General features: G+C 38.7%; 1 protein-coding gene, 2 long non-coding RNA genes and 2 other non-coding genes across 11 annotated transcripts; all 5 read left to right on the top strand.

The window, feature by feature from the left end:
* Nucleotides 1-75710: 75710 nt before the first annotated feature.
* MIR100 (microRNA mir-100) lies at nt 75711-75790 on the top strand. Its single transcript, NR_106233.1, has one exon. It is a non-coding gene; the product is annotated as a microRNA mir-100 (primary transcript).
* Nucleotides 75791-99601: 23811 nt separating this feature from the next.
* On the top strand, nt 99602-112390 carry BLID (BH3-like motif containing, cell death inducer). The gene is made up of 3 exons (XM_031016112.2): nt 99602-99698; nt 99792-99916; nt 112010-112390. The coding sequence occupies exons 1-3, from the start codon at nt 99602-99604 to the stop codon at nt 112343-112345; spliced, it is 558 nt and encodes a 185-aa protein (XP_030871972.2). The 3' UTR covers nt 112346-112390.
* Nucleotides 112391-126538: 14148 nt separating this feature from the next.
* Nucleotides 126539-200016, top strand: LOC101154388 (uncharacterized). Of its 7 annotated transcripts, none has more exons than XR_008669744.2 (10): nt 154774-154876; nt 157400-157564; nt 157980-158124; nt 158466-158732; nt 161216-161514; nt 163382-163473; nt 165112-165263; nt 193932-194061; nt 194877-195025; nt 199496-200016. It is a non-coding gene; the product is annotated as an uncharacterized lncRNA (long non-coding RNA). The 7 variants fall into 7 exon arrangements; XR_008669743.2 differs by having other exon boundaries at nt 154776-154876; nt 158466-158702; XR_010129213.1 differs by lacking the exon at nt 193932-194061 and having other exon boundaries at nt 154782-154876; nt 158466-158702.
* On the top strand, nt 128107-128194 carry MIR125B-1 (microRNA mir-125b-1). The gene has a single exon (NR_106207.1). It is a non-coding gene; the product is annotated as a microRNA mir-125b-1 (primary transcript).
* A 990-nt stretch (nt 200017-201006) lies between the features above and the next one.
* LOC129525436 (uncharacterized) lies at nt 201007-248162 on the top strand. The gene is made up of 3 exons (XR_008669747.2): nt 201007-202474; nt 229909-230054; nt 247837-248162. It is a non-coding gene; the product is annotated as an uncharacterized lncRNA (long non-coding RNA).
* Nucleotides 248163-288358: the final 40196 nt, after the last annotated feature.

Genomic DNA, 288358 nt, shown 5'->3' with positions numbered 1-288358 from the left:
AAATTAATGCCAACAGAGGCAGTACATGTAATATGAGTGGGATATCTACCTGGGTTAGAATCATCCGAGAAAACATTACAGGAAAGTTGAGACTTTCCTACTAGAGCCTTAAAGCGTGGCTAGAACTTGGATAGGTTTAAGGGATGGAGGTGGGGAGAAGTTCCAAGTTAAGATAGTAGCATTTGGCAAGCTCTTAAAAGAAGAAATAGGCCTGGTGCTGTGGCTCTTGCCTGTAATCATAGCACTGTGGGAGGCTGAGAGAGGTGGATCGCTTGAGCCCAGGAGTTTGAGACCAGCCTGGGCAATATGTCAAGATCCCAGTCTCTACTGAAAAGAAACAAAAGAAAAAAAGCCGGATGTGGTGGCATGCACCTGTAGTTCCAGCTACTCGGGAGGCTGAGGTGGGACAATCACCTGAGCCCGGGAAGTCGAGGCTGCAGTGAGCCATGATCATGCCACTGCAGTCCAGCCTGGGTGATGGGAGTGAGACCCTGTCTCAGAAAAAAAAAAAAAAAAATAGGGGAAGAAGAAATTAGTGTGGTTGTTGAAGCAAGACGAAGGGAGAGTTGGTCAGCAGGGAAATGAGACTTAAAATAAATTGGCAAAGCGCTCAGCTCTTAGTATTAGGCTTATTTTGGTTTTAATTCAAGAACTTCCACTTGTGTCCTTGTGACTCAGTTCTCCTAGCTGTAAAATGGGCATAATAATAGTGAGGATTAAATGGTATTAAAATGCAGATAAAATGCTTCATGTGTGTCTCACTGCAAAAACCATGCTTTGATATACACATACTGCCTTCATAACAGGGCAGCCAGGCAAATATTTTTAATGTGAGAGATGAATATTCAAAGGGCATAGCTATGAATGATGGCTGGACAGAATGAACCCTGTGCTGCTTAGGACCTCTATGACAATGACTTTTGGTGTCCTGTCTTCCAGACAGCTGCTTAAGCCCCTACTTCTCTCTCTGTGGATTGTGATTCAGCACATAAAATTTTCCCTTTCATCTCCCAATTTGCATGCTTATATTAGACATGGATTTGGTTAGACCTGCATCTGTTGAGATGGCTCACCAATAATAGAAGCCCCACAGGGACTAGTGCGGTCTGGTTTCAGGAATGGGTCTAGCAAGTGAGGTCTAGGTCAGGAAGTTATTAGCTGCAGAGTCAGGGAATATATTTAGCTGTCATCACTTTTTAATGAAAAATAGCCTGGTGGCATGTACATTCCAGCACTCTGATGTAGACAGTTGAGCACCATGCTTCCTCCATGCACTGGCTCCTCCCACAGAAAAAGGTAAGTATCTTCTCCATGGTCCAAGGTCTCTGGGGTATGTCCAGAGACGATGAGAAATTTTATCTTCAGAAGGGAACAGGCACTGTGGTATCCTGGAGCTGGCTCTCAGCAGCTCATGCAAGCCAGTTGTGTGTGTGATCTCTTCCTAACTCCACCTTTAGTAATGGAAGGTTGGTGAGAGTATTTGCAACACGGAAATCTGCAAATGCTACAAATCAGGACTTTTTCTTCCCTGGAGAGCGGCATGGTAAACATTGACCATCACACCACTGAAAGAGAGGTAGGGTGAATTTCCAGTTGGTGATTCCTACAGATAACCATTGTGGGGTAGGATCTTCCATACTCTAGATTTTGTTCTTTCGTTCTTCGCTTTCTATCACATGACGTTCACTTATTTCATTGCTCACATTGAAAGGAAACTTAAGAAATAATGGGCTCATTTTAAGAACTCACTCTGCTCGACCTAAGTTAAATTCTTACTCCGTAATTACTTATCACATGGCCTTGACTATGTTTACTTAACTGAAGCCCCAGTTTTCTCATCTGTAAAATGGAGCTAATAATAACATCAACTATTTAAGGTCTGTGTGAACATTCAATGAAATCTTCCATGTAAAGCACTTAGTACCTGGCACGAAATAACCAGGCACTAAATGTAGGTGATTGTATTTGACAATATTTATCATTCTGGTTGAGGGACACAATGTAAGTTGACCAGATATAGCCTAACCATGTTCTGTCATGCTTGTAGTAAATGCAGATGTGTAATAAGGACATTATTTGACACACAGTTATCGGAGCCATGTAACAGTGAATTCTACTAGCAGTATGCTACAACACTTAATTAAAATGTTTAATTTATTGCTCTGGTGTTTTTGCATTTAAAAAACGTGCAAAACAAAACACAGCGCAGCCCCCACTCTCTTAAATTGGCATAATACACAAATTATACATTCAGCATCTATGGCAATATGCAAATAAAGCATCAACATATTTGCAGATTCATCATCACAAAGCATTTATTTTGCACTTATTTTCCATATGCACACCAGAATAACATGATTTTTGATGCATAGAGTTTCTACCCTTTTGGAGTTTGTGGTATAAAAGAGACAATACTGAGCTCTGTCTCATAGGTAGACAGACAGACAGAGAAATGAAAGAGAGGGAGAGGGAGCAAGAGAGAGAGAGAGCAGATATTCTTAAGGCAGAATAATATTTTTGTACTGAATTAGTTCATAGAAATGTTATTGATCTATGCGGTGACATATAAATTCATTTTAGATGAGTATGAGATACCCTATTTGGAACCTTATACATGGGCAAGAGATTTCTATTAAATTTGGTTGCATTTGTTGACTAATTTCAATTTGCTTTCCTTTGAATTACAATTTTCTTTTGCAAAGTTATCTGAACCAGAATGAGGAGCTAACTTAGCAAAGACCAGCAGCAAAGTTCACCTAACATTTGGCAGTCTATTTACTCCTAGAAGTCTCTTGATTCCCCTGGTTCCAGTGGTAGCTGGAGATTCAGTGGTTCTGTATTGTGAGCTTACAAACTTCAGGTCAGCATCCTCAGTCAAGATGCATTAGAATCACCTGGAATGCTTATGAAAATGAAGATTCCTAGGCCAAAGTCCAGACCTGTAAATCATGCCTATAGGACCTGAAAGTTTGCATCTCATGATGAGCCTGAGATCATGGTAATCCACCCCAGATAACTTCTCTAGATCCTACGCCTTAACATCACTCATATCCTACGCCTCCTTGTTACTTCTACTGCTGCTGCCTTAGTTCAGACTCGAGCCTGGCTGCTGTAACAGTCTCCTGATTGGTCTCTGAGTTATCCTCTTTACTGCATTCAAAATAAACTGAGCAAAATTCCAATCTTATGTCATATCTAGCATAAAATAGCTCCCTATTTTCTATAAAATAACTTATTCTCTTTGCTAAGACAAATAAGGCCCTCACCAGCCTTTCTCTTCTGCCTCATCCACTCAGTCCCTTGGGCACTCCAGACATGCTGCAGGATTTTGCACTTCTCTAAACACTCTCTGCTGTTTCACAGCTCCAGGCCTTTGCTCTTGCTAGAGCATCTAACTAGAATGACCACCCCCTCACCCCATGGCTGACTCTCTGGCAAACATCTACTTGTCTTTAATGTAGCAATTCAATAATTACTTCTTGCATGATCTTAAGTCAAAATTATATATTTATATATATTATATTATATTATATATTTCCTAATCTATTCCTTTTTGTGTGTCTGGTTTTGTTCCCCAATTTGTATTTATTTTCATGATAGAACTTACAATATTTTACTGCAGTATTCGTTGACATGCTTATTTCTCTCTTGAAGCCACAACCCATGCCTTAGGAGTCTTGGTATCTCAAGAAACATATTAGTGTTTTCCAGAGTAAACGAATGAACTAATGAACTGCGAAATAGAGAGCCTAAATTTTTTCCCCAACTAAATTTGTATCTTAGGATTTGGCTGCATCATCTTGGTGATGCGGGAGTTTTGTCTGAAGATCTCAAACAAAATAAAACAATTTATAGCTTCCATGTGGAAGTGGGCTCAATTCAGCTTTACTAGTAAATACTAAAACTGGATGAAGCTCATAAGATATTTCTTCTTTCCAAGATGTGGAGCTAAAGGAAGGGAGAATGAAATAAATGAAACCAGTGTCTTTGTTACATAACTCTCAAAGTGCATTTTGGTAAATGAACAATCTATATGGCAAATCTAACTGATCTTTATGGAGAGTTATTTTATTTAATTGGTTGATTTAATTTCCTAGCAAATGAAAGCTGAAAATACTATCCCTGAGAACACTTACTTGTTATAAATCCCTTCTGTTATCTAAACCTCATTTATTTCAATTAATTTCCCATCATTCTTTCTCTTTAAGAGTATATGGTATGATTTAGGTGTTTCACAGTTTTCTTTCAAGGTTGCAGTTCAAAGACCAAATGTAACCAAAGCTGAAGACTTTCAATTCCACTATCTAAAGCAATTTCAGAAATCAATGGTTGCCTTCATCTGTTGCTGGTGGGAATGTAAAATGAAACAGCCACTTTGGAAAACAGTTTGGCAGTGTCTTAAAAAATTAAATGGAAACTTAGCATAAGACTTATCAATTCCCCTCTCAGGAATCTACCCAATTTTTTGAAATGAAAGTACACATCTACATAAACACTTGTACATGAATGTTCTTAGCAGCATTGTTCACAATAGCCAAAAAATGAAGTCAACCCAAACGTCCATCAACTGACGAGTGATGAAACAAAATGGAGTGCATTTATGCTATTCAACAAGAAAAAGATATAGAATACTGACACGTGGTGTAACATAGATGAACCTAGAAACATACTAAGGGAAAGAACCCAAGCATGGCTGGGTGCGATGGTTCACATCTGTAATCCTAGCATTTTGGGAGGCCTAGGTGGGCAGTTCACTTGAGGTCAGGAGTTCGAGACCAGCCTGGCCAACATGGTGAAACTGCATCTCCACAAAAATTACAAAAATTAGCCGGGCACGGTGGCACGCACTTGTAATCCTAGCTACTCCGGAAGCTGAGGCAGGAAAATTGCTTGAACCTGGGAGGCAGAGGTTGCAGTGTGCCGAGATAGCGCTACTGCCCTCCAGCCTGGGCGACAGAGCAAGACTTCGAAAAAAAAGGAAAGAAAGAAAAAAAGAAAGAAAGGAAGGAAGGAAGGAAAGAAGGAAGGAAGGGAGAAAAGGGAATACATATTGTATGATTCCACTTATATAAAATGTCCAGAAAAGACAAACTTTAGACAAAGCAGATCATTGGTTGCCTGGGATTGTCAGAAGATGGGGAGGGGTAGGGCAGGAGCAGGAATTGGTGACAAACAGGCTTGAGGAAATTTTGAGGGGTGATAGGAATGTTCTAAAACTGGATTGTGGTGATAACTGCTAAGCTCTATAAATTTGCAAATCATCATTGAATTGTACACTTAACCATGGGTGAATGCTAAGGTATGTAAATTATACTTCAATAAGGTTGGAAAAAATGGTTGAAATTACCACTTCTTTACCTTCATATTTTTATTCCCAGTGATATTACAATTTCATAAACCTTTCCCAGGTTATATAGCAAAAAAGTCTTTAATCACAGAATCCAGATTTTAAGTTGGTTTCTTTTTTCCTCCACAAACCCCTGAGGCCATACCAGTGGAGACATATTCAGACTGTAAAAAAAAAAACCTTTTTTTCCTTCAAGCTAATTAAGTAAGCACTGATGACATCAGCTGTATTTGCAGTGCACCTGATAAAGGCCATGATATTAATTAGATTGTGGAGTGATTAGAAATGTCAGGCTTGGTTTAGCATGGAGCATTGCTGCCCAGCTCCAGGATAGTAGAGGAAATAAACAGCCTCATCTCAGTTAATGGAAGCGTCTCCAGTTGAACATGAGTCTAATGAGAAAATAATATTAACTATGAATGGCTAAAACTTACCTATTCATATGGGGCAGCATTTCATTTACAGAGGAGCACCTTTCTAGGTGTGAGTGCATTGAGAAGTGCCGTGACAAGGCAGAATGACCCCTGAACTTTGAAGTTAGACAGAACTGAGTTCAAATTCTGCCTTTCTTACTTACCAGTTGTATGATCTTTGGCTAATTTAATTTAATTTCCCTGAACTTGCATATCTTCATCTAGAATATGAGATACTATTCTCCATCTCAAAGGATTTGGGGGCTGATTAAGTGAGATCACTTATGCATCACTGGGCCTAGCAGGCAGGAGATGCGTAACAAATGGAATCTATTCACAGGATGGCTTAGATAAGGCAAGGAGTCTTGGCTCTTCATTCATTCACCAAATATTAACTACCATTAATAAGTATCTCTCATTCATGTATTCCTTCAATTCAGCAAATATTTTGTGAACACGTGCTCTTTTTCTGGTAGAATTCTTAGTGTTCAGGATGCATCAGTACATTTAAAAAGATAAAAATCTGGCTGGGCGCGGTGGCTCACGCCTGTGATACCAGCACTTTGGGAGGCCGAGGCGGGCGGATCACGAGTTCAAGATATCGAGACCATCCTGGCCAACATGGTGAAACCCCGTCTCTACTAAAAATACAAAAATTAGCTGGGCATGATGGGGCATACCTGTAGTCCCAGCTACTGGGGAGGCTGAGGCAGGAGAATCACTTGAACCTGGGAGGCAGAGGTTGCAGTGGGCTGAGATCGTGCCACCGCACTCCAGTCTGGCAACAGAGCAAGACTCCATCTCAAAAAAAAAAAAAAAAAAAGACAAAAATTCATGCTATAGCAAAGCCCACTTAGCAAATAACCATAAACATAATAAATGACTAAATTTTATATGTGAGATATAGTAATAAGTTTTATGGAAAAACAACAAGGTAGAGCAAGAGGGATCTAGAGTGAGGGAGGCAGGGGAAATGATGGGTTGCAATTTAGGGTGGTGAGCAGAGGGCTTATTGAGTAAAATGCAAACCCTCAGAGGAGGTGAGAGAGTTAACCACCATCTAGCAAATAGCTAAGGAAGAGCGTTGAAGGCCAAGTACATGTCCAGTACAAAAGCCTTCAAGTGTATCATACAGCACCTCTTCAAGAAGCACCAGAGAGGCCGGTTACCATGCCAGACACTAGATACTCAGCAGTAAACTGAACTTTCAGAACCTAGTTCAAATTCGGCTTCTGTCACTTGCCTGTTGTGTGAACTTTGACTGGTTATTTAACTCCTCTGAGCATATAGCCCTTCACTTATAAAATGAGATTTGCATATCTATTTCAAGGGGTTATCTGTCTCAAAGGATTAAAGCATTTATTTACCCCACTCATCTCTGAAGCTAGAATTTATAGATTGTGTTTCAACAGAATAGGGACTGTTGTTTTATTTCTGTCTGGCTGTGATTCATTTATCTGTGTGTGGCTTCCGCTTAGGCTGAGCCTGCTCCAAAATTGCAGCAAGGTTGGTAGGGGCAGCTAGGGTATGGGGCAGGCCGAAATAGAAGAATGATTCTGAGATGCAAAAGAAGATGTAGCCATAAGGGAGATAAACATTAATGTATTCATTCAGCAAATAGTTACCGAACTAGGTTATAGGCACATACTGCATTGAGAAGAACAACATGGAACATGATAAAGATTTTTCATTACTGGGATGATAATACATTTTATGCATATATCAATGTGTGTGTGTGTGTGTGCATATGTGTGTGTAGTTTTTTTCAGAATCAACTGTGCACCAAAGGTGACTCAGACATTTATGAAACTTGCCAGAGATTTCTGGTGAATTGTTTTGGAGGTGGAGAGAACAAGAAAGAGACATGCTGGCTCCTTCAATGTTAGTTTTCCCAAATATTTTTCTTATTGCTTCTGGCTGGATATGGGGTAGTGGAAAGAATACTGGATTCAGAGTCAGAAGATCTTGGTCCAACAACCACCCCTTCAAGATTCAGTGGTGTGACGTGGGCTCGTCATTTAACTCCTCAGAGCTTTATTTTAGTCATGCGTATAATGGAAATGAAACATCTACATTGTCTCCCTCCCAAATGCCAAAGATCAAGTGAGGAAATACATTTGAAATCATTTGGTAAGGTATAAAAGCAAACACAAGGTGCAGTGAGGTGCAGGTCATTGTTGAAGAGAGTCTGATGGGAACTGGGGGACGGTCAGTTATCTGTCGTAGGAAAGAATGGCTTTGGCATTTCTCCACAGAGGAGACATTTGGTGCTAATTTATGCATATTAGCTAATTTTGTTTTGCTGGGGGCTCAGATGGGACTCCCTGATGGATGTGCCATCCATGACAGAGTCAACAAAACCACATGGCTCAATACTGTGATCCCTCTAGAGCTGGAACTAAAGGAGACAGGCTCTTGAGAGGCACAGGTTTGGCTGACAATTTCAAAGTCATCTGCTCAAGGAAACCCTGCTGAGGCCTAGAAAATGGGATGCGTAGAGAAAACTCTTTTTCCTTAAACACTGTTGGGTTCATTGTCAACCCAGCTCTCCAGCCATCTGAGTTTAACATTCGAGGCATGTAGGAATACAGCCACAAAATGGTAACCGGTGGTGCTGTGCTCTTCTTCCCAAGCTCTGAAACCATCTGGGCTAGCTGAGAGTGAGAGGGAGAAGAGTGGCAGACTCTTCAGTAGGAGAAAAACATTCTTAAGAAGCAAGCTTTAGCTTAAAGCAAGCTATTGGGGGGAAAGAGAATTATTCAGGAGAAAGACAGCACGATGCTAAAATCATGTGTGTCTGGTTAGAGCATACATTGAGGGTGAACAGAGAAGAATCCTTGAATTCTAAGAATCATTGACTCTTATCATAGGCGTGATAATGATAAACCATAGATTCTCTTGGATCTCTGTTTATATCTATTAGTCTCACTCCCCACATTGTGAGCTGATCCTAAATAGGACCAAGGTGTTTGCATATTTTCTCTCTCCAGTGCCTACCCCCGTGCCTGGCATCTCACAGCTACTCGCATGTGGGATTGAACAGAATGGTTTCACCTGCCCTTTCCATACACCAGGGCTGGCTAGGGAAGGGAGGCTATCCCTGCATTTTCCCACTACAATCTTTAATAGTTAGGGGAAGATTTTCATTTAGTTAAATTCTCTTCTTTGGTATTCATTCATTTAAAATGTGCCAGGACGTAAGCACACTGTGACCTCTTCCTATAAGGCAGAGCTTCCCAGAGGTGCTGTGTGGTCTTGGGGGCACCTGGAATGGCCTACAGGTGTGCCCTGAGTTCTTCATGATTACATGCTTTTTGTAGTGGTAGAGTATGAAAATCATTTGGACAACCATTTAGAAATTTTCAAGTGTATTTGAACATACATCGCTTTTTCTATAAACTCGCTAGCTTCTGTGATGACTGTTTAGGTGTATGCAACTCTCTGAACGGACCCTGCCACCAGAGCGTGTTGTGCGACAGCTGAAGTACATTTCACTCCCTGGATCTTCCTGTTAAAATGTCCTAGTATGAGTTCAATTTTTTCTTAGTCATGATTTATTTATTCTCAGGGAAGTTCTTCGCTTTGCCTGCAGTATAAAAATATTAGATTATTTTCTGATTTAATTTGCTCTTATATTTTGTATTGTTCTAATAAGGTAGAAGGCATATGTGACTTTTATCTTTACCTTTTACAATCAGATGTTAGACATTTCTAAATAGAAAACCATTAACTGGGAGACGTTATGCAAATTTCACATTTAATATATTTATATAACATTTTATATTTTAAAATAATGAACAAAATAATTTTTATTAATTTTAAATCATATTAATTAATTTTATTACTAAGCCTCATACTGAATCTCCCAAATTCTTTCCAATTGATCCCGGTCATTCAGCTATTATAATTTTCTGTGCCTGTCATGAAGTGAAAAAAGGTAGGGCAGCGTTGTTACAAATGATCCTTTTTGCCATTTTTCACCCTGGGAAGTGGATGTAAATGGAAAACAATGTTAGTCTTGGTAGAAGGGACTTGTTAAGAGAATCCAAGATGTTTCTATTTTCATGTTTAAAGCTCCATTTGACAAGATAGTGAAATAAAGTGGGCAACTTTAACTTAAAGGTGTTTCTCGGTGATGGGCACTCTGATAGGATTGGGTGTGTTTCTGCAGATTTCTGCCTTCCCAGCTGGATCTGCCTTGTTTTCTGCAGGAGAGAAATGGTAGAAAGAGACAGTAGGAACTGAAAAGGTAAATGTCACAACACCCAGTCTGCCATACTTTGAAATTAAACATGGATTTAACAGATTGCAAAGTGTCTTAGTCATATAATTCATGTAATTCATTAAACCACATTTAAATGAAAAGTAAGTGATACTCTCCTATTTAACAATTAATTGAACAAGTGGTATTATATTGAATTGAAACACTTAAACTTGACTTCTATTGAATAAATATAGCCAATACAGGACAGAAAAAGAAAAAATCTCAAAATGGATCTGAAACTGACCTTAGATGACTCTTCCAGGCTGCTAACAGTGTGTGCAAGGAGTGTCCCCTTTCTTCTGGAGGGCTGGGGAGAGAGGCTAATGCTGAGAAAGTGCACCTGAAGCTTTGAATGGTTGCCCTAGGGCGGGGAGGGGGCACAAGGCATGAACTCAGTGATCTCAGGAATAAGACTGCCATAATTAACAAATGAGAATATGATATATGAAGTATCTGAGACATACTACACTCAAAAACTATTTGTTGTTTGTTCAAAATTCAAATGGAACTGGGCAGTTCTGTTTTTATTTGGCAACCCTACTTAGTGAGGAGCTGTAGGGAGAGGTATCTGGGAAACCATTAAGAAGTAGAAAAAGGCCGGATGCGGTGGCTCACGCCTGTAGTCCCAGTACTTTGGGAGGCAGAGGCAGGTGGATCACAAGGTGAGGAGTTCGAGACCAGCCTGACCAACATGGTGAAACCCTGTCTGTACTAAAATTACAAAAAATTAGCTGGGTGTGGTGGCATACACCTGTAATCCCAACTACTCAGGAGGCTGAGGCAGGAGAATCACTTGAACCCGGGAGGCAGAGGTTGCAGTGAGCCAGGATCACACCATTGCACTCCAGACTGGGTGACACAGCAAGATTCCACCTCAAAAAAAAAAAAATTAGAAAAAAAGGAGTCTCCCAGCTGGTGAGTGAATATTATAATAAAGACAACAACAAAGACACAAGCATCATTCCTGTGCAATGTATTTGGAATGAGATTTGTATAGGACTTCTAAGGGGCAAAGTGATGGTCAGGGAGGGCTCTAGATAACATCAGAACTTATTTTTGAAGGAAACTGGAAATTCCCCCAAAAGGATGATGGTGGGAGTTGAAGAATGGCATTTCAGGCAAAAAAAACAACATGTCCAAAGGCATGGAGTAGTCAAACAACTGGAGTGTCCTTCTCCGTGAAGCCTTTCTGGTCACATGCAGAGGGAATTCACCTTGCCTTTCTCTGTTCTGTCATCACCCTTTGTTGCAGCCTAAATCACATAGCCCTTATACTGTCTGCTACTGGGACAACTGTGATGTGGGACCCCATAGAGCTGGCAAGTGGCAGGTGGCTCATGGAAAAGACTCCAGACTTGTCTACTGTCCTACTGTCTACTGAGCAGCGAACCCAGATGCTTTTTGCAGAATATTGATTGAGAGCAAACATATCAAATGTTTCAATGATTTTTCAAGCAAAGCAACATTTTGCTATAGTGTATGTATATGTACTTAAGTAAACACTGAAAATTGATTTATATACATCAGAGCTTAGGCATCTACTTCCCACGAGAGAAGTAACAACATGAAAGTAAACCAAATGGAAAAATAAGTAATATTCTTTGCATTCCCTGAGATTTATCCCAAAGCCAACCCTTACTGCTTAAGTGGATGAGGGAAAATTCTCCATTGCATATCTCAGCAGTCTACTGCTTGTACCCGTTATCTTTTGGAGGGAGGTTGTCTCATATCTTATGTGTAACGCTTTTATTCTAGCTTTTAGAATCAGCTGCTTAAAATTCCTCGACTTATGGTGTTAGGTAAATAGATAAGTAGGACTATGCTTTTTTGTCCCTTTTGGGCACACAAACGGAAGAACCTTGGATATTTGCTGGAGGGGAACTTTCTCCCTTCTTCCCCCAGTGATATGCTTTGGAGGAGAACTTATGCAGAGATTGGGGCAACAAGAAGGTGCCTTCTACTAGCTTTAAGAAGGAGATAACATTTCCATTTTTTGTTTAAAAATGTTGATTTTCCAGGCTTTACTAACTGTAATAGGTGAGGTTTTTGTTGTGAATATTCTGTTTGCGTTTTGTTGCTGGAGGGAAGGAGAGGCTATTTGGAGAATGATACCTGGCTCATCAGCTGCCCTAAGGGTTCAAAGTGACTTGAGCCTTTCCTCTCCAGGAGCTCTTATATTGCTCCTGAACTTAATGTTATGTGTTGTCTTTCTCTTTCATTTTCTTTGCACATTTCCTAAAATTCTGAAGTCCTTGACCATCGAAGGATTTTACCTAGATCTCTGACGACCTACCTTGGCTTTTCTTTACCTGAGAATTGCCCATCTATGGTTCTTTGCTCCATCTGTGCAATTTGCCCTTTTCAGGACTTGAGGACAACATGGTCGCCTTTGCCTTGCTTGGCTGTGGTTTGGGGTGGCATTAACACCATGATTTCTTTCAGGGCCCACTGAGGGTTGGTTTCTGCGCTCCTGCGCCACCTGCTGTCACCAGCTCCAAATGCAGGCTCCCCAGTCGCCAGCCCTGGGCTCCCAGCCCCAGCCAGAGTCCAAACCTCAGACCAACCAGATGTTACTTAGGCTGCCAGATTTCTGTCTGGGCCTTATCTGTACCGTCTTCACTGGCTCACTAGATCAGAATCCCAAATGTCCCTGGATGACTTGCCTCAAGTCACGCAGACCCTGAGCTCTTTGGCCAGAAAGAGAAAGCCTGTTTGATTGGGGGTTGCTGACCGGTGGCTCCTGCCAGCTTTCTGAATGTGTGGCCAGTGGAGGCCGGCCTCTCCTTAGCAGTGAAAATGCAAATGGATTTCTTTAGAAATGTCAACAGACACTTGACACTTATCCTTTAAGGTACTCCCCAACGTGTCTCCTGACTGGGCCACTTAGTTTCTCCCAAATTGCTCAGAAATGGAATGTTTGCTTTTTACTTTTTAGCACTCTGGGCTTTTCTACAAACTCAGAAAAGTTGGTGATTCTAACCAAGGGATCACAAGAAAGTGGGGTGCTACTTTTTATGAATTAAATTAAGTACCCCCATTATTCTCTGTTTTAGGTTGAAGATCTCTTGATGTCAGGGACTTAACGCATTTGCTCCCTCTCCATCACACACAGCCTGGCACACAGTAGGTGCTTCACACAATCTTGTTAAAAGGAGCAGACTCTATCTGGTCGAAATCATTCTTGGAAGTTCTTTTCTATTTGTTTGTTAAAAGGAAAAATGGCCAGAGTTGAGACTGTGAAAGTTCATTCCTGATTTCAGACCAAAAAAATAAAGCTGAACCTGAGAGAAAAACAATGATGAGTGCAAGTTGTGATTTCTATGATCACTCTGATAAGAATGAGGATCGTGACCGGCTGTGGTCTCCCGAGGTTTGAAAAAAAGAGAAATATATGCATGCAGGAGAGAACTGAGTTAGATATGAGATAGAACTTCCTAAGAGCAGAGGTTATGGGATACCCTTATAAAATACAAATGGGGGTTTATGCTAGCAAATACTCTAGAGAGAGATACACATCCATGTAGTTCAATAAACACTTATTAAATTCCTGCATTATGCCAGCACCGTATTAGATACTGGAGTAAAAAAGATTGTAAAGTATAGTACCTGGTCACCAAGAAGACAGAGACTAACAAGCAGACAATTTCAATATAATTTCCTGATTGCTAAGAGAGAAGTGTATGTGCCCAGGGTGTTGTGGGAGAATATGAAAGTGCACTAATTCAAGCTGTGTAGTCAGGGAAGGCTTCCTGGAGGAGGTGGTGCTTCTACTGAGTCTTACTATTGGGTGAGAGATATCTAGAGAAATAAATGCAGTCAGCATATTCCAGCAAAGGTGGAAAGCTCGATTAGCTGATGTACAAACATCTTCAGGTCACAGAAACTCCTTTTAGTCCTTCTGAATTGAGTCATCTGGGAAATGCTGTTGTCCCACAGGAAATGTCTTACGATTCTGGCAGCCTAAAGGGACTCAGTTTTCTATTGCATGTTCAGCTTGTCACCTTGTTAGGACAGCCTCTTATAGACTTAGGAGGGAAAGAGTAAAAGAGGGAATCTTATTTTCATTTGCATCCAAGGATCATGATCCATTAAGCAGCCTCTGTGCTCTGACATTCAGGGAGCTGCAGGACTGGCATATCCTTGATGCATCAGATCTGATATATTTGTGTTCAAAGGGAACAAACCAACTACTACTGATAAGTTCTCTCACAGCAGCTACTTTTTGAGTTCCAACAGGTTGTTGTACCTAGCCCCACTGTACAGGTGGGGAAACTGAGGCTGAAGGGCACAGAGTCACTTTCTAGGCCCTGGGGAATAACTATTGGCTGCTGCATAGTAATTTAGCTTCTTATTTCTCACTGTACCTTCCCAGGGTGGGAACCTCTGAGAGTCAATTTTCCCAGAAAGAGGCACTTTCGAAATGGCAGGCCTGTTAGTAATGGCCTGTTTCCACTGGGTATCCTGCCCATTGGGCTGGCACTATGGGAGTGGGGGTTCCCAGCCACCCCAGGGAGGTCATTTAATCCCAGCCATGGCAGCTGGTGTCCTTGGTGCCCTGGACCACCATCAGAGAACGGAATCTGCGGGAAAACAAAGAGTGCAGCCGTGGCGGCAGACCTGAGCCCTCCACGCCTGCTTGCCCAGGGCAGGTCCCAGTGGGGTTAGTGCCAGGCGCTGTGCTGATTCTCCACCCCCTTCCTGGCCCCTCGGCTCATCTGCTGGCTTTCAGAACTCCAGCCATCCTGAATGGGTCTTTGTGTGCACCCCAGGAGCTGGCTCGGAAGAGCCTGATGGAAATGCTGGACAGAGACGTCTCCTCTGGATCCAGGCACAGCCCGTCATGGTGCCATCTTGCGGGAGCCAGGCTTTTATTGTTTCACCATGTTGCTCTATCTGGGAGTGGGTTGGGACCTGGTGAATGGGAGAAATGTTCTGCACCCCTGACAGTGGGGTCATGGGTAGGGCCGAGGGGATGGCAGCACCTCTGTCACTTTCCCACAGCTCTCTTTCCCACAGTCAGTCTTTGCTACTTTGCCCCCCTGAGATGATTGTGATAATATTAATAACAAGAGGCATCGTTAATGGTCACTCCCGAGGTGCCAGACATTGTGCTGAGGGTTTCATTCCATTGAATAAGTGTTCTCAAAGATCCCGTGGGATGTGTTGTCTTATTATTCTCATTTTACAGGTGAAGAAACCAAGGTTAGGAGATGTTAAGCTACCTGCCCAGGTAATTCTGAACAGGAAGGTGAGCACAGATTGGATGCAACTCTGCCCTTACCTCCTCCTTCCAGCCTTCAAGGTGTCTCTTTCCAATCATTGAGGTCCTAAGGCCACTTGTACGCTCTTTCCTAAGAAATCCCTGAGCTCCAGGGCGCCAGCACAGACAAAAGCCTGGTTCTGGCAAAATGTGAAAAGCCTCGTGGCCTCTGAGGTTCCTTTTTTTAATGCTGTGCTTTTTTTTTTTTTCTGAAATCAGGGGTGTGTTTTATTTTATAAGATAGAAGAAATTGTAGATGTATAAGGAACACGTTGTAGTACAACTATAGATTGAAAATTGTGTTAGAGGACCTTATCTCCATCCTCAAAAAGCAAAATGGTTTTATGAGACAAGCAAGTACCAGATAAGTGCTGGAGTGCAGGATGCATTTCAGATGTCAGTGGTCCCAGCTCTGTCACCGCCGGCACTGCTCTGGCCAGGCGTCCTCTGTAGATGCAGGGATGAGGGTTAATTCCAGGTGTCTGACTCTTGAGGCTCTCTTTGGCTGGGTTGGAGAGTAGGCAGAAATCTTGTTTTTATTTTTTTAATAGACAGAAGCAGTGGTGATAATGGCATCTACTCACCTGCCTGGCTTCTCTTCTATGTATGACAAGACTGTCATTTATGAAGGGTGATTGATATAGCTCTCTTATGGAGCAAACGCGATGACCCTTTTAGGGGAATGAAGTTTTAACCATGACTTTTAGAGCAGCTCTGTTAGCTGAGCCAAACAGCCAACTGGGAAGGGCTGTGAGTATCTCTCTGTTTGGAAAAAGGCTATAAATAATCTGTGGTAAACAAATAAACAAAAACACCAGAAGAAACACAGGTTAGATCTTCAGAAGAACTTCCTAGCTGTGCAGTGTGGTAAGACATCAGGCAAAATTGTAAGTTGTGCCCCAGAATTTGCTGAGCTCCCCTCCCCTCCCCTCCTGTCCCCTCTCCTCCCCTTCCCTCCCCTTCCCTCCCCTTCCCTCCCCTTCCCTTCCCTTTCCTTCCCTTCCCTTCCCTTCTTCTCCTCATCTTCTTTTGAAAGAAAGTTAGCTTCTAACCTCTCTAGGCTGTTATCTGTATAGCCCATACCATTCCCAAGTTAGAGGAATGACCATTGACTATCATAGGCCTCATATAGAGAACCTTTATATCCATCATTAACACATGACAAAGACACTCTCTAGAATTTGAATCCTCAACATTGTGTGTGGTATAGTGTGTTATTCCCCTCAGTGTGAAAAGTTAATGTCCATTCCTAGCCACTACTGCATTCAACCCCAGAAATATCAATGCTCTAATGATGGGTAAACTGTCTGAGTTGTTTTTTCTATTAATTATTCCCCAAGTTGCTTTCTACAGTCTTTTTTTTTTTTTTTTTGAGATGGAATCTCTCTCTGTTGCCCAGGCTGGAGTGGTGCAGTCTTGGTTCACTGCAACCTCCGCCTCCCGGGTTCAAGTGATTCTCCTGCCTCAGCCTCTTGAGTAGCTGGGATTACGGGCACACACCACCATGCCAGGCTAATTTTTTGTATTTTTAGTAGAGATGGGGTTTCACCATGTTGGCTAGGCTGGTCTCGAACTCTTGACCTCAGGTGATCCGCCCACCTCGGCCTCCCAAAGTGCTGGGATTACAGGCGTGAGCCACTGCACCTGTCCTCTACAATCTTTACACTTCTCTCTGATATCCAAGGATCTTTACTAGAGCATATTTCTTCATTAGACTATTGCTATCATCATGGATTATTATTACAACTTGATTGTGGTGATATATAATAAATGTTTTATGATTTGAGGAATGGAAGTATAAGTGCAGCAGAGAAATACCCATCACCATCAAGATAATAGTCTGTAGAGGGTTAAGGTCCTAAGACGTATGGTGTTGAACAAACAAAAATCATAAACAGCCATTAGCCCACTTCCAATTTCAGCCCCTTTCAACTCACTATGATGTCATGCTCTGGTGTTTTTCTTGGGAGTCACTTGTTTCTTTTTTATTTGCTAGTCTCATTTCTGAGAGTGGAACTTGCTATTAAAACAAATAATAGTTAAAGATAGTAGAGTTCAAGAGCTTAAGGGATAATTCAAGGCAGACACTGGAAAGAACTTTTTGATTGTGACAAGGAGAATATATTGAAGAAAACCTTGTTTAAATAGGGCAAGTGAAATTTACCTCTGGGGCATGGGCTACTTGAAGTTTGAGTAACTTTCTGGGTCTCAGTCCTTTAATTATGGGGTAACATGTGAGTCATAGGACAATTTCTTCTTTGTGAAGAAAGCTGTCAATTTATTTGTTGGACTTTGGTCAGTAGGCAATGCAGAATCACTTGTGACCAGCAGGCAACAAAGAATCACCATGAGTTTTGGAACATAAGAGTGACATAATCAGAGGCATGTATTAGGGAGGCTAAACTACAAGTCACATGTAAAATGGATTACAGTGGATAGATCCTAGCAGTAAGAAACCAAGTAAGAAGATATAGCAATAGTCCAATCAAGAAAAAATGAAAACTTCACTGAGGATAACTGCAGTAGGAATAAAAGAAAGAGACTAATTCAAGAAATACAATGGAGAAAGAATGGACAGAGCTTGGCAACTAAGCAGCTATAAAGGAGGGGCATGGGTGAGGGAGGAATTAACTATGACACAATCAGATTTCCCCAGAGAGCAACTGGGCATTTGTCCAATGGCCAATGGGAGCAACTGAACTTTCTGCACTTTTCTTGCCGACAAACAAGCAGGGAGTAACAGTGGCCTGTTAGCTGTGCAAACTCCCCCATAACCTCTCATGATGAGGGGAGTATGACCCTGTCATAGGGTGAGTCAAGATTAGAAATAGGGCAGTGGATGCAGGTTTGTACTTCCCTGAGGGATGATGCCGTTTGATGCATCCCATTGCCCCAACCCTTCATGGTGATAATATCTAATACTCAGGTTGCTTTTAGTTAGTGGGGCTCTCTGCACACAAAAGTGAGGAGAATTCTGCAAAGAATTGGGAGGAAGAAATTTAACAGAAAGTGCCATGGCAATATCCTGCACCACCCACTGGCAGTGTTGAGTGACTTTTAGTGTTTTAAATTAGTTCCCACCCTCACTTTTTTTGTACCATTTTCCTACTTATAAATTCAAGGCTGTGGTACCAGATTTCCTTGGCTTTAGCAATGAAATGGAAATGACTTTTAATTAAGTCCTGTGTTTATTGCTGTGATGCCACCCAAAGGCAGTAGGCATTTGGAAATGTAGTGAAGATGTGGCACATTAATGGCCTTCAAGATGAAAGATTTTGGTATGGGACTATTGGGCTTGTCTTCTTGGAGTCTCCCTGTGGGCCTCTCAGTTTACCTGGCAGTATGTCTGCTGACTCTAGGACAAGAAAAAAATATTCTTTTGCTAAACAAAGCCCAGGCAACCAAAGCTTTTTCTTTAGAGATCTACCTGGGCCCAGGGAAGTTTCCTCTTTTTATGACCCAGATTGGTCCCTAGCCAAAAACCTATGAAATTCCCTGAAGATGAGCAGCTCTTGAGTCCAGCTATATTCTAAATGAAAGACAAGAAACTTGACCCTCTCACCATCTCATTTGGTTTCCCACACTGAAGACTGCTCTGAGTTTAGGATGTTCTTTCCCTTCTTGGTATGGAAATGTGAACCTCTACTATTCATTAGCTGATATAGAAAAACCAAGCATCCTTGTAATTAAGCCAGGCAAATTTCAGTTTGTAAAATTTCCTCAAAAGCATAGACATGTGGTTACTTCTGATTGCCAAGTACCCAGTGGGGGCTGAAAGTCTCTGGGTTGAGTGGCGCTGGGGGCTCTTGGTAGAGCCCCCTCCCAGGAGACTGACCACCAGAGACCCTCTTGTCCATCATGCCAGGCTTTTTGATAAGGATGTTAGAACCAGATTACATTCCTAGAATTTATTTATCCATCTGCAAATGAGATTTGCCCTGATTTTTTGTCTTTTAAGTTAAAAATGGCAGTTTTTTACCTTGTGACCCTTTAGTTTCTGTCTGAGTAAGAAAGTTGTGCTTTAAATGACTGCTCTCATATCTCTGGACACATGTAGGTCATCTCATCTATGAGAATGAGTTCAAATTTCCCTTTTCAAGAGATCCTGTTTCCCCATCTTAAGAATGCCTTCAGACTCAGAGCACAGATCTGCAATGCCGTGGCCTTACTAGCCATGAGTTAATGCCAAGAATCAAGGACACACTTCTTTCTGTGATACATTTTTATTGTGGGAAGGACACTGTTTGGTTTTCTGGCAAGTACCTCTCAGAATTGGTCAGTTCTCAGTGATCTGCGCTAGATTAGGTGCTTTATTTATTATTCATGGATAATTTTAAATTCCAAACTGGCTATGCCACCGCTTGACCTGTTCTCATTAAGATAATCTCTCAATGTCTTCCTCTAAGCTAGAAATAGCTAGGGAATGTTATGTATTCTGATGTAAGCATAATAGAAAATAAACAAAGAGGTGAGTTTGTTGAAAAGTCATGGTGTAACAATTTCAAAATCAGGAAAAAAAAACAACTTTAGACTAATCTAAATAATTCTTTGGAATTGAGTTATTTCTACCCAAATATCATGATTACATAAAAAAATCAAAGTTATGCATTACTGACTCCATCTTCCTCCCAAAGCCAGAACTTACGAGAATGTGATTGCAATACTGAACCCTGAACCTAGTTGAAGTTCAGGAATGAGAGGGTACTGACACATGTAAATACTTCTTTCAACTTGTGATCCCCTGGGGCTTGCGCTAAAAGCCTCTCTAGCCCTTTCTCAAGACGGTCTTCAAGGGAGCCGGCCCTGAGCCATCTTGTCCGTCCCCTGAAATGGGATGAAGCCCAATTAGGCGAAGTAAAACCAGAGTGAAAATAGGTTGCATCTCGCCCTCTCTCTGGGAAAACTGTCCTATGCCTACTCCACCTTAAAAGCGAAACGTGCACTTTTTGTATGCAGAGACTGCATGAAGTGGGCCCCCTGCTCTTTTCAGGGAGGGAATGTAAGCAGATCTCTGAAGAAACCACTTGGCTCAGCAATTTTAGGGCTTGTTGTAATTGGCCTGGCCTAAAAGAATTCAGCAAGCTGTACCTGTGCCAAGGAAAATGCAAACGCTTCCCTGAAACAGAGGCGTTTAGAATGGAGGAGAGGAGCTGGGCTCATCTGCGAGCTTGAGTGGAACAGCAGTGGGGACAGGAGAGCTGCGACATTGGAGAAGTTCCAAAGAGGCTGTTTCCTTGCTTAGCCACGGGTGGAAGTCACATCCACTGAACTGTCACCTGGCAGGGTGAGTGGGGTCTGCCGGAGAAGGATGTAGAATGGGAGGCCTCCTCCTTCCATTCTCATCCTCCTCATTGCCCTGAGGAGTACAGCCCCCAGTCTGGCCAGTTGCTCAGTGGTCCTCTTCTGAGTTCAGCCTCCACTGCCCTTATCTGGGCACTGGGGACTAGGAATATTCTTTCTGACATTCCCAGGACAGGACGACACTTCCTATAGACTGACTGCTCCTGATTCTTTGTGGCGTCTGACATGTCTTTTCTGTTAAAAACATAAAACCTAGAAATGATTATTTGGATATTCTGTTATTTTCCTTCACAGCACCCTATAATCCTTTGCAGGAGTTTTACACTGGGCTGTGCTTCTCCCTTTCACCTGTTGCTCTGTGACCCCTGGGAGGGTTGGCCTAGTCATCCTAGTCGGGTTCCTGATGCTTGCCGTGGTCTTTGGCCAAGAGCAGTTACTGAGCAAATGATTGTTAACTGACTAGTAGTAATTCAGGTTACTGTGGAACTTGATTTCTACTTCTATCCTGTATCTTGAGCATATAGGAGGTGTCTAGTCAACACTTGATGGATTCAGATTTTTGTCGTGAATTAATCATCTTTTGCAGCCAGGAAGGTGCCCTTTGATTCTCTCTCCTGAGAAGTGACCTAGTCGGGAAATGGAGACACCGAGTCTTATGATGGGTCTAGCTTTCTTCCTGTTTCTTTCTACTCAGAAGATCTTTCAGTGCCCGGCCTCCTTCTTCCTCCTCAGCATTTACCCTTTTTCCTGCCTCTCATCACCCCTTGAGACCCCGTGATGGTCTTGGAAATGTCCCAGATATCTTAGACCTCCTGTGCAGTTTCTCCCTTCACATCTTCCTACCTCTAAATTTTTCTCCCTTTTCCTTCATCCCTAAACTCTTTTTGTCTCCTTTGTCTGAGCTCAGTGTTCCCTCTGCTCAATCAGAAGTCAATTCTCGAATGCTCCATTTCTCTTATCTGACACCCTCATCAGCTTTGCACCCTTTTTTGCAACTCTGTCCAGGATAATATCATGAAAGCAACTCCAAACGCATACCACATACCAGCCCCGCCCAAAGCCCCGTAGTTCCTTCCTTTTTAGCAATCTGCACCCTTTCTACCGCCCCTGCCCCTATTCTTATACCTTCCCAGCCTGCCATGTAAGGCTCACACATAGACGCAAAAGATTGCAGAAAAGGCAACAACGTCACCTACAATTTTTACTGGTACTGTGTGTCCCAAGTATGTCTCCTCAAACTGTAGGTAGGGCTTTTAAAATTTACTATAATTCTGACTTCAAGAAATTCTAATTAGCTTTAGGTTCTGCCTTGTATTCTGGTACTATACCAAAGGTGCCTTTTCCCTTGCATCCATGTCTTGCTGATTGCATTTTCTATGTGTGTGTTTTACTTATTCTTGAGCCCAATCAGAATGGCCTCCAATCAAATTGACTTCAGAGGCTGAGTTCAAACAGAGATCAGACAACCACTCAATCAGGGAAGATATGGGTGGAATTCAGACATTGGGGGAGATATTTGATAAGATGGCTTCTAAACATCATCTCTTTTAAAACCTGCGATTCTCCTTAAACTGATCATTCAGTGTAAGAGTTTTGCCTTTTCTTGTGTGTTTTCCACTATACTAAAGGCCATTTGCCCCACCTGGGAGATACCTAACTCTTGGACTTACCTGTGATAGTTAAAGAAACAGTGCTGTTCAAGGGAAAGAGAGGAAAAGGTTGCAAGCACACTTTGGATTTATCTGATCATCTAATGTGTTAGACCAGGAGATCCCTCAGCAGGAGTTAAAATGCTCTGTGTGAGGATGTCACATGCTTCTTTTGTCTAGTTTCTCCTTTTGGATCCCAGATCGTTCATAGAGTCAAATAGTCCAAGAGCTAGAAGGATCCCCAAAGGTTGTCTCAGTGCAGGCAGCCTCCATGACTGGCCCTGCATTTGGCCAAAGAATGTCCAATGACAGAGCCCTCACAGCCTTCTCCAGACACAAAGTGACCTTTCCAAATCTGGACTAAACTACCAGAATATTTTTCTTATAGTGGATCAAAAATATTTCTCTTTGACGTGTCTCTCCATTAGTTTCATTCTATTTCCTGAAGCTGGGTGGAGCAAATCCCACCCTTTTCTAATTAAGAGTCCTTTAAATATTCAAAGACAGCAATTACAGAATTGTATCTTTATCTGCCTAAATATTTCCAGTTCTTCAAGTTTCTCATGACATGGTTGCTTCATCTTTGTTGTCCTATTGTCTGGGTCCTGCATTTTTCCTGGTGTGGGGTGCAGAGCAGAATGGAATGCTCTGCCAATCCAAAGGGGAACAAGACTCTCCTTCCCTCACCACTCATTTTCCTGTTTCTCCACTCATGACCCCGTGTCCCTGATGGGGACATGTATGCTCCAGACCCTCTGATACTTCCTCCTGTAGAAGTAATTCTGGATTTTGATCCCATCTTTCACAGCGGGCTTGTCACTGAAGGTTCTCAGTTTTAGATCTGTTTGCATGAAAGGGAATGTTTTTGCTGCTTTTCTTGATTTCTCTAAATCCTTATTGCTGTTTTTTTGTTTTGTTTTTTTTTTTTTTTTTTTTTTTTAACTTGAGTTTGTAACAGGGCTTAATTATCTTCAGGGCAGTTTAACCCTTTCATATTCAGCCCTAGGCCCAACATAGGTCTGAGAAATATTTAGTGAGTTTATGGTTCATAGCAATATCATCATTGACATACTTTCTTCTGCTTTGTCATCCTCCTCCTCATCATCATCATCATCATTTAAGTGGCACACAACTTCTTTCGCTTAAAGTTATTGCTGTCTTTTGTCTTTATTCCTATAATATCAATGTTAGTTATGGAGAAAGAGCTCATAAAGTAGCTGCAGCAGAATCAGAGACTCGTGCAACTTCAAGTATCATTTCCAATGCACTAGTAAGTGGAGCTAAGATCAGAACCCAGGGTTCCTGACCTCCTCCTGCCCCGTATGTCTAGACTATGTTCTGTCTCTGGAGAAAAGTGGGAGTGACACTCACTGATCATCCTCAGTACAGGGCATTGAGCCACACCATTAAGGAGTATTGATTGGCTCCCCCGCTGTGAGAACAGTATGCTGGGTGTGACACAGACAGAGAGACCCAGACCGAGTCTGCAGGAGAAAACTGGTCATGATGTCAAATGTGGAGGAAACAACCAATAGGCCTGGTGGGATGCTCTCTATTTATCAGCACAGTTAGTGGAATCCAAACAAAGAAACTTTCCAGAATGACAACCGTTCTTTGCCACTGAACTGTAGGTGAGCATGTGGTTTGTGACATATTATTTCATTCTGCCATCATACCAGTTGTGAGATCTTGCTTGTGAAACTAAGTTAACTCCATTTTATGGACAAAGAAACTGAGGTGAGAGTAGTTAATTGAGCATAAAATAAGTAGCAGAGATAGGTATCAAGTCTAGATCTGTTGAAGCCTAGAGCTTGTTTTGCCACGTCACATTGTCTCATTGACTCTTCCAGCAGTCCTGGCAAGGGAGCTCTTAATTTCAGCAGAACAAATCTCAGACCAGTTTCCACTGGAGTCTATTAAACTCCACTACCTTTCTGATGTTGGTGGCAGCTCTGTACTGAACCATACGTGAAGATTGAACTTGGAATAAAATAATAAAGCTCCATTTGTTAAAAACCACAGCTACTTCATGAGCTGTTTCTCCATAAGCAACATAGACACTACAGTAATAAAGATTAAAAAACAAAATAATAATAATCGTAAGCAAAAGAAGCTGTATGACACTAAAATGAGGAGGAGGAGGAGGAGGAGGAGGAGGAGGAGGACGACAGTGATATCTGCCAGGGTGGGTTAGTATAAATGAGACCGTGTTCCTCTGGAGAAAGATACTATTTGGACATACAGTCTGTTTTCACTAAGGTGGGGAGCAGTATGTGTCCAGAGCTCTAGAGGGACCGAAAGGCCAAGTGTCCACGGTGGCAAGAGAATCCAGGAGACTGGACCATCAAGTCTTTCACTCAGAGACTGGAGACCACGCCTTACCTCTCGGAACAGCCCTGTGTGAACATCCGACTTTATGATACATTGTGACTGTGATACAGGACTTCCCATGCAGCGCGTAAGCCATGCAGGCTTATTACTCACACCACACTCACCTGGACCCAGAGACCTCCAGGCACTGAGGACTCCGTCTCCCGGAAGTATTTCCCTGAGAAATTGCAGAGGACCTCAACCCTGCAACTCACACAGAGGCTGTTCTTCGTGGCCGGAACCGGACCCCACGCCCTCTGGGGCACATCCCTGAGTGCGAGCACTCTTCTCTCGCCCTCCTCCCACCCAGGCACCGTCCCAACTGGGCACTGCCTTGCCATGCCCCACATCTCCCACAAGGGGGAGCCGCCGGAGGGCAGCTGGGGCTGCGGAATTTTGGAAGCGCAGAAGTTTTCTCCTCCTGTCCTGTAACTGGTTTTTCACTCACTCAACTGAGAGATTTCTTTGTTGCAATGATGGGGTCTAAGATAACACTTCTGGAGGCTGCAGGCGAGAAACACAGCTGATATCATCTTTTATTGTGTGTTGTTATTTGCCTAGCATTATAAATTAAGGAGGAAAAGTAACAAAAGAGCTTGAAGACATGCACAGCTCACAGGCCCCGGGTGGAGGCTGGCGACATCAGACAGACAGAACCAAGACATCTGAGGGGCAACCAGGAGGTGCGTGTGGCTGCAGAGCACACAGGTAGGTACCCGCAAGAGGACAGTCGTGACGGGGGGGAGGAGTGGATGGAGCATTCACAAAAGGTGGTCAGCAGAGATTAAAGGGGAAAGGCAGTGCAGAGGAGTTGGGAGATGGAGGGAGAGAAGAGGGAGGAGTCCCAAAGGAGTGCAAAAGAAAAAAATGTTTGCAGGGTGTGATGCAAAAGGCTGACCACGGAGTGGGAGAGGGAGGGTTTGGAAAGTGAATCAGAGACATGAGGGTTTGAAGTTGGTTCCAACTCGGCCACCCCAGAAACTTCACAAGGCAGGAGAGGATGGGAGATTGACACAAAAGGCTCAGTTGCACAAGAAAATTCAAAGTGAGTAGGTGTGCCAGAAAGTCAATCTAATCATTCTGGTTGTGTGTCGTATAGCCACACCCACTCCGGACTTTAACCCAAACTAGAAAGAATTCTGGTCTGAGTGTGTTTTCAGGTCCTCTCTGCTCGGAACTCATGTTTCACGCTTTCCCTTTCTTCCTTCGGCTCTTCCACAGTCGCTCTAGGTAATGGAATAGGAGTCAGAAATTCCGTGTTCTAGTCCATGCTTTGCCACTTACTGGTGAGATTAGCTTAAGAAAGGAAATATCTGAGTTTCCTTTTCCTTTGTCTATAAAAGGAAGATAATAATATATTACTTATGAGCCCTACAGGGTTTTTCTGAGGGTTGAATAAGTCAGATAGTGTGAATGAATGCTCTTAATAGATTACAATTGCTAGTTAAATAAAAGATGGCATTAATAATAATTAATCAGTTAATATATTCTTCCTATCCTCAACAGCGGGTTTGCCTACTGAGCTGTGGAGAAATATATATATATATATGAAGAATCAGATAATATATAACATATACGTTATATAGATATAATAGCCTTAACCTACTATCTGTGAGAAAATTTAGAATTTATGACTCTATTTCCACAGCACATGTTAGAGTAACCTCTTTGGGAGATAAATAGGAATCTTTGTATACTTACCTTTTAGCCACCATCAAATGTTCTTTTCCCCGACCTCAGCTACAGTTTTGTATTTCTCAAACATGCAGATAATGATTGATGGTGTCTGCCTGGCTACCTGACTGATGAGTGATTTGTCTGTGTCCTGGACACTGCTGCCAGAGCAAATGTCACACCATGTCTCAGGCACATGATCAGACTAAATATGCTTGGAAGAAGCAAATAAGAGACTCTGTTAATCAGTTAATCATCCCATCACTATATTCACTGCCTGAAATGTGTTTGCTTTTTTGTTTGTTTGTTTGTTTGTTTTTTGGTCTGGGTCATTTGTTACTTAGTTCATTGAAATGTCTTGGATGAAAATTGGGTCCTGCACACTGGATCTGGCTGGTTGATTCTGCCTGCGAAGACTGAAGTTGGCTTTGATGCCTATATATGCACTCACCATTCCCTCGGGTTCCAGAGGCCATGTGGTGTATGGGGAAGGCAATGTAGATGGTGGGAAAATCACTTGACTTCTCTTGCTCATCTGTCAAATGAAACTGTTACCATCCTTCCCTCGTGCATCCAAATATAGATGTAAGGAGCACATGTGATTATACTGCACACACCAACAGTTCCTAACTATCCAAGTGCTGTATAATTGTAAGGTTTTATAGTCATTATTCTGCTGCATGTTTCTTACTAGTGATTTACCCATATTGCACAATTAAAATTATTTGAAAAGCTGTCTTTCCCCAGCTGTTAATATAGTCCCTTACTTTTTTTCATTTCCACCAATCAACTGATAAATCAAATATTTATAAAGATGCTAAATTTGTCATATACCTACTCACCATCAAAAAGTTAGTATCCTATCTAAATCACATGAATAGATGCGCAATGTGTACATAGACTATTTGTATTTTTCTAAAAATACTAAATACATATATACATCCTTTTTTCGCCCATGTGCCTATTCCCCTTTTAATAAAAATATATGTAAATATGTATTTGAGAAGAAACATAATACCTACATCCACACACACAGCATCTTCACTTAGATAGCAGACTTAATGGGGGAGAGGAACAAATGCATCACTCTATCAGCATTGCAGCTATTTCAGAGTCCAGAAGTGACCACAATGCACAATTCATGTGGTTAAAAAAATGATGGATCAATTTCTGCCCTGTTCCTAGTAATGAATATCAATATCTTGCCTCTTCTAGACAGACTGTCAGCAGCTTCAGATGTTTTTAAATGAGTTTTTAAAAATAAATTTGCGAAGTCAATTATTTTGAATCTCATCTGAAGCAATTAAAAAACATCCTGACATTTAAGGTGATATTTTTTCCCAAGTAAAATAATTATAAATAATACTAATTATGAGCAAATCATTCAGTTACTCTCAGTCTGGTTCAACCTTTAGGTTAATAAACCAATCCATTAAAATTCATCTTGCTCAAAGGACCAATTTGTTAAAAAATGTAGCGACCTTTCACCATAAGTATGATTGATATTTTCTTTAACAATAATCAGAGCTGTCTTTCCCAAACAGAGTATGGTCAAGTGATAGGTATAGAAAACTAGGGTTCTTTTATACCTCTCTTGGTAATACTTCTCAGATAGGTACAGAATGATATTGATGATGATGAAGATGGTGGTGATAATGTACAAAATTAAAACTCTAATGTTAAAGAGAGTACCTTAAAAAGATATTTGAAAGCCTCAAGACAACTGTTCACAAAACCCAACTATATTACTCTTCACGCCACAAACAGAGTTTAGATATTCCCCTCTGCCTCTAGTGTTTCGTTCTCACCAAAGGAGTAGGGCAGAGATTTGCAAATGTGTCCCACGGGCCAAATCTGGTCCACTACCTGTTATAAATAAAGTTTTGTTGGAACAAAGCCCATCCATTTATTTAGATATTGTCTTTGGCTGCTTTCCTACTACAGAGGCAGAATGGAGTTGTTACAACAGACACCACATGGTCCACGAATCTTAAAATGTTATTATCATTCTCTTACAAAAAGCGTCTGCCAACCCCTGTGTTAGGTAATGAAAAAAAAAAACAATTCATCTTTGAATTTATAACCGTAGCTAATCTTTGAACAGCACTTTAGAGTTTATAAAGTCTGACCATGTTATGTTGTAATAGGTATTATTATCTTCACTTAACTGATGAAGAAATTGCCGACTTTTCTTCTTTTTTTAAATTATACTTTAAGTTCTAGGGTACAAGTGCACAACGTGCAGGTTTGTTACATATGTATACATGTGTCATGTTGGTGTGCTGCACCCATTAACTCGTCATTCACATTAGGTATTCCTCCTAATGCTATCTGCCCCCACTGCCCCCACCCCATGACAGGCCCCGGTGTGTGATGTTCCCCACCCTGTGTCCAAGTGTTCTCATTGTTCAGTTCCCACCTATGAGTGAGAACATGCGGTGTTTGGTTTTCTATCCTTGCAATAGTTTGCTCAGAATGATGGTTTCCAGCTTCAACCATGTCACTACAAAGGACATGAACTCATCCTTTTTTGTGGCTGCATAGTAGTCCATGTTGTATATGTGCCACATTTTCTTAATCCAGTCTATCATTGTTGGACATTGGGTTGGTTCCAAGTCTTTGCTATTGTGAATAGTGCCACAATAAACATACGTGTGCATGTGTCTTTATAGTAGCATGATTTATAATCCTTTGGGTATATACCCAGTAATGGGATCACTGGGTCAAATGGCATTTCTAGTTCTAGATCCTTGAGGAATCGCCACATGGTCTTCCACAATGGTTGAACTAGTTTACAGTCCCACCAACAGTGTAAAAGCGTTCTTATTTCTCCACATCCTCTCCAGCACCTGTTGTTTCCTGACTTTTTAATGATCGCCATTCTAACTGGTGTGAGATGGTATCTCATTGCAGTTTTGATCTGCATTTCTCCGATGACCAGTTGCTGACTTTTCTATAGTCATTCAGCCATAAAGTGGTATAGGGAGGACTTGACCTCTAACGAAGGAAGAATGCTGCCCCAGTGGCGGCTTTCAAGAAGCAGGAAAGGAGATGGCTCTCAAACTGCAATAATGGCTACCTGTCTCTTTTATCCACCTAGATATGACCATTGCCCAGAGACAGTAGAGAAAATAAAACTCTTGACATTCTTTTCTCTCATTATCTGAACTTGGCTGGGGTGATTTTAGCCTTGTCTGCTTCTATGTCCTTATTCTCATAACCAGAGTTATACTAATAAACAGAAAGGAAAGCAAAGTGGTTTGCAGTCAAAGCTAAACTTTACTGCATGAACTTTCGCTTATCCATACTGAAAGGAATGCATCCACACTGAAACTGGCACTGTGGCATGAATATTCCAAAACAGCAGATAACAGAAAAGTCTTTGTTTTTGGAATACACTATCTTTTTAAAAGTTTGCATTTTGAAACAGTAAATCCTCTCTTTGTTATGTTTCTTTTTTATTCAAGTTAATATCAAAATTATATTTTCCCCTCGAGCTTAGGACATCTATTAGCAAAGTGGGCCCCAAAGTGCTAGATATGAAGAGGAAGGAAGCCTGGAATGAAAACCTTGCCTTTGAGATTCATAGATATAAAACAACAATTGTTTGCTGGGACCAAAGCTTTTCTTAATCTCATGTTTTCTTGGAAAGGGGTGAGGGATAAAATGAGATAAATAAGAATAAGAAATTTTTACATTGAACCTTTCCTGAAGATTCCAAGACAAAGATAAGGATTTAAACAATTGAACTAATTCAATTTTTTTATTCAACCAACTTTTATTTCGAGTGTCCACTGTGGCAGGCACTGGTAAGAGTTGGAGTATCACATTGACTAAGAAAATTGATTAGAGAAACAAACATGTGCCTATGTGTTATCAGAAATAAGCAATGGGATGGGAGTACAGATAAAATCTTAGGTATGCTCAATGGAGAAGTCATTCTTCCTTAGACAATCACGGAGGACATTATGGAGGAAGTGGCATTTTGTGAGACTTGAAGAATACACAAGTGTTGGGCATCTGAAAATGGGAGGGGTGGCATTCTAGGAGGGAACAAAAGCATAAGAGCAAAGAGCAGGATTTGGATGTGTTCCGAAAATTGTTCGGTGTTTGTGGAACGTATGGTTATATGGGAATAGAAGAAGATGAGGGAGGTAAAACAGGATGGAACCAGATTCTGGAGGGCCTTGGATTGTAAGTTAAGAAGTTTGGTCTTTATTCTGTAGATAGTGAGAGCCATTGATTCTTTGTGTGCAGGAGAATTACATGATCACACCTGTGACTGGGAGTAGAGTGTGACCGATATTGGAAAAGAACTTGGAGGCAGGTCACCAGAAAGACGCCAGGTGAAAAAGGTACCTCCTCCACCTTGCGCTCTAATTTCAAGACTGCTTCTCTGTCACAACCCTGACTATTGTAGGTTATAGCACTGGCTGAGGACTTTCTGAGGGCATTTATTTAATGACATGCCAGTGGCATTTACTCATAAAACCAAAAAGCCATTGGGGCCAGAAATAGGGGTTTTGGTTACTTCCCCAGACAGGATGCAGTTTGGGTGATTATACATGTGATTCATCGAGGTCGGGAAGCAAATCCTCTACAAACAAACACCCCTCCCTCCAAGCCCAGTGACTCATGGCTTCATCAGTTTGATCCATGGAAAGCTCTTGAGTCCAGGCAAAATTTGAGGTATAAGGTTAAATCACAAATCTTTAGCATTTATCATGACAAGAGAAATATTTTTATTCATTCTTTCAGCCGTTCAAGCAATAAGCATTTATTGAACTTCTATTGTTTTAGGCACAAAGCATATGGCATTATAAAACATAGTTCCGGCCATAAAATATTCCCCAGCTTAATTGGGAAAACAGATATAAACAATTAAGAGAGTATCCTGTAAGTATTATTATAGAGAAATGCAAACAGTACTAAAGGATCAGAGGAGAGACACATAGCTGCTTTGGGAGGGGACAGGTGGCATTGGAATTGGGTCTTAAAGAATAACTATCCATCATTATTCATTCATTATTTCAACAAATAATTATCAAGCACTTACTATGTGCTAGGCACTGTTCTAGGCATGAGATTTTACGCTTTTGTGGAACTTAAATTCTAATGAGAGGACCCAGATATTAAGCAGAGCTGGGAATCAACCAAAAAAATATGTACCCTCGGGGTCTTTACACTCTTGTAAAGGTACGTTTCAGAGAGCAATAACTAACACCTGTTTCAAGCAGGAACAATATATGCAAAAAGAAGCATGAATCTAGCTCCCTGGGAGAGACTGGAGAAGAAACCTTAGGTTTGGGATGCCCAATATGAAAATAAGGCTTATTAATAGCCGTGAATTAAGATGGACAATTGCTCTGATACTCTTTGGCTATAGTGGATACACATAAGTTGGAGACCATTCTTACATGGAAATTCATAGCATTCAGTCCCCTGACATTCTGATTTTGTAGTATCTATCAGGCACATGGAGTCACTGACTAGGGACTCTGGGTACAGTTGTTTGGATTCACTAATAGATTCTTGGTACCTTCAATCTAACTGTTTTGCAATGGTTCAGTGTCATGAAAATGAAAACCTAAGACACTGGCCACCTCCTTGCTTAAGTAATATTCAGGTCAAATTCTGTAACAGCCAACTTCGGTTTGGAGGTCATACTTGATTCTCATTTTATCAGGTTGTCTAAAATAACCAGGCCATGAGGTGGTTATTGTTATGGTACTCATTGGAATGGGATTTGACCTATATAAGGCAAAGAACTAGGACAGAAATAGCTCTTCAGCCCATCACAGGGTTGGAGAAATCCAGTATAAGCAATCGTAGAATCACAGAGCTGGAAGGGCATCAAGGTGACTTAAGGCGATCCTGGCATCTGCCTCTAGGCCTGTCTGGAAATTTAGTATAAATTCTAGAACTCATTATTTTAACAAATGCATACAAACATACTCATCTTGAATAGTATAGTTACTTTCAGGGCAGTGATGCTGCCTAGCCTCGGGCAAACATCTTTGAACCTCCTGTTTTATAGCAGACCTAAGAATCTACAGCATATTCTTTCAATATACTTAGTGGAAGAAATTCATTGTCTTTTGAGGCTATTTTGTGTTTTCCAAAAATCCCAAGTGCCGTATTCAATTGGTCCAGCTGCATGATACCATTTTTGATTAAAAATGAATTTAAGGCCGGGCGCGGTGGCTCACACCTGTAATCCCAGCACTTTGGGAGGCCAAGGCAGGCAGATCACGAGGTCAGGAGTTTGAGACCAGCCTGGCCAATATGGTGAAACCCCATCTCTACTAAAGATACAAAAATTAGCTGGGCATGGTGGCACATGCCTGTAGTCCCAGCTACTTGGGCAGCTGAGGCAGGAGGATTGCTTGAACTCAGGAGGCAGAGGTTGCAGTGAGTCGAGATCATGCCACTGCACTCCAGCCTGGGCAACAGAGCAAGACTCCATCTAAAAAAAATTTTTAAAAAAGAATTTAAATGCACTTATAAAATCATAAGCTGACATTTTTGTTTGACTCATAACTGGTTCAAAGGGACTTAACAGCAAATGAAAAAATAATAAGTATATATTCTCCCAGATTGCTGATTTGAAGATATATGAAGCTCTGGTAAGTTGTACAGTTCCTCCCTCCACTTAGTGAACTTACTTGAGGTCAAGGAGCATGTCTTGTTTATCCCAGAATACCTGCCTACCACAGAGACAGATGTATGTGGGGGCTATTTGTTAAATGAATAAAAAACCATAATTTCATCACTTTATAGTCATTTCATGAATTCTTTGTTCATTTTGATTTTTTTTCATCAAATATGAATCCCATGATCACCTCTTACCTTAAGGCTAATTAGCCAGCAAAAAGCAAAGGAAGCAGTATTTGGTGGATAGAGCTCTGTTCTGGGAAGAAAAGTCAGGCACTAGGATAAAATCTGTTATGAGTAGAATGAGTGGCTTTGGAAAAGGTACTTAAGTCTGTGTTTCCATCTTTAAATGAAAGGATTGAACAGATATGGGAAAAGATCCATTTGAGGAACAAACTCTTGAGTAGCTACTTTGTGACTATCTCTATGTGCATGCTATAGGGGAGAGTCATTGTTGTTAATCTTATTTAGAGACAAGGTCTCACTCTGTCACCCAGGCTGGAGTACAGTGGTGCGATCATAGCTCACTGCAGCCTCAAACTCCTGGGCTCAAGTGATCCTCCCAGCTCAGCCTCCTGAGTAACTGGGACTACAGTTGTATGCCATCACACACAGCTAATTGTTTTATTTTGTGTAGAAATAGGGTCTCACTATGTTGCCTAGGCTGGTCTTGAACTCCTGGGCTCAAGTGATCCTCCTGCTTCGGCCTTCCAAAGTGCTGGGATTACAGGCGTGTGTCACCATGCCCAGTCCACAGGAGATATTATTAAGGTGGGGTTTTTTTGTTTGTTTTGTTTTTTTGACTGAGTCTTGCTCTGTTGCTGAGGCTGGAGTACAGTGGCATGATCTCAGCTCACTGCAACCTCTGCCATCTGGGTTTAAGTGATTCTAGTGCCTCAGGCTCCTGAGTAGCTGGGGCTACAGGTACACGCTGCTACACCCAGCTAATTTTTGTAGTTTTAGTAGAGACAGGGTTTCATCATGTTGGCCAGGCTGGTCTTGAACTCCTGACCTCAAGTGATCCATCTGCCTCAGCCTCTCAAAGTGCTGGGATTACAGGTGTGAGTCACTGCGCCCGGCCACTTTTAAGGTTTTACTTTTGGTCAGTACTCTTGTGTTTGCAAGTGAAAGAAACCCAGCTTAATTTAGTTAGGTAACAAACCAAACTCTGGAAAGGGCTGGGTACACCAGGCTCCAGAAATTACTAGAATCAGGGATCCAGGCACTTCCTCCCACTTTGCCCTAAGCTTCTCTCTCTGGGTCAGCTTTATTCTCTTAGACCTTCCTCCATGAGGCTGGAAAAATGTGCAAAACCTCTGGGAAGTCCTCTGAGCCAGGGAAACAAGAAACATGACTGGCAGCTGCTATAGAACCCTAAGGTTGGATGCAGTGAAGGTCAGCTCCCCCAGAGAAAGGGTTGTTACACAGCCAAGATAAAATAGAGCCTTGCTAAAGCCTGCCTTCTCTTCATGCTGCCTACTCCGACCCTACTTCTCTCAGCTCCACAAACACTGGTGACTTTCTACTCTCCTTTCAAGACTCTGTTCAACTTTGCTTTCTCTGAGGCCTGACTGGCAGGGCAGCACTGTCCCTTCTTGTGTTTGCCCCCAAGGCACCTGAATCCATCTGTGTACTGGGGAAGTACAACTTGCTGTGTTGCTTGTCCTGTTCTCTTTACAGATTCTTCTTCCCATGAGCCTGAGAACTCCTCAAAGACATTAACTAACTGCCTTAATTGGTTTTGTGTTACTTTATTTATTCAATTATTTATTTATCAGTTATTAATAGCCTACTATGTGGTAGGTTCTGAGGATTCAAAGAGAAGTAACATAAGATTCCTGTTCTCAAGGTGGTGAAGGTCATGTGGGAAATGCATGATAAATAGACACTGGCAGTGCAAGACAGTGGGATGAATCCATTACAGACGTCAGCTCTGGATGCTATAGGAGCATATAGGAGAGTCTCCTTCCTGGAGCAAGGATGACGGTTGAGAATGCCAGCAAGAGTTTCCAGGAAGGGAAAGGCATCACCCCTAGCCTGAGTCCTGTTGAATATGATTGAGCCTTGTGTGGGCTCTGAAAGGAGAGAGCATTCTCTGCAGTAAGAACAGCACATGAGGAAGTCAGGGGATGCCCCAAAGAGCAACATAATAAAAGGCTTATGTTTGGGTGTGATAGATAAGACAGAGACACAAGAAGTAGTTGGACAATAAGACAGTTTCCAATCAAGTACTAATTTTGCAGTACAATGAACTACGAGTATAGAACGGATCACCATGCACTTATTCTGGAAATCTCTCAGAAAATGTGGGTTCTGACTCACTCCTTGAGAAATGACAGTGCTAAATCTGAGATAAAAAAAAAGTCTGGGTTTCAATCTCACTCTGCCAATTATTAGCCTGGTGATATTTTCTCAATCTTTAATTTCTACATCATGAAATGAAGACACTAAGATTCAACTCTCAGAGTTGTATTGAAGATAAAATAAGACTTGTAAACTGTAAAGCACTACACAAACATTAGTTTGTTCATTAAAACTGTTTACCTGTAAAATAGAGAATTCTTCATTGATAAAGATATTTGGATGATATAAAAAGAAGCATAAATATACTTACATGCAATGATACAATATTTACGTTAAAAATATGTTAATTTTACATATTTATACATATACTTTGTATAAAAATCTTGGTTAATGCTATTGAAAAATGCAAATGTGTTAATGAGTTGACTGTGTCTTTTTACACATTTCTGACTCTTAGGATAGGGCAGAAAAACAGCCCTTCAGGGTAGGCTGTCTGATTCAGCGGTACGTGTGATGTGTTAGGAATTAAGTAGTTCAGGTGTGCTAATTTTGAAGTAAACTCTCTCCTAAGAAAACTGCATTCCTGTAGACAGGAGGATTTCTGTCTCAAAATAGAACTCTAAGTGGTGCAACTTTCTCTTCACTGTCTCCATTTCCTCCTCTTTAAATGACCATAAGCAATGGCAGCATTTTAAAGTCACACTCATACAAGTGGCGTTTAGAGAAGTTTGATTTCATTAGTCTTATACTCTGGTCAGATGTAGGCAAGGGCAAGGAACATCTAACAGATACAGAACGACCCACTAAAAGAATCTGAACTCTTTTGAGTGCTTTTCAAAGACTATGGGTGAAATACTAAAATGTAATTGACATAGTGTGTTCAGGCATGCAGTGTAAATGATCCTTCACTCCACGTGCTCTATCAGTTCTAGACAGCCCTTGGCTATCTTGTGGGAAGAAACCCCTGCTTTGTCTCCCTCGTTCCCACTGATACCAACACTGAGCTGATCATTATAGAGGAGAGTGACTCCAGTGCTTTTCCATGTGGCTGTGAACGTGGCCCTGAAAAGCATCAAAAGAAACATTAGAGATTTGTCACTCACTCTTGCTTAATGATGAATTCAAGGAAGCTGAAAGTGGAGGCCCATCACTCCCAGCTATGGGCTTGAAGCTATGGCCAGTTGGTAGTCCTCTTTCTCCATCCATTACTGCATCCACCTGGACCTAACTGTTCTAAGAGCTACCTTTCTAAAACTTATGTAAGGAAAGAGAGCATGACTCTTTTCTTGGAATATGAAGTCTATGAGATATCAATACAAATTCTACAAAATAAGGAGGTATTCTAAGGTCAAACAAGTTTAAGAAATCCTGAATATGTCCCCACTGGATATTCAAAATGTACATCAACATAGTTAAGGCTGTAAAATAAAAATAATACAATAAAGTAAAATCAAATAAAACATTTGCTTTCCCAGTGATTTGACTTTAGAACTGTTTTATTTAGTAATACTCATTAACACCTTGAATACTTCTTGCTTCTAGTTTATAAGAAGATAATGTTCTTAGAGAAGTCTTAGTAAATAGTCCTCTTGAAGGCTGAAGTCCATGCTTTAGACTGAAAAAAAGTTGAACGTAGCTTGTATAAATCTTATAACTGAGGAATACATGCTTACCATCCAAAGGTTCTTTTTAATAGCCAATTATTTATTAAATTGGGGGTTTGCCGGGGAGGTGGGAGGTGAAATAAGCAATCAGCATTCGAGCCCATTCCTTATTCAGAAAAAATTTTTTTCTCTTCTATTACTGGCTAGATCTCATGGAAAATCCCTTGAAAATGCTGAAATGAACTTTTCCTCTCCCTCTCCTCTGGCTGTTTGCCTTTTTTTCATAAAGAATGAGTGTAGATTTGATCTGTAACTATTATAGTTTATATTTGATGGGACCCTATGGAAAACTACTAGCCAAGAGAAAGAGTAATCACTAGTAGTTTTAACTGTAATCACAGAGAAATCCTTCCCTCTCCTTCAACCTTTCCATGGCTCTGTAATTGTGAGCCGTATCTTTCATAGGACGTTTCCCATAGGTGCTAAGATCATATTTTCTCTCCATATAAGTTCTCCAAAGTATCTTTTTTTTTCTACCCACAAAAATAGACAGGGAGTCAGGCAGTGGGATCAACTCTATTCATCATACATATCATTTTATACCTCTTCAAGGAAGCTTTTCTTGATCAATTTTCTTCTCTAATCACTGCTTCTCCGAGCATTTCTTCTGAATCTATTTAATGCGTAGGATATTATTTTACCTATGGTGTCACAATACTTTGCAACTGATCTTAGTTTATTCATCTGTGTGTTTTCTCTGTCAACTAGAATTTAAAGTTCATTGGAGGCAGGTACAATATATTTAATTTTTTCATACTATCTTCAAAGTCTTACATGCAGTAAGACTTGTACAGAGTTTTATACATAGTGGGCATTTGCTTATTTGAATTAAAAATAATTTACGTGGAATGAATGTCAGGACATCTACTCATCTCCTAGGTTTTCTATCGATATGACTGGAACGTGAACATTGGAGTCCTCCTGACCTGAGCTCAAATCCTAGGCCAAAAACATCGGTAATCTTTGTGCTCTTAATCAAGCTACTCTTCTTCTCTGAGTTTCCATTTTCTCATATCCACAATGGGGATCTTGTATCTACCTTTTCCTAAAAGACTGTATGAGGAATAGTTAGAAGTTTAAGTTCTGATGTCAGACAGTTCTGATTTGAAAGCCCTCTCTGCTACTTGCTACCTCATATTGAAAAAATTGGTTAACCTCTGATGAGCCTCATTTTCCTCATCTGTGAGTTAGGATCCATAATAGGATTTATGTCATGAACTTGTTTGGATTAAATGAAATAATGCAAGGAAAACTTAGAATGGTACCTGATATCTAGCAAGCATTCAATTAATGTTAACTGCTGCTGTTGAAGAGTACCTAGAATACCTGATGCTGGTGGGCTCAAATAAACCATAGTTCTTTCTCCTACTAATTCCCATCTTTAAATCCATTGCCATGGCAGATGCACTTTGCAAATCTGTTGGCTAAATGCGTAACTTTCATTGCAGGAATGGCATTCTGCCTGTTTTGCCTATCTTAAATGGCACAAAATTCTTCTGAAGGAAAAGACTTTCTCAGGAAGATAATCCATATCTGGATTGAAAAGAGCTTACGGTTTTAAAGTGTGGGTTGGAGACATTTTTTAATTGAACGCAGCCATTTTTTATCATGTTGATTTCCTCAGGATATGAATCAGAGAGAAAGAACTGAAGTCTTGTCTCAGGAAGAAAGAGGGCAGGCAGAGGATTTTTCACTGGTAAGGCAACTTGCACACTTGTCCTTTTCATAGTGAGTCATGATCTATGATACATTTCATAGCAATGTCTATGAGTTTCCAATTCTGGAATTAGACATGCCAGCCAAATAAGGGAGGGAGAAGAGAATAGACTTTTAATCCACCTCATTGCCATTCAGAGTTCTAGAAGTGGAGCTTCAAGAAAAGGAGTATTCTAGCACCCACTTTTAGTCTTATCTTTAAACACATTGAGAAAGAGAATTAGCTAATTACTTTCCAAATGCTTCCAGCAGAGCAATTCCACAGGGTTTTTTTTCCCCCAATAACTAGCTCTAGTGTTCCAGAAAAATCAGTCTCCCTAATCTCTTTCCAAATCTTTTTTTTTTTTTTTTTCGCTATGACTTGAGGCTAACTTTTCTTTTTCTTTGTTTTCATACTGGCTGACCTAAGCTCTTCCTAAAATGATGCCATGAATTTTTTTAAGTTATTAAGCCTACCTTCCCTAGTTTTTTTTTTCTAATGAAGGAAACTTAACTATCTTGAAAAGCTCTCTTATATCCAATTTTTTTACACTTCAAGTCACTTTGGACTGATGTTCTAAGGATGTTTCCCAGCTATTCTAGTAATTAATAAAAAACACCAATGGTTTGTTACCATTGGTCCTTCACATCCATGGATTTCACATCTGGGGATTCAATTAACTCTGGATCAAAAACATTTGGAAAAAAAAAGGATTGTTGTGTCTGTACTGCACACCTACAGATTATTTTCTTGTAATTCCCTAAACAATAAAATATAACAATTATTCACATAGTATTTACATTTTATTAGATATCATATGTAATCTAGAGATGATTTAAAGTATACAAGAGGATGTGCATAGGTTACATGCAAATACTAGACATTTTATATAAAGGACTTGAGCATCTGCAGATTTTGGTACTGGCAGGGGATCCTGGAACCAATTCTCCATGGATGCCACGTGATGACAGTATATGCACTTGGGTATCCCCAGGACTTGGTGCCACTCAGAGTATATTACAGGTGCTTAAAATGGTGACTGAATAAATATGACCTTATATTTCTATAGCTTTTAATGCTTTATGGAAAACTTCAATTTCCTTAAAAAGTCCTGTCTGCAGTTGTCTTATTTTCACCTTTTCCACCACCCAAAATAACCTTACCTTTGGTTATAAAGTCAGTAAGTTTTACAGTGGAGACCAGAACTTGGTCTCCAGTTCCCAGCCACACAAGTTTATTGCCTTAACCTGAACATTTGCTAAAGTGGTGGTGCTAGTGTTTTGAAAAATGTAGACCTCCCAAACTCAACCTTGTACTCATATAATGAAGAGAATAACAAGAGTGCAGACCAGTTCTAATATGTCTTTGTTTTGGGAATATATCTGAACATCATGTTATTTTTAAATTGTAAAATGTGACTTGTTCATACTTAGCTTTTATTCTTCTCTGAGCTTGAGCTCCAATTCTCACTGCCTTTTCTACAAGCTCATCATTTTTTCACATGGTATCTCTACATTGTGTTATGGTATGAAATATTAATAGCCCACAATAGGGCACTTTTAATCTCTTCATCACCAAGATATAGGATATCTTGGTGCCTTGATTAAATAGTGCGTGGTCAGTGTGAGGACCTTGATTCTCCTCCTGGTGAAATTCTTTCTGTCACAAGATTTCTTCAATGTAAAAATCAACAATCATTACTATTCCTTTCATTACTTCACTGGAGTTCGAAGTCAGCCAAAGAAAGATATTAAATAATCAGGGAGACAGGGTCTCTTGCATTGAACTCCTTAAAGGCAGGGGCTATGTCAGAAATTTATGCCGAGCACCGTGACTCACACCTGTAATCCCAGCACTTTGAGAAGCCAAGGTGGGTGGATTGCTTGAGGTCAGGAGTTCAAGACCAGCCCAACCAACATGGTGAAACCCTGTTTCTACTAAAAAAAAAAAAAAAAGCCCAGCGTGGTGGTGCATGCCTGTAATCCCAGCTACTTAGGAGGCTGAGGTGGGGGAATCGCTTGAACCTGGGAGGCGGAGTTTCAGTGAGCTGAGATTGCACCACTGCCTTCCAGCCTGGGTGAGAGAGCGAGACTCTGTCTCAAAAAATAAGAAAAAAGAAAAGAAAAGAAACTTATGTAGCCCCATCCCCTAATCCAGGGTCTGGCACAGAGCAGGTACTTAATACATTATTAATTACAACTGAATTGACATCTGTAAGAAAATTCAAGAAATCTGAGCCTTGTGACTTTGTCCATAATGATGTGGCCTTAGCTAAGACTCTGCGCTTCTGTTTTGTCATCGGTTAAATGGGATCTCTGTCTACCTTTAATGGGAATGTGAGAGTCCTAGGAAATTTGACCTTAAGGAATATTTGTTTTAGACTTCACAGACTAGATGGAATTCTAGTTTTAAGTTAATAAACTACAGACTAACAGGCTTTACATGAATAATCAAAGCAAAGGGGCTCTTGGTGACCTACTTGTGAATTAATATTTTTAATTAGTAAGTCATTTTTGACAAATTCACACAACCCTCGATATCTGTTTGTTTGTTTTTATTTCCTTTAATTCACTTTCCATTATGGTCAACTTTACTATTGAAATGAAATCATCAACTTGAAGATATGTTGAGAAATGGTGTTACAGTCTGGGTTCATAAATCTTAACAGGAAGAACCTGGAGCCAAGCAGCTCAGAGCATTATGAAATCAGTTAATTCAGGCTTCTGGAATATGTGAGCAGTCTACCACTTTCTCATTAATCTGAGGCAGAATGCCCAGAAAGAGTATTTCGCAAAGGTTAGTGCAAAAGAGAAGTCCGTTGAGTCATTGTTGGGTGTTGGATAACAGAGCAAATTTATTGCATTAATCAATGGAGGAAGTCTGTACTCTAAGATTGCCTTGCTAAGAAAGTCATTGTAAACTTGTAAATGAACAATTCTGCTTCCTCAATGGCTCTCAAACCTGAATGGGCATCAGAGTCATCTGGAGGACTTGTTAAATCACAGATGGCTGGGTACTACCCTTAAAATTTCTTCTGATTTTGTAAATTCTAATTTGGGGGTGGGGTGGATCCCAAGAACTTGCAATTATCACAAGTTTCTAGGTGGTGCTAATGCCACAGGACGGGGACTATACCTTGAGAACACTGTGCTACTTGATTTTCCTTAAGATTGCCAAGCCTGGTGAAAATAAACATTCCGTGGGACTGCTGCTCTTTTCTGAGACTGATTTAATGAAATAGGACTTAGATAAGCCATCAATAGCACAAGGCACAGGCAGACATCTATGGGTCAGAGTGTCTGTATAGAACTACAATGAACCCTAGATATAGAGAAACAGATTTTTTTTTAGGTTAAGTTTTAAGCTCAGCCCCTTCATGACTTTGTAGGACATATTATTGTGGTCTGTTCCAAGCTCCTTCTGGAGTCATCTGAAAATATATTGCCAGAATCTTTTAAAAAAAGGGAGAGGAGATATGTTTTCATTTTCTTTCAGGTGGTCATTCCAGGTTGTCATCTCTTTTCCAACAAACAGGCCATGTATTCAGGTATTCTACCCTCTTGCTTTGTGATTTAATCAGTCAGTAGACAGTAATTCTCTATCAAGTTCTTTTAAGTCAAGTTCTTGTTTCATATAGGTACAATGTTATCAATTCTGGTTCTTTTCCTGGAAGCTCATTTTATTCAATTCAGTTCAACACCCATTGTGTGACTTCCTATGCTAAGCACTATTCTAGGGACTTAAAAAAAGACATGACCAAGACAGACACCAATCCCTACCCTTGCAGAATCTACATTCTAGCACAGGGAGACAGACAGTAAACAGTACATCAGCCAATATATTATATTCTTCATAGTAAATGCTATGGAAAAGATGAAAATAAAGCAGAGTGATTAGGTTTAAGACTGGGGTGGGGCACTGGCAGAGGAGGACCATGTGCACAGTTGCAATTTTAAATAGGAGTGTCAATTGAGCAAATATCTGAGGCAGGTGAGACTGTAAGTATATATCCAGGGAAGAGTATCACTGGCAGAGAGAACAGCCTGTGCAAAGGCCCAGTGGCAGGAGACTGCCTGGCACATTTAATGAACAGCAAAGAAGCCAGCATGGCTGATTCAAAGAGATGGAAGGGAATGCATTATAGGTCACAGAGATAACAGAGAGGCAAGGGTGAGGCCCCATAAGGCTTTGCAGGTTACTGATAGAAGACTTTGGCATTAATCTGAGTGAAATGGGTGTTACTTCAAGGTGCTGAGGAAGAGTTGACTTTTTAACAGGGTCTTTCAGGATATTATGTAGAGACTAGATGAGCAGGGCAAGGATAGAAGCAAACAGACTAATTAGGAGGCTGTGCCAGTAACCCAAGAAAAAGATGATGTGGCTCAGGCCATAGGTTGGTCAGTAGAGGTTATGAGAAGTAGTCTGCATATGGATATATTTTGAAATCAAAATTCAATAGGATTTTGTGATAGATTGGATATGGAGTGTGAGTTGAAAAGAAAGCAAAGTTTTGGCTTGAGCAACTAGAAATGTAGCTATGGGTTGAGATATGGATTGAGATGCTATTGACTGAGATGGCTATAGGAAGAGCCAGTTAGTTTGTGAGGAATGTTGGGTTTTAGGTTTTGGACATACTGGTATTGAAATGACTATTAGACACTGAATTATAGATGTCAAGTCGGTTGTTGATCATGCATATTTGGAGCTAACCAGAATGTCAACTTCCCCCAGCCAAAGATGGAGACCTAGGAGTCACCAACATGTTGGGATTACAAACTGTGAGGCTGACTGATATTATCAAGTGAGTGTATATAAATAAAGTAGAGAAGACTGGGACTCAGCTCTGGGGGTCCTCAGAATTATAGGTGGAGACTGAGGTGTGACTATCAAGGCAAAAGAAAAACTAGGAGGTTGTGGTGTCCTAAAACCCAAGAGAATGAAGTGCATCAAGTAGAGGGGAGTCAAAAGTAGTGACAAATATTGCTGATAGATCCAGTATGATGAATACTGAAAGTCACTCATTGAATTTTCCAACTGAGCAACACTGGTGACCTGAACAAGAACATAATTTGGTAGAGTTGTGATAGTTAAAGCCTGGTTTAAGTAGCTTAATGGGGAATGGTAGGGGAGGAACTTGAAACAATGAGGAAATCCAACTCTTGAGGTTCCTGCAAAGGGAAGTAAAGAAATCGGATGAAAACACCTGGGGAAAGTGAGGTCAACCTAAGGGGTTTGTTATTGCTGCTGTTTTTGATTAGGAGAAATTACAGTATGGTTATGTGCTGATGGAAATGGTCCAGTAGAGAGAGAGAGATTCATGTTTTAGGAAAGATAGCAAGAATTCCTTAAGCAATTTTGTTGAGTCAGAAAACAGTGATAGTATCTAATGTCCAAGTGGAAGATTTGGCTTCAAAGAGAATATAGATTATTTCCATCCATAGTAACAGGCATATTTAGGGTAGTAATGCTGCTTGGGGAGGAAGTAGAAATAGCAGTAAGGCCCTCTGTAAAATTCCTTTTTATCACCTAGTTTCTCCATGAAGTAGGAAACATTATCTCACACAATCTCAAAAATTGTTCAAAAGAAAATGAAGCCCAGGTATATGCCTCTATAAGTATTTATTCAAAAAATAAAACACAGCCAAACATAATACAAAAAGTATGCCATAAATGTTCTATTTTAGGAGTTTTTCTGCATGAAGCAATTGAGATTTTAGAATAGGGATCTAATGTCTTTTCAATTAGGGACACTTCTTTTCCTGGTGAATGTCTCTGTATTAAGCACAGGCATTCTTCATTGCTTCATTAACCTTCAGATTTATTCAAAAATAGGGATATTTATATATAAATTTTTCTATTTGACAATTAAATGTGCATAAATGTAACTTTTTTAGATGTTATATGTGGGTGGAGTAATTTCTATGAAAAATCTTTAGCCATCTCTTGCTCTTCATTTCAACAAGGTGACTGGCCCCCATCATCTTATCAGTATTGTCAATTTGGTACTTTGTAGATATTGGCTGCAATTCTTAAACAGATATAAACAGGAGCTTCCACTATTCTTATTTATAATAAGTACATAAACTTTAATCAGAGATAGGAAGCACCTATATGATTTTTTTAAAAGACATAGTGGACCATTTAATCTAAATTCTGTTTCTTCTCTGGTATAAAAAAAAGTCACTTTTTGGAGGTTAGAAACTATATTTTAGTGCTTTGCTTGAACAAAATTTACAAAACACAGCTCAGTAAGGTATTTCATAAACGTTTTGCAATTGTAATGATCTTAGTTTGGGCTGCTATAACAAAATAGTATAAACTGGGTGGCTTATAAACAACAGGAACTTATTTCTGACATTTCTGGAGTCTGTAGGTTCAATATCAGAGTACCCGCCTGGTTGTGCAGGTTCCTCTCCTGAGTTATACACTGCCAACTTTTTGTTGTATCCTCATGTGGTGGAAAGAGAACTCTCTGCTGTCCCTTTTATAAGGACACTAATGCCATTCATGAGGGCTCCACCCTCATGACCTAATTTTTTCCCAAAAGCCCCACCTCCTAATACCATCACGTTGGGGGTTAGGATTTCAACATATAAATATTGGAGAGGCACATATATTCAGTCCATTGTAATAATAAAACATATAAGATAGATGTTTTAAAAATACTTTTTAAGATTCTTTCATATTAGTGATCAAGTGAATTTGAAGCAAAAGGGGAATAACCATAGTATTGAGCTCATAGGGTTATAGGGGAAATGAAGTGATATTGTCTATGTAAAGTGACTTAGGGCAATGCATGGCCCATGGTAAGTGACTAATACATTACTGTAGTAGGTATAAGATGGTGATGGGGTTCCTTAAGAAAAATTCCATAAAATTGACAAAATTTGGGCGCTGTTCTTAGTTAGCTGCTGTGTGTGTGTGTGGTTTGTATGTGTGTGTTGTGGGTGGGAGGTGACAGAAGATTACTATAGCCAGCATCAGTTTATCAAGCACGAATTTAAAGAATGAATTGAAAGAAACAATTCGTCCAGCTTTTATGTGCCAGGTACTGTAGTAAGCATGTCAGATACACATTGTATTTAGTCCTTATGATAGCCCTGCAGAGTAAGTTGTATTAACCCAATTGTATGAATGAGGAAATTGAGTTGGGAGGAAATGATTAAATGCTACAATGGGAGAGCTGTCTGCAATTTGTTAAGTAAATTAAAAGACTGACCTTATCTACTAAGCTGTCCATAAAAGAGCAAAATCCTTACCAAGGTCACCATGGGATTTGATTCCTAAGTCCTCAGTCTTCTTTTCACTATTCTAAGTTATTGACTTGCTCATCTAAATCCAACCTAAATTCAAATGCATGTTGCTGGTTTGATCAGAATCAAGAAATTTGCTTACTCTGCAATTAGTCATCGGATTTGCCTCTGAACATGTATGTAGAGATGGTTCACTCTTTTGTACTGGTAAAGGTTGAAGACAAAAAGAAAATCTCACCTTTTGTCCCTTGAAAGAAAAGGCTTTTCCCATTCCAGAAGACCATGGTATAGTTTCCTTAAAAACTAGCTGTGTTTCGAACTCAAATGACTCTTGCTGTGGTTGATGAAAAGCACAATATTCCTTCTCTCTTCCTGTAGGAATGCAGAAATAGGAAAACAGAAAGAAAAAAAAGAAAAGAAAAAAGAAAGAGAAAGAAAGAAAGAAAAGAAAGAAAGAAGGAAAGAAAGAGGGAGGGAGGGAGGAAGGAAGGAAGGATCTAATTTATTTTTTTCTATTCAGAACAGAAAAAATCAATTAGAACAATAACTTTTTTTTTCTCCCAAGGGGAAAACCAAGTTGTAGCAACTCTTTGGAGACTTGGAAGGATGTCATACCCCATTCATTTATGGCAATCAGTTGTTGAACACTTAGCAACTTCATTTATAAATGAAGGAGAACAGTTTGGCTGGCAGAACAACTTACAAATATTATATTTTGTACCTGAGTTTATTCTAGAACAAAATATATATCAATACAAGCATTTAGAACACTTATTATGGAAATGTCAAACCTCCAGTTTTTAACCCTTTGAGTGTTTTTTTAAAGACGTGAACATGTAAACTCTTCACTGAGTCTATAGCTGACCCCATGAAAACAGGAAAACATGATGCCAGAGCCTCAAAATGTTTCTTTCTTTCTGTAACTTGGATGGAGAGGTGGAGAATTCTCATTCTGGAAGGGAGAGGAGAACTGCCTGGTTTCCATTCTGAGCTTAGTATAAGAATAACTCTGTGCAAATATATGAAGGATTTATATTTTTCAATAATGAAAAAACAATTTGCCCACCCACAACCACCAAGGCCAGTTTAGAACAGGAGAGATTTAGGGTAGTTTTAGCATGGGGCTTAATGGCTAGAAAGAGTAACTAAAGATATAAATTAGTTACTAGGAGGAATTGTGGTCTTCTTTTTCCCAGAGAATTTAAAAAATCTGCTCAGCATCCATTTTGGATAACCTAGTTGCTCTTCCATCTAGAAACAGGCACTTGCACTCATGATTCTCGTGGGCCCAGATGTGGCAGAAGTTCTTTTCCCCTCTCCATCTCAGGACTTATTTATACAGTGTATGTATTTTATAATTTATGCTACAAGTGAATCACAATTTGTCATCGTTCAATGGCCAGCTCACTTGCTTCTTTTGGCTAATTGTAGAGGAACTGAACTCCCTGGAGAGAGGGAGAGAAACAGGCAAGAGGGCAGAGACCCAGTGGTGCTGCCTCCAAGGAGCCAGTGACTCAGCCCTGAGTTCCCCCCACCCCCAACCAACTTCATCAAACCACAGCCCCCCTAATGCACAGTTTAACATTTTCTTTAGTGGTGCAACCTTGTTCTGAGATTACAGGGAATGCTGAGTTTTATTAGGGTTCTTTCAACAAACTCATTTAATTGTTGCTGCCCCTTAGCTAGTGCTGAGTCACTCTCAAACTTCACAGCATTCAACGACAGCTCATCCTTCTTGACTTTCCTTTTTTTTTCCTTTTCCTTTTTCCTTTTTTAAGTTCTCTTAATATTTTTTATTCCCAACAGACTTGTCTTTGGACAAAATTGAGAAGAACTCATAAACTTGGCTTCCTCACTTCTGCTCCTCAGGTGAGTTTAATTCCTATTTCTATTATGCAACGTCATTGAAGAATATTTTCCCAGGTTTCTGTTGAAGAACTGCCTTTTTTTATCTTTTCCATGCTGGCACTCTTTTAGAATTAACCATGGAAAAACTTGATGACACTTCCATCCTTCTTGTAAAATTCATCTTTGGAGTAATTTTACAGTGTGCGTTTTCCCCTTGGACATTTTAAAGAGCTGGATTTCCGCCTCTTTGCAGAGCATTTTAGCAGCTGTGTCTCATTTGCTTTGCAAGGGCATTTGAAGAAATTGCTATTTTGTAAGCTGCTTAACATATGAAATAATTGTTTTAAAGCACTTTACAGTTTGCTTAGTGCTTTCTGTTGTTTTACACCGTCATTTCTTATGGAAGCTCAGGATGTATTATTTACATTTTTCAGAGAAGGAAATAGAGGTACTGAAGACATAACAGCAGCTTGGCAGGGCAGTTAATCTCCTAAATTAATCAACAGATTAAAATTTCTCCCTTCAGATCCTTTAAAGCCTATAACCAGAAAGCCTCATACCTTTTGACCTAAACAGGTAGACAGACATACCTGCTTTGCTTCACAGTAATTTGCAGTCTAGCTAGTTTTGGATCTACCCTAATAAACTGCCTCAGTGATTGGAAGTCAGAACACTGTTTGGACAGATTAAACATTGTTTGGTTGTTTTTATTAAAGGTGATGTACTGGGTGGCTAAAAGCACTTGTTTTGGAGTCAGACTGCTTGGGGTTAAATCCAAGTTCCAACCTGTATCAGCTGTGTGGGCTTTGGTGAATTACTTAACCTCTCTCAGCCTCATTTTTCTTACATGTGAAATGGGAACAATAATTGCAAATTCATGGAATTGTTGTGAGCCTTAATTGAATTAATCCCTATAAAGCTCTAAGCACAGCGCCCAGCACACAGTAAGCCTTCAGTAAATGTTAGCCGTCAGCGTATAGTGGTTCAAAAGGTGGTTACCTGGCCATTTTTCCTGAGGTTCATTTAGGTTGATTTGTTTCATGAAATTATACATCTGGCCCAGTCAAGACCAGATATCTTAGTGGTCTTAACAGATAATTGGTGGGTAGACAGAACTTGTACTAGTGCTTCCTCTGCTTTAGAGTGCTGTGATAATTATAACGTCTCATTCCTCTCTCTAAAACACAAAGTGGCAATGTTGTTCCTCCTGAGTAATTTGCAGCATAGACAAAGGGCCCCATTCAGTACTGCCCATGGTATTCAACCTAGCACTTTTGGAAGGGTAGCACAGAAAAAGGCAAAGACAACATGGGTTTTCTTAAAGTTCAAGGAGAAAGTAAGGTGCAGAAGAAGTAGTACTGATCTGTGTAGTTGTGAACTGGCTGTCGTTAGAACACATAGGAATCAGTCCCACATCTGCTTCTCACTTCCTGGGTAAGCTGGGCAACACATTCTGCTTCTCTGTACGTTTGTTTCTCCAATTATAAACGGGAATGATAATACCTGCAGGATGGCCAACTTGTCCCTTATTTGCCTTGGCCGCTCCCATGGCAAGTGCTATGTCCCAAAAGCCTCTCAGTCCTGGGGAAAACTAGGATAGTTGGTCACCCTAAATACCTGCCTCTCTTTTCTTACTGTGTTCACCATACGGGCAGCAGAATAAAAGTGCTTTGACATTTCATGAACCGAAGAATATAATAATCAGCTCAATTCTGAACACCCAAGTTCCAAAAATAGTGCTTTGGGGTATTGGAAGAAAAACATAGCAATACAGTATATTATAGTACATTAGTTCTTAAGTAAGAATAATGCACCTTAATTCTTGGTGCATCATTCTTGGTGCTTAGAAATATGTAACTGGAATCATGGTTTATATCATCCTTATGTGTTTACATACATGTAATTGAAAGTACACAGGAGTATTTATACAGAACATTTAAGACAAGTGCTTTCAGGTGGTCATGACGATAATTTGCATTGGAAAAACCTCATTTGGATCATCTTAACTTCTTGAAAAGTTCTGTTTTGTACCCAAGGCATATTTTCGATGTGATTGCCATTTACAACAAATTGATTGATTGGTTTTAGAAAACCTCAAAGGAAGACAAAAGAGTCTGAGGAAGGTGTCATAATTGATCATCTACTTGGTATAAAAAAATAAGTACTCATTAAAGAATAACAGTACATTGCCAGTAATTAATGTGAAGCAGCATTGGTGTTCCAGAGATATGCAAAAATATTAACCAATGTGCATACTCAGGAATTAGAGTAGTTTCCACAAAATGATTCATTTAGTTTGCTTTCACGTCATACAGAGATTGCACTTCAGTGGAACTTCAAAATGTATAAGCATGTGTTTGCTTGAAAAGTCAAAAGTTTGTTGATTGACTTTTATTTGTGTTTCACCCAGAGGCATCTGACTAGAATCAAGCCAATGCACACCCTGTAAATGCCAAAGTGAGGCTTCTCATAGATATACACAGCAAAGATATGAAACACGTATGCAGTATGTATTAGTAAGAGCATCAAAATTAGCAAATTTCATTCAATTCAATTGCTTATGTAAATACAGAGAAGTAAGATGTATTTAAATAATTAGCCTCATTTTTGCTGATTTTGTGCTTGGCTTTTGAAATGGGACATGCAAACCTCTGTTAAGGGAGATTAAGGGAATTGAAGACCCTGAACTTGTCACACACTCTTTCTTCATCTACCCTAGAGGACCAACTGCAGGCCTGGATACATGGTACTCAGTAAAGCCTTGTTAACTTACATTGAATGTTCTTTGTATTAATAATTCGAAATAACATAATGAAACCAAAGTGAGAAGGGCATGGCCTAGCATTCCACATTCAACTTTTCCCCAAGGAATGAACTACTTTACCTCTCAGGCAGAAGCAAAGAACTCATTCAAAAGCAGAGCTGAAGGCTGTTGGAGTTATTGTTGTTTATATTTCTCTGGACAGAGGAGTAATTATGTTGGCTTCAAAGGCCTTTTCTTCTACCTTCCATCCTGGCATGCTAGTGCTGGAAGAAGCCTCCATTCTGTTCCTACATTTTACAGATGGAAACCCAGAGAAGGAAACTATTTGCCCAAGGTCACAGATGCAGACCTTCTCGGATATTTGTTAACCCTAATTTAATTTCCCCACATTTCACTGAATAGAACTGTAGGTGATTTTCTTGGCCTTGGCCCTTTTTTAGTTTCGGAAATACCCTCCTTCCTAGATGCTTCTCACTATCCAGTGTTGTCCCTATCCCACCACTTCTTAGACAACTCTCCTTCCTTCCAGTGCTTTCAAATGGCATTTTCTTTGCTCTTTTCTAGCACACCTGTACATTCATTCCAAGGTTTCAAGACAAGGGAATCTTCTCATTGACCCAAAGTGCTTTATTTGATATAGTGATGCATCACTCCGGGCTTCTACCAATTTCTCTGAGGCTTCAGTAATGTGAGTCAAGGTTTTGCTTTATGGTTAATTTAGCTGGTGATGAGAGCAAGCTGAAACTTGTGAGAAGAGACATAAACTGCAACAAACCGAGGTCAGAGCTGGAACAGAACCTCCAAGAAGACAGATTGCCTGTGGCTCTGAGAGCATCATTCCCTCAACAATAGTGATGCAGACAGAAAGTAGAAAAATGACAGTCTCTGTTGAGGGGCAGATGAGGGCACAAAGGTTTTTCAAGACTCAGTCCCACAGAGAGGAAATCTGCTTGAATTTATTCAGGCCCCTTCCTTTTAAATCCTGATTACCCTTGGCTCTGCTAGGTGCTGAAATTTATGCATCAGCGACAGGTGATTCTTATGTAAGAATGGAATCTCGGGCGTGATAAATTTGGTCTTGAGAAATCTCAGCTCAGTGGCTGCAGATGGTGGTGTCATGATGGCAGAGTTAGAGAGCGGTGACCTGCTGGGCTGTGGGCTGTCTGTAAAATGGCTACTCTGTTCAGAACTGTCTGAGCCAATTCTCTGAGCCTCAAGGTCATGACCAAGGGGCACAGCCCAACTGTAAAGTTGACATTCATTCTAGCAACGTTCTTCCTTCTCCCTTGCACACTGCATCTGGCTCACTCAAGGGTCCCTCAAGAATTGGGTTGTAACCTGTGTTCTTTGTGAATACCTTTATCATTGGGGATCTCTGTCTATCATGACTAGTCCTGTTAAGGGTCAATTCTATGCTTGTGAAGAGTTGCTTACACTAGAGGATTTGCACCAACTGGGTTGGGTTGGCCAAGGAGACATTTCTGTGCACTCATCCCGGTCAGGTTCTATCTGTGATCTAGGTCCCTTTTTAGTGGCAACTTTTAGTTCGCGGTTTCTTAGCCTTGGTTTTGAAGAGTTTTGAAATCCCTGAAAAGTACACATGCACACAATTATGAACATATATGCCTCTCTCTAAGGAGAGGGTCTACCACTTTTATAAAATTGTTATAGGAGTCTGAGACCCAATGAATAATAAGAGTCACTACTGTAGATGGAGAAAATATTCTGAAACAACCCTTGTTTCCTTACAACTAGATTTCCCACTTTGAATTTTGGATTGAAACTGATCAGAGGTAAGCAACACAAGGCAAGCTTGGGTCCTGGCTTAGACTCTGCCTCTACCTTTCCTGAGTATGTGAGCTTAGACATGCCACTTCTCTATATCTCACATCCTTATTTAGAAAATTGATTAAAATGGGGAAAATATTACCAACCTCATTATGCCATTGAGAATTAAATGAGAATATATGTAAATCATGCAATGCACCTGGCATTTGAGAAGTATTCAAAAACCAGTAGCTAATAGTGGTGGGAGCCCCATGGAACTCATGTCCCCAGAGCATGTGGACTGATGGCCAGTGCCGTGTGTCTTCTTCCCTTCTGCATTTTTAACTTTTTCCTGCCTTTGTCTATTCACTGAGTCATTATGAGATTCCTCATAAGTATCAACATATTTTAACCACAACTCTTTTAAAGTGTTTTTACAGATTTAGGGGGTATAAGTGCAAATTTCTTACATGCATCTATTGCATAGTGGTAAAGTCTGGGCTTTTGGTGAACCCATCACCCAAATAGTGAACATTGTACTTAACAGGGAATTTTCCAACCGTCACTCTTCTCCCACTCTCCCACCTTTTGGAGTCTCCAATGTCTATTTTTCCACTCTGTGTGTCTGTGTGTGCCCATTGCTTAGCTCCCACTTATAAATGAGAATATGTGGTATTTGACTTTCTAGTTCGAGGTTATTTCCCTTAGGACAATGGCATTTGGTTCCATCCATGTTGCTGCAAAAGACATGATTTCATTTTTTTTAAGACTGAGCAGTAATCTCTGATTTAATCACCACTTTGAGAATATGTCATCTCATATTCTGAGATGCCGTATTCTCATCTTTAAGCCCACTTCCTATGGGCAAATAATAATTCGAGTTAGACTCCCAGCACCCTATTAACAAGTGTTACTTTTCTTTGAAATGAACATGTTTTAATAATTTTTAAAATTTATTAATGATATGTAATGTGTATTTTAGCTACAGACATTTTTCCTACCTTACTTGTCTTTCTCTTCTCCATTCTTACTCTTATTCCTCATTCTTCTCTCCAAAGACCCCTGCAAACATGACTTACCTTGGAAACTATAAGAAAGGATGGCCTTATGTGAGGACACTCATCATCCTGGCGTTAATGTGCTTCTCTTCTATTTGGCATTTGAATCCAACACTACCTGATCTCAGTCCTTCTTTTTAGAATCAATATTTCCATAGCAAGTGTAGCATCATCTTAAATGGGGAATCCCTTTTTTTTTTTAAAGCTAGAGATGGCAGTTTGGTGAGATTGGCCAAAAATAATTTGAAGAAAGAATGCACTAAGGGTGAAAATGTTATGTTTATAAAAATATTATGAAAGCTAAATGTGATGCACTTGAAAAATGTGGCAGGATATTTCACTGTATATTCATGAAATCTGTATCTAAACTATATCAATAAATACTATTCAAGAGAATATAACAATTTCTTCCATGTATGCATTTCTGTTCATCTAGCTCATTGCTTAACCACAGAAGGTTCTAATAATAATAATAAAAACAAAATAAATGTTTGTTAGATGGATATTTATATTACAATGTAAATAACTTATTATTTATATTTTATTTATGTTATACCCATAAGGAAAATACAATAGTCCTCTGCGTAATGTGTTGATGAACATAATATTTTGGAAGCTCAGTTAACTGAAAAACCACTAAAAGAAAGTGCCTTCTATGTTTGTTTTCTATGACAAATAGAAATTTTACAGACCATGGATGTAAGACTTTTGAGTGAACCTTTGTGAGTGTGTGAATTGCCATTTAGTTTCTTAGCGGTTTTCTCATTACATTCGTTCAGATAGAACAATTCTTTAGGAGGCCACAGCAGTCTTGTGGATGTGCACCCTTTCCTCTTTATCTCAATCTTGGATTTCATAAAAGAAATAACAAGCAAAATTAGAATGGTATGGGCCTGCCTGACTCAGGGGCGTCCAACCAAGTAAGGGCAACAGCATGTGCTGCAAGAAGTTTCAAGAGCCTATTGTCCCAGTGGGAGGACTCGCCTGAGAAGTTAAGGTGGAAGGATAGCAGCGTGGCTGGGATATAGCTCCCTACAGCAGCCAAATTCTTCATGAGGTGTCACTGAGCCTTGGGCATTGGGGCATTCAGAAGCAAGTGGGCATGTGCAAGGACCATAGAAACAGGAAGGTCACAAGAGCAAAAGAGAATGAAACAAAGAATTTGTCTCCCAAAGGAACAGTGCCGTTTTTCTTTCCTGTATTGCTCTAAGAGTCCTGTATTCACCTTCGGTTACTCAATACTGTATTTCAGGTGTGTTCCTCGTATCCTTGCTTATACTGCTCATTAACCCTCCTTGTTTTATAAAAACATTTAAGCAAACGCAACCTTGGTTCTTACCTGGTATTTCTGTTAGGGAATGAGAAAAAGTAATCCATATTTATTAGACATCTATAGGTGCCAGGTGACTTTACATACTCTCCAACTCAACATGTTTTAGATGGAAAAAACTGATTATGAGGAAGTTAAGCAACTTATCCAGAGCTTCCACCTAGGTGGTAGGACTGTTTGCAGCCCTTGGCTGTCTGCCTCTGTATTTCTACATGGTAACTCCTTAGGACCAAAAGAAAATTCTGAGAACCTGGATAAAAGGACATGCTTGGTGATAAGAAATATTCTGTTTGAAGATTTATTTTCTTGCTTCCATGCACTCCTTTTGTATACAGGCCAATACAGGGGGACACTCATTTTTTCTCCACATATGTAAGCTTGAGTCTTCCCCCATCTTTCCTGCTAATGCAACTACAAAAGTTCTATGTTAGAGATCAGGGTCCATGACTTCACTTCTGGTATAGGGCAGGCCAGTATGGTTATGGGAGGTAAAAATCTGGAACAGAGACGATTTGTCAGAGCCAGATCAAAGGGTTGTGTATGGCCAAATACTGGAACTCCTTGGTTTTCCTTTTATTCATCTTGATGTTTAAAGTAGTTGCACTTGAGCTTGAGTTTATTCTAAAACAATGTTGTAATTCACTTCTGGGTTCCTTTTTCAAGTAGTTTATTTAGTGTTTAAATTCCTGTGCTTCTACCTTGAAAGTTTCCCAGATGCCTTTCCTCCTCATCCTCTATCCCTGCTGCTCTTTCCCACTGAGGTTGAATCCCTGGTGAAAAATACTACACTGACTGCCAAGTGCAAGGCAACAGATATCTCTGTGAAAACTAAGTTAAACAAAATCTGACCACTTCTAACAACTTGCTGAAACATACTGAAACATCTCCTGTGTTAGTGCCAAGGTCAGGGAGCCCAGACTACACTTGAGCACAGGCATTTGAATCTGTCAAATGAGTCAATCAAATGGGAATGTTGGGTTTTTTTGGCTGATGCATGTCAATATTGCTAATGCATAAAATATATCTGTTTGCTATATCACAATTTGCCATCACACTAAGCCATAAATTTAAGGAGTGACTGATGTACTGAGCACATTTGTCTTTATAAGAAGTTCTGCTATAAAGACACATGCACACATATGTTTATTGTGGCACTATTCACAATAGCAAAGACTTGGAACCAACCCAAATGTCCAAAAATGGTAGACTAGATTAAGAAAATATGGCACATATACACCATAGAATACTATGCAGCCATAAAAAATGATGAGTTCATGTCCTTTGTAGGGACATGGATGACATTGGAAATCATCATTCTCAGTAAACTATCGTAAGAACAAAAAACCAAACACCGCATGTTCTCACTCATAGGTGGGAATTGAACAATGAGAACACGTGGACACAGGAAGGGGAACATCACACTCTGGGGGCTGTTGTGGGGTGGGGGGAGGGGGGAGGGATAGCATTAGGAGATATACCTAATGCGAAATGACGAGTTAGTGGGTGCAGCACACCAGCATGGCACATGTATACATATGTAACTAACCTGCACATTGTGCACATATACCCTAAAACTTAAAGTATAATAATAATAAAATAAAATAAAGAAGTTCCTTGTTGCAGAGGCAGATGAATTTTGTTGAAGAATTTTTAGTCTCCTCTTTCCTCCTTTCCTCATCTCTCCCTGCTCACCTGCCTCCTTTGTGCTTCCTCAACACTTCTACAAGAGAAGTACTTTCTCTTTTCTTTTTTTTTTTTATTTGAGATGGGATCTTGTTCTTTGCCAGGCTGGAGTGCAATGGCACTATCTCAGCTCACTGCAACCTCTACCTTTCTGGTTCAAGCGATTCCCCTGCCTCAGCCTCCCAAGTAGCTGGGACTACAGGCGCAGGCCCCCACGCACAGCTAATTTTTTATATTTTAGTAGAGATGGGGTTTCACCATGTTGGCCAGGATGGTCTCGATCTGCAGACCTCATGATCCACCTGTTCAGCCTCCCAAAGGGCTGAGACTACAGGCGTGAGGCACCGCGCCTGGCTGAGATGTACTTTCTCATTGCCCATGGACAATGCTAGCACACATGCAATTATTTGTGTATCATCCACCTTCCTTGCTAGAGTGGAAATTCCATGCAGACCTGTTTTCTCACTCATATATAATTCATCTGCAAGTCACTGGTGCCAAGCACAATGGTTGGCACAAACTAGGCATTCAGTAGATACTTGTTGAATGAATGCAGGATACAATGAATGGAAGAAGCACGCTAGTTTATTTTGCTTCATGTTTGGCTTTGCTGAAACATTTGGATTTTTTTAGTATTATTCACTCATACTGCTTCTCTCTCTTCCTCAGTCAATATTTACTGAGTGTCTTTAGTGTGTCAGGCACTGGACTAAGTGCCAGGATGAGTGAGATGTGGTTCCTTCTCCCATGGAAGGTCCAGAGTGGGCTGCAAGTATCATGTTGGTTCTGAGTCAGTCAGCCATGCTTGGTGAATCACAAACCACTGTGGGTGGAGCCTTGAAGTGGCTCTTTGTGGGAGGATGCAGAGGAGGAAGATATTTTCCTCATTCATGAGGCTCTCACAGTCCATAGGATAGTGAACAAATAAGTACATGAAATGCATAATATATGCCTAGCAAAAAGAAACAGTGGAGTATAGTACAAATGACTGGGGATACTTTTAGAGATAAAACAATGAGATTTTCTACCTGATGTGAAATCTCCCTGACTTGTTCAGCTAATATGTAATTTATTTAACAACTATTTTTTGTGTACTTCTGTATGCCCGACAGTATGCCAGGGATAGGCACATGGCAGTGAACAAGAAATGTGTGAGACTGCGTCTAAGGAAGGTGCAGGCCAAGATGTCTGACTCAGAGGTGAAAATGAGAGTGAGTATGAGTGGGAGACATGAGAGTGAGAGAGTAATAGGGAAGGAGAGGGACAGTAAGAAAGTCGGAAACCACATCTAAAGGCTCTTAGTACTCTATTTTTTAGGCCCAAAGAATTCTGAAGATGGTGGCTGTCACTTAAGGAATTTTAACTCTCTCCCTTAGAAACTTTTTCAAGGAAAAGCTTGGTATTGTTGAGGTGACAGAACCTGAGTGTCTTAGCCTCTTTGTGCTGCTATGACAGAATACCACAGACTGGGTAGTTTGTAAAAAATTGAAATTTATTTTTCCTATTTCTGGAGGCTGGGAGGTCCAAGATCAAGGTGCTGGTGGGTTCTGTTGTCTGGTGAAGGCTACATCCTCCAGAGGGGTACAGCCTCCTCTGTGTCCCCACATGGCAGAATGATGCGTGAAGCCTCTTTTATAAGGGCCTTAACTCCATTCATGAGAGAGGACCCTTCATGGTCTAACCACCTCTTAAAGGCCCTACCTCTTAATACTACCATATTGGCAACACCTGAATTTTGGAGAGGACACATTCAAACCATAGCAGTGAGTTTATTAGAATTATGACAAATGTTTAAATAGCATCAGCAATCTAGGTTATTGGTAGACTAGCTTATTTCCAGATGTCTTGTTTAACCGTGACCTAAGATTTCCGGTGAATTTTAGAGTTTAGCCCCACCATCTCTACTATCCATACTCTATTAACCTTTTTTTTTAAAGTCTGTTCCCACTTTTAAAATAGCTAGAAGCATCCAATCTTGTGTTCATTTAGTGCATATTTGGTACTTGCTGTGTGTTAGACAGGGTTCTAGACCCTAGTAATTCATTAGCCCAAAATCACTACCCTGTGTTAGCATCAATAATCTTGGCCTTCCCTTATAAGATACATTTCAATGTGCCTCTGAGTCTTTAGACTCCAGCTTTTGATAAAAGGACTTATAATAAGGTTTGTGATTTGCTTTTAATTTCTAAAAGAATATGGAGCACAGTTGAATAACATAGAAACTCTAGAATTAAAACAATTTGAGATTTTCAAGAGCATGGCCCTTTAAATAGTCCTAAATCACCACTTTATTTTGTCAGGCTCACCGGCAAAGGCAAGACAGGGCTCAAGGGGCAATTACCTTAGATACCATGGCTAAATGAAGTGTGTTTTCTTTTCAATATTGACTGAAATCTCAATCCATCTTGGGCACAAGGCTAGGCACTGCAACATGCTATTTCTCTGCATTGTTCCAATAGCCTTGTGAAATATATCTCATCATTATTCCAATTTTATAGATAAGAAAATTGGGGATCTAAGTGGCTAAGGAAGGCATCCAACACCATACACCTAATAAATAAGGTAGAGAGGACTGAAATCCAGATTTATTGACTCCAAAGTCCTTTCTTAGGTAGAAATCTCTTTCAGAACATTCTTATTAAGACGTAGAGCCTTTTCTTGGTGACTCTAAGAAACGCTTCTGTATCTGAAGACAAAAGGAAAAGTTAATTTGGTTTTGGATTTTGCCTTCTAAAACCTTTGAGGTTTATTGGGTGTTACTATCACTTGCCATTTTTTGTCCTCTACACTTAAAATATGCTATACAGCTCCCTTCAACTCAGCTATCTGTGCTCTTGGCTTTTAATTTTCATAAAAATGGCTGGACACATTCTTCTTGTTTCGTAAATACCCAAGGCCAAAGAGAGATATTTTATTGGCATTTTTCAGTAATCTTTCCCTAACATTGTTTTTCATATCTGTTCCAAAGCCTTTATATTATTCTACCTTTCTTATGTGTATGTGTTGTGTTGTGTGTATGTGAGAGAGAATATATTTGTTATATTATTTGTTATAGTTATTATGTTAATATATTTATTATAATTATGATACAAATGTATTAGAAATTAAAATGATATGTTTTAATCATTTAGAACCAATGGTCAGATAATGTCCTTACTAGTTGGTTTTAATAATTAAAGACTATAAGGAGCAAGGGTGAATAGGAAGCAGCTTGTGAATTTGAAAGGTGTCCAAATGATAGCCCAAGGACCAAAGACAGCTCAAACCAGGTTTGAATAGTTCATTTTATATGGCTTATATACAGACCTACCTAAATTCAGGGAATTGGATTAGTCATGGGTGTAGAATTTTACAACTTCAAGGTGCATTTAAGATCCATCCACTACATTGTAGAGAAGAAACTATATTCTGGAAAGATTAGTGATTTGCCCAAAGTCAAACAGGAAGTCAGAACATGATCTAAACCAGCAATTCTCAAACTTTTATCTGTAAATAGACTGAGATTAACCCCTCATCAGAAATATGACTGACAAATATTTTCTCCCATTCAGTAGGTTACTTTTCACTCTGTTGATTGTTTCCTTTGCTGTGCAGAAGCTTTTTATTTGATATGATCCTACTTGTCTATTTCTGCTTTTATTGCTTGTGTCTTTGAAGTCATATCCAAAGTAGTATTGCCAAGAACCAATGTCAAGAAAGTTTTTCCTATTTTTTTTTCGAGTAGTTTTACAGGTTCAGATCTTACTTTTAAGTCTCTAACTTGTTTTGAGTTGATTTTTGTATATGATATGAGACAAGGGTCTAATTTCATTCTTCTGCATATGGATATGCAGTTTTTCTAATATCATTTATTGAAGAAACTATTCATTTCTCCATTTTTCTGTGTCTTCTTTCATTTGCTAAGCAGGTAAATCTTAAGTGTTTTCACCACAAAAAAGAGAAAGAAAGGAAGAAAGAGAGAGAAAGAGAAAGAACTATGTGAAGTAATGGATGTGTTAATTAGCTTCATTGTGGTGATCATTTCACAATGTACACATAAATCAAAATATATACATTTCACAATGTATACATATATCAAAACATTAAGTTGTACACCTTAAATATGTACAATTTCTATATGTCAATTTTACCTCAAAAAAGCTGAAAAAAAAGAAAAATTGTTTACAACACAGATCCCAGGATCTCAATTTCAAAGAATCTGATTCAGATCAGGGGTGGGTCCCACAAATTTTTAATAATTAATAAGCCTCCTGGGTGATTTGGCTGCAGGTGGTCCTGAGACCACACTTTAAGAAACACTAATCAAGAATCAAGGCCTTATGACTCTTAGTTCTGTTTCTTCCCAAAGGACTATGTTGCCTCCCTACATTCGAAAACATTCCAAACAATACATAAGAGTCTTTGTAATTCACATTAGTGCTCTTATTTACTGACTCAACAATTAATTCCTGATTGAGTCATTCATTGAGTAATTTTCTTTTACTCAGTCAGCCTCTGTGGTTTGCCAGGAGCTACAAATAAAAGATTAAAACACAGTCACACCCCCAAGGAACTCATATAATAGTAACAAAAGTAACTACCATTTCTTGAGCACTTTATTTATACATACGTCATACAGTTTATCTCATTCATCTATCTCATTCCCTGCCTTTCAGTAAGTCTGTATACTATTATAGTATAACCACATAGTTTGGTAATATTTCATATATATATATATGTATAATCACATATATTCTCTTCAACTTGTTCTTCACATTTAATATGTCTTAAAAGTATTTCTTTGTCAGTTCTTGCTTTATATATGTCTAGTATTTCTTTATAAGGGCTACAGAGTATCCCTCAGCATTGATATTCATCAATACTGGGGATGTATCTGATGATTCCCATATTGATGAATAGTAAATCGTTTACATTTTCACCTTTTACAAATAGCATCCTGATGGATTCCGAAGTAGATATTATTATATCATTTTATAGATAAGGAAATAGAGAAAAGTTCATTACCTTGTCCCCCAATGGCAGACCTTGGATTCAAATGGAGTCCTGTCTATCTCAAAGACTACAAAGTTCCTTTCTTTTTACTATGATGCCTTTTAATAGTTCCAGTGAGGTGAGAGCTGGATGAGGTGGGTACAACAGAATCATCAAAAACCTGGCCGTTGATGGGACCTCAGAGTCACTTGAGGAAGCAACATTTGAGCAGCATCTAGGAGCCTTCTGGGAAAAGATGGAGAAAACTAAAGAAGTTAGGTTTATTGCAAACCAATCAATCATACTCACTGATCACCTACTAGAGGAAACCTGTGATAACACTTGTGGGGAGATTTATAGAAAGAAGACGTATTTGCACATCAGGATTTTACATCATGATGTGTGCCTGTGTGTGTCTGAAAAATACTAGCATAACAAGCTGGTGAGTACACTATGAAAAAAAACAACACCACCTACTTCATTTGGCAGAGCACCAGAAATGAGGGGGTAATGAGGTCCTGTCTTTGTGGCATGGTAAAAAAAAAAAAAAAAATTGCCCTCTTAATTCAGTTTCTTCCTCTGAAATGAAGAAAGTAAGATCTAGCCCCTGCATACTTGACAGGATATTGCGAGGCTTGGTTAATTTCTGTAAATGTTTTGAGCTCCTCTGAGGTGTGTGTTCTGTAAATAGGAGGTATTAATAGCAGCCGTCAGAACTGAAACAAAACTGAATTGAGCTGCAGTCATTTTCCGGGAAAGAAACACAAACACCCATAAAGCATGAAGCCCATACTGGATCTGTCACATTGGTCCTTCTTTAAAAGGCAGCCTGGGTCTCATATAGGACATGGTGACAGCTCAGGCCCTAATCTCAAGTGGGAAAATTCAGGAGACTAGCTGGATTTTCTAACATTTAATTTCCCAGCTGATTACTATGATTAAGAGTCCATCTGGCGCAGCCGATTTGTGAGGTATGTGTGTGCAGGGAAGTGGGAATCTAGTAAAGGCAGAGATCTAACAGAAAAAAAAAAAAGAAAATGCACAGTAGAGACAGTGCCATATTAGAGCCCTCCGCTAGGATGTTTAAATAGGAATTTCGTCGTATTAGCGTTAGTGAGGCCAGTTGGCCATATGTTATAAGAAAGGCAGTTAGAGAGAGAGGGGTTTCTGTTTTCAGGGCTTTTATGTTAGCTTAGTGAGGATTTGGTGATGCCTTTGTCTGCCATGGGTCTAGAGGGGCTGTGAACTGCTAAGAAGAAAATCTAGCTCTGGGTTTCAGCAGTAAAATGCCAACATCTCTACCTGCAAACTGGCATCGACTAAGCAGTTGCTGGGGAGACACGCAGTTACACTTCTGCACATGGATGGGGGGGTGATAATTTAGGATGGGGGTACCCTGGAGCTCACAATCCACTTGCTCATATCCCCTGAAAGGAAGCTCTGAGGAGAGGTTTGAGGCAGCCATGTGTTAGCTCTCATATTGTCATGGCCCCTTCAAGGTAACTGCATTTCCCAAATCTATCCAGGGGCAAGTCAATCTCATAAGCACTAATAGGACTTACAGATGTGCAGACATGAAGGTTCTGATGCTCAGCTCAACTCCTGGATGGAATTTCTCATAATTTTTTGTTACCCAGGGGATTCTATGTAAACCTGTTCCAGACAGAGTTTTTATTGTACTTTATTTCTAATCTCCAACCAGGCTTCCCCTTTGGAGGTCAAGCCTCTAAGTCTCCTTGAAAATTCCTACCTCAGAGGTAGGGGCTTCTGTCTCCTATGGTCATTGCTTTTGCTGGGGACTCCAGGCCCACCAGGAAAACTCATCAGCAACTTGATCTTAATCCCTGGCTGCATGCACACAGGTCACTGAAAAACATCTGGCGGCCCTGACCCTTCCTGTTCATTCACCAAATGTACTGAAAGTGGGGAGGGACTGGAGAACACATTTTTCTTCCTCGCTGGTGACAGAGGGATGAACTAGTTGATGGTCCAACTTCATGAGGACCTGTGAGCCCTATCTATTTTGCTCATAAAAAGGACCGATGACCTCTGTTCAATGGCTGGAAAGTCTCCATCTCTGTGGGCCATTATGGTAGCTCCTGAGGGCTAAGGGGAAGAAAGTGTCCTCTGCCTCATCTTGGAAATGTGAAAATAGAGTGGGTTTCCCTGCAGGTTGGAATCAATACCCAACTGCCTTGTCTCTGGGGAAGGTGGATTTCATGGCCTACCATATGAGTTCAGCAGAGAAATCTAGATCAATAGGAGTGAGAGAGTCTGTAATGTGGTGCCTTTAGGCATCTGTATCTGAAAAGGGACTTTTATTTGAATTACTTGGACCTTAGACTGAGGCTTCACCTCCATGTAGGAACAGCAGTCCATTAATGATCCTTTGAATTTATAGTGAGACCTCGTTCACAGTGATAAAGCTTCCTTAGGGCCTAAGGTCTTCTGGTGCCTCTGTTTGTGGCTGAGTGTCCTAAATAAAGGGCAAGTCTGCTACTTTTATGTCCTGTTCGGCCATAGCTGTCTAACCTTGCAGCGAGAGGGAGCCTGGCAAAGTGAATAAGGTAAGATGGAAAGCATCCACAGCTCATTACAATGGCTTCTCCTCGCCCTTGCTTGCCCTCACTCATCACCAAGAGTTTGTTTCCCAGTCTTCCCAGAAGAAATAGTCATGCCAGTCTTGTCATGTTGCATTGGCCCAAGAGAGGTTTTTGTTGTAAAATATATTGTCTTACTTAGATTCTAAAGAGAATTAGACTTAGGATTAATGGATTTGAGGGTGCTGGCTGCACCAGACTTTCTCTTTTTCTTGATGTTTTGCTTTTAACAGAGGCTTAGCTATCAGCAGGTTTGCATCTTCCAGTGATGGGTAAAAGGGGATGGGAGTTATTTTGTGTTTTTTTCTACCTTGCTCTAGTAACTTAGATTGTGCCCTAAGGATTGGGTGAATAAAATGTGTCAGACCTGGTTAATGCAAGATAAAAATCAACCTGAACTCCTTCTTTATTAGCAAGAGTGTCCAGAAATGATATAATAATAAAAATATTCTTCTCAGGAATCCAAATACTGATCACAGAGAAGCTGCTGAATAGCTTTCTCCCATTGTCATGGGAAAGATAAAGACCTACCAATACAGAAAAAGTTTGGGGTCAGCCAGGAATGGCAAATATTTGGTCTACATTTTATCATCAACCTTCTTCCCCCATGGCAGTGATGACTTACTAAGTGCTTATAAAACTCTGTCCTACCAAGATCAGACATGATTTCAGAATACTTCTCACTTTCCAAAAAGCCCCAATCAGCCCGTTAGAGTTGGAGTAAGTGGTTTAATTTTTAAAAATAAAAGTGAAAAATGGTGGCAGCTCAACTTCTCATGGTATGATTAAAATGTCTGCAGAAGGAGTTTTGGACTGCATCTGTGATTTTTCCCAGCCTTTTCTGTTTACAAATCATTTAGATGCGAGTCAAGATTTGACTTTCCACTTACCCCACCCATTCTTGTCTACCACCCCAAAAATACCACACCAAAAGAAATGGGAAATATGACCCTGCTTCTATGAGCCATCCATGAGGTGATGTCTGGTTCACATTAAATGTCAGAAATAAATTATTTATGTAAGATGAAAATACAGATGTAATTATATTATGGATTAATTTTACCCAAGAATAGCATCTTAACCATTTGAATGCCCCCCGAGAGACACTAGCAATTTTTAAGTATACATTAATAACCACCTGACTTGTGGATATATAGAAAACATAAATATTTTACATAGGATACTTTGTACTTGATACCCTCTCTTCAAATCTTGAATTTGTCCTCTCCTCAACCCTGTCCATGTAAAAAAACAATACAAATTCGGAGAGCACTGACAATTAACTCAGGTAATGGAAAGCTGGGCTTTAGTTTTAGTCTAGATAGTATAAACCATTTTGCAGAATTGTGAGTGAGGCCTGTCATCTGTTGCTTATGATCAGAATGACAGAAACGTGCCAATGGATTGACATGAGTAGAATACATGTCTGGAGACCATTCTCAACCTGAATTGATCTCTGATGCCAGTCCCCAAGATGAGCCATTGGTTGCTTATTCTTTGGGGTCACCCAAGATGGCAGCACTGAAGGCCACATGGCTGGGGTTTTCTATACCTTGGGATTACATGTGATACAAAACAGCTGACTGACAATGCAGAATGAGGGAAGGGACACCTCCAAATTCCTTCAGCCAGACCTAGAACCCTCTCACCAATTTAAAAAGGGGAGAAAAATCTGAATTCTAAAGCTGTCATTACAATAATATACGAGCTTGGGAAAGACACTTAACTTTTCCTCTATGTCAACTCTCTATGCAATGTGGAGTGATAATACCAACTGGACTTGGGAGACAATTGCTGAATGATGTGTAAAGCATTTCACAATCTGGAGCATTAGCTCATAAACGATGGAGGTAGAACATTCTGTTCCTTAACCTGTATGTAGAGTATAAAACTGAATTTTAGGGTGGAGTAAAGGAAGGTCACTTTACACAATGTGAAAAAGATGTGTTCTTTCACTTCAAGGCTAGAAGTGAGAGATTTGGATGACAAGTACTTGAGTCTGTTTACAAATCTACACATATATGCAAACACGTCCCAATACCCCTGTTGGAAATAGACGTTGTGTTACTTTATTCTTTGAGATGTGTCTGGGTAGCATTTTAATTTTCCAGCCACTGTTAATTTGGTTATTTTTCCTTCTGCATCTCAAACAACAACAACAACAACAACAACAAAAAAAACACGCTTCTTAAGGATTTTCCAGTATGTTTTTTAAAACTATATTTTTTCTATCTGAAAGTTATCCAAATGCACTTATGTGTCTGGTGCAGTCTCCCTTCCAGGCTGGCCTAGCCATGTTGCTTGTTTCTTTCCTAATAGCTTTCATTCTTCCATGAAGAACTGGTAAGGTTGGAGGGAGGGGAGGTGGTGGTATAATGAAAGGTGTCTCATGTGTTTTCTGTTCTTTAGAGAATTTGAGAAAGCAGTGAGCCAACTTATAATAGAAAGCATTTTCTTTGGCAGTCTACATGGGAAAGAATCCTCTATTTTAGGACCATTTGCTGCATTGATCCTGTAAATTAGTTCTTCCTCTCTTTGATCATATAGAATCACGCAGTATCCTAACAAATATGTCTTCACATTAGGGTGAGACAATTCTCTCAATCCCAGCAGGCAGGAAAAATAGGCCAACAGGTGCCTAGGCAGGATTTCCTGGGATTCAGGCTACTGCAGTTTCATGGACAAATGAAAAAATGCAGGTGTCACTGCCCTGCCCCCAGGCCAACCAGGTCACAGGGTAATTGCCCAGTTGCCTGCTGAGATATGCCCACCCTGAGCTTCTCCCTCCAGGTTCATTTTTCATTTCGATTGAGTCATGATGGCTTAGTGCCATAAAACATCTGAGGATATGCTTTGTAGGGAAAAGGTCATAAAAAACTCCAATGATCTCCGCTTCCCTAAAATCGAGGGCTCCTATGTGTAAAGGGTAGGCAAGCAGGCCTAGTTACAGGACAGTGCCTTTCTCTGCAAATGGCAGGAGCCAAATCTCCATCTTGCTAGCTTAAGAGTTGCTTGGCGGCCTTATTTCAACTGAGGCAGCACAGCTTGCTTTAGCCTTGAAGTGTGAAAACCAAATAGAGGTTGGCAGAGGGAAGAGATGGAAGATGCATAGCCTTCTTGGAGCATGAAGAGACACACCCAGCCCTTTGCAGAATGCAAAGACTTTTCCCATCCCTTCACCGGGATCTTGTCCCACGGCCACCCGTCCAAGGATTGCAACTAAATCAGCAGGCTCGATTGGGTGCTCGTCACTGGAGCTTTTCTGTTGTGGCTGGTGGGCAAATGTTTTGAACTTCCCTAATTTGAGAAGGGACTGAGCAGATGGCTCACCTTCCAACTGCCTTGGTGTGCATCTCACTAATCCCACTATCATAGCGAGGCAGGGAAATACACACTCACACACACGCACACACATGTACACACACATGCGAGCACGCACACACAAACACACATGCACACATACACACAAACACCTGCAAAAACACAAACACACATAAGCATACACACTTGCACACACACAAACATACATCCTCAAATATGCATGCACGCACATAGAGGAGACACACACAAAGGAACAAACACATTAACACACATGTGCACACATGTAAACACACACACATGCACACATGCAAAGTCACACATGTAAACCTACACACAGATTTGATTTGGGGGCATATAGTTTGCTCCAGTGCTCTGAGCAATTATTTAGAACATTTGTTGTCTGCCCTCTCTCTGTCCTGGGGAAGATTTTAGAAATTCTAATACGAGAGGCTGAGAAAGGAAAATATTGGCTTCTACAGTACAAACATCCCTGTCCTGAAAGAAAATGTTAATTTTCTTCTAAATCAAATGTTGACATATATCAGCTGCTACTGAAGATGTATCACTGTGGGACAAGCTCTCAGCTCCAGCGGGTGGACATCAGGCTGAAATCCCTCCTCCAAAATGCTAGCTGGTTTCTAACCTAAACAGGTTTGGTTTCGGTGTTTTTTGAATTGACCCACTTTGTTTTCAAAAAGCTGGTCTCTCTGGGACACCCTGAGTAGGGGAGCAGGATTCAACTTTGTCGAATGCACCGTTTTCTGCAGAAGCCTAGGCCCCTACGCCGTCATCTGCAGTGATGCAGGCTCTGCTTGCATCTGCCAGGGGCACAGGATTTTAACCAAAGATGTGGGAGGAGGAAAAAGTATAGGGGTATGGAGAAATGAAGGAATCTACAGACTAAAGGAAATTTCCAGTGCTAGATGTTTTACCTATCCTTTCCCCATTGCTCCCAAAATATGCACTGTAAATATTCTTTGTTCAACACCTATGTTTTTAAAATCCAAATTAAGATTTCTCTACTTTTCCCCCCAACTAATCACACACACACACACACACACATGCACACAAACACACACACCCTTTTAACTTGTTAAGTTTGAAAGATGATGATATCTACAACCCGTGTGCTTTGCCAGAATGCACGGTTAGGGCCAAGATTAATGCAGAAGGTTGGTGCAACGTTGCCGCAGAGCAGCGTGATCAGAATACAAGATGGAGCGTAGGGGGAAAGGCCAAGAAATATGTCTGCGCTTGGAGTTTACACAAGTCTCCTTAGCAACTTGTCTGCATTTATTTTTCCCTTAATGTGTGTGGGTTTATTCCAAACCCTGAGTGAAATGGGAGTTGAGTTTCTGACAGTCCCCTATTTCCCTTCTTCGGGGGCAAAATTGTTTCATTTGGTGAGTGAGGCTTTCTCTTTTTTACCAGCTCCTTCTCCTCCCTTCCACCCCCCACCCCTCCCATTGAGGGAGCTCTGATCCTTTGCATTGTGACTTTGTGGTCTGTTGGTAGCTTTCCAGAAATCCACCTCTCCGTGGGGGAATGAGAGAGCCTGTTTCTGATGGCTACAGCTGTGCAGATTTCTGCCACAGCCTTGCTGCTTCAAGTGCACGATCCTGTGTGTGGCACAAGTGTAAATATGCCTGTTATACGCCTGGGTTATAAAATCTGGGAGGAACAACGGCGCTCCTTTCCTCTCTGCTATTTTTCTTTTTCTGTCTTACTCTCCTCCCTTTCTATCTCTCACCACCCCTCCCCCAACACAAAGACCCTGTAATTCTAATTAGAAGATGAATATAAAGCTATTAGGAAAAAACCCTGACTTTTAGGGATTTGATATGTTGGATTTTATGTGGCTGGGCTTGCTGCAGGGGAGACGACCATAAATTCTGCAGTGGTTTTACCTAAAATTGTTTTTACCTTGAAATAGCTCTAGGGGAGTATAGATGCTGCCTCACTGGAGCCGATGCTGAATATAAATCTTCATATTTCTCTTTCTGCCCCCTCCCATTTTAGAGTCTGGGGAAAAAGGAAAAAAGAAACCTAGCCAAAAAAATGTTAAGGTTTGACTTTGGCTCTTTTACAAACAGATGTTGCTTGTCATTTTCTTGTTGTTAAGCAGGCACCAGATTGGATCAAGCAGCAGTTGTGTGTGTGTGTGTGTGTGTGTGTGTGTGTGAGAGAGAGAGAGAGAGAGAGAGAGAGGAAGAGTTAGGAGGTTGATGGAGGGCTAGAAAGCAAAATAACCAGATCAATATTTGGGACAAGTTGGGAGCGAGAAGTAAGGAAAATAGTCTAATACTTTTTTTCTTTCCCAACTTCAATTTGGTGAAGAGTATATAAAATCGTCTTCTAGTTGGTTGGTTGTTGTTCTAAACAAAGAGAGACATGTGGAAATCAATAGACGTGGAGAGCCCTAGGTGGAGAAACGCTGACCTGCTGGGTGAAATGCAGAGAGACAGGGGTGTGTGACTTTTCCTCTGAGTGGATCTGCACCCTGGAGTAAGAAAAAGGTCTTTCTGTTTCAGCTGAACATCTTTTCTTGGGTTTGAAGGTTGCTTTTTTTTTTTTATATAAGTATCATTTTGGACGTTCCAGGCTCCTCTATAACTTTCCCAGAACAAGACTCCATTGTCATGCGGTCAAAACCCTCAAGAAATACTCACTCTTTACATATTATGTATCTCTTTTCTTGCAGGATTCAATCTTCAAATCTTCCCAAGCCATCCTATCCACGCACTTTCTCATCTAATTGTGAGATACTTTCTCAAGAGCAAAACATAGCTTTGAACAGAAAGTGTTAAAGTTGGCTGGTGTCTAGGAAGCATTTATATAGCATATAGTTCACTTCTATTAAAGAGATGACAGTCATCTGATTTTTAAAAGTACGTGTCTGATGTTTCTATGTCAGAATCAAGGTGTTGTTATTTTTTCAAATTTCAATTCTCCTCCCCTGCTTTATTAGCAAAATAGCTAGAAAGGAAGTTGTAGGCTGGCATCATTGTTTGCATTTTTAAAAGGAAGAAAAATTGTCATCCTGAGCAAACTTATTCCTTTCAAAAGTGAAAGTAGTATCCCTTAGCCAGCGCACACGATACAACTTGTTACTGGCAAAGTCTCTCTTTTGTTTCATCTAGTGTGTCAAAAGTGAATTTGCCATCAATTTCTCACTCTCAAATAGTTGATTTCTGTTATATGCCTGTTTTAAGTGAATATTAAGTGGGTTTAAGCTTTTTTTAATTACAGAAAAGTAAGCTCACTATTCAAATAGTCTAAGAGTGTCTTTTGTTTTCATCCGATCTATCTTCTATTATACCATTTTCCATCTTTTCTCTTTGCTTGATCTGCACACACTTGCATTTATCATTTTCGTAAAATATTGTTTAGTGTGGGCAGGGTGTGGTGGGCTGAAGATTATAAATATCCATCAATCTTCAGTGTTCCATTTGCTTGAAAGAAACATGAGAACCATGGCATTGCTTTGCCATTCTCTTCGCTCCCTACTCCCTTCTGGCCAGTTTTTCCTTGTAAAAAAGAATGAGTTCTACCTAAGCTAACTGGTTTTGATGCCAAAAGCCTCTGCGTCATATCCTTGAGCGCTGCTCCCACTCTGTGGTCTGATATCCTTGTGGCAATGTCCCAGGTGGATAAAACGTGGCACGACAGTTGGCACCAATGAATTACTCTTGGAGTAGCAATTGCTGGATGTGCCTCTTTTGTTGAGGTGATTGGATCTTTTGGCAAAAACCAATGACTGCAAAGGATGAGAGAAACGATCAGAAAAACTGAAAAGCTGTAGGAGACCAAACACTAGTGTCTCCCCTGCTTCAGGGGACACCCACTGTCAGAGTGAACGACAAAGGTTAGATTTGAGCAAGCTTGCTTGCTTGCTTGCTTTTTCTTTCTTTCTTTCTTTCTTTCTTTCTTTCTTTCTTTCTTTCTTTCTTTTCTTTCTTTCTGTTTCTCTTTCTTTCTTTCTTTTCTTTCCTTTCTTCCTACTTTCTCTTTCTTTCTCCTTCTTTCTTTCTCGTTCCTTCCTTCCTTCCTTTCCTTATTCTTTCCTTTTTTCCTTCTCTTTATTTTTTCTTTATTCTCTATCTTGCTCTTTCTTTCCTTTCTCTGTCTCTGGCTCTTTTTCTTTTTCTCTCTTTTTTCTTTTCTCTCTCTGTGACGTTCTCTTTTCTCTTTTTTTCTCCTTCCTTCCATCCTTCCTTCCTTCCTTCCTTCCTTCCTTCCTTCCTTCCTTCCTTCCTTCCTTCCTCCTGTCCTTCCCAGATAAAAAAAAAATTGTCCGGTCAAACTGTCCCATCTGTTTGGGACAAAGGAGATCCACTGAGATTTTGTACAAGACATACATCTTTAAAAAGGAAGGGGGGTAGAGGGCAGGAAATCTTTCCGTTGGTGTCGTTCTGCTGATGTCACCATGGATTCAGTGTTCAAGTCCACAGCCAGGCAAAACTCAAATAAATTTTCCTTTTTGCAAGCAGCTGCACTGTGAGTTCGCCTTCCATTAGTAAAGGGACAATGAAGGAAAGGCAAACCCCGCGTCCAAAACATGGCCAATGAAAGGACACTGGAATGGAAGCCAGGAATCCTGCTGTGGTGGAGAGGCATAGACTCATGAATCCACCACAATCGGATACTTGCTTCTTTTTAACAGCCCTATCAGCCGAGAGAAATAATGACTCCTGAATCATTTGACAGTAAAAAAGTTAAAATGATGTCTCAATGGCGCTGCATCATGCCAGGTAATCACTGCCCAATTCATTGATTATTCCTTAAACTATTCTTAACCATAGATAGCCTATCTCTTCATCATGCTTAGCAAGTGAGTGGCTTGGTATAAAACATTTGTACAAAAGTATGGGAGTATTCCGAGACTTCACATTCCTATTTGATCATTTTTCTGGTAAAATTGTTCTCAAGGTCCAAGCGTAGCCAGGGGAATTCCAGGAAAAATGTGAAGTTACTTATTTGCAGAACCTATTTATTATGCGTAGTTCTGGAAATGAAGTAAACATAATGGTTCCCGATGTTTTTCTAGAAATACTTTTATTTCAGTTTTTGTTTTTCTTTTTACTCTTGTTCTAGTGTTACTTTCAACTTTACAAAAGAGTTGGGTGGCAAAAAAAACCAACCGAAAAACAAGTAAAAATTCTTAACCCATTTTAAAATATTGTAAATGTCTTATTTTCCAGACGCGCATGGATGATTTGAAGATATTAGCCTAACAAGATGGAAGCAGGTTTAAAATTTTACATAAGAAGTTACCTTTTTCAGGTAATGGTGTTTTTCTATAATTTTCCCAAACCTTTCGTTTCCTCAAGTATTGCAAATTTTTAGGGCATGCTTGAATGATTTAATTATGAAGAATAACTACATTTTAAACTTAATTTTTTAAAAAAGAAACCAGTTTTATAATTTTCATAGCCAAGGAGTAGAGCAGGCATGACATTCAACTCTATGGAGTTTGGAAAATTTTTAAAAATTTATTACTGAACAGCACTTGGTTTTTTGGATTTGAAAATTAAGCCATAGAGCTACAACTAAATTCTGTTTTGCCAAACTTCACAGCACCAGCAGGCTCTGAGCAGTCATAAGCATTTGAAACTAGCAGGCACTGCCCCTTAACTCTGTCGCTATCTTGAGCATTTGAATGAAAAAATATAAGTATTACAGGATTGGCTCTAAAAAGCCTACCATGTGTTCTGAATTCCTGGAAGATAGAGCTTATATAAATTGCATAATAACAATATTGATTTTTTTTTACTTTAGTCATAGATTGGCAATACTATATGGCACTTTATGAAACTATTCCCATGCATATATTCAGTGAGTAGGATTTGATCTTAGCTTTCATGATAGAGGCAGTTTCCTTTTAGTGTCATTGAAGGGCTTTATGCCACCTAAAAATGTTTAATAACATAAATTATATATGTACTTTATAAGTTACATTACTCGGCCTTTGTCACTGCTTATCAGCATTAACCCATATTTTCCAACTTGTTAATATTACTAAGAGAGCCCACGGATTCTTGCTTAATGAAGCAAGCCAAAATTTCTTCTGAAAAAAACCCCTCATTTTCCTCCTCAACACAAAGAAGATTCTTAAAGGACGTATTCAATTAATACTTTAAGAAAAATATCTACTCCCAAACAAACCATCCCTTTACTAGGTCAGTATTTGATTTTCTTCTCGTTTTTTTTCCTGCAGCCTGGGTATCTTCTGGTTGCTCTTTTATTTTCTAAAATGGAAACTTTAGATTGTTTGGAGGTTAACACTACAAACCATTTGAAATGAAAAACTTCTCTCTGTTCTATATTTGCCAAGGAAAGGGAGAGCTGCCCCCAGCTGAAACACAGCATTGAGCTCCTTTCTGTGGAGGTCAAGAGCGCCATGCAAATTTATGAAAGTGGTGCTATTTGAATGTCTCAGTGTACCACTTTGATAGATCTTAGTCTATTGCTAACAAATATTGTATCGTTCTAGTAAGCGTGATGATAACAATTCGTTCTCATTACTCTGGGACGTTGGGCTTATTCTGCTCCATTATAATAGGAGCACCTACATCCCCCACATTCCAGCAATATTTAACAGGGTTCAAAGTGGCCATCCTCAAATACCTCTAGCCTCATGCCTTTGTCAGAGAGACGGAAGGAAAAGAAGCAGCTCAGAGCTTATTTAAAAGTCTTTTATTTTAGAAAGGAAATGAACATTTTAAAATAAAATAAATAAAGACCATCTGGGGGTGACTGATTTGGATACTACTTACTTCCACTTGCTATTGTTGTTTCTTTGGATCTGAAAATTAAGCCACAGAGCTACAACTAGATTCTCAGTTTTGCCAACCTTCACAGCACCAGCAGGCTCTGAGCAATTGTACCACAGCTCACTTGTGATGAGATGGGGAGACAACAAAGTATCTATGAATGGTTATGTCTCAGTTTCTGTTCGTCGTACTGTTGGTTACCTGTTCTCTTTATTTAACTTTTTAGGTTGCATACACGAGGGCCTGCTCTTTTCTCTGAATAATTCCTCAATTCAGCTCTGTCTTTTTTTGTTCCCATTAGTAGGGCTTCAGTTCATCTCCCAGATTCTTTTTTTTTTTTTTTTTTTTTTTTTGAGACAAAATCTCACTCTGTTGCCTAGGCTGGAGTGCAGTGGCACAATCTCGGCTCATTGCAACCTCTGCCTCCCAGGCTCAAGCAACTCTCATGCCTCAGCCTCCAGCGTAGCTGGGATTACAGGCGCATGCCACCATGCCCAGCTAATTTTTTTGTATTTTTAGTAGAGACAGCGTTTTACCCTGTTGGCCGGGCTGGTCTTGAACTCCTGACCTCAAGTGATCTGCCAGCCTTGGGCTCCCAAAGTGCTGGGATTACACACATGAGCCACCAGTGCCTGGCCCCAGATTCTTGAGAAAGGAGTGAATGTCCATTTGTTGAGGCAAATGAGATAATTATTTTGAGAGCCAGGATCCATAATTATAGCTAACAAAAGGTAAAAAGGTCTCTTTTTAGGTCCTGTAAAGGGATGGAGTCATGTGTGTTTCCCAGCATCTAGGACAGGGAGTTATTTAGCTTTATAATATATGTCCCTGAAGTGCTTATGATTATGCCTGTCTTCAATATAATTCACAAAAGGCGCTGTTAATGAAAGTTCATTGTCTTGGATGTTCCCTTCTTATATGTAGAACACTGGCTTTGCAGAAAAAAAATGTTATGTTGACAAACGCGATCATTTTATAAGAAGGTCTCTGAAACAGATTCATCCCTGTTCTTTCAAACAGTATTGCGGGGTGGGGAGGGGTGCGGGGGGAAGGAGGAACAACTATGTAATTTCTTCTGTGGTTCAAATTTTACAGAGTACACCCAAACTTGCTCATTGTTGGTGTTTGAATCAATAATAAGTGTGGGGATGGGATGGGGATGGGAACAAAAATGCAAACTTTTCCCGAAGATGGATCTTAATATACCTGAAAATCTACTCTAGAGTGGTTTTCAAAAAAAAAAAATTCCTACAAATCTGTCGGTAGTACTTGCTAAGTTTATTCTGGTTGTTTTCCAGAATTCAAATAGGAAAATGAAAATTTCACCATCATTTTTAATGTAATGACAGGTATTTAAAGGAATGGACTTGCATTTGGGCTCTCATGTGTTCTTTCTCTCTGCCTACAATTTAAAGAATTTTCTTTATTCTGCTGGTTTGCCATTTTGGTATCACTTTGCCCAGATTATGTGTTCAGCAGTGAATAAATGAGTCTTCCATATATAAACAGTAAAAAGATGAGGTTTACCTAAAGTCCACTGGATTTGTGGAAAACGTGGAAACCAAGGGAAGCACGTTGGCGAGAACATAGAAGATATTGCTTAACTTTTGCTTTTGTGAGCGTGGGACGAAGTCCTTTCCATTTATGGCATAAAACAATTGAATGGTAGGCTCTTTTATTGGATTAATGGTTGTAACATTTTATTTTCAGACATGTCACAGCCCCAAACAAGAGAAGATATTGAGGCCTGTTGCCACAAACCCGTAGATCCGAACTTGTGGTATTAGTCCGCACAAGCTTGTATCTATAGGTATGTGTCTGTTAGGCAATCTCACAGACCTGGGGCTTTGCTTATATGCCATTCAATATCCCTTCAAGTTATTTCATTCTCCTTCTCTTCCCCTTAGTTTCCTTTAAGAGTGATAAAAATGGAAATGGGGGCTGAGGTGGAGGAAGGAGACCTTTTGTCCTGAAATGAATGAGGTTCTTCAATGATGAATTAATAGGCTGGCCCTCAATTCCCATATCTCTTGTAACTGGTCTCCGGTATCAAATTAGAAGGCTGGGCTTGCAGGTGAGGCAGCAAGAATTTGAGTGATTGGAACAACTTACTGTTGAGTGATGAGTAAAGAGATAAACAAGGGTTTGTTTTGTTTTCTGTACGCCTAATTGTTTTCAAAGTTATTATGATATTTTCTGGAAAGTGGCAGATGTGTTTACAGGACCAATTTCACCGTGATTTGGGTTTTTGGGTTTTCCTTTGTTGCAATTCTTCCTCCCCCAATTTCCCCAATAATTTTGCTTCTGAAGATAAGGACTGATAAATCAGAATGGATGTGTTTAACTACCTAACTATTTATACTTCTATTTATATCCAGCAGTGTAAGAAGGACTTCTTATAAAAAAGAGATCGCCTGTTTAGGTCCAAATTCATATTTGGCCAGAGCTGTTTTATAAGTCTTTATCCTGTTTAAAAGGCTGGAATGAAAATAATTTTATCCTCTTGCCTCTTAAATGTCACCATTGTGCCAGGATTGAAAAGCTAAACTGACCACAGATCAAAGCAAAACTGGCTATATTTGTTTCATTCCAACAATGTGAGCTGAGGAGTCTGTAAACAGAACTAGAACCCAGGGTGAAAAGTTGACCAGATTTGGATGACTCTAAAACTTTTGCATGCCCTTTTGGTAAAACATAGTGCCAGAAGTTCCTTTAAGATGTGTGTGTGTGTGTGTGTGTGTGTGTCCTCTTCTAACAAAAAAAAGTCAACATGAAGTAGTTGGTGGGTTAACATTAGAGAAAAGTTTGAAATTCAAGTGGATAAATTCTGTCTCCTCTTAAGACCTACTCAGGAATAACTAAAACTCTTTCTTTTAACCAGTATATAGAAATGAGATTTTGCATTTCTGAATTAGGACAGCCTAGATACAGATGACATATGTATAAAGGGTAGAATTTGGAATTCTGTAATTGCTAGACCAAGACGACATTGTTTCCATGCATTTCCTTTGCATAGCACTGAGGAGGGTTGTCTGTGGTGCTCAACCCCTGCTTGCCAAGAAAGCATTGCTTTATTATAGAATGATGGCATATTACAACCCAAAGTGAAAGACTGTCCTCATTGGTGTGTGTTGTATAAATTGTTTGCCTAAGGCCTTTATCTACACAAAAAGCAAACAATTTGCTTGGTTAGTTTTATATGCCTCTTTGAAGTGGTTAACTTGGAATGAATAAACTGCTAGCAAGTTAAATCAGTACCTCCACTAGATAAATACTTGTTTGATAACGGCAAAATCACATCTCTACTCATCATCCTTTAACCTGCTGTTAAGTGTACTACCATGGGATTAGCGGTGGAGTTCATGGATCCATGGGGACCATGAGCTCCCAGTATTCCCCGTACAGGAACAATACTGGGACTGCAAAATGGCCAGTGGGTGACTGCCAGATTACTTCTTTTAAGGAGGTTTTTAAAAACACATTATCCCAAGAAAAAAAGATTATATAGAGCAGTTGGCCCTTTCAAAGTTTCTAAAAGGCTTCAAACTTTGATTCATCTGGTTAGAAAATATTCTAGTGGAAAGCCCAAAGCCCCTGGACATTGGCCACAAGAAACAGGATATTAAATATTTTACATGATGATGAAATTCAGTATTTTTCCCTCCTTCCATGTTCATGAATGAATGGTTCTGTAGATATTAATTATTCCTTTGAGGCTGCCTCAGAGTGTACCAAATATCCTACAGGAATCATGCAGAAAGTAAAATAATTTCAGAATTTCCCCAGAAAGGCTTGGAAGAAATATTTCAACAGCTATTATTGCATGCAGGAAATGGAATGGGTATAAAGCAAACTGGTTTTATTAAATTTCTCAAATCATCACTATCAAAATATATTTAAGATGTAATACCAGGACATGGTTTAGATTTGTTTTTTTAAAAACAGGAAAAGAAACTTATTCCAAGAAATGCATTTGATAAAGCAACTCACCCTGCATCATCAGAGTTTGAGGAGGGAGAAGCTGAGATTTAGCTTGAGAAGTTTTCGTATTTATATTTCAAAATTAATAGATGTATTTCTTTACATGGGAAAAATGGTATGTGTATGATAGAATTAATTTTGAATTTTAAACTAATATGATTTCTTAGTTTTCCAATGTGCTTATGAATCATTCCTCAATATTTGTTAGGTCCTGTGGATCCTTATCTGTTGACTATGGTATTTAATCCCATCAAATGTCACCTAGGCTCTCCAATTAAGATTTTTAAAGCCTCTACTGCCCGTAATAGCACTGAATTTGTACAGAGAAGTCGATGTGAATGACTCTTCAAAGATATGCAAAGATTTATTAGAACCTAACATGGTAGTTAATAAAGTATGAATTGGAAAAAAGCCACTTTTTACATTTGGCATAGCCGTAAGGCTAGAAAAATTATGATTTCTTCATTCTCTCATTCATTCAACAAACCTTTATGAATGTTTACTTTGTGTTCAGCACTTTGCTAAAGGACAAAGATATGACTCTGGCTTCAAAAAACTAATTATCTGATCAGGGGACCCTTTGAAGAATTGCGTGTCAGCCATACAGACACATGTTTTAATGAATCCCATGTTTTAATCAAAACATTTGTCCAACTTCCAAATGCCTAATCAAATATAGAATATGTTTACTAATGGGGTGTCTCTGCTGTTTCCTAATCTCAGACACTCATAGCATTGTTTGAGATTTATCCTTACTTCATTTGGAGGATTGCTGCTGGCAGCACTTAAAACCTCGGTGTTTGATAGCATGAGAGTCTGTTTACACATGTTCAGAGAATGTATGGAAGATTTTTTTTAAGTTAATAAGTACAATAGATTGTCTCTACCTGAAGATATACTACTGTTGTTCACCTATAAATACTACTTCTTGTTTTATTTTTCACTCGTACTTTTCGATAAGAATTTTTATGACATCATTCCATATCATAATTGCATGTTGTTATTACATGCCTACAAATATTTACACTAATTATGTAATGAGCCATAATTGCACTAATACATGATAATGGGCTAAAATCAGTGTAAATAAACAAGGAAATTCACAACCAGAAGAGCAGGGTATTGAAAACCATTAGTATTCTAAGAGCAGCATCTTTATATCTTTGACCCCCAGAATAAGAACGTACATGGAAAAAGATCAATTTTTCCATTTCTGGGTATTTAAAAGCCCTCTGAACTGTATGTTGTGGCTGATTGACTAGCACTCTAGCACATGGATCTTATCCTCTCTTTGTTGTGTCTTCCTTTGTCAACACTTACTGCCCTTCCCCTGCCTTGTGTCCCGTTCCTAAGGGTTATATATCGTGATTGTGCTTACAGAGTCAGGCACAGTGTCACTGCAAGGTGAATGAAAAAATTCAAATTAAGAGGAAAGAAAATGAATTATATAGTATTTTTTGGTCACAGTAAATGTTAAATCTTCTACATAAGTGAGCATCTAGTAGCAGAAGACTCGGAAATACATCTTGAGTTTCCATAGGAGATCTGGGATTTAAGGTTAAACCGGCCAGGTTGAATTCAGCCACTCTGATTTTTTGCCCTCTCTGGAATCTTAATAGCAAATCCATCTTACTATGAGTGAAATTCTAACATAAGTGGAAGAACAAAGGATTGGACATAAAAATAAAAATGATCATCCCTTAACTGTAAGTTCATTTATACTCCCATTTATCCATTTATGCATATATTCTTCTTTTCATTTGACAAAGTTTTTTTTTTTTTAATTTCTACATGTGCCATCTACTCGCCATTGCAGATAATACCAGATTGGCAAAGGTGAATTATGGGGTCCCATTTTCACATAGCTTGGGGTCCAGCAAATGAGACAAACAGATAAACTGTAATGCAATGATGTGAGAATTAAAGCATAAATGCATATATGAAATTGTCAGATAATCAGAGGAAGAACTCTTTCAAATGAGGCTTGAAGGATGAATGAGAGTTTTTTTTTTGATAAAACTAACCTCCGAGTCTTTCTCCCAAACTAGGTAGCCTTGATCTAACAGAGGCAACCCCCCTGCTCCGCCCCCCCCAAAAAAGCAGTTTCACCCCATCAAAGCATAAGGAAATAGGGTTGGAAACATTGGAAAAAAATCATTTTTCTCCAGGCTAGTGGAATAGCATGAAGAAACATCAATGCTATGGCATTTGAATCTGTCTTTTGAACACGATCAGTGCAGTAGAAGTATCAGGAAGATTCTCAGTGTGCTCAGATGTTCCTCCATCTCTATTTGCCTAGGCTGACCTACCTCCTTTGTAGCGTAGCCTTTACTGGGCAAAACCAGAGTCCAGCTAAGCAATGAGGAGAGGTGGCTTCTGATAGACCACAGAGTAGTCCTTGTGGGAAAATATAGACCTGACCAAACTTGAGTTTACATAGAAATGAGAAGTTGCTAAGCTTGTAGGAGCCTATCTCCTGCTCCAGCACCTGCCTGGGACTGAAGATACAGGAAAGATTCAGTTTAAAATTATGAGGCAGGTGGATCACAAGGTCAGGAGTTTGAGACCAGCCTGGCCGACATGGTGAAACCCCGTCTCTACTAAAAATACAAAAATTAGCCGGGCATGGTGACACACTCCTGTAATTCCAGCTACTCAGGAGGCTGAGGCAGAAGAATCACTTGAACCAGGGAGGCAGAAGTTGCAGTGAGCCAAGATCGCAGCACTGCACTCTAGCCTGGGTGACAGAGCAAGACTCTGTCTTGGAAAAAAAAAAAATTACAAGTGCAAACAGGGAAATAGGCACATTTTGTAGGTTGTTGAATAGACTGTTGGGGACAGATTTATGAGAAATGCTGAAACAGTCAACTCTGGAAAAAGGAGTACTTTATAAATATGAGAATTATGTAAAATACATGATAAATATTGTTGGGTGGATGTTCAATATAGCTTTTGTGATATTTCTTAATCTGTATTTTGCTCAGAATCACGTTTTCTATGTCTTTTCACTGTGTTTTGGTTTAAGCCATTTCTTCTTATATATCCATCTTTTAGTGATTCCAGTTTTTCAATTTTACCAGAGGAACATTTATTTTTCTAATCTTTTTTTAATTGCCCAAGTTTAAATATTGTTCTACTATTCTATTTCGTCAACAGATATCAGAAGGCATTAAATTGTTCAGAATCACCATTATGTAACATTACTATAATTTCCATGCACAAATAGTTCAAGGAGGCCAGTCCCAAGTATTTGCTCCCTTCATGTTTGCATGGTAATCTCAAGCCAAGGTTTTTGTGTTATCTCTTCTATCATCAGACTCTTTGATGTGTTGTCTCTTATGAATGGCCCAAATAGGTGACAGCACGACGAATCATTATAAGACTAACTTGTAATTTCCCTGTTTAAGAAATGGTAGTTTTCCAGCCATTGTGACTGCATGCTCCCAGGTTGAGGTAGTAGGTTGTATAGTTTAGAATTACATCAAGGGAGATAACTGTACAGCCTCCTAGCTTTCCTTGGGTCTTGCACTAAACAACATGGTGAGAACGATCATGATTCCTCCAGGCCTTTTCTCCCTATGAAAGGTAAGATTGGGTACGATTATTTTATGGTATTTTAGAATTCAAGTTTTGTTTAATCCTTGTACCCATGCTGTATTTTCATATTCTGTTTCCTCGGGTTAGATTTTGTTTTAAGAAAAATGTGAAACTTTGAGGGATTCAGTATATCAGTTGTCCATTGTCACAAAAATGCTGCATAATAAACACCAAATTGTCACAAAAAATGCAGCATTGTCACAAAAAAATGCTGCATAATAAACACCACAAAGCCTCAGTGGCATACAATAAATGCATATTTAGCTCATGAGTCTGTGTATCTGTGATTTACACAGGTTTTCTGGTCTTGCCTGGGCTCATTTCTTCTGGCTGTCAGCTCTAAGATGGGGTCACTAGATTGATGGGGGCAGCTCATTTCTGTGCTATGTGTCACATCTGACAACAGATTAGTTCTAGCACATTCTTATGGTAAAGGCAGAGGAATAAGAACAAGGACAAGCCAAGTGACTTAAGGATCTTACAAGCTTCTGCCTGCTTTGTATTTGCTAATATCTCATTGGCCAAAGGAAGCCACATGGCCAGTCCTGAAGGCAGAGTGGCCACTACTACAAAGTTTCATGGCAAAGGACATGAACTCAGGAAGGCATTACAAATTGGGGCTGTTTTTTGCAACTGTATTGCACTTTCTTAGATATCATCAAATTAAAAGAATTTTGTACTCTCCACTCAAGGAAGTTTCCAAGATAAAGAGCCATGTTTTGGAATTCATATTTTGGGTTTTAGGCTAAGCTGGTCTTTGAATGCAATTTTATATCCCTCTTATTGAGATATGCTCTAGCCAACCTCCATGAAAACTTCTGTGGAAAAATACCAAAAGACTGGAATAGTAATAATGTAGAGATTGATTATCTCAAAGCATAAACTTGGTCATTTCATAGTGATAACCAATGTCATGAACAACAGACATTTTACCTGTCTTAGATGGAAATCCCACAATCTACAAAGAGCATATGAGCAGCCAAACCAGCACTCAAATCCAGATCTGTCAATTAGGAAGGAATTAGTTGTTCCATGTCTGGATACTTTTCAGTAGAAAATACAGATGGGTAGTCAGAAGGTACATAATGAGGTATTTAGTCCATTTTATTATTTTCTGGTAGTTTAATGTACAAAATATGTCAAAGGAAATGGTTATGCAGTCTGTAGGTATAGTTTCTCTCTCTCTCTCTGTCTCTCTCAGCTACCTCAAAGAAAAGATGAAATTCCCTGTGTCAGGATTTTGATTCTATGCTCAAATATTTTTATGGTGAATTACCACCAGTGATTGTCATGTTACTAAGAGGTCAAGAATAACTAGCCCCATGTCATAAAGAAGCCCGGCTGAAGGTTCGATGTTACTTTGAAACCACCCTGAAACTCTGCAGCAGAACTAGGAGCAAGACTCAAAGGCTGCTGTGCCGTCTTTATTTCTTAGCTCATTCCTTCATTCTTTAGAAGGGACTATGCCTTGCTTTAGAAGATGCTGTCATTACTTTGTGACATTTATTATGAGTTTAACATTAAGCATACTTGTTACCTGTATCTGTGTTGGATGAGTTTGTATATTAAACATCTGTAGCCACTTGACACAGATGAGGACCTACTTATACTGTTTATACATTTACAAAGCTTCTTTTTTTAAAAAAATCGTGTTATCTTTTTCTACAAAACAATAAGATCCTCTCCTTTTCAATGGGATAAACCTGAGTGGGTTTACACATCCATGATTCCCAAGAGCAAGCTAGTGTTTGGGATACCCTGCTTCTGAAGACAAAGTAACCTTACTAGGATTGAATTTCTACTGACTTTAGTAATGAGGTTTTATCTACTAGAGTTTAAATAATGCCTTATGTGCTTTTAGAATGGCTGTAGTGTTTAGGAGCTCACATTGTTTTGATTTTTAGCCAATAGCTCATGGTGGGACAAAGAGTTTGAGAATGCAAGGAAAATAAATAATGTTGGAAGCCACTTTAGATACCATCTTAGTGTGAATTTCAGCAGTAGAGGATGGGTAAAGTATTTTCCAAAATAATGTATCCCTTGTCTTCATCTTTGGTAAGTATGTGTTCTATTTCCTCAGGGAAACTCTTCACTGAATTTTATGTAATGGACAGTCATTTTTAACCCCATAAATCCCAAATACATCATTTAGACAAATGGCCATAGTATCTTCTAGGAATTACTCTCAGGGTTTAAGAAGGAAAAGAGGAGGCTAAGGCAGGGTGGACCACTTGAGGTCAGGAGTTCAAGACCAGCCTGGCCATCATGGTGAAATCCCATCTCTACTAAAAAATACAAAAGTTAGCCAGACATGGTGGTGTGCACCTGTAGTCCCAGCTACTCGGGAGGCTGAGGCAGGAGAATCGCTTGAACCCAGGAGGCGGAGGTTGCAGCGAGCTGAGATCGCGCCACTGCACTCCAGTCTGGGTGACAGAGCAAGACTCTGTCTCAAAAAAAAAAAAAAAAAAAAAAAAAAAGGAAGGAAAAGAAACTTGTGGTGGGATACACTTTTACATATTTATCAAGAAATTATATCTCTATGGGTGGTACATACGTTATTTTAATTTTTCAGAATCTGTTAATCCAGCTATTTTCCTTGTTCACTGATGAGCTTCAAAACATAGAAACACTGCTGGCATCTTGACCTTCTTCATCCAGCAAAGAATGTTTTGCTGACCCAATTTAAGGGGACTGGTCATTTAGAATAGTGAGTTTATAAACTTTATTGAAGATGGATCATCTGTGCTCCTTAATTAGCAGGCATAAGATTCTTTCCTAATTGGCTTATTAATAGAGATACTAAAGCTAGCATGTAACAGTGCAAGCAGCCCCCTTCTTATACCAGAAATGTATTTACTTCTAAAGATAGTCTTGTGAGGACAAACACTAGCCTTCTCTCTAAGTTGACTTTGGCATATTGTCTTCTCTGAGCTTTATGAAGATCTAAGGAAAAAGGAGTAAACCAAGTTTTTCTTAATTCAAGCAATATATATTTCCTAAATATTTAATATAAGTTCCAACTACAAATAGAATAACAACGTAGGCCACTACTATTCTTTCTAACCAATCCTTCAGGGCAGGTGCTGCTGTTAACGCATGGAACACACTCTAGGGTAGCAAAGTTTTACATAATCCAATGCTTCTTTACTCCAGAAGTCCAAGTACTTAAGCTGAGGGTAAGAAATCTGAGGATGGCTTCCCATCTTTACATAAATACATCAAGTTTCCCCCTTTAATTGTAGGTCACACAGCCTATATTTTTAATATATTTTAGTTCCCTTCACTAATACAGAACCCTTTGATGCAGCACACAAAAAAGTTACATTTTAGAAATAGGGATATTGTGACATTGAGCAGGGTCCTATAGATCTTCCTAGTACAATGGTCATTCATTCAACAGAAGCATGCTTGACTCGTGCACGTAAAGAGAATTCACCTGGGGACATGAGTACATGAGTGCTGGTACCTAACCTGGTTCTGCCATAGTCAAATCATTTAAACGTTATGACCTCCACTCTTCAAATATGTAAACTCGTGGAATGAAACGCAATAGTTTCTGTGGTACCCATAATGAATATTCTGCAATTCTGGGATTGTCACTCAGTAATCTTTGATTTCATGAGTAGACTCTTACTTCTTTTTTTCTTTTTCTTTTTCTTTTTTTCTGAGACGGAGTTTCGCTCTGTCATCCAAGGCTGGAGTGTAGTGACGCGATCTCAGCTCACTGCAAGCTCCGCCTCCCGGGTTCACGCCATTCTCCTGCCTCAGCCTCCCGAGTAGCTGGGACTCAGGTGCCCGCCACCATGCCCGGGTAATTTTTTGTATTTTTACTAGAGACGGGGTTTCACCATGTTAGCCAGGATGGTCTCAATCTCCTGACCTCCTGATCCGCCCGCCTCGGCCTCCCAAAGTGCTGGGATTACAGGCGTGAGCCACCGCGCCCAGACAACTCTTACTTCTTAGACTTCATATCCTCCCTGTCTTATAGCGTGGAAGGGTATTTCCCCAATTCTATCTCTGCACTGTCAAAGGGACATGAGCAGAATAGTAAGGAACATTTTCAGTAATGGTTGCCACATCAAACTACTAACGCTGAAGGCCATATTAAGGCAATGGAAAAAGTAGCCTGAGAAGAAAGTAAATATTAATCCCCTTGTTCGTTCCGTGGTTTGCTGATGGCTAAGGTAATAAAGAAAAGTAAATTAGTTTCTGCCAAGTTAATGTCTATGATCAGACACTGAATATCATTTTACAGTGTAGATTATCTCAGTGGTGAACAGGAGGGACTGTGTCAGATTCACCACCTCCTTCCCTGGTTCCCGTTTGTGCTCTTTCTGAACAAAAATTATGTGCTTCGTGCTCCACCGCCAACTGCAGTATGGAGCACATGAGAGCTTCTGTGGCCCTTCTCAACCCTTTTACATCAGTCACAGAACTCCCACTGTTCTGTGCTAATGCAAAATGCAATAACGTTTAGCATCAGGACATCTCTGAGTCAAGAGGTTAACGGAAAACACATCTCCCATTGTGTTCCTGCAGCTCTGATACTGTTAATGGCGAAAACACCATGGAGACAAATAGATCTCTCTTTATTCAGGAAGCTTTGAGTGAAGAGAAAGTATATATGACATCTTTACAGCATGAGAGCCTCTCTATATGGTGCATTAAGGAGGGTGGAGGAGGGGAGAAGTTCACGTAACATCATGTTTAATATGGCTTGAGCCTTGTCTAGAAGATGGATTCTGTCTTTTTCATTTTCTTTCTGTTGCTTTAATAAATCGTTCCAGTTCTGGCAGGGGAAAATGAGACTTAACTTCTCAAGATACAAATTCAGGGAAAGAGGACTCTTTGAATAAGCACAGTAGAGACTTTATGGGGTATTTCCTAAAATGTGACCCAAATAAATGTTTGATAACATAGCCACCTCTTTCTGACTTATCCTACTTTGTGCATCTTGCCTTTCTCTTCTGAGTGCTTCAGGTAGAAGGAATGTGGATCAATATATTTGTGAAAAGGAACCAAGGCAAAACAAATCAATACATTATGATTACACTGAGATTTTTACTTGAAAATTACCTGAAAGTAGACTGTGTGCTGTGTGTGGCCATCTAAAGATCACAGGCAAACACATTTTTGTGATCTTATTATCTGTTCACTTGCGAGTCTATCTCAGGGGAATCTTAGTCAAGATCACTTCTTGTTCCTATAAGACTTTAAAAAGAAATTTGTTTTATAGTTTATAAACTGTGATCAGAAGCTAAAATTAAGATGTCCCATTTCTTCAAGTGCTAAAGACTTTTCTCTCTGTGATTAAAAAAAAAAATTCTGGGTCAGGAATCCATTTTCAGGGTTATCTGCACAGTTCAGATCCCACAAATAATTATCACTTTTTATATTATATATAAAATTTATATTATATTATATATAGTCTTTGAAACATTTGAGGGATATACATTATTTATTACTGCTAAGTCCTGCTGTCATATGACTGTGAGGGCTTTGATGAGGGGAGTGGGGAAAGAGGAGTGGGACACACATTCAGCTTTTACATTGAATCAAAAACTTTTAGACATGTTTCCAAACCAGGCTGATCACTGCAATTCTAGTGCTCTAATTGTTGATTGAATTGTACCAAGGGCAGCCAAATTTCATGTATCAAAGTTCATCAAGTCCAGGAAAGAAAGACAGCAATTCCAGAATGACTCATTGTTTGATGAATAAGGCCTCAAGTGTTCTGTGGTTGCCATTTTTATATTTGAATAAAATGTATAGGATTCAAGTCATAACTTGAATTCCAAATTGGGATGCATGATGCTCCATGGTGAGCCTGCAGTGTTAGAGCAACATACTGCTCCTGCTCAGCTGCCAATAAGCAACTTCAAAACATAAATGGAACATTCGTGGTGTGTGTTCTAAATCCTCGAGGGGCTTAAGAGTCTTTTAATCTATTTGTAGCTTTTTATTATTGAGTAACGAAGTGCTACTGATATACTGGAACCAATCTGCAAAACACATATTGAATGAAGCATAATTAAAGGATAATATATCCCCCAAAGACTGAAGAGAAAGGTGCAAAGTGAATTTATGGAAAGTAAACTTTTTATTATTTGCCATGGCCAAGAAGCAGAGTTTTCTGGTTAATCAATATAGTTTTTAATAGAATTGCCATTTATGAGATATACAAATGACCAGTTTTTAAAATAAAGAATATATTCTGCTTAAAACTAAAACTTTTGGCTGGGCACGGTGGCTCACGCCTGTAACCCCAGCACTTTGGGAGGCTGAGGTGGGTGGATCACCTGAGGTCAGGAGTTTGAGACCAGCCTGGCCAACATAGTGAAACCCCGTCTCTACTAAAAATACAAAAATTAGCCAGGCGTAGTGGCGGGCACCTGTAATCCCAGCTACTGAAACTTCGGAGGCTGAGGCAGGAGAATCACTTGAACCTGGGAGGCGGAGGTTGCAGTGAGCCGAGATCATGCCATTGCACTCCAGCCTGGGTGACAAGAGCAAAACTCCATCTCAAAAACAAAAACAAAGCAACAACAAAAAAAACTGTTTTAAATACAATTTAACATCTCCTAAGATTTATAAGTTATTCTGAATCCTGTATGCTTGAAGGTCAGTGTTATAAAACCAAATTTATCTTGTATAATTAGTTGACACATAAAAGTACAAATTATAGACCTCACTTGGCAGAATATTGGTTAAACTAGAGTTCACCATTTATGTTCTGTGGCTTAAGTTGGAAGCTTATGTTAACATCGACTGATCTTATCTAATGGGAAAGTGCCAAAATGTTCTGTTGCAAATAAAGCATTACTCTTAACCGATGTATCCAAATGTTTACTTCTGGATATAGCATATATTTATCCTGTAAGCTTGGGTGGCTCTAAATTCATCCAGCTCTGTTGGCCATTCCCTGCCTTGCCAGATCTTTTCTCTATCGTTTTCTATCTGGCTCTACACTCTCAGAGGCGCACCTTCATGCATTGCCTCAACAGTCTCTTTTGCCCACCAGCTTCTGAGTGTGTTTGGCCCAAGTGAATCAACAGGGAGAGATTAGAGAGAAAGTGAAGAGAGAGGTTAGGGTACTGAAGAGAGAGGTTAGGGTGCTAAATGCCCCTGACTCACTTCCTGTAGGCTACAGAGAGGACCTGGCTTTATTCCTTCCTGAGAGAGGCCATCTCTTGCAGTTTCAGCTCTCTCTCTGGCCTCTGATAACTACTCCCCCTTCTTGCTCTTTCAGGCCTTTGGGTGTAAAGACTTCCTGCTATTGTTAGTCCTGGGACACTTCACCATCTCTTCTTGGTCCCTCTTAACTCTGTCCAATCTTTACAAATTATCCTTTCATTAAACTTTCCTCAGTTTCCCCATGTACATGTGTGATTTTCTTGTGTAGACTCTGATTCACCATCTGAGGTCAATGTAAATGAGATAACAGAAGTTAGTCACTCACTTTTCATCATGTGTGGGAGATGAGGGTTGGAGGAGCAGATATTTATCTTCCCTCTCATACTGTAAGCTCTGGAAGGGCAGAGACCACATCTAATACTGCCTTTATGATTTCTTGCAAAACCTGGCGAAGGGCTTAGCTCACAGTGCATGCTCGGTGCACATGGAGAGTCTCACTGAGTTCTGAAATCCTCAAATTTGTTATAGGCTTAAATAAAATATAAGCTCTTGACTTAGGATGTAGACTTTAAGAAGTCAAGGGCCACATTATTTTTTTTTAACAGCATTTCTAATGGAATATAATCTCTCAAGATGCAACTATCATACCAACTCTGGAAATTCTAACTGAATAAAAATAGAAAATTTCCTTCTTGGGTTAGGTTGATTTGTGTTTAGCTGATAAGAAATAATTCTGCTTTAAATGTTTAGATCCAGTTTTTCTAACTTTTAATTTAACGTTACCAGCTCATCCCCTACTATTCGTTAGTTTTTCCTGTTTCTGTACGTGTGTGTGACTTTCACCTCTTCAGGAATATTGACAATTTTCTGAATATAATCTCAGTAGGGAAAACACATAGGGTGATCAAAGCAGGATTTAAGAACTAGGGAATAAATGACATAGTGACCAGAATAGGTATCTTTACTATTTATTTATTTATTTCGCGACAGAGTGTTGCTCTTGTAGCCCAGGCTGGAGTGCAATGGTGCAATCTCGGCTCACTGCAACCTCCACCTCCCGGGTTCAAGCAATTCTCCCGCCTCAGTCTCCCAAGTAGCTGGGATTACAGGCACCTGCCACCATGCCCAGCTAATTTTTGTATTTTTAGTAGAGATGGGTTTTTGCCGTGTTGGCCCAGCTGGTCTCGAACTCCTGACCTCAGGTGATCTGCTTGCCTTGGCCTCCCACAGTGCTGGGATTACAGGCGTGAGCCACCCGGCCTTTAGGATGTAGACTTTAAGAAGTCAAGGGCCACTTTATGTTTTTTTAACAGCATTTCCAATGGAATGTAATCTTTCATGATACAACTATCATACTGACTCTGGAAATTCTTAAGCAAATTCTCATTTCTTAAGGTTCATATTGCTGAGTCACTTCGACTTTTACCCTAATGCCAAACTTCTGTATACTTCAAGTTTCAATAATATTTCATATTTTATGTAATATAGAAAATAAAAATGGAAAATACTTTGGTTTGTAAAGCAGTAAATTGTAAATGTATCATTCGTTTTCTACTCTGTACAGATTCCTGTTTTAATATCTAATTTCTCTGAAATTAGTGAAAGTAGGTTAAGAAAACCAGTGAAGTACAACTTGCCTTTTGACTTTCTTAACTGAAAGGAAACTGCCTGGCTAGTTCGAAGAGCAGATTCTTCACTGTTCAGATTTTGCAAACAAGAGCATTTCTTTAACAAATGGGGGAGGGTGGACCGTTGTCAATTCAGATAAGTTAAACTTTGCATCTCCCTGATAAGCTGAACTGTTTCATGACCATTTTACTAGTCCACTTGGGAAGTGACTGAAGCACTATTAGATAAGTTAAAATGAAAAAAAAAAAGTATGGAAAATATTTTTACCAACTGTTTCTTCTTGGCTTCTTGGCAAAGATCAACAGTTATGTTCCCTATCTAGGGACTATCTCTTGTGGGCCAGACCGGATGATCTAATAGGTCTTTATAATCTCTAAATACTGTGACTTTTATCCCCAAGTGAACTACATAGTTTATTTACATAGAAACACACTCGCAGGCTTAAGGAAATGCAGTCTGACTAATGCTAAAGAAAGTGAGCCAGGATGACTCAAATGACTTTTTTTTTCTAAATAGGTTAAGTAAATTAAAATCATAGACATTCTCCCTCATTCCCCTCCAGCATATCAGTATGTAGATTTTAGATGTCAGAATTCCCCAGTAGTGAATTAGTTTTCCTGCCATCAGCGAATTACAAACGGCTTGTCCCTAAACCTTTGTCATACTTCAAGAAAGCTCTTAAATAGAGATTTGGTTTAATTTTTATTTTAATTCCACATTCTATCCCAGACACATGGAAAATTAAAAATGTTGGGAATGATAGAAAAATAAAAATTGCTAGAAAGATGCCAGCATGATAAGTAAAGCATAATCACTGTGCATTTCTACTTTATTAAGAATGTACTTTTGGTGTTGTTTGTTTGTTTTGAGACAGACTCTTGTTCTTTCGCCCAGTGCAGTGGCACGATCTTGGCTCACTGCAACCTCCGCCCCAGGTTCAAGCAATTCTGTTTCCTCAGCTTCCTGAGTAGCTGGGACTACAGGCACCCACCACCACGCCTGGTTAATTTTTTATATTTTTAGTAGAAACGGAGTTCCACCATTTTGGCCAGGCTGGTCTCGAACTCTTGACCTCAAGTGATCCGTCTGCCTTGGCCTCCCAAAGTGCTGGGATTACAGGCATGAGCCACTGTGCCCGGCCTAAGAACGTATTTTTGTGCCATGGGCTACATTTATCTAGACAAATGAAGCATTGGGAGGAATGTCAATATTTTAATAAAAAATTGCTTCCCCAGGACTGTTAGCAAAGACAACTCTTTTAAAAAATTTCGATAGTTTTGGGGGAACAGGTGGTTTTTGGTTACAAGGATAAGTTCTTTAGTGGTGATTTCTGGGATCCTGGTGCACCTGTCACCTGAGCAGTGTACACTGTACCCAATGTGTAGTCTATTATCTTTCACCCCCACTCCCACCCTCAAAGACAAGTTTTTTAAGAACTCTTTTTTACCCTCTATGTTGTACAAGCATTTTAGGTTTTCCCCATCAGGTAATACTTCAAATGGCCTATCTGGGACCAAAAATCAAAGCTGTTTTTATTGTGGCTGTTGATTTAAATTTTTTTGTAATTGAATCTCCTTCATACCTGGCTTTGGGCCTCTTACAAGTAAATATAGGGACAGTCAAAACGTCTTGCTTCCAGAGGGCTTAGGGCTTCTCAGCTGATTACTTGCCCAACACTTGCATACAGTGGTTAAAAGAATGTAGCTAAATTATACCTATTAAGAAGGTATAGATAATCCATATTGTCTGTAGATTGTGTTTCTAAGGTAATATAGGATAAACTTCAGGCCACTCTTTATTTTCAGAGGAGGTGTCTGGATGCTGGTCTGTTCTGATGAAAATGATGGTAGCAAGGAATTCTATCTGAGGCTTGGCCCAGCCATCGTGCTCTCTGCTTCCAGAATCCTGATTTATAATTTGGAAATCTCTTCTATTTGAATACTGAGGAGAAAGCCTTCTAAATATAACGCATTACTTTCTGGCAGCCCATAGCTCATGGCACGATTGATTATGTTGCTTATCCTTAAGCTAAAGCATTTCTTAAAAGGTGATCATTTTTCTACTGTCTCTGTATAGTACAGCCAACCCTTGAACAACTCAGGAGTTAGGGGCACCAACCCGCACAAAGTGGAAAATCCAAGTATAACATAACTACTAATAGCCCACTGTTGACTGGAAGCTTTACCAATAACATAAACAGTTGATTAACATATATTTTGTATGTTATCTGTATTATATACTAGATTGTCACAATAAGGTAAGCTACAGATGAGAAAATGTTTTTAAAAAGTCATGAAGAAGAGACAATATATTTACTACTCATTAAGTGGAAGTGGGTCATCATGAAAGTCTTCATTCTTGTCGTCTTCACATTGAGTAGGCTGAGGAGGGAGACGAAGAGGAGGGGTTGGTCTTGCTGTCTCAGGGGTGGCAGAGACAGAAGGAAATCTGCTTATAAGTGGACTCATGAAGTTCAAACCCATGTTGAAGAGTCACCTGTAAATGCTAAAAGCCCCAGTAAGTCACTCCCAACCTCTTCTGTATCAGATGATGACATCTCTCAGGGGCACTTCTGACAATAAATTCAATATGGACTGTAGTATATATTCCTTTTTTATTTTTATTTTTTGAGACCACATTTCATTCTGTTTCCCAGGCTGGAGTGCAGTGGTGTGGTCAGGGCTCACTGCAGCCTCCAACTCTCAGGCTCAGTGGATCCTCCCACCTCAGCCTCCCAGGTAGCTGGGACTACAGGTGTGCACCACCACTCCCCGCTAATTTTCTTCTTTTTTTTTTTTTTTTTTGGAGAGATAGAGTCTCATTTTGTTGCCCAGGCTGATCTTGAATTCTTAGGCTCAAGCAATCCTCTCACCTTTACCTCCCAAAGTGCTTAGATTACAGACGTGAGCCGCCACACTCAATAATATATTCCTTATCTTGCAGAGTCTTAAGGTTTATTAAGTGAGAATACCATCCCAATAAACATAATTCATTTTGTTGACTTCATTCAGTGTCTCATCACACATTCTACCTGTGATTTATCTTTTCTAAGTTTTATTTTATTTTAAATTGACAAATAGTTGTATATACTTTTGGAATACAATGGAATGTTTTGACACCTATACACGTGGAATGGTCAAATCAGGCTAATTAGCATACTCATCACTTCAGATATTTATGATATATCTTTAATCTCAATCACTTTCATATATCATGCTTTGGAATTATCCTAAAACTTGGATTTCTATTGAAGGCTACACTCAAGGTTGAGGATATGTTGTTTGGGCTGTTTGTGTCCTCTGAAGTCTAGGTCAAAGACTAGCCTTTTTCTCTGTTTCCTTCTCCCCTCCCTTAGACAGCTCTTTCTTTTGTTTTCACAGAATACTTTGTTTAAACAACTAACATATCATAGTATATGATACTCAGTGTTATATATGTCTATTTTGTGATAGTTTTTTGAATTGTTTGATTGGATAGACACCATGTTAACCATCTTTTTATTCCCAGGTTGACTCGAATAGGTGCTCAATAAGTGTGTGTTCACTTATACAAAGTTTTCTTTTGGCAAGCAATTTTTCACAAGTCTATGATTTAGGAAATGTTAATCTCAGGTCTCCTTTATACCCTTTGTGTAAGTTCCATAGAGGTTTCTTTTAGCATCTACAGAATTTTTACCTTTCATTCTGCTGTTGCTTCAGTGCACATGATCCAATCGGAAACACGTTCAACAGCCAATGACACTAGGCTGCAGTTGAGGCTTAGCTTTTGAAAAGTTACCTTAGCATGTTGGGAATCACCAGAAATTAAAGGGTTCATTAAACCATAAATATATAGAAAATACCTCAGGAAGAAATATTTTAATGCTTATCAGTACAGGACTGACTTATTTTCATTACTTAATTTTTTTTAAATTTTAGAGTAATCACATTCAATTTTCCTGCAACAAAACAAAACTTACTGGGGAGAAATGTCCCTTGTTAAATGGCTGGGCCTTAATGTACCCTTTTCTATATTGTTCATTAGATGTAAATAAAACCATCATAGTCATGAAATTGATAAATTGCTTTGCTTTGATGTTACTAAACTTCTACAGTTGTAGCTTCCTACAGAGCTACATCTCTTAGTACAGTTTTTGAAGGTTTTTTTTAACTAAGAAATACATTTTATGATGATGTTGATAGTGATGGTAATGATGGCAATTTATTTTGTTAGTATTCACTGTGCAAATGAAATAGAGAATAAAGAATGAGTTACTTTTTTTCATTTAATCATAATTGAAAAGTCCTTCAAGTTAAGTGATGTGCAATTATAGTATTAACTGTGTCTAGCAATGTCTATTCCATTTGATTCATTGAATATGTTTATTCTTATGTTTTATTTTGGGTTCCTAGGAATAAAGTACATAAATTTCTATATCTGGGAAGATTTCAATACAACCCTGCCTAAAAAGTTAATGTTATAATAGTTAATCACACATAAGTTTTCTCAGTCGATTTTATTTTGGCCTGTCAAATAATTCTTAATTTACCACTCTTGTTTTCTCTTTTTTTGTATGTCTACTTACAGTTTTAATCTACCAATAATATGGTCCATTGACAATGTGTTGTACTTTGTTCAATTTTAACTGTTATACAGAGGTTACATGTATATGTGCATCTATCTATACATTATATATTACATACATATTACGCATATGAGAGGCACATTTATTCATTCATTCATGTATTAAATAGTACTTTACTGAGCATTTATGCTAGGTGCTATGGTAAATGCAAGATTGAAATGGTATTTCCTGCTCTCAACGATCTTGAAATGTAGTGTGAAGAACAAAATAATTACAAATACAAATGCGTTAACTGCAGTTCCAAAGTGCTGTGGCGAATCCAAGGAAGAGACTATTTCCAGTTGTAAAATCAGAGTAGGCTTCATGGAGAAATGTACTTTGAACTGGGGCTTGAAGAACAGGTAAAATTTTGATGGACAGAGATGAGGGAGGCAAAATATTCCACATTAAGAGAAAAGTGCAGACAAGGGACTTGATTAGAGAGAAATAAGACGTCTTTGAGAATGCAAATAGTCTATTTGGGCTGAGACATAGTTTGCAAATAGGTTTAGTAGAAGAAAAGGCTTTACAAGTAATCTGAAGTCAGTTCATAGAAGAATTTGAATGCCATGTAAAGGTGTTTGAACTTTTGCCAGGTAGCTATGGGGAGCATGTAGGTTGATTAACTGTCTACTTTAGGTGATTAATTAGCTTATAAAGTGGACAGGACAGGATGTGGAGAGACTAGTTAGGAACTTATAGGCTCAGGTGATCTATGTATCAGTCTGAAATAGAGTGTTGGCAATGTGTGTAGAAAGGAGGGAATATTTGGCAGATCCTGTCTGTGCAATTGGATTTCAAGTAGATCAATAAGAATAAGAACAATGAAGACTTGTTGAAAGTTGATTAGGTAAATTAATTTATTTTGCATTTACACAATATGTGTTTGTGAATTTTTGCAGAAATAGTTGGCAGACCAGCAATGGACACAAAAAAACCAAACTGATTACCGCGATCATAGTTTGGAAGATAAAAACTTGTAAAAGATCAAAAGATAGTAGATTGTGGGGTGCTAGTGAAAGCATCATCAAAGTAACTTCCCAAGTATTGCTGACTAAATAAAGCACAGCTAGAAGAGAGTGATTGGCTGGGGGAATAAGTAGGAGTTTTTGTTTTTAGGCCATAAGTAGGAGTTGAATAGATTCAATAGAAGTGCATAGTGGGATATGTGGTAATTAGGAAGGGATTTCCTGAAGGTGAAGCAGTTGGGGATACTGACACTGAAGTTCAGGTTGTGGCTGTGTATACTGATGAGTAAAATGGAAAGGAGACAAATATCGTTAGCATTGATGAAGCCAGGATACTAGAGAAATCCTCAGTGTAGTCAGGATGGGGGAAAAGACCATAAAGTGAAATAGAACTAAGTTACTTACTAAGTTGCAAATCTTTCAAGAATTCCTTTTATCATTTCAAATGCAAATATCATTATACTGATTTTCTTATTGACTCAAGGTGACAGCCAAGAAGTTCACAATCATTGCATGTGTTTATAGGTACAGTCAATCCTCATTATCCATAGATTCCATATTGTGAGTTAGCCCACTCACTAAAATGTATTTGAAATCCCCAAATTAATACTTGCAGAACTTCTGTAATCATTTATGGACATGTGCAGAGTGGTGAAAAATTTGTGTCACCTGATGCCACTGTTATTTGCATTTGTATGCTTTCTGTTGATGATTTTGCTGTTTAAAATGACTCCCAAGTGTAATGCTGAAGTGCTGGCTAGAGGTCCTAAGCATAAGAAGGTTGTGATGTGCCTGATGAGGAAAATATGTGGCTAATAAGCTTCATTCCGGCATGAGTTACAGGGCTTTTAGCTATGAGTTCATTGTTAATGAATCAACAATACATATTAAATAAGATGTCTTTAAACAGAAACACACATAAAACAATGTTGTGTATTGATCAGTTGACAAAAATGTGGCCAGAGGCTTTTAGGAAACGAACCCTGTATTTCCCCTAGGGGAAATGCTTTAGTATTTGTTAATTCGCTATTCGCAGCAACCATGTAGAACACAGCTATCGCGAATAACAAGAATGGAGTGCACCTTATTCATTTTGGTTCACGGTAGCTGCCTTCTTTGTTTGGATCCTCAATCAAGTTGAAAGCCAAACTCATAAATCTTATTTAACGTTTTATTTTGAAGTAATTTTACACTTATAGACAAGATGCAAAAATAATGCAGTGTTCTCATAGAGCCTTCATCTAGCTTCCCCTAAAGTTAACAACTTCATAACCATAGTATCCAAGCCAGGAAGTTAACATGGTTATACTACTACTGACTAATCTACAGACCTCATTAGAATTTCTCAACCTTTCCCATAGATGTCCTTTTTCAGGTCCAGGATCCAATCCAAGATCCCACTTTGTATGTAGTGTCACATTTGCCCAGTCTCAATCTGTGACAGTGTCTCAGCTTTTCTCTGGCTTACTACTGGTCAGATATCTGCAGACCGTCCCTCAGTTTGGGTTTAGTCTGATGTTTCCTTGTGATTAGATGGAGATTATTCATTTTTGGCAGAAACACCACCCAAGCAACGATGTGCCCTTTTCAGTGCATCTTCTCAGGGTCGATTATGGCAAGATGTTGTCTCCTGGGTGATGTAAATTTTGATTACTTGGTTCAGGTTCTATCTCTCACTTTTCTCCACTATAATGTTACCTTTTTTCTCTTTGTAATTAATAAGTGGAATATGATTATTTAACACCAAAACATTCCACAATATTACCTTTCAATCAATCAGTAAGCACATTATCAGTAGCCAGTTCTGTGCTGAGCACAGCAATAAGGCATAATTTTAAAATGGTATGTATTTTATTTTATTTTTTATGCTTATGGATACATAATGGTTGTACATATTTGTGGGGTGCATATAATATTTTGGTGCAAGCATGCAATGTGTATCACTGATCAGATCTGGGTAATAGGATATCCATCGCCTCAAATATGTATCATTTCTTTGTGTTGGGAACATTCCAAGTCTACTCTTCTAGTTACTTTGAAGTATATAATAAATTATTGTTAACTATAGTCAACCTATTATGCTATTGAGTACTAGGTCTTATTTCTTCTATCTAATTGTATTTTGTACTAATTAATGAACTCCTCTTTATTCCTTCTCCCCACTGTCCTTCTCAGCCTCTGTTAACCGTCATTGTACTCTCTACCTCCATGAGATCATGAATGGGTATTCTTTTGTTCATTGGGAACTGATCGTCTAGTTGGGATAATAGAAATGGCACACAGTAAACAACATCATACCAGAAAGAAACAGAAAATTACATGTGGCAAATTGTCTGACACAGAATATATCCTGTAGGAGTAATCAGGGAAGGCTTTCTGAGGAAAGTGGAAATTTGTGCTGGACATTGAAGGGAAGATAGAATTTTTTTAGTAGAACTTCATAATTCAGTTAATTCAGTGAAATATATTGAGTACCTCAGCTCCTTAAGGAATCATGCTAGAAGCCAGGGATATATAGATAAAAAATAGAATCTCTACCTTCAAAGAGTTCCCAGTCTGGTGAGAAAGCCAGAGATGTCTGTCAGTGGAAAGCAAATATGATAAGTGTTGTGTAGAGATGGGAGAGGAGAGGGCTTTACAAGTGTGGGGACCAATATTACACCTTAGAGATGAAAGGAAGATAGTCTTCAGGTTATCTAGTCTAACTTTCTGCACTCCAAGAATGCCAAAAATATTTCTGTGATGATGTCACTCAATCTATACTTGAAAGCTTCTAGTCATAAGAAGTTAATTTCTCAAGACATCTTATTCCACTGCTTTATGTCTCTCATGGATAGAAAATAATATTTTTTATTGAGCCAAAGTTTACCTCCTCCAAACTTTCACCCATGGGTTTAGTTCCTACCTCCTTAGCTGCAGGGAGGAAATCTACTCAGATAGTCCTTCAAAACACTGACATTGCATCCTTTCTTGATGTCGCTTCTTTCAGGTTAAACATGAATAAATCTATACATTATATGTATTTCTTTATAAATCTGTGTCTATACTATATGTATGATTTCTAGATCCTTCATAATTCTTCATGTATTTGTCAACTGATACAGAAACCAGAATTGAAAATATTCTTGAGCTGTCCCATCAGTGAAGAACACCATGTAGCTAGCCCCTCCCTTCTTTCAGCCAACATAAGTCTATTAACTAAGCCTAAGTGTGCATTGGCCATTTTGGAAGCAAAACACTTGACTTTGTTCATCTTTTCCTTGTAAATAAGCCATGCCCTCTCACTCTCATCCTGACCTTCTCTCCTGAGAATTTTTTTAGAATAATAATTGTACGGAGTCTTCCCCCACCCAGTTCAGTTGGAGCTTTGAATCTAACATTCAAAATGTATTTATTTATGTCACATTTGGTGCTCTTCATTTTGACCTCTTGTTGGAGTTCTCTTTGAGCTTTGATCTTGTCATCTGGCATAGCTTTTGTTTCCCCCCCATTTTCAATATCTGCAAATTTGATAAGAATGTAATCTATTTTCATCCAAGGCTTTAATAAAATAAACAAGACAGGGGGTCAAGAACAGAGCTCTTGGGCAAACCATGTAGGTCTGGTCATTTCACAATATAAAAAACTCCTGCCTGTACTTTTATTCAGCCCCTGGAGGGAAGAGTGGTGCAGGAAGAATAGGATGTGCTCACTGACAGTGATAAGCCTGACCTAACCAGGGCCCAATGTGGCATGTTGGTCAGCAGCTTCAAATCAGGTTATACTTCGGGGAAGATGGGTCACATTATGTCACATCCAGGAAGAGTCGTTACTGTGACGATGGCAAGTCTATAATTTTTCCTGCTTACGGGGTTTTTCTCATATTTATGGACTCATAAATATGAAATAAGTTTCCAGTGAAGATTTTGGGCTTAGGGCATGACAAATTGAAAGCAGAATTTAAAGCAAATTATCCTGTTAATGAAATTCTAGGTGGACTGGAGAAGGAAGTAACCAGAGAGGGGGAAGCTAGTCAGGACGCTGCTCAAGTTATCCAAGAGGTAAGAAGCCTAAGAGCTTAGACAAAGACAATAGTGAAAAGTGGAGAGGTAGAAGACACATGTGACTCAGAAGAGCTGTAGAACGTTGTCACTAAAAATGGATTTGAGGAGGCTGTGGGAGGGGCAGATCTAAGATGACTTCCCGCACATTAAATCTGGAAAAATGATGGCACAGTGGATGGCAACAAGGAAACTGGTGAGTGGATCCTATTTAGGGCAGGGTTAGTTTTATTGTTTTTATGCTTGACTTAATGGTAATAAGAGTTAAACTAACTGGGCCAGGCGCAGTGGCTCACGCCTGTAATCCCAGCACTTTGGGAGGCCGAGGCGGGTGGATCATGAGGTCAGGAGATCGAGACCATCCTGGCTAACACGGTGAAACCCCATCTCTACTAAAAAAAAAATTACAAAAAATTAGCCAAGCATGGCGGCGGGCACCTGTAGTCCCACCTACTGGGGAGGCTGAGGCAGGAGAATGGCGTGAACCCGGGAGGCGGAGCTGGCAGTGAGCCGAGATCGCGCCACTGCACTCCAGCCTGGGCGACAGAGCGAGACTCCGTTTCAAAAAAAAAGAGTTAAACTAACTGGTAGACGAGAGCGGGTGACTGAAGAGTTACCACCTGCTATATACAAGTAGAAAATTAAAAGGCCTGTGTGTGGCATGGCAGAACTGTAGGATCACCGTAGCTGTCAGCACCACTTGGTTTTCTAGCACATAGGTCTATTGCAAGATAATTCATTGATTGAACCAAAGATCACTTAACTTTGCAGATCCATTTCAGATGTTGTAAATAGCAAGTATGATTATACAATCTTGGAAATGGAGTTTGGCTAAATAAGATATGTCCAAATAATGGAATGTGTCATAGGAATACAATTTTGGACATCTCATTTCACCACCAGCAAGTATTTTGTAAAAGCTATCTACTCTTTAAATAGAATAGCCTTTCTACATTTTTTCCAATGGATACTCAATTTATAGTCCTTCTACCCCACACTCCCATACACACACCAAAAATATGAGTGCAAGGAGAGAATGAAAAGATATTAACTTGAAGCCCCATTAATCAGCCTTTAGAGAAGACCCTGTTATTAAGCTCTTGATCATCATCATCACCAGACATTCATTAAGCACCTCATTGTGTTTATGCAAAGTATAGACGCATGGGCAAAACCCACATGGGCCTGCCCTCTCTGGGCACATAGACCCTTCATGCAAGAACTCAACAGAAAATAATGTAAAAATGACCAAATAAAAGTGCTGAAATGAGCCCCTCTTCAATTACATTAGCAGTGCCTCAGCTATCCTATTTTATTAAGGAATGAAATCCCCATATAAGTAAATTTTTATAAAAACAAGAGCTTACCTACCCAGGCATCACAACAACTTCTGCCTTTTCAGTCTCTATACAAATTTTCTGCGCCTAATGCACTGGGTGGCTACGGGTCACTGTTATGAACTGACATTGTTGAATTGTGCGCTCTCAAAAGTCTTTGTCTGCTTTTTGCCTTTCAGTCTGTATTTTGTATTGAGCTGTTGGCAGTTGCTTTTTTCTGCTCTTCTTGTGCCTGCTCCCAGCTGCTCTCCCAATTCACTTGTAGTTTGTTACTCCAAAACATCTTTGGGCCAGGGGAAAAAGTTAACCAAGATTGTCATAAATTGTAAATGAAATGAGTCAGTTTCCAATTCTGAGTGGGGCTATAAAGAGAAAGTCGTTACTGTATGGTGGAGACTCTCAGATGCTACTTCGAGTGTTTAAAGTGTTTCATTTGCTCACTTCTGCATTCTAGGCTGGACTCTGGGAAGTTGAGGTTGAAGAAACACTGACCTCTGGGTAAGGGAGGGCATGTTGCCATGTTGCTCTATTTACACTATTGTAGATTAGGTCACAAATTAATTTAGGGATAGAAAGCAAAGTCCCATATCTGAAAAGTGGAGACTTTTCTATAATCAATCTGATAAGATAATAATTTAGGGCTGGGCATGGTGGCTCATGCTTATAATCCCAGTGCTTTGGGAGTCTGAGGTGGGAGGATCGCTTGAGCCCAGGAGTTTGAGACCATTCTGGAAAACATAGTGAGACTTCCATTTCTACAAAAAAAATATAAAGAATTAGCCAGGCATGGTGGCACATGCCTAAAGTCTCAGCTACCTGGGGGGCTGAGACAAGAGGATCACTTAAGCCTAAGAGATCGAGGCTACAGTGAGCTGTGTTCATGCCACTGTACTTCAGCCTGGGCGACAGAGTGAGACCCTGTCTCAAAAACAAAATTAGCTTAACATGACGTTATGAAAATAAAGACATTCTACACCAATCTTGAGTGCCTTATTCAAAATATACACAAACACATACAATATTTTGTTAATTTCACAGCAGGCCACTTTCTTAAACCAGAGACAAATGGTTTTCATTTCACTAACTGGGAATACTGTCATATTCAGTGCTTCTGAAAAGTGCTATCCCCAGTAAGTCCCAGCATGGTGCTCAGGAGAGCCAAGCACTGCAGAGGAGGCTAGGCACACCACTCTGGATAGAGACAGAAAAGAGAAAGAGTCACTTTGAAAATCGCAACTTTTATTACTGAAAGATTAAGACATGCCATGATTGACTCACTGCTTCCGGTTTTGTGTTAAGCTTCTTGATGGTTACTTGTGAGTCCTTATCAGTAGTCAGGGGGGCTTTTCATGTGTCCAGCAATATGTAGCTTTTTTTCTTTCTTTTCTATTTTTAGATTCTTCTAGGTATGTTCATATAGATACTCTCCTTTCTCCATGCCACTTGCTATTTTAAAGAAAATATAGTAAGATTTAAAAATTATGATAACTTCTAGATTGACTATTTTGAAATGTTATAGAAATGGTTTGATTACAACCCCATTAAAAAGTGGGCAAAGGATGAGCACAGATGCTTCTCAAAAGAAGACATTTATGTGGCCAAGAAACATGTGAAAAAAATCTCAACATCACTGATCATTAGAGAAATGGAAATCAAAACCACAATGAGATACCATCTCATGCCAGTCAGAATGACAATTATTAAAAAGTCAAGAAACAACAGATGCTAATAAGGCTGTGGAGAAATAGGAATGCTTTTACACTGTTGGTGGGAATATAAATTAGTTCAACCATTGTGGAAGACAGTGTAGTGATCTAGAACCAGAAATATCATTTGACCCAGCAATCTCATTACTGGGCATACACCCAAAGAAATATAAATCATTCTATTATAGATACATGCACGCATATGTTCACTGCAGCACTATTCACAATAGCAAAGACATGGAATCAACCCAAATGCCCATCAATGATAGACTGGATAAAGAAAATGTGGTACATATGCACATGAAATACTATGTAGCCATAAAAAGGAACAAGATTATGTCCTCTGCAAGGACATGGCTGGAGCTTGAAGCCATTATTCTCAGCAAACTAACACAGGAACAGAAAACCAAACACTGCATGTTATTTATAAGTGGGAGCCGAACAGTAAGAACACATGGACACAGGGAGGGGAGCAACACACACTGGGGCCTGTCAGGGCGGTGGGGGGGCAGGGGGAGGGTGAGCATCAGGGTAAATAGCTAATACATGTGGGGCTTAATATCTAGGTGATGGGTTGATAGGTGCAGCAACCCATGTTTGCCTCTAACAAACCTGCATGTCCTGCACATGTATCCCTGAACTTAAAATAAAATTAATTTAAAAAAGAAATGGTTGATTAAAACCATCATTCAGGTTACCTTTAGTAATGTCAGCAATAAGAAAATCTGTTCTTCTGGAAAATTAGAATAGTGTTTGTATCTCCTTTTATCTGTCTTTAGTTCATTTGTGCAGAGTGCCCAAGAACACAACATTCCCATTTTATACATGGTTAAACTAGAACCCAGGAAGGACCAAGGGCTCAATGTCATGCTGGGATATGGATAACAACAGGCCAGGGCTGTTTAGAAGGAACAAGACTTGTAGTTTAATTAAGCAAGAGGGGTTTGGTGGCAGCAAATTAAAGTGCACCTACAGAGGAGTAATTTACAAGAGAGGAAGAAGTCTAAGCAAGTAGATAGGTTTCCAAATTCTAAAGGCAGGTGATAAATGTGGCTATATTAACAAGCAAAGCTGAAAATCACTCTTAGGGATGGGAGATGTTATGCTGTTTGCTGGCACAAGTGGCTCTAGGGCTTTCGGATTTTCATAGCCACAGAAAGGTCCAAAGACAAATTCTGCTCCTCAGTGAGACAAGAACACAGATACAAAGATTTGCTCATCATTGATCCTACTTAAGGGGCATGCTGAAACTGAACCTAATATTTCTAAGTTCATTGCGCAATTTCTTCCATAAAATTATGAAGTGACTTGCAGTATTTGAAAAGTCTTTCTCTTATCTTAGAAAAATTGTTTCAAGAAAGATGAGAGCATTCAATTTTAAAAAGGATTCTGATAACACCACAAAAAGAAAAAAACTTTTGAGAAAGCTTTTTTTCCTCCCGAGCAAATGGTTTTTAAATTACTTTTGCAAATGCTTGCATAATCAGTATAGGGGATATAGAGTTATTAGGAAAACATAGCAGGTATTTCACAACACATAGAAGCACAACATGCTTCTCTAGGAAGAGACAAAGATGATATATTTATGTAAAAATTGAATTAAAGCCAAATTTAGAAATTAATCAGTCTCTTCCCCCAAATAAACACCTTAAAAATACTTTCTAGAGCAGTAACAGTCAATATCACCTTGGGATGTTGAGATGAAATTAATCTTAAATAATAAGATTGCCATTGCAATGGTGATGGGGAAGGGGAGACATGCTATTTATGGATTGGCTACTTTGTGTTTGGGGTTTTGTTTCATTCCACATTTAAACTTCCCAACAACCCCATAAATGAGGAAATGTTATTTCCATTTTACAGATGAGGAAGCCGTGGTTTTGAGCAGCTTGCCCAACATCACACAATTATTCATAATGGTAGCGCCAGGATCCAGCGCTGAGCTTTTTTTCCCCAAAGACATAGCTCTTTCCACTATCACACACTGCCCCCTCCCCACCCTTAACTGAGGGGATTTTATTATATTTGAAGGAAATTGGGCATTGAGCATAGTTTGATAAGTAACTATTCACCAAACTGAGATACAGATTTTGCCTGGTGAATAGAAATGACAGTTGATTCCATTTATTTCATGACCGAGAAAGGGAAATTCAGCAAGACATTTTTGGCTGAATTCATAAGGTATTTCCTTGCTCTTTTTAAAAAGTTTCACCTTAGTCTCTCCAAAGCTTTTGGCTATAACAGCGTTGATTAATACAAGGTGGTTTGAGGACCCAAAGGCTAAATATATTTGATTCTTTCTCTTTTCATTTTTTTGTTGTTGATTCATATTGATGGACATGGATTTTTTTAAGTCCAATGTGCCATTCTTACTCATTCTTGTAAGCAGATTCTCCTTTTTCTGACGTAACATCGATGCAAGTATTACCATGTACACATCTAACTTTTTATTATCTATAATAAGGGGCACCAAACTTTATCTGTGATGGGCCAAAGAGTAAATATTTCAGGCTTTGCGGGCCATATGTTCTCTGTTGCAACTACCCAACTTGGCTATCACAGTGAACAAAGCAACAATAGAGAAGAGTAAACAAATGAGCATGACTGTATTCCAATAAAACACAGAGCAGGCTGGATTTGACTCAAGGATGTAGATTGCTCATCCCTAATCTAGAATATACAAATTTGTTTACTAACATAAATTAAAAAGCAATCCAGATCCCTCTCTGGATTGTCATGAAGAGTTATTTGCTAGTGTACAGTGGAAGATGGAGAAATTATAAAGCTCACGTGAGGTCTGATATATAATTCATACGCAAAAACTGCATTTATTTAAAGTATACAGTTGATGAGTTTTAACAGGGCTTACATCCGTAAGACCACCACCAATCAAAACACAGACCATCTTCATCATCTCCAAAAGTGTCCTTGAGATCCTTTGCAGTCCATCTCTCCCTCCATCTCTGGCCCTAGGTAAGCACTGATCTGATTTTTGTCTCCATACATTTGTATTCATTTTCTATAGTTCTGTATAAATGGAGTGAAACAGAATGTACTCTTTTGTGTCTGGTTTCTTTCATTCAGAATACCAGTTTTGAGACTCATCCATGTTGTTGCATGTGTAAGTAGTTTGTTCCTTTTTATCACTGAGTAATATTTCATTGTAGTGTGGATATATCGTGGTTTGTTTGTCCATTCACCAGTTGATGGACATTGGATTGTTTCCAGTTTTTTGATATGCTATCAACATTTGTGTACAAGTCTTTCTGTGTACATATATTTTCATTTCTCTTTAGTAAACTCTAGGAGTTAGGATTATTGGGTCATGTGTTATATGTATATTTAATTTTGTAAGGAACTGCCAGTTGTCCAAAATTGTTTACCATTTTATGTTCCCATAAGATCATATGTGAGTTCCAGTATCTTCAACTTTCAGTTGTCAGTCTATTCTATCTTAGTCATTGGAATAGGTGTGTAGTCATTTCTCATTGTGACTTTAATTTTCATTTCCCTGATGGCTAATGATTTTGAGGATCTTTTTATGTACGTATTGACCATTTGTAGATCTTATTCTGTGAAGTGTTTGTCTGAATCTTTTTCTTTTTTAGTATGCTATTTATCTTATTATTGAGTTTTAAGAGAGCTTTATATATACAAAATATGTCTGTCATATTGTATGTATTACAAATATTTTCTCTCAATTCCTGTTGTGTATTTTTTCTTAGTGGTGACTTTCAAAGGGCAAAAGTTTAAAATTTTCAGCAAGTCCAATTTACCATTTTTTTCTTATAGTTCTTTGTTTTTGTATCTTATCTTTGTTATCTTTGTCTATCCTCAAAGTTGTGAAGATTTTCTTCTATGTTTTTCTCTAAAGGATTTAGGACTTTAGCTTTTACATCAATGTTCCTTATTTACTTGAGTTAATTTTTGTGTATGGTATCAGGTAAGGATCAGGATTAATTCTTTTCTATATAGTCATTTAATTGTTCTAACACCATTTGTTGAAATGACTTCCCTCCACCCCCATTGAGTTTCCTTGGCATTTTTGTCCAAAAAAAAAATCCATTGACCATGTAAGTGTGGGTCTATTTTTGACTCTTTTCTCTTCCATTGATCTGCTTGTCTATTCTCTCTTTAACACCACACTGTCTTTGTTATTGTGCCTATATAGTGAATCTTGCAATAAAGTAGTATAAATCCTCCATTCTTTTTGAATTACTTTGAAAATTCTGGAAACTGTGTTTCCATGCAAATTTTAGAATTAACTTGTCCATTTCTTCAACAACAGCAAAAATATATGCTGAAATTTTGATTGGGATTGCTTTGAATTTATGGCCCAATTTGAGAAGAATTAACATCTTAATAATACTGGAGTCTTTCAGTCTATGAGCCTGGTATATCTCTGCATTTCTTCAGACCTTTTAAAACTTCCCCCAGCAATAGTTTGACATTTTCACTGCAAAGGTCTCATACATTTTATTAGTTCCTTAGGGCTATTGTAACAAATTACTACAATATGGGTTGTTTAAAAACAACAGAAATTTATTCCTTAGTTTAGGAAGCCAAAAGTCCAAAATCAAAGTGTGGGCTGGGCTGATTCTTTCTGGAAGCTCTGAGGGAGAATCTATTCCGTGCCTCTCTCCTAACTTCTGGTGTTGTCAGCAATCCTTGACATTCCTCAGCTTGTACGCACATCACTACAATCTTTGCCTCTCGCTTCACATGTTCACGTGATCTTCTTCTGCGTTTCAGTGTCTCCTTTTCTGTCTCCTATAGGAACAGTGTCATTAGATTTAGGGCCCATCCTTATTCAAGATAAGACCTTTACCTTAATTACATGCGCAAAAGCATTTTATTCCCCAAAAAAGATCACATTCTAAGTTCCAGGTAGACATATCTTTTGGGGGACCCAATGCAACTCACTACATTAATATTTTTGAAAATTTATTTCTGAGTGTTTTATGTTTTATAATGATAAGTGGATTTTTTTTAGTATTTTATTTCCCTTTATTTGCTGTTAGTATTTAAAAATATAATTGACTTGTGTGTATTAATCCTGTATTTTGGTATTTTACTAAATGCAGTTATTAGCTCTAGTCATTGTTATGTAGATTCCCTTAAGATGTTCTGGTTACATGAACAATTATGCTGCTTACAAATAGAGGCAGTTTTACTTCTTTTTCTATTTATGCTTTTCTCTTTTTTTTTTTTTTTTGCTTCGTTACAATAACTAAGATAGCCAGAGCAATGCTGAATAGAAGTGATAAGAGCAGGTGTCTTTGCTTGGTTCTCAATCTTAGGGGAAAATTATATTATAGTTCACCATTAAGTATGAAGATAACAATATATTTTTTTGTAGAATGTTCTTTATCTGATTGAGAAAATTCCTCTCTGTTCCTGATATGCTGAGAGGTGGGTTTTTTTATTTTAAAAATCATCAATAGGTGTTGAATTTTATCAAAGTTTTTCTTCATGTATTGAAATAATGATATACTTTTTCTCATTTATTTTATTGATAATATCAAGTATGTTGATTGATTTTTGAATATCAAACCAAAATTACATTCCTGGAATAAACCCTAGTTTGTCAGGCCGTATTTCTTTTTTCTTTTCTATTTTTTATTGAGACAGAGTCTTGATCTGTCACCCAGGCTGGAGTGCAGTGGTGTGATCTCAGCTCACTGCAACCTCTGCTTCCCGGGTTCAAGCAATTCTACTGCCTCAGCCTCCCGAGTAGCTGGGACTACAGGCATGCGCCACAATGCCCAGCTAATTTTTGTATTTTTAGTAGAGACAGGGTTTCACCATGTTGGCCAGGCTGGTCTCAAACTCCTGAGCTCGTGATCTGCTTACCCTGGCCTCCCAAAGTGCTGGGATTACAAGCGTGAGCCACTGCGCCCGGCCAGGATGTATTTTTTGTATGTTGTTAGATTTGATTAAAATCTTGTTAAGGATTTTTGCCTCTATGCTCATGCAGAATATTGGTTTATAATTGTTATGTAACCTTTTTGCCTGATTTGATAAAAAAAAAATAAGTTGTCAAGAATTCCCTGTTCCTCTATTTTTTGAAGAATTTTATAAGACTAGTGTCATTTTGTACTTGAATATTTTGATTCAAATCACCAGTGATACCATTTGAAGCTAAAATTTTCTGTGTGGAAAGGTCTAGATAATGAATTGAATTACCCTAATAAATATAGTGCTATTTAGGTTTTCTGTTATATCTGTGTCAGTTTTAGTAGGTTGTATTTTTCAATGAATTTGTCCATTTTATCTAAGTTACTAACCTAGTTATTTTTGTATATCTAGCCTAGATATTTTCTCCTCTGTGAAACCTTCCCTGACACTACCAACAAAAGTGATTTCTTGTCCTTCGAGTTACTTCTTTACTCAGTATCATTTGTTCTCTCCATCTTCTGTTGAAGTTTGTTCACATGTCTCTTCCTGTACTAAATAAGGGCCTAGGCCAGGCTTGGTGGCTCACACCTGTAATCCTTGCACGGTGGGAGGCCGTGGCAGGTGGATCACCTGAGATCAGGAGTTCAAGACCAGCCTGGCCAACATGGTAAAACCTTGTCTCTACTAAAAATACACAAATTAGCTGGGCATGGTGGCGGGTGCCTGTAATCCCAGCTACTCAGGAGGCTGAGGCTGGAGAATCACTTGAACCCGGGAAGCAGAGGTTGCGGTGAGCTGAGATTGCACCACAGCCCTCCAGCCTGGGTAACAAGAGCAAGACTCTTGTATAAAAAACAAAACAAAACAAAACAAAACAAAACAAAAACAAAAAAAACCGGAAGAAGAAAAAAAAAAGAAAAAGAAACAAAATTAAGGGCCCTGGAGTTCAATAATTGCATCTTATACATCTTTGGGTCTTTGCCACCTTGTATGGTGCCTGGCATATAATTAGATTACCCCTTCTCCCAAATGTTTAAATAACCAAATTATTCCACTTATCCTTGTCTAATGTATAGTGACCCAGCATGTTTCTAGCTTTCTCAGTAGATTATGAGTCTCTTTTATAAAAATGGTATGCATTATCTATTCTTCATATTCCATGTCTCACATTATAATAAATTTTAAAAACTGTTAAATTGAATAGATTTGCCACAAAGTACAGCAAATTAGTATTCTATAAACTCAAAGAGAAGAGGCCAAATAGAAATCTGGAAAGCATTCATCAATAAAGAGATGAAAAAAACATTGCAAAGTGCTTACTATATACCAGATCTTGTGATAATTTATATTCCTTCCCTCATTAATCCCCCAAATAATTGAGCAAAGAAGATATTATGGTCCCCATTTTACAAATAAAGAATCTGATGTTCAGTAAGGTTAAGTACTCTGCCCAAGTTCAGAGTTATTAAGCAGCGGACTTTGGTTTGAAATCTATATTGAATGATCCCATTATCCACATCCTTGGTCTCAGTTTTACTTTTGTGCATTCAGTTTTCCACAAGGCACTTGATGGAATTTCTTATACTACCTATAAATTTTGCTAGAGTAGAACATTCTGTGTTCCCCCTAATTGAATGTTACAGGCCCCTCTGTAAATTTAGGAAAGTTCCAAAGTGTTCCCTGGATACTTGTTCTGCCTCTATCATGAAATGTACAGAAGTAGCAGAGAAGATCCAAACCAGACTTTGCTCTCAGAGTAGGCTGCATAACTCCCTCTTGTCTTCTCCACTGGTCTACATCAGTCTTTTGTCTACAACCCTGACTTTTTTAAAAATGGTATTGGATGCTACCATTATGGTTATGGTTAATTGGGGGCATCATTGGTGCCTGAGTTTCTACTCAAATAACATAAGGGAAATCAAGAGACCAAGGCCATGATGACTCAAGCAATCTCCATGGCTTGGTGGTAAAGGAGTGAATCCTTCCTTACAGCTGATCTTGCCTTTGTATATGTCACATATTGGTCCTGATTAGAAAGGTCTATAGGCTAATTTGTGCAAGACACATTCCTTCTCATTATACCATGAAACAGGCCGTGTGAAACACCAGATTCAATCTTATAGCCTCTCTGCTGCTGCTAAGTAAGAAACTTCTACTTTTAGTGTCTTTTCTCTCTCAACACAAAAATACTCTGTAAGTCACCCAGATCTGGGTTGCCCATGATTACCAGGCTTTTCCCAATTAGAAATGTGACTCATGTTCCATTTTACCAATACATCTCAGGCACAGAACTAGCAAGGAAAGACAAAATTAAAATTGGTCTGTAATTCCAGCCCATCAATTGAAACAAGATGTTTCTGAACTTTTCCCAATGTGAAGAACAAAAAGTAATAGCATTTTGTTTATTTATTTGTGTACAACACTGTGGTCAGGAACTTGTTGCTTCCCCAGGGAAATTGCTTGCAAGCATCACTGAGAAGAGGACTTAACAATTCACACTGATCATTCCCTGTGGTCTGCCATGGCGAGGGTGATACTTTCATGTTTTATAAGCACCAGACAAGAGAGCTGGATCAATTTTCTCTCTCGATATTCTAGTCTCTGTTGAAACGACTCCCTCAGGCATCAGAAGCTCCGGGTTCTTTCTAAAAAATAAAGTAAGTACTCTTAGGTCTGTTCACAGTAAGGGACAAGAAGTCCAAAACGTATCCCTGCCTTTTACAATTCAGAAATCAACGTGGGGATCTTTCCTACTTTTAGGCATTACATACAGCTTCGCTGAAGTCTGTGTGTCAAACTTACTGAGAGGAGGACATTGTGGAGACTTATCGTTAATTAGCAATGCTTATGCATGCAAACCTTGGTCAGATGATGTTGTGTTTGGAGAAAAGAGAGAAGAGAATTGAACAAGTACATGACCCCTTGGAAGCTGTTTTCAGTTGAGGATTTTGGTGAGTAGCCACTTGAAATCAAGGGAAATTCCATGAATAGTAGGAGCTGGGAAGAAAGGAAGAGGAGGAAGGATCCTACCACTTTTTTCTTCCCATCTAACACCGTGCTTAGGCAAAGCATAGTCCATATGAGATCTGCCTTATAAAAACTTGCTGAATAAAGCGAATGGAAGTTAAATTTTGGACTTTCTTCCATAATAGCTTCAAATTGTGGTGACTTTGTTGCCTATAGAGGGCCGGGAAATACATTTCTTTGAGATCCTAGAATCTGAGTGTGTGCTCTACACAGGATGGATAGAGCGAGCCTCTGGCAGTTCCATTTATCCAGAGGCAAAAGCATGCCTGCCACTGGAGGCGCTCTTGGGTTCCAACAAAGAACCTATGTTGCCTAAGGAAACAGTGCTTTCTCTTACAAGGTACAATCTTGGCTTCTCTGCCATGAAGCGGAATGTTCCTGGACATGTGCTTCAGAGACCTTCCTATTTAACCAGGATACAAGTTACATTGTTATGCAATTCCTCTGCTGAGGCCCTGTAAAAGGAGTGCGTTAGGACAGATGCAGCAAGATATTAGGACAGATTTCGCCCATTATTCAGGCTGCACAACACAGAAGGAAACTTGATTTCAATAAGCCCCAATTCTTAACAGTCTTTTCTACTCACTTTTACCCATAACTTTTCCAAATTTGGTTCAAATTGTGCAGAGAAACAATAAAATTTTTAAAAAGGATAAACTGGCTAGTTAAAAGTAAATGGCATTTAATTAAAACAAATCTTGCAAATTCATGAAAAAACAAAAAGCTATGTGATGGTAAACCTTAGGGCAGCGTACAGTGCCACTGTCCTTTGCAGTTTTGAGTGTATTTCATTTGTACATTGGAAGTAGGTACTTGTCATATTATTAACAATTACTCTACTTAGCTGTACACTCAGCATTTGGCATCAGAATAATCTTGTGTAGTCACAGGGTTTTCATTTTCTTTCTGTATTTTTTAAGCATGTTTCTGAGTGGTGGTTCACATAAGCTTTCAATTTTAAATAACACAATCCATTTATTTCACTAGGTGTCTTTATTTGCTTAAAGTGAAGAATCAGAGATTGTCATTGTGTTGTAAATAAGTCTAACCTTTCTTTCCCTTTACAAAAAAAAAAAAAAAAAAAAAAAACCTGTGGAACTGAAAGAAATAGAAATTCCAGTAATCTTTTATGAACTCTGTTATTAGAGTGAGTAGAACTAAATCTGTGGGGAAAAAAGGAAAAGGAAATGGAAAAGGTGTTTTAGAGCTTTTACTTTAAGCTATTCTAGTGTCCCCTTCTCTGCTTTCTTTCCACTACCCTGACCCATACCTACCCACAGTGAGAACTGAGCCCGCAGGGCAGCTCAGAAGCTGGGAGGAGAGAAAGAGTGAGGATCTGAGTTATTTTTCCTCAGTGATCTTAAAAGCTCCAGGCAGAAAAGACCCTGCCTGTAGAACCTCCCTTTTGCATTTCTCAATTGCATCGGAGAAACTCCTAAATTGCATCAGTGATCCTGAAGCTGTTAAAGTAAAGAATTTTCTGTAGAAGAAAGAAAAGAGAAAGAGAAAGAAAAGGCAAAAACTTAATCATGCCTGGGATCTTTTGAGGTAGAAAAAACTGACAAGAAACAAACTTTCCTTATATTCTAGTGTGTTGGAAAACAGTGGAAGGACTGTTTGCCAAATTGTCTTAGCGGTTCTCAAAGATGGCTGGCCAAATCATAAGAGAATACGCTTAGGTTCGTGTAGTTCTGAGTCCAGCATTGTGGGTAAAGCACAGGTTTCAGCGTAAAGAAATCTGCTGTCTAGAAACCACGGGAAGTATGTCATCCTCTCTTTTCTTTACCATATAGAGATCCTTCATGGATATCCTGTTGTTTGAAGAAAATTTTATTTAGGAAGTAAGAAAAATATAATTAACATTGCCCTAAAGAAGCAAAGCTCTTTCTTTTCATTTTCACTTCCTTTTGCTTTTGCATTGAAGAGTTAAGACAACATTTCAGCAGAGAAATGTGGAGAAGCGTAAAGAGAAATCAATAAAGTTATTCTGTGACTTTCCCCAGGAGGGAGCAGTGTTAATCGAGAATGGCTTGCTTGGCTATATATCAAGTCCGAGAAGAGAGCAGCAGTTGATTTTGAAACAGATTTCCCAGCTAGACTGGAAGAGATATAAATACATACTTATCTATCATATACATATAGACATATATATACACACATACACATTATACATACATACACATACACATATATATAATTTTTATAAGAACGGTGTCTATGTGTGTGTATATACACTATTATAAACATTTAAATATAAATTATATGTATTATATATATGGGTGCGTGTGTGTCTTTGTGTGATTTAAAAAGTAGATAAGAATAATTTCTTCAGATAATTGGTAACGCCAGACAAAACTTTTCGAATAATATTTCATATATATTGATCTGGGATCGTTTTACATTTTATAAGTTTATCTCAAAAGTTTTTTGATTACTAGAGGAGGAAATTAATATGCAAGAGCCTCAAGTGACAAACAATGGAATGGAAACCGGATTTCTTGACCCAAGGCCAGCGAAAGCATCTTGACCGCAGGAAATCTTCTAAGGAGCCTCTATGGGTCATTCATGCAGTTAGTTTTTCTAGCAATAAACATTACAGAAATTTTGAGCAGGTCTGATTGCAGCAGAGGTCATGAGACTGAAGCTGGCTCTGGGGCTGCCCAGTTTTATTGGGCTGTGGCACCATGCTCATTGGAAGCAGTGGTGATTTCTTTGTTGACAAATTCAGACAACATAATTGGGTGGGAAGTTGGCTTTGCCATCACAGTGTGGTCTTGAATGAGTTATCTATCTTTTCTGGGCTTCAGTTTTCCTTTCTATGAAATGGGATGAATAATTCTTGTCCCTTCACAACAACATGCTTTCTTGTTGCCCAAAAACCTTGTCAAATTTTCTTGGTTCCATCAAGCATCGGGAGATGTGTAGATAGCTAAATGGGAATCCCCTTTTCATGACCCAATCTGCTATGATGAATTTCACCATGCTGAGACTCTTCACATCTCTCTTCTCCCATTGTGTATATTCAGGCTCTATTTTTTTTTCAACATCAGCTAAGATGCTGTATTTATTTTCTAAATCCAAATTCCATCTAAATCGTAGCTGTTAAGAAAATATTCTTGTAAGAGAATGGAATCTAGACAGAGAGAGGAACTATGCAATTCTAGAATTTCCCTGGAGGGAACTTGAGAGTTCATCTAGTGTAATCCTCTCATTTTATAGTTGAGGCAGCTAAGGATCTGAGAGGTGAAATGTCTTGTCCAAGGTCACTGTGACAAAGCTAAGTGGAGAACCTATGTCTCTTAACTTGCAGTTCTATATTCCTTCCATTGGGTCGTGTGTCTTGGGACCACTATAACCAGAAATAGAAAATGAAGTTGAAAATGAAGTTGAAATAAGCAGACCAGACAAGGATATGTCAGCCTTTGGTTTTCCCCAGGGCCAGATTCCAACTCTGTGTGCATAACTCAGTGGCAGGACTTTAGCATCTTCATGAAGGATGGAAGATTCATACTGAACACTCTTTTTTACCCCTTCCTGTCCCATTAGACCCAGCCCAGAATCTAGATCTAATTGAGCTCTCACTTTTCCTTATTTTGGACATGGTTGTGCTTGCACTTCATCTTATAGCTCTTAAATCTTATCTTCACATTGACCCACTCATTTTATATTCCATATTTACTGAGAGCTTACTGTGTGCCAGTCATTCTATAATGGGCTAGAGATACAGGGAGATATATCTCTCCGTGTCTTAATTACAATCATAGTGCAACATGTCCTGTGCATGGTGTGCTTACAGTGCTGATGGGGTGCTGAGGAAGGGGAGACTGAGATCACTGAAAGCAGACAAAGAAGACTGAGTAGATCATGTGATAATTCTTCTGCTTTTATTCCCCTGCCCCCTTTATAATCAGGGCAGAGAAGTTCATTTTATGCATTGGTATTTTCTAGGTTAAGCGCTCCCTGTTTTTTTTTTTTTTTTTTTTTGGTTGTTGTTGTTTTTGTTTTGTTTTCTTTTTTTGAGACAGAATCTTGCTCTGTCTGCCAGGCTGGAGTGCAGTGGCACAATCTCGGCTCACTGCAACCTCCGCCTCCCAGGTCCAAGCGATTCTCCTGCCTCAGCCTCCCGAGTAGGTGGGATTATAGGCACCTGCCATCGCACCCAGCTAATTTTTGTATTTTTTAGTAGAGACGGGGTTTTGCCATGATGGCCAGGCTGGTCTCGAACTCCTGACCTCAGGTCATCCACCCGCCTCGGCCTCCCAAACACTCCCTGTTTTTAGCAGAAGAGAAATAACATGTCGAATTTTTCCCTCCCTTCCATGCCCACCGCCAGGCTTTAGCTACTTCACCAGTTCTTCATGAATTTCCTTAACAAGGCTAATTTACCGGTACTTCAAATAATTCTTACTGCTCTATGGAAAGCAAGGCATTGGGGCTCAGAGATATATGCATGTATAGAGTAATTGAGGTGAACATGCTGGTCATCACGTTATTTCCTCCTGTAGTTTGGTTCTCCAATCTGTTTTATCTGTTTACTTTGTTTTTAAAAACGCATTAAGAGACAGACATGATGGTGCTCACCTGTAGTCCCAGCTACTTAGGAGACTGAGGCAGGAGGATCACTTGAGCCCAGGAGTTCGAGGCTGCAGTGAGCTGGGATCATGCCACTGCACTCAAACCTGGGCAGTGAGACCTCATCTCTAAAAGGAATACAAATAACATTAAAAGACATTGACAGGTAGACTCCTATTTATTAGAAGCACCCAAATCACTGTTCACATTCTAAACAGAATCTAAACAACAACCAGATGTTCTTTTTATTTTCAAAGTATGTTTTTTCCTTTCTTACCTTGGAACTTTTCTTACTTTTCCATAAATTATAAGATGTGTATTTTGAGTAATTCAACTCATGACAGGAAAGGAAAATCATCAATTAAAGATTCCTTTTGTGAGTTCAATCTGTTGATTGGTCTGTGCTCCATAATGCTACAACCTAGATTATATTAAATTTCCAGAAGAGTGCAAAATAAACAATCATTTGTAAATCACCTATTATGCAGCAGACATAGTGGTAAGCATTAGTAGAATCAAAATGAACACATGTCCTCATTCAATATGTGTAAGTATCATGCACAGTTAAGCATATAGACCCATAAGCCCATAAATCAAACAGTCCAGAACTGGGCTAGGTGGTCATAATATCACAGTGAATGTTTAAAGGCTTGGCTGGGTGCAGTGGCTCGCACTGGTAATCCCAGCACTTTAGGAGGCCAAGACCTTAAGATAGTTTGAGGCCAGGGGTTTAAGACCAGCCTGGGCAAAGTAGTGAGACCCTATCTCTACAAAAAGTAAAACCATTCGCTGAGCATGGTGGCGCATGCCTATAGTCCCAGCTACTTGGTAGGCTGAGGCAGGAGGATTGCGTGAGCCAGGGAGTTTGAGGCTGCAGTGAGCCATGATCATGCCACTGCACTCCAGCCTGGGTAACAGAACAAGATTCTGACTCAAAATAAAAATTAAGACCAAAAATAAAGGCTTAAGGATGTGAAAAATATTTACCTACCTCCCCCAGATTTTGGAGTGCAGGTTGGTTGCAAACTGTAGTTGGTTTGCTCAGTGCTGACCTGGATCGGAACATGCGATGGATTTTCACGAAGGGGAAAGCAGCAGACCCCAGAAGGTGAGCCTGGCTCCCTTCGACATAGTTCCTGTGGTATTCATGTCACTGCTATTTGTGGCAGGGAGACTCCTTAAGAATTGTAGAATGTGCCAAATTTAAAGTCTCTGAGGTAGCAGTTTCCACCTTCAAAATATTTCTTGGCTTCTGCAGAGTGCCCCCTACTCATTGCTCTCTGTTTAAATCTCAGTGGGAATTCTGATACTACTGCTGCACCTTGGACCCAAAAATATGTCTCAAAATATGTTTCTGTATTCCTTTAATTTTACTTCTGCACACTCAGCACTTTTGACACACTTATCTATTTTACAAATGCTCAGGTAAACTAATCGCATCTTGTTGAAGCTCTTCCTTTCTGCACTGTCATCAGTTAATTATGGGGGAACCAAGATGCACAGGGTATGATTATTATTAACAACACCTCAGATTTACACAAACCCACTCTTTGAATGATTTTGAGGCAGTTCATACATATTAGCTCATTTTTCCTCACAGCGACTAGATTGAATGAAAGACCTAGATTCTATTCTTGGTGCTATAACAACCTTCTTAGGAAAAGTATTTAGTCATTAATTGCCTCAGTTCCCAACTATGAAACAGGAATCATGATATAAAAATATTTGCTTCTCCCTCTCCTTATCCTAAACCTTTAGAATCTTAGTAGCTTAAAAAATGTAAAAATCTGAAGTCTGAAAGTAAAGAAGTGTGACTTTTTGAACATTAATAAAAAGTTGAACAGCAATATTGGGAGTATGGCTGGAAACCCTGAAATCTGAATTACTAGGTTTGGTGCAAAAGTTATAAAGTTATAAAATTTGGTGCAAAAGTTATAAAAATTTACCATAAATTTTTATGGTAAAAACCACAGTTAATTTTGCACCAACGTAAGACAATCTAATTCTACTTAGTGGTGAGTCATTGCCCTATCTACTTCTTGCCTATGTATTGGAAAATACTTAGAGATCCAGAGGTGGTGAGTACTACAAAAGGAGCCCCATCTTCAAAAGAGCATTAATTTGGTCAGCAAAGATATCCCTAGGAACCATGGCATCAGTAAGACTGATTTGAGATGAGAACAGTCTCAAATCCAGTCCCATTAATGCCATGGTTCCTAGGCATCGATAAGATGTCTCTTTACTCTTCCTCCACCTCTTTTCTTTCCCTCCCAACCACCAGGCTATCTGTAGCAGTTTCAAAACAATACAAACAACTCCAGAACAAATCCCTGGTCTGTATCCTTGCTTGAATATCATCTCTAGGTTCTTGGCCTTACAATTGCAATCTTCAAAAGCTCCAGGGGCGAAAAATATCCCTCTTTGCTTGCCAGCCTAAACCTAATGACTGAATGGCAGGGAACCTAGACTGAAATAGCATTTGGCTCTTAGATGACATCCTCTAGCCAAGAATAATGACTTTTATAATGTCAGACTCAATCCGCTTAGTGCACAGGTAATAGGCATCTCACCTTAGGGAGGGGAATGGTCTCTCTTTCCCTCTGTCTCTCTTTCTCTCTCTGTTTTCCCATTGTTAGACAGAAGCTTTTCTCCTTCACCTTCCTAAAACCCAAAGGCTGCTAAAATGTACTTCCTACAAATTGGTAGAGTTGGGCCCCAATGCAATCAATAGGCCATAGATTACCTTCCAGAGAGCTTCACAAACCACCTGGGCCCATCAGATAAGCACCAGCTCTTCTATGGAGTTAGGATGGAAGCCAGGAAAAGTCCTCTGAAACTCAACCAATGAGGTACAAGGAGGCAACAGAATTATTTTATATATTCATATCAATAAATATCACTAAATATATACTGAAGGATTAGCTCAGCATTGATTTTTCCCCTAATATCCTAAGATACTAATGAAAGCATTTTTTTAACTAGGCAAAAATCCAAGTATTTTGCCTGACACTACTTAGCCTGACACTTGGAAACGATGTGGATTTCGGGTATAAAATCTGCCAGATGATTCCCTTTGAGACCACTTGAGCTATAGAGTGCCTATACCAAACACTGCCCCCTACTGGTCTAGAGCCTCATTGCTTTAGGAAAAGGGCTTTACTGACCAACAGGACTAACTTCCACTTCCTCTTCCTCTTCCTCTTCCTATGATGAGTAGTAAGAAATATTTTTGCCAGTTAGTGAAAGACTCTTGCTGAGGGAATTTAGATCGTCTTTATCTTAAGTACATTTAGAGTAGAATGATGTGTACCCATCCAGCTTTGCCTTGAGAAATGCCAGCAATGCCCCAAAGGATACAGTTTTAGAAACTGTGTTCTAGGTTAACATAATGAATATTATCCCAGCCTAGTACAGATAGTAACATATTTGTAACAAAAGTCAGTCAATGCTAGTGGAAAACAGAATGGAGTCCATGATATTCCCCAGCTTAACTCTATTCGGAGACAAGAACTGCTCAGATAAAGAATAGGATAGAAGCTAGCCTGCCAAGGGTAGCCATTATACATACTTAAATATTCTTTCCTTAGGCAAAATAAAGAATTGCCTAATCTTTCTTCAGAATATACATTATGAAACCCTAGAGTCATTTAGGTCATATGATTATGAACCATTTCTATCTTCTCAACCTCTTTTTCTGAAATGAGGGCACCCTGAGCTGTGTTGCTTATCTCAGATCTGGATTTAGCCACAGACTCTAAAGTGTAAGAGCTCTCCCTCCTCACATGTAGCCCAAAATAGTCCTTCACAGCCACGCCACCCTGGACAGTTTATCACTTGACATGACCTCCTGCTCTACTGATTGGAGAGATTTCAGACAGAGCTTAACTGGCTTGAAACAGAAACAGCATGACTTCAGAACATATAGGATGAATTAAACAGACCAATTTTCTAGTTTTCAGAAACACAAACATGACTATAAGTGGGACCTCAGCCAGAGTACAGTCTTAGAAAATAAGGTTGCAATCCACCATTTATTAAATGCCACGTTTATGTGGCATTTTATTAAGCCTTTTTAAGGGTTATTTAGGCATGAATATTGCTTTCTCAAAATGTTACAATCAAAGCCATCTTAGCATAAAAATGTATTCTGAAACGATTTGTTGAGCTCCTGCTGTGTAACAGGTGCTATGCCATGTACTGTGGATACAGAGAGACCTTGTCACAGCCTCTGTCTTTGTGACCTTAGAGTTGGGAGATGGAGTAGCAAAGTACACAGATGATGCCAGTACTACAGCATCACTTCCTGCCCTCTGGCTAAAGAAATTTCACTGTCCAGCACAGTGTCTGACATAGAGTTAAGTAGTCAGTAATTATGTACTAGATCCGCTTAGTACACAGGTAGTAGGCATCTTACCTTAGGGAGGGGAATGGTCTCTCTTTCCCTCTGTCTCTCTTTCTCTCTCTGTTTTCCCATTGTTAGACAGACTAGATAAAATCAGCAAAATGAAAAGAATGAATGAACGCTAAGATAGTGTAAGTATAGGGTGCTATGGAAAATACATAGGAGAAGAAACTAAACTAGTTTGAGGAGACTAGCTGCAGAAAGTGACATTTACACTGGGACAGGAGTCAAAGAGTATATTGATGCATGGGGAAGACCATGAATTAGACCTGAGTTCAAATCCTAGCAGTGCCACCCATGAGCTGGGCAATTCTAACTATTTCAAACCTTATTTTCTGCATCTGTAAAATACTGATGATACCTTTTAAAGGCTGTTTTGGGGACCAAATGAGATATTAGTTACCTGTGTCTGACAAAGAGAAGACCTTCAATGATATGTATTAGAAGTGTCACCGAGAGCGGACTTGCAACATGAAAGCCATGAATATCTAAGTAGTAAGGTTAAGGGCACAAATATTTTAAAGAATGAATAGCAATAATAAGCTTAAAATCATGATGGAAATAAAAGAGAGGTGCTATAGCAGTTCTTAACCCCTAAGCCCAGACAAGGGTGGAGGGAGGCAGATGATTTATAGGAGTTTGCCATCCTCTTCCAATCCATTCCAGAAGGCTTTTGTATTTAGCTTTCAGCTCAGAACCATGTGGCCCTGCCTGTCCCATTCACAGTATGGTAAATACTTTTTCAGATAATCAGATAATCTTAGGGTATTGTGACTTAATTGCTCAGCATGGATGCTTGATACAGATATGTGTGTGTGTGCATGCATGTGTGTGTATGTGTGTTTGTGTATGGTATTTTCTCTGTAAGTTCTTGCCACAATTAGCTTTCATTGCTTTTATCCTAAATGTTTTTAAGTATACCAGATTCCTTTCTTCTGTTCTTCCTTCCACCCACATGCATCAGGCCCTTTCCTGCTACATTCACATAGTTAGGTTATTTAACACACACATACACACCTGCTCTCTGCTGGCTTCAACTCTTTTTAGGTGAGATTTTAGGACATGCCTTGAGATCCATTGGATTGTCAGATACATTAAATATAATGCAGGGGAGGATAAGGGAAAGATGCTAGCAGCTGACTTTTGGTTTGGGTTTTCAGTCCTAATATGAGACAAGACATGGCAAAAAAAGTGTCAAACAAGAGAATGAGGGTGGCCAAAGAAACGAGGTGGTGGTGGCCAGACATGAAACAAAGTACAAGACATAAAAACATTTAAGTTTGAAAGAGATACAATTTGGAAAAGGGAGAACTAGCAGTGTTTAAGATTCCGATGGGGGAGGGAAAGCCATTGATTGGGCCTTTGAAACCATGCCAGGAACCAAGAGCCAGGGGTAGTGGCAGAGGGGACGGCCAGGTAGGACAATTAAAACGGAAGTCTGGCTCCTTACAACACAGCATGGAGCGGGGCTACAGCATTTGCGGCAGTGGGAGGTGGGGCCAGTCTGGCACAGTCTGTGGGTTTGAAAGGAGCTGGGCGGGTTGGAGAATGCCAGTCAGCCTTTGTAGTTCTGAGCTCAGAGAGGGGGTGACACGTACTGGGCTTCAGGTCAGAAGCCTGGCTTGGGTGGCTTTTGGAGAAATTTTCCCTCTGCTCCCAAACTCTTAAAAGGTGCTCATCACACCACTGGCCTCCAATCACAGCATAAGCACGTGTTCCAAAGGCCATCCTCCAGCAGAGATTTCGGCAGTGGTACCTGTTGGCTGGCTCATGGGGTCCTTTCCTTTTTCCATTCCCTGGAAGCTGTCAACTGGACTGGATACAACATCTTTGCATCTTTTTCTTCACCCTCCCCACATGCTTGCATCTCCCAGACTCCTAGGGTGAATCCCCAGGACAACCTTGCTTTGAAAGAAAAAATGTGGTGAGCCTATTTGAAGATTTGGATTCCAAGAGGCCTCAGCCAGAGCCAGACAGCCAGCTCAAGGAGATGGGCATTTACAGAGAAAGCAGCAGTAAGTTTTTGTTGTTGTTGTTGTTTGTTTTCAAGGCTTGGTTGTTCTCCAGAATTAGGTCCCTGAAAGCACGGGATTTTCTTTTCCTTTTTTTTTCTTCTTTCCTTTCTTTTTTATTTTCTTTCTTTCTCAGCAAAAATTAATAATACCCCCTTCTCCCCCGAGAGTGAGTCATAAAAGCAATTAAAAAGTTGCTTCTTCATCGCTGCTCATAACCTGGGTTAAAGTTATCTGAGGTTGATCTGTGTGTGCCTATTCTCAACATTGTAATATTTTAAAATGTATGTGCATTTGTTATAATAATTTGTGCTGATGGTTCTCCTCCAGAATCAATGCTATGTAACTGGCAGATAGATTGTCATTATGCTGAATTTGTCCCAGGACTTGCATAGATATCTTCTTTGGGGGTTTTTGTGCTTATTTGCTGCTCGTGAGAGAGAAGGATAGAAAGACTTTGGAAGGAGGGTGTGGTCCAGCAGATTTCGGCTTCCTCCCAGCCCATCAGTGACTCCTTCTTCCTGCTCCTCCCTTTCCTCTCCACTTCTATCCCAGTTCAGTTCCTCAGATCCAACCGGAGCCAGCTGTCAATGAAATATCTTCTGCCTTTCTTTTCTATTACAGTGTGGGTTAGACTCTGTCAGGTAGGAAGCTACTCCCCATAATCAAACTCATTATGTTTGTGATCTCAGCATATTTGCAAACTTAGACATAGACCAGACAATAACATTTACCTTCTCCATTTCTCCCATTCTGGGATTTTTAGCCAAGGTAATAATAACAATAATAATACTGTATTTAGAAGGCCTCTAGCAATATTTCATCTTCTGAGAGTCTTACAGATGTTAACTCATTAATCTTCACAACACTCCATACAAGAGAGGTAAATATTATTACCCATGATAGGAGATACATATGTATATGCTAAGGACAGCAAACTAGTTCACTTATTTATCATGGTTCACTTGATATAGTAACTGGTATTTTTAAAACACCCATCATAGATACAATAATTAGAGATGTGCTTTTGTTAACAAAGCCACTACCCACTTCTAGCGTACCCTTGGGTACTAAATAATTACCCACTTTGTGTGGTTATCTAGCTCACTAATTACCCACAGAAATTGGGGTCAGGTGTTAACTGCTTGAAATAAGTATCCTCCAAAGACATCACTGAGTTGTATAGAGAAAATGATGTGTTCATAGCAAAACTTTCATAAGCTATATATTTGTATATCTTTGTAAGCAGAGTGAATACAAGCAAGAGCAAATTAGCTTATTATGTGAAAATCATGCTGAATTATTGTTGCAAATATAGAGAGGTTTAAAAGAGTCTCGGGAAATCTCGTCCTCTATTTACCCTTCGTTTTGAAGATGGGTGCAATGACATGATTCCCATAATCTGGCCTTCATATAGAAGTACACTAAGACAATTGATGATTCTGGTTAGGAATGATTCATTTTGGTGTACAGGGAGGCACCCAGTGAGTCAAAGACTTTTTTTTTTTTTAACAGCTCCACCCTTCATGATTATTCTAGCGTGTTTCTTTTTTCTCCATCAGTCTAGTGAAAACACCCCGTTAGCCAAATCTGAAAAAGATTCTAACCTAGTCACCAACTCCTGGCAACCACCTCTTTCTCCTTCCCAATAACGACAAAAAGAAAAAAAAAGTATTACAAAAATCCAACACTCTCGTTTTGCCTTTAGCTGTTATGCGCTCCTCGCCTTTCCTCTCTACTTCTCTCCTCTCCCTTCTTCCTCTCTCTGTATCTTCTTCTTATTTGTGCATTTTCTCCTTTTCCTTGGCATCTAGGCATGCTTCTGCAGGTCTCACAGTCACAGACAAAGCACAATTATGTCTGAGTTGAGCACAAAGAAACTATCTTTTAAAATTATTGACTTGGAGGAAACCTGCATCCTCAGATACCTTTCTCCCTTTCCTTGCTATTTACAGAATCTGACATTATATTTAACACCACACTGCCGGTTGTCTGCATGATTCTAGGCAGGAAAATTGGGTTAGAATGGTAACATACCCATAGATAGGTATATATAGATAGGTAGAGACCCTAATTTTCGGCAGATCCATGCCTTAAAGGATCACTGCAGAGCAGAGCTTTAAAAATGAGTGCCAACAGAAATGATAGGAGATGCTCCCCCAATCAACTTAGGATGTCTTCCTTTTTTCTTTTGCCTCTTTTTTTTTTGTCATCTGAAATATTACTTGTCATTATTGGGGAACTTGAGGCTGATTGATGAAGTGTATATGTGTCTGTCGGACATTTGAAGAGGAAAAACATGCTTCAGGAATAAGGAAAATGCCTGCAGTGAAAGCAAAGGGTCAGGATGAGCTTCAGTGACTGATGAGTTCATTTCAAAATCCAAGGGCACATAGATGGTAAATTAGTACATATGGCAAATACAGTCAACGAGCAAACCCCAGCCACTGGAAGGAAAGGGAATTTTAGCTCTGTAGTCATCACATGCCTGAACAGAGAGTCTACATATCTTAAATGTAGATCCGAATCATTGCTCTTTTATCCTGCTAAATGCTGATTGCAAAGATATATTTGGGCATTGTTGACTCTCTGTCCATAAAGAAAGGCCACCAAGATTCACAAAATCCGTCACCTGCACTCATACATGCATGTGTGCTTGAAATTCCCCTAGGATGTGAAACAATTAGGCAGAGAACTGCACTGTGGTCTCCCTTCCTCACTTCTTTCCCTCCCTGTTTTTCCTTTTCGAAAATGTGATACCTGATCTCTAGGTCTTGCGGGCTGAGAAATTTTTTGTATTTGTATAATGCAGTGTCTGGCCTTCCCCCTGACCTGCTGATGTATTTTTGGCCTCATTAGTAGTCAGGGAGATGCCTTAGTGCATCCAGCACTGCAAGTCAGGGATGAGACACACTACAACAGGAGAGGGAGCAAGCGCGAGAGGATATTAGAAGAGAGGCTTGTCTCCAAGATATGGAAGGAAGTGAGAAATGACAGGGCTGCAAGCTTTGTATGTAGGAGCCCGGCAGGGCGGGGGAGCGGCGAGGAGAGCCAAGTGGATTCTCAGAAAAGGGGGGAAGCCATCGAAGAGCTAAAGGTGATTAGAGGGGGATATTGATTTCTTATTCTGCCAGAGATTTAAGCAGGCATGCGAGGAATCTGCACCATGGTTGGCAAAAAGAGACCCGTTGCCTCCTGTAACCAGACACTCAGGCTTTCCAGGAGCCCAGGGAGCAAGCCGAGAAGAAAGGGGGCAGTGTGGTCTAGGAAAATTCAACTTGTCGCTGATTTGTGCCTGATGCCTGCTGTCCGTCAGCAGCCTCCCTTACAATCTTTTTTTCTCTCTCTCCTTTTTTTTCCCTTGCCTTCTCCTTCTTCACTGAAGCCTAGGGGAGCCAGTAAAGATTAAATGTGCTTCTCAAAGGCAGCCACTTCATGCTGCTATGTCGAAAGGGCCATTATTATTATTATATTTTAATAGTAAAAGAGAAAAGGAGAGAGGTTGAGCGAGCGAGAGAGAAGCTAGGTGTGATGATGACAGACTAGCTTTTCTGAGAGGAAAAGGAAAAGGGAAGGGAGAGAAAAAGGAGAGCCTCTGAGCTCAACGGAGGATTGTGCCTGAGAAGAACGCACAGAGGTGAGAAAAAAGTTGTCTTGAAGGTGGGGGTGGGGGGGGGGGGTGCTAAACAGACACTGTACAGAGGGAAAAGAGACATAATTTAGCTGTGTTGCTAGTATGATTCCATTTTTAAAGGAGGGGAGGGGGAGAGCCTAGAGCTCTAACTGTTTTTAGTTGCATATGGAAATATCTAAAAAATATTTAGCATTTTTACTAAGTGCGTTGAGGCCTCTCCAGTGTCCTCCTGGCTGTGGCTGCTTTGTCATTCTCTTTGACTAGCCAGCCATCTACCTTGCTCAGGCCTGGAATAAAAGAAGAACAAGAAGAAGAAAGAAATGAAATGAAAAACAGAAAGAAAAAGGAGAAGAAACATTTGAAAAAGGGTCATCTTCCCAACTGCCTCCCCTCCTTTTCCTTTCATTTTTGGTGGCGGCACAGGAAAGCCCCACTTCCAGTCTGATGAGGAAAGCGACAATCTATCAGGTACAGAACCAGGGGCTGTCTGCGAAGATGGAGGGGAATTATGCTTCGGATTCCTCTGAAATATTGGCCAAAGGCTTCAAAGAATCCGCAGCGGGAGGTGCGGGGGGAATGTCTCTCCCCAGCCCGCACCCAGCCCTTCCCACTTCGTGTCTACCAAATGACAGCCTGGTGCTCGCTCTTGGTGATTTGGCCTTGACTTCAGCCAAGCAGCTGATGCAGACGAAGGCTCCGTTTGCAGGACTGGCAAAGTGCACGCTAAAGAAAGAAGGAAGAAATTTTTCAAAAAGCAGCTCTGGGGAGGTTTCATACTCCCCCCCCCCCTTTTTTTAATTTTTAAGTGAATATTTTCCAAATTTGATCAGTTCCAGCCCCTCCCTCCACTCCCACCCAACTGCCCTTTTTTCTCTCGTCAAAGCATAAGCTACAGAGTTACAGTCTCGAGATTTGGTGTATCGCTTCCTGCCCCCGCCTCCCCTCCCCGCCCCCGTTCTCCGTCCTCTATTGAAACACCTCGCCCAGCCTAGAGCACTGAGAGCTCTCATTTCCCCCCCTTGCTCGGGATGGTGCCACAGGAGGCTGTGCGGGCCCCGCTCCGCTTCGAATGGGTGAGTTCAGAACGCTATTCGTATTTACACTCCTGTAGCCTCCGAATCCTACTTCTTGGTCTTCTCCTTTGAAAACCCGATTTCTATGATTTTTGCATGTGGCATACTTGCCCTGGGGGAAAGAGATGCCTCCTATTTTCTCTTCAGTCATTTGTGCTAGTCGTAAATTAAAGCTTTGAAAAGACACTAAATCCTTATTGTAGACTATGGTTTTAAAAACTTGGGCATTTCTGAGTCTGTACATATTATTTTCCATTTTAGTCAACTATTTTGCCCAAATCTTGAAAGAGTTTTCTCTGATATACTCGTGATCGTATGTGTATGTGCGTGATTGTATATGCGCCCCCAGATACTGCGTATGTGTGTATATATGTATTAGACTTAAATGGAATCTCAATTTTGTGAAGGAAAGGAGCTTAGAGAAGAAATACCATACCACCTGTTTGTTGCATCTTAGTTATGAACCTCGAACAGAAATTGCCTGTCATTCTTGTTTTGCTTTGCTTTGTCTCAAGAAAGAAAACATTGTTGCGCTCCTCTCAGTCCCTGAGACCCTAACTTGTGATGTTTACCGTTTAAATCCACGGGTTAGGCTCTTGGGAGCTGCGAGTCGTGCTTTTGCATCCTGGAAATTTGGTGGAATTTTATTCTTTAAAGCAAAACCAAAAGAAAAGAAAGTTTGTCTGAAGTGATTGAGTATACCTCTGAGGTTTTCATTGTTAGATGGGATCAGGTGACCAGAGAGTGGCAGCTCCTGGATTTCTGTTAAAGTAGGTATATATTTTGCTTTAATAGAGTGTTGGCTGCTATGTATATGTACGTATGTTATTGATGCCTGAGGCTTGTGGAACTCATCTGTCTGGTCTATTCCTTGAGAGCAACACGCAGTAGTATACGAGCGTAACAAGAACAGCTCAGTACCTGGTGCTTGACCTCAGAACATCTCAGCTGAAGTCCCAGCATGCCCCATGTCTCCAACTTTCAAACTCCACAGTTAATCTTAAAATTGTGCCCAATTAAAATGGGCATGTGAATATATTATATATGCAGTGTCCACACATGTGTATCATGGATGGCTAGTCAGTGAACATACAGACGCAGATAAAGGCAAACTAATAGTTTGGAGTAAAATATTAATAGGTTAAAATTCTATTCTTGCAATTCCACACAAAGGATGGAAGTTATGGTATTAATAAAAATTAAGTTTGTATGACTTTGCAAGATTTTTTAAAAATAAAAGAAGGGATACCACCTCCTTGCTTGGTATCTTTTACAAAATGTTATACTTTATGGATATAAAGGTGATAAAGATTGGAAATAAATCTTCTAAATATGTAAAATGAAAGCAACAGCAACAGCAAACACAATTATCGTATTCTTTGGGAGTAACAAATACTGTTTTTCATTTTAAAACTAAGAAAAATTTTATCAGTACTTAAATTCAATCCAAGAAAGGTTTTATAACACCCAAACCGTACATTTAAAATTATCCTTTCTTAAGGTAATGGCTAGCATTACCTAGTTTGTAGTTTTCTTGAGCTGTAACTTTTTATAACTGAATCATTTCAGTGATTTAGGTCTGTCTCGTAGTTGGGGAAGAGAAACAGTAACTTACCTTTCCTTTGTTGTGAAAAATTCTAGTATAAAATTTCATTTAAACAATTTTCGTATTATTGGGCCAACATTTCTCTTCTATGTTTGAAAAACACCTAAATCAACCCCAATCCAAATGCTTTCTTCTTCTAAAGACTTTATATTGGTTGTAGCCTTGTTTTATACATGTAATTGAAGGTTAGGGAAACTGTTCTTTGCCTGTTATTGTTTTTTATTTTAAGTGTTTATTGCAATTTTAGTCATTAATGCCAAATTGCAATCAAGAAACCATTTTGTATCAGAAAATTGAACTGAGAATATGAACTATGCAACGATTGCACCACATCTTTTGTTGAAACCTCTTGTGTAGTAATATTAGAATATTACTTTCCAGTCTTTGATAGTCCGAATGTGCTTCAAAAAAAAATAGTTATTTGATTGTCGAGTCATCGTTAGTTTATATTCAATGGTTTAATGACTTCCCCTATCTTAGCTGATGTGTATGCATAGGTATTTGGAAATTATAGCAAGGCATCTATTTAACTTACGAATCTATATTACCACATTATTCATATCCAATATTTGTAAAACAGTTGGTGCTTTTTGAAGTTAAAATATATCTGCAGTTTACTCTATGAAAATGTATACATGGATCAATAAAAACATGCCAGATAAAATTCTTCCGTGATTTTCAATGATAACAGGGTAGTAATTTAATACAAGTGTTTTAGTTTGTATTTCAAGGCACTCTCAGGTTTTTACATGTTTTCAAGTGGATTGCTCATGTTCCGAGGTTGCTATCATACAACTGATCACCCAGGCATTTAAAAGTGCATAACGACACAAGATTTTATATTTCAGCAGGCAACTGCTTCAGTCAAGGGCAGGTTTCTCAACACCCCTTCTTCCTCACCGAGCCCATCAGTGAAGTTCAGTGAAATGAATAACATAATTGGTGGTTGGTTCAATCACTACCAGTCTAGACTAGCCCAGACGCATCAATTAGAGGGGGCTGTCTTTTAAAGTGAGAGTGCAACCGAAACAAGCAGGGCATTATTGATACTGATCTTTAAAAGTGCAAATCCAGCTTGGCAGATTAAAAAAAAAAAAAAATAAGGCGGGGAACTGGGGTGGGGGTGCGTTGCGGGAAGAAAAGAGAAAGAAGTGAACTGGAGCTTTCGGACACAGAAGGACAGGAAGCTTGAGAGAAAAGGAGAGGATAATGAGTGAAATGCAATGCAGCACCTCCTTGGAACACACAGTTACAATTCAGTTCACAGGGCACACTGGCTCACCGTATTTTTAACTAGTTTCTCTCCCCACCTCCTTTTTAAAAATTCCTTTTTTGCCACTGTTTCCAAAGAAATGCCAGCTCAAAACCAAGGCAGTTGGAATTTAACAGCTCTAGGAAGCTCTAGTGAGAATAAAGCCAAATAATATGAACCAGCCAAAACTCCTTTTGCAACATTTTTCCCCAAAAGAAAAATACAGAAGATATTTCTTTTCAAGTCTCTAATTCTACCTTTAAAAAATATGTGTACTAATGAACAGTATTCATTTTAAATCTAGCACCTGGGAATATATTATTATAGGCAAGACACCTTTAGGTAAAGAGCTCATAATTTTCCATTGAATACAGTAAAATTATAAAGAATGTAACAAAGGCTTTGGTAATTTGGTAGAGGGGCTTTTTGATGAAAAAAAGACAGGTGATTTAGAAAGCGAGGAACACATCAAGCCTCAGGGAAAGAAAATGTTTGATTGGTATTAATTAAAACACTGCTAATATATTCTAATAAAATCAAATTTAACATTCTAAACTAATCCTCTTGGTATGTCAAAGGAAAAGAAAAGTATTATCTTATTTGCATCTCTGCAATCCAAATGCATTTGCTCATTCAGCAGAATTAATTTTTATCACCAGCCTGTTTTATCTCCTCACAGATTTAGTCAAAGTTATTCTTTCAAACTAGAAAGGATCAGGGTGGGGAATCCATGGAAGGTACTGGAAGACTAGTGACTGTATTTAGTACTGGCTTTATATTTTACGATGTTCTTTCTCTTCATTCGCTGTAATGGGGTGTAGAGGGAAACGGTGAGACCGCAGTGAGAATGATGAACGGTTCATTTTTCCTCTTTCTCTCCTTGTACCTGCCAGATTATTTAAGAATTTCAGCTGCCAAATTATACGAATGCCATTTATTTACGTGACTGGTGTTGGTCTGTTGATTAATGTCTAATGTTTTTCTAATTTCAGACTTTAATTTACCGAAAATTCCTAATGAAAAAGGCTCTTAAGCCAGAAACCAATTGCCTCTTATCGGTTATCCACAACTGTAGATCTTCTGTGAGAAAGTGGGGAAGTGAATGTAAAATTTTATTCACTACAAACTGAGTTCTTTGTTCCTTTATAAAGTCAAAATTTCTCCAGGAAAATTTCATGTTTTTATGAAACAGCAAGTTTTATGTTCTTTATTGTTAAACTCTCACAACTGATAAAATTATCCCGAAATGACATAACCAAAATGCTTCTCCTCTCATTAGTCTGCCATGACTATGATATCTTATGTAAATATGTGACTAACAAAAAAAAAAAATGAATGGGCCATAAATACTGAGGACCATATTTGCGTGTTTCCAAAGTGAGGGGTTCTGTGTCCTATCAAGGAGATGTAAACTACTGACTACACTACCGATGATGCTGGCTTTTTGCTCCATTGCCTTTTCAAGTCTTCAACGTAAAAGAGCAATCGCAGTTCGGTTTCACATGTATTGTTCTATAATCCAGGCAATAAATGCTAATTAGTAATGCTCAAGGATCCGACCATTCAGAGTAATTATCATAATTTACTTCTTCCTTGTTAAAGACATTCCTTGCTGATTAGAAAAAAAAAAATTAAATCGTCGTTTTACCATTGCACTGCAGTGGAAATGCACTAGAGAGATGTTCAAGGTATAGTAACACTGTTGCGGTTGCATTCCAAGTCACCGACCTGTGCCTCTTAGCTTATTACGAATGGAATTGCTACTTAATTTCTAAGAAGAAATTCATTTAAATGCATAAAGTTTGGCATGTAGACCAGGAATATATGATTTTATTTTACAAACCCCAGGGCTCCACCTTCCCGGCCCACCCTCTTTCTAAAACCACTTACTGAGCAGAACAAAGGAAACAGCTAACTATAGAGGCATCATTAAGTGTGAACTGCAACAGCATGATAAAGTATGTGATATGACAACATATTTTATTGCACAAAAGTGCAGATAATTAATTAATTCAATAGTAACCCTACTAATTAGCAGAAAGATCTTGAAGGAGGAATCAAGAAAATGGATCCAATCACATTGAATAATATGCTTCGTTCTCCAAGATCACAAATTTATTTTGGTTATTTGATGATTGATTAACTCATATAGAAAGATGAGGACAAAAGCCTGTTTCTCAAAGCAGAGCTTTGATCTGGTGTCCTCTTTAGGAGAAATTAATCCTATGTTTTAGAAGTGCTGAATTTAATGTAGGGCTTTCTGTTTTCAGTCAAAGATATAACCTGCCATTCTGTTGAACATTTCTCTATTATCAATTGAACTAAGAAATTATCAACCCTTAACTTCTTATATCGCTGCCTCAAAATATAGATGTAGCCTCGTTCACATTTTCTAATGAGTCTCCTGTTTAAGTTTGTTTCTTATTGCTTGAAGCAAATAAATATCATGGGCACAGAAGGAAGAGAATAAATAACCGTGCTGAATATTATGTATGGTGAAACCCTCCCCCCTTCCTTTATCAAGGTAATATTCCTAGTGTTCATTGTTCATTGGTCCTTTAAGAGACAGCTTTAGCTTTTACTTGAGGGTTGTAAGCACATTAGAGGAATAATTCCCTTTGGATACTATACAGAAGGAGCCACCTGCAAAATGTTGATGCTGTTATTGAAGTCTCAAGTGGAATCAGCTTTCAAAAAATTAGATATTAGATACATCCGATATAATTTGCAATGTGTAATTATACTAATGTGCATATAGTTGTCTGTTGCTTTACATGTTGCCTACTTGAGTTTTTTTCTTTTCTTGTGCATTTCTCATCATTGAAATGGTTCCTGAGTAGAATCTTTTTAAAATAAGCTTATTTTAAAAAAATTCTTTGTTAATTAATATAGGGATACGAGGACTCTACGATCTGTGTTCTTATGCAAGAATAAATATGTGCGACCTAGATGTTGGAAATTAATTATCTCTGAAAGGGTTATCTTTGTGGACACTTGCTTAATTTGTAAAATACTTGCTACTCTTGATTGATTTAGTCTTTTTCTGACTTTAGACAACTTGAAGTAATTGAGAATATTAGTTCCTTTGTTGGAATAACAAAATAGAATGCCAGGAAAATGACCTTAGGCAGAGATAATAATTTTAATTTAACCAAAGTAATCAAAACAATAACAATAATCAACAATTTCTTTTATTGTTTTTCACTGTTTTGCATGGCACATGTTGAATACTGAAACTCTGCCTTAGGTTATTTGTGCACTAACATCAACTTCCCTTTTAACGTCTTGACATGATGTCCAAGGTCTACTGATGGCCCCACTGGAGAGCCTCCTTCCAGGGAACTGATCCCTGAAGATCTACCTATTAAGGAATAGCCCAGGCAGAGCAACAGCGAGTTGGTTGGTCAGCCTGGTAGTTGGCTCAGTAGGTGAAGAGGCTCTTGATGCAAATTTGGAGAATCATTACCATCAGGTCACAGAAGGGCCCCGAGCAAGGCAATACAAGGGTCTCGATTTACGCTTATGTGTTTGGGAGACAAAAAGGATTCCAAGGGAGGCTTATATTGAGATACAAGATATGACTCATTGCAATTGAGTAGGCATAGAGCCCAAAGAAAGCTGATTTGTAGAACAGTTGACTCATAGTAGACACCTAGAATGTGGTCATTCACATATTTATACTATCTGTTTCTCAAAATTTGTTTTAATGATGGAGTCCCTATTAGAAAGAGACATTTTGCGTGATGTATAGCTACCTAATACCAAAGCAATACAAGGTTTACTTTTCACCTGCTCATGTATTCAAGGATTTGCCATCATTAGATATCCAAATGAGCCATAAAAAATTGTGCGAAATGTTATTCCTTAATACATAACATTTTAATTTATTAAAAAATGAATTTTACAAATGAGTATCAAAAGCTTAGCACCCCATCATCCCTGTCAATGTTCACAAAATAATAAATTCTAAAATCTTTAAGATGTATATTTAATTACTCATCCAAGATCAGTTATTGCATGCTTAATCAGAAAAATACCTATTAACGTTTAACACTTAGTTATTTTACAGATTAAAAAACATATTATACCTGCCATCTAGGGAGCCAGCATCCTCAGTGTATCAAAAGTGTTTAGGGCAGAAAGCAGTGATGTGTCATAGTGTGCCCCTTTTGGTGTGCCTGACTTATTAGACATCTTCATTGTGTAAGCATGATGAAGAGGCTGATGATAAGGTCTTCAGTTAAAGAAACATCTACCTGAGAGTATATTTTATTCATAACGACTTTTATAAAAAAAGAGAAACATTAATAACAACTCTTCTCAAATACCCTTATCTTTAAAATGCATGGGTTGGATTAGTTGGGCTCTAAATTCTTTTACAGCTTTAAGAATTTTTGAAGGTATTCTAAAGTATGGAGGCATAGGAACAACTCCAGAACCGGTGGATCCGGAGCTCATTTGTTCCAACAGTCGTCCTTCAAAGTTATATTTGATTCCACCTCCACGTTCTGTATTTACTAACATATTTTGCATTGATGCTAAAACAGTAAGGACTGGGGTTCACTTTCAGGAAGGGGCAGTAGCAGAAAAGAAGAACAGCTGAAGAATGAAAAAAGCTACACAGTGGGAGAAGCAAATTCTTGATCTGAGTTCTAAGCCCATTTCTCTCAATTAACATTAACATAGAAGAAACCCCGACAAGCACCTGCCTTTCTATTTTAAGACTATATTCTTTAGGCCTGCCTTCATTTAATTTCTTGCAGTATGGTTCGTTTTTTTCCATTGGATTAACTCCTTTGAGTTTCACGTTTTTCCTTCCACTTGATTCATTTGAATCATCTTAATATTCCTCTCAGAAGCCTACAATAGTTACATTAACACATCATACTTCCCAAATTAAATCTTAACGTGTTCAAAGCCACCTGGAAATTGCCCTACCCCATTTTCTAAAACCACTCAGAATGTGTAATCTCTTCTTGAATTAAGTGAGCCTGCTTTCTCTGGCTTCTAAGTCATTGAATATGCTCCAGGATATGCTTTTCCTTTCTGCATAATCTGTCCCCCCACCTTTTCTACACTTTGAAAACCTTTATTTCTCTCCTTCCCTCCATCCTTCTCTTTTTTTCTCCTTTCTCCCTTCCTCTCTCTTTCTTTTTTCTTTCTTTCTCTCTTTCTTTCTTTCCTTCCTTCCTTCTTTCTTTCTTTTTCGTTCTTCTTTTTCCTTCTTCCTTCCTTCCTTCATTCCTTCCTTCCATCTTTCCATCTTTCCCTCTTTCTTTTTTTTTCTTTTTTTATTTCCATACCATGTTCTGTGCCATGCGCTGGGAATACAAAGACAAATACAAGGAATTGACAACACCTAACAATTCTAGTGACTTCATTCAGCCCTGCATTCCTAAGCAGTTTTGTACCCACAGCTATCTTACTTTGTTTTCACTCCTTGGATTTATTTGAATGTATCCTCAATGTCATGTGTTCTTTTGTTCTTTCCCTATGTGTCCTATTTTAGTAAGTTCCCTGTTGGATAAACCTGAAGCTTTTCTTACACAGCATTTTCTCCCAGAGCCATTAGAGTGGTGTCTCACACACACTCAGGCAGTGCCATTGCTGACTGATTCTTTAGCAAGGGGAACAATATAAAACAACAGCATTTTTCTAGTGATGCAGCATTTCATCTGTAGTGAGACTTAGCACGGTCCCCAAAGTATCATTACATTTATTTATTATTATTAAAGAGTCAATGTGATAACTTTCTGTGACATGTTCTGTTATTTTTTTAGTTGTGTTGATGTTCCTTTCAGCTGGTCCTATAGTACCCCTCCTCAGGAATGTCTCCCCAGTGCAAGGACAAAGACTGAAGAGACTGCTATATTGATGGACCCTCAAGCCAACTATGAAGTTGAAACAAAGAAAGTGATCACCTGAAGACACCTCCTCTGCTAAGAAACACCCCCAAATTGGGCAGCTTCTGCCACTAGAACTCTCAGAACAAGAGACAATCTTTTCAAGAAACAGAAAAACCCAATAATGACATCTAGATTTTCATGAGCCAAGAACTTTCCCTTCCTCGTGTGTATTCCTCTGTTTGTACTTAAATTCATGTGACATTCATTTTTTTCCTAGTGTGGATATGCTTATTAATGCACTTGTTTCAAAACCCCAAATTACACAAATGTGTTAATATTTTAAGAAACAAAATTAATCCTACAAGGAGAATGATTTTTAGCCACACATAGGGTTGGATCTTAAGAGTGACCTACAGAATAAAAGTACTTTTAAAATAAAGTAGTCAGAGGCTATTCAAAGGGTAAAATAATCATAGTACCACATTGGTCGACTTGACACTAACCAATCGATCGTTATTTTTTTAATCAAGAAAGCTAGATTCTATCAGATAAAATCACTGCTTCTAAAGAGTTTAAATCTAGTTAGAAAAAGTTATAGAAATGTTTGCAAATATAAGTAACAGATAGAGTCAGTAGAGGATAAGATCAAAAACAAAACCAAGCAAAAGATGAGTTCAGGGGAGTTTGCCATCAAGTTGGCAAAACTGACTTACTTAGGGAAGAAAGTTATAAAAGAGGAAAATATGAGATGAACCTTGAGTGATGTCAAAGATTTAGATAAATGGAAAGGAAGGAGAAAATGGAGTTCTTTAGGTGGTTGTAATTGGAGGAGAAAATGAATACACACATCTTGTTGACTTAAACCCAGACATTCAGCAGCTCTCTATACATATCTGGAAAAGACTTTGCACAGTCACCTCCTGTCTCTTACCCCAGGTATTACTTAGAATTATTATCATATTTCCCTTCCTTTAAAGTAAGTAACGGTGATTGGTGACAATATGGAGAACTATGATTTTTCCATTAACCTAATAATAATTGGTATTTATTGAGTTCTGTTAAGCATTTTACATATTAACTCACTTAAGCCTTTCAACAGCCTTGCAAAATAGGTATTATTATTCCCATTTTACAGGCAAGAAAACTGAGGTTTAAGTAACTTGCCAAAGTGCCATATACAGGGCTCACATTCAGTATTGCAGTTGCAAAGCTCATGGTCTATAGTGCCAAGTTGCAATATTGTAGTCAATGTCACAATTATTACCCCTTTTTATATTCCTTGATATTTTTCCATGGCAAACAATTAGCTATTTCATTTAATAATCACCTAAAACTTTTCAGTCTTCTGATTAAAATTACACTGGAGTGATAGAATGTATTTTCATGATAGAAATTGGGGAAAAAATGGGGAATGAAGTTTATCAGCATTTCAGACTTTTTTTTTTTTTTTACAAGACTTTGATGAGATTGTTCACTTTTGTCTACATAAAATCCCAAATCCTTGAGAATAAAAAAGGGGGAGGTTTAAGTCACTTGTTGCAATGCCCTTTTTAATAGAGGCAATAAATCTAAAGGCCATAAATTTAGAGTGACTTACAGAAGATCGAACTTTGGGGTGTAGCAGAGTAAGGGATGGAAACCAGGCCCTCCAGTTCACTATCAGTAGCTCTTGCACTGGTCTGCCCTTCCTAAATTAAGTATGCACTTCAATTTGATGAGTGGAAACAGTCTATCTGGGTAGTAACCAGGGAGCTTTGTGCCTAGTAGATTGCTTCTGTTCTGCACTTCTTTGGTTTCCCACCTCAATGTAAAAAATAGCTAGCAATGAAGTCCAGAAGTTGTCAATGGTTCATCCCCAGAAGAATGCATAATATCCAAAGTTGTATGTGTATAATGTCTTCAATGGTATTAAGTCATTTCAAATTCTTAGTTCACCTACATAAATCATTTCTAACAAGCATCTTCTTAACCAACTTTATGCACAGTGTATGTTTGTAAGTACTTCTGCACGAATGTTTATACATGACTGTTTCCATAGTACTTATGTTTTTAAAAATATTCAGTCATTTCCTATTATAATCCTCATGTATCCATGTAACTGACTCAAAAATACTTCAGCCATAAAAAGCTAAAACTGAGCAAATCTCATTCTTCTTTTCCATCCCCTTTGCATGTGGCTGGCATTTAGTAATGATTAATAATATGGCCAGCTGAATAACAGAGGTTCGAGACACAATTCTTTCTCAAAGGAGTCAGCTAAGCTGGGTCTACTTATGGACAAACATCTAAATGTGTGGAAGTATCTGATATTTGACAATGGTAAATTTCCACTTAGCTAGCTAGCATTGTCAGACTTCAATCTCCTCATGGCTCTGGCCGTCCTGTTTTCAGCATGATAATTGTTGGCCACATCTCACATAGTTCTCATTGAGTGAGTTCATAAATAAACAGGGTTTTTTTTTTAAAGAGCAGCCAAGCACAAAGTGTGACTTTGTTGACATTTTATGTGACTTTGTCATATGTTCCTAACCCCCAATAAAAGCAATGTTGCATCAACTGTGAATTTGTGTTGATTTCTTGAAAAAGCATGCTCTTATAATTTATTTGTTTTCACTAGTGTATATCAAAGTTAGTTTCAAGATCCACGAGGAACAAGTCAGCTAATGTGATAGGAAAATTTAAATGTGGAGACAACTTCTAAAGGATCCCATGTTACCTTTAAATAAAAGGTACTGTCATCTACCAAGTCAGAAACCAAGGTCTGGTCCTTGTCTCTTCCATTTCCGCCAGCCATGGTCAATCACTCAGGTAATCTTTTGATTTTTTTTCTCTTTCCATTGTTCAAATATGTCTACTTCTCTCCATCTATGCTACTGCATTAAAGAACAACACTCATTTCTCACCTGGACTACTGTACCATGCCTCCAGTTTTCCTCTCCACACTGCCAAGGGGCAGCCGGGGAAATCTCTCTAAACCACAACTATGATTGTATTATTCCATGGCTTCAAACTCTTCACTGGCTTCCCATTGCCCTTGAGATATCGTGACACCTAAAGCCCTTCATGCCCTGATCCTGGCTCCAACAGTCCTCTCTGGACTCATCAACTCTTCAGCCCCTCTGTGATTCTAGGCTCGTGCCATCCACCTGCCTTTTCTTAATGTTCCCTCTATCTTCTGGGCTTTCTCACACACTTCAGCTTCTACCTAGTACTTTCTCCACTACACCTTCCAAACTCCATCCCTCATCCTTCACATCCCATCCTAGAAGTCATTTTCTCTGGAAAGTTTTCACCCCAACCTCTACCAGCGCTAAGACTAGCTTCCCCACCTAGGCGCTTTCATGTCATTCTGAGCTTACCTCTTATTAGCATTTATCTTCCAGTGTTGTGCTCATATTTGAATATGAGATTCTAGAGCTGCACCATTCAACAAGGTAGACACTCATCATATGTGGCTATTTCAATTTAAATTAATTAATATTAACTAAAAGTAAAAATTTAGTTCCTCAGTTGCATTGCTCACATCGCAAGTTCTCAATAGCCACATGCAACTGGTGGCCACTCTGTTGAGCAGCACAGATATAGAACACATCTATCACTGAGAAACTTCCATTGGATAGTGCCACTCCAGAAGATAAATGCTATGTTTTGCTTGTTATTTTATCCTCTAGACTTGCAGCCCTTTCTTAACTGGGGTTTGCTATGTGAACCACAGAGAACAAAGATATGATTTGAATGCTATTTCCTCAATTCTCCCAAGAATGATATATTAAAAATACAATTTTACATGCAAAGGAAGGAAAATAATTCATCACGGGTAAAGATGCTCAGAGCATTAGGGTTCAATTCTAGCATAAAACCCTGGTCAGGAAAGTCTACAATAGCCTACCACAATTCTTGGTATCAAAAGTACTTCATAAGTGTCCCCTGAATGAATATCACATCTGGACACATAAAGACAATTAGTTTTATTAATTTTTACCTAGATGTGTAAAGTCATGTAGGAGACATGTCTTCAGCTTCCAAAGGGCCCCTTCTCTAGAGAATGTGATAGACAATTTTTTAAAATTTCATCCTAAGGATAGGTGAATTGTATTGCAGCAAAATATTACCTATTATTTCACTTTCTTTTGACGTTTATACAGACCAAAAAAAAGAAGAGAATTGAGCTCTTATTAAGTGAATGAGATGAACATAAAAATGATTAAAGTAGATAGCTGATTTGATATGCCCTATATCTTTTAGTAATTGGCCAAAGTTTCCTAAAAATATTAACTATTTACTGAGCACCTACAACGTGCTGGGCACTTTGTTCAGTTTTGAGGATACAGGAAGGAACAAGATGGACACAATTCTCACACTCATAACATTAATATGATTATTTCAGTTCTTTACTGCACTGTATCCAAAGCATGAGTTTTAAACCCTGGCTGTATATCGTAACCACCTGGGGAGTTTTGAAAATACTGATACCTGGGACAGATTCTGACTTAGTTGGTGTGAGTGTGGCCTGGGAATTTGAATTTTCTAAAGCTCCCCTGGAGATTGGAATGTGCAGGCAAAGTTGAGAACTGTTGACTTATGGGAACAAAATCTTAGACTCAGCTCAGAAAATCGAGAGTTTTTGGTATCAATAGTTGATAGCATATTAGAAGGAAAACCATCTGTTTAACACAGTTTTGTTTATTCCTCAGAATATAAACTGATACTTAACAGTTACTGAGCTGTCCAGGTCAAACAGCCAGGTCGTGATTGAGATAAGACCTGACCCCCAGGTTTCTGATTTTAACACAACACTCTTCCTGCTACACTATCTCAGGGAAATGGAAAATATAATTATCTTCAAATCAAGAGACAACCAATATCCACTGTAGTCATAATTTTTAACAGCAAAATTGAATTTGGACCAATTTGAATCCCATATACTCAAATAATTCTGCTAATCTGCTAATCAAACGTGAAAATGCAACTCCTTAAAAAATATCCATATATATATATATATATATGCCCATAAAGAGGGTACAGAGGATGCTCATTTCTCCAGGAATCCTCAGCACATTTTTACAAATTCAAAAATCAATATACATATATTAAACTCCACTAGAAGGATATTTTGCCTTTAAACTTGAATTACTCAATAGCAGAAATGGTAGTGGGAAGACAAAATTAAAAATTGCATTGTGCTCCCACATTATCTGTCCCCACCCAACTTATTATATTACATTCCATTCCATTTCATATTTCACAGTACAGGTAAAATTGACACTCTGTCCCCATGAGAAAAGTTCACATTAAAAAATAACCACTATAAAAAATAGTTACTTCTCACAGTTACCACCATGCATCGCTTTTAGATTCTACTCATAGATCAAGAGAATCCTGGAACTCTGTCGTCAAATCTGCTCTTCTTCATCCATGTAAAACCACATAGTGAAAATGTGCCGTTCCATATTTTAAAGGCATCAAAATAAAACTAATGTCCACATACTTCCTTCAAAATGCATTTCAATGTTTGAGAGTCTACACAGTTGGGAAATTCTTATTTCTATTCCAAATCCCTCACGCTGTAGTTTAATCCCATTTTCTCTTGTTCCCTGTGGAGAGAAAGAACAGCCGGCCTCCATTCTTTTAAACTCAATCCCTTCATGTCCTTAAAGACAACTACCTCCCAGCCTTCTCTTCTCTGGAATAAATAAGAACAGTTCCTATCAGGAAAACGTCTCTCTTGGATTGTGCATATTCACTGCCATATCACAGATATTCATGCTCATCACATAATGCTCATAGCTAAAACAAGCCAAGGCCAAGAGCAAAAACAAGCAAATGTATCATTGTTTTCATGAATGAAGTTACAGAACCAATAATAGACACTGAATAAATAGTTGAAAATGATGATCTTCCAATAATTGTGTGCCAAAATTATCATAATTTCTTTTACAAGTATTGGCAATATGTTGCTTTTAGAGAGGTGAATTAAAAATTAAATGATTAGGTTTCAATTTCTTTTATGCAAGTTCTCCCCATGCCCTGCAATGGAATATTCCATTCAGCATTCCACAGCAGGAACCACCATTGCTTTGACAAAAATAGATACAGTATTGGAACATTCAGTCAATGGAGTAATCCAATTGTCTGAACATTCTTTTCTGCTTTGTCATTTACATTTTAATAAATCCCAGAATATGTCAAGCTGTATCCAGTCGTACCAAGTGTAGCTAACCACATGCAGTTACCAGATGCAATGAGGGAATCATAACATGCAACTCCTACAATGAATCAACATTTGGTTTGTGTATATTTTTAGGCTCCTACATTTTAAATAGGGATACTTTTAAAAATGAAAAATAGATATTTTGAAAAATCTGTTAGTATATTGTATATTCAGCTTTTACAAAGGAAGTTGTGGGCAAAGGGTGCACTAATTGATCTAGGAATTCTGGCATCTGCTAACCTCAAGGACAACACTATATATAGATAACAACAATGTGGAATGTCAAATTATTATTTTATGCGTATTTCTCTGCCAGTTTACTCTCTCTTCATTTAGGAGACTCAGATAAATATATATATATATATATATATATTTTTTTTTTTTTTAGACGGAGCCTCGCTCTCTCGCCCAGGCTGGAGTGCAGTGGCATGATCTCGGCTGACTGCAACCTTCGCCTCCTGGGTTTAAGCGATTCTTCTGCCTCAGCCTCCCAAGTAGCTGGGACTACAGGTGTGAGCCACTGCACCCAGCCTCAATTTTTGTATTTTTAGCACAGACAGGGTTTCACCATATTGACCAGGCTGGTCTCGAACTCCTGACCTCATGATCCACGCGCCTCAGGCCCCCAAAGTGCCAGGATTACAGACATGAGTCACCGTGCCCAGCCGATAATCATATTTTAAAGACATTTGACATTTGACATTCCATGATGTCAAGACTTCAGGCAAACCAGTCCTAAAAGATGTGTGTGTGTGTGTGTGTGTGTGTGTGTGTATTAACTTATATACATAACTTAGTCCATGCATATATCAGCCACCAAGTTTTTCAACACTTTGAGAAGTTGGTTATCCTGGCTTAAAAGAGCCTAGTGAATTTTTACAATGGGATTAGAGCTGTAATGATGATGAAATGAGCCTCAGCGTGTTGGGTTGGGGATCCCTAAGTGGCAGACACATGCTTAGAAAGGAGGGTTGTCCAAAGATGAAACTACTAAAACTAGTCTCTCCTAGTAAAAATCACATGGGACATTACACTTGGCTCTGGTTATACCCTTTGTACATAATTATCTAAGTCACTTAATTTCCCACATTAGATAAGTCCCATTTTAGGTTTTTCCTCTCAACTTTCTGATTATTACCCTTTTGGGATAACGACTGCCGAAAGTCCCAGGTTATTTACTGACATCAGGTAAATCCAATTAGGGTTAAACTTGTGATATACTCAAGGACTAAAAGGAACCACAAAAAAAAATTTTTGTTTCTTTTCTTGCTGGTGCTTAGAGCAGTGTAAATGCTTGCCACAGGGATTGTGAGCAGTGCACCATGATTATTACAGTACCCAGCATTAGGTATTGTGTTGAGGAGGCTATATCATTGCTTACCAATAGTGGGAGGGAGAAAATTAAAAGTGCAGTAGCATTGTAATACACAAGTATTACAGAGTTTTTTCTTACTCTGCTCATAGTGTGATAACTGGTAGGTTCAGTGGAAAAGTAGGAACGAGCCAATGGTAGAATAATCACACTATCTAGAAAAGGACCTCTGCAACTTATCTTGAAGGCCTCTAGAAAAGGACCTCTGCAACTTCCCCACGCACTTGGAGTAACAGCAACACTTGCTCTCATAAACTACTATCGTGATTGTAGACTATGACTTATTCAACGAACTTGAATTAATAAACTAAGCAATCAACATTAGGGAGAGTTTGGGGAGGAATGTTAGACAGTGAAGGTCAAGAGACGCATGTTCAAAGTTTCATTTTCGTGAATCAAAGGTGCTATGTTATAAGTCTAACTATCGATAATTATTTCCTTTACAATTTCTATAGTAGAGTTAGCTCTTCAGTAAGAAGAGAAACAAGGTAGTTGACTTGTTCTTACTTTACAAAGATTTTGAATGTAAATATGGTATAGTGTTTTGAGAAGGTCTTTAGATTACACACCACTGGCTTTTAAATACCCAGGTTAACAGACAGGAGCAGGGTGCAGATGTTATAAAAAATGAATATGGTCTTCAGAATATGCCTTAGATGCTCACTTCAGTCAAATTCCCTTTTTAATTCTAGGTTCATAGACTTTCACTGATGAAGAAGCCACAAAGGCCATCTTTTGCTTGAATTTCCTGTTAGCTTATAATGGACCACATTCCTGATCAGCAATTCCGTCTTTGGACAACTCAGATCATTTGAATACTTTTTCTTTCTTTCTTTCTTTCTTTCTTTCTTTCTTTCTTTCTTTCTTTCTTTCTTTCTTTCTTTCTATTTCTTTTTTTTTAATTGAGACAGAGTCTCACTTTGTCACCAGGCTGGAGTGCAGTGGCACAAACTCGGCTCACGCAACCTCTGACTCCCTGGTTCAAGCGATTCTTTTGCCTCAGCCTCCCGAGTAGCTGGGATTACAGGCACACACCACCATGCCCAGCTAATTTTCGTTTGTTTGTTTGTTTGTTTGTTTGTTTTTCAGTAGAGACGGGGTTTCACCATGTCGCCCAGGCTGGTCTCAAACTCCTGACCTCAGGTAATCCACCTGCCTCAGCCTCCCAATGTGCTGGGATTACAGCCGTGAGCCACCGTGCCTGCCGAATACTTTTTCTTAATATTGAATCACAAAGGCATCGTCTTTTATTGTTTCTTATTTTAGCCTTAGGAGATGTAGTGTAAGTCTATTAAGTCTAGTCTCTCTTCTATTTGTCAGTCCTACAGATATTTAAAAGAAGAAATCATGTTCCGTCCAGAGTCATTTTTCTTTGGGCTGCACACCCTTAGCACTTTCAGTCATTCCTCCCATGGCATTATTTCACATGCCTTCATCATTCTTGTGAGTCTCCACATTCCAGTTGGTTTGGTTGCCTTGTTAAATGTGCTACTCTGGATTGAATGCTTTTTTCTAGATGTGGACTGACAAATGGGAAGAAATGCATGATGATCACCTTTACAAAATTTTTCCCTAAGTACTGGATTTCCAGGAATAAAATTCCTATTAATCTTTTTAGCAACCATCTATCGGTATTGATTCATCTTATCTTACCATCTATTAAAACACTGAAGTCTTTTCTATACATGCTGCTGTCAAACTCTATTTCCCTCATCCTAAAATTCAACTCATCATTCCATCTCCCAATATTTTTTTTTATCCTAAGACATCTGCTAAATTAAGATTGTTTTTCAGAGTCATCTTATTCAAATGTTTGACTCAAACTTACCCAAAAGAGATCATAAGAAGCTTAGTCAAGTCACATACTGAGGTTAGGATTCCAAATGTCATTCCCCAAAGCTATCAGTCTAATAACTAACAAAGAAAGAAGTGAAGTTAGTTTTGCATGGTTAGTTTTATTTGTTTGTTTTCATTGGCCTCATATTTACATGTTTTGTTTTGTTTTGTTTTTTCTTAACAACTACTGATGCTAGGAAGAAGCTATCTAGATAAATGATGGATAGCCAGAGAAAGTTGATCTGGGATCAACATTTTGCTTCAGGTAATCAAAAAAGACAACATTTTGTATGTGAATAATTGAGATTACTATAGTGCATACATTGATGTTTTAAATAACTGGATTTTTCTCTTTTTTGCTATCTTATTGGGTTGATAATTATCCTTACTTGAAAGAGGAGATTTAGGGTAAGTAGAGTAGGAAATCTTTTGTCTATACTATTTATGGATATTAACATGTCTATATATCCTCAAAACTTACCTATCCCACAAAATAAAGTAAAAGTAAATGTGATTCAAAAATATATGTTTTTGGCTTCTCACTATAGTAACAATCCTCTATATAAGGTGGGTATGATCTGGCACCTGTTCAAGGGGCTTATCTACCAAAGTGCCTAAAGAAATTAATAGTAAGGAATTTCAGCTCAATTAGAATTCTTTAAATGAATTGAAATTCATGAAAAAGCAGTTTCACAATCTGGCTCCCGAAGACAGAATTCTTAGCAAGGCTCCAATGTACTATGCTGTTGCATGGTGATGTGTATTGGGTCATTGAAAGCACCCTTTTCATTCCTGCCCTCACTCCTGTGCTGAGAGTTGGTGATTCTTTCTCTGTATTCCATTTGCTTTTGCCCTTCCTTCTTTCCTTTTTCTCTATCTTTCCTTTTCTCATTGGTATTTCATGTTTCTTTTTTCACTGATTTTCTGAAAAGTCATGGTTCTTTCCACTAATTATGATTTTTTTTTTTTTTTTTTTGAGATGGAGTCTCGCCCTTCACCCAGGCTGGAGTGCAATGGCGCAATCTCAGCTCAATGCAACCTCCGCCTCCCGGGTTCAAGCGATTCTCCTGCCTCAGCCTCCTGAGTAGCTGCGATTACAGGCATGCACCACCATGCCCAGCTAATTTTTTGTATCTTTAGTAGAGTTGGGGTTTCACCATGTTGCCTAGGCTAGTCTTGAACCCCTGACCTCATGATCTGCCTGCCTCGGCCTCCCAAAGTGCTGGGATTACAGGCATAAGCCACCACGCCCAGCCAATTATGGATTATTTAAGAGCCATTAGTGCTTGAATTTGGTGTACATATTTGGCTTTGCTTCTGATGCTACTATTGTTCCCTTAAAACTTCATTTGAGTAAACCAATGTTAAAATTACTTCTAAAACTTCATGTAGAAGTCATATGGATTCTGTACTCTCCTTGAAGAAAAGGAAGAAAGAAAGAAAGAAAGAAAAGAGCCCTTTCTAGATGGTTTCTATGCTTTTTCTCCGAGTTACTTGTATACTGTCCTCTTTTGCTATCTGGTTTCTTTCACAGCGGAAAAGATTAAATACTTAAAAGCTGTCCCAACCCTTCTTTTCTGTTTCAATGAGTATCACTATTCACTTTCCCTATTCTCTGCAAGACCACTGCTCCTGTTCACCAAGTGGCTCTTCAACTAGGCTGAGCATCAAAATCACCCTGGAGAGCTGGTAAACCACAGGTTGTTGGAGCCCCTCTAGACTTACTGATCCAGCAGGTGTGGGATAGAGGCCTGGGATTTACATTTTTTGTAAGTTTCCAGGGGTTGCTGCTGTTGTAGGTCCTAGGACCACACTTTGAGAATCATTGCTCTAATTCCAAACCATGATTTCATCCTTTCTCAAACATTTCTTCCACAGGATAAATAATCCCAGTTCTCTTAATGTTTTTAAAAAATACCATCTATTTCTAGAACTCTTAACATCAGCACAGCTTTTCTTTGAACTGTTTCTGAATCTATCCTTAGCTGGATGGCTAGAACAAGATACAGGGCTGTAGGTAATTCTGGTGTAATAAAAATACAAACTCCTTATATTTTAATGATTTCTCCCAAAGGGTTAGAGCAACACATTTTAATCTATTATTTAGTTGTCTGCCTAGTATTCATATGATATTATCTCATTTTGGTAAAGGAAATATTTGGGGTAGAATATTGAGCAGGTACCATGAAGACCTGCAGGATAACACTTGAGCCCAGTTTTCCTGACTCCTCGTTCACAAGTCTTTTTTGTGAAGACTTGAATTTTTGGAGGATTTTTGTAAATTTTAAAATCCAAAGTCCAGTTCAGTTCATTGAATCAAGGTGAACTGCTTCAGCCTACAAATACACTGTTTAAAAGGGAGAAATTTGCTTGATTTTGAGTCCAAATTGTTATTGGCTGTGCTTGATTTAAAGAATTCTCTTCAAACAATACGAAAAACTCGAAGTCTTTTATCTAGACTTTTATTTATTTATTTTTATTTTATATTATTTTATTTTATTTTTGAGACAGAGTCTCGTTCTGTCACCCAGCTTGGAATGCAATGGCATGATCTCGGCTAACTGCAACCTCCGCCACCCGGGTTCAAGCCATTCTCCTGTCTCAGCCTCCCGAATAGCTGGGATTACAGGCATGAGCCACCACACCTTGCTAATTTTTGTATTCTTAGTAGAGATGAGGTTTCACCATGTTGGCCAGGCTGGTCTTGAATTCCTAACCTCAACTGATCCACCTGCCTCAGCCTCCCAAAGTGCTGGGATTACAGGCGTGAGCCACTGCGCCTCACCCCTAGACCTTTATTTTTATGACCACAGGTAATGTCTTTATACTGTGTGGCTTTTAGTTTACTAAGCATATTAATGTGGGTGCAGTGTGTCCCAAAATTTTACCTCTTGTAGTAAAATAGCCTTCTGTCTCTACAAGTTGATTAAGACATTTTTTCATTGTTTCCAATCTTTCTATTCACAAGATCATTAGGAATTTCTACATTTATCATTTGCTTGATTTTATGTACATATTTCTACTTGCAAAAATGAGAAGTAGAGATTAGAGGGAAAGCAGTTTCTCCACCTACCAATTTTATTATTTACTTGATCTCAAAGTCCTTTAGCTCCTTAAGCCCCACGGTCCCCTCTCTGCTTTTCTTACATCCTGTCTTGTCTCCCCATCATGAAAAAAAAAATGAAGAGCCTGACAGCTTATAAGGCCATAAAGCTGGATTAGATAGGTTTTTAAGGGTCCTATTGTTTGCCCCTAAACCATTATTGCAAAAGTGAAAGGCTCCAACTGTTCCACTGACACACAAATTGCCGTCAGCAAGGTATTAGAAGGAATCTCATTTATTACCACCAAGGAAATAAATAACACCAATGGACTGAGTGTCTTTCATCCAAATTAGACTAACCAAATCAATTCAAATCATTAGAATACATTATATCCAATTAAATATAAATCTGCCTTGTAAATAGCCACTTACCTGCTTGCCCAGAGCAATGTAATGCTTTATGCTAAACTAACAGTTTAAGAAATTATAGAATTGACTGGCAAAATATCTTAATGAGTTGTTACATATTTTTATAGTTAATTCATTCAGTAAACATTAATTTAGGACATACTATGTCCTGGGAATACAAAGATGAATAATACATAATCCTTGTCGTCAAAGAACTCACCTCATTAGGGGAAACAGACATGTAAAGAAATGCTGACCCTTAGTAACATTTAGTCTCTGGAAAATTAATGGTGTGAATTTCTGCCTGGTTCAAGCATGGGGGGACAGCAGGAAGATGAAGAGACTAGAGAAAATATCTAGAAGAAAGTAAAAGATGAAAACTTGAGACAGACTGCATAAAGGATTATGTCCAATGCCTTCCAGTGGATGTGGAAATGCAGGTTTAAGTTAAGTTGAACATAATGAAGAAGGTGGGCCTGTGTAGGAGTGGTAAACATTGTATTCCAAAGTCAAATAGAAATGACTTTCTGATTATCAAGAAGGTTGAATTACCTGTGATCCCATTCCATCTGTTCTCACGGATAATTATATCAAATACGCTAAAAACATATTTGCAGGGGAATCACTAGCAATGGGGGAAACATTCACATTCTTTGACTTATGCTTCTATCCCCTAGATAGTCCATTTACTTAAGTAATAATATGCTCTTTCCTTTATATATCAAGCTTTAACTCACCCACATTTAGGTGAAAACATATGTTAAAGACACACAGGGAGCCACCCACACTTTCCTTAAATAATGGCCCTGTTCTCTTTAAACAATGGCATTTGGTAGGTGGCCAGCTGGACTTAGGCTGGACTATCTGAGATCATGGTACATAGTGAGGACAGACAAGTGTTTGTGCAGTAGAAACTAACTGATCTATACAAGGATTGAATTTACGTCTTGAACGCCAAGTCCAAACCAGCTGATTATAGAATCATACTAGGTAAGAAGATTATCTTTTTCATTTTAGGTTTTCAGTATCTTCTTTGAAAAGGCACATTCCCCACTGAATCTCTTAATTGAGATTAAGTGCTGAGTTTGAGAACCCCCCACCATGGTGGGTCACCGGGGCCTTTTTTAGACCTTTCAGAGAAAAAAGGTTCTGCAGTGAAGTATCAAGTTCATTGAATGTACAACCAGGTTGACTCCAGAAATGAAATAACCTTAAAATCAATGCTGAGAAAAATGTTATAAGTAGCTTTTGAACCCTAAAAGAAAGTCATATAAAAAACAAGTTACCTTCTTCCTGAGGCATTCATTTTTACCTTTTTAAAAAACTATTTATTTCCATTTTCAGCCTACTCACCATCCTGCATTGTCCAAGATGTTTCTCAATAATTATAGTCTTATTATTAGCTAATAACCATGAATTCACCTTTTTACCCGATTCTTCAGTTTATAAGTTCTGCTCTAGAGAATGTTTAAAATCTTGCTATCAGGTTCTGCATACTGGCATTTCTTGTGTGTGTGCGACCAGCTTTCAATCAGAGCATTGCTGAGTTCTCATTGGCCAAATTACTTACGGTCTGAATGCCAGTCAGTAATGCCCATTCACAAAAGCATGGGATGAGGCAATCATGCTTGCAGTGAGGAAGTCTCTCTCATGCTTTTTATTTTGTATGTAGCTGATAATCACTTTTTCTTGCATCTGGCTAAATGTCTGACCATGTGAAGTCCCATGAATACTAAAGAGCAAGTGCCCCAAATATGTGCACATTTTTATTGTATAATTGATGCAAGTGACTGCTCTGTGAATAAAATGTTTGCACATACAGTGACTTTGTGTTGGGCCAGGAGCTATTTACTGGGAGCCAGCAGAGGCTCTTTATACAACTGAGGCCCTGGTTGAGCCTCCGTTGTGAAGTTGGACAGAATTTTCTCCAGCATTCTCCCATGTGGTAGTGCTCTGCCTAACCCGTAGCTCTGTCCTGTGTCTCCTGCCTTTAGGGTCTTGAGCTCAGCTCTCTGTACCTGTTAGAGAGTACCTGATAGAGTAATGTTTCTCTAACATATTATTTAATAAGCTGGGGTCCTCCCATGGGTATCAGGGCTTTAATAAAGGAACCTAGAAGATTGACAAGACTTCACTGCTCAAGGAAGGATTCTCCAACGATTGATTTTTTTTTTCTTTGACCCCATGGCAGACTTGCAGGGGTGAAGGGAGGAACCCAAGCTAAATCACTCTTATTATAATTTTCAACACAATTTGTCTGGGAAGACTGTTAAGCAGACAAAGCTTATCTTTTGTTCCTGCAGCTCTACTTCCTACTTTGCTCCAATAACCTGGACACTCTATGCCCTTCTGTTTCTGTCACTTGCTTTCAAATCCAAACCCACTGAAGTTCAATTACAGATGTGCCCTTAGACAGGTTCTTGCTCCTGTGTCTCCATCATTATTGTGCCAGCAGAGTGAGAGACATTCGTTCCATCCACGCAGGAGGACAAGAAAACATGCTACTTTTGAGGAATGTACATGAGCAAAAGGATACCAATCAGTATCCTAAAAGGTTCACGTGACAATAGAATCATTAATACAGTGTCTCAGAGTTCCAGATGCACCTTCTCCCTTTGCTTTTTAAATACTTAAGATTTTAATCACTGGAATGGAACTTAGAGGTTATCTATACCACTCCACTTGCCGCCTTCTTCTTCAGTGCAACCTTCAGCCGTCCCATTTGTTTTCCTAAGTTCAACTACACCTATGTTTACAAATAGATATCCAGCCCCAGCAAAAGCTGCAGAGAGGCTAGCCCCAACCCCTGGCACTTAATCCCATCTAATGAAAGACCAACTTAGAATTTCCTTAACCAGCTTAGAATTTCCTTTTAGCCAAAATTCTTTCCTTAAATTCTAAATGCGGAAAGTTTAACTGCAAACAAAGATACACTTCTCGGTTAAAGGTTTATGGGTTTTATTTGAGCTACTCAGGACTGATATTAGTGGTATACTCACCATTTCCTCCGTTTTGCCTTGTGTTTAATTTCTTTACTTCTTCAGATTTATTATTTATTCTTTGAGCTATTTCCTCCCCTCCCCCTGGCCTTATCTCTGTCCTGCTTTATCATGTTCTTCTCCGTGCCATCCTTCTTATTGTCTGCCTACTTTATTTTCCACACACACTGAAAATTATTCCACACACACAGATGCTAGACCACTTCCCACCTTTACAATCCCAGAAACATCTGATTGCAGGGTAAAATGCCTTTAATGGCCATTCTATTCAGTCCCCTGCAGTCAAGTCACTGCTCTGCCTATAAGCAACTGCTATCATCATTCCAAATCTGAACAGAAATATCGACTCCTCAAGAAAGCCTTCTTTGACCTCCTCCCAATTAGATCCTGTCCCTTTGTTTGTGTTCTCATAACTTGCTGTAACATTTTTCTTTATACCATTCATGGTTTGTAATTATGTATTTTGACAATGATTTGATAAATGCATGCTCCTCCCATAGGACTTTCCTCCAGAGAAGGGAGATGTGTATGGTTTACTCACCACTGCATCCCTACCTCATAGTTCAAGCGTGGCTCATAATAGGAAAAAATAATAATTCACTCTTATTATTATTACTAATACATCTATGATCAGCCTTGTTTTTATTATAAAACCAAACCTGGTAATAGGTCAGGGAGTTACAGATTTGCTTTTTCCTTTACTCACTAATTCATTCATATATTCATTCATATATATTCATATATATTGTTATCAAACAAATAACAAAAATATGTATATTTCTTGATTGCTGTTTAAACCCCTTTTCAAGCAAACAAGGGTGAAACAGCTAAAAACTCTACCAATACAAGAAACTTGTAATTGTTTAGGGGATAACAGGCAGATACAGAAACATACATGATTCTAATACAAAATAGAAACTGTTCAGTGCTCAAGAGAGCACTTTGAGCTTGGAGGACTGGAGAAAGATTTACAGAGGAAGCAGCCTTTAGCTGAGACCTGGTGGTTATGGGAAACTTGGACAGATGGAGATGGGAAGAAACAGTGTTCTAGATGGAAGCAAGAGTGAGATCAAAAGCTTGTACCTCTATCTGCAGAAAGTCATGTGCATGTATAGTAAATAGTCAATGTCTTAGTAATCTCAAAAGGGAGATGGTGCAGAAACTGAAGACTGAAAGCAGGTCCTGGAAGAAATTGAATGTTGGTCATAGGAGCTTAGATTTTTATTCTTAGGCCAGGGTGGAGTCATTGGAGGCCTTTGAGAATGGTGACCTCATCTGAATTGTGAATTTGGAAAAGTAATTTAGCACCACTGTGTCTCAGGGTTAAGTTGGCTGTTGTGCTAATGTCGGAGACTCCTGTCTCTGATGTTTGATTCCCTATTCCTTAGTGTCCAAGGGCAGGGACTTTAACCTCTGCCGCTCTGGCCTGAAATCATCTACTAAGTGTCCCTGATATTCACTGCCTGCAGTTTAAAACTCTGCCTATCATTTGCATGTTCTCAACTGACACACTTGATCTTGGTCTCCTTAAATAAATAGACAACTCATAGCACATCTTTCAAGCCAGGTCTTCTTCCTTCTATTTTCAGATGAGGAAACTGAGGCTTGTAAATGGCAGAATTGATTTTCAAACCCAAGTCTTCTGATCCCAGGTCTACAGCTCTTTTCTGTCATAAGTTGACAATCTCTGTTAGCTCTAATAAAGGTTAAAAAATGAATGAATACAAATCAACCCACAATAATGAAAATTTATTGAATCCTTTCTATGTGCAGACCCTGTTCTGAGTGTTTTTATGTGTATCGAATCACTTAATGACCACAAACATTTTGTGAGGTAGGTACTATTGTTATCCTCCTTTTACAGGTGAGGAAATCGTGATATGAGAATTTAAATAATGTACCAGTCATACTATTAAGTAGAAGAGCCTGGACAGAAACCCTGGCATCTGATTTTTCAATCTGTGCTTTACTGCTGTGCAACTGCCTCCTAAGTTTAGGGATATACATATGTGAATGCACCTATTCATTTTCCCATATGCAGTGGGTGCTTAATAAATGTTGCCTGCATGTTAATTTTATCTTTGATTTCAACTGACATTGCGTGCATCCCACTTGTCTTGTGCCTCAGAACAATTTTGCTATCTGTGATTTGTTCTCCAGATGCTCCAACACAGGTGGTCATCCCTAGATTAATGGCTGTACTGCTGTGCATTTATTTCTGGTCCTTCACCCTCTGCAACCCCAGGGGTCTACATTCACTTTCCATCCTGGTCTTTCCAGTCAAATTCAAACCTGCCCTGTTCTAGTTAATTACAGATGACATTTGCTCTTCTGTGCTTGCAAAAGACATGGTGACATGTCACATACACACTTTTAGGGTCACATATACACTTTTGGGGAATGAATCTTTTATAAACCTATTACCCCTCTACCAGCATTGTATGGGTTTCCAAAGACTATCAGGAAAGATCTTTTGGAATGGCAAGCAACTCACTGAAAATTCATCAAAGCCCTTTAAATTTTTTAAAGAAAAACTAATCGCTGTTGTATATCTACTATGTTATGCTAGGCACTAAGCATTTTCAAATATCATGTTTCTTATTTAGAAATCACAACAATTATGTGAAGAATTATCACTTTATTTTACGGAGAAGAAATCAGGCTCAGAGAAATAAAGGTGCTCATGGTCAGGACTAAGGAGTTGTGGAGCAACAGTACAAATATAGGTGTGTCTGACTTCAAAGTTCAGTCATTTGATTGACAAATATTCATTAAGTGCCTACCATAAGCCAAGTACCTGTTAGGTCCTGGGGATGTGTCCAGTAGCAAGATAGGCATGGCTCCCTCTGTAAAGAGCGCACAATCCAGCAAGAACAGATAACTGCATAAATGATGATGTCAAGTGTGATAAATGCTGGGACAGAAGAAATGCAACTAATATGTCCCTTCTTTGTATTCCAAAGGTAGTAAACAGTGTAAGCTTTAGTTTTATTTTTTAGAAATGTACATCACATTTAATAAAGTAATTATTCCCTTCTCTCCAATCTTCAGTCTTCACATTCTCACTCTACTAGGGGAGTTTATTTGAACAACTGAGGATCTTAACACTATGCAACACACCATGATATCTACTGTTGGAAAATTAAAAAATACAGGTGTGGTGTTAGGCCATTAGAAGCTTAGACAGGACTGCCAGTGGTAATTTGCAAGATGTGCTAGAAAAGTTTAGGAAATCCTGTAAGAGGGTCCATTTTGGTAACTAAGCTCCTTTTGCATGAATGGTCAGGAAAACCTTGCTAGCGTGAGATAGTGCTTTGGCAATGGCAGTGGCAGGCTGTGGGCTGTGAGAGGAGCTTGTGCCCCGGTCTTGTTTACAATTTGTCTGAGGCTCCTTGAGCTCAGCCCAGCCAGATGGACTCTTCCTCTCAAATATCAGACCTGATCTCTTCAAATAAAACAGTACAAAGCACATTAAAAGCTTTGATCCAACTGTTCACTTTGCATTTGTGTGTGTTGGGGAAATGGGGACAAAGGAAGGATTTATGAGGCCTTGCTGTGGGTGGCCAGCGCAGACACTGGGTACGTTAGAGGGAGGACGGGAGTGCTTGCTCTGTGGCGAGGCTCGCTGGACCCATGGCCCTAGCCTGCTCGGACGCCCCCGTGTGCTCACCACCTTCCCGGAACTTGCTCTGTGGGCCTCTTTCACATTTCAGTCTCCTGGTCATAAAGGGAAAGTTCCTGCAATAGGAGCCCTGACTTAGCTGGTCAATCTTTTTCTCTGCCTCAGGGCGGGTTGGAGTCGGACACCTTTCTTTAGGATTTTTCTGGAAAAGAGGTTTGTCAACATCTGTTGGTGACACTGTCTTTCATTTTCATGACCACATTTTACACTTGAATCATTTCACATAGAGTAACTTATTTGATTTACATCGTTCCAAAACAGGTGGTTATGTATACATTCTCTCTTTCTCTCTCTCTCTCTCACACACACACACACACACACACACACACACACACACACACACAATACAGACATTTCTATTACACATATTAGAAAACTGGGTGTTTTGATTACAGGAAGGAGGAATCTTTAAGTGACTCCTATTATATACCAGACACTTTCAACAGATGATCTCATGAATCCTCTCATTCCCATGAAGTAGATAAGATTTGCCCATTTTAAGGATGAAAACTACTGACGCTCAGAGAGTTTAAGAACTCTCTGGTTCATTTGTAACAGATACCTATTATCATATTACCTATTATGAAAACTATGATTACCAAAAGGATGGAGCTAAGATTCAAACTCAAGTATGTTGATTCCGAGGCCTGTTTGGTTTGCTCTTTGGCCTGCAGTTGCAAAGCTGCACCCCTCACAGGACTTTTGTCCTCTAACTTCTAGATCAGTGTTCTTTGCCTCTACCAAACCTGCGGTGTAAAGGGATAGCAGCTCTCAGAAAATACTCTTTTATGTCTGTTTTCTTTTATTTGTGTTCAGTAGAGACCGAGAAGATCTCACAGGAAAGCTTCAATACAAGTTTTGAGATCAGTAAATGAAAGGAAATTATATGGACAGAATATGCAATATGTTGAATGAGGATCCAGGAACCTTCTTATGCTTAGGAATGGGGATATAGCAGAAAATTGCAGCCTTCCTTTTGCTGAATAGAAAAGCAACTCTGATTGCTTAGTAAATACTTTGAGTGAAGTCTATAGAATCCATGAGTGCTAATATAATATTGCCCTCTTATTTCTCAGCTTCAAGTCACCTTGCCTCCCTCACCCCACCCCACCAACCCTGCATCCAGATAAAACTGTTGCACGTTAAGCATTTGGTCTCTGGATAGTTCCGGGATGGGCGCTAGAGAGAAAAGGAATTTAGAAATTCCAATACAAACACAATACATAAAGCTTAATAAATTTCAGTGATTAATGAATTTAAATGCCCCTTTAAAAATCAATTCTTCCTAGATTTCAAAAACAAATGAAGCATTTGGAAAAATAAAGATAAAACATGATTGTTTCATGTTTCTCAAATAGTATTTAAAAATAGCTAGTCAGTGTGTGTGTGTGTGTGTGTGTGTGTGTGTGAGAGAGAGAGGGAAAGACTAGGTACTGTAATTTTAATTGCTTGTAATCTAACTTGCCTTTTTGTTCCTTTTTTCTTCCTTTCTTTCTTTTCTTTTTTTGTATCAGTTAATCTGTTGGTTACATTTTCAGCTTTTCTTTGCTTCTGGTTTCATTTTCAGATGAAAAAATGCTAGGCACACAGTGCTGCTGTCTGGTTGCCATGGCGACCACAGCCTATTATCCTGCCTTGTCATTCATCAAGAAAGAATTACACTTGACAGAGGCAGAGGAAAATGCCTGCAGTCTGCAGCATAGGAGGAAAAAAAGCGTTTCTTGTCTTCTATGTACGTAAAAGGTCTTTAATGCCCATTTAGTTACATGTTTTATTTAGCATTATTTATTACTTGTAAGGACAATAACTGATACCTGTAAAAATACGCCCCCTCCCTCCTAAAGTATTTAACTTGCAATTTGTCCATTTGCCTTGCTTCCCCGTTTCAGACATATACCTAGTGTCATGCTCCCACCCACCACCACAAACACCGCTTCCACTCCAGCAATAGAAACAGCCAAATGATTACATTCTCCACGGAGAATGACCACTGCAAAGGTAGCTAAGAGAGCCAGTTTTTCTTCCAAAAATGTTTTTTTCTAATCAATAGTTCTGTTGACCTGCTATTCTTAAAACTAATGAGTGCTGTACATAATCAATGAATAATTGAATACATTAATAAGTTTTGATTAAATTATTTCTCCAAGTGTGCAATGCCCATGAAGTATAGCATCAAGAAACTAATGCAAAACTGCAGAGATCTTTCCGTGAGATAATTGAATATGAAATCATGATTGCTTTTTACAAATTTGGATTCATCCCAAATCCATTGTTCTTCAAAGGCAGGAAAAGGTAATTACTTGTTATTCGACTATTCCTCATCATGGCTATTTGGATTAACCCAAATTATTTCCAAAAATAAATGGTGTGATAACTTTTGTATGTTTAAATATCTAGGCTTTTTTTTTTAATTCTGATATTTTCCCACCTCATTATTCAACTCTTACAATGGCTGTATCCAGTGGGCAATTTTAAACAACTTTTCTCTGTGGATTTCTTTGCTTTGCTCCCCTTGAATTGTTTGATTTCCTTGTTAAGATGGAGAATGTGGTCATAAAAGAGGCAGTATTTTAAGTTGAGATGATCCTCTGTGAGTGTTTTTAAAAATATTTCTGTTTGATCTTTTGTCTCAGTGATCAGAGAAAAGGTGGACAGTAACAACACTTCACCTTGAGCTGTTAGAATACCAGCATTTAGCATAACTGATATTTGTTGCAATTAAGCCATGCTACGTTGAGTGCAAATGGGCAACTACAATGAGGACCACTGGACTTCTGAAGTTCAAGTTCTATTCTGTCTGAAGACAATTTCCCTGCCAGAGGTCAAACTTTAGCACACACATGCCAACACAGAAGTCATAGTCCTGCATTGTAAGTGAAACAGAGTTGGACAATTATCTGGTCAGTTTTGGTTTTGAAATGGTTCAGATTCTAACCTTCCCACTACTTCCTTAATTATCTCAACAATTCTGGCAAGAGGAGGTTTGGGGGTGGAAAAAGATAATTCTAAAAGAATTAAATAATTATAGCTGTCAGGAAATCTGTCCTGGATTTTATATATTCCTGCATAATAATTCAAAATCTCTGGATTTTTACCGTATCTAAGATAAGTTCTTTTAATGCATACCTCACAGCATCTTTTATACGTCCTTGCAATGTAAACATGTAGAAACCATGGAATGTTTTTCTTTAATCTTGACATTTGGGAGAGCAAAGGAAACAACAAAAAGGAGAAAAGACGTGTTGAGTTTAGAATCGTGGCTATTTCTTATTGGTTCTAAACTTTTACTTTAATATTGCAGCAACACCACTGTTCATTTCCTGTTAAACTCCAAGCCTACCTTTTGATTTTCAAATGTCCCTTAGGCTAATGTTTTCACTGAGGAACGAAATGAACAGGCAGAAACAATTAAGCGAGCAGATACAGTGAAAACGAACACCACACCGCACTTTCACAGAAATGGAAGTGTATGAAGGAATTCTGCTTGGAATTTGATCCCACAGCAGCAAAGCTTTTGCTTCTTGTCATTTTTCTTCTGCCTACCCCCAGTGCACACCACTTCCCCTGTATGGGGAGAAAAAGATCTAGGCACACAAAGGAACTCCTAAATACTCACAGGCGTGGGAAATATTTTCTCTGCTTGTTGCTAGTACAGGATAATCTCCAAGGAAGAAAATCCAGCTAGATATTCTACACTGCAAATGTCTCCCAAAGCCTGTTAAATGTTCACATATGTCTGTATGAAATTTGTAATATGGATTGTTTATATAGTCCTGATTAAGAGCATGAACATCATTAAAAAGGATAAAGTCAGTTTGAGGACAGAAAATTATAATGTCAGCTAAAACTGTTACCTACCAAAAAGTATGGACTTTTTTTTTTAACTTAATCATCTGTGGCTCTTTAAAGAAAAAGATACATAAACAGCCAAAAGTGAGTTGTTAAAGAGCCTTCTAAATTCTATCAGGAATTAACAAAGAAGTAATTAACTCTACCCCAAACAAATCAGCCATCACATGTTTATAGCATTTTTGTCCCTCTATGAAAGCTATATCTTCTTTTTTAGTCCCACACTAAGAGATTTTACATTGCAAGAGCTTGGCATTCCTATTTTTGGACTGACTGTGTTAAAACAGGGTGCTATAATACACAAAGGAGACTGCTTACAACATAGCAAGGTAAAGGGGCTTAAGGAAGAGGCATCATTACATCCATTCTGGGAGAATCTATATAATTATCAGATACAATGCTTGTATGATTGATTCAAGATGAGCTCTGTCTGAATTCAAACTTTATTTCTAAAGACAGTATGCATTTGGAAATTGCCTTGTGAAACTGTCAGAATACAGAAAACACAAAGTTTAAACATTTTGGATGCCTTCTGTAAGGTAAAGCAGTACCTCAGCAGTGAATCAGGAAGATGGACAGCATCAGTAAGATTATACTGAGCGGAAGGCATGGTTTTTGTTTTTTATTGAATCCATCCCATAGTATTTTCCTAATAAAACACCTCTTGTAAAGCAGGGTCTTTGTATTTTTGTTGTTGTTTTTACAGGATTTTTTTTTTAATACCAGTGCAATAGTTTTACTCTACAATAGCGAAGATGGGAAGACAGCTGCTAGTAAACATAAAACTGGTCATATAATGGCATTGCAATGGATTTTTTATTTGAGATTCCAGGATGGGGTAAATTTGTTACCTCAGCAAATAGCTGGTTACATGGAAATTGACTTTATATAATAGGGAACATTTCTCTGAAAGAGAAGGCAACTTATATTGGTTAAAGCACTAAACACCAACACACTTCCTCTTTTTTGTCATTTATTCAAAAACAAAACAAATCAGAACATACCTATGTGGTGTCTAGACATCAGAACTTTCTAGTAAACCATTCTTGAAGGTGTTATAATACCATTCTTGAAGCAATGAAAAGGCACAAATGAATTTTCAGCAGTGCATGGAAGATATAAGTGGAATAGGATAGTTTATCTACCTTATCTGCAGTTATCTACCACTGGCATCACTGAACTAAGAAAACTGAGATCATTTGGTCATCTTGCTTGCCTTTGCAACACAAAAAGATAAATCTAAAATATTCATAGATGTATTTGCATATTTGCCAACACAGTTCATTCTTCAGATTATAGTGCTATATTTGTGAAATGTCTAAATGACCTTCGGGGGAAAAAAAAATAGGTAGCGGTAGCAGCAGGGAAAGTGTAATTAAACATGAAAAACTTCACTAGGATGGGTAGCACTAAACTTTGAAACTAGTCACCACTACAATTTGCAATTCTCTTTTGCTAGCGGTCCATTGTGGCTCCCCAAAAGAGGCTCCCAGAACCTGTGAATGTGACCTTGTTTGGAAAAATGTCTTTGCAGATACAGTTAAGCTAATGATCTCGAGAGGATATCGTCCTGGATAAGGGTGGAGCCTACGCCCAAAAACAAGATTACCTGAAAGAGAAAAGAAAGGGGGAAAACACACAGAGATACAGTCATGGAGGCCACATGAAGATGGAGGCAGAGACAGGAGTGATGAGCCTGCAAGCCAAGGAATGCCAAGGGCTGCCAGCAGCCGTGAGAAGCTGAGAGACACAGAGAACGAGTCCTCTGCCAGAGCCTCCAGAAGGAACTAACCCTGTCAATACCTTGATTTCGGACTTCTGGACTCCAGAACTGTGAGAGAATATATTTCTGTTGTTTTAAGCCATTCAGTTTGTAGTAATTGGTTACAATAGCCATGGGAAGCTAACATAGGGTCCTTCAACAATCAAAGCAAAAAAGGGGACCTATTAGCACATGGAGTGCAAGGGAGGAAGGAATGACTGAGCTGTTTGAAAGTGCAGCGGGATGTCATGGGCAACCAGAACTCAGGTTCAAATTCTGCCAGAACTCTCCCTCTGTGTTAGTCTATTCTCACACTGCTAATAAAGACATACCTGAGACTGGCTGATTTATAAAGGAAAGAGGTTCAATTGACTCACAGTTCTGCAGGGCTGCGGGGGGTACTCAGGAAACTTACAATCATGACGAAAGTGGAAGCAAACACATCCTTCTTCGCATGGCAGCAAGGAGAAGTGCCGAGTCAAAGGGGGAAAAGCCCCTTATAAAACCATCAGATTTCATGAGAACTCACTCACTATCATGAGCACAGCAGCATGGGGATAACTGCCCCCACGATTCAATTACCTCCCACCAGGTCCCTACCAAGACACGTGGAGATTATGGGAATTACAATTCAAAATGAAATTTGGGTGGGGACACAGCCAAACCATATTGGTCTCTTTCCTCTCTGCTTCACTCTCTGTCATTGAAAACTGGCATTCTTCACTTGGCAGCAAACATTGCTGCTAACATCTTTTGAGTTTTTATTGTATGGCTTCAATCATCTCAGACATACTAACTTCCTTTCATATTTCCAAATTATCTGAAAGAATCTTCCTTTCCTAATTTGGGTCATGTCTCACCCTGAACTAACCAACAGAGGCTAAGCTGCCAGGATCTTATAAAATATGACAGCTCCTAAGGAAACCACTTGAATGGGTGGAGGTGCTGGGCACCCAGTAGTCCATCACATGGGATCTTTTCTGTCTATGATATGATAGCCATTTTTTTAAGGACAACAGTGTGGCATTTGCAAAGACATTTGTTTTGTGAACAAGACGTGCAAGTGAATCTGATCTCTGCCATTTACTGGAAGTGTGACATTAGCAAGTCACTTGGCCTTTCTGAGCTTTCTTATCTTGTAAAAAATGAGGATAGATTGTTTGATAAACACTCTACACCTAGAAGGATCTCAATAATGTTTGTTAATAATGGTCATAGAAGTATAGAACTTAAATGGACCTTAAAGACAGACAAGGTTAATCACCTTATTTTTGCAGATGAGATTTCAGAATTTAAGTTGGTGAGAAAACCAGGGCAAGAATTTAGGTTACTTAACTACCAGATTAGTGTTTCTTTGTTATTTTATATGATCTGCCCCCATCCCTGTGGATATAAAATAAGGTCTCATCTGAAGGGTGTTATTCAACTAAAGAAAAAGCAGCTTTCTTAGAACAGACACTGATATTAGGCTTTAGATTAGATATTAACACAGGGATAAAGGTGTCAAAAAAGAAAGACCAAAGAATTGTGTTGGGAGTTAAAACGTGAAGGACACAGTCAAGTGCCTGCAAAATCTTGCCATTTTTGAGCCTATAAACAGTAATTATTTTGAGACAGCATTCACACAAATAAACTATGATGGGTTCAGACCCCTCTAATTATTAAGCCATCTTGTTTACATCCCTCTATCCTGTGTTTCTTTTCCTTTGGCTATCCTTATTATATAAATAAAAACAGTTAGAAAGAGCCTATTTGCCTCAGTTTGACAATGAGAAAATCAAGAGAAAAGTTTTTCCTTCTTTGGGCCAAGCTTTGGTCCTTGTAAGAACAATTGCTAATATGTCTAGTGACTATGGTTCTGATCATTTTTATGCTTATAAAAGCCTGATGCTGAATGCCTATGTTTTAAAATTTTTATAAGATCAACTTTGCTTTCAGATAACCCTCCTTCCTCCACCTCACAAAAACTCACAAGCTGCAACCCTTCTGATGTCCACTCCCACACAAACCAGCTTCAGGCCTTTTTCAAGGTAAAGTGCCATATTTATTGTAACATTTATGAACTTCCTAATCGCCTAACATGTGTAAAACTGCACTAGTGTTTTTATTAGGCTCCTACATATTTTCATGTGTCACTGATGAAGTGTTTGAATGTTTTGCCCAGTCTCATTTTTGTGCTAAACCTTATGATGTGACTTTTATTGCATGATTTTATGTGACAATGGCGATTTTTAGGAATGCATATTTCATGTTATGGTAGAATTGACTGTATCTTGCTGGGATATGGGTTATATAAGCAAATTCAATAGCCAAATATAATCATACTGTAACCCCTAAAATCTGCATTTTGCAACAGGTAAATGATAACTCAGTAATAATTAAATCAATATTAATAATTTCTTTCTGCTTAAGGTTTACATCTTAACTGTATATTTGCCCATGATTGCTTATGCATTTCATTTTACTTCTCGGTGAGTAGCAAACTACTCACAGTTCCCTGGATGCGCCAAGTTCTCTTATGGCTCTTAGAACTCAACGTTACTTTTGTTTATTAAATTCGGTGGGGGGGTCAGCCCCCCGCCCGGCCAGCCGCCCCGTCGGGGAAGTGAGGGGCGCCTCTGCCCGGCTGCCCCTACTGGGAAGTGAGGAGCCCCTCTGCCCGGCCAGCCGCCCCGTCCGGGAGGGAGGTGGGGGGGTCAGCCCCCCGCCTGGCCAGCCGCCCCATCCGGGAGGTGAGGGGCGCCTCTGCCCGGCCGCCCCTACTGGGAAGTGAGGAGCCCCTCTGCCCGGCCAGCCGCCCCGTCCGGGAGGGAGGTGGGGGGGTCAGCCCCCCGCCCGGCCAGCCGCCCTGTCCGGGAGGTGAGGGGCGCCTCTGCCCGGCCGCCCCTACTGGGAAGTGAGGAGCCCCTCTGCCCGGCCACCACCCCATCTGGGAGGTGTACCCAACAGCTCATTGAGAACGGGCCATGATGACAATGGCGGTTTTGCGGAATAGAAAGGGGGGAAAGGTGGGGAAAAGATTGAGAAATCGGATGGTTGCCGTGTCTGTGTAGAAAGAGGTAGACATGGGAGACTTTTCATTTTGTTCTGTACTAAGAAAAATTCTTCTGCCTTGGGATCCTGTTGATCTGTGACCTTACCCCCAACCCTGTGCTCTCTGAAACATGTGCTGTATCCACTCAGGGTTGAATGGAAAAAAAAAAAAAAAAAAAAAAAATAATAATAATAAATAAATAAATTCTCACTTTCCGTCTTTGCCAGATTAATTTCTACTAATCACTTAGACTTTGGTTAAAATATCACTTCTTTCAGGAAGTCTTCCTGGCTATTATTTCCTCCTCAGTTTGGTTAAATGCCTCTTATACGTGCTCTCACAGCATTTTGTGCTTAGCTTTATCATAGTTTTTGCTACATTTGGAAGGAATTATTTGTCATTGCTTTTAGATCCCAACTTTCAAGTTAAGAGCTATGCATTTTCATCCCAAATCTCCATGCCTAGGTCAGTGCTGGCATGAAACAGACTCACAGAGTAATATTATCTGAAAATTATCTAAATAAATTAATGAAGATACTATTTATTGAGCTAGTTTATTAGTTTCCTATTTCTAATTAACAAAAATGAACACAAGTTTAGTGGATTAAAGCAACAGAAACTTATTATCTTACAGTTCTGGAGGTCAGAATTCTGACATGGATCTCACTGGGCTGAAATCAAGCTGTTGGCATGGCTGCATTCCTTCTGGAAACTCTAGTGAGAAATTCATTTTCTTGCCTTTTTCAGCGTCTAGAGGCCACACCTTGTTCAGAATTAATAGATCACGTAAGTGTAAATTTATTTTCAACTTTCAGTTCTTGTCTGGTGGAAGAAGGTGGGTTATCTGAAATGAGACAGAGTAACACCAGATGAGGTTGTGTTTGACTCATAATACACGGGTGGATGTGGGTGAACTGAGCAGCTGGTAGATGTTTGCGGTGTGTTTGTGTGGTTCATTAATCTATTCGTTCATCTTTACACCAATACCACACTTTTCCAATTTCTATACCTTTTTTTGTTTTTATGATATTGTAAATGGTATGTTTATAGTTTCATTTTTCAAGTTTTGATTGCTAGTATGCAGTAAAGCAATTGACTTTTGTATGTAGACATGGTATTCTGTGATAATACTAAATCAGCTTATTAGGATATTTTTAAAGACTCCTTAGAATTTTCTATATATTATGTCACCAGTAATTCAAAAGAGTTTTGCTCTTTTGTTTTCGGTCCTTATGCATTTTGTTTATTTATATTGTCCTATTTTACTGGCTGGGGACCTCTAGTACAAGGATAAATAAGGGTGCTAAGAATGGACATCCTTGCTTTGTTTCCTAAGGGAAAAGCATTCAGTATTTTATAATTAAATATAATATTATTTCTATTTGTAAAAAATAAGTGGACTTTATCAGATTGAGAAAATTTTCTTTTATATCTAATTTTCTGGTGGTTACTATTATTGTTACTGCTATCATTATAGTTGGCTGTTGAATTTCATCAAATGCTTTTTCTTCAACTAATGAGATAATCAAGTGATTTTTCATTATTTTATCCTGCCAATATGTTTAATAACATTCATTTTATTTTGAGTGTTAAAACAGCTTTGGATTTCTGGTATAATCCCACTAGGTCATGATGTATTCGCCTTTTTATGTATTCCTAGATTTGGGCTGATCATATTTTCTTGAGGACTTCTGTATCTATGTTATTGAAATGTATTAATCTGTAATTTTCTTTTTTTATAATGTATGTGAATGGCTTGGTATGAAGTTAACACTGGCCTCATAAAATGAATTGGGAAGTGTTCCTTTCTTTTATACTTTTGAAAGAGTTTAAACACAATTTGTATTATTTCTTTCTTAATTGTTTGATAGGCTTTACCAGTGAAGCCATCTAAGTTTGGAGTTTTCTTGTGGAAAGGTTTTAAAATTATGAATAAATTTGTTAATAGATATAGGGCTATTCTGATTTTTTTATTTCTTCTTGTGTTAAGTTTAACTGTATTCTTCAAGAGACTTGTTCTTTTAATGTAAATTGCCAAATTTTTACTCACAAAGTTGTTAATAGTATTCACTTACTGTGTTTCTGGTTTGAATAATCTGTAATAATATTTCCTTTTTCATTTGTAATATTGATAATTTATATTTTCTCTTTTTTCTTAATGAGTATAGCTAGGAGGTATCAATTTTATTCATCTTTTTAAAGAATTAACTTTTTTTAGTTTTTCAATTATTTGTCAGTTTTCTATGTAAGAAATATCTGCTCTTATCCTTATTATTTCCCTCCTCATTTTTACTTTGGGTTGATTTATCCTGATTTTTCTAGTTCCTTATGGCAGACTCTTAGATCACCATTTTTAAATCATTCTTGTTTCCTAATGTAAATATTTAAAACCTTGTTTCTTTCTGCTTTAACTTCATCTTACAAATTTTGATATGTCATATTTTTATTTCATTTAGTTCAAAATATTTTCTAATTTCCTTTTAATTTTGTATCTGACCTATGTCTTAGTAAGCATTTTAATTAATTTCCAGATATTGAAAGATTTTTCAAATACATTTTGCAATTGATTCTTAATTTAATCCTGTTGTGGTCAGAGAACATTCTCTAAATGATTTCAATTATTTTAAACATATTGAGATTTGTCTTATGGCCTAGCACAAGGTTTATCTTGGTGAATGTTTTATGAACACTTGAAAAGAATGTGGATTTTCTGATTGTTGGGAAGAGTGTTTTATAAACATACTTAGAATTGTGTTTGTTGATAGGATGATTCAAACCTTCTATATGATTATTGATTTTATGTGTAGTTATTCTGTCAACTGAGATAAGAGTGTGAAAACCTCCAACTGTAATTTTGAATTTGTCTATTTCTCTTTTTTGTTCTATTTATTTATGCTTCATGAATTTTGATTCTCTGTTATTAGATGCATGCACTGTTATGATTACTGTGGCTTCTTTATGATTTGACACTTTTATCATTATGAAACATCCCTCTTTATCTCCGGTAAAACTAATTTTCCTGAAGTCTGCTTTGTCTAATATAATTAGAGCTACTCCATCATTCTTAGAATTAGTGTTTTCATAGTATACCTTTCTCCAATCATTTTCATTTCTAAGCTAAATGTGTCTTTACATTATATGTGAGTCTCTTGTAAATAGCACATATTTGGTGATGCTTTTTAATAAGGTCTCACAGTTTCACCTTTTAGTAAAATATTTGGTTCATTTATGTTTAATATATTTATTAAAATAGTTGGACTAAAGACTTCCATATTGCTATTTGTTTTATATTTTTCCCATATGTATTTTATTCTTTTTTTCCCTCTTTTCTGACTAATTTTAGATTATTTTTTACTATTCCATTTTACATCTCCTATTGGTTTTATATATATATATATATATATATATATCACTGTATTTATTTTTTAATGTTATTTTTAATGGTTTACAGGACTTATCATATGGATCTTTTACTTATCATAGTCTGCCTTGCATTAATACTATCCCACTGTTTGTAAAACACAAGGAAATTAAAAGTTTCCCCTCCTGTACTTTTTTCTATTTTAGTCACACATTTAACTTCTACATGTTTAAAGAAACCTCACAATTCATTGGTATTATTTTTTCTTTAAACAATGAATTATCTTTCAAAAAATTAAAAAACAAAAACATATTATATATTTACCTATATAATGGCTATTCCAAGTGCTTTTTATTCCTTTATGAACTGAATTTCCATCTGAAATTATTTTCCTTCAAACTTAAAAGTTTCCTTTGACATTTTTTGTAATGCAGACCAGCTGGTGACAAATTTTTAGTTTTTTATTAATTGTTTTGGTCAAAAAAATAATGTATCATGAAGACTCAGGCACTAAAATATGTCAAAATTTTCTAGCTAATATTCAAAGAAAGCTGTCTAACATCCAATCATGTGTAATTTTACTGAGAAAAATAAATGAAGAAAGCAGAAAAAAAGTAGTTTTAATTTCTCTTCATTTTGGAGGAGTAGTTTTCACTGGATATTGATTGTTGACAATTTCCTTCTAAGCACTTAAAAATTGTCCTTCTATTGTCTTTTCACCTGCATTGTTTTTAATGAGAAGTCAGTAGTTTTTCTTATGATTGTTTTTGCTGTGTGTAATATGTCTATTTTCTCTGTCTTCTTTTAATAGTTTTCTTACTATTACTGACTTTCAGCTAATGAGTGATGATATGCTTTGGAGTTATTTTCTACAGATTTATCCTTCTTGGAATTTATTAAGCTTTTTTGGATCTCTGAGTGTATAGTTTTTATCAAATTTAGAAAATCTTCAACCACCATTGTTTCAAACATTTTTCTGCTTTCCTCCTCTTGTCTCTCCCTCTAGTATGCCAATTCCATGCATGTAATTAGATATTGTCACAGGTCATTGAGGCTCAGTTAATTTTTTCAGTCCACTTAACTCTCTGCTTCAGTTTGACTCATTTCTATTTTTCTGTTCACATTCACTGATCTTTTCTTTTGCTGTTAAACTCATCCAAGGAAATTTTCATTTCATGTATTTTTTAGAGAGGGGAACAAAGTTCTATGATTTATTTTTTATTCTTCTATTTTATTACATTATTTTATTTTATTTTATTTTTAGAGATGACATCTTGCTATGTTGACCAGGTTGGTCTAAAACTTCTGGCCTCAAGTGATCCTCCCAGTTTGGCCTCCCAAAGTGCTGAAATTATAGGTGTGAGCCACCACACCCAGCTGAGGATTTCTTTTTTCTTTTATGTTCTTTTATAAAATTTCCATTCTCTATTCTGTTTCTCTACTTGTTTCCTCACTTTATTCACATTTCCCTTTAAATCTTTAACATAGTAATAGTAGTTGTTTTAAAGCTATTTTCTATTAATTCCATTATCTCTTTCTTTTCTGAGTTTGTTTCTATTCTGCTGCGGTCTTTACACATCAAGTAATTCCTGATTTTGTGCTGAACGTTATAGTTCCTATGGTGTCTGATTTTAGTCTCCTTCTTAATAAAGTGTTAAGTTTTGTTCCAGAAAGCAGTTAAATTAAACCATCTTGATTCTTTTGAGCGTTAGTAAAATTTTGTTAGAGCAGGCCTAGAGTAGCCTTTACTCTAGGGATAAATTTTTCCTTCTAAGGCATGGCCTTTCTGGACTCTACTAAGAACTGTGGGTGTTTAGAGAGGTCTCTGCTCTCTAATTGGTTGGAACTTAAATGTCTCTCGGCCTGTGCAGGCTATAGTACTTGTTCTATTCACAGCTCCTCAGTAGTTTTTCTTCCTGTAGTAGCTGTCTTTGCTCAGTAGTTGTTCTATGCTGGACCTCATGTTTTCTTGGCCAGCCCATGTGAAGCTGTGTTTCCAGTCAAACACTCAAGGGTCTTCATTATAGATTTCTGAAGCTCCTGCTCTGTACAGCTCCCTTTTATTTGGACCCTGACTCATACATTCTAGCAAATACTGGAGCTCCAAATTCTGTTCTCTTTCCCCCTAGCCCAAAAAAATGACCACTGTGCTCTGGGTTTCCTCTCCTTCCACTGCAGTTCAGAAAATGCCTCCAAACAGAAAGCCAGGGAGATTGTTGAGCTAACTTTTTTTAGTTTTCTTTATGCAGTAACCACCATTTTGCATTGCCTGTTGTACAACATCTTAAAATGGTTATTTCATATACTTTGTCCAATTTTATAGCTATTTATTACAGGAAAATTAGTTGTGTATCAGTTACTCTGTCATCACTGGTAAGCAGGTATTTTAATGCAAACCATTTTAGTTGTCAAGTTCTTTGAAGAATAGGTCTGGATGCTTTTCTTCATAATCAGACATACCACCTTAGTAATTGCACTCCAGTAAGTTTGTTGTACATATGTAAGTTAGTTTTAATGTATGTATATAAATGTGTGTGTGTAGAACATAATGAGGTTTCAGTAATCACATGAGGTAGCAGTCATTTACTTTTATGCATGCAACTTCCTTATCAATTTCATGTTTTTTGTCAGTTTTCCTAGTTTGGATCTTACTTAGCCCTGTGAGAACTGTAGCTAGAGGAACCAAAATGAAAGCACACTTTTTCTATTTTCTTTTAATTCTAAACTACATTACTTTTTAAAGTGTTATTCACCCAAGGTAAAGAATAATTCCGTTGGTGAGAGAGCTAACTAGAGTCAATTTACCGTATTAGACTTGACAGACTTCACATGAACTGCAATGTAAAAGTAGGTTTGTTCTCTGTATTCATATGGTTGATTCGGAAAGAACATTTTTCACAGTATTTGTGAGATGTCAAACGTACTGTTCAAGTCAATGGAACAAAAATGGGTCTATGATTCACATGTAGTTTTATTCAAATAGTAAAAATTTATGTACATTAACTTGTAAAAAAAATGTGTTTGTAAATTTAAGCCAAATTTTATCTGGTACTATTTTGAACTTGATTTCTATAGTACAGATACACATAGCAGTTTGCCTTAAGAGTTCCTCTAGTGTACATTGTAATTAGGCTTTGTACTTGTGGAGTCCCTAGTAACACCTTGGTAGACATGATCAAAACCAAGGTTGCAAATGTATAGACTTCTGTGATAATATAAATACAAATATTTATCAGGTGTCATTTATGTTTCTACTCCCTCAACAGATGCATTTTGAGTACCAGGTACTGTGTTAGGTGCTGGAAAAAAACATGATTTTAGGTACATTGTAGAATGTGTTTTAGAGAAAGCCTGTGTCTTATCAAGATATAAATATAAATAACTATTTTCACTATTTACAGACTGCATAAACCAAGAATTTGAAAACCCATCTTCCTAACCTCCTATTTCAGGAACACAAAGCCATCACTCATCCCCCACACACAAAAAAATCATCTAGCCAATGAGAATTTCCTCTTTCAAAAAATTAAAGCAGCATTGGTAGTAGTCATTACTACGTTTTATACCTGCTAACCTTAAGATCAATCTCAGCTGCAAGTAAACGCCTGTGGGTTAGGTTTCTTCTTTTTTTAACTTGTGGTTCTTTTTTGTTTGTTTTGTTTGATTTTGTTTTTAGGTCATAATTTCCTTGGCCTAAGTAAAGGATGAAGGAGTTTGCTACTTGGGAATCTTTTTTCTTAATGCTACATGGAATCAGTCTCAGTTTCTACATAGCTTCTAAGAATTGTTAAGAGCTAAGATAATTTTCTATTGTAGTGGTAATGTATTACATCATATACAATAGAAGATCTCTGAGTGATAGTCTACAGGATTTCTCATCAGATGCATCTGTTAATTAGTTAATTTTTCTAAGGCAATTTCAAAATTGAAGAAAGAAGATAATTCATTTTTAGCAGCATTGGAGTCTCTTTCTTCATGCAGACTGGAAGTATACTTTGAATCACAGTCATAGATTTTATTGCAGCCGGCACTTGAAGCTTGTATGAGAAGCAAGTGCAGATCAATTTTTGTGATTCTCATCTAAAAATACATAGAGCCCAAGTTGTACTCTGGAGATAAACTAGCTTTATCAATAGCAAATGTCTTCCTTCACCTGAGATTAGTGAGAATTCAGACTTGGTCAAGCTACTTTTATATCTGTCCTGCATGGCACTTTCAATAGATAGCATCTTACCAAAAAATATAGATGTGTCCTTGGTATTTAACATTTTTGATGAGAAATTGCATCCAGACATTTTAAATATAAAAACTGTTAAGTGTATTAAATATAACAACTATAGATATACTATGTATTGCTTATTCTTTTCTTTCTCCTGAAATAAATCTTTGATATCTGAGGATGTGTGTATGTAATTAAAAATGGCTGCAGACACACAGACACACACACACACACACATACACACATACACACACAGACACACACACAAATATAAATCTAAGGATTTTTAAATTCTATTACAGTTTTTTTTACCCATGAAGCTACAAATGTCCAAGCTATGTCATATCAAAATGAAAGAAATGCAACTTATCAAAAAGTAAAATGTTTTAGTAATCAATTTCATTCATGAAATTTTATTTGGCTGATTTTTTTACAATATGACCAATTGTTTTGACATGATATAGACATTTTGAAGAAATGTGTTTGCTTGTAATTGTTAAATGATTAACTTTGTATGTAACCTATGTTAATTTTATATTTTAAAAAATTCTGGATTCTTAAAAGTTGTTATTTATCCAGCTCCAGCATAAGAACTTTATTTGAAATTAGCTACAGCAGAATGATGCCACACAATTCTTTAGTCTTGAAAGGACAGCTAACAACAGAATTATTTCATTTTAATGCAAGGAGGAGAGTTTCTCAGAGACAGATGGAGTTCTGTAGAGACCCTCAATGGGTAAGGTCTACTTAGGAATTTAAAAATAAAAATAACAAAAGGGATATTTTTTTCAGAATAACTGAGAAAAATAAAGCTACTTTCTATGAACTCAAAGGAAAGAGCAGGTTAAAAAACAAGCTAACATAGGATTATAAATCAGATTTTGTTTAAAAACTACCTGAGCTTAGCATTGTGAGAGAGTCGCACTAAAGTTATTCATAAACACACAAAAAAGGTACACTTTCTGTGTTTTATTCATATTTCATTTGTTTAATATTTTAGTGTTTTTAAAATATCAATGTATTTTGATAATATGTTTTAATTTTAAAAGAATATTACATAGGTTAAATTATATACTAATCTATTTAGTATCTTCAGTCTACTTGGAAACTATGAACAAGAAAAAGTGGTTGTTTTAGGGCCCCTTCACTTTAATCCTCAACTTGTGATGAATGTTGTCCAAGTATACTCATAATTTTTTATTTAACCACTATCATACAAATAGTATCTTTAAGCAATAGTTTTTTAAAAATTTTAATTTTTTTATTTTTAGGAGCTTTCCAATAGTGTTAAAGAAGTAATGACTGTCATTAGTATTTGTGGATTTTCATGTATGGTGGAGGGTAACTAGTTATCCTGATTTGCCTGGGCCTGAAAGGTTTCCTGGAATGTGAGGCTTGCAGTGCTAAAATGGGAAGGGTCCCAGGAAAATCAGGACACGTAATCCCCCTAAATGACAGACACTGACTTAAGTGGCTAATACAAGTACAGCTAACACTTATTGAAGTCTTAAATGTCAGCCATTTAAGACTCAGGGGCTGAGCACATTGGCTCTTTTTTTAATTGTTATTTTTTTATTATACTTTAAGTTTTAGGGTACATGTGCACAACGTGCAGATTTGTTACATATGTTTACATGTGCCATGTTGTTGTGCCGCACCCATTAACTCGTCATTTAACATTAGGTATATCTCCTAATGCTATCCCGCCCCGCTACCCCCACCCCACAACAGGCCCCCGTGTGTGATGTTCCCCTTCCTGTGTCCATGTGTTCTCATTGTTCAATTCCCACCTATGTGTGAGAACATGCGGTGTTTGGTTTTTTGTCCTTGTGATAGTTTGCTGAGAATGATGGTTTCCAGCTTTATCCATATCCCTACAAAGGACATAAACTCATCATTTTTTATGGCTGCATAGTATTCCATGGTGTATATGTGCCACATTTTCTTAATCCAGTCTATCATTGCTGGACATTTAGGTTGGTTCCAAGTCTCTGCTATTGTGACTAGTGCTGCAATAAACATATGTGTGCGTGTGTCTTTATAGCAACATGATTTATAATCCTTTGGGTATATACCCAGTAATGGGATGGCTGGGTCAAATGGTATTTCTAGTTCTAGATCCCTGAGGGATCACCACACTGTCTTCCACAATGGTTGAACTAGTTTACAGTCCCACCAACAGTATAAAAGTGTTCCTATTTCTCCACCTCCTCTCCAGCACCTGTTGTTTCCTGACTTTTTAATGATTGCCATTCTAACTGGTGTGAGATGGTATCTCATTGTGGTTTTGATTTGCATTTCTCTCATGGCCAGTGATGATGAGCATTTTTTCATGTGTCTTTTGGCTTCCTAAATGTCTTCTTTGGAGAAGTGTCTGTTCATACCGTTTGCCCAGTTTTTGATGGGGTTGTTTGTTTTTTTCTTGTAAATTTGTTTGAGTTCATTGTAGATTCCGGATATTAGCCCTTTGTCAGATGAGTAGATTGCAAAAATTTTCTCCCATTCTGTATGTTGCCTTTTCACTCTGATGGTAGTTCCTTTTGCTGTGCAGAAGCTCTTTAGTTTAATTAGATCCCATTTGTCAATTTTGGCTTTTGTTGCCATTGCTTTTGGTGTTTTAGTCATGAAGTCCTTGCCCATGTCTATGTCCTGAATGGTATTGCCTAGGTTTTCTTCTAGGGTTTTTATGGTTTTAGGTCTAACATTCAAGTCTTTAATCCATCCTGAATTAATTTTTGTATAAGGTGTAAGGAAGGGATCCAGTTTCAGCTTTGTACATATGGCTAGCCAGTTTTCCCAGCACCATTTATTAAATAGGGAATCCTTTCCCCATTTCTTCTTTTTGTCAGGTTTGTCAAAGATCAGATAGTTGTAGATATGCGGCATTATTTCTGAGGGCTCTGTTCTATTCCATTGGTCTATATCTCTGTTTTGATACCAGTTTTGGTTACTGTTGCCTTGTAGGATAGTTTGAAGTCAGGTAGCGTGATGCCTCCAGCTTTGTTCTTTTGGCTTAGGATTGACTTGGCGATGTGGGCTCTTTTTTGGTTCCATATGAACTTTTAAGTAGTTTTTTCCAATTCTGTGAAGAAAGTAATTGGTAGCTTGATGGGGATGGCATTGAATCCATAAATTACCTTGGGTAGTATGGCCATTTTCATGATATTGATTCTTCCTACCCATGAGCATGGAATATTCTTTTATTTAATCCTCATGACAGTTCTTTGAGATAGGTGCTAAATTTCATCTCATTTTGTAGATGAGGAAACTGAGTCACAGTCAATTGTAAAACATAGGTTTGATTAACACATGCACATTGAATATACTAGAATATATGTTCTTCTAAACCAGTATTTCTTCTTATGACTTAGTATGACTTAAACAATATTGTTTTATAGTAGGCTTAATAAGCGATTAGACTTTAAAGGTAGACTTTAAAGGGAACTGTTTCAGATATCTACAATGAAAACTTCAAAACACTGATTTAAGAAATCTCACAAAAAAATTTAAGAGGAAAAAAATTTAAGAAATACCCCCAAAATTTAAGAAGACACACAAAAAATTGAAAGATATTTTATTTTCATAGATTGAAATAATCAATATTATTAAAATATCCATACTACACAAAGCAATCTACAAATTTAATGTAATCCCTATCAAAATATAAATAACATTCTTCACAGAAATAAAAAAAATCCTAAAATTTATATGGAACCACAAAAGACCCAGAATAGTCAAAGCTATCCTAAGCAGAAAGAATAAAAATGGAGGAATCACATTACCTGACTTTAAATTATACTACAGAGCTATAGTAACTAAAACAGCATGGTACTGGCTTAAAACTAACACGTAGATCAGTGGAACAAAATAGAGGATGCAGAGATAAATGCATACATCTACAGTGAACTTCTTTTTGACAAAGGTGCCAAGAACATACATTGGGGAGGGGACAGTCTCTTCAATAAATGGTGCTGGGGAAACTGGATATCTATATGCGAAAGAATGAAACTAGAACTCTTTCTCTTGCCATATGCAAAAATCAAATCAAAATGGATTAAAGACTTAAATATAAGACTTCAAACTATGAAACTACTAAAATAAAACACTGGGAAAACTCTCCAGGACAATGGACTGTGCAAAGATTTCTTGAATAGTACCCCCACAAACACAAGCAACCAAAGCAAAAATGGACAAATGAGACCACATCACATTAAAAAGCTCCTGCACAGCACAGGAAAATATCAACAAAGTGAAGAGACAATCCACAGAATGGGAGAAAATACTTGCAAACTACCCATCTGACCAAGGATTAATAACCAGAATATATAAAGAGCTCAAACAGCCCTATCAAAAAAAAAAATCTAATGACACGATTAAAAAATGGACAAAAGATTTGAATAGACACTTCTCCAAAGACATAAAAATGGCAAACAGGCATATAAAAATTTGTTCAACATCATGATCATCAGAGAAATGCAAATCAAAACTCCAATTAGATATCATCTCACCTCAGTTAAAATTGCTTATATCCAAAAGACAGGCAATAACAAATGCTGGTGAGGATGTGGAGAAAAGGGAAACCTCACCCACTACTGGTGGGAATGTAAATAAGTACAATCACGGTTTGGAGGTTCCTCAAAAAACTAAAAATAGAGCTCCATTATAATCCAGCAATCCCACTGCTGGGTATATACCCCAAAGAAAGAAAATGAATATATTGTTCTGATATCTGCACTTCTATGTTTATTGCAGCACTATTCATAATAGTCAAGATTTGGAAGCAACCTAAGTGTCCATCAACCAATGAATGGATAAAGAAAAAGTGGTGTATATACATGAAAGAGTACTATTCAGCCATGTAAAAGAATGAGATCCTGTTACTTGCAACAACATGGTTGGAACTGAAGATCATTAATGTTAAGCGAAATAAGCCATGCACAGAAAGGCAAACTTTGCATATTCTCACTTATTTGTGGGTGTTAAAAATTAAAACAATTGAACCCATGAAGATAGAGAGTAGAAGGAAGGTTACCAGAGGCTGGGAAAGGTAGTGGGAAGAGTGCGTGTGTGTGTGTGTGTGTGTGTGTGTGTGTGTGTGTGTGTGTGTGTTTGGGGAGCGGGAGGAAGTGGGGAGGATTAATAGGTACAAAAAATAGAAAGAATGAGTAAAACCTAGTATTTGCTAGCACAACAGGGTAACTACAGTCAAATATAATTTAATAGTACATTTTAAAATAACTGAAAGAATATAATTGGATTGTTTGTAACACAAAGGATAAATGCTTGAGGTGATGGATACCCCATTTACCCTGATGTGATTATTATGCATTGCATGCCTGTTTCAAAATATCTCATGTAACCCATAAATATATTTACACCTATTATGTACCCATACAAATTAAAATTAATAAAAGAGACTTGTTTTAGCATACAGGAGGATCATCCATTGGAACAATGTACCCTAACTTTGGTGAAACCGACTCTGTTCTTGTAGTATTAAGTCGAACAAAGGCGAAAAAAAACAGCTGTTTTTAGGAACCTGAGGGCAATTCACCTCGGTGTAGAAAAGTCAAATTTATTTCTAATATTTACTTTGAATGTAAGAGACAGACAAAACCTAAAGCATACATTTTACTGGGTTCACTGTGCTTCACTTTTTTTAGGGCTATGAGAGAGGACTTAATGTAGTTGAGGCATGAAGGAAAAGGGGGGATTTGGTGTGCTCTGTGAGAGAGGAGTGAGTCTGGAGAGAAGAATGGCAGGAAGTCACTGAAACAGCTGCATGGGCTGGAGTAAGGGTAATGAAAGCAGCAAATGCTCCTTCACTGTCTTGCAAGACCCAACAGTCTGAATGTGGTGGCCTGGAGTTCCTCTTCTCTCCCACCTGCCCGTAAACCTTAGCAGAATCTGATGCTTGAGCATAATATCTAAAAAGTTTTATGGCTAGTATCATGTGGCTACATGTTAACTCAGTTAAATACTGAATTGGGTGGCAGGATTGACAAGGAAAGTTTTGAGATCCATACAAGGAACAGGGTTTTTCCCAATCAGGCCTGATAGGAAGCTTGACTCACACTTTTGTAGGTGGAGTTCTCTGCCGTGGCTGTCAGATAAGTACAAAGACAAAGAAACAAACTTGGAAAAACACAGGGATGTATTATCTGTCACCTCTATTCCTTCAAGCCAATTTGACGTTCAAATACTCAAATGCAGATTGCCAGCATTTTTCAGATGAACTACAACAAAGAAGAAACGAATGAATGGACAAATGAAATGTGGTATATACATACAATGGAATACCATTCAGCCTTTTAAAGGAAGGAAATTCTGACATATGCTACAACATGCATGAATCTTGAAGACTATGCTAAGTTAAATAAGCCAGTTACAAAAAAGACAAATGCTATATGAGTCCACGTATAGGAGGTACTTACAGTGGTCAAATTCACAAAGACAAAAGGTACAAAGGTGGGTTCCAGGGACCGGGGATGGAAGGAATGAGGAGTTAGTGTTTAATGGGGATTCAGTTTCAGTTTTGCAAAATGAAAAGAGTTCTGGAGATGAATGGTGGTGATGGTTGCACAACAATGGGAATGTATTTAATGCTACTGAACCATACACTCAAAAATGGTTAAGATGATACATTTTATGCTATGCGTATTTTACCACAATTTTGTTTTTGTTTTTTTGGTTTTTTTTTTGAGAAGAAGTCTCGCTCTTGTCCCCCACGCTGGAGTGCAATGGCGCGATATCGGCTCACTGCAACTTTCGCCTCCCAGGTTCGAGTGATTCTCCTGCCTCAGCCTCCCAAGTAGCTGGGATTACAGGCGTCTGCACCACGCCCGGCTAATTTTTGTATTTTTAATAGAGACGGGATTTCACAATGTTGGCCAGGCTGGTCTTGAACTCCTGACCTCGTGATCCGCCTGCCTCGGCCTTCCAAAGTGCTGGGATTACAGGCGTGAGGCACAGTGCACAGCCCAAAATTTTTTTTTAAAAAAAGAGAAGAGGCCGGGCATGGTGAGTGGCTCACGTCTGTAATCCCAGCATTTTGGGAGGCCAAGGTGGACAGATTACTTGAGGTCAAGGGTTTGAGACAAGCCTGGCCAACATCCTGAAACCCCATCGCTACTAAAAATACAAAAATTAGCCAAGCGTGCTGGCAGGTACCTGTAATCCCAGCTACTCAGGAGGCTGAGACAGGAGAATTGCTTGAACCCCGAGGCAGAAGTTGCAGTGAACCAAGATCGTGCCACTGCACTCCAGCCTGGGTGACAGAGCGAGACCCCATCTCGAAAAAAATAAAATAAAATGAATAAATAAATAAGAGAAGAAAAGAACCCTTAGGCTTTTCTATGTGCACAATTTTCCTCACCATCTAAACAGCCCTTCTATTTTTGTTTTTGCTCTGATAACAGCTCTTACTAAATAGTTAAACAAGTCCTTGATATGACTTCTTCAGGTTTTTCTTCTGTAAAATGGGAATAATCTTTCTTATTATGCAAGTGCTTGTTTTGAGGTATAATTGGACCTTCTCTTAAACATCAGCGGAATAAGACTCATCTCTTCTCTTCTTTATCTGCTTCTACACTCAAAAAATAAAGAAGGAAAATTTAATCACAAAGCCAGAATGTGTTACAAGAAGTGCTGCTATGAGTCAGATTTTTCCTGCAGTACTTAGGTTCCATGGAAAGTGACTGCAGGGCTGAGATGGATTTACCAGGAGACTATGCTAAGACTCAGGACATACGTGTCACCAATGCTCAGGACATCTTACTAAAGTAGTGGCTTTCATGCCCTGTGGAAAGGCCTGGGAAAGTTGTGATTTCCCCAGAATTACTGACTTCACTTCTCAGATACCGTTTACAAAATCCCATGTATGGCAAAGTCTTTGTACCCATATCCCAAACCGTGTCCTTATTTGAGAATCAATCACTGAGGCAGTGAGTAGAGGCACCAAGGCAGAATTTTGAAGAACTCTGAAGCCAGAAAGACTTAGTTACGAATCCCTGCTCAGTCATGCACAAGCTACGGGTCCTTGTCCATGTTACTAAATCTGTTACAGCTTAATGTTTAAAATTTAATGGGGCCGGGCGTGGTGGCTCACGCTTGTAATCCCAGCACTTTGGGAGGCCGAGGCGGGCAGATCACGAGGTCCGGAGATCGAGACCATCCTGGCTAACATGGTGAAACCCCATCTCTACTAAAAATACCAAAAATTAGCCGGGCGTGGTGGCGGGCGCCTGTAGTCCCAGCTACTCGGGAGGCTGAAGCAGGAGAATGGCGTGAACCCGGGAGGCGGAGCTTGCAGTGAGCCGAGATTGCACCACTGCACTCCAGCCTGGGCAACAGAGCGAGACTCTGTCTCAAAAATAAAATAAAATAAAATAAAATAAAATAAAATAAAACTTAATGGTATCAGATCCCAAAGAAAAGCCTTCCTCTTGGTGGGAATGCAAATTAGTACAGCCATTGTGGAAAACAATATGGAGATTCCTCAGAAAATTAAACATAAAACTACCCTATGATCCAGCATTTTTGCTTTTGGATATATATCCAAAGGAAGTGAAATCAGTAAGTCAAAGAGATGGCTACACTCACATGTTTATTGCAGCATTATTCACTGTAGCCAGGCTATGGCATCAACTTAAGTATCCATTAATGGATGAATGGATAAAGAAAATGCGGTACACATACACAACGGAATACTATTCAACCTTTAAAAATAAGGAAATTCGGTCATTTGTAACAATGTGAATGAACCTGGAGAGCATAATGCTAAGTGAAATAATCCAGCCACAGAAAGACAAACACCACATGTGCTCATTTATATATGGAACCTAGAAGAGTTGAAATCATAGATGCAGAGAATAGAAATGATGGTAACCAGGGACTGGGGTGGGAGGTGTTAAAAAAGTCTTGCTCTGTATCTATAATTTGGACTTTTTTTTGTTTGTATTAATGACTCTTAAACATATAAAATCCCCCACTGTATTTTTGGTCTATCTCTGCAGTTCCCTGATATTGTTTTATTCCTTAATTCTTTCCTCATCTTTAAAAAGAACTCTTTGTGTTTACTTTTCTTTACCTCTTAGAAAACGTCACCAAAGGTTGTTATGAATCACAGCAGTCTGGCTTGAGAATTGGTCAACATAAAAGTTCCAAATATAATTTATCCCTGGATGATGTTGTCTGTGAATTATTCATACAATCTGATTAGGAACTTGAGAGCATTTGTAGTCAAATAACAACTTTTCTCCAAATGACGCACAGCACGTCTGAGACAGAGCACAGTGATCTCAATTGCCAGATGAGAAACCGAGGCCCAGGAATGCAGAGGGCTGAACCAACGTTGAACGAGAACTGTGGAATAAAAAGTCAAAATGTTTCTACCAGGGCTTAAGACTAAGTAGTAAATCCCCACCTACTCCCTCTCCTCCTCCTATTTCCTGTAGGATAAATTATTTTTAAGAGAAACACGCAGGTGAAAGGAAAACACGCTCTTTGAGGACATGTGGCTAAACCAGATGCTAACAGCATTCAAGCTCAGATACAGCAATAACAGCACAAACCAAATGTGAACTAAAACCAGTACCTAATCTGCTGTTCTTAACCTGGCATCCAAGGCCTTTCATGAGCCAGCCCCGGCCTTGTTTGCCAGCCTTGGCTTGCCCACAGAATTCCCAACTGGAAACTGAAACCCCAAGTAACATTCACACTAAACTCTCTCCAAACTCCCAGCATCTCCACCCTTCTTCTCTTCCTGCCTTACTTATCCTTCCATCTTTGACCTGAGCTTCAATGCCATTAGGAGTACTTCCCAGCCTTTTTCCGCCCCTCCTTGGGGTTAGAGTCCCCTCCCCTGTGTTCCCAGAGTATACTGTGCATATTCCTGTCATTAGTATCTCATAGTGTATTAACATTACCTGCTCCCTTGTGGCCCTTTCCCACCACACTGGGAGCTCCTTTAGAGGAAAGACTGTAGCTTGAGTGCTTGGCACACATTAGTTCTTCAATAAATGCATGCTAAGAGAATCAGTATTGTCCAGGTCTCCAAAGAAAAATAACTCTTTGGCCAGGTGTGGTGGTTCACACCTGTAATCCCAGCATTTTGGGAGGCCGAGGTGGGTGGATTGTCTGAGGTCAGGAGTTCGAGACCAACCAGGCCAACATAGTGAAACCCTGTCTTTACTAAAAATACAAAAAATTAGTGGGGCGTGGTGGTGGCCATCTGTAATCCCGGCTACTCAGGAGGTTGAGGCAGGAGAATCACTTGAACCCGGGAGGTAGAGGTTGCAGTGAGCCGAGATCACGCCATTGCACTCCAGCCAGGGCAACAAGAGCGAAACTCCATCTCAAAAAAAAAAAAAAAAAAAAAAAATAGAAAAAGAAAAAGAACTCTTTGCTTGATTTCTTTTTCTTTTACTAACAGGTAATGAGCTTTCCCCTTGCATGTAGTAAGGCTATGATCTAGCAGACTTGTTCTATGGAATCAGTATGGCTTACCTAAGTAAAAAAAAAAAGAATAATAGATTGTTTGACTTGAAAGGACGTTCAGAAGTCATTTATTTTTCACCCCCATCAGCCCCAATGTGAATTTCCTAGAAATTTGAAACGATTTTAGTAATTAAAGGCCACAAAAGGTAGCAGTCAGCATTAGAAATAAGGACATGTTAACCTTAAACGGGCTCAAATGGCATGTTCAGATAAGTTTGGTTTTCAAGAATCAAGAATGAAGCTTCCAACTTGTCACCCCTTCCTGTTGAGACATGTGAGTACATAGAAAGTCATGTAATTCATAAGCCTATGATTCATTTACTATCCATTCATCAAACTGCTGAGTGTCATGAATGCGTTTGACGCCTGTTTAAGCTTCCTTTTCTTGACAAGGAAGTTTGTTTTTGGGAGATAACTCATGTACTAAAATCTAGGGACTTACAGGGAAATTCCAAAGCAGACAAGTCAGAGAGGCATGTAAGCTGGCCCCAAAACCTTTTTCCAGTATTGGTTAATAATCTAGGAGCCTTGAGGGGAGTAATAGTCTATAGATGACATGAGCCACTAGTTAATGGACTGAATTACCCAAGAGATCAATGAGCGACACCAGAACTTTGAAGGTTTCCCCAATTCTCTATACAGTCTTGGTTGGCTTCAGATTTATGGCATGAGACTAAAATGTGTAAAAATGGCCCAAGGATTTTAGAAAGAAAAACACTCAAGTAAAATAGTGGTCACTTTGAAAAGTAGTAAGAATGGACCAATTCAAATCATAAATTGCATTATTGCCTACGCGAAAATCCCATACTAAACCTTTTATTTCCTCTTCTAATTTTTGAATTGTGGTAAAATACACATAACATAAAATTTATCACCTTAACCATTTTTAAATGTACAGTTCAGTTGTACTAAATACATTCATCATGTGCAAACATCACCACCATTCATCTCTGTAGCTCTTTTTGATGCCAATCTTTTTTTTTAAAAAAAAAAAAGGAGTTTTTTTGTGTGATTTTTTTTTTTGGTGTGTGTGTGATTTGTTTTAATTTTTTTTTTGAAACTCAGTCTCACTCTGTCACCCAGGCTGGAGTGCAGTGGCGCAATCTCGGCTCACTGCAATCTCTGCTTCCCAGGTTCAAGCCATTCTTGTGCCTCAGCCTCCCGAGTAGCTGGGATTATAGGCGAGCCCCACCACACCCAGCTAATTTTTGTATTTTTAGTAGAGACGGGGTTTCAAATCTTTTAATATTCTGAAATGACCCTGTACAAGGAAGGGTTGAGGTCTTTCTTTTTGTTTCTCTCTATGATAGAGTTCAAGATTAAGAATGCTAAAGTCAAATCTTCAAACGAGAGCATCAGTCAGAAGTCGACGTGAGATTACTAGCTATGACTGAAAAAAAACAAATCAAAACAAAACCAACCAAATATCATCATCTAGGAAAAGGCTGTTACTTTAAAATAACTGTGATGTCCAGAACTGAGGTCTGACTCAGGCTTGACTAAGTCAGGAGCGGCAGCGGTCAGACTGATGCTGAAGAGACATCTTAGTTTGCTTGAGCTGCTGTCACAAAATGCCTGAGAGAAGGTAATTTGTAAATAACAGAAATTTATTTCTCACAGTTCTGCAGACTAGGAAGTCCAAGATCAGGCACCACAGGTTTGCTGTCTGGTGAGGTCCTGCTGCCTTGAACGCTGCATCCTTTGTAGAGGACAAACACCGTTTCTTCACAAGGCAGAAGGGATAGAAAGGAAAAAAGGCTAATTTCCTCTAGCCTTTTCATAAAGTTGTTAATCCCATTCATGAAGACAGAGCTCTCATGACCTAATTACCTCCTGAAGGTCCCACTTCTTAATAATATCACCTTAGGGCTTAAGTTCCAACATAAGAATTTTGGAGGGGACACAAACATTCAAACATAGCAGGAGAGAAAGCACTGTAGTTCATAATAGGCTGAACCCAAGGAAAATCAGTAGATTGAGATGAGTTTGAATTACAACTTGGGATCCCTAGAAACCTAAGAACCCTTCTAATTCTTGAATTACTGCATTCCTGCTTCATGGTGCTCCAACATCTGCTTGAACACTTCTGTATATACAAAACCCTTTGCTTCCTCAGCTTACCCATTATACGGATGGCTCTGAGTGTTCGAAGGTTTCTCCTTGTATTGGAGCAATATTTATCTCTGTTTCTTCCAGCCATGCTTCCTTTTAAAGATATGCACAGTAAGTGAAATCCTTTTATCCCACATAACTTGGTGAGTTTGGGGACCCATCTGTGGAGATTTCCATGATTGATGATTCTCTCTAGGTGAAAGCTTCCTGGATCTTTCTACTTCTCCTCATAAAATATAGCTTCTAATACCTCCACTTTCTTGATTGTTTTCCTCTGAAAATCCTTCTATTTGTCACTTCATCCTTTAAATGTGTTAATTAAACGAATGTACAGGCCTCTTTGTGCTCAGATCTTGAAAAATTCATGGTGGAGTCACATTATTTTTTAAATGAACATGGACAAATTTTCTTCTGTTTCCTGAGCTCTCTCCCTCGTAGCCAACGAATGTGATTTTTCTGTGCTTATCACATCTAAGTGGCATGTTTGTCAGCATTTGTTTACTAGAAAATTCCATTCTTATTATTTTCGAATTCCTATGGGCTGTTGAGTGAAAGATCTTGCCTTAAACCACATTTAAATCATGACATCAAGTGCAGCCATACAATTCAAGGACAAATAAACCCCAAATAAAAATAAGGAAAAAGGAGACTGTATATCATTCGAAAGCAAAATGAAACATCATTTTTTTATGTGAGTGTAAGTGGAAGTTGACAGGAAATTCAGGATAGGATTAGTGAAGGGGGAAAAGCACTTATTGATTTATTTTTTCACAGAGAAAGCCAGATTGGGTATGTCTAGACCTTGGGTATATACACACACAGAATTAATCAAGAAGAGAATGTACAACTGCATAAATATGTTTTTATTTTTATGGTTATTTATTGAGGTTTATTTGTCTATGCAATAGAGAACAGTCCATAGGCTCCATGGAAAGGTTTGTATGATATATACTGTAGCAGAAAACAGATGGTCATCTGATATTAATAACTGTGTTTAAACAAAGCTGAATTGCTATTAGTGATACCATCAATGATGATGTATTTGGGAAGCATGGTAAAGGGACTTTCACCCCCTTGGAATATTTTTTCTTTCAGTGTTTGTGATTGTCTACACAACATTGAAAACATCTGCATGTAAACCAAACCTTTCAGCCCGTCATCTGCATGGCTGGCATATGCAATGCCAAACAACTGAGCACTGAGAAAGAAAAATGCAACTGGCTCAATTATTTAGACCAATACAACCAGATTTGAATAATTATTCAAAGGGTTGATTAGTATGGACACCTCACTGTATCTAGACACAAAATAGAACATCTAATTCAAATCACTCTGATCTGTTAAGATCTTACTTGGTTCCTGGTTACTTACAAGAGTACAGTTTGGATGCTTTAATGACGCCTGTCGTCCCAGCCTCATCTGCAGCTTCTCTTCACTTTATAAACTCAATAATCCAATCATACAGACTATGCACCAATTTAAGAGCCCGTGATGCTTTTTCATGTTTTCAAGCATGTCTTGGCTTCTTTGCATTCTACCTGATATTTTTCTTCCAATTTTTCTGTCTGATAAACTTCTAATCTTTGCATCCATTTTTAAAACCATGCTCAAATATAAACTCCTTTGGGGAAGTCATTGCTGACTTCTCTATACTAAATTAGTTGTTTCTTCCACCACACTCCAATAGGGCACCTCATGAAAGTTACCATCACACTTTGCATGGGGACCTTTGTCTGCAGTTGTCTCTTTCTTACTGGACTATGAGTATAGTAGGAGACATGCCTTTTTAATCTTTGACTCCTCTGTACCTAGAATACTGGCTAACTCATAATTGGCATTCTACAGATTATATTTGAACTAATTGCAATGTGAACTTCTTCATTGATAGGATTTCTATCTAAACAATTTTGGATTCTTGTTCAACAATTCACTAGAGCTATACAAATGATAGCTAAAGGAATAAATCTCAATTCAATATTGATTGGATTGCATAAATTGAAATAACATGTTCAATCAACTTTAATTCATTGACTGCATATTTTGCATTTCATGCCTTTTTCAACTGCATGGAAGACACATCTTTATGGTATTTGAATTATTATTCACAAAATGCACTTTAATATATTTATAGTTGTGACATGTGGCTTATGAGGATGCCTGAACTCTCTAGGAATTTTCCAAATCTCCTACAATGCATGATACTAAAAAAGTACAGCTAATGTTAAATACCTAGTAACCTTCACAGAAGCTATGTTCATAGCATGAAAAGGTATAAAAGGATTATAGTATGTCCTATTCACCTATTCAATTCTAGGCACTGGAGAATTTTCATCATGTCTTTTTTGCTTTATATTCAAATATTTGGTAAGAAAAAGAAATTTCCCGTATTATCATTTTATGTGTAATATTAACTTGAGAAATGTACATGCTTTTATATCTGTAATATATATATTACATATTTTTATATATAGTTCTTTTGGGTGTGTATATAGATACATGTAGATATATATTTATACACACACATAAACATATAAATATGCATTTATAGTTAGTGAAACAGAAACAAACAAAACCTAAAGGGAAAGCCACTTCATTCCCCCAATCTCACCCACATGCCAAATAATTTTCACTTTTTCACCAAAACTGTCAGTATAAAATGGACACTGTGGAACAAAGGGCAGTACAGACATACTTTTGCCAGGCTTAAGGGTATGAGATAATGAAACTAGCTCCCGGGATAAGCATATTTATTGGGTTTGTTATGTATCAAATGTAACAAAAGTAGAGGATCTGAAGAACACCCTGTGTGGTTCTTTTCACACCCTTTGATCACACAATTCCTCTTTAATTCAGATGCAGTAGAGCTTAAGTGGCTTCATTGATGTGTTAAGTGTGGAATGATTTTTGTATAAAATAAAAAAGGCTCCATTATGTGTCCAGAAAAGCCTGTGTGCGCTTGTTTATTGAGACAGGAAGTCGGTTTCCCACACAGAACAACAGTTCTGCAATGCTGAAGCATTGTGTCTGAAAGAAGAGTAAAGGAAACTTAATTTTCTACCTGGCAGAAATCAGCTTCTGGAGGAAGGGACAGACAATGCGATTGGACTTCAGCTGAATGAGAGGGCTTGATTGATTTTCAGAAAATGTGCCGTGTACAGGGAGGTTGCTTGGAATACTTTTGTTAGGAAAACGCACTTTTCTTAGTTGGAGCCTGTTTTTGTACCTGGCTTAAAGTGATGCCTCCCAGTGAATACTTGCCACCTCTCTGAAGTCAGGTGGGGAAAAAAGAAATGCTCTCCCAGAATTGTTCCCTCCTAGATATTGTCTCCAGGTTATTGTTTTGTTATATTTTTCCATCAAGTCAGCTGCCATTTGCTTTTTTTTTTTTTTTTAGCTTGCTTGGAGAATACTTCTGAGACTTTCCAAGGTGAAGTTTATAAATCTATCCATAGTTTAAATATTGAGGCATGGATATAGTTCCTATCTGTTAGAGTGAATCTTGACCTTGTAAATCCATGGAGTAAACCCTATACTGTGGCCACATGATGAAGAGAAATAAGATGAGAAGCCATATCTACCTCACACTCAAAAGACCAGGCTTTTTTCTCTATACCATGCTGCCTTAAATTATTAATACACAAGGTAGCAAAATTCCAGCCATTCTTCCCATCCCTTATGGAATCCCATGTCCACTCTCCTGGTTATTGTCATTGTCATCTTCCTCTTCATCCTCTTTATGAACTGTCTAAAGATTGATGCTTCCTAGCTGGGAATAGTTCATAGAGAGTATATTACATTATTGTTCTACTCAGCAATTTTATAATCTGAAACAGACAATAGTGAAGTGGACCTAAATAAGAAGAATGTATAGAGAATAGTGGCCGGGCGCAGTTGCTCACGCTTGTAATCCCAGCCCTATGGGAGGCGGAGGGAGGCAGATCACAGGGTCATGAGATCGAGACAATCCTGGCCAACATGGTAAAAATATAGTAGATATTTTTGTATCTACTAAAAATACAAAAACTTAGCAGGGCATTGTGGCATGCGCCTGTAGTCCCAGCTACTTGGGAGGCTGAGGCAGGAGAATCGCTTGAACCTGGGAGGCAGAGATTACAGTGAGCTGAGTTCATGCCACTGCACTCCAGCCTGGGTGACAGAGCGAGACTCCATCTCGAAAAAAGAAAAGAAAAGAAAAGAAAAGAAAAGAAAAGAAAAGAAAAGAAAAGAAGAAAGAATGTATAGCGAATAGAATGAGCTCAGGGAATTTTTCCATTGATAACATTTATCTTACTAATATTTCAGAGTTAAGTCAATTTTCAGGGTGAAGACCTCAGTAAAGAATATAGTGGTTTCACATCCAAGAAAAATTTTGTTAGGCTGTGGACACTGTGTGGAGGTGACAGGATTAGAACTGCTATTGGATTGAGGCTTGGTGAGATTGGATGATCCGGGCAGATTCACATCTCCTCAGCCAATTGCTTAATTTTTCCCCATAGAGTGATTCCTTTTCTGCCCACCTTCCTTACTATTTTTCCAACTTAATATTAATGCAACTTCTACTTCACCTTCCCATCATGCATAGGTGATTTTTTTCCTTAAAATTGATGTCATAATATCCTTTTGATCATTATAAACTTGTTTATAAAAGAATTTCAAAGTCAAAGAATTCGAGGGAGGGGATAAGTATTGAGATAGGATAAGGAATATTCTTTGAGAAGGTCCCAGAGTAATGGTTCAATCACGAAGTTTCTTCCCCTTGGCATGCAGAATGAATTCTTCATTCTTGCCTCCTTTATTAGCCTATCCTATTTTATCCCAACTCAGAGTAGCTTAGCCATAGCTGTTATCCTAGGTATTTAATGCTCCTTCTTCATGCATGTCTCACATTCCTCTCATGCATTTCTTATTAAGTCGTCTTTCACCCCCTCCATCTGTTTGTGTAATGCTTGGTATGTGACTGTTGCTGTGTAATAATAGGCCCTAAGTCATGTGACTTTAATTTGTAAGGTCAGACACCATTTTTCCTGCAGAGAATTCATTTTTGTCCTAAAGCTAACTCTTTTACCTCACTATGCTACTGTTTCTGATGACCAAAGATAAAAACTGAACTTTAAAAATCTCTCTTCACCTGTGTGTATATATGAAAAAAAAAAATACTGGACCTTTATCACCAAAGTCAACAATCCAGTGAAAAGATGGTCACATCAGGAATCCATAAGCTGGATTCTGATCCTGATATTGTAATTGACTTGTCACAACTCCAGTCCAGTTGCTTCAGCTCTCTGATCTTTGATTTATTTATCAGAAAATTGTCCTTCCTCTCTCTCTTTTGCCTCCTCCCCTCCTTCTTCCCATCTTTCCCTCCTTCTTTCCTCTTTCTTTCCTTCCTCTCTTCCTTCCTTCCTTTTTTTCCTTCTTTTTTTGACAGAGTGCAGGAAATTCTGCCCCCCAAGTATGGCACCTTGGCATGCTGAGTATTTTAAGCTGAAGGAAACAGAGAAAACCACAGAAGCAGAAAGGTCTTCCTGACCTCTCTTGAAGACCCTCATGTGACAGGTAGGGGATGTCCTGCCCTACATCCAGAGAGAAGGAATGTTCCACAGAGAGACTAAGAAGAATCTGAAGAATCAGGCCTTACTAAGTGCCCTCCAGGTTATCTTTAAGTCATATCCCCTTTTTGTCCAATCATGCCTCTACATTCATCATCAAACCTAAGCATAAAAATACAGTTTCTCCTGGGTCTTTGGGTCTTCATTTTTGAAGACTTGTGTCACATAAAACATGAATTACATATGTTTGTTATGCTTCTCTGTTGTTAATCTGTCTTTGGTTATAAAGGTATCAGCCATCAACCTTGTGACGGATAAAGCAAGATATTATTTTTTCTCCTCTATACTTTCTTTCTTTTTTCCTTTCTTCCCTTTTCTTTCTCTCCCTTCCTCCCTTCCTCTTCCTTCCTCCTCTTTTCCAAACTTTCTCCCTTTTCCTTTCTTCCCTTTAATTTATATTTACTAAACATCTCCATTCTCAAGGAGAGAGCAACAAACAAGTACAAATTTCATCAATTAAAAATAAGTTAATTTTTAAAAATGAAACATTAAAATAACAACACAAGGCTATTGCAGTTAAATGAACAAATAAAAAGGAATAAACTTTGTATGCATTTGCAGAGCACTATATAAAACTATGATATTATTGTTATGGGAGAATGAAATTCCTAGAGAGACCAGATGATGTAGAGATTAAAAACTTGGGCTTTGAGATTACTAGAGAAACTTGAGTTTCAACTCTACTAGCTGAGTGACGATGGGCACATTACTTAAAGTTTCCAAGTCTAAATTTCCTCAGCAGTGAAACACAGTGTGTTAATAAAAGTACATAGCTCAAAGGGCTGTTGCAAAGATTGAACGACATTTTATATGTAAAATGCTAAGCACAAATGCCTAACATATAATAAATGCTAAATAATGATATTAGCATTATTCTTATCATTGTTTGTTAGGTAAGGCAGAGTAACTTATACTGTTGTCATTTTTGTTATGTAAAATAACAATAGTAATCTCAGAGGAAGCAAAGGTTGGTGGGGTTAGGGGAATTAGGACTTCTCCTGAGAACTGTCAGTTTCCTCTAGAGAAAGGAATTCATGGAAGGAGAGATGGGACTGTACCTGGTGGAAGCACAATAGGGTGGTGGTTAAGGCTGATATTTGTAAGCCCTCTCACTTGTTGATTGCCAGCCTCTTCCTATCACCTTCTGAAGACCTTTTTATCAGTTCCTTACTGAGTTTGTCCAGTATTACCTCTTAGTGTCCCTTGGCCAGAGGTTTCTCTTAGAAACATCAGCTGACAGCTTGAAAGTCTCACTCTTTTTCCTCTATCTGTCGAAATTCTATTTATTCTTCGTGGCCCGGTTTAAATACCAACTTTTCATGCAGCCTTTCTGGGCTGCCCTAAAATGCCATTCAGAACACCTACTCCGTGTTCCCACTGCACTCTTAGCAACCAGTAAAGCGCAATTGTGTTAGAGAGAGAGAGTGGGCAAATCTCTCTGTGCAATAGCGATAATAATCTGTCTCTTGTATTAGACCGTGAGCTCTTTGAGGGGAGGAACTGCACTGCCCTCAGCCTTGGATCCTATATCTTAGTCACTTGTGCCTCCTACATTTTAAAACTAGACAAATGAAATTGCATCGTTTGCATGGAATTGAATCCTATGAAGAAAAAAGCAATGGGTGTGAACTTCTAACTCTTTTAAGGTCTGGTTGGAGCTGACCTAGGAGTATACAACCAAGGAAAGGGCTCAAGCGCTCTGACTTCCAGCTCAAATCGTTACCTTCATTATAAGCTCCCTCTGGATCTCAGAGGCCCTCCATGACTGAGGAGGTGGCTCTGGGTTCCTCAAAACTGAAGTTCAAGATAACTCACTTGCAATATTTGGATGAGTGCCTTGATGACATAGACTCTAGAGATCATGAGGCAATGAGAATATTTCACTTAGCTTATTTTTTGCCGTGTGCTTATCAGGACATTCACATGGCTGGAGTTAGAAAAGGGTGTGGAACCTATATTTGGCTAAATGCAATGAAGAAATTCCTTGGCTAAAAAAGAAAACAATCTTTCCTTTCTTAAAAATTTAAGTTGATGTAAAAAAAATCTTTGCAGTGCAAGATAGAGTTTCTTTTTCCTTTTCTCTCTGTCTTGGGGGCCTTATCTGATTTTAATCATTATTCAAATCACATGATTTGAAACAGCTGAAGCTGTTTTTTTTCCTTGGGGAAAAAAAAAAAGAAATCTGCAGTTGCAACTATTGCAGCTATCTACCTACCCTACTCCCCTCCTCCAGGGTAGCATGGGCTGTCAAGTGTAAATGTTGAGGATTATGAATTTTACCTTTAAAATGCTTCAATGCCCTGCAGAGTTTTCTCAGCAATTTTCAAGTCTTGTTAACCATAATACATCTAGTTCTTGATTATCCACAAAAAAGGGAAATGAATAGTGGCACAGATAATCCAAAACAGAAAAACATTCAAAATGTTTCTTATATTTTACTTTGGAATGCTTTCTATGGCTTTTGGGGGGTTCCAATTTTCTTCCCAGTGATGTTCTGCTCAGGAAAAAGTTAAAATGAGTTTGCATTCCCTAAGCCCGCACTGGGGGATGTGGCTCAGCCACATGCTGGGTGGCAGGGAGAAGGCAGCCCAAGAAGTAAGGGAAAAGAATTCCACTGATAATCTAGAAGTGGAAATGCTCCTATGAATAATAAAGGGCTGATCAGAATATAATTCAGTTTTATAAATTCGTGTGGACAATTTTTTGGTCCACATTAAAAAAAATCTAGTTATCCTCTTCAGAAGAGTTAAAACTGGTATCAAAGAGAACTTTGGTATCAAAAATAAATGACCTCAAGACCCTTTACTTCTCACAGCCCAGTAGCACTGGCATTATGTGAAGGAGTCAGGATCTGTTGCTGGGGCCAAGGGGACTCAGTTCTCAGCTAATGTACTCCAGCTCCATCCTTCAACCTTCTTCAATTGAACATGTGTAGATTTATAAAATGCCAGGCTATGTACTACTGTCCCATCTACCATGGCAGTTACAATTATCATTCCTATTTTACAGATGAGAAAACTAAGGCTCATACAGGCTCATTATTAATTTAAGTTCACAAAGCTACTCACTGTGAGCAGCTAACTTTGAGCTCAGGACTATCTCACTCAGTTTGGATAACTAAGTTGAGAGTCAGAAGTTAAGGGGTATCAAGCTTTTCATTATTTGAATGTTTTCCTGGTTTCCCTCATTGTTCTTAGAAAGCAAATTCAATTAAATATTTATGAGCTCTGACTACTAGGTTGCTCGTATGTATATATGTATAATATGTATGTGTGCGTGTGTGTGTGTGTGTATATATATATATATATCATGATATTGTGTTGCAAGAAAAAAATCTAATAATATTTAGATATAATCTCTGCCCTCCAGAGTTTTCAGTTTAAAATAGAAACCAGATGAATAGAATAGAATGAGAAACCACGTGACTATACAGTAAGGCAGAATGAGACAAGTAGATATAAGAAATGGCAGGGCAGGGTCAAATCACATCAGGATGGGAACAAAAAACAAGAGATTTCAGAAAAGGCTAATGAATGACCAAATGGAAGTCAGTGGGCAATTTCAATTTCAATATGCTGCGTATGACGTGAGTAAGGAACCAAGTGCACACTGCTATTGAGATGGGCCTTAACAACTGGATACCATTTTGTTGACAGCTCTGATGTAGATGGGATGGAATTCCAAGTGTTGGGAATACTTCTAGCAGCTAAAGTTAAGAGCGTACCAGATGTGTTCAGAGAACCTCGAGTTGATCTGAAAAGAGAATCTGCTCAAGGAGAAAACAATGTAAGCGAAAATGAAAATAGTAACAACAAAAAAACAAAATAGCATCATAATCTTGTCATAAAAAAATCAGAGTTAGGGACAGGAATGAGAGAGAGAAGAGAAGAGAGAAGGAAGCCATTTTTAAAACCCCTCATGTTTTCACGTTTTAGAAAATGGAAATACTCACCTAGTAATTTGGTATAAAACAATGGGCACATTTTTCAGTAATTTTAGTACTGGAAAGAGAGGAAAAGAATAGGTAACGAAGACAAATTTATTAGTCCAAGGCCACCCTATTGCTCAAGTGGATCCCTGAAAACTCAGGGGTCCTAACTCCTACTCCAGTGATCAGCTGCTAGCTCGGCCAGCTTTAGGGTATGACGGTAGCACCAAGGCCAAGCTTCTGGGAAGCCTTAGAGTAGCTTCTGGGAAGAAAGTAGGGATTCCAGGATGTTTACAAAATACAACTCAAGGATTATGTGTCTTCAATTTGTTCTGGAAGTTTCCACACTCAGCTAAGTCACATTCCTTTTCCCTTGCAGACTTTTTTGTCTGTCCTTGATTTCTTCTTTGACATCTTCTCTTCCCCCATTATCTTTTACTCTATCAAACCTGATTTTACCCCCTGTATAAAAATGCAAAAGCCATAGTCGTTTACTCCTACACATCCTTAGCATTTGCTGGGTGTTTGTCTCTTTGGTCTCTGGAGCCTTTGATATCTCTAGGCCCCATTCTAGCTCCTATGAGCAATTTCACATCACTATGGACATGACCTCTATGAAACTGGCTATGGTACTCTGGGTTTTCAATGTACAATTCTATTTCCCTTCCTGTAGTGGATGCTGTGGGGCACCACCTCCTTGAGGACCAAGGCACTCCAGCTGCCAGGAATTTGGCTGCTAACCTCACACAGCTGAGCCTTCCATGAAAATTGCTCTCTGCCAAAGAGAACTTCCTAGTCCAAGGTCATGTCTACTCTCCAGAGGTAACTCTTAACTAATGTCTGTCCAGATCGTTTGCCACAATGTTAAACAACTGTGAATAGCTATCAGAGCTCCAGAAAGCCCCAAGGGATCTGGGTAGCCCTGTCCTGTACATCCCAACGTCCATCTTTTCCCTTTGCCCAGTCCTGCTTCCTTCACTCTCTCGTATCATCCCTGAGAGCACTCCTGATAACTCCCTACATGCAACTCTCCACCTCAGAGTCAATTTCCCAGGGAACAGTCTCAATACCCTATATTTATTGTGGCTTGTATGTTGTTGCTGTAGTAACCTGTCTTGTAATGAAAGAAAAAAAATCACCATCTTTGAAGGGGTCAGAGATCAAGGTTTTGGTAGCCCCTGTACAACAGAATTCATTGAACCAGGCCTATAGCCTAGTCCAGCCATTTTCTTACCTCTTGACCTTGAGTATCATTCCTACTCAATGTATCATTCCTATGCACTGGTTTCCTTTGGTTCAAATGGATAATAACCTATATGGTGGAGTGATGGGGGAGAAAAATGAACAGATGGTTAAACATCCCTAAAAGACCATTACGTACTGTGAAAAGACTTAAATTCTGTGGTGAAGTCTCCAAAATCTTAATCCCCGTAGACTGAGATTCTACAGAGTCCACTTCCTTGGAAATAGTTTTGAAAATACCCTTTGCTTCACTTTCTGTGAATTATGCAACCACAGAATTCCTCTGGGGACTCAGCCACACCCCAAATCTTAGCCTAAATCACTGAGTTTGACATAGATTCACAAGAATTTGGCAAGCAGCTCACCCACATTTTCTATCAAATTGAATCCAAATGTTGCCTAGGTTGGATGAGAGTTCGGTCAAGAGAAGGAGGCCCAGGCCAATGGACTGCTAAATGGTGATATTCGAAACCCAAATGAGTTTGGCTTGGCTTTAAGACTAGGAGGAAAGCTTTGAACCATAGCATATGATATAAGCCCTGGTCCAACTCAAAACCCTTTTTACTTTTTTTGGTTGTTATTTCAGAAATGCACTGACCCTGCACTCTACAGGACACTATGCTCATTCCAAATGCTAAGGTCAGTCCTAGGAAACTGCAGGCGCCTGTAGGGTCAAAGTAGAGTGGGGAAGCTGGTTCTTAACACCTGTTCCTTTACTTCCCTCTGGAACAGAGCAAACCTTGACAAAATGGGGTGGGGTAGAGTGTTTGAAAGGACTGGAAGAACTACTAATTCAGGCTCCTGTGAAGAACCCAATCAGCAGTGGGCTTTATGTTGAGGCTCTGATTGAATTCTCTCTCTTTACAGAGAAGGTGTTGGCCTCCTGCTTCCTGGAATAGTGGCTATGACTAACTCATGTAGCACTGGATACAATTATAAAACAGAGAAAGTTAGATTTTGCTGCTCACATAAAATTTTCTATCACAACTTCTCCTTAATTATCCTTTTTATTTAACTTTTGTATTAGGTTTGGGGTACATATGCAGGTTTGTTATATAGGTAAACTCGTGTCATGGGAGTCTTTTGTACAGACTTTCATAATCCAGGTAATAAGCATTGTACCCAATAGTTATTTATTTCTACTCCTCTCCCTCCACCCACCCTCCCCACTCAAGCAGGCCCCAATATCTGTTGTTCCCTTCTTTGTGTTCATGAGTTCTCATCATGAATTTAGCTCCCAGTTATAAGTGAGAACATGCCGTATTTGGTTTTCTGTTGCTGTGTTAGTTTGCTAAGGAATAATAGCCTCCAGTTCCATCCATGTTCCTGCAAAAGATATGATCTCATTCTTAAATAATTATCCTTTTCCTTCTCCCTTTTCCCCTTCTCCTTTTCCCCCTTCTCCTTTTCCTTTACCTCCTCTTCCTCCTAATCTTCTTTTCCTTTCCTCCCTCCTCCTCCTCCTCCCCCTACCCTCTTTCTTCCTCTTTTTTTCTCCCTGAGAAACTTCACACTCTCCACTGTCTTCAGGCCTCATCGATCACTCCTCCGAAAGCCCCCATTACACCAGCACCCCACCCCTGGGAAGACTTTCCCAAGCAGCATCACCCTCTCTCTACCCCCACCCCACACAATCATCTTCACCCCAACCCTCTCCACACTCCTGCACCTCCCATCACCACTAAGACTTGTCTCTCAGAGGTCTTGTCTCCTAAGACCCTAGCTGCCTAGATAAACCAATATGTTAATACACATGGGAAAACCCATGATAAAGCCAATATTAAAATATAGTGTGTCTGAATCTTGGCTTTGTCACTCCCAGGCCATATAATATTCGGTAAGACATTTAGACTTTTTAAACTTCCATTTCTTCACCTCTAAAATACAGCTAAGAAAGACTCAACATACAGGGTCTCAGTTTACATTTAGCTTCCACTGAAAAACATCTCTTGATCTTCCAAAATAAGATTAAATGCCCCTTGTCTATGTTCCTGTGTCATTCTCTCAATTCACTTGTCATAAAGCTTGTCACTTGCATCCTAATTCCCAGTATACTTCCTGATTCTTACTACAGACTCCTGAGGGCAAGACATATGGTTGATCCCCCTTGAAGTCCAGTGGCTAACACAATGTCTAGCACGTAGCTGTACTAAAATAAGGGCATTAAATGAATAGGCCACCTCTGGAAGCATTTATAAATAGTGGAAATTGTTTCTCCCAGATGGCATATTTATATTGGAACAGTGTCCTTTTTAGATCATGCCTTTGCTGGAGAAGAGACCATAATGGAAATATCAGGTGCAGGAAGATGTTTTGGTGTCACTCAAATAGCTCCATGTAGGTGGCCTCTTGCTCTCTCCAAACATCCAGCTGGCTCTGGGCCCGTGCACCTGAAGGGAGATATCTGAGACTCAGAACACTTCCTGCTTCATTTCAGTGACACCAACTTGGCTCCATTTTCACCTCCAAGCTGGGATCAAATGTTCCCCAAGTGCAGAGAGTTAAGGAGAGATGTCTCATTCTCTCCCTTGACCTCCTCTCTTATTCCCCTCTTATTATGTTTTTCATAAAACTTTAAACGAGATTCCCAGAGAAAAGCCCTGTCGTTTGGTCAGGCCAGCAGCCTCCCCAACTGTGGGCTCTGGCACTTCTCTAAAAAGGTCAAAATGGGGATAGAAAGTTCTTGATGAGGTGCTTGAGCACTTACATTAATGGGAGAAGAGATAAAGAGGGAAACACGGGGAGTGTGGGATGTGTGAGACTGCATGTTCACAGGGAAAAGTAATGTTGTGCAGAAAGCCTGCCACTGCCAATGAACCTGGTAAGAGGACAGGAAGGAAAGGGATTATTTCTGTTATCCCTTTTGGGAGACAATTTTCCATGTGTCTTACATTTTTACATCTGGCAGGTGCTGACAGTCCTTGTGCTGGGCTCTCTTTTTAAGGATGTTTCCATAGTGGAAACGTATATGGAAAAATGGAGCTGGGCTGGAGCATAGGGCAGGTGCACTCAGGGTCCATTATGCAAAATTTGGGTTTTCTATACTCAGGGCTTCTCTCTCATAAGCCACCCCACAGTGTGTGCAGGTATTGCCTGGTTCTCTTCACATTGTTCTGTGGGAATTGGGGCTTGGAGGGTCAAAGCAAATATGCTAATACTCTTATTGCTTGCTGTGCTGTGAGTAAAGTCCATTGTCTCTGACCCAGGAATCTTGTGTCTTCTGCCAGCATCCATGAATCTGTCAGGTTATCTTGTGAGCTTACAAGTAGTATAAAGTTTCAGCCCTTCACAGTTCTTGACCAAGCTCTGTTCTCTCTGCCTAAAGGCAGCTTGTGAAAGAATTCTGCCTTTATAGGTCTATGTGAGCCCTATCTCCTATGAGAAAAGGAGAAGAGGGAAGAGAGAAAAAGAGCACATACGTATTGAATGTCCCCTGTTTGCCAAGCCATGCTGAGATGAGCTGAGCTGAGCTTCTCCTACATTATCTCATTTAATCCTCATAACACCCTAGGAGTAGATATTATCCTGCCTCTTTCATAGATGAAGAGTCCCAGGCCCAATAAAGTGAAGTGACTTGCCAAGATCGCTCGCAGAGTGTGAGGTTTAAACCTAAGCCCGTCTGTTAAGAGAGCTACTGATCTTTCTGTTATATCATTCTAGGAAGTCCTTTATTTTCTGTGTATTGAATAGATGACCAATCCAAGATAACAAGAGAGATGCTAGCAAGTCTAAAATCATTTCCCTAACCACTCTGTTATCTGTTCTATGATTTTTCCCAGTTCTATCCCTGGACGTATTCCTCAGCTTAATGAGCACTTCTTCATTTCTGTAGTCTTTTGCCTTTCCTTTTCTAGGACCCCAGCCTCCAGCCAATGTTACTCCTTTTGCTTAGCCTTGGACTTCTTGACTCTTGCTATTGCTCTAGGATTTTTTTTTGGAGCGGGGGTCTACTCAGAAGAAAAGATGGGAAGCCCTTTCTCTGATATCACTGTAGAATGAATAACACTGTCCAGACGTCACAGTTCTAAAGAATTCTTGTTTGGTTTTCAGATGTGACTGGAGTGATTTGCACCCAGATGCCTAGACTCGCCATCTGCTCAAAGACTGCTCAGAAAGCCCTCCCATGCATTCCCCCGCTGCATACCAGCCCACTCTGCCTGCAGCTGCTGTCTGCAGGACTTCATATCTATGCCACACTGTGTAAAAGCTGTGCTTCAAGGAATCACAAAAACATTTTCCTGCACCTACTACACAGCCTGAGTGCGGCATAAGTTGACCTTGCTTGCTAAGAAATGGGGCAAGAAATGCTTTTTTGTGTGTGTCATGTCTGTTTGTTTTTCAATTAAGAGAGGAAAGCATTAGGCAGATGGAATGTACATGTGAGGATGAGGAGACAGAAAACAAGTAGCCCTTTCCATCAAGATAGAGGGTTTTCTGGGGTTGCTGGCTCTTGAATGTCACTCCTGATTTCTCTTTCCAAGGCACTGTACCACCAGCCTACTGAGATTGTGTGGGAGCTTTCATGGGGGTTGTATTTCACTGATGAAAATAAATTTTGTGCATAATGTGAATGTTTATGTTTCTTTATAGAATACACTTAGTTTAGCAATAAGCTAATAATACTGACGTAACTCTAATTCTCTGGGGAAAAAATTTGCTCCCCCACCTTGCATTCCTGCAACATCATCAAAGTACTCACAACAAGAACAAACCGATTAGCAACACTTACTAGCACTGCCTAGACTCAGTGTAAGCAAATTTTGAAATAAAAAGGACAGCGTGATGGGACATTCTTATGGTTTAAATATTTGTCTCCTCCAAAACTCATGTTGAAATTTAGACTCCAATGTAGTACCATTGAGAGGTGGGGCCTTTAAGAGGTAATTGGGTCATAAGGATCCTACCCTTATGAATGAATTAATCCATTCATGAATTAATGGGTTAGTGGATTAGTGGATGAATAAGTTATCATGAGAGTAGGACTGGTGGCTTTATAAAACAGGAAGAGAGACCTTAGCTAGCACTCAGCCCCCTTGCCATGTAATGTCCAGCACCACCTCAGGACTCTGCAGGGTCCGCCCCAGCAAGAAGGTCCTCACCAGATGTGGTCCCCTGATCTTGGACTTAGCCTCCATAGCTGTAAGAAATAAATTTCTTTTCTTTATAAATTGCCCAGTTTTAAGTATTCTGTTACAAGCAATAGAAAATAGACTAGGACACACATAGACCTTGCTTTACGGAGTTTATAACCAATTTGTAGAGAAAGACAATTATTCATTAAAAAGAAATAACCTACACCAGATGGTAGGTGAAAAGACACACGTGAGCAGCGCAAAGTGCTACTGAAGTTGTGAAGAAGGTATCATTAGTCTCCTAGTTACCGAGACTCTAAATTGTGGAGTTATCTTCACACCCCAAACCTAATTCACTCCCACACAGGTTCCTTCAAAATGCCTCTTGCAGCCTCCTCTTTCTCTGTTCCATGCCTAATAGCATCACCTTACTTTAAGTCTTTGTCAGTTTATATTTAAATGGTTAAAACTTTTTACTTGTCTCCTTGCCACTGGCCACTTCCCACTGGAACTCATGTGGAGCAAAAATTAAACTTCCAAAAGCACCACTTTGATCCTTTTCCTTCCCTATTCGAACACTTCCCTGGATGCCAATTTCCAATTGAAATAAAGTCAAAACTTGAGGATTGGCATGAAAAGAAGGATCCAGGTTTGTGCTGACATGGGCTTGGTCCTAGGATGGTGGGAAGAAGAAAGAAAAAAATGAGCAAGTCAAGCAAGACTTGATGGTTGGAATACAGGAGCTGAGAGAAGGTAGCATTACCAAGAATTATGGGCTTGAACCTAGAAGACTGGAAAACGAGCAAAAGGCAAAAATAGAGAAGTGCACATTTAGAAGATGTGTTGAGGTGAAAAGACTCAGGGCTTTTGCAATATCACCTACCACTGAGTATGCACTTAGAGGGACATAGGAGGGACACCATAGATGCTTGCTGAGCAAATAAATAAAGAAATGAATGAATAAGCCTCCTATTTGCATTACGTCCATCGTTTCACTTTGTAACAACCTTAGTTGGGGGTTCTTATTATTATCACAATTTTACTGATATCTAAACCAAGACTCAGAGAGGACACACAATTTTCCCAATATCCTCCGGTAAATGAGAGGCAGTGCTGAGATGTGAAGCCAGGTCAACTCGATGTCACAGTCCATCTAGCACGTTCTGCCCTCTGGAAGCATCTAATTGTGTAGCACCTGGAGACGTGGAGCTGTGGGACACATTTGCAAAAGGCGATTGTTTATCGTCAAAGCTGCAGGAGACACTAGGGGAATGTTGCAGAGGACAAAAATGTAGACATTCTGGACCTCAGCAGTGGGAAGTTTTGGAGATAGAGGAAGCGGAACTCTTGAAGGGAATAGAAGAGAAGACCTAACAAAAGAAGAATCACGGAACAAAAAGAGAAAGGAGATTTGTCAGCAAATATGTGATTAACAACATGACAAGCTACAGAAATAGTCTTAACAGGAGCAGTGAGGCAGCCTGGTTTGAATGGAAGGAAAGAGCCTGGACCACAGCAGATAGGCTGTGTTAGAACCACCCTTCTGTTTGAAGCTTGAGCACAGAGGGGAGAAAAAATAACTTTTTTTCACATACTGCAAGGGACATGGTGGACGCTCCTATAATAAAAGATTAACAAGAGAAAAGCATAACAAATTTATTTTAAAAGTTTTTTGTGACTCAGGAGGCTTCAGAAATAAAAAAACCCCAAAGATCCAGGGAAAACGTTGTAAATCTGACGAAACGGTAAATCTGACGAAAGAAGTGTGAAGAAATGTGATTGGACAACAGAAAGGGGCGGAGCCTTATGGTAATGAACTGTGGGGGGCGGGAGCGTGTTGCTGAGAGAGGCCTATTTGTTCAGACGCTTCTCGGCCTCTCTGTGCTGCATTTCTTTCCTCCAGATATAGGGCGGTTCATCTCTCACATGAGGGTCTTACGATCTACTTGCAGGAAAGGTAAGACAGAGAATTCCTTTCTGTTTGGCTCTCGCACAGAAACGTGGTGGAAGGTCAGAGAGACCTTGCTTCCTAGGCCCTCTCAATCTCCTTCAGCTCAAAGGGCTTTGGGGTAGTGTTTTCTGACCCCCAACAAGCAAGCTGCCTAAATGACCTGAAATTTATTATTTGTATTTATCACATGGTGATAATATCCGTTTGGCAGGATTAAATGTGATAATGCTATCATATAGCAAATAGCATCTAACATTTACAAGGCACCAGGCAACAGTCTAAGCCCTCAACACATACTATTTCATTTAATCCATACAACTCTGTTGGGTAGATTTTGTTGGAGTCAGCTTGTTTGCAGATGAGGAGACACAGGTTCAGAGAGTTTAAGTAAGTTACTTAAGGTCACACAGCTTGTGAGTAGCAGGGCTGGAATTTAAACCCAACCATTCTGCTCCCAGAAGCTATGCTCTTCACCATCATGCTATGCTAAATTGCGTTAAACAAATTATCCATAAGTAGTATTGCCTTTCCTCTCAAGAACACGTGAGCTACATTAATTTTTTAAAAGTAGGTAGATTATAAATATTCAAACCAGAGGTGAACAAACAACAGTCCATAGTCCCCAGATCTGGCCTACCACCTGTTTTATTGTATGACCTGCAAGCTAAGAATGGTTTTCACATTTTTTAATGATTTAGAAAAATTAAAAAATAATATTTTGAGACGCATGAAAATTATAGTGAAATTCAAATTTTAGTGTCCATAAATAAAGTTTTATTGAAACACATTTTTTTTACATATTATTTATGCCATTTTTGCCCCAGAAGAGCAAAACTGAATACTTGTCAGGGGAACTACAAAGTCTAAAATATTTAATATCTGGCCCTTTACAGAAAAACTTTGCCAACCTCCTGATATAACCAAAAACTTTCTTTGGCTAACGGAAGAGAAGCGATTTAAGGGCTTGAATTTCTCAGGAAATTCTTCACCCCTCCTGGCGCCCCATCCTCTCATATTCTCCACTGGCTACACGCGCACCTGCACTTCATTAGAGAACAGTCATGGGGGAAAGAAATCCCCGACAGAGTAGTTTGTTGCATTTCTTGGGTGGAGAAAGAAGGCGGGAGGAGGCTTGCTGGGTAGGGTGAAGGTGAGGCTTTCTTCTCAGTCCTGAATTACAGCCAGATGAGTGTATCCCTGTTTCATCTCCAGAATTATAACTTTTAATAAGCATGGAAGTGCAGGAGCTCAGCACTGTGGAGGAGACACAATGGCCAAGTCACATCACAGGTGTCTTCTCTCTGAGGCTGGTCCATGATCAGCAAAGCAACAAGCTCACCCCCTTCCCAGTGTCTATTTGCTTTCTCAGGCTTACCGTGACGAATTCACTGGGAAGTGGCAAAGCCTCGGGGGCTTTTGCACAGAGCTAGGGGCCAATCACTTGGGTTCCGTGTGGAGCTTTGTCAGCAAACTTCCAGCCTGTTGGTGGCAAGTCAATTGCTCTCTTTCTGCCTTACTTAGCGTAATTAAACTGAAGATAGTTTACCAAAGTCAGTGTGTTCAGGCATCCAGCCTATAAGATATTAAGTAAGCAACAGAATGACAACAGCAAGGATGTGTAGGCTTTCTAAAATTTATTAAAATTTTTTGTAAAATTGTGGCAAAATATATATAACCTAAAATTTACCATTTTAACCATCTTTAAGTGTACAGGTCTGTAGCACTAAGTACTTTCACAGTGTTGTGAAACCATCCATCTCTAGAACTATTTCATCTTGCAAAACTGAAACTCTGTACCGATTAAACAATCCCAATCACTCTCTCCTTCCAGTCTCTGGCAACCATCTTTCTGCTTTCGGTCTCTGTGAATTTGACTACTCTAGGTACCTCATGTAAGTGGAATCATACAGTATTTGTCCTTTTGTGACTGGCTTATGCCACTTAGTATGTCTTTGACATTCATCCATGTTGTAACATGTATCAGAATTTCCTTTTTTTTTTTTTTTTCGAGACGGAGTCTCCCTCTGCTGTCCAGGCTGAAGTGCAGTGGCACAATCTCAGCAAACTGCAACCTCAGCCTCCCAAGGTCAAGTGATTCTCCTGCCTCAGCCTTCTGAGTAGCTGGGATTACAGGGGCCCGCCACCACGCCCTGCTAATTTTTGTATTTTCAGTAGAGATGGAGTTTCACCATGTTAGCGAGGCTGGTCTCAAACTCCTAACCTCAAGTGATCCACCAGCCTCAGCCTCCCAAAGTGCTGGGATCACAGGCAAAAGCCACCACACCCAGCCGAATTTCCTTCTTTTTAAAGGCTGAATAATATTCCATTACATATATATGCCACATTTTGTTCATGCATTGATGGACACACGGGTTGCTTCCATCTGTTGGCTGTTGTGAATAATGCTGCTATGAACATGGGTGTATGCGTGTCTGTTTGAGCCCCTGCTTTCAGTTCTTTTGGGTGTTTGCCCAGGAGCAGAATTGTTTTATCATATGGTAATTCTATTTGTAATTTTTTGAGGAAGCTTCATACTGTTTTTGGTAGCGTTTCTATGGAACATATAAGGCCAGGAGGAGTGGCAGCCTAGCTGGGTAGATAGGCGCCAGATCCTAGACATTGAGTTTTATTAGGGATGTGATTAGAAGACTTTGCAAGTTTATCCCTTGGACCAGTCCTTAGTGCATATAATTGTTCGCTGAATTGCTTTTAATCTAGTACAACAATGATTTATGTTTCTTTCTTCTCAGACTTTGGCTCCTCCTGTTCTTTATTTTTGTTTTCTGTTTTTGTTTTTACCACTTCGTTCCAGTCTGACAATAGCGGCTTTCCTTTTATTTTATTTTTACTAAAGATACATCTCAGATATAGAAGAACATAAATAACGCTGGGCCATGAGTTTAGACAAAAACAAAACAACAGAAAGTGAACTCATCCAAGAAAATAATGAAGCTACCTACATAGGTTAGGCTCAGTTGCGCTTCCAAATGTGTTTTAAATTAAGTCATCTCAACCGTGACTACAAGTTCAAAATATTGAAAGCAACCTTACTGGAATTGGAACAAGGCATATTTGGTTTCCTCTGAAGGATTTTTTTTAAGTGTAGTTAATAGCAGAGCTCTGAAATGTAAAAATACAGGAAAAGAAAGCCCATATGCAAATTACTCTCCTAGTAAATGGCATTAAAACTCGCCAACTTTCAGAAGTTGTGATCTCTTGGTAAAATCTCACTTATATGAAAGTGCTTAGGTAGCGACTGCATTTGTGTGAGTAAGGCCAATCAAGTGGAAGTAAGCAGAAGAATTTGGAGCAATCTAAACAAATATTCAGAGTCCATAGACTCAGATAGGTTTTGCCTTTATTTTACTCGCAATATGTACAGGCAAACGTGGTTGCCTAGTTCCCCAAGAGGACAAAATAGAAGGAATAATTTACAAGCATGCGAAAAGAGAGTTGGCTAAAATCAGGCAAAAGGGCTAAATCTGAAAAAAAAATACTACTGAATTTATAAGGAGGGGATAGTAAAAACAGGAAAGATACACAAACCCTAAAAGAAAACACTTCCACAGCATGCAGAGTATCCTTGAATTATTTGACCAGGAAATCGACGCTTTCCCATCTCAACAGCCTCCAGTGCATCTCCACAGGAAGGCATAGAATCCAAATTGATGCTCATAATGATTTCTTCCATCATTATGGTTATACCTTAAACAGTTGGGCCACAAAGTAGTAAAAATGAACTACTCTGGGAAATTCACATCTGCAGAGATAACTGGATCTTATGATGCCAGTTAAATGAGGTATCAGATTACAGCATCTAATCTTAGCATCATTTTGTTTGTTTGTTTGTTTGTTTGAGTCTTGCTCTATTGCCCAGGCTGGAGCGCAGTGGCCTGATTTTGGCTCACTGCAACCTCCACCTCCCAGGTTCAAGTGATTCTTGTGCCTCAGCCTCCCGAGTAGCTGGGATTACAGGCACCTGCCACCAGACCCGACTAATCTTTGTACTTTTAATAGAGACGGGGTTTCACCATGTTGGCCAGGCTGGTCTCGAACTCATGACCTCAAGTGATCATCCTGCCTTGGCCTCCCAAAATGCTGGGATTACTGGCGTGAGTCACTGCACATGGCCCTTAGCATAATTTTATCTTTAATTATAGTAGTAACAAAACTTTATAGTTAGAGAGTTTATATAGTTTTCCTACGTACTAAATATGATCTTAGGAAAGACTCAGTTTCCTTATCTGTCAAATGATGATGATAATAAAAGTACATCCTAGATCTGTTGTGAGGAGAAAATGAGAGGATGCATGGAAGGCACCCAGCATTTTACATAGCCTGTGTTTCCTAAACATTAGATAGCATACAGTGCCACTGTATGATCACCACCGTCACCTCTGCCACCACCACACTGTTGTCTAATACTGTTGATCTTTATGATGACACTGTACCTGGGCTCCTATCCTCGCTCTATCATTTATGATCTGTGTGACCTTGGGAAGTCAGAACTTCCTTCTGCTTCTGTTTTCTCATCTGGAAAATAAAGACAATGCTATATAATATCTACCTTATTCAGTTGCTAGAAGAATTAAGTGAGATAATAATAAAAAACATTTAAAATAGGGAGAAGCACAGGGCAAGCATGTAAGTAACATTAGCTATGCTTATTATTATTGTTATTATTCGGTATCATTTCTAAGGAAAGTAGTTCTCAAAGTGTGGAGTGGGGACCCCTGGTGGTCCCTTTTTTAGGCAGTCCATGAGGTGAAAACAATTTTCATAGTGATACTAAAATGAGTGCCTTTTTCCCTTCCATTCTCTCAAGTATACAGTGTTTACCTGAGGCTACATGAAGTACGGTATCACTACAGATTGAATGCAGTCTTAACTCTAGCTGCCTTCTGTTAAACTCTAAAGAAATTTGCAGAAATGTGAAACAATGCTCCTCTCTAATATTTTTGCAAAATATAGTTATTTTTCCATAAAAATATATTTTATGTTAGTCTATGGTGGGTTTATTGTTATTTTTAAATGAATACATATTTTTAAATATTCAGTTTTAATGTCTAATGTGGAAAATATCAACAGATACAATGTACATAAACAAAGGTTCTTTGGGGTCCTCACTAACTTTGTGAGTATAAAGGAATCCTGAGACAGAAAAGTTTGAGAATCACTGTCTTAGTTCATTAAGCCTCAGAGTTGTTGACTCCTCAAGGTAACTTGCTTGAGATTCAAATATAGGCAAAGCCAAATTTCAACCAAAGTTTCCTGATAAGGAAACCCAGTAGTCACTATAATACGCCATACCCCAAGAGTAACAGAGCTCCCCATACGGAAGAGGGCTCTATGGTCACCTCTACCTTTTAACAGTTTGGTACTATTACAGGGCTCTGTATTGGTAGGTATACTTAACAAGACTCTACCTTTAACATGGTATTCAAGGCTAATCAATGTTTTCCAGCATCTTGAGTTTTATTCCAAGTGGCTGATCATTGTTGTACCAAATTTACATGCAGTTTTTGCCTTGTGATTAAGAAGAAGGACCTAGTGTTAATACTCTTAAGTCCTGGTTTCAAAGCCAAAACTGATTCCCATCATAGGTTTTAAAATATCAAGCAAGAATTCTCAGCCATTTGTAAGCCACTTTAAATACAGTTTTCAGGAGTTCAAGAAGTAATCCCTGAAGGAACTGGGTCAAGTTCTTCCCAGTCCTGTGTTCCTGTACCACAGATGGCTAAATTTCGGCCTTAAGAAAATACTTTGGGATACAAGAGCATACTTAAACGAAGAAAATAAACAGAAACAGTCTTGCACAAACCTGACATATGAGGTCTCTCTTTGAATAAGCATTTGATACTTGACACTTGAGTATATGCCACTGAAACAAATTGGTTTTAAGTATGTAACATTCTGATTTAGGGTTCTCACCATTATCTTGGTAAAAAATTGACACCTGCTACATTGTCTTAAGACTTTTGTCTCAGAGGCTTCAGATTTTTACATACATATAAGCACATGTATACTATGCATTTGCTTGGGTTGAATTGAAATCTCCAGTAGTAATTTGAAGAGTTTGACTTATGGGGCAATGGCACAGGTTTACACGCACTACGCAAAATTTTCTGCTAAATGCAATGGGCTTTTGGAAATTAAATTGGTTTATTTCAATCCATGCTTGTTTGACATAAATGTCACATGTATGCTGAATAACTATGTCTTTCTTCTAGTTCTGCTCCAATATTAATCCTTAAAATATATCTCAGATAAGCTATGACTACACAATGCCAAATATCCATCTTGAAATAATAAAACTTGCTTTTATTATCCTGACATTCCCAAATCTGATATTTGACAAGATAGAGTTAAGTAACCTGATACTGTAGAAAAACAGAACTAAGCAAAGAAATGAAAATCATTTTGATCCAACCACATAGTATCACAGAACTAAATAATTCTACTCCAATATTTTGCTAAATTTAATCATTTCAACTAAATGTTATCAGATCAGTTTGTGTGTGGAGCACTGACCATTTTACTATTGAGATAATGTGAGAGGAAGTTAGGGGAAACAAGCATGAAATATATGGGGCAAAGAAGATTAAACCCCCCTTTACGGAGGGGTCTGGGCAGAGCTTGCTGTCCAGCAATGAGCAGGGAGGGACTCAACGAAGGAGGCTGCCTCTGTGGTGCCTTCATTCCAGCAAGCACTGTGGATTTGGAAGAGGCAGCCAAGGTAGAAGATTGTATTAGGCAGGGTTCTCTTAGAGGGACAGAATTAATAGGAGAGATATATATTATATATATATAGGAGATCTATATGTTATATATATAGGAGATCTATATATATATGAGATATGTATATCCAGATATATATATCTTTAGTTTATTTAGTTTATTAAGTATATAATATTTAGTTTATTAAGTATATATATACTTAATGTAAGTATATATATACTTAATATAAGTATATATATACTTAATGTAAGTATATATATATACTTAATGTAAGTATATATATACTTAATGTAAGTATATATATACTTAATATAAGTATATATATACTTATATTAAGTATATATATACTTACATTAAGTATATATATACTTATATTAGTATATATACTTAATATAAGTATATATATACTTATATATACTTATATTAAGTATATATATACTTATATTAAGTATATATACACTTATAATAAGTATATATATACTTATATATATCGGGATATATATATAGGGAGTTTATTAAGTATATATATACTTAATATAAGTATATATATACACTTAATATAAGTATATATATACTTATTATAAGTATATATATACTTAAATCAAGTGTATATATATACTTAATATAAGTATATATATAAATACTTAATATAAGTGTGTATATATATATATATACTTAATAAACTCTCTATATATATATCCCAATATATATATATCGGGATATATATTAGGATATATATAGGGAGTTTATTAAGTATTAACAGATATACATAAAGTATTAACATATATCCCAATATATATATAATCCCTATATATATATATAATATACATAGGAGAGAGATATATATATATTATATATAGGAGATATATATAATATATATAGGAGATATATATATATATGAGATATATATATCCCGATATATATGTATAGGAGATATATATATCCCGATATATATATATAGGAGATATATATGTCCCGATATATATATAGGAGATATATATGTCCCGATATATATATAGGAGATATATATGTCCCGATATATATATAGGAGATATATATGTCCCGATATATATATAGGAGATATATATGTCCCGATATATATATAGGAGATATATATGTCCCGATATATATATAGGAGATATATATCCCGATATATATATAGGAGATATATATATCCCAATATATATATAGGAGATATATATCCCGATATATATACAGGAGATATATATATCCCGATATATATATCTTTTATTTCATTTTATTGAGTTTATATATACCCTTAATAAACTCCCTATATATATATCCCGATATATATATATATCGGGATATACATATAGGGAATCAGGATATATATAGGGAGTTTATTAAGTATTAACATATATATATAAAGTATTACCATGTATCTATTGGGAGTTTATTAAGTATTAACATATTTACATATAAAGTGTATATATATATATATATATATATATATATCTTGGGAGTTTATTAAGTATTAATTTACATGATCACAAGGTCCCACAATAGGCCATCTGAAAGCTGAGGAACAAAGAGAGCCAGTCCATGTCCCAAAACTGAAGAATTTGGAGTCTGATGTTCAGGAAGCATCTAGCAGTAGAAAGATGTAGGCTAGGAGGCTAGGCCTGTCTTGCCTTTTCACATTTTGCTGCCTGCTTTATATTTGCTAGAAGCTGATTGGATTGTGTCCACCAGATTAAGGGTGGGTCTGCCTTCCCCAGCCTGCTGACTCAAATGTTATTCTCCTTTGGCAACACCCACACAGACACACCCAGGATTAATACTTCTGTATCCCTCAATCCCATCAAGTTGACACTCAGTATTAACCATCACAAGTCCACCCCTTGTCATCTTGAACCCATACACATCTCCTGAGATCATTCATAGTCTTCAAATAAAGACAATAATGAGGTCATAGTTACACCTAACATAATACGACTATCCTTTGTACAACCAGAAACATATCAATCCCCAACCTAAATACTATTACATAAAGTTAACAATACTTCAATGCTGATATGAAGTCAATAAATCTTATGTCACATGATAAAGGAAAAGGAAATAAAATGAAGATATGTTCTTAGTACAAGTGTGTGCATGCACAAACATGTTTTTAAGAAAAGAAGGAGGAAATACTCATGACAGTTACAGTCCTTGTTTCTGCAGCTGGTCACGTGGTTATAGTTGGTATTGATTACTACCTTCTTCTACTACCCATTCTGTATTCCCTTTGCCTTCAGCAAGCACCTCAGCAGGTCATGGTTTTTTTCCTGGTGGAGTGACCCAAACCTTCACTCCTGAAGGGTCTGGGTCATTTGTAGTCCTGTCTGGATTGTGCTGTTGTAGTTTCCCATTGACTTTAATCACAGGGTATGGTAATACTAAGAGACACCCTAATGGATCTCCTGTATTCCACATATACTCTTCTTTACTTCTGTTGTGGAGTAGTAGACTGATTTCATCTTCATAGTACAGGTCAATCACCCCAGCCAACACTGTAACTCCCTTCTTCTTAGCCTGTTGACTTAAAGGTAGGAGGAGCCCAGAGTGTCCAGGTGGCAATCTTAACTTCCAGTTTAATGGAATCATTGTTGTGTCTCCTGGTGGCAGCATTCCTCCCTCTGGAACTAAGACCTCTAGGCCAGCAGAACATAATGTTGCAGGCACAGGATGCAAAATTTTGCTAGTGGTTCACTAGGGGTGATGGTGAGTGGTGCCACTTTCCCTTCCCCCCTTTGATTCCTGGGCCCACGAATCCTGGCTATGGGAGGAACAGTGCCATATACTGGACACTGATTCGGAGCATACATGGCCTTCTGATAACTTTGCCCCAGCCCAGCAAAGTATTGTCACCTAGTTGGCATTGTAATTGTGACTTCAAAAGGCCATTCCACTGTTCTATCAATCCAGATGCTTCAGGATGATAGGGAACATGGTAAGACCAGTGAACTCAGTGAGCATGAGCCCACTGCCACACTTCTTTAGCTGTAAAGTGAGTGCCTTGCTCAGAGGCAACACTATGTGGAATACCATAACGGTGGATAAGGCATTACGTGAGTCCATGGATGATAGTCTTGGCAGAAGCATTGTGTGCAGGATAGGCAAACCAATATCTGGGGTAAGTGTCTATTCCAGTGAGGACAAACCTCTGCCCTTTCCATGATGGAAGAGGTTCAATATAGTCAACCTACCACCAAGTGGCTGGCTGATCACCCCAAGGAATGGTGCCATATTGAGGTCTTAGTGTTGGTCTCTCTGCTGGCAAATTGGGCACTCAGTAGTGACCATAGCCAGATCAGCCTTGGTAAGTGGAAGTCCATGTTTCTGAGCCCATGTGTAACTTTCATCCCTGCCATAATGGCCACTTTGTTCATGGGCCCATTGGGTGATGACAGGGGTGGCTGGGGAAAGAGGCTGAGTGGTGTCCACAGAATGGGTCATCCTATCCACTTGATTATTAAACTCCTCCACTGCTGAGGTCACCCGTTGGTTAAGTACTCACATGGGATACAAATATCTTCAGTTTCTGGCCATTCAGAGAGGTCCATCTGGGTACCCTTTCCCCAAATTTTTTTGGTCACCAATTTTCCAATTATGCTTCTTCCAAGTCCCAGACCATCCAGCCAAACCATTGACTACAGCCCATGAATCAGTATATAATTGCACTTCTGGCCATTTCTCCATCCATGCAAAGTGCACAACTGGGTGCACTGCTTGAAGTTCTGCCCACTGGAAAGATTTCCCTTCACTGCTGTTCTTCAGGGATGTCCTAGAAAGGGGCTGAAGTGCTGCAGCTGTCCACTTTTGGGTGGTGCCTGCATATCATGCAGAACCATCTGTGAACCAGGCCCTAGTCTTCTTTTCTTCTGTCAGCTGATCACAGGGAACTCCCCACGAGGCCATCAGTACAGTCTGGGGGAGAGAAGGCAGGGTGGTGGCAGGAGTAGAGACCATGGACATTTGAGCCACTTCCTCATGTAACTTACTTGTGCCTTCAGGACCTGCTTGAGCCCAGTCGCATATATACCACTTCCATTTGGTGATGGAATTCTGCTGTGCATGACCCACTTTATGGCTAGATGGGTTAGAAAGCACCCGGTTCATGATAGGCAGTTCAGGTCATATGGTGACTTGATGACCCATAGTCAAGCATTCAGTTTCCGCCAAAGCCCAGTAACAGGCCAAGAGCTGTCTCTCAAAATGAGAGTAGTTATCTGCGGAAGATGGCAGGAACTTGCTCCAAAATCCTAGAAGCCTCTGCTGCAATTCACCTATGGGAGCCTGTCAAAGGCTCCAAACAGCATCCCTATCTGCCACTGACACCTCAAGCACCAATGGATCTGCTGGTCATATGGCCAAAGTGACAGAGCAGCTTGCGCAGCAGCCTGTACCTGCTGCAGAAACTTGTCTTGTTGTAGACCCCATTCAAAACTGGCAGCCTTTCAGGCCACTCAAAAAATGGGCCAGAGTAACAACTCAAATGAAGAATATGTTGCTTCCAAAATCCAAATAGGCCCACTAGGCATTGTGCCTCTTTCTTGGTTGTAGGAGGGGCCAAATGCAACAACTTATCCTTTACCTTAGAAAGAATATCTCGACAGGCCCCACACCACTGGACTCCTAGAAATTTTACTGAGTTAGAAGATCCCTGAATTTTAGTCAGATTTATTTCCCATCCTCTGGCATGCAAATGTCTCCCCAATAAGTCCAGCGTGTTTGCTACTTCTTGCTCACTGGATCCAATCAGCATAACGTCATCAATGTAATGGACCAGTGTGATATCTTGTGGAAGCAAAAAGCGACCCAGGTCTCTCTGAATAAGATTATGACACAAAGCTGGAGAGTTGGTATACCCCTGAGGTAGAAGAGTAAAGGTACATTGCTGGCCTTGCTAGCTGAAGGCAAATTGCTTCTGGTGGACCTTATGGATAGGAATGGAGTAAAAGACATTTGCTAAGTCAATGGCTGCATACCAGGTACCAGGAGATGTGTTAATTGTTCAAGCAATGAAACTATGTCTAGTACAGCAGCTGCAATTGGAGTCACCGCTTGGTTAAGCTTCCAATAATCCACTGTCATTCTCCAAGATCCATCTGTATTCTGTACAGGCCAAATCAGGGAGTTGAATGAGGATGTGGGAATCACCAACCCTGCATCTTTCAAGTCCTTGATGGTGGCACTAATCTCCTCAATCTCTCCAGGGATGCGATATTGTTTTTGATTTACAATTATTCTAGGTAGAGGTAGCTCCAATGGCTTCCATTTGGCCTTTCCCACCATAATAGCCCTCAGTCTGCCAGTCAGGGAGCCAATGTGGGGGTTCTGCCAGCTGCTAAGTATATCTATGCAAATTATGCATTCTGGCACTAGGGAAATGATCACAGGATGAGTCTGGGGAATCCACTGTAAGTCAGACCTGAGCTAAAACTCTATTAATTACCTGATCTGTAAGTAAGACCTGAGCTAAAACTCCATTAATTACCTGACCCCCATAAGCCCCTACTTTAACTGGAGGACCATAATGATGTTTTGGGTCCCCTGGAATCAATGTCAGCTCAGAGCCAGTGTCCAGTAGTCCCTGAAATGTTTGATCATTTCCCTTTCCCCAGTGCACAGTTACCCTGGTAAAAGGCTGGAAGTTTCCTTGTGGAAGGATTGGAGAAAGATCCACTGCATAAATTGTTGGTAATGTAGTAGGGTCCTTCCTCAAGGGGACCTGGCCTCCCCTTCATTCAAGGAGTTCTGTGTCTGTAAACTGGCTCAAGTTTGGAAATTGATTGAGGGGCTGTGATTCTCTGTTTTTATAAGTTAAATTAGTCTTTTTTCCATTCAACCTAGAAGTTTTCTGTTTGTACAATTTAAGTAGGAATGTAGTAGGCTTCTTATTAATTTCACTTCTGGGAACACTGTGATTAATTAGCCAATGCCAGAGTTCTACATGAGTCAGACTATTCTGATTGCTGCTGCCTCAGCTGTCCATTATGGTAATCATGCCCACCTTGACTTTGATAGTTAAGTGCTGCCACTTGGGATCCAATTATTCCCATTGTATTTAAATTTTGTAGTTGAGTGACTGCATTTCCCACCATTAGATCTGACATACAGAGAAGAGCAATTACAGAGCTCTTCAAAGATGCAGGTACTGCCCTCACAAATCTATTTCACAAGGCATTGGTCAAGGGTATATCTTCTGAACCCTCCCAGCTGGGATGAGTAGGTCTAAAGTGACTAATCCACTCCACTATCCCAATCTCCCTAAGTCTTTGGATCCTTTCCTCTGCATTAAACCAAGGGAGATCAGGCATTTCCAGCTCACTCACAGTGGGCCATCTTATAATCTTTGTTTCAGCTAACCAAGCAAACAAACTATTAGAACCTTTTTTAACTCCCCAAGCTGCAACATTAAATGCAGAGTCCCTACTTAGTGGGCCCAAGTCAATAAATTCAGCCTGATCCAACTCTATGTTCTTTCCCTTATACCTTAATATCCATTCATTTCATTTCATACCTTGAAATGAATATGAATAATATTCATATCATTTCATACCCTTAATATCCATTCCTGTGCCTGTGCTCCAGATTGCTGTTTATATAAATTAGAGACCTCAAACAGTTCTTTTTGAGTGTAGCATACCTCCTCATGGGTCACAATCTCAACCTCACCTCCAGGGGCCTGTTGGGACTTTAGTCTAGTTATAAGTCTAGAAGCAAACAGGGGTGTTGGCGTGGCTCCTGAGGAGAATCAACATTATTTAGCCTGGCAACTGCCTCAAGGGAGGCCATCACTGTTGCCTCAGGCAGCGCAGGGTTTATCTCCTCAGACAGAGGTGAAAATGCTGATGGCAGCATGGGTAAGGGAGGGGATGGTGCCATTACTGGGGATGGGGAAGCTGTTCCTTCTGGCAAAAAAGTTTCATCAGGTTTTACAAACTCAGTGTCCCCAGCTTCATCAGGGTCCTCCCACACATCCCCATTCACAAGCTTCAGAATCCCAATCTTTTCCAATCAATGCCCTCACTTTAACAGTAGACACCTGTTGAGGCTGTGCATGCACCTTTCATTGCAGGTCAGCCACTCGCATGATAAAAGCTTATGTCTTTTTCCACAATTTCAGCTGTTTCTCTACAGGAGATAAGACTCTCACTCAGGGCAATCTTAGCATATTTGAGGCTCAGTATCTGCTTCTGAAACTGGGAGACAGAATCCCTGAGTTCATCATTTTCTTTCATCACTTTGTCACTGAACTTAGGAGCAACCAACCAGGTTGATTATGTTCCTTGATTCTCCACATATGGTCAAAGGTATTATGCATAGAGTCACTAAACTCCTTGCCTCTCATGAGCAGTGAATCAGGAGTGTCAAATGCATTTATTTTACATAACTCTCTACACAGTTCATGCCAAGGACTATCAGTGTTCTGCATACTATTAGAAGTAGAGTCCTTAGCATTTTTGGGTCAATCATATTAAGCAGCCAATTCCAGAAACCCTAAAACCAATGAAAGAACTCTATCCTTAGTATTCTGTTCCTCTAGAACCGCTCCTGGTACCAAAATCTGTATTAGTCAGGGTTCTCTTAGAGGGACAGACCTAACAGGAGACATATATATGAAGGGGAGTTTGTTAAGTATTAACTTACATGATCACAAGGTTCCACAATAGGCTGTCTGCAAGCTGAAGAGCAAGGAGAGCCAGTCTGAGTCCCAAAACTCAGGAACTTGGAGTCTGATGTTCAAGGGCAGGAAGCATCCAGCACTGGAGAAAGATGTAGGCTGGGAGGCTAGGCCCATCTTTCATTTTCACATTTTTCTGCCTGCTTTATATTTACTGGAAGTTGATTAGATTGTGTCTACCAGATTAAGGGTGGATCTGCCTTCCCCAGCCCGCTGATTCAAATGTTAATCCCCTTTGGCAACACCCATGCAGACACACCCAGGATTAATACTTCTGTATCGCTCAATCCAATCAAGGTGACACTCGGTATTAACCATCACAAAGATCTAACTACTAAAGACAAAGCTGAGGATTCTCCATTCCCAGGCCATTCCATTCCCCATTCCAGTTTCCCAGGCCAATGACTCTGTTCCTACTGGACACCCTTTTGCGTTGAATGAATGATCCATTCATTCACTCCAGATCACTACCTTCATCTAAGACTTGGAAATTCAGGCAGTAGATCATACTGCAACATCCATAATCCACTTGCACTGTGTACTTGGCTTATCTTGACCTAGAAAAGTATCTAACTTAGATAGTTCTTGGGACATATCCCCATACAGAACAAACAGGCTGGCCATATGAAAGCAATCTTCTATAATAAAAGCTGGCCAGACTTGAGATAGACCCTCAAAATTTTTGACGCATTTAAGTATTCTAAGATTTCTATATAATTCTCTTTTTGTTCTTCCTAGAGTTTGGCTTCACTGTTCCCCTTCTCTAATGAGCCCTACAATATTCAAAGGAAGTTCAAAGTTAGCCATTTTCAGATACATTTGGAAAAAAGTGAAGCTGTATCATATTCCCAAGCTCTATGTTTTTCTTTATGCGGGCCAACTGGACCACAACATGGACTTGGTTTAATGACTCAGTTAAATAATTTACATCTGTGTGGCCTTGGCGCTTGTCTCAAATGGGTGAAAATAAAAATCTAAATGGAGCTTTAAGGATAATCAGTGCCGGTAAATTGCCAAAAAATGACCATGCTTACTCAAATCTCCCTAATGACATGGAAAGATTGATAATTCATGCATTTTTGTAGTTTAACTTAGCAAATAAATCATTTGATCCACATTTACTGAGTGTCTATCACAAGCTAGTTTCTGAAAATAAGAGGTAAGTTAAAGATAGACCTATCTTAAAGAGCTTGTAGCATAAGCAGGAGACACAAAAGCAAATATAACTTCCTATAAATGTGATATATGCCAAGATGTAGGCATGCACAGGTGCTCTGTGAACACAGAGGGTAACAATATTTTTCTTGTAATTAACAAGCATATATATACACACATATATACTATATATGTACTATATATTTATATACATATATACTATATATGTACTATATATTTATATACATATATACTATATATGTACTATATATTTATATACATATATACTATATATGTACTATATATTTATATACATATATACTATATATGTACTATATATTTATATGCATATATACTATATATGTACTATATATTTATATACATATATACTATATATGTACTATATATTTATATACATATATACTATATATGTACTATATATTTATATACATATATACTATATATGTACTATATATTTATATACATATATACTATATATGTACTATATTTATATACACATATACTATATATGTACTATATATAGTACATATATACTATATGTGTACTATATATTTATATACATATATACTATATGTGTACTATATATAGTACATATATACTATATGTGTACTATATATTTATATACATATATACTATATGTGTACATATATTTATATACATATATACTATATGTGTACTATATATTTATATACATATATACTATATATGTACTATATATTTATATACATATATGCTATATATGTACAATGTATTTATAATATATAATATATTGTACTATATATGTACTATATTTATATATCACTATATATGTTGTAGTGGTATGTATGTGGGTGTGTGTGGGTGGGTGTGTATACTCAGCACACAGCACTATATAGATATATGTCATATACCTATATATAAGAAACAACAAAGCCACTTCCCAAATATTTCTTTCTTTCTTTTTCTGCTCAGTATGCAATGCTTCCTGTTTCTCTAGTAATGAAAATGTGTTCATTTGTCAAATGGAAAGTTATATACATAGTGTATATATATATTGCCCTGAGTATACACTATATGGCTATATAATATATATACATTATATATGTGTGTGTGTATATATGTGTGTATATATACTGGGTGTGTGTGTATATATATATATATATATACACACACACAGACACACACACACACATATATATATATATAGTGCTCTGTGCTGAGTACTCAGAAGAAATAGTCTAAGAATTCTGGGAGCCACCTTGTTACTTCCTAATTCTCTGTTGCCAAGGCTGCAATGATTAATCTTCAGAAAAGCTACAGTTTAGCACCTGTTGAATGATATTAGAGGAAATCATCTGTGTTGCAAATAGAGAATATGTTAGGGAGGCTGGACTCAAATGAATCCAGGTTTTGATATCTTTCTCCTTCTGCTTTAGCAGACAAATAATCTGTTGCAACTTTGCTGCTTCTCTTCCATAGCTTGGCTCTGTTCCCGTGCACCATTTTGTTCTAGGGGATGCCTAAACTGATTCTTCAGTGTTAGCCAAAACAAATGAGGAGCTTGGCTCTCGGTCTGGTCGCAGCAGCTGCTGTGATTGAAGTTCTCTGCACCTAAGACAGTGGGGCAGCTTTCCATTTGACAGATGAACACATTTTCATTACTAGAGAAACAGGAAGCATTGCATACTGGGCAGAAAAAGAAAGAAAGAAATATTTGGGAAGTGGCTTTGTTCTTTCTTATATCAATTGTGGTTATTGTTCAGCTGAAATGCTGGTGAGGAGGTTGATGGTGTGGGAGCCTGATACCCATGCCTCAGGCTTCTTCCCATTAGACTGTAACTGTGAGATGACAGCTGTATGGTTTCTTGACCTCAGGTTGCCTCAGCCAGAAAAATTCTTTGCAGATCTGCTCTGGGAGGCAGTTTCTGTTCATGTATGCAGCAAAGGGCACAAAGAGGCCAGGAGGTCTAGGGAAACTCACATATCAAGGAAAGGGAAAGAAACATGTGGCTATTTCCATTTGTTTAGTCATACAATGGAGCTAAACTGTAAAGTGGGTATTTGAAGGCCTTCAAAATGACTACTCCATACTACTATGATGGACTTCATTGCAGTGGGACTGGATAACGATTCTTCAGAGAACAGAACACATCTCCAGTAGGGCAACCTTGTGACAGACTTTCCTTCACCACTTCATACTCAGAAGGCATTTTAGTTAAAATGGTGGCTTGGGAGGCATCCTTGATTCCAGGTTTTATGTGTTGAGTCCACAGATAAATGTTGGTACCATTCACAGATATAAGAAATCCAAGAGGCAGAGGGAAGAAAAGCAGAGGAAGATAATAAGAGAATGCATAAACCTAAGGTGTGAAGTTGCAAATGGAATGTTAAAATTTAGTGTAAGTATTGAGAGATGTTTTCAGGGCTGAGAGGAGTCTAGAGTCCTCACTGATATGTGATTTCTAGACCATGTAAACTATATTTACAATGATCACTATTTAAAAAAAATGCCTGTCTACCACATATTGTATAGAAGAAGTTGGATTTCCAGTCAAAGAAATTAAAATATATTGAATAACCACTATCTGTCAGACACTGTGCTAGGGGCTTTATATAAGGACATACCTATAGCAGCACAAAATACGGGCACTAGATCCTTTGTTACATACATACAGAAGCTGAGGTTTGGGCTGTCCAAGGTCACATGGTTAAGTGAGGAAGCAAGAATTCCAACCTAGTTCCTGGTAACTTCAAAGGTTTCTGTGCATTTGAACAGTTCTTATTCTACACACATGTCCCTGGGCTTTCCCACCTATATCCGCATCAGACATTTTTAATAACTTTTAGCACTCTTTCCTTCTTGGCCTGAACAAAGTCACAGATCTCTCCACCTAGGACTCTGGGCTGCTAATAATTGATGGGAGTTGGCATGCAAGGTGAATCGTATTGGCAATCATTGTGTCTTTGCCAATGGGTATGAGGTGGGGAACTAGTTTTGCTCTCATATATTTTTATTAAAGACTTGTGATATAGCTCACTACGCATTGTCTTATCATTGTTTACATCTCTGTTATGTTCATTAGTGGGTTCCTTGAGGACTCACTGGGACTGTCTCCCACTTTTACATGCTCGTCACATTACATACATAATGCTATTCTCTGGTCTTTAGGAAAAGGACTCAGATTTGCTCATCTGAAGCATCTTCAGGTTCCTTCCTGACAGTCCATGTTCATTTTAAAAGCATTTGATGAGGTCTTATTTGTTGTGGTGACTATGATGTCATAAACGTTATGGGACTTGGTTAAGGTTCTGCAGTACATAAGTCACAAAACCAAGAAAAACCCAGTTTTCTGTTTTCCAGTGAACTGTTTCCTCTTAAACACCAAGATTATAAAAATCTCATAGAGGCCTAAATTTCAGTTAAAGCTTTCTAGGATTTTGTATGTGTTTGCAAAGCCAGTGGAGTTTTGTTTTAGTAAAATTACTGCTGCTAGAATAAGCTTTTGATAGGCCCCTCCCACCTTATTTTAATTCCTTTATTTATTTATTTATTGATACGGAGTCTTGCTGTGTCGCCCAGGCTGGAGTGCAATGGCACCATCCCGGCTCACTGCAATCTCTACCTCCTGAGTTCAAGCGATTCTCCTGCCTCAGCCTCCCGAATAGCTGGGATTATAGGCAAGTGTCACCACGCCTGGCTAATTTTTGTATTTTTAGTAGAGATGGGGTTTCACTGTGTTGGCCAGGCTGGTCTAGAATGCCTGACCTCATGATCCACCCGCCTTGGCCTCCCAAAGTGCTGGGATTACAGGTGTAAGCCACCGTGCCTGGCCCTTTTATCTTTTCTTATCTCTAAATTTGCTTTTATCTTTGCTCGGTGCAAGTAAATCTGTTCTGAAGTACGATCAATGATGTTTTGCAAGGGAAACATTATGTGCAAATGCTACTTCCTATAAGCGAGAAAATTATGTGTGTGAGTTGCTAGATTTTTCAATCTCTCAATTTTCTGATTGGCGATAAAAATATCAGTACTTACCTCACAGAATTATTATGGAAATTAAATCAATCATTTAATTAATTTATTAAGTAATTTTATATAAATAGGTTAGTTCATATATAATAGGCATTTACCAAATGTTAGCTCTTATTACTGTTAATACTAACATGATTTGCTTAAGGAATGACAGAAAAAAGAAAAGGTACTACCACCATGACTCTACGCTCTACAGTATTATTATTTTCAGATCTGTGATCCCTTCTTACCATAGATTACCGATTACAGAACAGTTTTGCTTTGATATTTCTCTATGCATCAATCTATAATCAAGCAAGTCAAGGTCAACTATCATGCTTGCCATGCCCATGGCCTTTCCTCAGGGAAACCACCTTGTAGACATCTCTTGCTGAGGGATTAAAAAGAGCATTCCTGGACATACATAGTCTCAACCAAGTGGTCCTGCTTCTCACCTCACCAAATGAGGCCATGGGTGAGCAAATGGCTTGAGAGGAGCCAGTGCCCAGGCTCGCCAGTGGCCTGTGAAATCTCTAAATCTCTGCTCAGGAACAAGCTAATCTGATAAGATCCTCTCAACTCTGCAGTTATGCTTGGGAATTTTGGGGAAGATTAGGTTATTAACAGTGCGAGCCGAATTCTGAAAGGAGTCACAGAAAGACTCCATGAAGTAGAGTGAGGGCATATGCTGGAGTTATGAGAAATGGAAAATTACTTAGTAGAAGACATGCTTAGCAGAAAAAACTAGGAGAAGCCATGAGGGCACATTTGCTGCTTATGATGACAGTCTCCTGATGAACTCCTGTTAAAAATCCCATGCACCTGTGTCCCTCATCCTAACTCTGAGGCTCCTTTTGGAGGTCTCTGAATACTCAGCTGCTTTTCTCATGTCATATTGTGGCTTGAGGGACTCAAAGCTGTCCTCTGACCCATCTGTTGATTTCCTCAGCAGTTGCTACTCTACCACCCAAATGCCATATTGGACCTGGGGTTTCTCTTTGAGGCTTGCAGTCTTCCAGACTTCATACAGCGAAAGAGAAAATGGTACATTCCTTTTCTTTTTAATATGGAACGCTTCAGGAATTTGCGTGTTATCTTTGCGCAGGGACTGTGCTAATCTTTACATTCTATTTTGAAATGCTCCCAGATCATCTGGAATTTCTATCAGGGGCTCTAGTGTTCCTATGATCTCCAACCACAGCTGGGACCCAGGCCACATCTCAGAGACTACAGAGCACACCATTAATTCACCTTTTCCCCCTCCTGTTCCAGTTAATAAATTCTAGTGTCACTGCATCATCTTCCTGACTCTCTGGCTTATGGTATACATGGTGGGGTGTTTGGTTTGGTTTGTTTTTGTGGTTGTTTCAGAGTATGCAATATGCATTTATGACTAATCCAAGTTCATTTTTAAATAACACTATACCACTTCATCAGTAGATGAAGTACCTTATAGTAGAGGATTCCCAGTACCTAACTCCCATCTATTACAATGTTATTGTCGTTTTTTTCACTTATCGACAAGCTGTACTCTGAACACATTGTCACTATTATTATTTTGAACAAACTATTATCATTTGATGAATTAAGAATAAGAAAAATGAAAGATTTTACTTTACCTTCATTTATTCCTTTTGTAATGTTCTTCCTTCTTCATGTAGATCTGAGTTTCTGACCTCTATCATTTTCTTTCTCTCTGAAGAACAACTTTTAACTTTCTTATAAGATAGATCTACTGGCAACAAATTCCCTCAAATTTTGTTTGTCCAAGAAAATCTTTCACTCTCCTTTTGAAGGATAATTTCATTGCATAAAGAATTGTAGTTTGTTGGGTATTTTGCTTTCTTTTAATACTTTACATATTTTATTCCACTCTCTTCTTGCTTCTTTGTGAAGAGAAGTCTGATATAATTCTTATTCGTATTCCTCTATAGGTTAGGTGGGTCCCCCCAGCCCCTAGCTTCTTTCAAGAGTCTCTTTTTCTTTTCTTCTTTTTATTTTTGCAGCTTGAATACGATATGCTGAGGTGTAGGTTTTTTGGTACTTTATCAAGTTTGGTGGTTTTCTGAATTTCTTAGATTTGTGGTTGGCGCCTATTATTAATTTTGGGAAACTCTCAGCCAGTATTACTTCCAATATTTCTTCAATTCATTCCTCTCTTTCTTCCCCTTTTGTTATTCCTATTACACATATGTTACACCTTTTTAAATTGTCCCACAGTTCCTGTATATTCTGTTCCATCTTTTTCATTTTTTTTCCTTTGCATTTCAGTTTTGGGAATTTCTATGATCTATCTTCAAGCTCACTGATTTTTTCCTTGGTCATATCCAGTCTACTGATCAAAGGCATTTCTTATTTCTGTTACAATGTTTATTATTCTTAGCATTTTCTTTTGATTATCTTCTCAGAGTTTCCATCTCTGCTTACATTACCCATCTGTTCTTGCTATACTATGTTTTGAATCTTCTAGGCCTTGGCACTTTCACATTTAAAGCCAAGGAAGTAAAATAATTCTGTTTCTATTTCAAGTAGTTGGTACTTGCAATAAAAGACACGGCTTTTAAGGACTTTTTCCCTACTTTAGATCTACCCAAATATACAGAAGAGCTCCAAAGAGAGGCATTTAACTCTTTGTCTGCTGTCAGCTCTACTTTGAAGACAGCACTATAGCAAGTTGTTGATGCTGCTTGCATCATTAGAGAACAGGGAAAATGAGATTAAATAGACATCAATATTAAAATATCCTCCTACTGTGTTTTGCTTCTTAAGGGGTTTGTAAAACTTGGAACATAGAACTCACATTGCACTGGCCCAGCCAAAGGGCAAGACAGTCCTGACCAATCCTGTGAAGGTGACAGAAGAAGCCCTCCACCCCCAGCCTGATAATTATTTTTACAGGTTAATTTACCCATTGATTTGGCCAATTGATTCAAACCCTGGTGGTCACAATGAATAAAAGGAAACCCAAACATACCCCACTTCTGTTTAAAAATTAGATAAATTTGATATTGTACTTGGGGCTGAGAAAAACTAACTGAGTTGACAGCTAACCAAAAACTCCAAAGAGAAAAAAAAATCTATATAGAGCAAAATAATCTAGATAGAGCAAAATAATCTAGTCTATAATTCTGTATGCTATTCGCCTAGTATGTTGATTGTGTACCATTAATGTCATCTATTTTATATGGGAATGTTACTGACTACAATGCTTCCGTTGATATTTCAAAAAGATTCTAATCTCATTTCAGTAATAGCTTCTGTCACTCCCAGCGACACATATGCCATAACATTCTTGGTTAAATTGACAGAAATATTAATGTGCTCAGATTTTATATTATTTGACCCACTATATGTCTCTTTCTTAGTATTAAATTACCTTTGTTTTCGACACAGTGTCAGAGCCTGGCTGCCCAATCCCAATGCATTTGGAGATTATTCACTAGGGACATTGCCCTTGTCATCTCTGCGTGATTTTGTTCTTCTCTAACAGAAGATCTTTTTAAAGCCCCATGACTTTTCTTCTCTAAATCTTATAATTTTCCATCTTCTGTGACCCAAAGAACTTGGTTTTTGTCTTACTCCTCATGTTCATTTTATTTCATTAACATTATTACCTCTTGGAACTGGGATGGATTTATGGCCCAGGCCTAAATCTGATGTTCGGAACTGTCCTATGCTTTCCCTACCAATTTCCGACTCTATTCTTGAACTCATTGCCTTCCAAGAAGCATTTGCCTTTGTGCACTAAATATCCCCTGTTCTTTCCATCATTCATCATAGAAAATGGTTTCAAATCCCTTTATCAGTTGGTATCTCACTATGTGTTTGGGTTACATAGTGAGCAACATTTTGGAAGAGGTGTTACCTATGAAATGTCCGCCCCTTGGCATCAGAGTCCATATAGGAATGACTACGAGTAATGGCTAACTCTGGCACTTTCTAAATGTAAATGGGGTTTTAGAAAAGTAAAAAAATAAAAGATGTTAAGTGGGAGTGACTTAATTCATACAATATAATAAAACAGTATTTAATTTTCTATAAATTTGATAATGAACATATTGATATGCCATAAAGCAGTGATAAGCCATACCAAGGTCAGTGTCTGGCACCTAGACAGTACTCAGTAAATATTTGTTAATAAATAATAGACATTTGTATATGAATTTCAAATTTCCCATCCGCTAAATATTGGTGCAAAGCCATAGGAATGCTATGAAAGGCTGGAAGAATTTTCTAGGAGATTTGATGATTGTTTCAGTCTACAGGGGTATTGGGGGAGGGAATCATGTTGGAAAGAGGAACTAGAGGGTTTCTCTTAAAACGCTGCATAGGAATTATTTTTGCCTATATTATACATGACATTGTCTATATTATACATGACAAATCAGTTAAGGTAGTGAGGTTTTCTTTTGTTATTATTATTATTCCAATAGCTTTTGGAAAATAGGTGGTGTTCTGTTACATGGATAAGTTCTTTAGTGGTGATTTCTGAGATTGGTGCACCCATCACCTGAGCAGTGTACACTGCACCCAATGTGTAGTTCTCTATTCCTCATCGCCTCCCACCCTTTCCCCCCATTCCCCCAGAGTCCGTTACATCATTCTTATGCCTTTGCATTCTCATAATTTAGCTCCCACTTATAAGTGAGACCATACGATGTTTGGCTTTCCATTCCTGAGTTACTTCACTTAGAATAATGGTCTCCAACTCCATCCAGGTTGCTGTGAATGCCATTCTTCCATTCTTTTTTATGGCTGAGTAATATTCCATGGTGTATAAATACATACCACATTTTCTTTATACACTTGGTTGATGGGCATTTGGTCTAGTTCCATATCCTTGCAACTGTGAATTGTGCTGCTATAGAAAACATGTGCAAGTGTCTTTTTCATATAATGACTTCTTTTCCTCTGGGTAGATACTGAGTAGTGGGATTGCTGTATCAAATGGTAGTTCTATGTTTAGTTATTTAAGGAATCTCCATACTGTTTTTCATAGTGGTTATACTAGTTCACCTTCCCACCAGCAGTGTAAAAGTGTTCCCTTTTCACCACATCCATGCCAACATCTATTGTTATTTGGTTTTTAAATTATGGCCATTTTTTGCAGGAGTAATGTGGTTTCACATTGTAGTTTTGATTTGTGTTTCCCTGATAATTATTAATAGTGATGTTGAGCATTTTTTCATTGGTTTGTTGGACATTTGTATATCTTCTTTTGAGAATTGTCTATGTCCTTAGCCCACTTTTTGGTGTGTGTGGGTTTTTTTTTTTTTTCTTGCTGATTCATTTGAGTTTCTTGTAGATTCTGGATAATAGTCTTTTGTTGGATGCCTAGTTTGCAAATATTTTCTCCCACGCTGTGTGTTGTCTTGGGTGATGTGTGAGTAAAAGAAGTTCTCTAAAGATACTTTTACACATAGAGCACCTAAGATTAAGAGATGACCCATTGTCAATATTAGAAGTGATTATTTTTATTTAGGGTAGCTTTGGAAGGTGAGGGAGATTCTGGAAAGTTTAGGGCCATCCTCTCATCAAGACAGCTATTGGAGCCACTATTACTCAGATTTCTCACGTTATTGTTTTTGTTGTTCTAGGTAATTCTGCATTGGGTTTACGATGTTCACAGATGCCAAAAACTGTGAAAGAAGGTTTCAGTCTCTGTGATGCAACTGTTTAACACTTGCTTGAATAGCAAGACTTTGTTAGTTGTGGTCATAGAGAAATACTTCTTTGTATATGTATTATGAAGTGTCTGCTACCAATTACCTTTTATTCTGGCAATGGTTTGTTCTCCCTAAGTGCCTCTGCATTTTTCTGTCTCTGTGTCTGTCTGTCTCTCCCTCAGATGCCTGACTCTTTGTTCTATCTGTATTGTATTTCCAGAAGGGAGGAATATTCTCCTTATTTTCAGCCAGAATTGGCCATTTTTAGGTTAAAAAATGTGCTCCCATCAGAAAAACATTTATCCAAAACACTTTTAAACATACTTCCTGCCTACAGCTGCTCAAGATTTTACCCTCTAATCATTTCAGGCCCATTAATCCCAAGACTACACATGTGGTATTTTTAAAGTGTGGAATCCAGAACAGAACTCAATACCACAGGTGAGATCTGATCCTAGCCTTCTCTTTTCTTGAAAGGCATGTAAATTCCATTTGGGAAGATATTTTGAACTTGGAGAACTGATGACAGATTGACTTTATTAAGCACCCTCTGAAAAGAGAACATGTTCCACCTTGGAGGATCAACAGACTTATGGACAGCCTTGTAGAAGACAGAGACTTTACTCTAAAGAACTTTAATGTAAGGCAGAGCCAAAAACCAAGCCACTACTTGCTGCTAATCATAAAGCCATCATCAGATGAAATCCCTCCTACTGGTATTTGCATGGCCATTGAAACATGAGAGATTTAGGTTTATAACGACATGCTTTATTCTGCAATACATATTTGAAACATTTCTTATCGGTGTCTGATTATCCTGCAACACAATACATATTTGATGCATTTCTTATGGGAGCCTCTTTGGGAGCAGGTTGGGGAAAAGGAATGAATTAATAGTTGCTCAGGGATTACAATGCACCAGCACTACTTCGCTGAATTTTCAGCATTATCCTGTACATTCAGATTGTTATTCTTATTTTATGAATAAAGAAACTGAGTCTTAAAGAAAGAGAAAGCAGCACACATTTTAATTCTGGCAGAGCCAGGATTAAAACTTAAATGTTTTATTTTAAAACCCATGCTTTTTTCACCATAACATATTACCCAGGAGGCTGCCTGTGGGTAAAGTGAAAACTATGTTCTTGATATGACATTTGCAAATGTATATAGTTTTAAACCCTATAATACAAGACGAGTAACCTATAACTGAAACAGTTCATAATTCTTCATTGTTGCAATGATTCTAAATTGAAATATACTAGAACTTACCATGTTATTACAAAACAGATATCATCAAATTATTTTAGGAATTTATATCACCCCATTTTTCTTGGTATATCCCCTCTTCTCTGCATATCTTTTATAAACTGTTGGTGATTGAATAGACAGTCTTGCATCGTTCACACATGTACATTAATTAGGCAATCTTTTCACTCTCCTTTTCTCTCTAGAAATTCTATTTCTTCTACCGAAGTGGTGAATTCTTTCTCTCCTTTTCAGTGTTGACAGGTTGCTGGGGCAGAATCTTTGCATTTTTAGACAGTTAAAACAGATAGAAAACTTTGATGCAAAGAAATCTATGAATGTGCAAGAAATCATAGATAGTAACGTCTTAAGCATCCAATGTCTTACTTAAGCATCCAGTTTTTATCAGTGAGAAAATGAAGACCCAGAAAGGCCTATAAAGAGAATGTTACAGTAATACCTACACTATGTAAGATGACTAGGACATTCCTTTTCCAAACTATGAGACTTTCAAGAGTGAAAAGAGGTGCCACCTGGATAGGATGGTGGGAAATAGATATTGGGACTGTCCCAGGCAAGCCAAAACATAGTTATTCTAACCTCTTTGTAAATTTATGACAATGAAGTAAAATGGCATACTTCCAAGCACCTAGATTAATGCCGGGCACATATATAGAAAGTGCAGAGCAAATTTTGGTTAACTCTGCATCTGAAAGTCCAGTTGCCCAGAAAGTTAATGGAAGAGTTGTGAGCTAGGCATGGTTTTTCTAACTTCTAAGGTTAAGAGTCAATAGTACCAAAAAACAAACAAACAAACAAAAAAAAACACAAAGTGACAACTAATCCTTAAGTTTTAGTTTTATTTTAATTTTTTGTTTTGTTTTACTTCTAATATAGCAAAACCACATGTCATTTTATTCTTCCAATTTCATAGGTTGGCCAAATTATCCAGTGGCTTTAGTACAGAAACACATCAATAGACAATTGTGCAGACTCACAAATACAGCAAGAAGGAAAGAAGTGACAAAGGGAGGGAAGAAGTAAGGGAGAAGGATGTTAGAAGCAATTCTTTCCTAAGATGTAAGATTATGTGAAATCTGTATCCAGACAAGATGTTACATATTTTATATGAAGCTCCTCTGAAACTACATTCAGTACCAACTTGTAACTTTAAGATACTGTGAGATTTATAGTTACCCCCATTCTACTATCATTTCATTGTATGAAAATTTCCTACATCTCTGTTTCAGTTGGAGATTTCTTCCTGGAGTACAGTTTGCTTTCAGGGCCCTTGAACTCACCCCTTCTCCACTTTTGCCATAAGGATAGCTGCACCATTCCTTAATTTATGGCAAACCACAAAGTGAGTGACCTAGTATCACTTGCTCCAGTGTTATGAGCACCCAGGAGTAGTTAAAAGGTAGTAGCTATATAAAATACTTTTCTAGGTTATGTCAGGTAGAAGCTCCAAGTTGTATGTTTTGATTCTCTCTGTCCAGAGTCAGAGGAGCGTTCCTTCCCTACTTCCAAATCCAAAATATTGGCTTCCTCCAAGGTATTTCTTGTTGAAATCTTATCCCTGGAAAGGCAGCACATGGACATATTCTGCTAATTGCCATTTGTCTGATGGCAATGAAATTTCAAACGTCATCCAGTCTTGAAATCTGTCCCTTGCCCAGACCTGTTTCAACTTTTTCACTCTCCCCTATTCTGACTGACTGGCCATTGCCAGGCCCGCTTGGAGGCTGGTTGTCTTCTAAGAACTAGAAGAGCTAAATCACCAGCTGACTTGTATTCCAGCTATCAAAAAGGCCAGCACAAGCTGTTCTTCTCAATAGCTGCATACTGAGCCATCCCCAGTGAGTACAAGCCACTTACACCGAAAGCAGCCTCACTTTAGATATGTTCTGTTCTAGTTTTATTGCACTAGAAAAATAAAGAATCTGAATAATACTGATTAGTCACCCTAAAGCAAATTAATGCAGAAAAAAAACTACCTTCCACTGTATAATTTGATTATGTAGTTCATGGAGGGATATGACTTGTCTAACTTATCCTTCCCCTCAAAATGACTACTTTTTTTTATTATTATACTTTAAGTTCTAGGGTACATGTGCACAATGTGCGGGTTTGTTACATATGTATACATGTGCCATGTTGGTGTGCTGCACCCATTAACTCATCATTTACATTGGGTATTTCTCCTAATGCTATATCTCCCCCTCCCCCACCCCACGACAGGCCCTGGTGTGTGATGTTCCCCACCCTGTGCCCAAGTGTTCTTACTGTTCAATTCCCACCTATGAGTGAGAACATGCGGTGTTTGGTTTTCTGTTCTTGTGATAGTTTGCTCAGAATGATGGTTTCTAGCTTCATCCATGTCCCTACAAAGGACATGAACTCATCATTTTTTATGGCTGCATAGTATTACATGGTGTATATGTGCCACATTTTGTTAATCCAGTCTATCATTGATGGACATTTGGGTTGGTTCCAAATCTTTGCTATTGTGAATAGTGCCACAATAAACATATGTGTGCATGTGTCTTTATAGCAGCATGATTTATAATCCTTTGGGTATATACCCAGTAATGGGATGGCTGGGTCAAATGGTATTTCTAGTTCTAGATTCTTGAGGAATCACCACACTGTCTTCCACAATGGTTGAACTAGTTTACAGTCCCACCAACAGTGTAAAAGTGTGCCTATTTCTCCACATCCTCTCCAGTACCTATTGTTTCCTGACTTTTTAATGATTGCCATTCTAACTGGTGTGAGATGGTATCTCATTGTGGTTTTGATTTGCATTTCTCTGATGGCCAGTGACGATAAGCATTTTTTCATGTGTCTTTTGGTTGCATAAATGTCTTCTTTTGAGAAGTGTCTGTTCATGTCCTTCGCCCACTTTTTGATGGGGTTGTTTGATTTTTTCTTGTAAATGTGTTTAAGTTCTTTGTAGATTCTGAATATTAGCCCTTTGTCAGATGAGTAGATTGCAAAAATTTTCTTCCATTCTGTAGGTTTCCTGTTCACTCTTATGGTAGTTTCTTTTGCTGTGCAGAAGTTCTTTAGTTTAATTAGATCCCATTTGTCTATTTTGGCTTTTGTTGCCATTGCTTTTGGTGTTTCAGTCATGAAGTCCTTGCCCATGCTTATGTCCAGAATGGTATTGCCTAGGTTTTCTTCTAGGGTTTTTATGGTTTTAGGGCTAACATTTAAGTCTTTAATCCATCTTGAATTAATTTTTGTATATGGTGTAAGGAAGGGATCCAGTTTCAGCTTTCTACATGTGGCTAGCCAGTTTTCCCAGCACCATTTATTAAATATGGAATCCTTTCCCCGTTTCTTGTTTTTGTCATTTGTCAAAGATCAGATGGTTGCAGATGTGTGGTATTATTTCTGAGGGCTCTGTTCTATTCCATTGGTCTATATCTCTGTTTTGGTACCAGTACCACGCTGTTTTGGTTACTGTAGCCTTGTAGTATAGTTTGAAGTCAGGTAGCATGATGCCTCCAGCTTTGTTCTTTTTGCTTAGGATTGTCTTGGCAATGCAGGCTCTTTTTTGGTTCCATATGAACTTTAAAGTAGTTTTTTCCAATTCTGTGAAGAAAGTCATTGGTAGCTTGATGGGGATGTCATTGAATCTATAAATTACCTTGGGCAGTATGGCCATTTTCACGATATTGATTCTTCCTATCCATGAGCATGGGATGTTCTTCCATTTGTTTGTGTCCTCTTTTATTTCATTGAGCAGTAGTTTGTAGTTCTCCTTGAAGAGGTCCTTCACATCCCTTTTAAGTTTGATTCTTAGGTATTTTATTCTCTTTGAAGTAATTGTGAATGGGAGTTCACTCATGATTTGGCTCTCTGTTTGTCTGCTACTGGTGCGTAGGAATGCTTGGGATTTTTGCACATGGATTTTGTATCCTGAGACTTTGCTGAAGTTGCTTATCAGCTTGAGATTTTGGGCTGAGACGATGGGGTTTTCTAAATATACAATCATGTCATCTGGAAACAGGGACAATTTGACTTCCTCTTTCCCTAATTGAATACCCTTTATTTCTTTCTCCTGCCTGATTGCCCTGGCCAGAACTTCCAAACCTATGTTGAATAGGAGTGGTGAGAGAGGGCATCCCTGTCTTATGCCAGTTTTCAAAGGGAATGCTTCCAGTTTTTGCCCATTCAGTATGATATTGGCTGTGGGTTTGTCATAAATAGCTCTTATTATTTTGAGATACATCCCATCGATACCTAGTTTATTGAGAGTTTTTTGCATGAAGGGCTGCTGAATTTTGCAAAATGACTACATTTTTCTATCTTAATATTGAGGATTGTGCTCGCCTGTTTGTGCATCACCATAAATAAATACTTGAGGCTGGTTAATTTATCAAGAAAAGACATTTAATTGGCTCATAGTCCTGCAGGCTGTACAAGCATGGCTCTGGTATCAGCTTATGGTGAGGGCCTCAGGAAGCTTGCGATCATGATGGAAGGCAAAGGAAGAGCAGGCGCGTCCCACAGTAAGAGCTGGAGCAAGAGACGGGGAAGGTATCATGCTCTTTTAAACAACCAGATCTGGCATCAACTCAATCACTGCCAAGAGGATGGTGATAATATTCATAAAGGATTCATCCCCATGGTCCAAACACCTCCACCAGGGCCCACCTCTAACACTAGAGATTACTTTTTTTTTTTTTTTTGACAGAGTCTCGCTCTGTCACCCAGGCTGGAGTGCAGTGGCGCGATTTCGGCTCACTGCAAGTTCCGCCTCCTGGGTTCACGCCATTCTCCTGCCTCAGCCTCCCAAGTAGCTGGGACTACAGGCGCCCGCCACCACGCCCAGCTAATTTTTTGTATTTTAAGTAGAGTCGGGCTTTCACTGTATTAGCCAGGATGGTCTCAATCTCCTGACCTCATGATCCGTCCACCTCGGCCTCCCAAAGTGCTGGGATTACAGGCATGAGCCACCGCGCCTGGCCAGGGTTACATTTTAACATGAAATTTGGACTTTATTTTTAAGTCAAGTTCCATTGTTCTCTCTCTGAATTATGTATGCAAACCATATCTAGGATTTTATTTCTAAGTCAAGTTCCATTGTTCTTCTGTCTCTGAATTATATCTTCATCTTTTCTCTATGATGATATGGTTTCTTCCAAGTACAACCAAAAAGAATGCCTGAAAATGAACAGTTAAAAATGAAAATGTATTTTTTTCATTGTGCTGTCTGTTTTACCAAACATATTGTTTCAGTTAGGATAGGATAGTTTAGGCTGTGGTAACAAATTAATCCTGAAATCCCAGTGCTTAACACACTAAAGCTTTATTTCTTGTTGTGAGACATTTTCAATGTGAGTGAGCTGGGGGCTGGGTTCCACATTAGCTCACAAATCACAGGGTGATGAAGCCTCCATCATCCTAAACACGTGTCTTTGGGGTTTGCTGTGCCAGCCTTAGGAGACATTTATTCTTTTGTGTTTTAGACTGAATTGAAAATGTATCACTTCTGCTCATAGCATATTGGCCAGAATTTGTCACATGGCTCCACCTGGGCTGGAAGCATGGGTGGTCACTTGGATATTCCATAAGCAACAGGTGTCTCTGACACACACACTTACACCAATGTCTTCCATCATCATAATGACCTCGTGACACTGATGCTCTTGCTACTACTAATAACAGAGAAACCATGTATCATTTCCCAGTTCTGTATTGGCAATGAACTCCTGAAACCTCGTTTTACTCATCTAGAAACTGAGGCTCAAGGAGAGTAGTGTGTCACTTCAGGTCATCCTGGAATCAGGAGCCACGGTACAGTTAGAAGTAGCAGAGATTTAATAGGGCCAACCTCTCTGAAAAACACAGGGGAGAGAGCAAAGTAAGACACAGAAAGCCTTCAGCCCATGGTGTAACTCTGGCAGTGTGAAAGGATGGAGGAAAAGAAGAGCCAGCCTCGGGTGATGAGCAGCCCTGAGAGTTGCAGCTAGGCCAACAGGAGCTCCCAAGGACAGATGGACAGTTGGAGGAGTCTCACATTGCATAGAAATGGCCGGGCCCTAGGACCCCTGCCATGCTCAGGCACTGGCTGGGAGCCCACGTTTTTAGTTCTCATCTTGAGGCAGGTCCCAGAGATGCTGCAGCTGAGGCCATCAATTGACTGCACTCAGCACCACAGGTTTTCTTCTGAAAGGCTGCCTCAGATAGCTGTACAGACAGTAATTGGACAAGTCAGAATACAAGTTTTGGTGTCCTGGTACTAAGGCTTTCTGCTATGATAGTGTGTATTGCTGGCTACAGCAAAACTTTTAATATAATTATATTGCTATTAACTGAATAAAGAAACACAGTAAGAATTTTTTAAAAGCAATGAGGAGAAATATAAAGGTAATGTAGTCATGTGATCACAACTCTAGCCTCATGTCTGCCATTAACAAGGTATGTGACTTTGGCAGACTCATTTGACCTTCGTGCCTTACTTTTCTCAAGTGTTAAGCTAGATGGTGATTGGACTAGATCAGTCATTCTCCAATTTTATCACAATCACCTACAGGACTTGCAGAAACACGTACTTCTAGATCCTATTCCCAGAGTTCCTGATTCAGTAAATATTGAATATGGTTGGAGTTTCCATCTCTAACAAGTTCCGAGGTGCTGCTACTAGTTGGGGCCCCACACTCTAAAAACCACTCGACTAGATGCTAAGGTTGTTTCAAACTCATACACACTATGTTTGTGATTCAGCTACACTATTTTAAAATTATCATTGCTATGGTTTTGTATCTATGCTGTCATTTCCCATTCTAGACTAATATAAAGATTGCCTTCATTTCTATCTATAAACTACCAGTATAAATAACCCCACAAATTAAATAAAAACATCTGATTTCTTACCACGTGACGTGTGTTGTGCTAAATACACAACTTTAGTTAGGAGACTAATAGAAAATACATCATTATCCTCATCTTTATCATCATCATCGTCATAGCTAACACTTACTGAACACACACAATGTCCTATACTCTGTACTAGCTTTTTAGATCCCTTATCTCAATTACACAAATTCATGATTAAACATTATACTATGAGTGTTTTAAGGAAAAAGCAACAAACTGTAAAGCACACAGACAGAGAAGCAAAAGAGGCTTTAGGACAGATAGGGTGTGGAAGGAGCAATCCAGTGAAAAGAGCAATATGAATAAAGTGGTAGCCATATATAGATGGCATGGTCTATTTGTGGAGTGAAGAGTAGTTTGGTGAAGTATCAATATATACTAGAGTGATTTTGGAGGTAAGGGGAAAATGCTGTTTGTGTAAGTGAGGGAAAGAAATAAAATGGATTCAGGCATGCAGTTTTTTTTAAATTTAACTTTTATTTTAAGTTCTCTGTTACTTGTGCACGTTTGTTATATAGGTAAACTTGTGTCATGGGCTTTGTTGTACAGATAAATTCATTACCCAAGTGTTAACTGTAGTACCCATTAGTTATTTTTCCTGATCCACACTCCAATCGGCCCCTGTGTGTTTCGTTCCCCTTTGTTTAGTTATTTTTTCTGATCCACACTCCAATAGGCCCCTGTGTGTTTCGTTCCCCTTTGTGTGTCCACGAGTTCTCATCATTTATCTCCCTCTTATAAGTGAGAACATGTGGTATTTGGTTTTCTGTTCCTGCATTAGTTTGCTAAGAATAATGGCTTATAGCTCCATCTGTGTTTCTGAAAATATCATGATCTTGTTCTTTTTTGTGGCTGCATAGTGTTCCATGGTGTATACATACCACATTTTCTTTATCCAGTCTACCATCAGTGGTAACTTAGGTTGATTCCATGTCTTTGCTATTGTGAGTAGTTCTGCAACAAACATATGCATGCGTATGTCTTTATGATAGAACAATTTATATTCCTTTGGGTGTATACTCAGTAATGGGATTGCAGTTCGGTTTTTAGGTCTTTAAAGAATTGCCGGCCGGGCGCGGTGGCTCACGCCTGTAATCCCAGCACTTTGGGAGGCCGAGGCGGGCGGATCACGAGGTCAGGAGATCGAGACCATCCTGGCTAACACGGTGAAACCCCGTCTCTACTAAAAATACAAAAAATTAGCCGGGCATGGTAGTGGGCGCCTGTAGTCCCAGCTACTAGGGAGGCTGAGGCAGGAGAATGGCGTGAACCCGGGAGGTGGAGTTTGCAGTGAGCCGAGATCGCGCCACTGCACTCCAGCCTGGGCGACAAAGCAAGACTCCTCTCAAAAAAAAAAAAAAAAAAAAAAAAAAAAAGAATTGCCACACTGTCTTCCTCAATGGTTCAACTAATTTATACACCCATCAACAATGTATAAGTTTTCATTTTTCTCTGCAACCTCACCAGCATCTGTTGTTCTTTGATTTTTTAATAATAGCCCTTCTGACTGGTGTGAGATGGTATCTCATTGTGGTTTTGATTTGCATTTCTTTATTAATCAGTGATGTTCAGCTCTTTTTCATGATTGTTGGTTGCATGTGTGTCTTCTTTTGAAAAGTGTCTGTTCACAGGTATGCAATTTAATTCTGTAGATCTAACACCTTTGACAACCACAGCTTAGAGCAGTCTGTACTGGGCCACCTGATAGGTCAGCAAACTCTGGTCGATGATCTTACTATAGGTAAATGGAAAGAAAGCAGCGTAAATAGCATAAGACTTGTCCCAGTTGTACTGCAGAATAGACTGTGTGGCTTTGAGCAAGTCACCAGGTTCTGTCAGTATCATGCTCTCCTCTGTAACATGAATTTGGTACTCACCATGCCTATCTTAAGGACAATTAGGAGTATCAAGTGTGAACAGTTTGTTAACCACAAAGGTCTGTGTATCTGTGTGCCATTATTAATAAGAAAGCTCTCTTCTATTTTTATCACGTTTAGATTTTCAAAACATTTCTAGATTTCTTGTTTAGCAGCAGATTTCAGTTCCTTCCAAGAAGGCCAGGTCTCCCACAGGAAATTGTCTAGCATTTACCCATTTGACTGGGGGGTATCCTGAGCTCGGGGTAGCTTTACGGATGTGGAAAGGGAAGCCCCTGCCTTATAACTTGATATACAGGAATTTCCCCACCCACTTGGGGTAGGTTGTCCTCTCCTCACTAAATGCAAATAAGAGACTCCCAGAGAGTTAGTCCATGTGACGTTTTGTGGTATAGAACAATAAAAAGATGACAAGAACATAATGGAAAACCAAAACATGGTCAAATAAAACATGTAATTAATATATCCCAGGAGTTCAATTGGCTTCCTTCTCTGGTTGGAGCCTAGAGAAACAAAGGAAGGGAGCAAAATACAATTCAATTAAATAAAATGCAATGCAGGCTAAGGTCAAAGCTGTGCTCTAGGGACCTTTCATTAACCACTTGAAGGCAAGTTCAGAATGGCTTAATAAAAGCCTTGACCTCTGGCATTAGGAATATATTGTCAAGGGAAAATCAGATTCTTAGCCCAGAGAAAAGATAGGAAACTTTGTCTATAATCCAATTAACAGATTCATATAGAATTGGTATTTGGAAAATTCAGTCTATCTCTGAGGAGAGTGCTATGGAAGCTGGCTGAACTGGGACACCTTGGTTTCATGGGTTATCATTCCCTTGAAGCAGATGGTTAAACTGAACTTGAAGGCATCCAAAGACTATTATAGAAAATAACTCAAAATTCAGAGAGGAGTATTCTCAAAGAGAACATGATATCAAATAATTTATACTTGGCTTTAGAGTATTATCCTAACTCATTTTCTGCAGAGAATTTGCCTACGTACTGGTGTTTGGTTAAGATCATTATTAAAACAGACCAGCATTCTCTGGGTCTTCAATAACTAGAGTGGGGTAAAGGTGGCTGAGAGTTCTATTTGGAAACATAAAGTGTGAGATGACTATTAGACACTTACGTGGAAGTGTGGAATATGTGAATAACCTCAAAAGCCATCCCCTCCACACTCAATTGTCTCCTAAGCTAAAGTCTCTTTCTTTCTTTCTTTCTTTCTTTCTTTCTTTCTTTCTTTCTTTCTTTCTTTTTCTTCCTTCCTTCCTTCCTTCCTTCTTTCTTTCTTTCCTTCCTTTCTTTCTTTCTCTCTCTTTCTTTTTCTTTCTTTCTTTCTCTCTTTCTTTCTTTCCTTCTTTCTTTCCTTTTTTCTTTCCTTCCTTCCTTTCTTTGTTTCTTTGTTTCTTTCTTTCTTTTTTAATTATTTCCATAGGCTATTGGGGAACAGCTGATGTTTGGTGACATGAGTAAGTCCTTTTAGTGGTGATTTGTGAGATTCTGGTGCACCCATCACCCGAGCAGTATACACTGTCTTATAGTCTTAACCATGAAGTGTTTAGACATTTGTGCCTGTCCCCTGGGATGTTCCCTCATCACAGCAAACCCAGTATATCTAAAACAAAACTCATCTTCTTCCTCAACAAGTCGCCTTTCTTTGTGCCATTTCTTTTTCTGCTATGGGTTTCATCATTTTTCCAAGTCACCCAGGTTGTAAACCTCTTGGGTAGTCTAGGTTCCTCCCTGTCTTTTCTGACCCAGGTCAAGTCACCAAGTCTTGTCCATCATAACTTTGTAAAGGCCATTCTATAGTTCTCTCTCTTCACTTAATCTCTTACTACTCTTGTTTAGTCCAACATCCCCGGAATTCCTTTATATCTAGAAATCAGTCATCTTGACTACATCTCCCAACATTTACTTTCAGTCTTTGTATTACCTCCATACTTATGTTTCAAAAACAGTTCCCTGCCAGTGTCCCATTCCAATTCAGAAACAATGGACTTACCATTTGTGATAAAGACTGCTAGGTGACTTCCAGTGTTCATCAATCCACTTATTATTCCTTAAAAACAGAACCCTGGACAATGTGCATAGCTGAGACAATAATCTTTCCCAGGTTCCCTTGCAGTTGTATTCAGTCATGTAATCAAGTTCTAGCCAGTGAGATGTAAGCAGCAGTTGTCTTTTGAGTTGTTTTCTTCAAAAGAAAGAAGCAATTTCCTCATCTTCCTTCCCAAGCCTGGAATGGGATAAAATTGCTGGAGCTCCAGTAGCTGTCTTGAATCTTAAAATAATCTTGAGGATGGAAGACAGCAAGGAAGATGACTGAACAGAAAGATAGAAAGAGACCAAGTCCCTGATGACTTTATGGGGTCGTCACACAACCCTGAACAGCTTAATTCTGTACCTCTTTTATTTACATAGAAAAATAAACATTTGTGTGTTTAAGCCACTATCCTGGGGGTATATTACTTATAGAAGAAGGCAGATCTGAACTGGCATACCTTTCCCCCCAGGATGATGTGTGAAGTACTTAATTTTATATTCACAATGGAAACTCTGCCTTTTCAAAGCCTATTTCTACAACACTCCTCCTACCAGAAAAATTTCTCTCAATCAGGTCAATATTCTTCAAATGTGCTATGCATTCTCTTGTTTCTGAAATATGCTACTTTATCTCAGGGACCCTGACTTTTGTTTATTTCCACAGCATCCAGCAAATACCTTGCATTGGTACTCAAATAAACAATAGAATATAATAGACTTTTCAAGATGAGGGAAAACTTAAAATTTCTCTAATCCAAAATTGTCCACATAGCAAAGGAAAATTCTTTATATACTTGGTACTCAAACTATGTTTGGTGGCCAACAGCATTTTATAAGACCCCAGGTGACTCAAATGCACCTTAAAGTTTGAAAGGCATTGCATCTCAGCATCTCTAATCGAATGCCATTCAATTGCCATGTGGGTTGCTAACAAATAAACAAAACACCCTATCCTGTTCTTGGACAGCTGTAATTGTCAGTTAGTCATTCCACATAAGCTGAAAATTGCTTTTTTGGAACTTTCACCTGTGATTTTCCTATTTCTGGTCTCTGGAATAACAATAAATAATACCGATCTACCACAAATATTTGAAGATAGCTATCACTGGTTCTAAGCCTTCCCTTTTCTTTCTGTTTTTTTTTTTTGGTGGGGAGAAGGGGAAGGTACATGTGATAATTTGATACATTCATGCGATTTGTAAAGATCAAATCAGTGTAATTGGGATATCCATCATGTTAAATGTTTGTCTTTATGCTAAAAACATTCCAATTATTGTCTTCTAGCTATTTTGAAATATATAATATATTATTATAAACTATAGTCACCTCTTTTCAAAGGTGAATAACCCATTTGAATTGACATTCTTTTAAAAATTTTAGTACCTTGAATGGCAATTTTTTTCTTTTATTTTTTGTTGATACATATTAATAACAATCATACATATTTATGGAGTACAGTGTGATATTTTGACACAGATATACAATGTGTAATGATCATATCAGTAGCATATCCATCACCTCAAACATTTATCATTTCTTTGTGTTGGAAACATTCTAAGTTCTCTTTTCTAGCTATTTGAAAATATATAATAAATTGTTGTTAATTATAGTCACCCTATACTTCTATAAAACAGAATTTATTCTTCCAATCTAGCTGTACTTTCTATAGCCTGATTTTTAGACACTTTGTCTTCTTCTAATGAATACTATCTTGTTAGTGCTCTAATTAGAATACAAAACCAGAATTCAATATTATTCTCTGAATGTATGAGACTAGATGCCACATGAAACAGTGGGCTGTGACTTCCTTCATGTGCAACCATAATTTACTATATGGAAATGTTCATTAATCACTATAGTTTTGATGTTCTCATAATTAACACATATTTTTACTTACACAAATTCTTTAAAATAATTTTTAAGTTAAAATGTGCTGAAAAATATCAAAAATCACATCTTGTTTATGTATTTGTTTTCATCAGAAGAAAAAAACACTATGTACGAATCAGGACTCCTCTTTTCTAGAAAGAGAGCTTCATTTTCTACCACCGAAAACTAAACAAAGTTCTATCTAGTACTGTAAGCTCTCTAGTGTGTCTCACTTTCTAACTGCCTGTATAGGACACTTTCTCTTAGTTAATATGCGTGTACCATAAACTCAGCAGCCTTAAGCCTAGCTTATCTTTCTGCTCTTTCTATAGATATGCATGAATGTGTCTTACCATCCTTTTAGAGAGCAGTCTCCTTGACAGCAGAAATTGATATTTCCCACACCTAGCACAGCAAATAACTCATGCTCGACACTAAATAAATATTTGTAAATGAAGGAGACACTGTTTATTCACTGGGACATAGGACATTACTAGATTTGACTTCAGTAGCATGAGTTAAGATAGACAAACCAGTAAAATACCAGAACTCTTCTTGCTACCTTCAGGTGAAATGTATAGCTCCCTCTGGGATTGTCCCAACAAAGAAGCTGTCCTAGTTTAATAGAGTATAAATATAGTGTGTTCCCAAAAGGTCCCCAAACACAAGATACACTAAAATGTATCTTCAATGTTTCAAGTGGTGCAACTAATACAGATTGACCCACTTAAAATGAGCCTTTTTACACAAAGTGGTTTCTATTTCACCAGGACCGTCCCACAGAATTCTTACTGTCTACTGTCTAGCAGGATTCCACTTCTTTTTCTCTGAATAGCTTTTGAATAATTTGTATTTACCAAAAAACAAACTCACGGCACGCAGACAAACAACCACAACCACAAATCAGCAACATGACATTTGACCAAAATCATGTGATTCTTAAAAAGAAATGTAGGCAAATGCAAAAATGGAGAAGAACATCTAACTTCAACATTTTCCATCATTTTATAGTCTCAATTTGGACAACTTCACTCAACTTCACCTATACCTAGACGATGTAGGGAACTATATCTTCTAGATATTATATCTGAGATTAGGTAGCTGTCAGAGGGTAAATATTATTGCCTTGTTTGTGGTATCATAAAGTGCTCATTAGCATTAGTATCTGGGGAAAATAGCATCCTAGTTGTATAATTTTAGGAAAAGGGACCACTTTACTGAAATAGGCAAGGGTAAGTCTTATGCAGTATTATTGATATCTTTCCCTAATTAATTAAATGATGACCAAGATTAAAATGACAATTAGTTCATTCTATACCTAGGGAAAGTTCACCCACTACCCTCTTCTCTCCCTCAATGTCACTTCAGTAAAGAGAAGCTTTGATTTTGTAATTAGCAGGGGATAGAGTGGTTTGCATTGCTCCCTCTTCTGTCCATCCCAAACTTAAGTTTATGTCCTAGAGATGCCCCAAGGCCATCTCCCACCTAGGGGGACTTCACTGCCTTGGAAGGTCTAAAGGGTTAGACCAGGGGAAGGAGAAATCGCATAGATGGCTTAGGCCAGCTTCAGTCTGGGTTTAGGAGCAGAGGCTCATTTTTTTTTTTTTTTTCCACTGTGAAGCCATAAAAGCAAGCTAATGAAATGAAAAAACTGCCTCCTATTGATGGAAGTTTTGGGTTACTTCCAATCTTTTGCTATTATTAACAATGCTGCAATAGATATTCAGGTATATCATTTTGCATGTGTCCTAGGATAACTCTAGGATACATTCCCAGAAGTGAAATAGCTGGGTCAAAGGGTATATTCATTTGTAATCTTAACAGATATTACCAAATTGCCCTCCCTAGGGGTTGTAACAATTTACATTCCCACCAGCAATGTATGAAAGTGACTCTTTCCCTGTAGCCTCAGGAACAGATTGTATCATACTTTTGGATATGTAACAATCTGATAGGTGAAAAACGGTATCTTAATGTAGCTTTTAAATTGCATTTCACCTATGAGTAGTTTCACATATTTAAAAAATACTTTGAATTGCCCTTTATATTTTTTGCTCATTTTAATATTGGGTTTTATCAAACTGTAAGAGCTGTTTACATATTGGGAGATAAGTTCTTTTTCTTGCTATTCATTGCAAGTATTTAAATTCAGTTTAACATTTATATTTATCTTTGTTTAATGGTATGCCTTCATGCTAAAATTTTCTTTTAATTTTATGTAGTCAAGTATAACATTTTTTTAAATTTTGAATTTTGAGTTATATTTAAATAGGCTTTTTCCTATCCAAGCTTCAAATGGAACCTTTCCATGTTTTCTTTCAGTATTTTTATGGCTTCATGTTTTTTATTTAAATCTTGACCCATTTGGAATTTATCCTGCTTTGAGGTATGGTATGTAGATCCAATTGTTTCAAGAACTTTAATTGTATACTCTCTCTTTCTCTCTGAGTTGAGATACCACCTTTGTTGTATATATTTGATTCTATTCCTAAACTTTCTCTATGTTTCCCCATGAGTACATTGGTTTCTTCATGAGTTGGTGCCATGCACTTTTCATTATTCAGGATTTATAGTATGTTTGAAATCAAGTAGATTCTTCCTTGCTTTTCTTTTTCAGAATTTCTCTAAATATTGTTGTTGATTTTTGCCTAATTTTAAAAAATTATCTTTAGCTTTTTTTAAAAAAATTATAATTTTACTGGGATTATATTAATTTTCTAAATTAAGTTAGAGAAATTGACATCTTTGCAATGTTGGATCCCCCCAATCTAGAACATTCATGTCTTTCTGTTTGTTAAATTTTACTATCTTTAGTTAATTTTACAGTTTTCTTAATATGTCTTGGACTTTTCCTGTTAATTTTCTTTCAAGGCATTTTATCTTATCGTGTTGCTATTGTAAATGCTATTGTAAAGATCCCTTCTTCCATCTTATACTCCAAGTGGTTATTGTTTATATTTATAAAAAACATTGATTTATCCATATCAATTACATATCCCCACTGTTTTTTTTTATTAACACTTTTATTCAGTTGATTTTCTTGGGGTTATTCCAGGTTATTGCCAAGCATTTTTAAATACTGATTTTGTTTTCCACCTTGTTTCCAACTTAGTACCTCTATTTTTTTTTATTCCAATTGTGTTGACTAGTACTTCTAGCATAATGTTAAGTAATAGTGTTGATTATGGGCAACTTCTTTACATTTTTAGGAGGAATTCTCCTGTGGTTTTGCAATAAAGAATGATACTCTATTTAGTGCTCACATATACATATATTATCATATTAAGAAATTATTTAACCCTATTTTATTGAGTTTTTAAAAATCAAGGATGACGTGGATTTTTGAAAACATCAGGTTTATTAAAGGGTAATTTTCACATGGTAAAATTCAGCTTTTTTACATTCAGTGCTTGGAGATTTTGACAAATGTATTTAAGATACAGAATTTTTCATCACCACAGAATGTTTCCATGGGCCCTTTATAGCCAATTTTCCCAACATCCCCACCCCTGTCAACCACTGATTTGCTGCTTTTTACCTATGGCTTTGTTTTTTCCAAATTGAGTGGAATCATACAACATGTAACCTTTTTGCATCTTGCTTATTTCTTTTAGCAAAATGCTTTTGAGATGCATCCATGTTGTTGTATTTATCAGTAGTTGTTTCTTTTTATTGTTGAGGAGTCCGTTGTATGGATGTACTATGCTTTGTTTCTCCAACATCCATTTGACAGGCATTTGGGATGGATCTAGGTTTCAGTTTGCTCTGAACAACCTACATGTCTTTATGTGGCCTTATGTTTCCATTTCTTTGGGGTAAATATCCAGGAGTGAAAATCTGAATTGTATAGTAAGTGCATGTATAACTTTATGAGAATTTGCCAAACTGTTTCCCCAAGCGGCTGTATGACTTTGCATCCACCCCAACGATGTGTGAAACTTGCAGTTGCTGTATATTCTTGTCAGCACTTTGCTTTGTCTTTTTTTGTAGTTTTATAAGTGTACAGTAATATTTCATTGTGATTTTAATTTGAATTTTCCTAATGACCAATGACGTTTAGGATTTTTTATGTGTTTATTTGTCACCTGTATCTCCTCTTTGGTGAAACATCTGCTCAAATCTTTTGCCCATCTTTTAATTAGAAAATTTGTCTAATTATTTTAGTAGCTTAATTAACTGCAGTTGAAAATACTGAACTGCATGTATTAAAAGTATACAATTTGATAAGTTTTGACAGCTATACATACCCATGAAACCACCAAAATCAAATAATAAATATACCTATTGCCCTAAAAGTTTCTTCTTTTTGACCTGTTAAAATCCCCTCTAACACCTCTCCACTCTAACCCTCATCCTCAGGAAACCAGTGACATGATCCCTGCCACTAAAGATTTTCTAGGATTTTATATAAATGGAGTAATGCAGTATGCACTTGTTAACAAAATGCTGCTTTTCTTCACTGACATCATTATTTTGAAGTAAGTCTGTTGTTTCATGTAACAGATGAGATTGAGCACATTGAGGGTGATATGACCACAGACTGCATTGCGCTTGAATCGATTTTCATTCCTTTACATTGCTGAGGATTAATTTAGGGAGTATTACCACGTTTACAATAGTAAGTCTTCCAATGCAGGAACATGGCATGGCTTCGTTTCTTTAGCTGCTCTTTAACTTTTTCAACAAGGTTTCATAGATTTCAGTGTGGAATCCTTAAACTTATTTTGTTACATTTATTCTCATTTTATTCTTTTTATACTGTCATAAATAGAGTTATTTTCTTAATTTCATTTTTAGATTGTTCCTTAAAAATGTATAGAAAAACGAACTTTTGTGTATTGATCTTGCATCCTGTAACCTCACTGAATTTATCAGGTCTAATAGCTCTTTTGTGGGCTTAAAAGTTGTTTAATTCAGAGTCCTCACCTGTCCCAAGATCCCCTTGTGTACACAGAGCTAGCCACTCCATGCTACAGTCAACCCTAACACTGGAGACTGACTGTGGAGTTAGTCTGCCTCGGTTGAACCCTAGCTTTGCCACTTGCTAACTGTAACTTTTGGACAAGTGACCTCTCCTCTGAGCCTTGCTTTGTTCACATAAAGAAATACATATAATAATAACAGTATCTACTTCATAGGATCATTATGTGGATTAAATGAGATACCATATATGAAACCTTCAGCATTATTTCATTTAGGGAAGTACTTTACAAACTATACTGATTGTTTATTATTCTTACTTATCAGGGGAACATATTGTAGTTAGGTGGGTACACTCAATGGGAAAGTGAAGTGATTCACAGACTTTACATGCTTGCCTGAGAAAGGCAGGGGCTCAGGCTTTCCCCAACTCCCCCACCCAAAACCCTTCCAGAAGCCCTACACTGGCTGGATGTTAGGAGGATACTGTGTCCACTCTCCTACTCTGTCTAGACTTCTACAGAAGACAGAGAAAGGTCACATCAATGGTTCTTCCAGAAAGGTAAATAAACTAGGCAGGAAGCCTTCTTCCTTAGATCAAACCTCATGCTTAGGTCAAGCTCCAAGGAAAAAAAAATAAAAAATAATAATAATTTTCTGCACTTTTACATTAAACCCCTTTGTGTCTCTGCATCTAAAGTGTTTCTTTTGTGGCCAGCATATAGTTTGGTTATTTTAAAAATCCATTCTGCCAATCTCTGCTTTTTAATTGGAGCATTTAATCCAGTTATGTTTAGTAGAATTACTGGTAATTAGGATTTATATCTGCCATTTTGTTATTTGTCTACTATATGTTTGATGATGTTTTTGTTTTTTTATTCCTTCATACTGACTTCTTTTGTGTTAAAAATTTATTTTCTAGTAATTTTAATTATCTTGTTGTTTCTTTTACCATACATTTTGAGTTATTTTCTTAATGACTGACCTGGGATTTCGATTAACACCTTAGTTTATAACAATCTAGTGTATGCTTATAGCAACTTATTTTCAGTAGTATATATTAGGCACTGAATTATGTTCCCCCCCAAAATTCAAATATTGAAGCCCTAACTCCTAATGTGACTGTAATTGGAGACAGGATCTTTAAGGAGTAAAGTTAAATGAGGTCATAAGAGTTGGGCTTTAATTTGATATAACTTGTGCCCTTAAAGAAGAGGACAAGACCACAGAAAGATCTCTCTCATTGTGTTTGCACAAAGGAAAGACGATGCGAGGACACAGTGAGAAGATAGCGCCCACAAACCAGAAAAAGAGAGCTCACCAGAAACCAACCCCGACAACATCTTGATCTTGGACTTCCAGCCTCCAGAACTGTGAGAAAAAATATTTTTGTTGTTTAAGTCACCAGTCTGTGGTATTCTGTTATGGTTGCCCAAGCAGACTAATATAGTATACAAAAACTTGTATTGTCACAATTTACATGTTTATGCATTGTATGCCCACAAACACAGATTTACAACTTTTGCTCTATGTAACTGTCTTTTAAGTCAGATAAGAAAAAAAAAAGGAGTTACAACAAAATACATTTATACTGCTTTTTTATATTTACCTATGTGTTAACCTTTATTAGTACTCTTTAATTCTTCATATTGATTTTAATTTCTGTCTAGTGTTCTTTCATTTCAGCCTGAAATATTCCCATTAATATTTCCCGTATGGCATGTCTGCTAGTGATAAATTCTGGTTTATTTATTACCTGAAAATCTCTAATTTATCCTTTATGTTTGAAAAATATTTTTTTCTGGATATAGAATTTATGATTGAGAGGGTTTGGGGGTTTTTATTTGCTTGTTTTTACCTTTCAATCCTTTGAATATGTTATTCCATTACTTTCTAGCGTCCATGATTTCTAATAAGAAATCAGCTTATTGAGGGTAGCTTGTAAGCAGTAAGTCACTTTTCTCATGCTGCTTCCAAGATGGTTTTTGACATTCAGCAGTATGATAATGATGTATCTAGATGTGAGTTATTTTTAGTTTATCCTACTTGGAGTTTATTGAACTTCTTGAATGTATAGATTAATGTTTCTCATCAGATTTGGAAATTTTAGCCACTATTTATTCTTTCTGGATATTCCTTTTTTGCAATGTCTTTTCTGCCTTCTTCTTTCTTCTGTCCTTCTGAGAGTCCCATTACATGTATCTTGGTGTGCTTGATGATATCCCACCGGTCTCTTAAGGCTCTGTGTATTTTTTGTATCCTTTTTTATTTTATTTATTCAACCTACATAATTTTTTTTGTTTGCTCTGTATGATTTTATTATTTTTTTATATTTTTTTCCAGAAGTTATTGGGGTACAGGTGGTATCTGGTTACATGAGTAAGTTCTTTAGTGGTGATTTGTGAGATTTTGGTGCACTCATCAACCAAGCAGTATACACTGCACTGTGTTTGTAGTCTTATATCCCTCGCCCCCCTCCCACTCTTCCCCCCAAGTCCCCAAAGTCCATTGTATCATTTTAATGCCTTTGCATCCTCTTAGCTTAGCTCCCACATATCAGTTAGAACATACAATGTTTGGTTTTCCACTGTTGAGTTACTTCACTTAGAATAATAGTCTCCAATCTCATCCAGGTCACTGGAAATGCTGTTAATTCATTCCTTTTTATGGCTGAATAGTAAGTATTCCATCATATATATCACAGTTTCTTTATCCACTCGTTGATTGATGGGCATTTGGGTTGGTTCCACGACTTTGCAATTGAGAATCTTGCTGCTATAAACATGCATTTGCAAGTATCTTTTTTGAATAATGACTTCTTTTCCTCTGGGTAGATACCCGGTAGTGGAATTGCTGGATCACACGGTAGTTCTACTTTTAGCTCTTTAAGGAATCTCCATACATTTTCCCACAGTGGCTGTACTAGTTTACATTCCCATCAGCAGTGGAGAAATGTTCCCTGATCACTGCATTCATGCCAACATCTGCTGTTTTTTGATTTTTTGATTATGGCCATTCTTGCAGGAGTAAAACCACATTGTGGTTTAGATTTGCATTTCCCTGATCATTAGTGATGTTGAGCATTTTTTCATATGTTTGTTGGCCATTTGAATATCTTCTTTTGAGAATTCTCTGTTCATATCCTTAGCCCACTTTTTGAAGGGATTGTTTTTTTCTTGCTGATTTGTTTGAATTCATTGTAGATTCTAAATATTATTCCTTTGTCAGATATATAGATTGTGAAGATTTTCTCCTACACTGTGGGTTGTCTGTTGACTCTGCTGAGTGTTCCTTCTGCTGTGCAAAAGTGCTTTAGTTTAGTAAGGTCCCAGCTATTTATCTTTGTTTTTATTGCATTTGCTTTTGGGTTCTTGGTCATGAAATCCTTGCCTAAGTCAATGTCTAGAAGGGTTTTTCAAATGTTATCTTCTAGAATTTTTATAGTTTCAGGTCTTAGGTTTAAGTCCTTAATCCATCTTGAGCTGACTTTTGTGTAAAGTGAGAGATGAGGATCCAGTTTCATTCTTCTACATGTGGCTTGCCAATTATCTCAGTACCATTTATTGAAAAGGGTGTCCTTTCCCCATTTTATGTTTTGGTTTGCTCTGTCAAAAATCAGTTGGATGTAAGTATTTGGGCTTATTTCTGGGTTCTCTATTCTGTTCCATGGGTCTATGTGCCTATTTTTATACCAGTACCATGCTGTTTTGGTGACTATAACCTTACAGGATAGTTTGAAATTGGGTAGTATGATGTCTCCAGATTTGTTCTTTTTGCTTAGTCTTGCGTTGGCTATGTGGACTCTTTTTTTGGTTCCACATGAATTTTAGAATTGTTTTTTCTAATTCTGTGAAGAATGATGATGTTATTTTGATGGGGATTGCATTGAATTTGTAGACTGCTTTTGGCAGGATGGTCATTTTCACAATATTGATTCTACCCATTCATGAGCATGGGATGTGTTTCCATTTATTTGTGTCGTCTATTATTTCTGTCAACAGTGTTTTGTAGTTTTCCTTGTGGAGGTATTTTGACTCCCTGGTTAAATATATTCCTAAGTTTTTTTGGTTTTTATTGTTGTTGTTGTTTTGGCAGCTATCATAAAAGGAGTTGAGTTCTTGATTTGAATGATCTTGTGTATTTCAGTGGTGTCAGTTGTAATACCTCCTGTTTTGTTTCTTAGTGAGGTTTTTTGGATTTTTCTCTTCTTTTCTTGGTTAATCTTGCTAATGGTCTATCAAATTTATTTATCTTTTCAAAGAACCAGCTTTTTGTTCCATTGATCTTTTGTATTTTTTTTTAATTTCAATTTCATTTAGTTCTGCTCTGATCTTGGTTATTTCCTTTCTTCTGCTGGGTTTGGATTTGGTTTGTTCTTGTTTCTCCAGTTCCTTGAGGTGTGACCTTAGAATGTTAGTTTGTACTCTTTCAGACTTTTTGAGGTAGGCATGGATTTAGGACTATGAACTTTCCCCTCAGCACTGCCTTTGCTGTATCCCAGAGGTTTTGATAGGTTCTGTCATTATTGTTGTTCAGTTTGAATAATTTTATAATTTCCTTGATTTCTTTCTTTTTTTTTTTTTTTTTTTAGATGGAGTCTCACTCTGTCACCAAGGCCAGAGTGCGGTGGCACCGTATCGGCTCACTGCAACCTCCTTCTCTTGGGTTCAGGCAATTCTCCTGCCTCAGCCTCCCGAATAGCTGGGATTACAGGTGCCTACCACCATGCCCAGCTAGTTTTTATATTTTTAGTAGAGACAGGGTTTCACCATGTTGGCCAGGCTGGTCTCGAACTCCTAACGTCAGGTGATCCACCTGCCTCAGCCTCCCAAAGTGCTGGGATTACAGGCGTGAGCCATGACACCTGGCCTTGATTTCATTTTTGACCCAATGCTCATTCAGGAACAGGTTATTTAATTTCCATGTATTTGCATGGTTTTGCATGTTCCTTTTAGAGTTGATTTCCAGTTTTATTCCACTGTGGTCTGATGGAGTGTCTGATATAATTTAAGTTTTCTTAAATTTATTGAGGCTCATTTTATGGCCCATCATATGGTCTATCTTGGAGTAAGTTCCATGTACTGTTAAATAGAATGTATATTCTGCGGTTGTTGGATGAAATGTTCTGATCTGTTAAGGGCATTTGTTCCAAGGTGTAGTTTAAATCCACTGTTTCTTTGTTGACTTCCTGTCGTGATGACCTGTCTGGTGCTGTCAGTGGAGTATTGAAGTTCCCCACTATTTTTGTATTACTGTCTATCTCATTTCTTAGGTCTATTAGTAATTGTTTTATAAATCTGGGAGCTCCAGTGTTAGGTGCATATATGTGTAGGGTTGTGATATTTTCCTGTCAGACAAGGCCTTTTACCGCTATATAATGTTCCTCTTTGTCTATTTTAACTGCTGTTGCTTTAAAGTTTGTTTTGTCTGATATTAGAATAGCTACCCCTGCTTGCTTTTGGCGTCCATTTGCATGAAATGCCTTTTTCCACTCTTAGGGAATAGGCTATTCTTTGCTCTGAATTTTTGTATACAAAAGGTTTTTATTTTATTTTATTTATTATTATTATTATTCAGATGGAGTCTTGCTCTGTCGCCCAGGCTGGAGTGCAGTGCTGCGATCTTGGCTCACTGCAAGCTCCGCCTCCTAGATTCACGCCATTCTCCTGCCTCAGCCTCCCGAGTAGCTGGGACTATAGGCATGCACCACCACGCCCAGCTAATTTTTGTATTTTTAGTAGGGATGGGGTTTCACTATGTTGGCCAGGATTGTGTCGATCTCTTGACCTTGTGATCTGCCTGCCTCAGCCTCCTGAATTGCTGGGATTACAGGCATGAGCCACTGCGCCTGGCCAGCTGGCTTTAGCTCAGCGGTTACTTTGACAATGCATTTTGCATTTCTACAAGTGTGTCCAAAATTTCTTAAATTTTTAATTTTTTTTCTTTAAGCTATCTGTTTCCTTGAGTATTTTTCCCTTCACTTCTTGTATCGTTTTTTGGATTTCCTTGCATTGGGCTTTGCCTTTCTCTGGTGCCTCTCTGATTAGCTTAATAACTAACCTCTTGAATTATTTTTCATGTAAATCACAACCTAGATAATCTTAACAGACTTATCTTCAAGTTCAAGAATTCTTCTTGCTCAAACTTTCTTTTGACTACCTCTAGTAAACTTTTAATTTCAGCTACTATATTTTTTAACATCAGAATTTTTATTTTTAAAATCATTTCTATATTTCTTGATATTCTGTATTTCATGAGACATAATTTTTATATTTTCCTTTAGCTATTTAAATTTTTTGTTGTTGTTCTTTGAACATTTTTAAAATACTGACCTAAATTCTATGTCAGTTAAGTCCAAGATCTGGGCTTCTCCAGGGACAGTTTGTTGACTGCATTTATCCCTGAGTGTGGGCCATACTTACTTGTTTTTCCATGTCGCATAATTTTGTATGGAAAAAATGGATATTTTAAATAATAAAATATGGCAGTGCTGGAAATCAGATTCTCTCTGATCCTCAGCGTTTCTCGTTTCTGCTTGTTTTAGTTGTGGATTTTTGTTTTTGTTGTTTTTTACTGATTCTGTAAAGTATGTATCGTTTATTATGTGTGCCCACTGAAGTCTCTAGCTTAGTGGTTAGCTAACAACTGAATAAAGATTTTCTTAAATGCTTGTGTAGCAGTTTTCTATGGCTCTGTAAATATTTACCACAAGCTTAGTGTCTTAAACAATACACATCTATTTTTTCATAGTTCTGGATGTCAGAAATCTCAAACCAGGTTCACTGAGATGACATTAAGGTGTTGGCAGGACTGCACGTGCTCTAGAGGAACAAGGGGAGAATCTGATTCCTTGCTATTTCCAGCTCCAAGAGTTTTATTCTTTGCATTCCGTAGTTGATGGGACCTTCTTCCATCTTCAAAGCCAGCAGTGTAGCATCTTGCTTCAGTCCTCATGTTACCTTCTTCTTTTGTGTCACATCTCAATATCCTTAGCTTCAGGACATCAATAAGTTTCTTTTGCCATATAAGTCAACATTCACAGGTTCCCAAGATTAGGACTTGGGAATTGTTGGTGGCCATTATTCAGCCTACCATAGCCAAGAACCAAGCCATCTAGTCTTTGCCAAGAGGTTGTGTGTGTGCACGTGCTGGGGCAGACATTCAACGTTCAGCCAGACAATTAACAACTTGTTCTTAGCCTTTACTTTCTGCTTAAGTAGCTAGCTCTTCATACTCCAGCTTTTCCTTTAAAGCCTTTTGTTTACTCTGTTGTTCATCCCTAATCAATATCCCTCATATTAGGCAGCCACAAGTTTAAAACACTAGCCAGGAACTATTTTAAACAAGTGCTCCCTGGGAAGAAAAGCTTTTCATATTGGGGAAGCTCCAAGTTAAATAAAATACTGTCAGCCTTGTAAATAGGGTTTTCTAGGAAACCATCGGACAGGTTAAATAATGGCAATTCTTTGTGCATGATGTTTTGAAAGACTTTTGGCTTCATTCTGCTCCTTCCACTGTCTGGAAGGCAGCATTGAGAATGCAGGCTGTTATTTTTCAAGGCTATCACAGAGTTGGAGAAAGGAGAGGAGAAATTAGGCAAATTAGATATCACAAGTTTCACTGTTATTACCACCATTCAGCTATTTTTTTTTCCAATAAATTCTCCCTGGGTTGCTACAAAACTCAGTAATTATTAGAGTTCTGAAAAAATCGAGTCTGGAAGTTTCTGCCAATTTTTTATTGCTTTTATGAAAAAGAAAAATGTTTGAGGTATTTATTCCACCATTTTTGTTGATTGATTCATAAAGCTGTTTTAAAAAGTGGTTATACCATTTTATATTCCCATGACCAGTGTGTGAGATTAGCAGTTCCTGCACATCCTCACCAATACTTTGTATGGTTAGTCTTTTTTGTTTGTCTGCTTTATGTGTGTAGTGGTATCTCATTGAGGTTTTAATTTGTGTTGTCCTGATAATGCTGAACATCTTTTCATGCATTTATTTGTCATCTGCGTATCTTCTTTGGTGACATGTCTTTCATGTTTGTTTCTCTGATTGCTTGTTTGTTTGCATAAGGATGTCTGAATATTCCAGAAACATTTGTTAAAAAGGTTGTCATTTCTCCACTGAATTGCCTTTGCACCTTTGTAGAAAATCAATTGACCATAAATGTTTAGAACAATAAATATAAGGGTAAATTGCATTTATATCCAGAAATCATTTTACCTCTCCTTCTGCTGGGTCATTTGCGTGTGTCTATGGAGGGATTTTATTTCAATCTTGTCATTAATTGAACGGGGTTTAAATTTTATAGTTACTGTTATAATCCTCTGTATGTGACAGGCTTCAAATTCCTCCAACTCTGGACCTCTGTTCCCTTGCAGAGCATGTAGGTGGGCATTCCTCAGTCCAATTCCATGCGTAGGTTTCAGACATCCCTGTGTGTGTGTCATAGCGTAGGCTTCTTTCCATGCTTTTACCTCATTTCTAGTGATAAACTGCTATTCTGTGTTACTTGGTGCTAGTTCATGGTGCAAGGTGAGGGGATGATTCTCAGTTTTTCTGCAGTATTTTGTCAAACATTTTTTTAGCATCTATGAACATGCTTATATGATTTCGTTCTCCTTAAATCTATTAATATGATAAAATATGTCAAAAAATTTCCTAATATTGAACAAATGTTACCTTCCTTCAATAAACTCCACTTGGTCACTATGCATTTTGTTTTCTACCAGTTTTTGTTTATAAATATTTTGTTTAGGATTTTTGAAAAAATATTTAAAATGACACTGGTTCATTTTTTTATAATACAGAATTTGTCTGGAGTTTGCTTAAAAAATAATTTGAAAGTTAATGTTTAACTTCATACTCTAACTTGCAAGATGTTTTTTTTTTTTTTTTTACCATTCTTCAAAACAGCTAAGTAGAATTGGAAACACATTTGTAGTTAATCTGTTATATTGATTTCTTTCAAATCACTAACTTTTTTGTGCATTAATTTGTTTTTCTGTTTTCCTGTTTTCTAACTCACTGTCAGCTTTTATCTTTTGAAATTCTATTCTTCTAAGTTTACTTGTGGTATTTAATTATTTTTGTTCATGTTTCATTTTTAGGTTATATAATCTACCCTTTATTTTCTGTAGTGTCTATTTACCACTGGGCTTCTTAAACTTTGATTTTTGTTTCTGCAATGAAAATTTCCCCTTTGCTATATTGTTAAGTTAGCTCAGCTCATGTTCCACCCTGTCCTGTTTTTTTACATCTCTTCTCTGGGTTCTTGTGATTCTGCTTTGGGGTATACCTTTCAGAGGCAATTTTTAAAAATTATTTTATCTCTTTTAATTCCTGGTTACACTCTTCAGCTGTTCTATTGCAGCGTTTTCTGGAGTTTTTTTTTTTTTTTTTGTCTATTGGTTAAGTTGTGCTTTTTGCTGTTATTATTATTGCTTAAAAATACAATCCATATCAAATTTGTTTTTGTGTGTAGGTAGTATTCCAGTTTCTTTCTTATTTTATTTTACATATGTTTACCCTATTGTAACAATACTATTTGTTAAAAGGAGGTTTTTTTTCCCCATTGAATGGCCTTAGTACCATAGGCAATAATCATTGGTTGCATATGTGTGCATCTCTTCCTGGACTCTGTTGTGTCACATTGGCTTCTATATCTATTATTATGCCTGTCCTGATTGCTCTCGCTCCATAGTAAGCCTTAAACCAAATAGTATCATCTTATAACCTTTTTCTTTATTTTTGAGATTGATATGGCTAGTCTTGGTTCTTTGCGTTTTCATATTAATTTTAGAATTAGCTTGCTGATTTCTACAAAAGATCCTGCTAGGATTTTTACTGGGATTGTGTTCAATCTACAGCTCAATATGGGGAGATGAACAAATTTGAAACTTCCAATCCACAAACTTGGTACATATCTCCATTTATATAGTTTGTTTTTAATAAATAGACTTATGTTTTCTTGTTTATAACTTTTGATGTTTTCCTCTTTTTATTATAGCATCATTCTATCAATGCTTTTCCAATTACCCTAATATTATTCTTGGATTCTCCTGGACCTGCTCTTTGCAGGCATTTCTTATAGAGGGAGAGGGATAGAGTAGTCTTCTAACTGATACAAATATAGGCTGCTTCTAAAATATATGATTGATTGTTTTATTTTTTATATAGTCAAGACTTTCTTGGGTTTTGTTTGTTGATTTTAATCATATTGGCTTCAACCACCAGTGCTACCCATCCAATTTGCTGACCACATTTTGGCAAAGAATGAAGTGGGTCCTACCCCTTCAAGAAGTATATTGCTACTATTTTTGAGATCTGCATTGGGCATTCTTCTACACTTCTCTTCATAGCTTCACTGCAATCTCAGCAGTTGTTGGAAGCTCTTACATATTTTTTCAATATGCATATTTTATCTTTATTCTAGTTTCATTTAAAATTGAGTTTCAGAATGTTTTTGCTTTGTTTGAATTCTAAGAAAGAAAAAAAGATGCTGAGTTATATAGCCATGTTAGAATAAAGATTCTAATTTTGAAAAATCATATTTAAAACAGAATATATTAAACTTTCTAAACAAACTTATAAAATGGATTCTCCATATAGTACAATGAGGAATTATAGTGTTCTCAATGTCTACCTTGAGATGTGGGAGTTCTAGAGTCCCATCACCTAACCAAGAAATCTCCATTTCCAAAATATATAATCTTAAATAGAAAGACCTATTATGAAAGATTAAAACTAAATTAATCTGAACAATTAGTTAAAGGAAAACTTCTTCAATATTTTAATTTTTCTAATAGTCTTTTATCTGTATTCACTTAGATTCATAGGACTTTGGCATTTGAGAGCTGGAAGAGATACCAGGTTCAGTTTTGCAGAAAATTGAACTTAAGTATCTTGACATAGAGGCCACAATTGAGTGGCAGAACCATAGCACTTAGATAGACAACTCCCAGCCGTTTATTCTTTTACTGGTACCTGTAGCTTTCTTTGCTAGATCTGTAATAAATTATCAAGGATAATTTTTTCCATTTCAGTGTGAGAAAACAGATTTGAGTTAGATAAGGCTGTGTACTTTTGTTAATAACAAAACTAGAAATAGAATTCAGGTCCACTCAGGGTAGAGTCTCAATTATTGAAAGATCCAAATATTATGACAATCCATGGGAATCACTCTCTCTTCCCTGTACATACCGTTTTTTCTTTGAATGTGCTGTTTCAGAATAGCTGTAATTGCTTTGGTTTTGATGTCCTTAGAAACAAAGATCTGGGTATACAGTGCATTAAAAATTACCCAACAAACTATCTCATTGGCAGCTGCAGAAAGAGTGCTTTCTAATGGTGCAGGTCTTGTTCAGAGAGTAGTTTACACTTAAGTGTTTCACTTATCTTCTTCCTTTTCTACTTTCCTGGTCCCCTTACCACCTTCCTCATGTATCCAGATCACACCAAGACCATGAGTAATGAATGCTCACAAAAAAACAGTTGCAAGCCAAGACTGAAGGAGGCAGGAGACATCAAATATGGGCACAGCAGGAGTAGGGAAGATCCGGGGGGTCCTAGAAGCTGGGAGTTAAGAGACATGTAGGGATCTACAAACAAGAGATCCACAGAGTCTGTATATAGTCCGAGGCTAGGAAGATCAGAAATTAAACAAGTAGTTACAACAGTGAACCTAAAGAATTAGGAGCCACAAGTGCTGAAAACTGAGGTAGATCGGAATCTCAAGGAAAAACTAGGTTGGAGCGGATGGGTGCAGGATCACTATTTTGCACAACTCTAGTGAGCACCATTCATGTTGTCTACTGTGATGAGCAGGCCAGCAACACTGGGAAGCTGACCAGTGTCTTTAAAAAGGTTAAAGTTGGGCCAGGCATGGTGGCTCATGCCTGTAATCCCAGCACTTTTGGAGGCCAAGGCGGATGGATCACTTGAGGTCAGGAGTGTGAGACCAGCATGGCCAACATGGTGAAAGCTTCTCTCTATAAAAAATACAGAAAAATTAGACAGGTATGGTGGAGTGTGCCTGTAATCCCAGCAATTTGAGAGGCTGAAGCAGGAGAATCGCTTGAACCCAGGAGGCAGAGGTTGCAGTGAGCCAAGATTGCACCACTGCACTCCAGCCTGGGGGACACAGAGAGACTCCATCTCAAAAAAAAAAAAAAAAAAGGTTAAAGGCGAAACATGCGGACCTAAATCTCTCGTAGTAACTTCTACTGTCAAACATGCTCTGGGGAAAAGTACTGAAACTCACATGAAGGTTATGTCTCCTCAGGAACGTTTGCATGCTCATGAAAATCAAAGCAGTAAGTAAAAGGACTTAACGTTCAAATGGGAAAGACTCTGTGGGAAGAAGTGGTTTAGACCATTCTTGGGCTCCCTGACCCCTCTCATTGGTTGATATGCTGCCTGGGAGCCTAGGTACCAGCCCTGGTAATTGTAGAGTAATGGGGCGAGCACCCCCACTCAGCTCCTCAGTTCAATACACACGCCTTTAATTTGATGTTTTTTAATTCAGCTCCAAGACTGTCGTCAGCCATTTTTTCCTCTCTCCTTTAACACTGACCACCTTGTTCTCTTTTATACTGTGAACAGAGCCAAGCAGTGTGCATTGAAATCCAACATCCTTTGTGTTGCTTGAGAAATCTGAGGCTGACATCTCCAGGGCTTTTTTGTTTCTCTTGCCTCTCTCCTCCCGTGACCTGCCAACTCCTTTTGGCTTTCCTGGGCTTTCGTCATGTCCCATATCGATTGCTCCCCTTTTCATTATTTGCAGGATGCTAAGGATAGACCCTGTAGCACAATGACGCTGGCTTTGGACGTTGATTAGGTCAGCCTCCGACCCTGGGCACGTAGGTCCAGTGATATTTCACCAGGCCAGGGTTGTTGTTTCATCAGCCACTCATAAAGGAACCAATTGATTTTTTTTTTCCGGACTGCTATTCTAAACTCCCAAGATCTTTTCTGGGATTTTAGTCTGCTTCTTTGAATGTTCTTTTTCTGTTTCTTTTCCATCTTAGCCGTGTGGTCCTCAGGTACCCGATTTACTAATTACCCCCAATGCTGGCACCTGACAGCAGGTGGCCACAGTTCTGTTAATTATGTCCCCAGGCTTAGGAATTCTCTTTTAATGACATCCAATCATCTACCTCTGACTCTTGGGCTGAAAGCAGGTTGCAGGCACACTTCTCTTCCCTTGAGCTCTTAAAATCTATTCTTCTGACCTAGCACCTTAAGATTCATGTGTTATGCCTTGAAGGTATATGACAGAATAGCCAAATACTTAATTCCTTCTGCAGCAACTGGTGGAGTCACAGCTATTTCAGGATGAGGTGAAGATAGAGTCTGAGAATGGCCAGCATAGCTTTGATTTACCAGGAAAACAAGCCAGCTGGGAAGGTCCTAGTCAGAGGCATTCTGGGTAGACAGGTAGTAAAGTTAGGCCCTTGTGTTCTCTCTCTCAATCCCCCCAACCCAATGTAAACTGTTCTTTCAGGCCAAACAGAGGTTGTGGCTTTCCATAAGAGTCAAATGAAGAGTAGAGGGAGCCATCTGAAGTCAGTGAGAAACACTATGTGTAAGAGGCTTGGGTTTTGAGAGCAATAGACTCTAATCAATTATAATATTCATTCTATGAGTGGCTGGGCCTCTGTTTTACTCCATTAAATAGGGGAAATGTCCATTTGTGTTTCCTGGTTTAAAGTTCAGCCAAGATAATTAATTGTGCAATATTTCCAGAAGGCTTTGTCTTCCATGGAGGCAGGTACTGTGTATGTATATATAAACACAAAAGATACGTAGATATATAGAAAATCCCTCATTGACTATTTCCAAATACTGAAAGAAATGACTTATGGGTGAGGAGAGCTGTCAAGCAGAGAGTTTTGGCCAATCTGTAGGTATCTTAAAGCAATCACGATGGATGTGGGGAAAGAAATCAATGGAAACATTATCAATAGGGATTTCATTGTAAATACAATATGCTAACAGTCTAGTCATCAAAAATACTGCCTGTCTGTAGTGTAAGCAAATTAAAAAGAGGAAATAAGATATTTGCATATAACTAATAAAAATACAATAAAAAATGCACTTAGTCTCACAACTGATGAGGCGAGGATGGGGGAAGGTGGGGGAAATAGATAAAATCAGTCCTGTTCAAGGTCAAAGGTGTCTTATCTGGTCCATATTGCAATCACAATTTTTATATATGTGTCATTGCAATTGGTTCTCATGATACGCCTGTAAGATTGTTAGGGCAGGTTTTCCTTTTATATATGAGGAAATTGGCCCAGCGGTTTTACCCCGGGTCATACAAGGTGCGCACAGGGATGTTTGAACTTGATCTTGGTCACTTCTCTTGAGCTAGGAAACTTCTTACAATTCCACATTTTCTCTGGGAATTAGGTATTTTCTTTGAGCCCTCACTTCTGTCCTGATACTCTGTCCTCTGTCTTCAGAGAATCTTGTTTTCATTGCTCCCCTTCTAATGACTTGGTACCCTAGATCCGTTGAATGCCTGTTCTCTATAAATAAGACCTTCCTCTTGAGTCAGCAACTCCCCCAGGGCTGCCCTGAATGATGATGCATCTTCCGGCCCTGGCGGGTTTCCAGCCCCTCTCTTCAGCTGATTCTACCTGAGAAGCCTCCCAGCCTGGAACTTCCGGACATTGCCCAATCAAAGGGAAGCCCCCAGAAGGAGAAGATAAGAAGGAAATAATTTAGGGGCTGCCTAAACAAATGTACACTAAGATTCTTGGCAGCTGCATAGTTTCCCTTCCAGATGCAGGTTGGCCTGGTTAGAAATAATTCAGGTTTTCTTACTGAGCTCACTGATTGTTTGTCCACTATTCACTCCAGCACTGATTAAATAACACTCAAGAGGGATTTTTAATTTGTACTCGATTTTGTTGAGTCTTCTCTTTCATGCTTTCTCTCTCTGGTTATTGAACTCGCTGCACTTCCCTCCATCTCTCTCTAAGGTTGTCTGAAATCTTCTCAATCAATTGACTCCCCTCCACTTACTTGCAAATATATTTGGGAGCTTTGGTTCTCATACAGGTCAGGGTGCCATATTAAGAATGCTATTGGATATGCAGGTTAATAAATATGCCTGCATTATGACCATTGCATCCACATCTCCATACCAGGTTTAGACCTAGGGAAAAATTATCACCGTCTTAAGGCCCTTCCATCTCCTCTCCACCCCTGTCGTAATTTTTCCTGACCACTGGGAGACTGAGACAGAGTAGCAGTGGTGAGGATTTATGGCTCGTCCTTGATATGTGTAAATAAATTGCATCATTGCAATGAGATCTGGACTCATACAACAGACTGTCCCTGCCGGTTTGGCTATGTTCTCTGCTCTGCAGACAACAAAAGATGACAGGTTGTAAGTTCCAGCATCAGAAGAGAGCAACTGGCTTCCGTTGGCAACCTTACTTGTCAACCGGCAGCTCCAAGAAACAAGGTCATCTAAGGACAGGCAGGGGCTGATGCATTTGAAAGTAGAGGAAGCAGCAAAGGAAGTGTTGACTTCAATTTCATGGGACTGTAATGCCACAGGCTCCCATTCTCCCCACACTTTCCTTCTTTTCTAGAGCATGTCTTCATCTCTCATCTCACCTTGGTGCTAGGGTCAGAGTGTAAGAACTGGAGTAAGAAGCACTGCCTTTTCCTGAATGTGCTCATGGAAAGGACTCCAGGACAGCCTCTGTGGCTATGGAAATTATCTACTGAGTAAATGTCTCTCTGTGATCTATACCACACCTAGCCAGGTTGTCATCATCTGATACCAGTAAGGAATTAGGTATCACCCATTAGTTTTTTTTCAGTGGAAGGCTCCCATGTACTTAAATTCAATATTCTAAATCCAGTTAGGAGTTAGATCACAAATAAAGGATTATTTTTAATAAATATTTTTAAATCAGGATTTTATTTTGGAATAATTTTAGACTTATAGAAAAGTTGCAAAGATAGTGCAGAGAGTCTCCATATACCCTTTACCTAGTTTCTAGAAGATGTTTTCGTACTTAGATGTTAATAAAGCTGACCAATGCTTTCATTTTTTTTTTTTTTTCTTTGAGACAGAGTCTTACTCTGTCACCCAGGCTGGAATGCAGTGGTGAAATCTCAGCTCACTGCAACCTCCACCTCCCAGGTTCAAGCAATCCTCCTGCCTCAGCCTTCCGAGTAGCTGGGATTACAGGCACCTGCCACCACACCCGGCTAATTTTTGTATTTTTAGTGTAGATAGGGTTTTGCCACGTTGGCCAGGCTGATCTTGAACTCCTGACCTCAAGTGATCCACCCACCTCGGCCTCCCAAAGTGCTGGGATTACAGGCATGAGCCACCATGCCTGGCCTGACTAATGCTTTAAATAGGACCAATATAGGCTTTTAAAATGTGTTAGGCCCATCTAATTTGCAGCAGCATCTCTTCTTACAGCCAGGGTCCTTACTGCCCACTCAGTGTCTAATCGCTTTTTGGCTCTAGGATAAGGCTGACCAGTGTAGGAGGAACTTTAGCAGAACCAGTACCATATCCTGGCCCTCAGCCACAAGTTTCCCTATGGACAGCCCAGCCAGCCCTTGGGTCCCAGGTCTGAGCAAGTGCACACTGGGCATCCACATTGGGAGGAGTGCTCCCCTTAAGCCTCCATCAGGATACCTGAGAACTATGTGCTTACCTCCTGGCTTAGAAAATAACTCACTCCCTTGACCTTGCTTTTTCCAGTCCTTTCTATGGGCTCCCACAGGCCCTGCCCAGCCCTTGCTGCTTTCCAGGGTATATTCCTGGTACTGTCTGTGCTTGGGTCTTAAATGTTTCCTCCCTAGACTCTATCTACTGCACTGTCACATAAGACCTCACCCTGGGACCCTCTACTTGCCTGAAATGAGGCCTGTTGTCACCACACTCTCCACATTTTATGTCCTAGCTGCTGGACTGCACCTTCTTTTGATCCCCATTTTCTGCAATTAACTGGTCTAGACCCATGTCCAGACCCTTCCCGGGCTTCTCCACTCTGCTCACACTGGCCATGCCAGGCTTGATTACATATGAGTTATGATAATACTCACTTTATTCAGTAATTTTTATACAAACATGTACTGTCTCGCACTTTCTGGGCTCCATTATTGAGGGCCATGGAGATGGTTAATACAACTGTTTCCAAAGAGTTTGTGGTCAGAAGAGACAGGCAAAAAAGTGAGAGTTGCTGAACTGGAGGGTGGTCATTAAGAGGAAGATAGCCCACCGTAAGGGAAGAGGTAGCACTCAGTTATCTAGAAAAGGGCACAGAGGAAGAAAAGCAGGCTTGAGCAGAACAATAAGCGCTGTCATTTTGGGCATGTTCTATCTGAAGTAGGTACAGGACCTTCAGGTGAAGACGTCCATTAAGTCTCAGACATAGAAGCCTGGAAATAGGAGGGAAATGTGGGCTGAACTTTTGAAGTTACCCAAATACAGGGACAAATTGAATCCTGAGGCCGTCCGGAGATCCTGGGTAGAAGGAGAAGAAGGTTAAAAGGGGGCTTGAAGGAATTCAGTTAAGGGATGAGGGGGAAAACACAGTAATTTCTGAAAATGTCTCTCCAGCTTGCAGCGTTAAAGGCACAAAGGAAGTGGCATTCACTCACGCCCTCTGTTTCCCACATCTGAGCTGTCTTCCTGTAGTGCAATCTGCCCAGGCAGGCAGCAGCCGGACATTGCTCTTTGCTATTGTTGGGAAAAGAATAAGAAAGCTGAATGTCATGGCCACTGCCATTAAAGCATAACTCATTCTCCTCCAGGTTGTTCAGGGTCCTAGTAAAGTCAAAGCAGAAGCTGTGGGATCTTGGCACATCCATAGTCCCTGAATGGATTTTTCTATCCTCATCCATAATCTGGGGGGGCGGAAGATACTGCTCAGTGACATTCAAAGAAAAGCAATCTGTGCTCCTAAGACAGAGGTTCCCTGGGGATCATCAAGGCAGCAGGAGTGGGGTTGGAACTAAATGTCCAGGTTCTCAAAGAACTTCCAATGCAATGAGGACTCCCAAATAGGCTAATTGGTTAAGAATAACCTCTAGACTCTGTACTTGGGAACTAGAGAAACAAGTGGATCTGTATCAGGCAAGAAAAAAAAAACATCAAGACAAAAATGTGTAATTGTAATGATAGTGCCCAGAAGTATAACAGGCATATTGAGCTTCCAAATTATTAATTGTGTTGAATTAACTCAGTGATAAATAAGATGATTGATTAATGATGAATATCATTCTAAAGCTCCAGGCAGGGAAGAAGTAGCATGATTATTATACTGTGGATCTTTGTCAACTCCCTGTTTTCAAGGCTAATCCACAGTATATGTGTTTCCCTGGGAAATTTGAGAAAACAATATGAGTTGCTCTTGGATCTCCTATCTGAAAACATTTGTTAAAACAAAACAAAACTCTCGAGTCTCCAGCAACCAGTCAGATGTTCTAACAGGGTTCTCAAGCCACTTGAACTGGAGGAGGCTCCCAGAGAGGTATTTCCAAGTAACACAGATGAGTTATTGTCAGGGGCCTGGGTATCTAAAGACTTCAGGCAAACACTATCCTTATCCTGTTAATAGAGAAGCCCAGAGCCTTGATAAGTCCCCCTGTATCTCCCCGGAACAAGTTCACCCAGAGAGAAAACACAGGAACAGACCAATCTCTGCTGTCAATAAGGCTCACTGATGCTGCGGACAGCAGGGAAAAGACTGGAAATGGGAGGAGAATCTGAGAACTGCATGCAACAGTATCCTTTCTGGAGTGCAAACTTTTTCTCATCTGTCTGGAAAGCAGTCACGTGATTTGTCCTAAAAAATTTCCGCAATCTTGTGCCCTAAGAATAAGGAAGGAAGGTTGATTTTCTCATTTGATCTTCTTGTCATTCCTATAAAGAACAGATATCAACATGTTCCATTTTCAGAAGGAAAAGCAGAAACTTCATTTATTTATCCAGCAAATATCTGTTGAGTACGTCCTAAATACCTGCACCTACTACGTGACAAATGTAAGATATGATCTTTTCCCTTACGCAGCTTGCAATTTGAGGGGGGCAGATAATAAATAAGAAAACCCAGTTTCAAAATTTAATAATGCTGAAAGATAATAGATACAGTAGATTATGTTATTTGTTCAAAATATTTGCTGTCTCATTCCCTCTAAGGTAGCTCCCTGCTGCCCCTCCCTGTGGGAAGTGTAGTCTTATCTCACTGTGATCGAGCTTGGACCTATGACTTCCCTTGACCAATGAACCAAGAGTGGAAGTTATCTACGCCTCCTCGTCTAGACAAAAGTTTGAAGAACCACTATGTGGTTTTGCCAGCACCTTTTTCCTTCTGCCTCATAAATGGAGTGTCCCAGAAAGGGGTTGCTTTTTCTACCTGCTTCCTGTCTACATGGAGGAGACCTCCGCCTCCCCACAGCCCTTAAGAGTGTGACAAGAATGAGAAACAAACCCTTCATTGCTATAAGCCACTAAGATATAGGGACTGCTTGTCATTGCAGCATAACCTAGTGAAATCTGTTAGTGCAATGGGTATGTTTGTATGTTAAGAGGAGGAACAGAAGGGGACTCTTTAGATCAAGCTTGTCCAACCCACCACCCATGGACAGCTTTGAATGCAGCCGAACACAAATCCGTAACGTTTCTTAAAACATCATGAGTTTTTTTTTGCATTTTTTAAAGCTCATCAGCTATCATTAGTGTTAGTATATTTTATGTGTGGCCCAAGACAATTCTTCCAATGTTGCCCAGGGAAGCCAAAAGATGGGATACCCCTGCTTCAGATGGTCTGTGGGAGCTTGTCTCAGGAGCTGACTTTTTTTTTTTTTTTGAGACAGAGCCTCGCTCTGTCGCCCAGGCTGGAGTGCAATGGCATGATCTCAGCTCACTGCAAGCTCCGCCTCCCGGGTTCATGCCATTCTTCTGCCTCAGCCTCCCCAGTGGCTGGGACTACAGGCACCTGCCACCACACCCGGCTAATTTTGTTTTTGTATTTTTAGTAGAAACGGGGTTTCACCGTGTTAGCCAGGATGGTCTCGATCTCCTGACCTCGTGATCTGCCCGCCTCGGCCTCCCAAAGTATTGGGATTACTGGCGTGAGCCACCACGCCCAGCCAGGAACTGATATTTTTATTGACACACATGAGGTCACTGTGTACCCAACATAGTCACTAGGTTTCCTCAAGCCTGTTTGGACTATTTCTCCGCAGATGACTCTGTGTTCACACAAAGCTGGATTCTGAATAAAATTCACAAAGCACATGACGGAAAGATGCATAACTGGATTTCCATGCAGATTCATGAAAATTCCAAATGATTTCTCAAACATTTGTGTTTGGATTAAGTCCAAAGCATGATTTGCCTCAAGCTCCTTGCTCCTTAGTTTTAAATCTGGATGGATCATCAGGAAAATGAAATCCATACGTTTCTCATTTATTCATACTTACTTCATCAAAATACAGTTTGAAAGACTCACTTGATGCTTTAAGCACTTGAAATCATATTTTCCTTCCCAAATAGGGAAACTGCCTGTAGTCTGTGCCTCAAAGGAAGAGAATGTGTTCATCCTTTTGCAGTGCGGTGAGGTCTCAGCTCAGACTTCTTCTCTCTGTTGGACTCAATAAAAACGTCTTCCAAATACAGCCTGCGTTATCATCACCACGTTGCAATCTACCAAATTGAACCATAATGTCCAGCCATCAGAACGAGATATATTTCTTTCACGAAAATGAAAGATTCAAAGCCAGTGAGTCCAACATTTCTCCCAGGCACCGACACTTTCCACTGACAGTCCTTTTCTTTGCAACCAGACAACTTCAATGTTTCTATCTTACTTCTAGCTGGTAAGAAAAGTCATTTTGAAATCCTACTTGCTTTCGTATTAGGAAAACATTCAACATTTTTGGCATGTCATAACTAGCTTTTTCTCCCTCACCCTCAGTTATTTTAATCTCTCTCCCTCGACACCAAACCACATGTAATTCCCCAAACATGACCTGTTTCGGTTCCTTTGCAAATGCTGTCCTCACTCACTGGATGCCTTGATCCCCTCAGTCCACCCAGGTGCCTTCGAGATTCTGCTGGAAGGCTCTGTGGTCCACGTGCAATTACATGCTTCATCTCCAGTGTTTCCATGTGGCTGTACACATATTTCCACTCACATTTATCTCGTGGTGTAATTATTTATATTCAGAGTAATCTCCTCCAATAGATTTTGTCCTATTTGAGGGCAGTAAACAGGCCTTCCTTTGTCTTTGTTTCTGTCTCAATGCCAGATAAGAGATCTTCAATCCCTGTTCACTGGTTGAAAAAATGGTTAAATCCATGCAGGGCTGAGTGACATTTAATAGTCATTACCATATCTTTACTGTATCTATACTATGTAGAGATTTACTATATCCTTACTATATCTATAGTGAGAAAATATATATTCTAGGTTGGGGAAGTAGGGATTCAAGTTTCATGTGTAATAAAATATATCAGAGTTGGCATTTTTTCAAATTAGTAATTAAAAAATTCTGTTGCTGAAATGAAAGCAGAAACAGAAGAGAGACTGCCAATTATCCAGAGTATTCAGACAATGTGGAGATAGTCTAGATAGGGGAGGCAGTGCGTCCTCCACAGCTTCATAGGTCGGCTGTGCTCCATGTTAATTATGCTTTTATAATTTTTCCAGGATTTATTGTCCCCCTACATCTCTAGACCTTGTTGCTAACCCAATTTAAGTCTCTGAAAGTGCTGAATTTTAGATAATTGAACCAAAGTCATAGTTTCTGGGGGGAGGCATGGGAAAGACCAGGCACTTTTTTCATAACTTTTCACATATAAATGCTCTCTGCTTATCTATCTTTATACACACCATGTATGTGTATGTGTGTATACATATGTATGTATGTATATATATACACACATATGTACACACACAAATATATATTTTATATATGTAAGAGTATATATATACATGCACACATACATATATAGGTAATATTGTATGTGTGTTTCTGTGTGTCTATGTTCATTTAACCTTGGATGTGAATATATTATCAGATCAATTCAAATCCAACCTTCTAATTACCATGTTGCCCTAAAGGAAAATTCGAGATTCCTACTGTGTGCAAGATAAAAAAAATTAATGCATTAACCACACATTATTACAATAATAATAAATACCATAAAAGCTGAACGGATTCTGGCCTTCACGTTTTCAGTATCAAAAAGAAGAAATTGATGATTTAAAGAGAAAATGAGAAACTAAGCAAGTAATTCAAACAAAGTGAATGTGTCATCTTTTGAAATAATGAAAGAGTCCATTAAAAGTTTTCTTATTGACCTCTCCTTGCCTCAAAACTTTGAGAAGCTCCTCCAATTTTTTCTGTTTGTTATGTTAAAACCATGGGTTGAGCAGTCTAGGGAGAGCTCAGGGGTGACAGGGGAATAAACTTCATTGGGTATTTCAGAGTCAGAAAAACCTTAACTCACATTAAAACTGTAAGCACTGAGAAGTAGGAAACGGTGATTCTTATCTCCTAAAGAGTTTTAAAGAGTTTTATAGTCATCAATGCCTAGAGTAAGCTGATGGACTTGGGAGTGGGTGACCTTAATAGATATAACTATGTATGGGTTCATTGTACCATGAAATTAAATTTTAAATCTGAATTGATGAATAAAAATGCTGGTTTGATATTTTTGAACAATAGCTTTAATAATTTTGTAACTATTTCCTTTCCATAATAATTGATCTAAATTTGGGACTATGCAAGGAAGCTCCCCTTTTCCAAAAGACTGTAGCTGAGCTCTGCCACTAATTAGTAAATTTTAAATGTAACTAAAATTAGTACATTTAAAATGTTTCTGGAATAATGGGACTGATTATCCATGGATTAGAAGGATCTCCATATCTTCATCCTTTTTTTTCCTTCTTCTTGCTCCTTTACAGAGACTGTCCTCTCCTCCCTCTTGCTGTGCTATTGATCCCCCTCCACAGTCTTTAGGACCCTACTGCATTACACATCTCCACTTTTTCATAGCTCAATCCCTCCCTGTCCACTCTTCCTCAGCTCAGGTTTCTCTTTTTCTGGTCCATGCAAATATCCTATTTCTTCTCCTTTATTTCATAAGAAAGACAATTTAAAAAGGGGTCTACTTTTTTTCCTTCACTTTTCCATCGCATGCACTCATGTATTGACACCAAATAACAGCTTCCTCTATAATCTCTTAACTAAACTGCAGAATCCAACAGCCTCTTTCCAGTCCTCATCCTACTGCTTTCTTTGTGTGGGCATTGCTAACGCTTCTCTTCTTAAGAACCTCTTCCTTCTGGCTTCTAGGACAAAGGCTTCTACTCCTTTGTTTATGACCTTTTCCTGTTTGCTGTGTTTTCTCCCATATTCCCCAAGGTCCTACCTTGGCCCTGATCTTACTTGCTCTGCCTTCCCCCATTTCCCCTCATCAGTCTCATGCTTTCTTGTGCTTGCACCACCACTGTTTCAGATGGCTCCCAAAACTGCACCCTCTATTCTGGCCTCTCATCTGAGCACTTGTGCCATAATCCTATTTGTCTTCTTGACATTCTCGCGTGGATGTCCTCCTAGCGTCTCAGAATCAGTAGGACTCAAACGCAAATCATAACCTATTTCCCCATACCAGCAATTGACTCCAAGACAGAAAGAACAAGATACATAAAAATCTTGAGAAGCTCTTGCTGAATTGTTTGTTGTTGTTGTTGTTTGTTTGTCTGTTTGTTTTTTGAGACGGAGTCTCGCTCTGTCGCCCAGGCTGGAGTGCAGTGGCGCAATCTCGGCTCACTGTAAGCTCCGCCTCCCGGGTTCACACCATTCTCCTGCCTCAGCCTCCCCAGTAGCTGGTACTACAGGCACCCGCCACCACGCCCGGCTAATTTCTTTCTGTATTTTTAGTAGAGACAGGGTTTCACCGTGTTAGCCAGGATGGTCTTGATCTCCTGACCTCATGATCTGCCCACCTCAGCCTCCCGAAGTGCTGGGATTACAGGCGTGAGCCACGACACCCAGCCGAATTGTTTTCGTTTGTTTTGTTAAAACCATGGATTGAGCAGTCTAGGGAGAACTCAAGGGTGGCAGGGGAATACACTTCATTGGGTGTTTCAGAGTCAGAAAAACCTTAATTCACATTAAAATTGTGAGCACTGAGAAGTAGAAAACAGGAATTCTTGTCTCCAGAAACTTCCAAGTTGTGAGCAGTGAAGAACTGGAGTGAGGAGTGTATGGGGAGACTAACTATACCAGTTTCTCTTCAGGGTATTTTAGGATTCTTTTTTTACTTGCTATTTTACTTACTATTCATTCATTTATTCATCCAGCTATTCACTTACCCTGCTATCCCTCATTCATTCATAAAGCATTAGTTATGAAAATTATTTGTGCAGGAATATAAACGTCAGTAAGACATAGTCCTTGATTTCAAAGAATTTCATAGGAAGGGACAAAAATTGCGTTAAACTTTTCAGATGCTATGATAGAAATATTCAACATTTGGAACCAAGTAGGAGATGGCCAGCACCACTGGGGACAGATAAGTTTAGGAAATGTTCAAAACTAGTTGGCATAAGACACATAATGAAGGATAAGTTGGTATTCATCATGTACGCAGGCTTGAGATACTGCCTGAACAAAGGCATCAGGATCTTAAACAGCCTAGTGTCCCAACTAGACAGAGGCAGGGAGACTGAGAGGTGAAATGACAGCGGTAGGCATGGCCGGGTAGTGAAGATGCTTCTTCTCACCATGCTTAGGAGTAGAAGTTTTATCCTGTAGTCTTTGGGGAGTTCCGAAGAGTTTGAGATGGGAGAGTCCCCACTAGAAAGTGGATTAGTTTCCTAGGGTAGCCAAATACCATCAATGGATGGCTTAAAACAAGAGAAACATTCTCGCACAGCTTTGGAGGTTAGCGCAGTTCCCAAGGGCCATGCTCTTTTTTTTAATCCTCTAGGGGAGGTTCTTCCTTGCCTATCCTAGGTTCTGGTAGCCCCAGGCACTCCTCGGTTTACAGCAGCCCACACCACCAACCACAGTCTCCTTCATCATCACATTTTCTCTTGCTATCTCTGGGTCTCTCCTCTTCTCACCAGTCATAATGGCTTAGGGACCACCTTAATAATCTTAGCTTAGCTTGATTATGTTTGCAAAGACCCTATTTTCAAATAAGATCACATTCTCAGGTACTGAATGTGAGGAATTCAACCTATCTTTTTAGGGGAAACAATTGTTCAAGCAATAACAGGGAGATGTAATTTTATTTTATCTTTGAGCTCCTGCTACCATCACCCTGCTCAAGTCTAACATTTACTGTTCAGACTTTAGGCTCTAGTCCAGTGAAACTCACAGCTTCCTTTATTTTACTCCTCTTGGAGCAGCTGGAATAGTTTCCAATTTTGAAATAGAACTGTATTAAATGCTAAAGAGGAATAAAAGGAAATTATTGAGGAAATGTCATCTGTATAACAATAATTTAGTTTCCTAAGTACAGATATATTTGTCTACCATCCTGTTTAAAAAAGCAAAGAGGTTTATTTGGTTTCCAAATCTCTTTCCACTAATCATACTACCATTACCACCAGTACTGTTTCTTCTACCACCACCACCACTATTGCTGCTCCTGTCGCCACTAGCAGATTGCTGGCAGCTATCATATATGAAGTGTGTATCTTGTGCCAGTCACCATACTAGTTGCTTTATTTAATATGTTTCATTTAATCCTTATCAAAATAAATAAAAATGATGAGGTGTTTATCAATATCCCATATTATTGATAAGGAAACTAAAAACTTGGATGGAAATAAAGGAGCTTCTCTAAGATTACACAGCAAGTAAGTAACAGAACAGGCAGTCCGTATCAGAGAACTCAAGGAGAAGAAGCAGGTTTTTGCTGCATGGAAGAAACCAGGGTCATGCATACAAAGATATCTCAATGCCTGACTCGCTGTAGGTCACACTAAATGTTGGACACACCCAGGCTCATGTCCTTTCTGCCCCTAAGTGTTTTCTCTACTTTTTGTCTAACAAACTGCTTGGTTGAGATGGGAGCATAGCCTTTCTCATCTCAAAGCACTTCCCCAGAGCCAAGACTCATAATTCTCTTAAACAGAACATTCTACGGGGAAAAGTGGGGTGGGATAAGTGTTGATCTGATGTGTGGTCACCCAAATATGGGCCAAAGACAAATTAATAGATGACATTTGAATGTCATTTATTTCTTGCCATTCTCTTAGATTAAAGGCTCTGGGCAGTGAGGAGGAAAATAGTAAAAACTCAACTGCATCCTTCTCTCATGTGGTTTTGAGAGGATTCTTCATGCATTGTGTAGGTTTATGTTGTGCTCATTTCCAACAACTGAACCAGCCAAACCATCTTCAGATGTAAAATAATTAATCAGTCCTGGATTTAGTAGAGCACTGCCAATGCAAGAACACAGGTCACATCCCAATGAACTATGCCTATCTCTGAGAGTCGTCCTATAGACACCCTATTCTACCATACCCTCAGTGGGGATGATAGCTAGGGCAGACAGCCCCTTTCACAGATTTTAGAGATTAGTATAACAGTTCTTTATCATCATCCACATTTATGAAGCATGTATCATGTTCTAGGCACATCTTCAAATGGGTTATATATCTCACAATAACCCTATAATATAAGAAATACTATCTGCATATTTTAGATGACTGTATTGAAACATTGTTAGGTGGGTAACTTATCCAATGTTGCACAACTAGTTCAGTGACAGCTAAGTTGCAAAACTGGATCAAACAAACACCATGCTTTGCTTAACATTCACAAATCTGTATTTGGGGCAGCATGACCTTGCTTTCTGTGCAAGACCCAGGGATACTGTTTCCCATCAATAGATCTGTTATGCCTTTCGCTCCTCTTTGTGCTAAGTTCCCACCCTGAACACCATCCACTGCTTATATTTTTAGATTGCCTGTACCTTTTAGTATGACCTACAATCTCCCACCACTGACTTCAGTCTACTAACAGCCCTGCCTCAATTAGCCTCTGCTTTTTGCCTATCTTTCCAGTTTGACCTGAAGTCAGAGAAGTTAAGTTCAGCCTCATATTCTGTATTCATGAGATCACACTGCCTCTCTTTCTACAGAGCCTTACACTCTGCAGTAAAGCCTCTGTCTTGTATTCTGTGCCATCAGCCATACCCACTGCAGAACCATTTCTTATCCTTCTTATTCTTCAGATGCCCCTTACTGGCCCAAACAAAGAGACCAATGAGAAGGACTATGTGGCAGTGTTAATGAGAAATCAGAAACCAGACATTTTGAGGAAAAGCCACATTGACCAAGAGTTGTCAACAACTTTCTCCCAGAGGCAGTGACTTTATTTCCAAAGATCATAATCACTCAACTTTGAAGTCTTCAAAGTCTGTTCTTCCTGGTGAGTGTGTGTGTGTGTGTGTGTGTGTGTGAGAGAGAGAGAGAGAGAGAGAGAGAAAGAGAGAGCGTAATTATTTATTTGAACATGGAAATAGAATCTTCAGAGAAGCAATTACCATGCAGAACTGACAGCTCTTGCTTCCTAAGTTCAAATGGTGTATTGCAGCTTCTGCAAATTGGCTCATTTTCCTCTATCATCTAAATGCCCCAGATCTTCCTTGGTGCTCAAGTGCAAAGCTGCTCAAGGAAGATGAAGTATCCATCCAGCTCTTTGCCAAGGAAGCAATTACTTATAGCCTTAAGAGTTTTATGTAGCACAAGCAATAATAATGGCTTATATCATCATCACTATCACCACCATCATATCATCTTATTTGGCATTTTACAGTGCAATCACAAAATGTTTCCACAGCGAATTTATACTTTGATCCTTATTAAAACTACCCCATGATTTAGGCATTGCTATCCCCACTTATATATATGAATACAGAAGTTCAAAGAGGTCAAACTACAAGACAGTAGAATCTGTGCTAACCCCCTTGCCTCCTAACTTCTAGACCTGACTTGTTCCTTTATATCATGTTGTGCACAGTCAGAGGTAGATGATCTCTTACATAGGCAAGCAATGTGATATAGTGGTTGGGAACAGTAATTCTGGAGGGAGACAAAATTAATCAAATCGCGTAGGGGTTCAAATCCTTGCTTTTGTGCATGCTAATTGTGTGGCCTTGGATGTGTTTTCAATTGAAACTCAGTTTCCTCACCTGGAAAATTGTGTTTATATGTCTACCTATGATACTGGAGAGAAAATTAAATAAAATAATTCCGGTAGAGTAATCAGGCTCCGTGCAGTGCTTGATACAAAGCAAGTGCTCAATAAATGGGAATTCTATTACAAGAGGTCCACAATCATCCTTCTTCAATTCACAACTATGTAAAAGCTCTAAAAATCAAAATGATAAATAATTTATTTAATCACAAAAACCCAAACTAAATAAACCTGAGGCTAACTTTGTATTTCTTATCTTTAATGAAGTTGTTTTTAACTTCATTTATGCAACTTAGCTGTGCTGCAGAGTTATCACTACCTTTGCTGCCAGAAACCCCACCGGGAGTGACATAATATTCAATATATGAAATACATTACCTTTCTAAAATGTAAAAGTTCTGAAACACAACTTTCTAGGAGGGTGTTGGCAAATGACACTGGGTTCACGCTTCCATACAGGTGATACTAGCATTAGTAAAGGGTGTTAGTATTTTTAGTATGCCAAATTCCTTAGGTATTTGTTTCTTTGGCCTGCTGGGGATAGACTGTCTTGCCCCTCGTTGTGGAGTTCTAGAGGCCTGGAGCTGAAATGGTAAAGATAGCCTGACAAAGTGTTAGCCATAGGGATGACTGAGAGGTAAGTCTTGTGAGGTGCCTGAGAAAACAGAGGAAGGACACAGAGGGCAGGGACCAGAGAAAGGAGTTGTGCCAGAATGGCCCTCCAAGAAGAAGACGCCAACCCAGAGTTAAACCTGCAAGAGACTGAGTGGAGGAACCACCTGCAAAGGATAAGGGGAAGGGGAAGCAAGAGTAGGCGAGGAAGGTCCACAGACCGCAGTGCTGGTCCAGCACCTGTAAAAGGAGAAAGAGAAAGAAGGGCTGACTAGAAAAAACCTCAGATGGCAGCAGAGCTCTGAGAAAGTTTGAGCCAGGCTGATGGGTAGCCCTGGAGTACATTTTTGTGAAGGAAGTCCTGCTATGGGCAGGAATAGACCAGCCCTAGTGCTTTCCATGATCAGCCATTGGCTTGGAGCACCATGGAGAGACTGTGGTCTCAGCATGGGCAGATCTGAATGGATAGCACCTGGGAGTTGTCAGCCGACCACATCCCCCCAGCAGGATCTCTTGCAGGAAGGTCTGAGAGGCATATCTCTATGGCAACTATGAAAGTCAAATTTTGTCAGAGGAGGCATTCTGAGCCAGGCAGAAATGCATCAAAATGAGAGCAAATTAAAACCAAGTAAAGTGAATGAAAGTGCATGATAAGCCAATTTCTAAAGACCTCAGAGGTTATTCCTAATTTACCTCTCTGGGCAGTGGATTTGTGCATTGGCCCAGGTGACTTAGGTACATTTCAGGGATTCTGATTTGTTAGGAATTTGTTTTTGGTTCATCTCACCATCCCCAGAAAAGAGAAGAGGCTATTGGGTCACACACCCAATCCCTGTGGTCATCTAGGGTAATCCATCACACCATTGCTCCTCCCTTCAGTCCTTTTTTGGAACACTGTTTATGGAATTCCAACACAATACCCCACACACAGCAGATTCCCTGGAGCTACAGTCCATGGTCTAGCGCTGAACCTGGACATTGTTGCTTGAACACAAGGAGACACTGTGTTCACTTCTGTGTGTTGAAATTACTGCTCAGGGCTCGGTCCTCTAGAGATTACTTCTTGGGTCTGATAGCTCCACTAAAAGATGAAGGCCTTCTCTTTCTCTATCCCTCCTTTGGACTTTTCCAGCACTCTCTGACTTCAACAGAATGCTCATTTAAAAGAAATGCTTTAGAGTCTTATTCTGAGCTGAGGATTTTGGAACTAGTCTTTATCTAGGACACGGAAACTTGCTGGTGTTGGCAGACAATACTGTTCAAGGGAACAGAAATCTGTGTCAATCGATGTTTTCCTCAAAGATCAATATAGTACTAATATATTTAGTGTTACTGAACTTCATTAAATATGTATTGGTTCTTTTTATTCTCAGCTTAAAATCATTGTAAGTGTATTCTGCATGCAAAAGAGTATTTAGAAATGATGAACAAATTGAGGCTCAGATTGCTGTAATGCCCCATTTCCAAGCACGAGGTGTTTGCCCAAGCTCAGGCTTCATTCACAAAATTAAGATTCAAGGAGCACTGTATATTGAGTGCCTTAGTATGACTCTTGGCACAACTCTAGATGGACTAATTTCCTGCAGACTGAGTAGTCATGTGCCCTCCTAATGCCAATGGAAATTGAGATGGGCATTGAGCAAGAACTTTGGTAAACTATAAGCAAGAGTAATATTTGGACAATGCCATTTTGAGGCAAGCAGGACTTGAAAAAATAAAACGCAGCATATATTTCTACAGACAGCTCCATCTGGCCCTTCTTAAACAGCCCATGTCTGCCCCTCAGTTTGCATTTCAGGAGAAAGAGGACAGCCCAGGGCTACATGGGTTGGGAAAAAGATGACTTTTTAATTACAAAGTTGGCCAAGTAATGAACATATCTATAAATTAAGGGAGGACATGTCATAATCTTTGAAGTCTCTTGCAAGGCAAAAACTCCAAGAGACTCATAAATAACATTTAGAAGATGATTTTGCAGGAGTGAAAAAACACAAAGTTCAAGTTGTTCAGCCTCATTGATGGCTTTACAAAAGTTTGTTCTCTGACGTACAGATATGGCCATTTGAGTTTTGATTAGAAAGTTTCTTTTTCTTCTCACCACTAGGAGAAAATGGGGCTTATGCCCATCAAATCCTAGATGAATTTATAATAGAGCATGAGATTTGCAGTCATCACCTGTGATCAAGGTGATTCTGCTTACTCTACTTTACATCTCTCTACCTTTTCCTGTCTATAAAATAGGGTCAATAAATATGGGCCTCATGTAGCTGATATATGACCTAAATGTGATAACTGACACAAGTTGCCTGCAAATATGATGTGATCAAAAAACAGCAGTTCCCTCCCATACACAAACACCAGAATCAATATGGGTTATAGTATCCCTGTGTCATTCTTTATAATTTAGAAAGATGAAAGAATTGGGCCTTAAAAGGGTCATGGGAGGCACAGGCAAAACCAAGCAGACATGAATGGTGCTTTTTAGGTGTGCAATAAACTCCCGGAGAATATATATGCTCAAAGGTGAAAATCAATGCCACTTTCCTCCAGGATAGAGCACCTCTCAAAAAGAGAAAGTTGGCTTTGTACACAGAAGGCAGAGAAATGTTCTTCATGTACATCTGACAGCTGTACTAACACATGGTTCCAGGGACAGATCACACTATTCTGGAGCCAGTAGTCAACAGCGAACATCAACTCTGAGAGTTTTGCCAAGAGATATTACAAGAAAGTTTAAGAGTCATTATGCTGTCTCTAGAAGAATGCCCAGAGACCTGCATAACAGCATAGCAGTTAAAACATAACAATTTTTTAAATGCATGATATTAGTAATCTACTGCTGTGTAACAAAGTAGTCTAAACTCAGAGGCCCATGCAGTTCTCTTGCAGGAAGGTCTGAGTGGCATATCTCTATGGCCACTACAAAAGTCAAGTTTTGTCAGAGGAGACATTTTGAGCCTGGCAGAAATGCATCAAAATGAGAGCAAATTAAAACCAAGTAAAGCAAATAAATTTTTAATAGCTCAGTTTAATAGCTCAGTTTTGTTGCTTGGAAATCTAGGGGCAATTTAGCTGGAAACATTTGGTTCAGGGTTTCTCACAAGGTTGAAGTAAAGCTGTTGACTGGGATTGCAGTTTTCTCCAAACTCAGCTAGGGAAGGGTCTTACAACGTCAGTCATGTGCTTTCTGTCTGTCCTTATAGCTCTTCTCTCTATACGATGCCTGAGTGTCCTTACACCAAAGCAACTGGTCCTCCTCTCCCCAGGGCTACTTATGACAGGGCAGTTGGCTCCTTTCAGAGTGATTGAAAAGACAGAGAGAGGGCCGGGCACGGTGGCTCACACCTGTAATCCTAGCACTTTGGGAGGCTGAGGTGGGTGAATCACAAGGTCAGGAGTTCGAGACCAGCCTGGCCAATATGGTGAAACCCCATTTCCACTAAAAATACAAAAAAAAAAATAGCTAGACATGGTGGTGCATGCCTGTAATCCCAGCTACTCAGGAGGCTGAGGCAGGAGAATCGCTTGAACCCAGGAGGCAGAGATTTCAGTGAGCCGAGATTGCACCACTGCATTCTAGCCTGGGTGACAGAGCAAGACTCTGTCTCAAAAAAAAAAAAAAAAAAAAAAAAGAGAGAGAGAAAAGAAAGAGTGCACCCAACACAGAATCCACAATCTTTTTATAACTGTATATTAGAAATGACATCCCATCATTTCTACTCTGTTCTAGTCACCAGAAGTGAATCACTGAGTGCAGCCTACCTTCAAGGGGAGGGGAATTATTCTCCACCTCATGAGGAAAAGAGAATCAAAGAAGGCATAGACATATTTTTAAAGCCACCACATGTATTGAAAGAAAGGATTCAATTAGAGAAATAGTAAGCCTAGTGGTGGTCATGCTATGCAAGATCATAGATGAAAAGGAGACAATACAATCTGAACAAATTCTGTTATCCATTCTGAATAAGAAATTAGTGAGATTTCGAACTGTCTGGGTGAGACCACTGTGTTCATGGAACGTATTCCTTTTTACGTCTAGACATACACTTAATTTCCCCACCTCCTTTACAGAGACTGTAAGACTGAGTTCTAGCCAGCAAAATATGGGGAGAAGAGGTATTGATCTGTGCTAGGCCTTCCCTTTAAAAACTTCTTCCACATCCCCTTTTTTTATCTACTGAGTGGAAATATTAATTGGAGAAAACTTAAGGACCTAGAAAAGAGTAGAGACGTTAAAGAAATGAGTAATAGTTCCCAAATTTGCAACAGGAAGTTAGCCTGAGCAGGAATTCTGATATGAATGAAAACAGGCCCAGTTGTCCCATAGAAATTATATGTATGGGTATTTTGAATAAACAAAAGTTGACCCACCTGGTTTTGAAACTTGAAATTTACATTTGTCTCATCTGAATTCCTCCCTCAGGAAACTGACCCTCAGGCAGGGGACTGAGACTTACCAGATTACGGCATCCAGACACTGAGACACCAGACCCCTTGTTCCTCATGATTTCTTCCTTATCCCTCCTTAATTCCTGTTTTACCTTCTTCCCTGCTATATAAACCGCTCAATATTTTAGTTGGTTGGGAGATGGATTTGAGACTGATCTACAGTTCTCCTTGGCTGCAGCACCCGATTAAATCCTTCTTCCCTAGGGATACTCATTGTCTTGGTGATTGGCTTTCTGTGCTGCAAGAAACATGACCTAGACTGAACCCTTGGCATTTCAGTAACAGAATGAACATGAGCAAAAATAGCCTTTTGATTGTCTATTGGGGCTTGACGGGTTGTTTATTATAGCAGCTGCCACAACTTATTCTAACCAATTCACTGTCTTTTAAGGGAGGTGGTTCAAAGGTAATAGAGTAAATAATGTTAAGTCTTTAGGATGTTCTAATCATGAATTAATAAGATTATACTTATCTAAAGACTTTTGAAGACATTCAAGAGTAAACTTGCAAAATAGTTATTTAATACCTGTACCCTGTGATTGATGAGTTGCTAGTCTTATGCTGATTCTTGAAGTGTACTATGGGAACTAGACCAGTAATGTATGCTTCTATACAATTATGATATAGAATCCATGATAGAGCATACAATTATTAATCAATGGAATGCATATAATCTGCATGGCCTTAGGGAGAATCAGCATAATGGATAAGGGTATATGTAGTTTTTGGAGTTAGACCTGAGATCCTATCTGTTCCACCACTTAAAACTTTCATAACCTTACTTTTCTTATGCAACTTGTCTCGGTTTCCTAATCTATAAATTGGGATTATGATAATAATAATTATAATAACAACAATTATAGTATTTACCTAAAATTATAGTGAGGATTAACTGAGATAATATATATCAAATACACAGAAACTTCACATAGTAAGTGCTTGAAAAGTATTAGCCATTATTATTATCATTGTTGTAATTCGTGTTATTTTGGGGAGAGAAATTCATTTTTGCTAGTCTCCAATTGACTGTTTTTTTGAGAATAGAGAAATAATGTTAGAGATAAGATAGAACTAAAGATTGTAATTTGTTGGAGTTAAAAAGGCCTTTTACTAAGGCTCATGGCAGCAATCTTCTATAGGACCCATGGAGAGATTTTACTGTGATAGGTGAACTCTGTGGCAAACTATAAGAAAAAATAATCCAAAACATATTGGCCAGATGCAAGAATCTATGAGTTTTCCATCATAAACTAGGAAAAAGGTAATCACTTAGACATCTCTGCCCCTTATATTTTTTCCTCTTGAGGCAGCTGCTATCGTGAAGTGCAAATCTTCAGTAATTTGGTAAGAAAGGTGAAGGTAAAAGCTATAGCCTGGTAAGGCTGACTTGGGTGCCACAACTGGTCCCAGAAAGAGCAACTGGTGGATCCAATGTATTCAGAAGGAATGGACAGCTTAAACATGGGTCATGCAGGTACCACACTGGTGAGAAAGAGCAGTCCATCTTAAAAGGCAATACTGGCTCAAGAAGAAATCAAGGTAATTCTCAAAGTTTTATTGGCAGTATTGTCATTGCAAGAGGTCAGTCCAACAGGCCAGGCCAATGAAGCAAGGTGTTGAGATGCAGGGGCTCTAACCAAGCAGGTGTGGGTCAAACTTTGAGCTGAGGCAGGGTCCAACTTTGAGCTGAGATTGGAAATGATGGAACATCAAGACAGAAGGTTAGTTATATTATCTGGGACAGTGATGATGCTTAGAGTAGGGAAGTGGGAATGAATATTAAGAAATGCTCTGCCTGCCTTGCCACACCAGGAACTAGATTAAGTTAGCAAATATCTGTCAGAGCTGAGGGCTATTATTAACTTCTTTCAGAAGCCAGAATTGCCCAAAACCTGTAGGTAGGCCTCCTCAATAATGGATATAGCCAAGGAGAGCTGAGAAATGTCAGGACAGAGGAAATGATCACAGATTGACAGTTACTCAAAAAGCTGTAAACAAGTCAAAAAAAGCACACCAAAGTGATAGAAGCTACACTCCACAATGAAGAACTCTCATGACTTTCTGTGGACTAAATATCAGTTTCGAAATTCAGGAAGCAAAGCCTCCAGAAATTACAAAAAACTTATCAGTAGAAGGGAACTTACTAGGCCTCTCTCAGCTAGTGATAGATCAAAAGATGATATTACAGGCAACATTCTCTGATCAAAATGCAATAAAACTAAAACTAGAAACAAAACTAACCTGTCATCTAGAAATTTAGAAACTCTTAAATAATTCTTGGGTCAAGGAGGAAATCAGAGAGAATTGGTCCCCATGTGGAAAATAGTATCGGACTCTACATGGTACAATAAAAGCAAAGCTCAGTGGAAAATTTATGGTTCTGAATACTGTTTATATAAATAAACAGAAAGATTAAAATAATTGAATTAAGTATGAAACTTAAGAAGTCCAGAGAAAAAGTCATCCAAAAGAAAACAGAATAAAGATAAAACCAGAAAATAATAAGAAAATCCAAAATGATAGAATAAATAAATATATGTAAGAAGGAGTTCTTTAAAAAGGTAGAATAGATTAGATAAAACAATAGCTAATTACAGCACAAATAAAAAAATAAGAAATAAGAATGGAAAAATAACCACAGATGGAAAAGGAAAGAATCTTTAAAAACTACTTTGCTCAACTTTTTGCACATAAATATGAGAACCTAGTTACAATGGATGATTTTCTAAGAAACTATAAGCTGCTAAAACTAACCTCAGAAGAGATCAAAAGTTTCAAACAACCAATATCCATAAAAGAAATTCAGAAAAATTCAAAGAAACTAGGCCTAGATGTTTTCACAAATGAATTCAACAAAACTTAGAAACAAATAAACAGACCATTTCAATGTCGTTTAAATCCTTGCTACTCAAAGAGTGACTGAGGACCAGCATGTGGGCAGCACCTGGGAGCTAGTGAGAAATGGAGAGTCCTGGGCTACCCTTCAAACCTACTAAAGGAAAATCTAGTTTTAACAAGATTTCTAGGAGATTGTAATTGTATGCACATTAAAGTTTGAGAGAGCTGATTTATACCAGGGCTTGGCAAACTATGGTTCATAGGCCAAATCTAGCTCACCTCTTCTCTTCTTAAATAAAGTTTAATTGGAACACAGTCATACTCATTTATTTGCATACTGCTTATGGCTGCTTTCCCACCATTCCAGTGGAGTTGGGTAGTCAAGACAGTGACCATGGCCGGACAGAGTGGCTCACACCTGTAATATTAGCACTTTGTGAGGCCGAGGTGGGCGGATCACCTGAGGTCAGGAGTTCAAGACCAGCCTGGCCAACATGGTGAAACCCCATCTCTATTAACATACAAAAAAATTAGCTGGGCATGATGTGGGTGCCTGTAATCCCAGCAACTCAAGAGGCTGAGGCAGGAGAATTGCTTGAACCAGGGAGACGGTGGTTGCAGTGGGCCAAGATCCCGCCACTGTACTCCAGCCTGGGGTACAAGAGTGAAACTCCGTCTCAAAAAAAAAAAAAAAAAAAAAAAACAGCCCACAAAACCTAAAATATTTACTATCTGGCCCTGTAAAGAAAAAATTTACTGACCCTAATTTCTACTGCTCTAGGACATAGGGAAAATAAGAAAAGCTTTCATTTATTTTTATGGTACCAGTTTAACAAAGATTAGGAAAATTATGAAACAGGTTGCAACGACTTCAGACTTGGCAGATATTTCACAAGCAACAGCAAAATAAGATCACTTTCCCTTATGAATTGCAATGCAAAAATGGAACTCTGTTAAAATAATTCAAAAGAAAAATCATAAGATAATTATAATTCTCTCAAGTATCAAAAAGCACTTGACAAAGTTCAACATCATTCTTGATTTTTAAAAAATTGTTAATAAAATGGGGATAAATGAAAAGACTTCCTCAACATTCTAATAAAATTTATAAATTTCAACTCAAATCTAGCAGCAAGCTTGATGAGGAAACAATAAACGATTTTTTATAAAATTGGGACCATTATTATTCTATGTAGACAATATTGCAATCCTAAGAAATGCGAGAGAATCAGTTGAAAAAAACTATGCAAGCAATAAGATAATTCAGTAAGGTATATGTATTAGACATCTATTGCTGCTTGACAAATTATCCCCAAATTTGATATTAGCAGCTACTAAAGACAAATCTGTAATAGCTATTGTCCTCAAATTTAGCATCTTCTATAAAGACTGAATATTTATGTTCCCTCAAAAGTCGTATGTTGAAACCTAATCCCCAATGTGATAATGTTTGGAGATGAGGTCTTTAGTAGGTCATGAGGGCAGAGACCTCACGAAAGAGATTAGTGCCCTTATAAAAGAGGCCTTAGAGAGCTGCCTTGCCCCCCTGCCACACACATGCTATATGAGGACACAGTGAGAAACTGTCATCTATAAGCCAGGAAATGAGCCCTCAACAGACACTGAATCTGCCAGTGCTTTTGATCTTGCACTTCCCAGCCTCTAGACTGTGAGAAATAAATTTCTGTTGTTTATAATCCACCCAATCTATGGTATTCTGTTATAGCAGCCTGAACAGACTAAGATAGCAGATTAAAACAGGAAATATTTATCATTTTACACAGCTTCTGAGGGTAGGAATCCAGTATCAGCTTAGCTGGGTTGTCTGGCTCAGGGTCCCTCATGAGGCTGCAGCCAAGATGTTCGCCAAGGCCACAGGCATCTGAAGTCTTGATAGGGGCTGGAGGATTCAGATCCAAGATGGCGCACTCACATGGCTATTGGCAGGAGACTTCAGTTTCTCCCTGGCTGTTGGCCTCAGTTCTTTGCCACATGGGCTTCTCCACAGGGCTGCCTGAGTGTCCTCACAACATAGCAGCCAGCGCAAACAAGTGATTCAAGAGAAAGTACAAATAAGCAGGAAGCCAAAATGCCTTTTATGACCTCGTTTATGAAGTGGCACACATCACTCTTGCATTAGAAGGCAAACTCTAAGGATATCCCATACCAAAGGGAAGGGGAATTAAGCTCCACCTCTTGAAAGGAAAAGGATTAAAGAATTTAATAGCATCATGGTACCATATCATATACCATCATGGTATGTGAAACATAATTCATAGACAAAATTAATACAATAGCATTCCTATACAAGGTATTTTAAAAATATAATGAGATTAAAAAGAAAAAGAAGTAAAAATGCACAAAAGACATCAACAAGAGGTTCATTTTTTAAAAGAAAGGAAACCTAGGGCTAGGAGCAGTGGCTCACGCCTGTAATCCCAGCACTTTGGGAGGCTGAAGCGGGCAGATCACCTGAGGTCAGGAGTTTGAGACCGGCCTGGCCAACATGGCGAAATCTTGTATCTACTAAATATACAAAAATGAGCCAGGCATCATGGTGGGCACCTGTAATCCCAGCTACTCGGGAGGCTGAGGCAGGAGAATTGCCTGGAAAAAAAAAAAAAAAAAGAAAGAAACAAGGGAAACCTAGGTGGCTAACAAGTATATGAAAGATGTTCAAACTCATTAATAATTAGGAAAATTTAAATTAAATGAGATACTCTTTTACACACCCTCAAAATGAAAAAATAATAAAGTTTCACAATACAGGTGAAAGACAGGATGAAAAACATAGGAAATTCTTAGGCATAGCTGGCGGGAGTATTTTACCTTCAGAACAGTTTGATACTATCTTGGAAGTTGGATGGTGAATTTCCTCACAACCCTTTAATTCTACTCCCAGAGAAACTCTCTCTCCTGTACCAGGAGATACGAACAAGAACGTCCCTACCATCATTGTTTCTTTCTTTCTTTTTCTTTCTTCTTTTTTTTTTTTTGAGACAGAATTTCCCTCTTTTTGTCTAGGCTGGAGTGCAATGGCCTGATCTCGGCTCACCGCAACCTCTGCCTCCCGGGTTCAAGCTATTCTCCTACCTCAGCCTCCCGAGTAGCTGGGATTATAAGCATACGCCACCACACCCGGCTAATTTTTTTGTATTTTTAGTAGAGATGGGGTTTCTCCATGTTGGTTGGTCAGGCTGGTCTCGAACTCCCGAACTCAGGTGATCCACCCACCTCGGCCTCCCAAAGTGCTGGGATTACAGGCATGAGCCACCACACCCAGCCCCATCATTGTTTCTAATAGGAAAAAGAGAAAAGAGATACCCTAAATGTCCGTTTCCAGGATGATGGGTAAATAAATTGAGAAGTGCTCCCTCAACAGGGTGAATTAACTAGGAACATATATATCAGTATGGGTAAATTCTCACAAACACATTGAGCAGCAAAAGCAAGTGGAAGAAGAGCACATTTCTGTAAAGTTTAAAAACACTGAAAACAATTCCACATGCTGCTTAAGAATGCATACCTATGTCGTAGAGATACTTTCAGAAATGTGTAGGAATGATACACACCGAATGTAGATAATGATTATTTCTAGGAGTGAAAGAGAAGAACGTGATAAGAAGAGATAGATGGAACTTTATCACTGATGTTTTGAAGCAAGTCAACTGGTGGGCACATGGACATTTGTTTTGTTATTCCTTATGCCTTTTAAAATGTCATTTCATAATGGAGTTTTTAAAATAAAAGGTAATGGAAGAAAATATCCTATTTAAAATTGCAACAGGGAGGCTGGGTGCCATGGCTCATGCCTGTTAATCCCAACACTTTGGGAGGTTGAAGCGGGCAGATCACTTAAGGCCGGGAGTTCAAGACCAGCCTAGGCAACATGATGAAATCGTGTCTCTACTAAAAATACAAAAAGTAGCTGAGTGTGATGGTACACACCTTTAATCCCAGCTACTGGGAGGCTGAGGCACAAGGATCACTTGAACCCCGGAGGTGTTGGTTGCAGTGAGCTGAGATCGCACCACCGCACTCCAGCCTGGGCAACAGAGCAAGATTGTCTTTAAAAAAAATTAAATTAAATTGCAACAGGGAAGAGGCTAAAATACCTAAGCTAAGAAATTAAAATAATCTCAGAAAGGAGAAGTGATTAATTGAAACTACATTTTTTTGCATAATAAGTAAAATATAAATAAAATGTAAGGATTAATAAAAACTGGGGAAGGTATTCCCATGTTCCAAAGGGTTAATGTTTTTTATACATACAGAGTTCTTTGTTATAAGTCATCTGAACAATAACTCAGAACAACTACAGACTAAAGTCATGAACTGACAATTTTCAGAAATATAAATAGCATTTACATATATAAGAGAAATACCAGAAAAAAACACAAAGTAATAGATTTGTGAATTAGATTGTCAAAGATGTAAATGTTGGCCAGGGTGTAAGGAGGCAGCCACTCTCGTGTGTTGTTGTCAAACTGTATGGCAGTGTATGTTGTGCAATTGTCTACAGCGAGGAATCTCTAATGATCTATCAAGATGTAAAGAGCTGGCATCCTTTGACCTAGAAATTCCATCCCTAGGAATCTTTCCTGGTGATATATTTGCACATGTGTGAAATGATTTATTATACCGTTTATAATTGCAAAAAGTTGAAACAAATTAAATACTCCTTCATAGGGGCTTGGTAAAATAATATATAACACATCCACTGAATTGAATATGAGGTCGTGGGCTTAAAGTGGGTCACCTCTGTATACACTGAAGAATGATACTCAGGATAAACTGTAGAGCAAAAACTGATAGGAAAAATAAAGTGTATGCTACCATTTGTAGAGCAAAAAGAAATAGTGTACATATATGCTTGTTTATACATAGAATATTCCTGGAAGGAGGCAGATAAAACTAGTAATAGTGATTGCCTCCAGTAGTATCATGGCAGCATAGTAGTATGGGAAAACCTTGAATCATGTAATAAACAAAGAGAAACAAACAAAAACGAAGCCTAAAACAAAGAAGTGAAGAAACCTGATCGAATTTAGCACCAAGTTTCAAATTTAAAAATCCACAGTGCCAGCCATTTGAAAATGGCTAAAGGAGTGTTGCTGATGTGCAATTCTGGCCCTAATTACTTTCTTGCTAACCTCTAAACCTTTCTCCTGAAAGGTTCTGCTACACAGCCAGTCAGAGAGAGAGAGAGGGGGGCAGACAGAAAGAGAGGGATGTGGCTTGTGATCAACATAGCCCCACAAATCCAGTCAGCATCCTGCAACTGCTTACCTGGTGCTTCTGAGTCGCTTCTAATGAGAGATAATGATGTCAAGGTGAGGAGGTCTCAGGTGCATGTCAGGGAAGGATATCAGTGTAGACCAGCTCAATCTGGATTCATTGCACATTGAACTTTTCTCATTTCCTTCTTTGGCACATCTATAGTCATTAGTGAAGAACGGGGAAGCATTGCAAACACAAGCGTCGGCGAAACAGACTAGGTTCTCTGTGGATGTACCTGGGAACTGGGGGGTTCCAATGAACAAAAATAATGTCTATCCTCAAGAAGATGCCTTAGAGTGAATACCCCTGCATATAAAGGAGGCATGCTTGGAGGGGCAGGGGAGGGGAGGGACGACAGAGAAATCCTGTCCAAAATATGTAGAATTTG

The sequence above is a fragment of the Gorilla gorilla genome, chromosome 9 (genome assembly GCF_029281585.2).
Source record: "Gorilla gorilla gorilla isolate KB3781 chromosome 9, NHGRI_mGorGor1-v2.1_pri, whole genome shotgun sequence".
In the NCBI taxonomy this organism is placed as follows: domain Eukaryota; kingdom Metazoa; phylum Chordata; class Mammalia; order Primates; family Hominidae; genus Gorilla; species Gorilla gorilla.
This window is presented reverse-complemented; position numbering and strand designations above follow the sequence as displayed.

What these genes read in the sequence shown, in the direction of transcription:
- BLID (XM_031016112.2), top strand. Translation starts at nt 99,602, where the DNA reads ATGTGGCATGTTGGTCAGCAGCTTCAAATCAGGTTATACTTCGGGGAA. An exon ending in GAGTCGTTACTGTGACGATG is followed by an intron (nt 99,699 to 99,791) that starts GCAAGTCTATAA and finishes TTTTGGGCTTAG; the next exon opens with GGCATGACAAATTGAAAGCA. An exon ending in CTGCTCAAGTTATCCAAGAG is followed by an intron (nt 99,917 to 112,009) that starts GTAAGAAGCCTA and finishes CTTCCATAATAG; the next exon opens with CTTCAAATTGTGGTGACTTT.